We start from the raw sequence: 288,358 nt of genomic DNA, 5'->3' as shown, positions 1-288,358 counted from the left end.
CTCAGGACCGTGTAACGGCTGTTATCACGGCCACAGTGAAGCTATCTGTGTGTCACTGTGGAAGGATAAGTGGCGGACTTGTTCCGTTCTTACAGACCTACACTCTAGGGAGATTCCTATTCTGCCCAATTCTACATACACCTTGTAGTTTGTGATACACTAGCCAATTTCTGCCTGTGACATAGCGCTCTGATATTCAGTGGGCCTCACACAATCCAAAAGTGTCCAGTGTCCACTAGTGTGTGCAGAAATTCAAAATCTCCCTTATCCTGTAGTCACTTTTTTCACACCTGTGCCATCGAGCCTGTGACATAGCGCTGTGATATTCGGTGGGCCTCACACAATCCATAAGTGTCCAGTGTCCACAAGTGTGTGCAGAAATTCAAAATCTCTGTGATCCTGTAGTCACTTTTTTCACACCTGTGCCATCGAGCCTGTGACATAGTGCTCTGATATTCAGTGGGCCTCACACAATCCAAAAGTGTCCAGTGTCCACTAGTGTGTGCAGAAATTCAAAATCTCCCTTATCCTGTAGTCACTTTTTTCACACCGGTGCCATCGAGCCTGTGACATAGCGCTCTGATATTCAGTGGGCCTCACACAATCCAAAAGTGTCCAGTGTCCACTAGTGTGTGCAGAAATTCAAAATCTCTGTGATCCTGTAGTCACTTTTTTCACACCTGTGCCATCAAGCCTGTGACATAGCGCTCTGATATTCAGTGGGCCTCACACAATCCAAAAGTGTCCAGTGTCCACAAGTGTCTGCAGAAATTCAAAATCTCCCTTATCCTGTAGTCACTTTTTTCACACCTGTGCCATCGAGCCTGTGACATAGCGCTCTGATATTCAGTGGGCCTCACACAATCCAAAAGTGTCCAGTGTCCACAAGTGTGTGCAGAAATTCAAAATCTCTGTGATCCTGTAGTCACTTTTTTCACACCTGTGCCATCGAGCCTGTGACATAGCGCTCTGATATTCAGTGGGCCTCACACAATCCAAAAGTGTCCAGTGTCCACTAGTGTGTGCAGAAATTCAAAATCTCCCTTATCCTGTAGTCACTTTTTACACACCTGTGCCATCGAGCCTGTGACATAGCGCTCTGATATTCAGTGGGCCTCACACAATCCAAAAGTGTCCAGTGTCCACTAGTGTGTGCAGAAATTCAAAATCTCCCTTATCCTGTAGTCACTTTTTTCACACCTGTGCCATCGAGCCTGTGACATAGCGCTGTGATATTCAGTGGACCTCACACAATCCATAAGTGTCCAGTGTCCAAAAGTGTGTGCAGAAATTCAAAATCTCCCCTGTCCTATAGACACCTTGTACCTTGTTTTACATTACTATATAGTTTGTTGGATTTTGTCTACATTTCTACCAAAAATGAGGAAGGCTGGTGGAAGAGGCCGTGGAATTGGGCGGGGGTTGGCAGCTGGTAATGATGGTGTTGGTGGTGGATCTGATGGTAGTGGCAAGAGCAAAATAGGACGGAATGCAGGAGGTGTTGAGCCTGCGTCATCATCTGGCTCCATAAGGCTTCGAAGGCTTAGTTTTCTAGGAGTTGGCAAACCGCTTTTAAAGCCAGAGCATCAGGAAAAAGTTTTGTCTTACATTGCTGACTCAGCCTCCAGCTCTATCGCCTCCTCTTCTGAAGTTGTAAAAAGTAAAAGCACTGAGTCATCATTGGAGGCTCATGTTCAAGAACCACACCTTTCGTTGTGTCCTTCACCCCAACCAAGATTGAAGGATGACGCAGGCCATACTACTGATTACTCCATGGAGCTGTTTTCACATACCATGCCTGGATTATCAAGTGAAATGGTGAATTACCCAGGCCTAGATGAATCTGACATGGAGTGCACTGATGCAAAGCCACTGATAGATGATTCTGCTGGTACATTCACTCAGAGCACTACATTGTCCTCGCAGTGTACAGAGCCAGATTCTGACCCTGATGAGACACAGGTGCCCCTTCCCGCACACTATACCACCATACACGGTGACACAGAGGAAGGTGCACATGACATTGAAGAGGAGGTGATGGATGACCCAGTTGTTGACCCAGATTGGCATCCATTGGGGGAAGAGGGTGCTGCTTCCAATAACTCAGATGAGGAGCATCCACAGCAGACATCGACATCGCAACAGCTGTTATCTGGCAGGCCCGGAGCACTCCAAAGACAGGTTCCAAAAATCAAAAGAGTTGCTGAACAGCTTGTCCAGAGGGTCAAAAGATCACAGCGTGCTAGGCCGCAAAATGTCTGCCAAAGTAGGAAGAGTGCAGTGTGGCACTTTTTTGAACAAAATCCTCATGATCAGGCCAAGGTTATCTGTAAGAAGTGCGCAAAGACCTTTAACCGAGGGAAAAATCTGAAAAATTTGAATACCAGTTGCATGCTTAGACATTTAACCAGCATGCACTTGCAAGCGTGGACACAACACCAAACCTCAAGTGCCACATGTGCAACTGATCAAAAAGAAGGTAGTCAGCAACGCTACATTGTTTCCCCCACTGTAAGCCCACCGGTTAGCACAGCAGCAAATGTTGAGGTGTCGTTGCAAGACCACAGCAGTCTGGGAATTCCACTGTTATATCAACGAAAGACTGATTCTAGGCCATCAGAAAGAACACCAACTCCATCACCATCATCAACCCTCTCTCAGTCCGCCCTGTCCACCGCTACTTCCACCATATGCAGCTCTCAAGTCCAGCTCACCCTCCCAGACACTATGAGTAGGTCAAGAAAGTACTCAGTCTCTCATCCGCGTACACTGGGTTTGAACGCCCATATTGCCAAACTAATCTCGTTTGAGATGATGCCCTATCGGTTGGTGGAAAGCGCAGCTTTCCGCGAACTCATGGCCTATGCAGTACCACGCTATGACCTACCCAGTCGCCACTTCTTCTCTCGCAAAGCCATCCCAGCCCTCCACCATCATGTAAAAGACCGCATTGTCCATGCACTCAAGCAGTCAGTGAGTGGAAAGGTGCACCTCACAACTGATGCATGGTCCAGTCGGCATGGCCAGGGCCGTTACGTGTTCATCACTGCGCACTGGGTTAATGTGGTGGATGCAGGGTCCACAGGGGACAGCGGTGGTGGGACAGTGCTGCCTAGCTCACGGTATAGGAAACAGTTGGATGTAGGCGTTCGACCCTCCTCCTCCTCCTCCAGAAGCGAAAGCTCGTCCACAGAGCGCAGTCGTATGAGCACTCCATCTGCAGCTGCCACTGTTGCACACGAGGTGTCCCCCTATCGAGCAGCTAGTGGAAAGCGTCAGCAGGCTGTGTTGCAGATGATGTGTTTGGGCGACAGACACACCGCCAAGGTGCTGGCCGAATACTTGAAGCGACAAACTGAGTCATGGCTGGGCAGTGTACATCTTGATGCAGGCAAGGTAGTTAGTGATAACGGCCGTAATTTTGTGGCAGCCATAGCCCTTTCAAAACTCAGCCACATACCTTGCTTGGCTTACACCTTGAACCTGGTGGTGCAGTGCTTCCTCAAAAATTATCCGGAGTTAACAGCCCTGCTCCAGAAGGTGCGAAGACTGTGCGCGCACATCCGCCGGTCGCCTGTACACTCCGTTCGTATGCAGAAGCTGCAGCGATTGCTCCACCTTCCCAACCACCGCCTCATTATCGACATTGCAACAAGGTGGAACTCCACCCTGCACATGGTGGAGCGGCTGTGCGAGCAGAGGCAGGCCATAATGCATTTGTGGGAGGATACACGGCCAGGCACTTTGAGAGCAGACATGGAGTTGACAGGTGTGCAGTGGTCGAAGCTGAAAGACCTCTGTAAAGTCCTTCAGTGTTTTGAGGAATGCACACGGCTGGTAAGCGCAGACGACGCCATCCTAAGCATGAGCATCCCACTTATGCGTCTGCTCATGCAAACTTTGATGCACCTTAAGGAGCAGGCGTCTGCAGCCAATGTTGATGAGGAGGAAGAGGAGGAGGGAATCCTTGATGACATTCAGCCATTGTCTGCTCAGGGACCTCTCCTGGACGAGGTGGAGGAAGAAGAGGAGGAGGAGGATGATGATGGGGATGATTACTTAGGGGAGGAGGATGCATCTCGTGGGGCAAGTGAAAATGTTGGCGTAGCAAGGTCTGGTACAGGGTTTGTGCGTGACTGGAGGGATGTCGATTTGCCAGAAAGTGCTCCTCCAACCAGCACTCGCAGTGCATCATTGACACCGGGAACATTGGCCCACATGTCAGATTATGCCTTACAGATCCTAAAAAGGGACCCCCGCATTGCCAAAATGATGAACGATGACGACTACTGGTTGGCCAGCATCCTGGATCCACGCTATAAAGTCAAATTACAAAACATCATGCCACAGGAGAACCTTGACCTAATATTGGCTAATAAACAAGCAACTCTGGTAAATCGGTTGCTTGAGGCATTCCCAGCACACAGCAGCGGTGATGGTTCTCACACGAGCCGTACGGGCCGGGGGCAGCTTGGCAGAGGTGTTCATGGTGCACACAGCAGAAGTGGCGTTGGAGACAGGGGTTTCATGACAATGTTGTGGACTGATTTTTCAAGTACCGCTCACACAACTGGTAATACTGCATCGATGGAAAGTGACAGGAGACAGCAGTTGTCAACTATGGTTACAAACTACTTTTCCTCCCATATCGATGTTCTCCCACACAGGTCATTCCCCTTTGACTATTGGGCCGCTAAACTGGACACCTGGCCTGAATTGGCCCAATATGCCTTACAGGAGCTCGCTTGCCCAGCTGCAAGTGTGCTATCGGAAAGAGTCTTCAGTGCAGCTGGATCAATCCTGACAGAAAAAAGGACCCGTCTGTCAACCCAAAATGTGGATGATCTAACCTTCATTAAAATGAACCATGCATGGGTTTCCAAGGATTTTTTCCCACCTTCCCCTGATGACACATAGGGTGACAGAAAAATGGCTTGCTTTGGCCCACCTCTTCCTGGGACTTGACCTATTTCGCCTTTTGCATCAGCTGACTGTCCAACATCAACATATGCCACTTTCTAAAACTCCCTAACTGTGCTGCCTCCCCCCCATGGCTGGGGTCACCACCTAGCGCACGACACCGTGCGAGTGCCGTTGCCCTGGACAGGTGTGTAGGCCGACTCTTGGGCGCGGGCACTGGCACAGGGTCCCTCATAGTGCAATCAAGTGTCTCTGACGGTGGTGGTGCACACCCGCCATCAGACACACCGCCGTACTATGAGGGGCCCAGTGCCAGTACCGACGCCCACGAGTGGGCCCCCCTTGCTTGGGCAGGGCCCCAGCATTTGCAATCTTTACCTCTCCCTGCTCCTCCGCTGTGTAGTCTGGGCCGTCAAATCCATACTGTGCCTGACACCGTCTGAGCCTGTCTCCTGATGTATAGACATATATTTTGAATGTGTACGCTATCCATACATGTTATCCGGGGATACGGTACCCTTTCTAACCTTTGTGCAATCACGTGCAATCCATACTGGGCCTAACACCGTCTGAGCCTGCCTCCTGATGTATAGACATATATTTTGAATGTGTACGCTATCCATACATGTTATCCGGGGATATGGTACCCTTTCCTCACCTTTGTGCAATCACGTGCAATCCATACTGGGCCTAACACCGTCAGAGCCTGCCTCCTGATGTATAGACATATATTTTGAATGTGTACGCTATCCATACATGTTATCCAGGGATACGGTACCCTTTCTCACCTTTGTGCAATCACGTGCAAGCCATACTGGGCCTAACACCGTCTGAGCCTGCCTCCTGATGTATAGACATATATTTTGAATGTGTACGCTATCCATACATGTTATCCGGGGATACGGTACCCTTTCTCACCTTTGTGCAATCACGTGCAAGCCATACTGGGCCTAACACCGTCTGAGCCTGAATCCTGATGTATTGACATATATTTTGAATGTGTACGCTATCCATACATGTTATCCGGGGATACGGTACCCTTTCTCACCTTTGTGCAATCACGTGTAATCCATACTGGGCGTGAGAACGGCTGGCGAGCTGTTAAGCAAGCTACAGCACCTGTGGTTTGCACACGTAAGTTTTTCATTTTTTCAGGAATGACGGTTAGGCCTAATTCCCAAACTACGGTTGACCTGCACTTACTGGGAAATCATCGTTCGCGGGTAATAATTGTAATCAGTGATCCCCATCACTATCGTTGTTCAGCGGGTTATCTGCACCTGTAAGCGACAAACGCTGGCCTTTTCAGTGTAGCGCACATGCAGCCACGGACATGTAAGGGCATGACACACCAGTTATTGGCCATTCTCATGTGCCAGAGCCTCACGTGTCCCTCTAGTAAGCCGGACTCGGACCGCGGGGCATGACGGAGTCTCGTTCGTTAACGGAATTAAGCTTGCAATGTGTGCATCTTTTCTGTAGCTGGCATGGTTGAGGTTTCCCAGGTGGAGTCGAATTTAACCATAGGCTCCACTCCTGGTGGTGCCCTTCTGGACATTCCTTTAAGGTTCAGCTTTGTAACCATACTGCCCACGTAAAACAAACACTTTGCCTTCATGAACGCTGTTTGGAGGGTCATGACTCGTGGGAATAACGCCGCCCAATCAGTTAACCTGCTAGAGAGATCCTTCGTTGCTCCCAAGCATGACATCACACTCCCTAGGAGGAAGGTAATGCCACTGTGGCGACCGTACTCCTGGGGGCGACACAAGTGCACTGATGCCCAGCCACTGCTCGATGAATCTGCTGGTACATTGACCCAGACCACTACATTCCCCTCGCACGCTACACGGCCTGAATCTGACCCTGATGAAACTCAGGTTACCCTTCCCATACACAGTTCCATCTTACACGGTGACAAAGAGGAAGCTGCAGATGAAAGTGCAGGTTCGGCCCACCCGCCATCAGACACACCACCGTACTATCAGGGGCCCTGTGCAAGGTTGAAATACTGTGCAGTGAGATGGAAGATGGGGACGACGAGGAGTCCAGACTAGTACAGGGATTCCCTAGCGAGGAGACTTATTTGATTGTTTTCAATGTTGGGACAGCAATTTTTGGGGAGCACTATACTCTGGAGAATGATAGATGGGGCCCACCATACACTGGAACATTCCAAAGGTGGACATCAGACACTGGAGCAGCATTTACAGGGCCCATTATACACTAGAGCATTAGAAATGGGGCCCATTATGTTTGGAGCATTATTTGGGCCCATAAGACAGTGGAGCTTCATCCATGGGGACCAACATATACTGTAGCATTATGTGGAGCTCATCATATACTGTTTCAAACATTATATGGGACCAATGATTCTGTATGGAGAAATAGATGGGCCTCGTCATGAGATGTAAAAAGTGAAGTATTTTTCATTGTACTATACTGCTATTTCTCTGCTGTATCAGAGCATGATGAGTTGTGGTATGTGTTAAAGGGGCACTCTTTCGCCCAGGGCACATGAAAACCTGGAGCCAGCCCTACCCCCCCACAACTTTAGCCAAATAACCCCCATTTTTCAGTGCGTAACTTGTATTATGAAGTTAATTAAGGTTGACAAGCTTAAGTAAGAAGAATTGATGCTTTTGGCATTCAAATGGGCACTGTAGGTGTGTTTCCTGTCCTCCTCTCACTGCCCACTTTTATTCCCCATTGACTTACATTGGGTTTCGTGTTTCGGGATGACCCCGACTTTTCCCTATAATCGGCCGATCTTGCTCGACCCGACTTTTGGAAAAGTCGGGTTTCACGAAACGAAACTCGACCCTAAAAAAGCAAAAGTCGCTCAACTCTAGTCACCACATGTGACACTGAAGAGACACTGACGTCTGTAAGGCTAGTTTCACACTTGCTTTTTTTTGCAGCGCGTTTTTCCCGCAAAAAAACGCATTAAAAAAACGCATACAAATGCATACAAACGCTGCGTTTTTTTCCAGCATTTTAATGCGCATGCAGGAAAAAAACGCAGCGTTTTTGCGCGTTTGTATGCGTTTTTTGTGCGTTTGCGTTTTTTTACAGATTTTGGAAAAACCCCACAAAAAAGAAAAAACAACCATTCAACAACACACAAGACCAATGGGACTTCATTGTGGGTGTGGTATGTTAATATATATAGACCCTGTCTACAGTATTCTTCACATTTGCTTGATTCTTCTCGTGACCATGGATCTGCGCTGGAAGAGTTTTCACTTCAACTTGGATTTGGACATCGCGATGGCTCAGGCGTATGCAGTTGCTTGCCATGAACAAAGGAAGAGAGAGAGGCAGCGAAGACGGCGGCGTATGTGGATACATCCGATTGTTGAACTCCGGGAGAGCCGTGGGGCATACCACACCCTCTACAGCGAGCTACAGGCAAACCCGGAGAAATTTACAGATTATATCCGGATGTCCCACGAAAGTTTCTTAGATTTGCTTGCTCGTGTCCAACAATCCATCCGGAGACAGGACACACAGCTCCGTCGTGCGATTCCTCCTGAGGAACGGCTACTGGTGACATTACGGTATGTTTTAAAAACCAAGGGGTGCGGTCTGATGGTTTTTTTTTAAATTTAGTATTCAAAACCTTGGGTAATTAGTTTTCGTGAATGTACTAATATTTTATTTTATAGTTTTTTAAAATAATATACATAAATATTAATTTTACTTCTTTGTCTGTTCACAGATTCCTGGCGACTGGAGAAACCCTATCTTCACTACACTTCCAGTACCGTATTGGAATCTCTACCTTGTCTGGAATTGTTGCTGACACCTGCCGGGCTCTCTGGAATGTTCTTTGCCCAGAATTTATGCCCCTGCCCACCGCTGAAAAGTGGATGGAAATTGCTGACAAATTCTGGACAGTATGCAATTTTCCCAACTGTTTGGGAGCTGTTGATGGTAAACACATACGGATCATCAAACCCCAAAGAACGGGATCTGAGTACTATAATTACAAAAAGTACTTTTCAATAGTACTCATTGCGATTGCGGATGCCGGATGTATGTTTGTAGCAGTGGACATTGGAGCATTTGGCCGTGGTAATGACTCACAGGCTTTTAAAAACTCAGACATGGGCCGGAGGTTGTATGGCAACCAATTTAATTTCCCTATGCCACGGCCTCTTCCTCACACCGAAGCTCCGCCACTGCCCTTTGTAATGGTTGGCGATGAGGCTTTTCAAATGTGCGGAAACTTACTGAAACCCTACTCCAGCCGGGACTTGGACCACACCAAAAAAATATTTAATTACAGGCTGACCAGGGCCAGAAGAACTGTCGAGTGTGCTTTTGGGATTCTTGTTTCCAGATGGCGAATTCTGGGCACGGCCATTAATCTTAAACTTGAAACAGTCGATGAGGTGGTGAAGGCCTGTGTGGTTCTACATAACTTTGTGATGGCTAAAGAGCACCCGACCTTTGAACTGGACGATGATGCTCCTAACCCATTGCCTGAATTCACTCAGCACACTCTCAGGTCATCCGTTGAAGTTGGCCAAATGAGGGACCAATTTGCGGCCTACTTTATTTCTGATGTAGGACGGGTGCACTGGCAAGATGAAATGGTGTAATGTTTTTGTTTGTTTATGGTAATAAAAAACCTTATTTGATACCATTACTGAGTGCACTATATTTTTTAAACTCCAATTTAATAAAAAACTTCCCATGTATAACTGAATTTTTTGATGTTCACACACCTGGGCAGGTAAATACACATATGAGTTAAAATGCAGCATTGCTAGTCTGCGTGAAATATATTGGAACGAGCAAAGCTGCAGGCCATGAATCAGGAAACCATTTTTTTTCAAGAGAAAGTTGTGCAACTAGTTGAAAACAAAGTATGTGATTTTCTCAAAACACAACCCTCAAAACCCAACCCCAATGAAAGTCCATGGGGAATACAAGTCAGCATTGAGTGGATGAATGTAATCTGCTCCATTCCAACTTACAAGTTATTACACTAGGCCTTGGAATGACTATACTAGTCCGTGGTATTTCAAATATGAGTATAGTAGGCCTTGGGCCTACTAGTATAGTCATATGTGAAATACCACGGCCTAGTATAGTCATAACAAGGCCTACTCGATTTTTACCAACTAGGATCTTGTTTCACAAAAAACAAACGGGTGAAACTTGACAAGTTTCAACAGTTTGTTTTTCATGAAACCAGATTCTAGTTGGTAAAACTAGAGTTATTACACTAGGCCTTGGAATGACTATACTAGGCCGTGGTATTTCAAATATGAGTATAGTAGGCCTTGGGGCTAGTAGTATAGTAATATGTGAAATGCCACGGCCTAGTATAGTCATACCAAGGCCTACTGTAATAACTCGATTTTTAACAATCTTGTTTCACAAAAAACAAACTGGTGAAACTAGAAAGATAATTATTTTTAAGACAAGTTTCAACAGTTTGTTTTTCATGAAACCAGATTCTAGTTGGTAAAACTAGAGTTATTACACTAGGCCTTGGAATGACTATACTAGGCCGTGGTATTTCAAATATGAGTATAGTAGGCCTTGGGGCTAGTAGTATAGTAATATGTGAAATACCACGGCCTAGTATAGTCATACCAAGGCCTACTGTAATAACTCGATTTTTAACAACTAGCATCTTGTTTCACAAAAAACAAACTGGTGAAACTAGAAAGAAACTTATTTTTTAGACAAGTTTCAACAGTTTGTTTTTCATGAAACCAGATTCTAGTTGGTAAAACTAGAGTTATTACACTAGGCCTTGGAATGACTATACTAGTCCATGTTATTTCACATATGACTATACTAGGCCTTGGGTTGGTTTTTAACATGTATTTACCCATCAGTGTGTGTGAGCGGCGCAAACAACATTAATGAAACTTAGTAATGGTGAACCACAAATGTAAATTTATTTTTTATCACAAAAATAAACCTAAAAATTATTTTTTACGGCGTTTGGGGGCAGATGGTTTCAATTTGGGGGTGTGCAGGGAATATGCAACACTTGCAGTTGAAGACAGTGTTTGAGGGGAAGGGGCAACAAAACTTGTGGGGGAAGGTAGTCCAGTTAAGGGAATTAAACTAGGAACACTTGTAGGAGAGGAAATCTGTTCAGGTACATTAGTTGTAATGGCATGTCGCCGTAGGCTTGTGTGCCTGGACCGACTTTGGCCCAATGCCCGCCTTGATTGATTTCGCCTTGGGGCAAATATGGAATGTAGGTCCCCCGTCTGCTGGTATGGCTGCTGCTGCTGAGGTGGCGGCTGCTGCTGCTGAGGTGGCGGCTGCTGCTGAGGTGGCGGCTGCTGCTGAGGTGGCTGCTGCTGCTGAGGTGGCGGCTGCTGCTGAGGTGGCTGCTGCTGAGGTGGTTGCTGCTGCTGCTGAGGTGGCGGCTGCTGCTGAGGTGGCTGCTGCTGAGGTGGCTGCTGCTGCTGAGGTGGCTGCTGCTGCTCTTCGTTGTCAGTGCTCGTCCTTGCAGGAGGACTGGTGGCGGCAGTGATGGTCCAGGTTTGCAGAGTGGTGGTGGCAGGGATACTACATGTTGTTGTAGCGGCAGGGCTGTTCCATGTTTGCCTAGTGGTGGCTGAGCTCCACGCATGCATGGGATTGGCGGTGGTGCTCCAGACAGGAGCAGCGCTTGCCATGGTGGTGTCGGTGAAGTGACCAGCTGCACTCAGACTTGTGGTGGTGTAACGGTGGGTGTCCTGGCTTTGAATAGAGGTGTCCGTGCAGTGGTATGCAGCACAAGTAGGTAGTGAGGTGAAGCGAGTCAATGGTGGCACAGGTGGAAAGGACACCACTGACTGCTGACCTACCGATTATGCTGCATAGCCTGCAAGAAAGCATTGTTGCAGGCCTGCAGCACATTCAGCTGTTGATCAGGACTAAGGTGTTCCGCCATGCCCTTTTCAATCTTACTAAAAAAATGGTGTGCTGGTCTGTTGAGGTCGGCCTCCAGACGGTCAAGGCGCTGTTCTACAGAATTGAAGCGGTGTTCAAAGTGGTTAAAACCACGTTCCATGAGTGCAAAACCGCTTTCAACTCTGTCGGACAGTGACTTGAGGCTGGAATTAAATGTCTCGCTCAAATGCATAAACTCGGGCAAGACATTCCTGTCCAAGGCCCTCTGCCGCTGGCGGGTAGTGCCCGCATAACCAGTGGCAGAGACCTGGGACAGGGGAACACCTGATGGCCCAGCTTCCTGGTCACCAGCTGTGTGTGTGGTTGACCTGCAAGGTGCTTCCTGGCTGTCGGATGGCTGGGACGGGTCAGAGGACGTCCGAGGAAGGACCGCTCCAGGGCCAGGTTGCAGGGTGCTGCTCCAGGTGCTGTGGAAGAAAGGAAAATCATTACTACCATGCCTTTACAAGAAGCATCAGCTGTGGATTAGAAAAACACAGATTAATAAAAATAAAAACCCAAAATGTATAATACTTACGATCTTGTGGCAAGGACCGGTCTTAGGAACTGCAATGCGTGATAGTGACGGTATCTAGTTCTGGTCCTTGACGCAGATCCACTGCGAACCTGGCCCTCAGCACGAACATCACTGTTGAAGCGGTCCTTGATCGAACGCCAACGTGTTCGGACTTTGTCCACTGTTGATAAAAAAAAACAGTGCCGTCAAGGACAACAGTCACTGCGGCACAATGTAGCAATACAATACTCAAAGCAGTCACTGTAGACCCCGATGACACTGTTGGGTTTCCTGCTAGAATACACCTAGCACGAAACCCAACAGTGCCGTCAAGGACAACAGTCACTGCGGCACAATGTAGCAATACAATACTCAAAGCAGTCACTGTAGACCCCGATGACACTGTTGGGTTTCCTGCTAGAATACGCCTAGCACGAAACCCAACAGTGCCGTCAAGGACAACAGTCACTGCGGCACAATGTAGCAATACAATACTCAAAGCAGTCACTGTAGACCCCGATGACACTGTTGGGTTTCCTGCTAGAATACGCCTAGCACGAAACCCAACAGTGCCGTCAAGGACAACAGTCACTGCGGCACAATGTAGCAATACAATACTCAAAGCAGTCACTGTAGACCCCGATGACACTGTTGGGTTTCCTGCTAGAATACACCTAGCACGAAACCCAACAGTGCCGTCAAGGACAACAGTCACTGCGGCACAATGTAGCAATACAATACTCAAAGCAGTCACTGTAGACCCCGATGACACTGTTGGGTTTCCTGCTAGAATACACCTAGCACGAAACCCAACAGTGCCGTCAAGGACAACAGTCACTGCGGCACAATGTAGCAATACAATACTCAAAGCAGTCACTGTAGACCCCGATGACACTGTTGGGTTTCCTGCTAGAATACGCCTAGCACGAAACCCAACAGTGCCGTCAAGGACAACAGTCACTGAGGCACAATGTAGCAATACAATACTCAAAGCAGTCACTGTAGACCCCGATGACACTGTTGGGTTTCCTGCTAGAATACGCCTAGCACGAAACCCAACAGTGCCGTCAAGGACAACAGTCACTGCGGCACAATACAGAGCAGGGAAATACTCACTAAACGCCTTTTTGGAGGATGCTGTGGCGCTGTCCCAGCCATCCATCAACGCTGCGGCCACCTCATTCCATAGCCGCCGGGTCACCACATTGTCCTTGTACAGCCGGTCACGGCTGTCCCACAACGGCGAACGCTCCTGGACCAGGCTGATGAGCTGCTCATTATCCAGGTAGACGTCTTCATCCCGTTGTGGAACCTAGACAAAACACATTCATTAGAATAATCAAATTTAAATTGAATAAAAAGTTACAAAAAAAGAAACAAAAAAAAGAGTAAAAATAGAAGATAAAAAATAAAGAACATTACAAATCATTTGATACTTACATTCCGTATCACCACCGGGACTTGGCTTCGCTGCTCCTGCTCTTCGCCCTCACTAGTCCCGTCCGCAGATGATGATGACGATGTCTTAAGAAAGTTGAAAAAAACGTAAGAGATTTGGAGAAGCAGCAGATATACTTACCAGATGCACGAAAATAATCACCTCACGGTCTGCTTGCGCCAATTCCTGCCGCGATGGGGAATACTCGGATTCTGAAGACATACTGCATGTAAAAATAATAAAAATCATTAGTACATACATAATTTAAAAGGACAGGCATATAATGTAATATACTCACATTCTTCGCTGATATAATGGGTTCTTGGTTGACTGTCTGCTCTTCAATCTGTCAGTGTAGTAGTGGCAGAGTTTTGGCAGGCACCTCCTTTATATAGACTTTTTTTTTTTGACTTTAGAAGATTCTAACTAGGATAAAAAGTGGACACCACCCAAAAAACGCAGCGCTAAAAAAACACATACCTGCGCATGCCAGTGCGCACGTATGCGCATCCATAGGCTATAATGGCCATTTTTAGCGCAAAACGTGCGCATACGTGCGCATGCGATTTTTTCCAGGGCCAAAAAATGCAACATGCTGCGTCTGGAAAATACCAACGCACACCCCAAAAAAACGCAGCGCATGAAAATCGCATACATGCGCTTACAAGCGCGCAGGTATGCGCACCCATGTTAAATATAGGGGAAAAATCGCATGCGCACGTATGCGTTTTTTTCCAGCGCTAAAAAACGCAAATGTGAAACCAGCCTAAGAGGCCTAAAGCCGTGTTGACATGTTGAGGCCATGTTGCAGCAAAAACACATAGTTTGATTGCAATTTTCCAAAATCAATGCAAAATGTTGTTTTCTCCTATGATAGCAGCAAATAATGCAAAGCAGCAAATAATGCAAAGCAGCAATAGAGTATGAACACAGCAAATTTTCCACAAGTAAATCCGCAGCAAAGAAACACAGCTGCAGTTACACTACTTGGGAACATATCCTATGACCTTACATTTGGAAATAATTGTAAAACTTGTATAGCTGTCACTGTTTTCTATATAAAACATAAAGCAATTAAAACGAACAAGAGATTCAGTTTCCAAATTAATGAATCGTCTTTTGCACCTTCATGCTGTGTATAAATCTACTATAAAACTTTAATTAATTTGTCTTTTGTGGATCCGCTCTTACCTTGGCCCGTTCTCACAGACCGACACATTAGCTGCTCTCCCATTATTCTAATTGAAGGCATTAAAATTTTAGCAGGCCGCACCTAGGATTAATTTCCATTGCCTTTTACAATACTTACTATGTACACAAGATGCTTACTTACAGGACAGCTTTTGGTGTTTGTCTAGAAAATATGAAAGAATTTGCGCATTTTAACTGAAAACTGTTAGACGGAGACAGCAAAGTCAGTAACAAAAATGATGATATGTTAGGTAAATCATAAGGAACACAACAGTATTTCTTCTGTATGGTGGGAAAATAGAGATGAAATATCCTTGTTTTAAAGATATTTTTCATGTGTAAAACACTTTAGATTACCAGGAACATACATGAGCATCAGACTGGTACATGAGCATCAGACTGGTACTATAAGGCTGCGTTCACAAATTGTGGATGGCTGCACTGTAGTCAAATGGGAGACAGCATTACTTCAAACTAAGTTTGGATCCAATTACTTGCGACTACTGTGTATTTTTGAAGGCTTGATTCACAAATAGCTTATAAGAACTTATTGGTGTGCAGTGCTGGCAACAGAATTTTCAATTAAATGAAATACAACCCAATTTTTTTTTTGACAAATTTTGGATTTCCTTTTACCTCCTAAATAAAAAAGAACCTATACATGTTTGGTATCTACAAACTCGTAAAGACCCGGACAATCATAATGACAGGTTAGTTTTAGCATTTAGTGAACATGGTATCAAAAAAAACAATTGTGGTATTGCATGTTTATTGCAATTTGACCACACTTAGAAGCAACAAAAGTGCCCTAGACCATCACACTACCACCATATTTTACTGTTGGTATGATGCTCCTTTTCTGAAATGCTTGGTTACTTCTACACCAGATCTAATGGGACATATACCTTTCAAAAAGTCCACCTTTTGCTCGTAAATCCACAGAATATTCTTCAAAAAGTCAAGATCATCAAGATATTTTCTAGCAAAACTGAGACAAGCCATTATGTTCTTATTGCTCAGCAGTGGTTTTCGTATAGGAGCGCTTCCATGCAGGCCATTTTTGCGCAGTCTCTTTGTTATGGCGGCCTTAACAGTGACAAGTGAGGCCTGCAGTTCTTTGGATGCTGTTGTGTGGTCTTTTGTGACCTCTTGAATGAGTCGTAGATGCGCTCTCGGGGTAATTTTGGTTGGCCGACCACTCTTGGGAAAATTCATCGCTGTTCCTGGGAAGGTTCACCAATGTTCCATGTGGATAATCGCTCTCATAGAGGTTCAAAGTAGCTCCAACATTTTAGAAATGGCTTTATAACCTTTGCTAGACCGATAGAATTACTCATTTGTTCCAGAATTGCATCATGATGTCTAGATTTTGATGAACTTTTGGTCTACTTCACTTTGTCAAGCATGTCCTATTTAAATGATTTCTTGATTGCGAGCAGGTGGGCAGTAATCAGTCTTTGGTGTGGCTAGGGAAATTGAACTCAGCTTCTTAAAGATGTGATAAACCACAGTTAAGAAAGTATACAGACAGGACAGCATGACATCGCAACTGCTGCTCTCTGTTAGGTAAACATTTGCCTATTTCTTAACAATGTTTTACCTTGCAAAAATAATTATTTGCGATGCCATGTGGTCCTGTCTGTATACTTTATTTTGCTTCCTCCCCTGGCCAGGAGATGTGGTATGATCAGACTATGTTCCTGTACTGTCAGAAACGGCCATTACACAGTACACAGCAGGGGCACATTTCTAAGATTATCTCAACACAGGAACATTATTTTTAAACACATCAAATTGTGAAACTTATTTTTATTCCAAGTTCTGTTGTTTAAAATGTACTTAGTTTGTATTAAAATCCCTTTAAGTGTATGATCTTGTCCACTGCTCTGTGCAGGCTCATGAAAGGGATGAACGCTTTTGCCTTCTGGCAATTTATAGAGACATTGTGGGGGCTCAGGACCCAGACACCGACCGATTTGCAATTAATTTTAGCGCTTACCACATGCTGTATATATATATATACATGTATATATATATATATATGTATAAAGTCAATGCAAGAAAGCGGACGGCACTGCTGTTACCGTGCTAAGGTCCGTGGCTGGCAGCAGGCGGAGAGCTCATGTCCAGGACTCCCGGGTGCTTGACCTCGTAGCAAGACGATTGTAGTTTCCAAGAAAAAAAGGTCGCACTCTGCGGGATAATGATGAATGTTTATTGACACTGAATTACATGTCACGTCGGAGATGTGAGGGAGAGTGTGTCAAATGGCTGACTACGGCCGTTTCACGCTACTCGAGCGCTTCCACGGGACCCGTGTCAATAAACATTCATCATTATCCCGCAGAGTGCGACCTTTTTCTCTTGGAAACTACATATATATATGTATATATATAAAAATGGTAAACTGTTGGTATACTTTAAAGAATCCGTGTAAGCAGACAATAAAAATTAGGTGTTAATGTTATGACTGGTCAATGTAACTAAATCCCTAAAAAATATAGTTAGAGATATGACAGATGACATTTAAGAAACCTTTGACGGATTTTATACAGGGTCATGACTTGGATTTTGCAAATTATTTTCCATTCCTATTTAATTTACTGTATCAATATGCAAATTAAAAAAAAGAATATATGCGTGTAAACATGCATGTAAATGTAGGCATGCAAGCACCTAGTCTTGTTTCTTCCTGCAGGGAAAAGGTTAAATATCCGGTGGAGCATAAATCCTCTTGTCGACTGCATTAGGAGCTTTACACTTTACACCTTCTCTAAAGAACCCAGAAAGGGATTAACTATTTCTGGAAGTTGGCGTTTGTCTAAGTCGCCTGCTTGCAAGACAATGTTCGGCTGCTGATGTCTTTGTGATCTGGAAGCGATTCTGAGGTTCTGAGCACTTTCTGAAAGATAAGAAACAATTCCTTTTCATACGTGCGGTGACCACGATGCCACCCGTGCCATTCGAGACGATGAAACAAGGATGAAAATTACTAGGGCAGCGTCGATAAGGAAAGACTGTCAGAGCTAAAATGACACCGCTTTGACAGTTTACATTGGTCATCGCTATGATTACCTGTAAAAATTTAATGCACTGCACATCGGAGAATAGGCAAGTAAAAGGGAACGACGCTCGCGGTGCAGATGAGCCTCACAACCTATGCCTGCTGCTCTTGGCCTCTTCTATCTTCTTGTAGGTGAGTCATTCTTTGTACAATGCCTTCCTAGCTGTGGTGGAATTATCTGTTATTCTACCAGTCATCAAGTCTAATTCATGTCATCGGGGTGTTACATATAAAGAGTTTTCCTAATCCCATGCCAGTTGCGTATCTAGAGAGAGAGGCAACCATGGGAATGACAATACTAAATGCAGGAGTTGCAGGGTCCTGTAGATTAGGGAAAACCAAAAGGTCCAAAAATTATTGAAGATCGATCATAGTTGGAAGCCCTGTTGGTTGGTATTGAGTTCCCATGAGCTCCAAGTTACGCAACTGGCTTTATAGCTGTAAACAAAATGGGTGCCGTTGCAACTCATCCACCTCCTTTAGTTTCGCCAATGTCTGTTTTTGTATATAGTATAATGTACGAATCTAATCTAGCGGAAATACGAAGGTGCATAACTTGCCTTAACCAACAGCCAGTGACGTACAATGGCAGCAGGCCACACGGCTCCTGTGGGTCCCATGAGCTGGGTCGGCCTGGTGCCAGTGCTGGCACTGGGCTTCAGTCCCCGTCTGTCATCACATAGTCTACTGTATCCCGGATGCCGATATAGATGAATGTGATGATGGAAGAGGGAGCGTCACCATTCTTTCTCGGTGTCTGACATCTCAGCGCAGCGGGCACGATGATGCCATTACGGGAAGTGCATTATACTACACAGAGGACTATGAGGAGTGCATTAAATTTTATGGAGGACTATGGGGGGTGCATTAAATATATGGAGGACTATGGAGAGTGCATCATACTATATGGAGGATTATGTGGAGTTCATTATACTATAAGGAGGACTATGAGGAGTGCATTATAATATATGGCGGACTATGGCGGGTGCATTATACTATACGAAGGACCATGCGAAGGGCTTTATACTATATGGAGGCCTATGGGGAATGCATTATACTGTACGAACGACTATGGCTAGTGCATTATACCATTTGGAGGCCTATGAGGAGTGTATTATAGTATACAGATGACTATGACTAGTGCATTATACTATATGGAGGACTATGGAGAGTGCATAATACTATATGCAGGACTGTGGGGAGTGCAATATATTATATGGAGCACTATGGGGAGTGCATTATGCTATATTGAGTTCTATGGGGAATGTATTATACTATATTGAGGACAATGGGGAATACTATATGGAGGATTTTGCAATGCAATATACTAAATGGAGGACTATAGGGCCCATTATACTATATGGAGGGTTATTATAATATAATAGCTGAAGAGCCCGGTGTTGCCTGGGCATAGCAACCAACTGTTGTTAGTTATAACAAATTATAATGATTATATTGCACATAAAAACCGTGCATCTAATCCTATCCAGTGTGATACTGACTGCTGAGCCGTGTATCTAATCCTATTCTGTGTGATACTGTCTGCTGAGCCGTGTATCTAATACTATTCTGTGTGATACAGTGTGCTGAGCTGCGCATCTAATCCTATCCTGTGTGATACTGTCCGCTGAGCCGTGTATCTATTCCTATCCTGTGTGATACTGACTGCTGAGCTGTGTATCTAATCCTATCCTGTGTGATACTGACTGCTGAGCTGTGTATCTAATCCTGTCCTGTGTGATACTGCCTGCTGAGCCATGTGTCTAATCCTCTCCTGTATGATACTGACTGCTGAGCTGTGTATCTAATCCTATCCTGTGTGATACTGACTGCTGAGCCGTGTAACTAATCCTATCCTGTGTGATACTGGGCTCCCCCTGCAGTCTGTGTCAGAGGGTGGTCTGTGTTGGCGCGGTAATAAATTGTCTTATTTCCAGCTTACAGAAGGACGATAACACCATAGAAATGATAAGAATAATAGGCCTCAGTTACCACAACTGTCTACAAAGAAAACTGTTGCTGATAGCAACCAATCACAGCTCATTTTTCATCTTTTAAACGGCTCTGGGACAGCGTGGCGAGTTTTGAGTGGTGACTTTTGTGCTTTGACTTTTATGTGGCGAGGTTGGTGTATGTGTGGTGAAATGTGTGCTGAGGGTGGTATATGTGTTGAAGCACGTGGTAGTGTGTGGCGCATTTTGTGTGTGTGTTCATATTCCCATGTGCGGTGAGTATCCCATGTCAGGGCCCCACCTTAGCAACTGTACGGTATATACTCTTTGGCGCCATCGCTCTCATTTTTTAAGTCCCCCTTGTTCACATCTGGCAGCTGTCAATTTGCCTCCAACACTTTTCCTTTCACTTTTTCCCCATTATGTAGATAGGGGCAAAATTATTTGGTGAATTGGAACGCGCGGGGTTAAAATTTCACCTCACAACATAGCCTATGATGCTCTGGGGGTCCAGACATGTGACTGTGCCAAATTTTGTAAAAACATACGCAAGCCGCGGAGACACCATCACATGTTTCTCAACGCAAGCAATGGCTAGCCAAGTCTTTCCCCGGGAAGGAACAACCACGGGAAGGGCAGTCTCCATCTGCAGAGACTTTGAAGACTTAGGCAAGAAAGTGAAAGAACTGGGAGCGCAGGTGGTCTTCTCTTCCATCCTCCCAGTGGATGGCCATGGAACAAGGAGGTGGAATAAGATTCTGCAGGTGAACAACTGGCTACGTCGATGGTGCCGTCAGCAACGATTTGGATTCCTGGATCACGGAGTGAACTACTTATACGATGGACTACTTGCTAGAGATGGGGTGCACCTTACGAAGACTGGTAAGCATGTATTTGGAAGTCGCCTTGCTACACTTGTAAGGAGAGCTTTAAACTAGAACAACATGGGAAGGGAAGCAAAAGACCAGAAAAAGCCATACACCTGACAAATGCTATTGAGAACTCTGCTATTAGAAGTGGAAAGGAAGAACAAACACGAAAGAATCTAATTAATAAAAATATTGGAGAAAGAGAAACCAATCACAAACTAAAATGTTTCTATACTAATGCACAAAGCATGGGCAACAAACAAGGAGAATTGGAACTACTAACACAGGAAAAGAAATATGATGTCATTGGAATCACTGAAACTTGGTGGGATGATACACATGATTGGAATACAAGACTAGAAGGATACAACTTATTTGCAAGAAACAGACTTGATAAACGAGGAGGGGGTGTCGCATTGTATGTTAGAAACGCGTATATCTGCACAGAGATTGAAGCTTCAGAGACTGGGAGTTCTGTGGAAACTGTTTGGGTAAGAATACAAGGACAGAACAATGGAAAGGACACCATTGTAGGCATTTACTACAGGCCGCCTGTGCAAGCTGAAGCTATGGATGAACTCTTTATGCATCAAATGGCCAAGTTCTCCAAAAAATATGACATAGTTGTCATGGGAGATTTCAACTATCCAGACATTTGTTGGGAATCTCTCTCAGGCAAAACTAACAGGTCAAGGAAATTCTTATCCTCTCTTGCTGACAACTTTATCTTCCAAAAGGTAAGGGAGAAAACAAGGGGAACTGCTACCTTGGATCTAATCCTTATAAACAGGGAGGAAATGGTTGAGGAGGTAAAAGTGGCTGGGACCCTAGGAGGTAGCGACCATGCTATTTTAGAATTTTGGATAACTAGAGGCGGAAGACCTGTGAAGACTCAGACGTCAAGGTTAGATTTCAGAAAGGCAGATTTTATGGGATTCAGAAAGAGAATTGGAGGGATCCAATGGCTGGATATCCTTAAAGACAAAAATGTCCAGGAAGGATGGGAAATCTTGAAAAATGAAATTCTCAAAGCACAGTTGTTAACAATTCCGAAAAGAGGGAAGAATAGGAAGCAGTTAAGGAAACCAGGATGGATGAACACAGAACTTAAGCACATGCTAAAAAGGAAGAAAAAAATGTTTATAAAATGGAAAGAGGGAGGCATATCTAAAGAAGAATATAATGCTGTCTGCAGAACCTGCAGGGCACAAATCAGATTAGCTAAAGCTGAAAATGAATTGAGGCTTGCAAGAGATGTCAAAAGCAATAATAAAGGATTTTGGGGATATGTCAAAAGTAAAAGAAAAGTCAAAGATGCTATAGGATTTTTACAGGATGAAAATGATGAAATGGTAAGACAGGATGTTGAGAAGGCTGAACTTTTAAATTCCTATTTTGCATCTGTTTTCTCTCAGAAAGGAAATGTAACATCAACTGTTATTCACTGTCCTATTAAGGGAATAGAAGAATCCAGGATATCTATAAACAGAAAGATAGTGAGGAAACACTTAGCTAGCCTAAATGAATTCAAGTCTCCAGGTCCAGATGAATTACACCCCAGAGTACTGAAGGAGATAGCAGAAGAAATTTTTGAACCCCTCTCTATAATCTTTGAAAATTCTTGGAGAACAGGAGAAGTGCCAGAAGACTGGAGAAGAGCAAATGTTGTTCCTATCTTCAAAAAGGGGAAGAAAGTGGACCCAGGTAACTATAGGCCGGTGAGTCTGACTTCTATACCAGGAAAGATCTTTGAACAAATTATTAAACAACATGTATGTCAATACCTGGATAAGAATGAAGTGATTAAACAGAGTCAGCATGGGTTTGTAACTAATAAGTCATGTCAGACTAACTTAATTTCCTTCTATGACGGTATCACTGATTGGGTGGATCAAGGAAATGCTGTAGATATAGTATATCTTGACTTCAGCAAAGCATTTGACAAAGTCTCTCATACAATCCTTATTGAAAAAATGATTAAGTATGGAATGGACAAGGCAACTGTTAGGTGGATTCATAACTGGCTTAGTGATCGGACCCAAAGAGTGGTCGTAAATGGCTGCACATCCAGTTGGAAGAATGTCTCAAGTGGGGTACCACAGGGCTCTGTCCTGGGCCCTGTATTGTTCAACATCTTTATCAACGATTTAGATGAAGGAATTGAGGGTAAACTGATTAAATTTGCTGATGACACAAAGCTAGGAGGGATAGCTAATACTAGAGAAGAGAGAGAGAGGATTCAAAAAGATTTAAATAAACTGGAGAAGTGGGCAGCAACTAACAGAATGGTTTTTAACAGGGAGAAATGCAAAGTACTACATCTGGGCAATAAAAATGGAAAAAGCATATATAGAATGGGAGGAATAGGGCTAAGTGACAGCACATGTGAAAAAGACTTGGGTATACTAATAGATCACAGACTGAATATGAGTCAACAGTGTGATGCAGCAGCAAAAAAGGCAAATGCAATTCTAGGATGTATTAACAGAAGCATACAGTCTAGATCACGTGAAGTCATTATTTCCCTCTACTCCTCTTTGGTCAGACCTCATCTGGAATATTGTGTCCAGTTTTGGGCACCACATTTTAAAAAAGACATCAACAAACTGGAGCAAGTTCAGAAAAGAGCGACCAGAATGGTGACCGGTCTGCAAACCCTGTCTTATGAGGAAAGGTTGCAGGATTTGGGAATGTTTAGTTTGCAAAAGAGAAGACTGAGAGGAGACTTAATAGCTGTCTACAAATATCTAAAGGGCTGTCACATTGTAGAAGGATCAACTTTATTCTCATTTGCACAAGGAATGACTAGAAGCAATGGGATGAAACTGAATGGGAGGAGACACAGATTAGATATTAGAAAAAACTTTTTGACAGTTAGAGTGATCAATGAGTGGAACAGGCTGCCACGAGAAGTGGTGAGTTCTCCTTCAATGGAAGTCTTCAAACAGAGGCTGGACAGACATCTGACTGGGATGATTTAGCGAATCCTGCTTTGAGCAGGGGGTTGGACCAGATGGCCCAGGAGGTCCCTTCCAACTCTACGATTCTATGATTCTATGAAGGAAACCACCTATGCCAAAACATGGTATCCATCCACAGACAGCTGTTTCGCAGTGTTGGATATTGATCTCCATGAGTTGATTCATCCTCTTTTTTCACAGTCTTCTACTAGGCATTGCTCCTACTGGCCAGTTTCCTACTCCACACTGATGAGGGGCAATACCCCGAAACAGCTGTCTGTGGATAGATACCATGTTTTGGCATAGGTGGTTTCCTTCATTGGAGACTGCCCTTCCCGTGGTTGTTCCCGGGGAAAGACCTGGCTAGTCATTGCTTGTGTTGAGAAACATGTGATGGTGTCTCCGCGGCTTGTGTATGTTTTTACATATTTCCCAAAAGGGATGGGGGCATTGCTCTAGAATCACTGCGTTGAGAAACATGTGATGGTGTCTCCGCAGTGTTGGATGTTGATCTCCATGAGTTCATTCATCCAATTTTTTCACTGTGCCATGTTTTGTAGCTGTAGCTGCGACGGTGCGGATGCCAATCCTGGACATACACACACACATACATACATACATACACACCCACATTGAGCTTTATATATTAAATGAAGGTCTATGTGGGGATCATTATAATATTTAGAGGGCTATGTTGAGGCCATTATATTATTTGAGAGGTTATGTGGGAGCCTTTATTTTTATGGAAGGCTATGTAGGGCTATACTGTATGCAAGCAATTATCCAGTGTGAAGGTTTGTGTGGAGGGCTGTGTGGGAGACATTATACTGTTTGGTGGACTACTGTGGTGAGATGTGAGGAATTATACTGTGTGTAGGCCCATTATACTGCATGGATAGCTGTGTAGGGGGTCACAGTTGGGGGGATCATACTATATTTGGGTCACCTCACCATACTTTGCTGGGGAAGTTGAAGTGGGGTGCAGTAGAGTCATCATACTGTGCATGTGGTGAGTACTATGGAGGAATTCGCTGTGGGGACATCATGCAATGTTTGTTGGCATCATACTTTATGAGTGCAATGAAAGGGGAATCTACTGCTTTAGTGTGAGGGAAAATTACTTTGTAAAGCTTGCAAAATTTTGAGATATACTATTCTGTGACCCTGCCAAATATTAAAAGGGTATTCCCATCTCCAAGATCCTATCCCAATGAGTAGTAGATGTAATAATAATATTAGCAAATACCTCCAATTCGAAATGCGGTATAGTTTTTCTAATTCACTATGTCTCTTTCCTCATGTGCAGGCATTGCAGGACCTTAAGTATCCATGGTTATGACCACTGATATAGCGATAGCTTGTTGCTAGTGGTAGTAACCTTGAATAACTAAGGTCCTGCAATGCCTGCACATGAGGAAAGACAAATAGTGAATCATAAAAGCTATACTACATTTCTAATTGGAGGTATTTACTAATATTATTATCATTATTACAACTACTACATATTGGAATAGGATCTTGGAGATGGGAATACACCTTTAATTATTTTTTTGTTGTTGGGAGCCCCAATTAGAACTTCTGCTATGGGGCCTCATAATTTCTATGTATGCCCCTTCCCATAGCCATTAATGAAATAATAAATCCCAACCGTTAGTACAAGTAGATGAGCCGGAACATCTGCTTGGCGGAAAATGCTTATAGCACCTTTTTCCCATAAGTAGCTAGTAAGACTGTAAGTAGTTAAGGCTATAGAGCATAGTATGCTGCGAAAATTTAGAGCAAGAGGTTTCAGTAAGCACATTGACAATATATTCTGAAAACATTATTTATTGATTAACTCTTTAAAATTAATAAAGGGGAGTAAAATAGAAATACTCAACCTATGCATTTTGAGCACTAAGGCTCTTAAAGGGAACTGGTCACTAGGCATTTCCAAAATAAAGTACAGATGTCTCCTTTAAGGCTTCTTTTACAGCATTCTAGTATGCTGCATGTATGTCCCCAATCCCCTTTTCAGATCCCAAATGCGGCACGGCCCAGTCAGTAGGGCATTTCCGGTCTTGATCCCGCCGCTCCTGTCTTCCTACAATCACCGTCCTCCTTCCCTGCTTCATGTGCATGATGCGTCCTATGCCATCCACACAGTGTTCACCAAGCGTACTCCTGCACAAGCGCATTTCTCTGGCAGAGAAAAGTACTATATTGCGCATGCACGTAGGAGCGTCATCCACATGAATCAAGCAGGAGGATGGTGATTGTAGGAAGAGACCAGACATGAGATAAAGACCAGAGACATCCATTGGACCTGACCGCACTGTCTGTCGATATAATAAAAGGTCTGTTTTGGGATCTGGAGGGGGGATTGGGAACTTGCATACAGCTTACTAGAAGGCTGTAAAGGTTGTGGCCATACTTGAAACTCGTAGGCCAAGTGTTTCTATTTTATTTCTCTTTATAATTTTAAAGCATTAAACAATAAATGATGTTTTTATAATACTTCTTTAATGCAGCTACTGGAACCTCTTGTTCTACATATTCATTCTTACCTGGGAACTGGTCCATGATTTTTGTCCATGAACTGCACCTACCAAAATTGTCAAATTACTGGGATCTGATGATGTGATTTTTGTTTTTTCCTACTATGAGGATATAGGGTGGTGCAATGATGGGTGTAAAAGTAATTTTGGACATTTTCCAGAGCAGCCTATAGTTGTTGCATTGTGAATCATACATAAAGTGACGTAGGTTCCTCAGAGGCCACCTGTCATGAACTCATTTTCTGCTCCACCAGTTGAGAGTTCCCCTTCCATTCTTCCTCTGGTGGTGACAGGAGGTAGTGCTGTTGGCTTAAGTGGTAGTGATCTGCCACCTGATGAGGAAGATAATGATTGGATCTCTGGAGTATCAGACTGGATATAAGACAGCTGATGCCCTATCCGGGTGCTGGTGATTCAGTCTGCTTCTCAGGTCCTGGACTTCAGCTCTCTTCGAGTCTTCTCAAGTTAAGTTTGTTTTTTGCTAATGTTCACACTTGCGCTTGTTGGTCAATTCAGTTTTTTGTGTAATCAGCTTGCCCCTGCTGGGGCTATGCTGAATTTCCACTCCTATTAATCAGTATTTGCCAATCTGCTTTTTGTCCCTTATTAGATTGGCCTCTTTTTTGCTCTGTCTCAGAATATTTCAGAGTGCTGATATAGGTTTAGAAGTCTAGTGACTTCAGGGTTAATTTTGCTATCAGAAGTGTTGGACAATATTTTTGTAGGTTTTTTTTGGCAGATTGCAGACAGTGTCTTTTCTTTCCTGTGCTTTTTAGTTAGCCGGGCCCCATCGTTTGCTCAGCCTATTTTCCTGCCTTTGTTTGTAATTTCATCTTGTTTCACCGTCAATACATGTGGGGGGCTGTCTTTCCTTTGGGGTCTGCTCTGGGGCAGTTAGTTTTCCTCTTTTCCTGCTTTAGGCTTATGTAGCTCTCCAGTTGTGATGAGGCGTCTAGGACCATCGTAGGAACGCTCCACGACTGCTGCTAGTTGTGCGGTTAAGTTCAGGGATCTGCAATCTGCATAGTTACCAACTTCTCTGGTTTCTTGAGACTTACCGTATCTTGTTGTTTATTTTTTCCTCCTCAGTGACCCATTCATAACAGCCACCAATGTGGCTGCTATTGGGCGATGGAGAAAGGGGTTGGTCTGGGCAATGATATGAGTGGACACAACCTGCATTCGGATGGAGGCACTGGTACCTCTTAGTGCAGGTGATTACTGATTAGAAGTGTAATGGTGTTGAGCAGCACCTGTAAGAGCCCTAATTATAATTTAAAGGGGTTGTCCATCTCTAGGATCAGTTGTTTTTATACTTACATGCATGTAATCAGGGCAAAAAATGATTTTGGAAATTTGGTTTCAATAAAAGTTTTGCAAAAAAAACAAAAATACATACATTTAAGAAGTAAAAAAATGTTTAAGCTATTGGACTCCTGGTGGTCTATGTACTCCGGGTCTGCTAATGTAATTAATGATAGCCCAATAGTGCAGTATTACTGGAGTGTTAGATGGGATGTCACCCAGTTTAGTACTTTTTCACCTTTTCTGCATTGCTGATATTAACTCTTAATTTTTGATTAGTCTTTGGTCTTTATTATAGTTATTATCTCACACATTTAGCACAGTATGGAATGAACGTGTGCCAATTTTTACCAAGTCTTTATCTCTCTTTGTGTAAGAGGCTTTGAATTCTTTTGCAGCAATGACATCCTTTGTTCTCAGGGAAGTATTGACTGACAGTGTTTGCATGTATCACTATTCTTATGATTCCCAAGACATGCAGGTTTTTCCTGTCTTTTGTGTTAGTCTCACAGCTTTTGTTACAGGACTCTCATTGTCAGCCATGTCTGAAGGTCAGGTCAGATTTGGAGGATCTAAGTGCTACAGTCAATACTTAGCAAGTTTCTTACAGGAGATGCATCTATTTGTTTTCTGTTCCTTTTTATTTTAAAAAAGTATATATAATATATATATACACATATAGATCTATCTATATATATATACAGTGCCTTGCAAAAGTATTCGGCCCCCTGGAACTTTTCAACCTTTCCCCACATATCATGCTTCTAACATAAAGATGCCAAATGTAAATTTTTGGTGAAAAATCAACAACAAGCGGGACACAATTGTGAAGTTGAACAAAATTTATTGGTTATTTTAAATTTTTATGGAAATTCAAACACTGAAAAGTGGGGCGTGCAATATTATTCAGCCCCTTTAACTTAATACTTTGTTGCTCCACCTTTTGCTGCGATTACAGCTGCAAGTCGCTTGGGGTATGTCTCTATCAGTTTTATACATCGAGAGACTGAAATTCTTGCCCATTCTTCCTTGGCAAACAGCTCGAGCTCAGTGAGGTTTGATGGAGATCGTTTGTGAACAGCAGTTTTCAGCTCTTTCCACAGATTCTCGATTGGATTCAGGTCTGGACTGTGACTTGGCCATTCTAACACCTGGATACGTTTATTTGTGAACCATTCCATTGTAAATTTTGCTTTATGTTTGGGATCATTGTCTTGTTGGAACACAAATCTCCGTCACAGTCTCAGGTCTATTGCAGACTCCAACAGGTTTTCTTCAAGAATGGTCCTGTGTTTGGCTCCATCCATCTTCCCATCAATTTTAACCCATCTTCCCTGTCCCTGCCGAAGAAAATGAGGCCCAAACCATGATGCTGCCACCACCATGTTTGATAGTGGGCATGGTGTGTTCAGGGTGATAATACAGTGGCATGTAAAAGTTTGGGCACCCCTGGTCAAAATTACTGTTATTGTGACCAGTTAAACAAGTTGAAGATGGAATGATTTCTGAAAGGGCTAAAGTTAAAGATGACACATTTTCTCTGTATTTTAGGCCCAAAAAATTATATATTGTCATTTTTTACATTTTAAAAATTACAATAAGGAAAATAGGCCAATTCAAAAGTTCGGGCACCCAGCATAGTTGGTACCTAGTAGCACTCCCTTTTAAAATATAACAGCTTGTAAACGCTTTTAGTAGCCAGCCAAGAGTCTTTCAATTCTTGTCTGATGGATTTTCATCCATTCTTCCTTGGAAAATTCTTCCATTTCTGTGAGGTTCCTGGGTTGTCTTGCATGCACTGCTATTTTGAGGACTAGCCACAGATTTTCAATGATGATCGAATTGGGGGATTGTGAGGGCCATTGAAAAACCTCTAGCTATCGCCTTTTGAGGTAGTCTATTGTGGATTTTGATGTGTGTGATCATTATCCATTTGTAGAAGCCATCCTGTTTTCAAATTCAGCTTTTTTACACATGGTGTTATGTTTGCATCAAGAATTTGTTGAAATTTCATTGAATCCATTCTTCCCTCTACCTGTGAAATGTTCCCTGTGCCATTGTCTGCAACACAACTCCAAAGCATGATTGATCCATCCCCATGCTTAATAGTTGGAGAGATGTTCTTTTCCTGAAATTCTATGCAATTTTTTCTCTGCACATACCTTTGATCATTGCGACCAAAGAGTTTTATTTTAACTTCAACGATTCACAGGACTTGTTTCTAAAATGCATTGGGCTTGTTTAGATGTTCTTTTGCATACCTCTGATGCAAAATTTTATGGTGAGGGTGCAGGAGAGGTTTTCTTCTGATGACTCTTCCATGAAGGCCATATTTGATAAGGTGTCTCTGAACAGTAGAACAATTACCACAACTCCAGAATCTGCTAAATCTTTCTGAAGGTCTTTCGCAGTCAAGTGGGGGTTCTGATATGCCTTTCTAGCAATCCTACAAGCAGCTCTCTCTGAAATTTTGCTTGGCCTTCTAGACCTTATCTTGACCTCCACTGTTCCTGTAAACTGCTATTTCTGAATTACATATTGAACTGAGGAAAGGACAACTTGAAAACGCTTTGCTATCTTCTTATAGCCTTCTCCTGCTTTGTGGGCCTCCACCATTTTCATTTTCAGAGTGCTAGGCAGCTGCTTAAAAGAACCCATGGTGGCTCTTTTTTCGCACAAGGTTAGAGGAGGCTATGTGTTTCTAAACCTGTGGAATCTGCATCAGCTGGCCTTTCCTAACATTGAGGGTGAACAAGCCATATCCCTTACAGGCTAATTAAGGTCTGAAACCTTGGTCAAAGTTATCTGAGCACACAAATCTCCAAAGGTGCCCAAACTTTAGCATCGGACCATTTTTTCCTTTTGTAATTTTTAAAATGTGAAAAAATGACAATGTGTATTACTTTTTAGCCTAAAATACAAAACAAATGTGTCATCTTTAACTTTAGGCCTTTTAGAGATCATTTTATCTTCAACTTGCTTAACTGTTCACAATAACAGTAATTTTGACCATTGGTGCCTAAACTTTTGCATGCCACTGTAATAGTAATAATAATCTTTATTTATATAGTGCCAACATATTCCGCAGCGCTACAGTTTAACAGTTTCAAAACACAAGTCATAAGTAACAACATTAACAATACAATAATTAAAGCAAAATAAGACGACCCTGCTTGTGAGAGCTTACAATCTACAATGAGGTGGGGGAGATACAAAGTACAGGAGTGTATTTACAATGATGGTCCAGCCGTCTTGAGGGATGGATGGAGATAGGGAATGGGCTACACATGCACACTTACACATAGAATGACTTTGATTAGTGAACGTGATAGGCCGCTCTGAACAAATGTGTTTTGAGGGAGCGCCTGAAACTATGCAAATTGTAGATAGTCCTAATTTCTTGGGGTAGAGCATTCCAAAGGATTGGCGCAGCTGTGTTGCCTTTACACCAAACATACCGCTTGGCATTGTTGCCAAAAAGTTTGATTTTGGTTTCATCTGACCAGGGCACCTTCTTCCACGTGTTTGGTGTGTCTCCCAGGTGGCTTGTTGCAAACTTTAAACAACACTTTTTATGGATATCTTTGAGAAATAGCTTTCTTCTTGCCACTCTTCCATAAAGGCCAGATTAGTGCAGTGTATGACTGATTGTTGTCCTATGGACAGACTGTCCCACCTCAGCTGTAGATCTCTGCAGTTATTCCAGAGTGATCATGGGCCTCTTTGCTGCATCTCTTATCAGTCTCCTTGTTTGAGATGAAAGTTTGGAGGGATGGCCGGGTCTTGGTAGATTTGCAGTGGTATGATACTCCTTCCATTTCAATATGATCGCTTGCACAGTGCTCCTTGGGATGTTTAAAGCTTTGGAAATCATTTTGTATCCAAATCCAGCTTTAACCTTCTCCACAACAGTATCACGGACCTGCCTGTTGTGTTCCTTGGTCTTCATGATGCTCTCTGTGCATCAAACAGAACACGGAGACTATCACAGAGCAGGTGCATTTATACGGAGACTTGATTACACACAGGTGGATTATATTTATCATCATTAGTCATTTAGGACAACATTGGATCATTCAGAGATCCACAATGAACTTCTGGAGTGAGTTTGCTGCACTGAAAGTAAAGGGGCAGAATAATATTGCACGCCCCACTTTTCAGTTTTTGAATTTCCAAAAAAAATTAAAATAACCCATAAATTTTGATCAACTTCACAATTGTGTCCCACTTGTAGATCCTTCACCAAAAATTTACATTTGGTATCTTTATGTTTGAAGTATGATATGTGGGAAAAGGTTGAAAAGTTCCAGGTGGCCGAATACTTTCACAAGGCACTGTACATATATATAATATATATACTGTATATATATACATATTTAGTTTTTTACATGAATATGGGAGCAGTCGCCTGGCCTGAATTGCCTCCTCAACCCCAGTACCAGAAATGTGTCCTGTTAGAAATCATGGCATTAGAAAGTATTCGAATATTATCTATCATAACATAGTTAGCAAGGCTGAAAAAGACATTTGTCCATTCAGTTCAGCCTATACTCCATCACAATAAATCTACAGATCTACGTCCTTCTAAAGAACCTAATAACTATAAGACACAATATTGTTACGCTCCAGGAAGACATCCAGGCCTCTCTTGAACCCCTCGACTGAGTTTGCCATCACCACCTCCTCAGGCAAGGAATTCCAGATTCTTACTGCCCAAACAGTAAAGAACCCTCTTCTATGTTGGTGGAAAAACCTTTTCTCCTCTAGACGCAGAGATATTTGTATTGTCCCCTTATATACTTATACATGGTGATTAGATCGCCCCTCAGTCGTCTTTTTTTCTAGACTAAATAATCCTTATTTTGCTAATCTCTCTGGGTATTGTAGTTCCCCCATCCCCTTTATTAATTTTGTTGCCCTCCTTTGTACTCGCTCTAGTTCCATTACATCCTTCCTGAGCACCGGTGCCCAAAACTGTACACAGTACTCCATGTGTGGTCAAACCAGGGATTTGTACAGAGGCAGTATAATGCTCTCATCATGTGTATTCAGACCTCTTTTTATGCATCACATGATCCTGTTTGCCTTGGCAGCCGCTGCCTGGCACTGGTTGCACCAGGTAAGTTTATCATTAGCTAGGATCACAAGATTTACACAGTGGTTTCCCGTTCAGTGTGTAATGGTGATATTGATTCCTTCCCATGTCTGTAACCTTACATTAATCATTGTTAAACCTGCATCTGCCACCTTTCAGCCCAGGTTTCCAACCTATCCAGATCCATCCGTAGCAGAATACTATCATCTATCATAAATGTGAGCATTCTCTGTGACATTTAACTATGCATGTTGTGTGCATGCTCTGTGACAGAACTCCTGGAAATTCTGAAGTCAAAGGGGATTTCACACAGCTTTTTGACCTATAAAACACTGGAATGATACATTTTACATTGGAGCCCAGGAGCTCTGTCATTGAGCATGCTCACAACATACATAGTTAAATAGTTACATGTTAGAGAGCATGCTCACAACATACATAGATTCCAACAAGTCATTTCCAACTTCAGTTTGACCAACATACCTGAAGATTTTTGGAATGGTCTGCACAACAAATTTACATCACTGTACGTGGATGAAAGAAAACCTGATGAATTATAGACACATATAAAGATTATTATTACTGAAGAAGCCAATAAGACAATAAACAAGAGGCAGAAAAGTCCCCCTCTCCCCGCAGCAATAGTGAACAGAGGAGACCCTAAAAATCATCAAAGAAAGGAGAATGTCAAAAGGTAACAAGAAGGACAAACATAACATCAGTAAAAGAGAGCCATTCAAGCAGACTAAAAACTTAATTACCAAAATATATCTACAGAGAAAGCAAAAGGGCAACACCAAGAAGGCTTGCCTAAAGATCAAAGAGATACGACACGAATTTCAACCAAGAGTGGGCATGTTCAAAGAAGCCAACGAGAATAAATTAACTGAGCAGGAACAGATCAAGGAAAGATAGAAAGAGTCCATGGAGCACCTCTATAAGAACAACTCAGTAATAAGGGACGACACCGAGACTAGAAATGATAAAGAGCCGAACATCCTGGAAGACGAAGTTGTTGCTGCAATAATGCTTCTGTCAAACGTCAAGGCAAGTGTTCTGAAGCAGCAGTTTGTCACCAACCACTGGACAAAATCTATGTTTAGTCCTATTCTGAAGAAGGTAGATGCTACTAACTGGAAACTTCAGGAAGATTGAACTTGCCGAAAAAGGAAAAGGAATCAAAATTGATGGACGAATCATCAACAATCTTAAAAACGCACGCAATACAACATCGATAGCAGTAATTGTAGATGAAATGAAGGACTTACTATGGAGTGTCAAGATGGAAAGCTCGAACATGGGACTGATATTTAGCACACTGGAGACAAAGATATTGACTACTGTCAGGCACGGCTGGGACACATTTGAGATGGTCGACGACTAACTGGACATTGTAAATTACTTCAACCTACTTGGGTCGATGATAACTCAAGAAGCGACGACACTGAAGTCAACAGAAGAATAGATGTGGGCAAATCAATAATGAAGTCACTGGAAAAGGTTTAAAAATTGAGGAACATTTCACTTGCCACAGTGGGACCAGAGTAATTTGGGGACAGGACTGGTAGCAGCAGGATCAGGGGACAATGTTCACGAGATGGCCGCACCTAGACCAGGGGGGATCTGGAACAGCACTGGCCGCACCAGGACCAGGGATTCAGGTTCAGGGCACTGGCCTCATCAGGACAGGGATTCAGGTTCAGGACCTGGCCACATTGGAACCAGGGATTCAGGTTCAGGGGACTGGCCACACCAGGACCCGAGGACCTAACAACTCACTAATAGGGGAGACTACATACTAATGAATGTTGTTGCTTTGGTGACTTCCTAAGGGAGAGGGAGTCTTTTATATAGGATGACTCTCAGCAATTCGATGTGAGCCATCTTGCAGGTGAACTATTTATACTAAATGCCTCTCAGCAACAGGCTGAGGGCATTTCACTCTATGTGCGCTGCCCCTTTGAGAAGGTGGAAGCACAGTCATGCAAACATTACGCGCACTGCCAGGAAGTGCAGCGTGCACATGACATGCCAGCAGAAGGGGACTGGTTTCTGTCTCTGTCTATGCCCCTTGGTTATATTGTCCAGTAGTTACCTTTCTAGGAGTTTCCTTGCAGCTCCTGGCTCTGTGGCGCTGAGGCCACGCCCCCAGCAGTCACATGCTTCAGGTCCTGTGAGCTTGGAGCATGCATTGTCACCACTGAGACCCCGCTCCGCAGGTATATTTGTGCACAGTCTTTGTACTCAGGACATGCGCACTGGCTCAGTGAGCAAGTGCAGTGCGATGTTCCTGACATTATAGCTGACCATTTCAGTTTTTTTTCCTCTGAAGGGAAAAAAAAAGTGTGTTATCCTCATGGATCCCATACAAGCTTTGGCTGATCAGGTCAAGCACCTGACCCAAATGTTCCATAAACTAAATGTGGAACAGCGCATGATGGCCCATACCCAGCAACAGTTGGTGGTTACTGTGCAGGGGGCTGTCGATGCAGGGGCTTCTAGTTCTGGGGATAGAGATGTGTCATTAGCGTCCCCCGAATCTCGGGTCAAATTGCCAGACCCTTTCTCAGGGGATAAAAGGGAGTTCAGGTTGTTGAGAGAAGGATGCAAGCTTTTTTTTTTCTCTGAGTCCCCGCTCCTCCGGGGATGAGTTCCAGAGGGTGAGGGTCGTCATTTCCCTACTTCGGGGGGCTCCACAGGCATGGGCTTTCTCTCTCTTTTCCTCTGCTCCTGAATGTATGTCTGTGAATTTGTTCTTTGAGGCCCTGGGGCACATTTATGATGACCCTGATAGAGTGCATCTGGCAGAGGATATGTTGATGAGTGTGACACAGGGGAGGCACTCTGCTGAATGGTTCTGCTCTGAGTTCAGACACTGGGCAGCGGCGGTCTCCTGGGATGATGCTGCCCTCCGGGGTTTGTTCTGTAGAGGCCTGTCCGAACGTTTTGAAAGATGCCCTAGCCCTTCATCCTTCACCGGATTCTTTGGAGGACGCTATGATCCAGGCTGTCCGCATGGACCGTAGGCTGCAGGCAAGAGGGGTCATGCTGCAGGAGACCCCTTTATTCTCCAATCTGAGAGACTCTGCATCTAGTCCTGAGCCCATGGAGGTTGGTGCCACTTCATTGGAGGAAAAAGAGAGGAGACGCCGTAGAAACAACCAATTGTGCTTTTACTGTGGATCCGCTGGACATTGGAGAAGGAACTGTCCTTCTTGCCCTTCTTCAGTGAAGCCGTCAGGAAAATGACTGAGTCTGGGTAACAATCGAGGAGGTTGCCCAGACTCCCAGGTACCCTTTTCCTCACTTACTAAAATTCTGCTTCCGGTGGAACTAGAACTTACAGGCGGTCCGGTTGGGACTACCGCCTTTGTTGACTGTGGTTGTTCTATTAATCTGATCGATGCCAAAGTTGTAACTTTTCATAAGATAAGGACAGTCAGGTTAAAAGATCCTGTTAAAATTGTGGCAATTGATTCTTCTCCTATCACCCAGGAGGGAATTTGTTTCATGACTGATACCTTTTCGCTGAAAGTGGGTTCCACTCATGTGAAAAAATTAAGGTGTTTTGTTCTAAATAATCTGCCGGCTGGACTGGTACTGGGTATGCCTTGGCTTCAACGTCACAATCCTACTATTGACTGGGTCATGGGGGAGATCATTCAGTGGGGTTGTATGGCTAACGGTCTATGCTGTAACTTGACAACTCTTGTCACCCCAGTAAAATCTGTGTCAGTGTCGTCTGTCGATCTGGAAGGTATTCTGGAGTACCTGAAAGATTTTGAAGACGTATTTTCTGAAAGTGAGGCTGAGGTGCTACCACCACATAGACCCTTTGATTGTGCCATTAATCTAGTCCCTGGAGCCAAGTTACCCAAGGCTCGCCTGTTCATTTTGTCCGGGCCCGAACGTCTAGCCATGAAGGAGTACATTACTGAGAGTCTCCGCAAAGGGCATATTAGGCCTTCTGTTTCACCTGTGGCAGCGGGCTTCTTTTTTGTTAAGAAAAAAGATGGTGGTTTGCGGCCGTGCCTTGACTTTCGGGAATTAAAGAAAATTACTGTGAAAAATGCATACCCTCTCCACCTAATTCCTGATCTATGTAACCAACTCACCGGAGCCAAGTGGTTCTCTAAACTCGATTTACGTGGGGCATACAACCTTATAAGAGTCCGGGAAGGGGACGAATGGAAAACAGCATTCCTGACGACTGAAGGGCTGTTCGAAAACTTGGTTATGCCCTTTGGTCTCACCAACGCTCCTGCTGTTTTTCAGAATTTTATTAATGTAATTTTCTCTGATTTAATTGGTCATTTTGTGGTCATCTATTTGGATGACATTCTGGTGTACTCGGTGGACAGTCAATCTCACTTGCACCATTTGCGGATGGTTCTCCTGAGACTGAGAGAGAATCATTTGTATGCCAAATTTGTATGCCAATCATTTTCTTTGACTGAGAATCATTTGTATGCCATGTTGGAAAAATACTCATTTTTCACACAAGAAGTATCCTTTCTGCAGTTGATTGTGTCGGGAGTGGTTCCGCATGGATCCTAAGAAGGTCCAGGCTGTTACAGATTGGGTGCAGCCTCATGACTTGAAAGGGTTGCAGCGATTTTTAGGCTTTGCTAACTTTTATAGGAAATTTATTAAGGGCTTCTTGCAGGTGGTAAAGCCTCTAACGGACCTCACTCTCAAGGGAGCTGATGTAAAAAATTGGTCTGTAGCTACAAAAAATTAATTCATGACATTAAAAAAGTGCTTTTCTTCAGCCCCTGTATTGGTATAACCCGACCCGTCAAAACCTTTTATCGTGGAGGTTGACGCCTTGGAAGTAGGGGTGGGGGCAGTTTTGTCTCAGGGCCCTCCTACCCTTACTAATCTAAGGCCTTGCGCCTTCTTCTCTAAAAAATTTTCTTCTGCCGAGATAAATTACGATGTCGGCAATAGAGAGTTGTTGGCGGTAAAGTTGGCTTTTGAAGAATGGAGGCATTTCCTGGAGGGGGCTATTCATCCCATTACAGTCATCACTGATCACAAAAATTTGGCCTATATCGAGTCTGCCAAGAGATTGACCCCCAGACAGGCTCGGTGGGCGCTTTTTTTTTCTCGATTTCAGTTTACCATCACATTCCACCCGGGATGTAAAAACATCAAGGCTGATGCCTTATCCCGAAGCTTTGATTCAGTGTCCCCTCCAGAACCTCCCTCCTCCATTCTTCAGCCAGGAGTAGTGGTGGCCGAAATCTCATCTGAGTTACAGAGAGAGATTTTTGAGGCCCAGGATCGGGCTCCGGGTGGTAAACCCCCGGGTAAATTGTTTGTACCGGAACGTTTCCGTCTCGGACTTATGCTGGAATTTCAAGATTCTATGTTGAGTGCTTACCATGGGACTGCAGCTACCTGGGGGGCAATTGCGAGGGGTTTCTGGTGGCCCTGTATGGTAACAGATATTAAAAAGTTTGTGACTACATATGGGGTGTCCGCGCGTTCTAAAAGTTCTCAGGTCCGGCCGGCCGGGGAGTTGGTGCCTTTGCCAATTCCGGATAGACCATGGACACATTTGTCCATGGATTTTATCACAAATCTTCCTCCTTCCAGGGGCAACTCGGTGATATGGGTGGTGGTGGATAGGTTTTAAAAACAAGCCCACTTTGTACCTCTCCCCGCGTTACCATCTGCTGAAATCCTGGCCCGTTTATTTATGCAGCATATTATTCGGTTTCATGGAGTGCCTATGAATGTGGTGTCAGACAGAGGGGTACAGTTTGTAGCCAGGTTCTGGAGGGCTTTTTGCAAAAAGCTGGGGATTTCGTTGTCCTTCTCCTCTGCCTACCACCCAGAGTCTAATGGACAGACGGAGCGCACCAACCAATCGTTGGAGCAGATTCTGAGATGCTTGGCCTCTTCCAGGCAGGAGGACTGGTGTGAGGTATTGCCCATGGCAGAGTTTACATTCAACGGTCGTGTGAGTCAATCGACTGGGAAGTCTCCCTTTCAGATCAACTATGGGTTTAACCCAAATTTTGGAGAGTTTTCCCGCATGGATTCAGGTTGTCCTGGAGCTGAGGGTGCGACACAACGTCTTAGAATTCTTTGGAGGGAGGTTCAGATGAATATTTCCAAGGCCCAGGAAAACTATAAGCGGTTTGCTGACAGGAGGAGGGGGTCAGGTCCAGCATTTGCAGTAGGGGAGAAGGTGTGGCTATCCACCCGCAATATCAAGCTTAAGATACCATCTATAAAGCTGGGCCCCAAGTTTATTGGCCCATACAAAGTTGTGGAGGTTGTTAACCCAGTATCTTACCGACTGCAGCTGCCACCTCCTTTAAAATTTCTGATGTCTTCCACAGGTCCCTGTTAAAGCCTGTGGGGACGGTGAGAGAGGATCCCTCATCAAATGCTCCACCAGTGCTGGTAGAGGGGCAGCTGGAGTATGAAGTAGGGTGCATTGTCGACTCCCAGTGGGTGCGCCGGAGACTCCATTATCTGATACACTGGAAGGGGTACTCTCTGGAGGATCGGTCATGGGTTTCCGGCCAGTTCGGTGCATGCCGATCGTCTGGTGCGGGCTTTCCATGCCAGATACCCAGACAAGCCGGGGGGTCCAGTGGCCCCCGCTAATAGGGGGGTACTGTCATGGTTTGAACAGGGTTTTTGCCCTGCACTCACAGGGTTAAATGTTTGTGGCCTCTTTCTGGATCTGGGAGGGGTATTTATACTCACTCTTTGCCAGGGTTCTCTGTCAGCTATACTGTTGTTCTGGTGTGTCTGACCCCTGGTGTGCGTGTATTCTGCGTTGCTTGTTTGCTTCCCGTGTATGACCCGGTCCGTTCCCTCACTCTGTACTCCGTTTCTCATTTTCGCACTATTGTCTTTTCCGGTTCTGACCTCCTGGCTTGGCTATCGTTACTCCGTTACAGTTTGTCCCTATTGTACCGTCTATTGCCCGTTCTGGTTTCCTGATCTATTGCTACGTCCTGACTATCCATTCTGTCTAACCCTTTGGTACTGTATTGCTATCTCATGCTTTGACCCGGCTTGATCTGGTTTCTGTCTCTGTCTATGCCCCTTGGTTACATTGTCCAGTAGTTACCTTTCTAGGAGTTTCCCTGCAGCTCCTGGCTCTGTGGCGCTGAGGCCACACCCCCAGCAGTCACATGCTTCAGGTCCTGTAAGCTTGGAGCATGCATTGTCACCACTGAGACCCCACTCCGCAGGTATCTTTGTGCACAGTCTTTGTACTCAGTACACGCACACTGGATCAGTGAGCAAGTGCAGTGCGATGTTCCTGACACAACCCCATGGCTTTATAATGTCAAGTTAATGGTGGAGAAGACCCTGGTGGACCTATCTTGGCTTGCACAAGATTGAACTTCCTTCAGAGCGTTCATCCATATCAGGTCACCATGACTGTAGAGCCGAAGGCCGCTAAATAAAATAAATATAATGTAAAAGCTGAAAAGTAAAAAGAAGTGTCAGTCTATTGTGAATGATCAGTGACCTGTGTGAAAAACTGCAATATTTCCAACTTTTTTTTCATATAAATAAGTAAGAAAAAAAGCCCAAAAATGTAATATAATAATTTGATTCAATCGGTTATTTTATTTCTTTGCTGAATTTAGGATGGGCTGGCTTCCCTTGTATAATGATCCTGTGTATAAAGGCAGTAGACATTTAGAGTCTTTCATTCTGTAATACACTACACATACTCACACAAGAGTTATCCCACTACCACCACATAAACCTTGGGAGTCTGGAGCCCCAACGAATCATCAAATTGAGGGTCCTATGTTCATCGTGTGAATAGATAAATAGAGAACTTTTGACCACAGGACATTAAGAACAGTAGTGGTCATGCCTCCTTCCACATTGCTTTACTTTACTCCTCTCACCATTTTCTAAACCCATTAGATCAAACACGTATCATCTATTTTGATGGATAATCCCTTTAAAAACATTTTTTCTAATGACTGCCCATTAGAGCCTACCGAAATACTAATTTTAGATATATTTGAGAAAATTTAAACGATACGGACATTTACAGTGGTTGTCCCATCTGGACAATCCCTTTTTTTACTATTCACCTAAAGTTATCACACCTCAGTCTTTTTGTGCAGGTGATAAACAGGATTCCATTTAAGTGTGTAGCTGTGTATGTATACAGCGTCTTTCATAGTTTTGAAAGCAGAAGACACTTCAGGGAAAAGCCAGCCGTGTTTTACCTGAAGAGTTTTTTCTGAGGTCTTTTTGGATGTGGTTTACGGTGGCTTTGTTGCCAGCAGTTGTTTTTTTTTTTTGTTTATATTTAATAGCCGCCAGAATAATGGACAGGTCACTTTTTTTAGCCCCTTCACAGCTTTTGAAGTCTGAAGTGGTTAGAAGAAATGACAGCTATGGAACATGTGCACAGCCAGTCAATTTTACATTGCTGTCCACTATGTTCGTTCTTTTTGGTGATTTTTTTTGCACATTTTCAGGTGGGTTCCTGGCAAAATCATTTTTTCATCTTATTCATTCTAGCTTTCCAGACTCTGCAGTCAACCTTTAGGTGGCCTTATTTCTTGCAGACAAAACACTCACGTATTTCCTTAAAATTACTTTTACTTTTGGTTATTTTTGGGTAGATTTTCGTTTTTTAAAGCAGATTCTGCTTTGGATACCCCACTGCAGCTTACACTTTCTGACTTTTGCTTTTACTCATTTACAATGATAGTCTATAGGCTGAAGTAGTGATGTCACGACTACAGCGCACATCACCTTAGTAGTGACAGATAGGCTCAGCTCAGTGATTGACTGCAGCGGTGATTTGTGCTGCAGTCGTGATGTCACTGCTGCAGCCTGTAATGGCAGAGAGACAGCACTTCACCCTTGAGGGTGAGGAACAGCTCTTTTTATTATTTTCACCAAGGGCCGAATAATGGGAAAAATGTTTCTCTCGGAAAACCATTTCAATCTGAAAGAAGAGGACATAGCGGCTTCTAAAGGTTGATCTGAATCTCTCACTATATACACTTCCAACTAACAGCAGTCACAATGAAGTGAAGGCTACGGCAGGGTTTACGTCTGTTGCTGCATTGTCTCCGATTGCTCCATAATACACCGGAGTCTATCTTACATTCATTATTTATTATGCTTTGCTTATATAGCGCCATCATCTTCCACAACACTTTACATACGCTTTCATTTCTGTCCCCATTGGGGCTCACAATCTAAATTCCTTATCAGTATGTCTTTGCATGTGGGGGGAAACCTGAGAACCCAGAGGAACCCACGTAAACACGGGGAGAACATACAACCTCCTTGCAGATATTGTCCTTAGTAGGACTTGAACCCAGCCAACGTGTTCCAACATAATTATTGCTTCATACATAATATGTATCATGAATAACAGTAAAGATCTCCTCCATGTTTACCTGCTGCACTTTCATCACTAAATTAGACAAGAATTTTTGTGACTTTCCTAATAATTCTATTTCAGTTTCCTTTTACCTCATAATGATTTCCAGTAGGTGATAGATCCTTTTCAACTATTTTAAATGGGGGTGGTGATGAAGGCCAGAGGGCAACTGCCTCAATTGCCTTCATTAGAGCTCGTGCAGACTACTGTATTTTCGGTCCAAGTGTGATCAGACAAAACATTTCATCACACTTGGACCAATGTTATTTTATAGGACTGTGCATATGTAAGGGAGGGACAGGACTGTAGTCGTGACCTGTATTACTGTAGCAGCTGCGTTCAGCCCTTTCCCTACATGAAACAATACTCTCGTCCCCGGCATACCTGCATCTCCAGATTCAGCTTCACCCGGGCACTTCCCAGGCCGTAACGGTCCCTCTTCTAGGCGATCCCCATCAATGGAGACACAGTCCGAGACAACTTTAACACTTTCTTTACTTAGGATTCGCACGTTACATCCACAGTTGGTACATCATAACATTTGCGTGCTTCCTCATCTTTCCCTTGATTGTCACGTGTGTGCAGTACACAGCTGGACCGAACCACCTTAGACTGCATCACAGTTCCTTCCTGGCCTGACATCGCTATAATGACATTTCCTTCAGCCTGTTTCACCCCAGACACGAATTCGTCAGTCACTACGTTTGGTGGCCCCTGGTGAAGCATCTGGCCCGTCTGTACCGATCTTGTCGAAGCTCCAACTCCCTTCATCTCCTCAGTCCAGCCAACTTCTGCCCTAAAAGCATTGACACAGGCGATGAGACGCCACATCTTTCCTTTCCTCTTCTGGCCCACTGCTAAGACACGCAGCTGCCGAGCTGTCCGGGCCTATAGCCCATGTGGACACTTGGGCGCCCTGGCCCTGTCTGACTAAACTACTCTTCAGCACTAACCTTAACTCTCAGCAGCCCCTCCTACAATTAACCCTCTATGAACATCCTATCAGGCCCCACTAGTATGCCCCCATCTAGTGGCCCACAGCATAATTGCATCTACCCGGTCTATGGAGGAACTATGTATTAAGAGTGCCCTCCTCTAATGTCCCAAGAAGGATGCACTAGGTTACCCTAAGTATACAGAGACAACAGACACATGATATTATACAATACACACTGGTAACACGTATATGTGGCAATACTATTAAAGACTTGCGATAATACATATTTCTAGGTAGCAGTACCGCAGACGTCAATCAGAAACATTATAATACAGCAATATATACATAGTAACATAGGAGGGACAACTCTGAGGAAGAAAACAAGAAAACTTCACATTTCACTTCATTTTTCCTCATACCAAGCCTGTGTGAGGAAAAAAAATTGCAGCATAAATGATTTGCAACTGTACATCAGATCACATTATGGATCCATGGAAAACATCCAAGAAAACATCTCATGACATCCGAGTGTAGTCCAATTTTCACAAACTAACAGAATAGAGAAGATGAAGACTTCTTTTTCCATCTTCTCCTCATCCAAGAAAATTGGATCCCACTGAAATCACACTGTGAAGAAACTCTGGCGAGTGTGAATAGTATAGTCATTCTGATTCTCTCGGATGAGAGAAAACACAGTCATGTGACCCTAGCCTTATATTCTCAAATAATGTCGAATGATATCAGCTGTATGCACAGTATTTTGTTACAATGACGGAGATGAGTTTTTATGTCTAGAAGAAAAGCTTTGAGCCAGAATTCTGGTAGAAATATTTGATATGACAGAAACATACTTCAGCGCGTAATTGGAGTACTTTTTGTTACGATGGTTCATAGTATCTGAAAGATGCACCATATTCATTAAGAGACGATTATTTCAATAAATTTGGTGCCCTCTTACGCTACTTTCACACATCAGTTTTTTTCCAACAGGCAGGATCCGATTATTTTTAGAAAAAACGGATCCGGCGTAAATTTTGGAGAACTGAAGAAATGGATCCGTTTTTCCGCCGGAATCATCTAGCAGGTTTATATCTTTTTTCCTGGAGGCTGGCCAATTGGATCTGAGCATGCACAGACTTAAAAAAGTAGATCCGTCTTTTTCCGGATCCGGCGCATTCCGGCGCCCATAGACTTCCATTGTGGCAAAAAGTCGGAAGCGCCAGATCCAGCGCTGTCCGGTTTTTCGCCGCAGACAAAAAACGTTACTAGAGACGTTTCTCCCAGACACCGGAATCAAAATTTTTGCCGAATCCAGCGAAAACCGGAAGAAATGGAAGGCCATGCGGCGTGATCCGGCGCTAATACAATTCAATGCGAGAAAAACGGTTCCGGCACCTGATTTTGCCGGATCCGGTTTTTCTAAAAATAACCGAATCCTGCCTGTCGGAAAAAACCTGATGTGTGAAAGTAGCCTTACTCCAGTGCACTGTTCATCAACACTGTCCTACAAAGGGCCAGTCTTGATTTATTGAGCCATAGTTTTTGGTACAAAATGTTAGTCTTGATTAATTATGTCATAACTTTTTGTGCATAATGTTAGTCTTGATGAATCGGGCCAAAGATTTTTGTGACCCATGGATAACTAAGAAATAAACAGCTTTATGTAGCTGAAATATAATAAAAATTATATATGGTCTGGATAGGAAAATGTTTGCAGTGGCTGATTTTCACTTTTTCTTGTAATGAATGGTAACACTAACCCAATCAGTAGATTTGGTTTCCAGTACCATCTCTATGCTGATGACACCCAATTATACGCTTCTTCTCCTGACATCACGCCAGCCTTTCTAGAAAACACCGGCGATTGTCTAAACGCTGTGTCTAATATCATGTCCTCACTATATCTGAAACTGAACTTGTCAAAGACTGAACTCCTGGTGCTTCCTCCCTCTACTATTGTACCTATACCAGACATTGCCATTTCTGTGGGTGGTTCCACTATTACTCCCCAGCAACAGGCCCGCTGTCTTGGGGTCATATTTGATTCCGAGCTTTCCTTTGCCCCCCACATTCGATCACTGGCTCGCTCTTGTCATCTGCACCTCAAAAACATTTCTAGAATTCGACCTTTTCTTACTTTTGACTCTGCAAAAACTCTTACTGTTTCTCTTATTCATTCTCGTCTCAACTATTGTAACTCTCTTCTAATCGGTCTCCCTCTTACCAAACTCTCCCCTCTCCAATCTGTCTTGAATGCTGCAGCCAGGATCATATTCCTCACCAATCGTTACACCGATGCCTCTACCTTGTGCCAGTCATTACACTGGCTACCCATCCACTCCAGAATTCAGTATAAACTTATTACCCTCACCCACAAAGCCCTCCATGGCTCAGCACCACCCTACATCTCCTCCCTTGTTTCAGTATACCACCCTACCCGCGCCCTCCGTTCTGCTGATGACCTGAGTTTAGCATCCTCAATAGTCAGAACCTCCCACTCCCGTCTCCAAGACTTTACACATGCCGCGCCAATTCTTTGGAAAGCACTTCCCAGGTCAATACGATTAGTCCCCAATCCCCACAATTTTAAGCGTGCCTTGAAAACGCATTTATTCAGACTGGCCTATCGCCTCAACACATTAACCTAATCTATCCCGGTGTGGCACAGCCAAAAGTTTTACCATAACCAGATTTCCCGCATCATGTTCCCACATGATTTATGCATCCATTAGCCCTCTGTGTCTGTACTGTTACACACTTAACATTATGGCTGGTCCATACAATCAGGGCAACTGTTACCACCCACCTTTCGTGTCTACCTCTTTCCTCATAGACTGTAAGCTTGCGAGCAGGGCCCTCTTTCCTCTTGGTATTTGTTATAATCTACTGTATGTGATTATTGTTATGCTGTAATGTCTATTGTCTGTACAAATCCACCTCCGAAATGTAAAGTGCTGTGGAATATGTCGGCGCTATAAAAACAAAATTTATTATTATTATTAACCCTAAGCCAAAAGTTTTGCGCTAACCAGAGAATGGCTGAGGTGTCACATGCCATAGATGGAGGAGGTTCTTCTAGGATGGTGAAACAGCGGTCAGTAACAATGATACTCAAAAGACACCTGATGATCTTCTAGATATGGAAATATCGCCAAGTGCAGGTGTAAGTGAGACATAGCTCTTCACTAGCTGGAGTTTTATTGTTACCCCTTACTGCAGCTGTGTTATAATATACCTGTGTCTGACCGCGCTGCATCTACCAGTCCACGTCAGCATTATACTTCATATATCGTATACCTTATACTTATATAATGGTATATATTATAATCCATAATAAAATGTTTTCAGAATCTGAGAGCAATAGTAACAACCTTTACTATCGCATTATTGGACCTGTGCACCACTAACGAATCGCGTTGACGTTAAAGAGGTTGCCAGGTCTAAAATCATAAGCCTGCAGTCACTCTGTGCGACTTCAGACTTTTGAACCCCTCAGCACATGCACTGTGCACTACAAGAGTTTGCTGGTTTCTGAGTCAGGAACGGCGGTGATTAGTGATGAGCGAACTTGCTCGGATAATGTCTTATCCGAGCATGCTCAGATCTTATCTGAGTATTCTGGGCGTGCTCGTATATTATGTTCGAGTTCCCGCGGCTGCTTGATTGACAGCTGTTAGACAGCCTCAACACATGCAGGGACTGCCTGTTTGTTAGGGAATCTGTTGTGAGTTCATTTTCCCCTTCACTACTGAGGCCTGAGGAACTCCCTCTTCTGGTAAAGAGAGGTAGTGAGCCTGATTATCAAACACCTTAGCCTAATGATGATGACTGGCTGAGTGGAGTTACTGACTGGATATAAGGCTGCCGACGCCCTTCTGCCCTGCGGGTGATTTCTCTGTGGGATCCTTGGAGACCAGTCTGAATTCCTGCTCTTCTAAAGCTAAGTTTTCTGCTCGGCTTTTTGCATTTGTGCTTTAACTTTGTTTTGCTTTGTTTTTCTGGATTTCTGCCATTCCCTGCTGGGGTGAGCTGAATTCCTTTAGCTCTGTCTTCTGAAAATACCTGAGTGCTGATTGAGTTTTTGAAGCCTAGCTGCTTCAGGGTCTTTTTCCATATCAGCTTGTTGGCTTATGTCTTTGATAGGGTTTTGGCAGATTGCAGACAGCAACCTTCCTTTCCTGTCCTGTGTAGTTAGCTTGTGCCCCATCATTTGCTCAGCCTATCTTTCTGTCTGTGTGAGTGTTTTTTCATCTTGCTTCACAGTCATTATATGTTGGGGGCTGCCTTTTACTTTGGGGTCTGCTTTGGGGCAGTTTAGATTTCCTTTTCTGTCTTTAGGCTATTTAGCTCTCCGGCTGTGATCGAGGGGTCTAGGGCACCGTAGGAACCCCCCACGGCTACTGCTAGTTGTGTTGATAGGTTCAGGGGTCTGCAATCTGATAGTTGCCAACTTCTCTGGTTTTCTGGATGTAGCTTCGATTTTTGTGTCTGCCTCCTACGGTGACTCAATCATAACAGAATCACCCGCCATACCGCAGATCCTAGGGTACTCAATAGCAGGAAAGAATTGTAAAAAAAAAAAAAAGTGTGTATATTTTTTCCTCTATATCTCTGAGGCCGTAGGGGGAATTTTTTTTTCTCTCAATGGAGATAAAGCAATTGTCTGATTGTGTGGAGCAGCTCGCTGCGGAAGTGCGGGGAATTTCCGCCTACCTTGCTCATTCACATGCTGCTGAACCAAAGATTCCTACACCTGATGTATTTTTTGGGGATCGGTCTAAATTTTTGAATTTCAAAAATAATTGTAAATTATTTTTTGCCTTGAAGCCTAACTCGTCAGGGAGCTCCGCGCAGCAGGTTAAAATTGTCATCTCTTTGCTGCGTGGCGATCCCCAGGATTGGGCGTTTTCTTTGAAACCAGATGATTCTATTCTGACTAATGTGAACGCATTTTTTCAGGCCTTGGGGTTGTTGTATGACGAACCTAATGCCATTGAGCAGGCTGAAAAGATCCTGCTGGCATTGAACCAGGGTCGAGATTCTGCAGAATTGTACTGTCAAAAATTCCGAAAGTGGGCGGTACTTACTACCTGGAATGATAATGCCTTGGCTGCTCTCTTTCGGAAGGGTTTGTCAGAAACCGTAAAAGATACTATGGTGGGATTTCCTGTTCCCTCTGGTCTTGACGATTCTATGTCATTAGCCATTCAGGTTGATTGGCGTTTGCGCGAACGCAAAACTGCACGAGAGGTGTTGCCACCTGTTGAACAAATGTCTGAACCTATGCAATGTGATAGAGTTTTGTCCAGAGAGCAGCGTCAGGAGTTCAGAAGGCGTAATAAGTTGTGTTTTTTCTGTGGAGATGCCTCGCATATTATTTCTGTCTGTCCTAAACGAGAGAAACGCTTTGCACACACGTTTTCTGTTGGTGGTGTTCAACCTAAGTTTCTTCTGGCTATTACTCTGATCTGCTCCCTGTCCACATTTTCTGCCAAGGCTTTTGTGGATTCGGGAGCAGCCCTAAACCTAATGGACTTGGATTTCGCTAAACATTGTGGATTTCCGATGACACCTCTGCAGATGCCTATCCCTTTGAGGGGGATTGATGCTACTCCTTTGGCTAAAAATAAACCTCAGTTTTGGACCGAGGTGGTAATGCGGGTCGCCCCAGACCATCAAGAAAATTGCAGATTTTTGGTGTTGCATAATCTGCATGATACTATTGTTCTGGGGTTTCCCTGGTTACAAATTCATAATCCAGTTTTGGATTGGAAATCTGTGCCTGTGGTGAGTTGGGGTTGTCGGTGTGCCTTTAGTGAGGCTCCAGTGTTTTCCACCTCTCCTCAGTCGCATGATGTTCCTGATTATTTGGCGGACTTTTATGATGTATTTAGTGAGAATGAGTCTGCGTCTCTGCCTCCTCATAGGAGTTATGACTGTGCAATTGAACTGAGCCCGGGGTGTAAATTTCCCAAGGGTCGGCTCTTCAATTTATCTGTACCCGAGCACGAGGCTATGCGATCCTATATTAAGAAGGCGTTGGAGAAGGGTCATATTAGACCATCCTCGTCACCCTTAGGTGCCGTTTTTTTTTTTGTAGCCAAAAAGGATGGATCATTAAGACCTTGTATTGATTATCGTGCCCTCAACAAAATTACTGTTAAATATCAGTATCCGTTACCCCTGATTTCGGATCTATTCTCTAGAGTTAAAGGTGCTTGCTGGTTTACCAAGCTTGACCTCAGGGGGGCGTATAATCTTATTCGCATTAAGCATGGGGATGAATGGAAGACAGCGTTTAATACTCCAGAGGGACATTTTGAGTACCTGGTGATGCCTTTTGGGCTCACTAATGCCTCTTCTGTCTTCCAGTGCTTCATGAACGATATTTTCCGAGATTTTGTCGATAAATTTTTGATTATCTATCTGGATGATATTTTGATCTTCTCCAAGGATTGGGATTCTCATGTGGAACATATTCGGACTGTGTTCCGGATCTTGAGGGAGAATTCCCTGTATGTCAAAGGATCTAAATGCCTTTTTGGAGTACAGAGGATTTCTTTTTTGGGATTTATTTTGTCTCCGTCAACTATTGAAATGGACCCAGCCAAGGTACAGGCCATTTATGATTGGGTTCAGCCCACTTCTTTGAAGGCCCTCCAGAAGTTTTTGGGTTTTGCTAATTTTTATCGGAAATTTATAGCAAAATTTTCTAGTATTGCCAAGCCATTGACTGATTTGACTAAGAAGGGTGCTGATGTGTTAAATTGGTCTCCGGAGGCTGTTTCTTCCTTTCAGGAGCTGAAGCGAAGATTCACCTCCGCCCCGGTTTTGCGGCAACCTGATGTCTCACTTCCGTTCCAGGTAGAGGTGGATGCTTCTGAGATTGGTGCAGGAGCGGTTTTGTCCCAAAAGGATCCTGTAACATCTAAAATGAATCCCTGTGCTTTCTTTTCCCGAAAGTTCTCTCCATCTGAACGTAACTATGATGTGGGGAATCGGGAACTGTTGGCCATGAAATGGGCATTTGAGGAGTGGAGACATTGGTTGGAGGGAGCTAAGCATCAAGTCGTGGTCCTCACTGACCACAAGAATTTGATTTACCTAGAGTCGGCTAAGCGTTTGAACCCTAGAAAGGCTAGGTGGGCCTTGTTTTTTACACGTTTTGATTTTGTGGTTTCTTTTCTTCCTGGAACTAAGAATGTCAAGGCAGACGCCCTCTCTAGGAGCTTCTTTGCTGATTCTCCTGCGGTGACCAAGCCTGCTACCATCTTAGGCGAAGGGGTAGTTCTTTCTGCCATCTCGCCCGATTTGAGACGTGCTCTGGAAGAGTTCCAGGAGGACAAACCTGAGCGTTGTCCCAGTGGAAAGTTGTATGTTCCTGACCAGTGGAAGAAGAGAGTGATGTCTGAAGTTCATTGCTCTGCTTTGGCTGGTCATCCAGGTATTTTTGGTACTAGAGATCTGGTGAGTCGGTCTTTTTGGTGGCCCTCCTTGTCTCGTGATGTCAGGAATTTTGTGCAGTCCTGTGGGACGTGCTCCCGGTCTAAATCGTGTTCTCGCTCTAGTGGGTTGTTGATGCCTTTGCCTGTCCCCAAGAGGCCATGGACCCATATTTCAATGGATTTCATCTCTGATATGCCTGTCTCTCAAAGGATGACTGTTATTTGGGTGATTTGTGATAGGTTCTCTAAGATGGTTCATCTTGTACCACTCCCTAAGTTGCCGTCTTCCTCTGAGTTGGTGCCCCTGTTTTTGCAACAGGTGGTTCGCTTGCACAGGATTCCTGAGAACATTGTATCTGACAGAGGAGTCCAGTTTGTGTCTAGATTTTGGAGAACTTTCTGTTCCAAGCTGGGAATTCAGTTGTCCTTCTCCTCTGCTTTTCACCCTCAGACCAATGGGCAGACAGAGAGAACAAACCAGACCTTGGAGTCATATTTGAGATGTTTTATTTCTGCTGATCAGGATGATTGGGTTTCATTTTTGCCCTTGGCTGAATTTGCTTTAAATAATAGAGCTAGTTCTGCCCCTTTGATGTCACCTTTTTTTTGTAACTTTGGGTTTCATCCTCGATTTTCTTCAGGGCAGGTGGAGCCCTCTGCCTGCCCAGGTGTTGACACTGTGGTGGAGAGAATGCACCAGATCTGGGACCAAGTGGTGGATAAGTTATCTCTCTCCCAGGAAAAGGCCCAGCGGTTTTCCAACCGACATAGGACCATTGGTCCCCAGTTTAAGGTTGGTGATATGGTGTGGTTATCATCAAAAAATATTGCTATGAAGGTGGCTTCTCCTAAGTTTAAGCCTAGATTTATTGGACCTTACAAGATTTTGGAGATTATTAATCCGGTCTCTTTTCGTTTGGCTCTTCCTGTCACATTTAAAATCCATAATGTGTTCCATAAATCTTTGTTGAAGAGGTTTGTTGAACCTGTTGTTCCGGGGGTGGCACCTCCAGACCCTGTATTGGTTGAAGGTAACATGGAATATGAGGTAGAGAAAGTACTGGATTCCCGTCTGGCTAGACGGAGACTCCAGTATTTGGTTAAGTGGTAGGGTTATGGTCATGAGGATAATTCCTGGGTCTCTGCCTCTGATATTCATGCCAAAAGATTGGTGCGTGCCTTTCATCGGGCTCACCCTGATCGCCCTGGTGGCGTGGTTGAGGGTTCGGTGACCCCTCCTCAAGGGGGAGGTACTGTTGTGAGTTCATTTTCCCCTTCACTACTGAGGCTCGAGGAACTCTCTCTTCTGGTAAAGAGAGGTAGTGAGCCTGATTATCAAACACCTGAGCCTAATGATGATGACTGGCTGAGTGGAGTTACTGACTGGATATAAGGCTGCCGACGCCCTTCTGCCCTGCGGGTGATTTCTCTGTGGGATCCTTGGAGACCAGTCTGAATTCCTGCTCTTCTAGAGCTAAGTTTTCTGCTCGGCTTTTTGCATTTGTGCTTTAACTTTGTTTTGCTTTGTTTTTCTGGATTTCTGCCATTCCCTACTGGGGTGAGCTGAATTCCTTTAGCTCTGTCTTCTGAAAATACCTGAGTGCTGATTGAGTTTTTGAAGCCTAGCTGCTTCAGGGTCTTTTTCCATATCAGCTTGTTGGCTTATGTCTTTGATAGGGTTTTGTCAGATTGCAGACAGCAACCTTCCTTTCCTGTCCTGTGTAGTTAGCTTGGGCCCCATCGTTTGCTCAGCCTATCTTTCTGTCTGTGTGAGTGTTTTTTCATTTTGCTTCACCGTCATTATATGTTGGAGGCTGCCTTTTACTTTGGGGTCTGCTCTGGGGCAGTTTAGATTTCCTTTTCTGTCTTTAGGCTATTTAGCTCTCCGGCTGTGATCGAGGGGTCTAGGGCACTGTAGGAACCCCCCACGGCTACTGCTAGTTGTGTTGATAGGTTCAGGGGTCTGCAATCTGATAGTTGCCAACTTCTCTGGTTTTCTAGACGTAGCTTCTATTTTTGTGTCTGCCTCCTACGGTGACTCAATCATAACAGGAATCTTCACATATGTGGAGGCTAACAGCCATGAGACATGCAGCCGCAGGGACATGAACATAATACACAAGCTCTCCCAAGATACTTAGATAAGATCCAAGTATCTTGGGAGTGTATGGAGAGCGAGACAGTACTCACTCGCTGGAGGTATGTATAACTCATACATTCCAGGTCTGAAACCGGGCGATAATAATGGGGGAATTCATGTCTTCAGTTACACTGCAGACTTATCAGTTGTGACTGTACAATCCCTTTAATTCGCAAGCGGAAGAGAGAGGATGGGTAGGTTGATAAACAAAGATGAGACAGGAGATTTTGGGTGGTGCAGAAGTGTGGAGAGTTTTGTGAGTGAGAGTGATAAGTTTATATTGGACTCTGTAGTGGGTGGGTAACCAGTGCAATGACTGGCATCGGTAGAGGCATTGGTGTACCACTTGGACATGAATATGATCCTGGCAACTGAATTCAGGATATATTGGAGAGGGGAGAGTTTAGCAAGAGGAAGACAGGTTAATAGAGAGTTGCAGTAATCCAGACGAGAGTAAATCAGAGAGAAAGTAAGAGTTTTTGAAAAGCTAAAGGTAAGAAAAGGTCGCATTTTAGAGATGTTTTTGGTCATGCAGGTGACCAATGAGATCATGAGAAGTCTGGGAGTTATGGTAGAATCAAACAGAGATGGCAATTTTAGATTTAGACATGTTAGCAGAGGGAAGAAATTTGGACTATACTAAATGGGGCATATTTACCAGTGAAAGTACTTCGTAGCACAAAGTGCATTTTCAGTTAAACATATATGATTTGTTTTTGCTGGAAAGACTGTTTTATTAGATTGACTTGACACTTTTGTTTCTTAAGGGTACTTCACACATAGCGAGATTGTTAGAGAGATCGCTGAAACGTCACAGGTTTTGTGATGCAACAGCTACCTCGCCAGCGATCTCACTACGTGTGACACATAGCGGCGACCGGCCCCCCCGCTGCGATCTCGCTGATCGTGCTCGAATGTCCTAGGCCATTTTTTGGTCGTTGGTGTCTTGCTGGCCAGCATGCATTCTTGTTTGACGCCATAACAATGACGAGCGACTTCGTTGTCGACTCAGAACTCAGGACGCAGGTGTGAGTCGTCAGAATAGCTGCTGTGTGACAAGGTCCCAACGACCGACGAGGTCGTTATATAGATTGTCGGATCGTTGCTGCGTCTTTGAGTAGATCTGCCTGTTTGACAGCTTACTAGCGACCATGTAGCGACGTACCAGCGATCCTTACCAGGTCGTATCGTTGACGGGATCGCTGGAGCGTCGCTATGTGTAATGGGACCTTAAAGCTCAAAAGTGAGTATGCGTCCGTGTGTCTAAATTTTAGTCATATTTAGAACTGTTTATGCAGAAAAGCTAATGCACTTTATAATACGTATGAAGTGGAAGTATTTCTGAAGGCTAACCTTTCTTTTCTTGGACCAACTAGCACAGCCTTCAAAAGAAATATTGACTCCAACAAGCAAGTCTGACACGTGTCCCTATTGGTAAAACCCAAATTCGAAGAATGCAATGATTTGGAAACCTCTTATACCCATATTTTATTCACAACAGAACATAGAACACAGATCAGAAGTTGAAAATTAGACATTTTTCAATTTCCAAAGGGTTAACAAAAGGCTGGAAAAGTAAGTCTTCTATTGAATAAGAAAGGAATGTTCTCCAGCATAGAAAGGTAAAAGTTCAAATGTATTCAGTACTTGTTAAACAAAAAGGACATGTTACCAACACAAGGGGGATCCCAGGGGGTGCAATACCGACGCGGTTTGACTAGATAGTCTTAGTCATGGTCTAAGAATATCTAGTTGAAACGCATCGGTCTTGCACCCTCTGGAATACGCCTTGTGTTGGCAACATGTCCTTTTTTTAAGTACTGAACAAACTTGACTTGAAGTTTTACCTTTCTACGCTGGAGAACATTCCTTTCTATATCTGTCTCAAGAAACATCCAGGACCAGAGCAGCTCTGTGCGTGGATTCCTTTCACTACCAAGTGACAGATATAAAGTGAGCTGACTATTTCCCCCTCTCTACATATACTAATGAATACCACCTGGAGGGTAAAGTCTCATGACTAAAAAGAGCATGTTAGAGAGGCAGAGTCTCCCAGAAGAAAAGATGGTCAGAGGTTTGCCAATCTATGTTTAAAAATTGTGGAACAGTTTCAGGAACTGTTCCTCAACATAAAATTGGAAAGACTTTCAATATTCCACAATCTACAGTATATATTATCATGAAACTATTAATTGATTGTGGATAAATCCATGTGCGCAAGGGACAAGACCGACAGCCACTATTGGATACTCATGATCTACTAGTCGTCAGGTGATACTGCAGTAAAAACGGACATGATTCAGTGAGGCAAATCATTGCATGGGTTCAGAAATACTTCCAGAAATCATTTTGTCTGAACATAGTTCACTGTGCAATCCACAAATGCAAAATAAAGCTTTATCATTCAAAGAAGAAGCAATGCATCAGCACAATCCAGAATCGCTGTAGTCCTTTCTGAGCCAAATGTCATTTAAATGGACTAAGACAAAGTGGAAAACTGTTCTCTAGTCACATCAATCAAAATGTTAAATTCTCTATGGAAACCACAGACATTATGTCCTGCTGGCTCAAGAGGAGAGGGACCATCCAGCTTGTTATCAGTGCACATTTCTTGTATCTCAGATGGTATGGGGCTGCATTAGTGCATATGACATGGTCATCTTACACATTTTGTAAGGCATCATCAATGCTGAGCATTATATAAAATGTTTTAAAACTATATATCTTCCATCCAGACAATGTCTATTTCAGGAAAGGCCTTGCGGTTTAATTCGGTGAAATTTTGTTCTGTGGTTTCATTCACTTCATCTTCAGCTACAGCTTGGTCAGTTCCTGCCCAAGTGCTGAACTTATATATACCTTCACATTTGCTTCTTTTCTTATGGGTGCGGTTATCACTTGTGCTCCATTGCTCATTATCTCTGTCCAGTCACATTCTTGGTGTTGCTATATATACTTTCCTTTTCCAGCTATTGATTTCGGATTATATTCATTCCTGGTGTATTCTTCTAAGGAGTATCAGCCCCACTGCTGAAGATTGCCTGTTGGATAGAGAATAGCTCTGTGTATAGAGAGCAGCGGCTTTAACTGCACCCTGGCATTGACTGATAGCCGGCAATAATGCTGAGCTGCTGTCAGTCATTGCGGGGAGCGTGGAAACAGCTACTGCTCTCTATACACATTGCAGTGGTTGAACCCGCGCCGGCGCCACCCTTGTGACTGAAACCTAAATGCTACCAAGTTAATTTTTTTCCAACAGGTGGGTTGCAAGTGCTATCACCTGGCAGGTTTAAACCGCTATTAACGTGCAGATTAAACCCATATCTGAAGGTTAATAACATTTTTTCACATGAAAAGTTCCTTTTAAATGGGATTATCTATTACTAGAGTTGAGCGAAACGGGTCGAAAAATTTCAAAAGTCGCCGACTTTTGGCAAAGTCGGGTTTCATGAAACGAAACCCGACCCTAGGATGAGGTCGGCCACGAGGTCGGCGACTTACGCGCCAAAGTCGCGTTTCAAAAGTTTGTTTTGCGCTCTTTTTCAGCCAATCAGGATCCACGGACACTGTGGGCAACGTGATGACATAGGCAGGGGTCACCACCATCTTTCAGAAGGGCATGCAAGTGATTGGCTTGCTTTGGTGGGCGTCACAGGGGGTATAAAAGGGCGTGCACGCCGACCGCCATCTTACTTCTGCCGATCTCAGTATAGGGAGAGGTTGCTGCTGATTCTGTAGGGAGAGCGTTAGGCAGGGAAGAAGACAAAAAAACTGCTTCTGCTGCTAGCGATTTGGCCTGCACAACACACCAGTCACTGTGTGTGCAGTGCAAGGGGAGGCTATATAGTGGTGTATCAGTGGTGTTGGTTGTTGGGCTGCCTTCTAAGGCTTCCTGACATTCCTGCATTGCTGTTTACCCACTGCTCCGCAAACTGCTTTTTTAAAAGCAATCCCAATTTTTTTTTTTTGTCCTGAGAAGAAAAAAAAACTGCTTCTGCTGCTAGCAATTTGGCCTGCACAACACACCAGTCACTGTGTGTGCAGTGCAAGGGGAGGCTATATTGTGGTGTATCAGTGATGTTGGTTGTTGGGCTGCCTTTTAAGGCTTCCTGACAGGCTGGCATTGCTGTTTACCCACTGCTCCGCAAACTGCTTTTTTAAAAGCAATCCAATCTCCCTTATCCTCTAGTCCCTTTTGTCACAGCTGTGCCATCGAGCCTGTCACATAGCGCTCAGATATCAGTGGGCCTCACACAATCCAAAACTGTCCACAAGTGTCTGCAGAAATTCAAAATCTCCCTTATCCTCTCGTCACTTTTGTCACAGCTGTGCCATCGAGCCTGTGACATAGCGCTCAGATATCAGTGGGCCTCACACAATCCAAAACTGTCCACAAGTGTCTGCAGAAATTCAAAATCTCCCTTATCCTCTCATCACTTTTGTCACAGCTGTGCCATCGAGCCTGTCACATAGAGCTCAGATATCAGTGGGCCTCACACAATCCAAAACTGTCCACAAGTGTCTGCAGAAATTCAAAATCTCGCTTATCCTCTCGTCACTTTTGTCACAGCTGTGCCATCGAGCCTGTGACATAGCGCTCAGATATCAGTGGGCCTCACACAATCCAAAACTGTCCACAAGTGTCTGCAGAAATTCAAAATCTCCCTTATCCTCTCGTCACTTTTGTCACAGCTGTGCCATCGAGCCTGTCACATAGCGCTCAGATATCAGTGGGCCTCACACAATCCAAAACTGTCCACAAGTGTCTGCAGAAATTCAAAATCTCCCTTATCCTCTCGTCACTTTTGTCACAGCTGTGCCATCGAGCCTGTCACATAGCGCTCAGATATCAGTGGGCCTCACACAATACAAAACTGTCCACAAGTGTCTGCAGAAATTTAAAATCTCCCTTATCCTCTCGTCACTTTTGTCACAGCTGTGCCATCGAGCCTGTGACATAACGCTCAGATATCAGTGGGCCTCACACAATCCAAAACTGTCCACAAGTGTCTGCAGAAATTCAAAATCTCCCTTATCCTCTCGTCACTTTTGTCACAGCTGTGCCATCGAGCCTGTCACATAGCGCTCAGATATCAGTGGGCCTCACACAATCCAAAACTGTCCACAAGTGTCTGCAGAAATTCAAAATCTCCCTTATCCTCTCGTCACTTTTGTCACAGCTGTGCCATCAAGCCTGTGAAATAGCGCTCAGATATCAGTGGGCCTCACACAATCCAAAACTGTCCACAAGTGTCTGCAGAAATTCAAAATCTCCCTTATCCTCTCGTCACTTTTGTCACAGCTGTGCCATCGAGCCTGTCACATAGAGCTCAGATATCAGTGGGCCTCACACAATACAAAACTGTCCACAAGTGTCTGCAGAAATTCAAAATCTCCCTTATCCTCTCGTCACTTTTGTCACAGCTGTGCCATCGAGCCTGTCACATAGCGCTCAGATATCAGTGGGCCTCACACAATCCAAAACTGTCCACAAGTGTCTGCAGAAATTCAAAATCTCCCTTATCCTCTCGTCACTTTTGTCACAGCTGTGCCATCGAGCCTGTCACATAGAGCTCAGATATCAGTGGGCCTCACACAATCAAAAACTGTCCACAAGTGTCTGCAGAAATTCAAAATCTCCCTTATCCTCTCGTCACTTTTGTCACAGCTGTGCCATCGAGCCTGTGACATAGCGCTCAGATATCAGTGGGCCTCACACAATCCATAACTGTCCACAAGTGTCTGCAGAAATTCAAAATCTCCCTTATCCTCTCGTCACTTTTGTCACAGCTGTGCCATCGAGCCTGTGACATAGCGCTCAGATATCAGTGGGCCTCACACAATACAAAACTGTCCACAAGTGTCTGCAGAAATTCAAAATCTCCCTTATCCTCTCGTCACTTTTGTCACAGCTGTGCCATCGAGCCTGTCACATAGCGCTCAGATATCAGTGGGCCTCACACAATCCAAAACTGTCCACAAGTGTCTGCAGAAATTCAAAATCTCCCTTATCCTCTCGTCACTTTTGTCACAGCTGTGCCATCGAGCCTGTCACATAGCGCTCAGATATCAGTGGGCCTCACACAATCCAAAACTGTCCACAAGTGTCTGCAGAAATTCAAAATCTCCCCTGTCCTATAGACACCTTGTACCTTGTTTTACATTACTATATAGTTTGTTGGATTTTGTCTACATTTCTACCAAAAATGAGGAAGGCTGGTGGAAGAGGCCGTGGAATTGGGCGGGGGTTGGCAGCTGGTAATAATGGTGTTGGTGGTGGATCTGATGGTAGTGGCAAGAGCAAAATAGGACCAAATGCAGGAGGTGTTGAGCCTGCGTCATCGTCTGGCTACATAAGGCCTCGAACGCTTAGTTTTCTAGGAGTTGGCAAACCGCTTTTAAAGCCAGAGCATCAGGAAAAAGTTTTGTCTTACATTGCTGACTCAGCCTCCAGCTCTATCGCCTCCTCTTCTTCAGTTGTAAAAAGTAAAAGCACTGAGTCGTCATTGGAGGCTCATGTTCATGAACCACACCTTTCCTTGTGTCCTTCACCCCAACCAAGATTGAAGGATGACGCAGGCCATACTACTGATTACTCCATGGAGCTGTTTTCACATACCATGCCTGGATTATCAAGTGAAATGGTGAATTACCCAGGCCAAGATGAATCTGACATGGAGTGCACTGATGCACAGCCGCTGATGGATGATTCTGCTGGTACATTCACTCAGAGCACTACATTGTCCTCGCAGTGTACAGAGCCAGATTCTGACCCTGATGAGACTCAGGTGCCCCTTCCCGCACACTATACCACCATACACGGTGACACAGAGGAAGGTGCACATGACATAGAAGAGGAGGTGATGGATGACCCAGTTGTTGACCCAGATTGGCATCCATTGGGGGAAGAGGGTGCTGCTTCCAATAGCTCAGATGAGGAGCATCCACAGCAGACATCGACATCGCAACAGCTGTTATCTGGCAGGCCCGGAGCACTCCAAAGACAGGTTCCAAACATCAAAAGAGTTGCTGGACAGCTTGTCCAGAGAGTCAAAAGATCACAGCGTGCTAGGCCGCAAAATGTCTGCCAAAGTAGGAAGAGTGCAGTGTGGCACTTTTTTGACCAAAATCCTCATGATCAGGCCAAGGTTATCTGTAAGAAGTGCGCAAAGACCTTTAGCCGAGGGAAAAATCTGAAAAATTTGAATACCAGTTGCATGCTTAGACATTTAACCAGCATGCACTTGCAAGCGTGGACACAACACCAAACCTCAAGTGCCACATGTGCAACTGATCACAACGAAGGTAGTCAGCAACGCTACATTGTTTCCCCCACTGTAAGCCCACCGGTTAGCACAGCAGCAAATGTTGAGGTGTCGTTGCAAGACCACAGCAGTCAGGGAATCCCACTGTTATATCAACGAAAGACTGATTCTAGGCCATCAGAAAGAACACCAACTCCATCACCATCATCAACCCTCTCTCAGTCCGCCCTGTCCACCGCTACTTCCACCATATGCAGCTCTCAAGTCCAGCTCACCCTCCCAGACACTATGAGTAGGTCAAGAAAGTACTCAGTCTCTCATCCGCGTACACTGGGTTTGAACGCCCACATTGCCAAACTAATCTCGTTTGAGATGATGCCCTTTCGGTTGGTGGAAAGCACAGCTTTCCGCGAACTCATGGCCTATGCAGTACCACGCTATGACCTACCCAGTTGCCACTTCTCTCGCAAAGCCATCCCAGCCCTCCACCATCATGTGAAAGACCGCATTGTCCATGCACTCAAGCAGTCAGTGAGCGGAAAGGTGCACCTCACAACTGATGCATGGTCCAGTCGGCATGGCCAGGGCCGTTACGTGTCCATCACTGCGCACTGGGTTAATGTGGTGGATGCAGGGTCCACAGGGGACAGCGGTGGTGGGACAGTGCTGCCTAGCCCACGGTATAGGAAACAGTTGGCTGTAGGCGTTCGACCCTCCTCCTCCTCCTCCTCCTCCAGAAGCGAAAGCTCGTCCACAGAGCGCAGTCGTACGAGCACTCCATCTGCAGCTGCCACTGTTGCACACGATGTGTCCCCCTATCGAGCAGCTAGTGGAAAGCGTCAGCAGGCTGTGTTGCAGATGATGTGTTTGGGCGACAGACACACCGCCGAGGTGCTGGCCGAGTACTTGAAGCGACAAACTGAGTCATGGCTGGGCAGTGTACATCTTGAGGCAGGCAAGGTAGTTAGTGATAACGGCCGTAATTTTGTGGCAGCCATAGCCCTTTCAAAACTTAGCCACATACCTTGCTTGGCTCACACCTTGAACCTGGTGGTGCAGTGCTTCCTCAAAAATTATCCGGAGTTAACAGCCCTGCTCCAGAAGGTGCGAAGACTGTACGCGCACATCCGCCGGTCGCCTGTACACTCCGTTCGTATGCAGAAGCTGCAGCGATTGCTCCACCTTCCCAACCACCGCCTCATTATCGACATTGCAACAAGGTAAAACTCCACCCTGCACATGGTGGTGCGGCTGTGCGAGCAGAGGCAGGCCATAATGCATTTGTGGGAGGATACACGGCCAGGCACTTTGAGAGCAGACATGGAGTTGACAGGTGTGCAGTGGTCGAAGCTGAAAGACCTCTGTAAAGTCCTTCAGTGTTTTGAGGAATGCACACGGCTGGTAAGCGCAGACGACGCCATCCTAAGCATGAGCATCCCACTTATGCGTCTGCTCATGCAAACTTTGACGCACCTTAAGGAGCAGGCGTCTGCAGCCAATGTTGATGAGGAGGAAGAGGAGGAGGGAATCCTTGATGACATTCAGCCATTGTCTGCTCAGGGACCTCTCCTGGACGAGGTGGAGGAAGAAGAGGAGGAGGAGGATGATGATGGGGATGATTACTTAGGGGAGGAGGATGCATCTCGTGGGGCAAGTGAAAATGTTGGCGTGGCAAGGTCTGGTACAGGGTTTGTGCGTGACTGGAGGGATGTGGATTTGCCAGAAAGTGCTCCTCCACCCAGCACTCGCAGTGCATCATTGACACCGGGAACATTGGCCCACATGTCAGATTATGCCTTGCGGATCCTAAAAAGGGACCCCCGCATTGCCAAAATGATGAATGATGACGACTACTGGTTGGCCAGCATCCTGGATCCACGCTATAAAGGCAAATTACAAAACATCATGCCACAGGAGAACCTTGACCTAATATTGGCTAATAAACAAGCAACTCTGGTAAATCGGTTGCTTGAGGCATTCCCAGCACACAGCAGCGGTGATGGTTCTCACACGAGCCGTACGGGCCGGGGGCAGCTTGGCAGAGGTGTTCGTGGTGCACACAGCAGAAGTGGCGTTGGAGACAGGGGTTTCATGACAATGTTGTGGACTGATTTTTCAAATACCGCTCACACAACTGGTAATACTGCATCGATGGAAAGTGACAGGAGACAGCAGTTGTCAACTATGGTTACAAACTACTTTTCCTCCCATATCGATGTTCTCCCACACAGGTCATTCCCCTTTGACTATTGGGCCGCTAAACTGGACACCTGGCCTGAATTGGCACAATATGCCTTACAGGAGCTCGCTTGCCCAGCTGCAAGTGTGCTATCGGAAAGAGTCTTCAGTGCAGCTGGATCAATCCTGACAGAAAAAAGGACCTGTCTGTCAACCCAAAATGTGGATGATCTAACCTTCATTAAAATGAACCACGCATGGGTTTCCAAGGATTTTGTCCCACCTTCCCCTGATGACACATAGGGTGACAGAAAAATGGCTTGCTTTGGTCCACCTCTTCCTGGGACTTCACCTATTTCGCCTTTTGCATCAGCTGAATGTCCAACATCAACATATGCCACTTTCTAAAACTCCCTAACTGTGCTGCCTCCCCCCCATGGCCGGGGTAACCACCTAGCGCACGACACCGTGCGAGTGCCGTTGCCCTGGACAGGTGGGTAGGCCGACTCTTGGGCGCGGGCACTGGCACAGGGTCCCTCATAGTGCAATCAAGTGTCTCTGACGGTGGTGGTGCACACCCGCCATCAGACACACCGCTGTACTATGAGGGGCCCAGTGCCAGTACCGACGCCCACGAGTGGGCCCCCCTTGCTTGGGCAGGGCCCCAGCATTTGCAATCTTTACCTCTCCCTGCTCCTCCGCTGTGTAATCTGGGCCGTCAAATCCATACTGCGCCTGACACCGTCTGAGCCTGCCTCCTGAGACATTTATTTTGAATGTGTACACTATCCATACATGTTATCTGGGGAAACGGTACCCTTTCTAACCTTTGTGCAATCACGTGCAATCCATACTGGGCCTAACACCGTCTGAGCCTGCCTCCTGAGACATATATTTTGAATGTGTACGCTATCCATACATGTTATCTGGGGAAACGGTACCCTTTCTAACCTTTGTGCAATCACATGCAATCCATACTGGGCCTAACACCGTCTATGCCTGCCTCCTGAGACATATATTTTGAATGTGTACGCTATCCATACATGTTATCCGGGGATACGGTACCCTTTCTAACCTTTGTGCAATCACGTGCAATCCATACTGGGCCTAACACCGTCTGAGCCTGCCTCCTGAGACATATATTTTGAATGTGTACGCTATCCATACATGTTATCTGGGGATACGGTACCCTTTCTAACCTTTGTGCAATCACGTGCAATCCATACTGGGCCTGACACCGTCTGAGCCTGCCTCCTGAGACATATATTTTGAATGTGTACGCTATCCATACATGTTATCCGGGGAAACGGTACCCTTTCTAACCTTTGTGCAATCACGTGCAATCCATACTGGGCCTAACACCATCTGAGCCTGCCTCCTGAGACATATATTTTGAATGTGTACGCTATCCATACATGTTATCTGGGGATACGGTACCCTTTCTAACCTTTGTGCAATCACGTGCAATCCATACTGGGCCTAACACCGTCTGAGCCTGCCTCCTGAGACATATATTTTGAATGTGTACGCTATCCATACATGTTATCCGGGGATACGGTACCCTTTCTAACCTTTGTGCAATCACGTGCAATCCATACTGGGCCTAACACCGTCTGAGCCTGCCTCCTGAGACATATATTTTGAATGTGTACGCTATCCATACATGTTATCCGGGGATACGGTACCCTTTCTAACCTTTGTGCAATCACGTGCAATCCATACTGGGCCTAACACCGTCTGAGCCTGCCTCCTGAGACATATATTTTGAATGTGTACGCTATCCATACATGTTATCTGGGGATACGGTACCCTTTCTAACCTTTGTGCAATCACGTGCAATCCATACTGGGCCTAACACCGTCTGAGAATGATAGATGGGTCCCACCATACACTGGAACATTCCAAAGGTGGACATCAGACACTGGAGCAGCATTTACAGGGCCCATTATACACTAGAGCATTAGAAATGGGGCCCATTATGTTTGGAGCATTATTTGGGCCCATAAGACAGTAGAGCTTCATCCATGGGGACCAACATATACTGTAGCATTATGTGGAGCTCATCATATACTGTTTCAAACATTATATGGGACCAATGATTCTGTATGGAGAAATAGATGGGCCTCGTCATGAGATGTAAAAAGTGAGGTATTTTTCATTGTACTATACAGCTATTTCTCTGCCGTATCGGAGCATAATGAGTTGTGGTATGTGTTAAAGGGGCGCTCTTTCGCCCAGGGCACATGAAAACCTGGAGCCAGCCCCCCCCAGTCTGTAGCCAAATAACCCCCATTTTTCAGTGTGTAACTTGTATTATGAAGTTAATTAAGGTTGACAAGCTTAAGTAAGAAGAATTGATGCTTTTGGCATTCAAATGGGCACTGTTGGTGTGTTTCCTGTCCTCCTCTCACTGCCGACTTTTATTCCCCATTGACTTACATTGGGTTTCGTGTTTCGGGACGACCCCGACTTTTCCCTATAATCGGACGATCTTGCTTGACCCGACTTTTGGAAAAGTCGGGTTTCACGAAACGAAACGCGACCCTAAAAAACCAAAAGTCGCTCAACTCTATCTATTACTAATTTTACCCTGCCTGGAGGTAAGATTTGTTTATTTATTACAAGACCAATATTTCTAATAATGCCACTGTATTAGGCTAGTTTCACACTAGCGTATTTGATCGCAGCGCACGGCGCCGCTAAGCCCCGCCCCATGCCACGCCCCTTCGGTCATCTCCTCCCTACTATCGCACATCGCTGCATGTGATCTGCGCTCCCTATCTTTAGCATAGGGTGCGCAGACCGTGCGCTGGCCGTGCGCTAGTATGATTTTGCATGCGCTGCGCCCTTTTGACGGTGCACCGAGCGCACCAAAATGCAACATGGTGCGTTCGGCGCACATTGGCGCACCACCAAAAGGGCACAGCGCATGCAAAATTCTACTAGCGCATGGTCTGCGCACCCTATGCTAAAGATAGGGTGAGCAGATTGCATGCAGCGATGTGCGATAGTAGGGAGGAGATGACTGGAGGGGGCGTGGCAGGGGGCGGGGCTTAGTGGTGCAGTGCACTGCGATCAAATATGCTAGTGTGAATCTAGCCTAAGATTGAATAATAATACCACAATAATAATAAAGCAATATATGAGACAAATACTAGCCAAATATTACCAGCATATATAGTATTAATAATACCACCATTTCACCTGATAGCACATTATATGGTATGATGGTCCCCCTAACATCCCCCTATATAGTTTGATGGTCAACCACACAGCCCTTTATATAGTATGATGGTTCCCCAACAACACCTTATATATGATATGATGATCCACCCCACTGCCCCCTATGTAGTATGATGGTCCACTTCACAGCTATCACGAGTTTGTCACATCCTCCTGGGAGACTTGGGGTTAGAAAATCACTATGTATTGTGAATCAAAGATCTTCCATTTATCCTGGGTGTTTGTGTTTCATTTTAAATTGATTTTGTTTCCTTTGGTGTTCAAGATGTTAACGACCCTTTCAATGCTGGATAAAAACTTGCAGCTTCATTTCACAGCTGTTCCTGACAGGGTCATTTCCTCTCCCTACAAAATCTGACCAGACCTTCTCTTCCTCATGCCAGATGCCCAGTCTGACCCCGTATACTAGTAATAACCCTTGATCTCCCATATATACTAATAATTCCCTATGATCCCCAATATATACTAATGTTCCTCGCAGATCCTCCCATACATACTAATAATGCCTGCTGATCTCCCACATATGCTAATTTTTCCTGCTGATCCTCCCATATTTACTAATTATCACTTTTGAGTTACTCTACAAAGAGTTATAGTGTGGCAGAATTAAAAATAAATACATGTAAACACACAACTAACCCCCAGATCATGACGGGGCTGCATAGTCTGCTGTGCGGCACAGACAGAGAAACAAGGTGACATTATCGTGGCACCAGAGGCAGGGTGCCTTTCCATTTAGTAGGCTGCAAGTCAAAAGTCTACAGAATGGATAGTGATAGGACAGGGACAGCACGGCTCCCTGCTCTACCATAGGGATTAACTGTATCAGTTTTCTATGCACAATGAAAAAGTTAAGTGTGACCGTTGCTCTGGATGGGCCCACCATAAAAATGGGCCTGGGAACGACCTTCCTTTGATGCCTTTTGGTTATGCTCTTGCTGCTATGTTAATTTTGCATTTGGAGCTCTGCATCAAGTATAACTTGCCTTGACTTATATAAAGGTATATCATGAAACTAATTGGGAAAGACAAAAGAAAATACAGCATTATAAGGCGGACATTACAACATAGAAAAGTTAATAAAGAGGCAAATCGATAAAGGCGAAACACAACAGTGATTTTATATTCAGCATGCTTTAAAGCACTACAATTGATTTTTCCTGAAAATATTTAAAAAAATAGCCTAAGGGGATCGCAACCCTCAAAAAATCTAAATGAATAAACCATTAATTCTCCTAATCTGCGATCATTATGGCTGCATCACGTGTTATTAAATAATTATCTAGCAATTATGTATTTAAATTGTATTCACTAAACTATGATATGAAGAAACAGCTATCAGAGTACTAATTATCTTTATCTTGAATACTTTACTGCGCAGCACTATTTGTATTGTAGACCTTCCGGCTTTCTAAGGCCGGGTTTATACTACCTGATCGTCGGCAATAAACAACATATTGGTGACATGTTTCCCAATTTGTAGTCATTTATTAACCTGTTCACACAAGCAGACCACAGTAATAAATAACTGAACAGTAATACATCAAGACGTATTCATGGTCTGTCATTGATCTCGGCAGCACATGTGCTGCTAAGACAGAATGATGTGCTGCCGAGAACCGTGAGGAAGTCAAAAGATCATTACACAGACGCACAAGTGTTTTCATAATTTGTTGAGTGATCAGGAGCCTGTTTACACTGCATGATTATCACCAAGGATAATCGTGCAATGTAATTGCACCTTTAGAGTTATTTGTCTAAGTATCATTGGTGGATTAATAGTAATCTGTACTTTATTATTATTCTGTCCTTGCTCTCCATGCACTTAATTGCTGGAGAGTTTATGATAGACTTGTGTTGGCACATAGCAGCCAATCAGAGGAGGCAGAGCTGCAGCAGTAGGGAGTGAACAGAAGTTTGGACCAATGATGAGGCAGGGGGTGTATCTCAGACTTCCTTAGACTCCTTGTAGACCCTAAATGTAAGCTGTACTCACAGATCACAGCTCTGACATAATGGAATAGCAAGGTCTGAGGAAAGTTAATGGTAATCATCCCTTGTAGGTATTGCCTAACCTATTTTTGATGAGTCCCTGACTGGACAGTCGCTGTAAAGGTAACCTGTCACCAGAAAAAAATGCTAGTAACCTGCAGATATGGGGTTAAACTGCTAGTTAATAGCGTTATTAACCTGCCTGGCACCTGCACTAAGCCGAACGCTAGGGGCGAGAAAATTAACTTCATACCCTCAGAGCAGTGTTTCTGTTTCAGTCACGGGGGCAGCGCCAGCGCAGGTTCAGTCACCACTCTGTGTATAGAGAGTGGCGGCTGTATCCGCCCTCGTACTGACTGACAATCAACCCTAATGCAGAGCCAGTGTCAGTCAGGGCCGGGGGTTTGGTTACACCCGCCGCTCTCTATACACAAAGTGGTGACTGAACCAGTGCTAGCACCGCCTTGTGACTGAAACAGGAACGCTGCGGGGGGAAAAAGTTAATTTTCTCCCTGCAGCATTCAGCAATGTGTGGGCACTGGGCAGGTTAGTCTACTATATAATCGGCTAATTCCGTCTGTCTGTCTGTTTGTAATGGAATTTATGCTTCGCTGATTTGTTGCAGCTGGCCGAGTACGACCAATCAGCGACAGGCGCAGTCCGGCCACGAATTGGCACGGAATTCGAACGACGCACACCACTGCTACCGTCGGGAGATCTGCGGAGCTAGCCACTGATCTCCCGACGGTTGCCGCGGGTCATCTCCTGCCGCACGGAGGTCAGCGGCGATGCAGCCTGGAGATGACTGGCGCTAGCCGGTCATCTCCCGGCTGCGGAAGTAGCCCGACCGGCGCTAGCGATCTCGCTCAGTGTGACACGCAGCAGCGACCAGGCCCCCGCTGTGAGATCACCGATCGTGGTGGATCGTCCTGGACCATCTTTTAAATGTCGGTCTCCCGCTGGCCAGCATGCATCGGTGTGTTTGACAGGGACAACGATGAACGACCTCAATACTACAGGTCTGAGAGACAGGGTCCCAACGACCGTCGTATCATTCCGTATCATTGCTGCATCGCTGATGAGATCTGACTGTTTGACTTCTCACCAGCAACCACGTAGCGACGCACCAGCAATCCCTACTAGGTCGTATCATTGTCGGGATTGCTGGAGCGTCACCAAGTGTGATTGTACCCTCACATGTGCAGATATATTGAACGAAGCTGCGCCACTGATTGGTCGCGGCCGGCCGGGCGCGACCAATCAGCGTACCTGGAAAATCCTGTGTATTCATTGCATTATTCTTAAATCTTCATAAATAAACTACATACATATTCTAGAATACCTGATGTGTTAGAATTGGGCCACCATCTAGTAATGCTATAAACCTGCAGATAAACCCCATATCTGGTGATAGGTCCCCATTAAATTCATACTTGCGCTAAATATTAAATAATCATCTTCTTTGAATTTAAGGACTATTACTATATCAGCAAATAAAGATTAAACATTTCTGTAGTGAAAAATTGAAGAGCTAAGGAGGAAGAACTAAGGCATGAAGGCTCCTGTGAAATTGGACCAATGCTTCGTTTGAGAATCCAAGTGCCTGATGGAATACTCAAACGAAGCATCATCAGTGGGCAGAATGACACTCATTTCAGGGGCTGGGCTAGTCGTTGCTCGATATGCACGGTGCAATATGCACAATGACAGCACACTCTCTGCTTCTGGCTCAGATCAGCAGTAATGAGCCGGCACCAGAGCACAATATTAGTGTGTGTTGTTAGACTACATGGAGTGCAAAGAGACTAGCGTTGCCCCCTTCAAGTGACTTCACTTGAAAGGATGGTGCTGCTCTTTACTTGCCAGATAGCCAGATATTTTGACAATTCACTCTGTTTTCAGCTCATTGTTGCTGAACTAATCTGGCAATAGAGAGGGCGCTGTCATTGTGCACATCGAACAGTTCACAGCACACAGGGACTAGCCCAGCTCCTGAAAAGAACGTCACTGATGACGCTCCGTTATAGGGAGGGGGCAGTGACTATGACACTGGGATTCTCAAACAAAGATTCATCATAAAAGGAAGTGAAAAAATGCAGCTGGAAAGTGTAGACAGGGAATTTTTAAATCAAGTATATTAGAAAGTAGTTTAGAGTATGGCATTAAATACATAAAGATTTAGGCAGAAAATTACTTTCTATGTCTTACTATCCCTTTAAAGGTGTGATAGGGGAATGGGTGTCAGCTGTTGGACGCTAATAAGCGGTACAATAACCAACTGCATTGAAGGAATTGAATTACAATCCCATTCTGTACATAAACACCTCACGTCAGCTACTTATTTTTTTATTTCAGGCATCATAATTGAAAATGTTTTCATTCCGTGGCAAGTCATTTGTATTTGATGGATTTCCAGACCCTTCTGACACTTGGGAGATAATTGAGACCATTGGAAAAGGAACATACGGTAAAGTGTTTAAAGTCGTAAATAAGAAAAATGGAAGCAAAGCAGCTGTAAAAATTATGGATCCATTTCATGTAAGTCACTTTTCCCATTCTTTTCCGCATAAAACATCTAATGATAATGACCATAACTTTACATATTAAATTATACCATTGCTCTTCTTCTATTTCACCCCATGCCTCTTCTAAAATAATCAGGCCTTTGTCCATCATTTTGACAGTAGAAATCAATGTCTAGAGTCATTAGTTGTAATAAATATTATTACTTTGATAACTTTTCCAAGTGTGAAATAGTTGTGGCTAGATTGCATGTATGAGAAGTAGAGATTAGAGAACAGTGGATTGATCCATGGAGGATCGAGTTTGAGTTGAAATAACTGAAATTTGATTTTTCACGGAAATTCAAACATTTTGACATTAGATTTACAGTTCACAAAAACAAATAGCTTGCTGAGCACCATTTCCCACACTGCTGATGCATCAGAGAGCAGGCTAATTTCTTGTTGGGTTGCCGAGTGGGCCTCCCCATAATATCCTGCAGCTATAACATCTAGTGGATTATTATACCTTGTACCTTGTCAGTATTGGGACCATCACAGATCAGCGATTCCCAGTGGAGTACAGTTTGTATGGCAAATTTGTTTACCATCTTCAGATTCACTGGGTAAGTCTCTCATTTCTGTAGAGTGTAAGCTCTTATAATCAGCGGGTGCTTTCTCTTTCCTGTAGAGTGTAAGCTCTTATGGTCAGCGGGGTCCTCTCTCTCCTGTAGAGTGTAAGCTCTTATGGTCAGCGGAGTCCTCTCTCTCCTGTAGAGTGTAAGCTCTTATGGTCAGCGGAGTCCTCTCTCTCTCCTGTACAGTGTAAGCTCTTATGGTCAATGTGGTCCTCTCTCTCTCCTGTACAGTGTAAGCTCTTATGGTCAGCGGAGTACTCTGGCTCTCATGTAGAGTGTAAGCTCTTATGGTCAGTGGGGTCCTCTCTCTCTCTCTCCTGTAGAGTGTAAGCTCTTATGGTCAGCAGGTTCCTCTCTCTCTTGTAGAGTGTAAGCTCTTATGGTCAGCAGAGTACTCTGGCTCTCATGTAGAGTGTAAGCTCTTATGGTCAGTGGGGTCCTCTCTCTCTCCTGTAGAGTGTAAGCTCTTATGGTCAGCGGAGTACTCTGGCTCTCATGTAGAGTGTAAGCTCTTATGGTCAGTGGGGTCCCCTCTCTCTCTCTCCTGTAGAGTGTAAGCTCTTATGGTCAGCAGGTTCCTCTCTCTCCTGTAGAGTGTAAGCTCTTATGGTCAGCGGAGTACTCTGGCTCTCATGTAGAGTGTAAGCTCTTATGGTCAGTGGGGTCCTCTCTCTCTCCTGTACAGTGTAAACTCTTATGGTCAGTGAGGTCCTCTCTCTCCTGTAGAGCGTAAACTCTTATGATCAGCAGTGTTCTCTCTCTCTCTCTTCTTCCCTACATGCATTACTGAGATCTGTGCTAATGTATTCATCACAAATATTTTTTTGGGGGGAAAAATTAAGCAAAATTGAAGAATTTGAATTTCCAATTATCCACCCATCTTTACTAAGATGAAAGGTGCAACCAGGCAGGCTTCTCCATAATGCGCTGCAGCGAGCACATCACATGATCTAGGGCATACAATTTCGGGGGACTATCACAGTCGGTAGAAATAGCTTACAATCTTAAATGTCAGCTTGCAAAGTGAAAGTGTGCTTCAGCTGGAGACAGAAACTCATGCACTATTAAACAGCAGTGAATAGTAGTTAATGCAATAAATACAATAATATACATTATTCTAACACCCCCACTCAACAACTACTTATCCTGTCAGTCCTATAGTGGATCTGGATTATTCAAACTTGGCTCTTGAAAATGGATTTGTTATAACATCAGCTATCATCTGGTCAGTGTCGCAATAACCCAACTCAATTATGCCACACTCTATCAATCACGCAGGTGATGATGTTTAACATCAATGCATTTGGTTCTCACATTGGTCGTCTCACTGCATGAAAATTAAATGCATCCTTGGTTGTCTTCATAAATCACTGTCAGTTGAGTTGATAGATCACCAAGATCGCCTAATAATTGGTTTAACTAAATTACCTCTTGACTTGCGTGGGCTGCAGTCACTTACTCTTCTTCTGTAGATGACGAGGCTACAGACACCTGATTTCTGCTAGGCCAAGAAATTGATCTTTATCCAAGCTTGAATAAATAGCCACTTGTCAATTTACAATCACTTAAGTCATCGACATAAGTCCCAGAACAAACTAAAGTCCTGCCCTATTATTACTGAGAGTAGCAGGTCTTTAATTACTCCGACCTCATGGGACTCAGTGCCACAGTTTATTTTTATAGCCTCTCTAGCAATTGGGTAGTTCTTGGCATTCCCATGAATACAGCTGACATCCACGATTTTTATAGGGATTAACTGATGAGGGAGTGTAGCCCTTATCAGGGTCACTAAACTCCCTGAGTCTAAAGGTACTGTCACACTTAGCGATGTACCAGCGATCCCGACCAGCGATATGACGCGGTCAGGATCGCTGGTACATCGCTAAGTGGTCGCTAGTGAGCTGCCACATAGGCAGATCTCACTAGCGACATCGCTGGGGACGGGGATCGCTACTTACCTGTCACACCAGGCGATCCTGCGTCCTCCCGCCCGGCTCCACGCGTCGCTCGTCCTCACAGCAGGAAGCGCCACAGGAAGCTGACGACGAGAAACAGTCTTGAACGTTCTCGCGCGATCAGCGATAACCAGCGGGGGAGCCGGTCGTAGGTAAGTATCAGACACAGAGATATCGCTAGCAATATCGCTATAACGTCACTAGTTATAGCGATATTGCTAGCGATATCTCTTAGTGTGACAGGGTCTTAAGAGTTCTGACACCATTCCCCAATTTATTGTCATGGGACATGCTTATCCCGCTTTGGGCTGATAATCTATGATGCAGACTGGATATACATAATACGAACAGCACCTCCACATTCTGCAGTCCATCGGTTTGGTGGACACAGGACAACAGACGGCTGTGTGCCCTGGACCATGACATCTCCAACAAAATAAGTCCTTAGCATCAGCCTTTGGAAACCCCTCAGTGAGTCCTTGGGACCTTGCCAGTTGTGGTTCTATTACCCTTCCTTTGAGGGTCAAGCTCTTTCTGGGTAGCCCAGTATGGGGATGCAACACCTCCTGGTTTCAGTAAAGAGTTCTCGACCACCTGGTACCTTTCCACTAGGCCAAAAAGGTTGTCCGCTTTCCGGGAGTCTCACTGGAAAACCAGATCTGCACCGGCCGAGAAAGGGAGTGAATTAATCTGTCCCTAACAACTCACTCGAGCATCTGTGCTGGGGTAGAGTACTCCGGCTGCAACCACTTCTGTACCAGAGGTAGAAGGTTGAACATTTGGGATCGAGGGGGTTTGTCACTGCAATACACCCAGTGGTGGATCTGGGTTGCCCTCCCAGGGCTATGGGGTACTCGGTACCGGGCCGGTGTCAGCGGGATGTGTCACAGCAGCGGTGGTCCGGTCCGTGGCCCTGGGCACCCAAGTAAAAGTGGGATTGAATGGTGGAATGTAGTTAATTGAATGATAGTTCGTGACGCCACCTGTGGTGTTCGGCAAGTGAGATGTTGAGCCGACGCTGCATGCAGATCCTCTGGGGCTGGTGGTGTGTTGCAGCGAGGATGGTGAAGCTCCCCACAGGTGGAGCTGTAGCCCCAAGGCAGTGTAGATGTAGGGGGAGAGGAGAGGCACAAGCGGTGTGGAAGCTGGTACCCAGATGTAGCGGCGCTTGGTGCGTTGGCGCAAGAATGAATGGAGGACACCAGGGCTTGTAGTTCCAAAGCTTTACTCACAGTCTGTAGTACACACAGGTGCCTGCCTCCGTGCCGTGTCCTCTGGGTCAGGGACTCAATCAACCTCCAGGCCAGATGGAATGCTCCCTTCCAAAATTCCGCCAACATGTGCCTTTCTGACCGTCTCCTCTTACAGCGCCTTTAAGTATGAAGCACTCCTAGTACTGAGTTACACTGGAGTGCTTCCTGACAGATGTTCCCAAGAACTCAACTTGTACGGCAGACAGCTGTAGCCTGCTTTGGGGACTCCTTATTCCTAAGTCCCGGCTCACTATCAACGTTGCTGTTGTGCCCCCAAGTCTTAGATGGGAGTAGTGCATTTACAGCCGACTACTTCACCAGTGTCTGCTGTAGAACCATTAGTGTCCATACAACGTCGGGGACCGGGCCCCGGCCTTGCGCTTAGAACTTCTAGGCAGGGCTCTTCCTCTAACCCACGTCATCTGTTCCCTTTTACTCCTATGTTCCGTACTAGTCTTTCCTTCTTATGGAAGCTCAGGTTTCGGTTCAATGTCGTTCTCCTTCTTTCCTTTCCCGTGCCAGCAGACCCAGGTCACTGAGATCTGCTGCAGCACCTCCTTCCTCCATCCTTCTCCCAGGGATCTTCTCTCTTCACTCCTCTCTGAGTGACTCTCTGACTGACTGACATCGAACTCCCTGAAATTCTAAACCTTCCCACTCTTTTATGTATTCTAACTCCACCCGCCTCCCAGCACGTATCGTGTTCCAAGCAGGGAGCCACCAAAGGTGCTCTGCTACACTCCAAGCAGGGAGCAGCAATGTGGCTTTGCTGAACTACTGTGTTGTGTGGGATGCAGGTGTTGGGAGCGTGGTCAGGAGCCTCCAACTTACCTGGATGGTGGGGTACCACACTTCAGGAGGAGGTGCAGTACCTCTGTGGTGACTGAGCCTCAGGGGCGCCACAGATCCTTTGTGCTCTGACAGACATAGTCACTCCTGAGGGTGCCAATTTCTCAGTGTTTAGTTTGGCATACTCCTGTGCATTCTGTAAGGCCAGGTCATAATATGCCTTTTGGGGCTCGCCAGTTAGATAGGAGGCCAGGACCTCCACCCACTGTTACAGCGGTAGCTTCTACCCCTCTGCTTCCCTTTCAAACATAGAAAAAAATGCCTCAACATCATGATCTGGGGGCATCTTTTGTATGGTCCGTCTTCCCACCTTCCACACTTATGAGTCATCACCTGGACTTGGGGGAGGGGTGGTTTCTTTGCTGCAGACCTCCCCTGCCAGGAGTTCTATTTTCTGTTGCTGCTGTTGGATCTGCTGCATCAGGAGGTTAGTAGTCTCCTTCTGGGCTTGCTGCTGATAGAGCTGCTGCTTCAGCTGCTGGTGGCGCTGCTGCTAGCTTTGGACCAAGTGTTCGATCAGCTCCTCCATTTTGTCTGACCTCTGTTCTATTTCTATAGCTGCCATCACCCAGGACATGTAGTTTGTCCACACTCATCACATTTGCATTTTTGGGATCTTGCCCCACAATTTTAACTCCAACTGTTGTAGATCTGCAAACTTGGCTGCACATAGGAGTAGACACAGGAATGCTGTCTCTTTAAATCTTGCACTGGTTTATTAAGGTACTGCATAAACCAGTGCAGCATTAGCAAAACAAACAGGGCCTTTCTGGCCTAACGGGAAAACAAAAACATAACGTATGGCACAGTCCGTGTTGCTGCGGGGATCCGCCCGCTCAGGAACAAACAAAAAAAAGTCCAGCTTGCCTTATTATGAAAACATAGCTCTAGGCACACCTAACACTCACTGATCCAGAAGGCTGGATATTTACCCTTTGGACTGTTCACTCAACCTAGCCCTAAACATGGCTGATTAACTCCTCTAAGCACTTGGTGTGCTAGATTGTTTTCCTAGGTACATATAACTGTCACACTACCAATTTTCTCTCTCTCTCTATATATCTATCTATCATCTATCTGTCTGTCTGTCTATCTATCTATCTATCTATCTATCTATCTATCTATCTATCTATCAATCTATTACCTATTATCTATCTGTCTATTATCTATCTATCTATCTATCTATTATCTATCTATTATCTTTCTGTCTTTTATCTATCTATCTATCTATCTATTTCTCTATCTCTCTATCTATTATCTATCTTTTATCTATCTATCTATCTATCTATCTGTCTATCTCATATCTATCTACTTGGCTATCTATATCTGACCTAACAATAGCTGTACTGACTGAACAGACGTCCACATCACAGTTTGATGCGCTTTATATGTATTTGGAAATTTCAAGGTGAATAAAATTACATTGTATTGATCTGAAGAGTAAAAGTCATTTACTTACAAAGATTACATTTTGTGAAATGTCATAGAAAATAGTCTAATTTTTTTCTCCAGCTCATTCTGATCCTGTGCCCCAACAGAGCGAAATCTAACATAAGGGAGAATTGATGGACATTTGCCCTTTAGACTTCATTTAGTGTTTTGCTGGTTCAGGAAACACAAAAATATTAACTGATTTGTTGCTCTAGGGGGAACTCTGATTGGTAATAAAATATTATGTCATTCATTTAGATTGGAATGATGGGATATTTTGAAAAAAGAATTGAAAATGTTCATTTTACTATTGAACAGAAAACTCCCAGTTCTGACTATTGTCGATTTGATGAATTAAAATTGTAAAGTGTAACAATCTATATTGTGCTACATTGGACACGGTCATGTTACAGGTCCATTTTTTTATGAAGGACTGATAAAGCTGCCATAGCAGTGTGTATACATGTACCTCCATATGTGCTGTATCTGATCTCCATATGTATACATATATCTGATTTAAGATGGAGGCCTACAGAGCAGGGGTGTATATAAAAATCATAGGGTCCCATAGCAGGAGTTCTAATCAGGCCCCCCTCATAAAAAAAAAAAAAAATAATATTCTGTTGGGCACAGAAGAGCATATCTCACCATTTTGTGGCCCTTACAGAGTAATTTTTCTCCCATTGAAGACCTAGATTTCCCGTTCCTTGCTCCCACAAAGCTTGATGCCTACAAAAGTGCCCCTCAAACACAGTATGGTACCCACACAGTGAATTCCTACATAGCACGCTCCCCATGCACAATATGATCACCCTACTGTACTCACCCGGCTAAGTATGGGGACCACAACACCGTATGATGCCCCAACTGTGACCCCCAACACAGCCCTCCACTCAGTATGACGGCCCCTAAAGCAAAGACGAAACGGCTGCGACATTGGTCATATTGCCGCACATTGTAATTGTATAAATCCATGCCACTGTTTGACATGTCATTACTGCATTGGTGTGAACAAACACCTTATAGGGACAGAAAACTGTCAATGTTGAAGCAAGGTAATTTACATTGAAAATAATGTATATGTTTTTTTCTTATTTTAATCTATATTATTTTTATTGGGTCTGGAAATCACCACCTTCACATAACTCTTCATGTAGTTGCTAATTTAAACTCCTTTTATTGAATTTCAGGAGGATATCGATGAGGAGATTGAAGCAGAATACAGCATCCTGAAGGCTCTATCCGATCATGCAAATGTTGTCAAGTTCTATGGAATGTATTTCAAGAAAGATGCAAAGACTGGGGATCAGTTGTGGCTCGTCTTGGAGGTTTGCAATTATTTTCTAAATATTATATATATTTTAAAGGGAATTTGTCACCAGGTTTTTGTTACCCGATATGAGAGCAGCATGATACAGGGAAAAAGACCCTGATTCCATCAATCTATCACTTTTTGGGCTGCGTGCTGCAGTTGTAAAGGTCGGCCAGGGCAGTATTCGTGGCTGAGCTGTTTGGGTATCTAATACCCTGGCCTTGTGTTCAGTACTCACTGTGCTGTCAGCGTCTCCTTTGCTATGCTGACTTGTTGCTGATCCTGGATCCCAATGAATGAAGACACAGTCCAGGGCAACGCTTAACTGAACAAATTTATTTACTCAGGTCACAGCACATCCACGTAGTTTCCAGCATTTTCATCACAGTAAAAATGGCACATCACTTCATCTTTCCCTTCACTGTTCCTTGCATCACTAAGTGTCTCCGCGGGGCGGAGCATCTCAGACGGCCCCTCAGTGTCCTCCCTGTAAAGCGTCACCACGGTGAAGCCCTCTCCTGCCAATTTCACCCCAGACATCAGAGGTTCAGCCCACGTAGCTATCCACCACATTCTGGAGTGACCTGCCCGTACATTTTTACGGTGACCTTCAATCTTCCTCTGCTTCCTTCCTTTCTTTTCCTCTCTACTGCTGTTTCTTTTGTACCTTGCTCTTCTCTGTGTTCCCCCTGGATGGCTGGGCATAAGCTTTAACGTTACGGGGTAGTTAGGCAGCTCAGGCATATAGCCCACCCGAGCACACAGGGGTCAAGCCCCGGGCTGACCACTATAGGAAGATCATCCTGACTTATTCCCCAGCTAACCCCTCCTACAATTAACTCCTATATGTCTTATTACTATTTCTACTATGCAGTGAGCTCAGGGCCCCATTTAGTGGCCATAGCATAGACTGCACTTTCCCTACCAAGCACATGGTGCAGAAACATAACAACACATAATATATAAATAATGCAGCAACCTGAATTACACATTAGAACGCTATAACGGTATAAAATATCTAAATATACATATATATACATAATAACAACATGGAGATTTAAAGGGATAAAACTCACAACCCCTTACACAATTTTGATATAATCCCTGTTTTACCAGCTGAAGATCTACGAGTTCTCTGAATGCTGAGCTCTGTACAACCCTATACAAAAAAATGTTCCTGTGCTGAGATAATCTTATAGATTTGCACTTGCTGTGTACTGTGTAATGGCTGTGTGTGACCATGCAGAGCTGCTCCAGTTCATCAGCAGGACATACCACAGACAGCGGGTGTTACCTCCAAAAGCAGAGGATTTGATGCCCTCCTGTTTTATTAAAGGATTAATGCTTCAAACCACAGCCAGGAGCTGTGATATGTATCCACCATGGTCAGACACAGCCATTACACAGTACACAGCAGGGGCACATTTATAAGATTATCTCAGCAAGGAACATTTTATTTCCAATTGTTGAAATTATTGTTATTATTCCAAGATTTTTTTTAATCTAAACTGCACTTCGTGGGACGACCCCTTTAATGACCCCAATCTCATCAGAGATTAATGCTCTTATCCTGTCCTCTATGCTTTACACTGCAGCTCTATTTGCTTGCAATGCCTAGTTTTACATTTTCTAAGGGTACCGTTACACAAAACAATGTCCCAGCGATCCCACCAATGATCCAACGTGGATGGGATCGCTGGGACATTGTTAGCTGATCGCTGGTGAGCTGTCACATAGACAGCCCCTCCAGCGATCAGGACCAGCGAGCACGCTGGTTACCAACTTAAACATCGGGTTTCTAAGGGCCACGGGGCCCTTAGAAACCTGATGTTTACCCTAGATACCAGCGTACACTGCAGGCAGAGCGGGAGGTGGAGGCAGAGCGGTGCAGACAGACCGGCGTAGCTCTGCTATCTGCTACTCCGGTCTGACAGACTGGAGTAGCAGATAGCAGAGCTACTCCGGTCTGTGCGCCGCTCTGCCTCCACCTCCCGCCCTGCCTGCAGTGCATGCTGGTATCTAGGGTAAACATCAGGTTTCTAAGGGCCCTGTGGCCCTTAGAAACCCGATGTTTACGTTGGGTACCAGCGTGCAGCGTCGCTCATCGCTGGCTCCCGCTGCCACACGCAGTGATGCGCGCTGGCCAGCAGGAGACCAGCGATGAAAAAACGGGCCAGGACGATCCAGCATGATCAGCGATACCCCGCGGGGGGGGCAATCGCTGCTGGATGTCACACACAGCGATCTCGCTGGAGAGATCGCTGATGTGTCACAAAATCAGCGAGATCGCTGTGTGTAACGGGCCCTTAAGACTGTCATCATATTGCTGCTTGACTTAAAGAGAATGCCACCCCAGGCCACCATTTAATAAGGCTTGTTTGCACCAGTATATGTTCAGCAGTTAGCGGATGTTTCTCTTCTTTCTTACGGATGGTTTCATAATCATTCTGCCTTTGCTGCAATGGACTCCGCACTCTACCACAACTTTGCAACCAAAGGCAGCAGGTAAGGGAGAGAGCAGCAGTCTGGACAAATGACCAGACGCAGGCCACCACAGACTCCCTGTAGGCTCAGTAGCCAAAGATCACACTGATCTATGCAAACGGTGATGAGCAAAAAAAAGAGACAAGAAACAACATCTGAGAAAAGCAAATAGTAGATAATATTCTCCTGTGGTTAGTGACTTGCATACCATTTTTCAGTTTTTGGCTAGACAGGTTAGGGCTCCACAGCGACAAAAGTAATGGGAAAGCAATTCTTAGAGAAGTCGCACAAAAAAAACCCTCAATGTATGGATCTTGTCTGCAACTTAAGCTTTGATTTTGCTGTAGTGATACCAAACCGCAGACAAGTGGCATGCATCTGACCAGGAACAGAAAATCCAACACGTTTTGTAGCATTTGTGTAGCACTCGAGGTAGGTCGCAATTTGCAATGTGACCCCATAGGAGATCATTAGATGCGATGGGGCAAGGAGACTCTCTGCTCTTGATGTTGATCGACAGATGTCGCTGGCCTAAATCGTGATTCCGTCTTCTGCAGTTGTGCAATGGAGGATCCGTAACTGATTTAGCAAAAGGTCTTCTGAAGAGAGGAGAAAGAATGGATGAAGCCATCATTGCTTACATTTTGCATGAAGCTCTTATGGTAAGAGGCGCAGTCCCGACCCATACAATGTGTTACCATGCAATGTCATATCGAGTATTTAGAGGCAGGTCTCATATGTATTCTGATTTTATAAGTCATTTATTATTGGGGCCAAGCTAATAGTAAGTAAGACAGATTACTCTGCATAGAGCCAGATCACACAATTGATGTTGGTCTAATGAGTTTGGACTAGGACCTAAATCTATGTCCTTTAAGGGTACATTCTCATGAAGAGGTTTTGGTGAGTTTTTGATGTTGCAGATTTTCTGCACCATCTCAGCACCCATTAAAGAGAAGCTGAATCGTTAAAAAAACGCTATTAACCTGCAGATATGGGGTTAATCTACAGGTTTATAGCATTGTGAACCTGCGTGGCACCTGCACTTAGACCCCCACTGTCGGGAGTAAGTGAACATTTTTCCCCCCAGAAGTGTTCGGTTTCAGTCACAGGGGCGGCTCTGGCGCGGGTTCAGTCACCATTCAGTGTATAGAGAGCGGTGACTGTAAACGCGCTTCTAGCACTCACTGACAGCCAGTCCTAATGCTGAGCTGCTGTCAGTCAGTGTGGGGGAGATGCGGTTACAGCCGCTGCTGTCTATACATAGAGTGGTGATTGAACCAGCGTCGGCACCACTCCCAAGACTGAAACTGGAATGCTATCAGGGGTAATAAAGTTAATTTCCTCCCGGCAGCATGGGTCAAAGTGCTGGCGCCGGGCGGCCTTACAACCCTATTAACCTGCAGATTTACCCCTGCAGGTTAATAGCATTTTTTCAGGTGGTGGGTTCCCTTTAAGTAAAATAGGTTTCTTGCAAAAAAATATGTAAAAAAAAAATCTTCAAAAAGCCATTTTGGGAGCATAGCCTAAAATGATTGCTCCCTAAAGGAGTTGTTCGGGTTAAAAAAAAAAAAAAAAAACATAGCTTTTTTTCTCCAAAAAAAACAAAGCCACACCTGTCTACAGGTTGCGTTTAATATTGCTGCTCAGTTCCATTGAAGAGAATAGAGCAGAATAGCCATGCTAAACACAACCTGCAGATGAAGGTGGCGCTGTTTTTTTTTTAAGAAGGCAGACTTTTTTTTATAGTTCTGGACAGCCACTTTAAATCTTGTATGGCTTTAAAATTTTCATCTGCTTTTTTGATAATTGCAATGTGCTTCTCATATCATCAGCTAAGTATAGAGTCTTACAGGTAATGCTCCATGGGAGAAAACAGTGCAAATTAGCTCTTACAGAATGAAAGATACTTTCTCACAATTATCACCTAAGAGAGGTCACTACTCCATAAGTTAATGCATTGAAACTTACAAGACCAGAGATAAACACCAAGCCAGGAACTCAGCTACAAGCGCACTGTTTCGGGGTGTTTGCCTCTCATCAGTGTAGAGCCAAGTCTGTCTGGCTGAGTGCAACAACCTTAAAGCAACATTTGGGAAGTTCCAGTTCTTTTTAAGAGCAGAAAATGTATAAAAAGGACATATAGAAAAGTGATATACTGTAACCAGATGAACACTGTGTACATAGGCGACATAGACAAATGTGTCTGTTATTCGTCTGATTCTTCTGCTGTTCAAAATTATTATTTTCTAAAAGGGCCTTCATCATTTACATAGCCATAAGACAATTCACCGTGATGTGAAAGGGAACAATATTCTACTAACCACGGAAGGAGGTGTCAAACTTGTGGATTTCGGTAAGTCTCTACAAGTTATTGTTAAAGCTTTGTGCCAAAATAGCGCAAGTATGAATGAGAAGAAAGCTCCAAAGCAAAGAGAAACGTGAGCCCCTAGTTTCAGTGCAGGTTCAAACCACCTAGATCAGAGGCAAAGAGGTATTTTTACCTCCACTCTCTTTCCATTAACGTTAACGGAGTTTTACAGACTTACTATATTTATGACCTATACTTTGGATAAACCATTAAAGGGGTTGTCCACTATACAGACAACCCCTTCTCAATCCCTTGGTATCCTCCAGTAGTATAGTAACACCTATACTCCCCTTCAGTGCTATACTATTAGTGTTGGAACTGGCTCTCCCAGGGATCTCATGACAATATAATGTAACACAATCCTTGTGGCCAATCAGCACTGGCTTCACTCTCCTTTTTTATGGATGCAATTGAGGAAGGAAGTTGGAGCTGCGGTTGATCTCTCACTTTTTTGGAAGTCTTAATTTGTGTCTGAGAAAGGAGAGATTGAAAGAAATGCTGATTGGCTGCAGGTATTGCGTGACATAATAATGCCATGCGAGCCCCGGGAGAACCAGTGTGAACACCATTGGAACGGCTCCGGGATTAGTATAGGTGTTACTATTTTGCTGTGTGTAAACATAAGGATTCAGAAGGAGTTATCTGATTGGTGGATAGCCACTTTAATATCAGATCAATGGGGGTCAGATACTTGGTGCCCCCTCCAAAAAAATCAGCTGTTTTCACAGTTGGAACAGCACAGCTCCATACACTGTATAGTGGCCGTTCCCGGTACTGCAGCCCAACTCCTGTTCGAAGAGTAATGGTAATGTGTCAGTCTCAGACAGTTTTCATGGCTTTTCAAAGGTCCTTATAAAAAATATTAACAGTATGTAATTCCTGCAGGTGTATCAGCGCAGCTAACTAACACTCGTCTCCATAGGAATACATCAGTGGGGACCCCTTTCTGGATGGCACCAGAGGTTAGTTACACTTTTTTTTTTATAAATTGATGTAGCAATAACAGTTATAATAAAATAATGCTGTATTAATAGCTGTACTATAAACAGGAAAATCATAACTATAGCACATTTAGATTAATATAAATAGTAAAGTTGTCTTCTACGAAGAGTAAAAAAATCAATCGAGAACCAGAAAATTTTTTTTTTTTTACTTGTTGATGTAAGTGGAAGCTCCTTTTAAGAACTAAAATGATTCATCCAACCTCAGACTGATCAAAGTGCCTCCAGAAGACCAATGTTGTTCCTGCCGCTCTTCCCTACTTGTCATGCTCTTCTGTTTTCCATTTTACCAATTTTCTTTCAAGTAATCAAAGACCTCAATACTAAAAATATCTATGTCTGGATTTTACGATTTACAGTATGTTAATATATTAAGTCATTAAGTAGTGAGGGGGATTCAGGGAAGCTGTTTTTTTTTCCCTTTCATTTGATTTATTTTATTTTCCCTAAAGCCCAGGCAAAATCATTGAAGACTTTACTATTTTGATGTCACTGCTGTCATTGTTACTGCTAAGGCTTGTTGTCTTACTTTAGAGGTGGTTCTGGAAGGAATGGTCCAAAATACAAATTAAATTTCATCTTAAATCTCTATTTTATACCATAATCAAATCATTTTCTAAAATACTTTTTTAAAATTTCCTATCCTTCTCTATCTGTGCTAACTACTTGTTTTTATAACTTCCTTCGTGATGATGCTTCGTTTGAGAATCCCAGTGCATGCCAGTATAATCAAACAAAGTGTCATCAGTGACATTCATTTCAGGGGTTGGATAAGTCCCTGTTTCTTCACTGTGTGATGTGCACAATGACAGTGCACTCTCTCCCTGCTTAGATCAGTAGTAACAAGCCGACAACAGAGTGCACTGTCAGTGGGTGCTGTTAGATGAACACCCGGTTTGCAGAGACCATTGCTGCCCTCACAAGTGACATCATGTCAGAGCCTGCTCTCCCAGTGCTTGCATTACATTGTTATATCACGAGAGCCCTGCAGTCAGCCATTGGCCTCTTCCATCTGACTTTCTTTGGACAAAACTGACACCCAGAAAATGAGAGAGCTACTGCTGCTTTTGGCTTCTCCAGGAAGTCAGTTACATCCGAAGGTAGTGACAGTGAAGCAGCTGCAGGGATTGCATGACATAACAATGTCATGAGAGCCCTGGGAGAGCAGGCGCCGAGAACACAGGGAAGGCACCCACACTGAAGGTGAGAAGAGCTGTTAATATTTTACATGGGTGCAATAGTAATTGAAAAATGCATTGAAAAATCACGTGTCTGTTGAGGAAGAAGGAAAGCTTGAAAAAAAAGAACATCGTCGCCCTTGAATAAATATGAATAAATAGCTTGACCTAAATAAAAATGATTCAAAAGTCAGACACGTTCATTAATAATGAAAATTCTGTAGATATTTTCAGAATTTCATGTCCCAGGATTCATTGTAAGAAAATGCAAGACAATAGTATTTCTTCATTGTTTTGATAGGTCATAGCGTGTGAGCAACAAGTGGATACAACGTACGATGCAAGATGTGACGTCTGGTCTGTAGGTATTACAGCCATAGAACTAGGAGATGGCGATCCTCCCCTGGCAGACTTGCATCCAATGAGAGCCCTCTTTAAGATACCAAGGTACTATGCCAATTTAAAGGTGGTGGACAATTTTTCTTTACTCAAATGCATGTATTTGGGGCTAAAAATAATTTTTGTAATTCAGTTTCATTAAAAATTTTGCACTATTTTGCTTTTACAGACTCTTTTATTTTTCTACATATTCAACTTTGATGTGGTCTGTTGTCATACATCAGCTGAGAGGAGCTCTGGAAAAAGCAGATAATAGAGTTCCAAACCATACAACTGGACCATCAGAATGATTGACTGATGGTTTCTCAGTTTTACCCATTCTGCAGCTAGAAGTAGTAAGTGGCTAAGGAAGGCGAAGGCTGGAAATTTTTTAATGAGACCAATTACAAAAATGATTTTTAGCTAAGAAAAATAGGTGCATTTAAGTAAAAAGCAAATTGTCCCCAAAAGTGAACAACCCCTTTAAAGATATGTGATAAGCTGATCTTGAGTCCTACCTTTGGGGCGCCAACAAAATCCTGAGTATTGAGCTTTGAAGTGTTCCTTTTGAAAAAGCAATATCTGGGCATGCATGACGCTAGTCCATTTATTGTCTATGGTAGGGATGGGGAACTTCAGGCCCCAGGGCCATTTACGGTCCTCGATGACCTTTTATCAGGCCCCCGGGCAGATTCTCAGGGACCGCAATCTTGGGCAGGGAGCTGTATCTTGATTGCCACAAACTCATTAATTTCTTCTTGCTCTGTGAGCATACACACATATTGTTCACTAATGAACACTGAAGGGCATGCAATGAAAGATTACATCCTGACACCAGTGCCAGAGTCAGGATGTCATTTGTGGGCGGAGTTTGTACGGCCCCCGAAGGATGGTATAAATATCCAAATGGCCCTTGGCAGAAAAAAGATTCGCCACCCCTGGTCTATGGGACTGCGCTGAACTCGCATATCTCCGGCAATAATATACACAGGGAATGGAGCGGTGGTTCGCATGCTTGACTGCCGCTTTACTCACATTGGGATAAGTGGAGGTCTCAGCTGTGGAGGGACTCTGAGCAAGTTATTATCACCCATCCCATGGATAGGTAATAATGGTCAAGCTTCCTACAAACAAGAAAACTTTAGGAAAATCCAATGCACTGTGTTATGTTCAATGCTGCCCTCAAAGGGGTTGTCCAGGGCTATTATATTTTTACTTACTGTGGGTCTAAGTCAATTAGGCAGGTAGTTGTTAACAAAGGCATCTACCTGCCTGCTCTACTCGGCGCCGGCTCAGAATGGTCACCGACCGCTCCTGCTAAAGATTCAGCAGCTCCATGTCAACAGTATGATTATTCCTCTTCTGGGCTGCTCTGTTGACGGGATGTGATTGCGTACATCATGCTGATTGTGAGCACTTAGGCAGGGAGGAGCCAGCTGTCAATCAGCACGAGGTCAGCAGTCACGCCTTGTCAACAGAGCAGAGCTCTGTCGACATGATATTAGTGGAAGCTGCTGAATCGCTGGCAGGAGCGGTCACAGACCACTCTGTGCAGGCAGACTTTGGTGTCGGGCAGTAAAAAAATATTAAAATAGTCCTGGATAACCCCGCTAGGTGGGTGGCGCATGACACCGGGACTCAGATAACACCAAAGAGAAAGTCCCTGAAGGATGCACCGCTCCATTTGCTCTACACAATGTATGGGTTCTGCCCAGGGTGTTTCTTTTATGTTGCAACTTTTAACTTTATTTTTCACGTGACATTCAGTAGCTATGTGAAGTCTTGTTTTTTGACGGACGAGTTGTAGTTTTCAGTGACCCTATTCACGTTATCTTGAATAATTTAAGAAAAATGCAATTCTGTTATTTGATTTTTGCATTTCACTTTTACATCATTCATTGTACAGTAAAAATGACATGGGAATATGATTCTTCAGGTCAGTAGGATTGCGATGATACCAGACTAATAAGGTTTTGTTATGTTTTAGTTTTATTTGCTAAGCAAACTTCAAAATTTTGCAAAAAAAATAAATAAAATTTGTTTGTCCTGCTATTTCCTGAGACACGTAACTTTTTAATTTTTTCAGGTTGATGGAGCTTGTGTTGGGGTTTTAGTTGAGTGGTGAACAGACATTTTTACTGCTACCATTTTTGGGAACGTGATATTTTGATTGTTTTTTATGGCATATTTTTAGGGAATTGCCGCATCTGAAAAACATCAGTTCTATCGTTTCATTTTTTTATTTCCTTTTTGGAGTTTTGTGTATGGTTTAAATATTTTTAGATTTAGTTAAATCTGACTTTTATGGAGATGACAATTATCATATATGGGTTTTTTATGTTTATTTTTTTATTGGAAAAAAGGTAATAATTTAGACTTTCATATTTTCTTTTTTACACCTCCTAGGAGAATTGAACCTATGCTTACATGTTCTATAAGTACTACAATTTCACTGTACCGCAATATATTGGAACATTACAGACCTCCTATGAAGCTGAACTTGGCTTCATAGGAGCACCAACCAGGCTGCCACGTGGCCAACATTGCAACCTGTTGGCTCCCCCGATCTTGTCATGGAGGGGGGGAATGATTGGTGTCAGAGTGATCCCGAAAGGCAATCGGACCGTTTAAAAGACAGCAGAATTTAAATGGTTAAACAGCAGCAATCAGCGCTAGCTCTGGTCACAGCTGTTAAATGGCAGATGTTGGCTGACTCATAGAGCTGTCACCTATCTGGTATGGAGTGTGTTCAGTTATGATGAGTCTAGCAAAGAGCAAACAGATGAATGGCATGCTAGGGCACACAAATCACCACATTAACAGACGGAGCTATTTATCTGAAGTATTGCGGCATATAATTCAGTCAAAAAATGGAAGTGCTTGCATGAAAAAACATGAATATTTCAATGTAAAGCGAAAAAAGAAGAAATATGCAGCACTCACCGATATAGCTGAAAAACTGTGCGTCTTTATTTCACATAAATTCCATCGATGTGTGGACATGCAGGACGTTAGAGGAATGCTAGGGGAGGGAGGTGCCGGGACAACGGCCGTTTCGCGATTACTCGCTTCTACGGGTCCAGGAGACCCGTTGTCCGTCACCTCCCTCCCCTAGCATTCCTTTAAAGTCCTGCATGTCCACACATCGATGGAATTTATGTGAAATAAAGACGCACAGTTTTTCAGCTATATCGGTGAGTGCTGCATATTTCTTCTTTTTTCGCTTCAGTTATGAGTCTGCTCCATACACCCACATACGACATAGGATATTCTGGTATGTCCACTGATACATTCTATGTCGAGAAGGTTTGCAGGGGTTATCCACGTTTAGAAAAAACATGGCTGGAATTCTTCAAAAAAAAAAACCCAATGCCACACCAATCACATCAATGGTGTTTGTTTGAAGAAGGCAACAATGTTTTTCTAATCCTGATCAATGGCTGATTCATCTTTTTTTCTATCAGTATCCATCCATCACTGTGTCCGCAGGTATCCTAGCATTGATATTTAATTAGAAACCTTTATAGAAAAAATAGATAATATACGTCTGGAAATCCACTCCTAACCACCAAGTGCTGTGACTCCCATCCCTCCCTGCATTTCCCCTGGCTCACTTTTCACATTTGATCCCATCACAGAAGAAGAAGGCTCCAAACTCCTCTCTTCTTATTGTCCGACTACATGCACTACTGACCCCATTCCCTCCCATCTCCTCCAGTCTCTCTCTCCAGTCGTCACAACTCACCTAACTACAATCTTTAATCTCTCCCTCTCCTCAGGCATTTTTCCATCCTCCTTCAAACATTCTATCATTACTCCATTACTAAAGAAACCCGCTCTCGACCCATCCTGCACAAACAACTACAGACCAGTCTCCAATCTCCCCTTCATCTCTAAACTTTTGGAGCGCCTAGTCTGCTCCTGCCTTACCCGTTACCTCTCCACTCACTCCCTTCTAGACCCTTCACACTCCGGCTTCTGCCCCCTACATTTGACTGAAACTGCACTCATCAAAGTTACCAATGACCTTCTGACAGAAAAATGTAACGGTGAACACTCTCTGTTCATTCGTCTCAACCTTTCTGCAGCTTTCGACACTGTTGTCCACCGTCTCCTACTCTCTAGGCTCCAGTTACTAGGCATTAAGGACACTGCTCTCCCGTGGTTCTCTTCCTATCTTTCTGAACGCTCCTTCAGTGTTTTGTTCGCTGGCTCTGCTTCATCCCCTCTTCCTCTCGCTGTCGGGGTACCTCAGGGCTCAGTCCTTGGCCCCCTTCTCTTCTCTCTCTACACGGCCCCATTGGACAAACCATCAGCAGATTTGTCTTTCAGTACCATCTTTATGCTGATGACACACAACTATACATGTCATCCCCCGACCTTACCCCGGCTGTACTACAGAACACCAGTGACTGTCTGTCCACAGTCTCCAACATCATGTCCACCCTCTATCTGAAACTTAACCTCTCAAAAACTGAACTTTTTTTGCTTCCGCTGTCTACTAACCTCCCTAAATTTGACATTTCCTGTCATGTCCGCCATGTCTGTCATCTCTGCCTTGTCTGTTTTGCCTCAAGAACCCCTGGAGCGGTGTGCACGCGCATCTCGTGTCTGCTATCTTGCATGTTCCCTAGAACAGTGTGCACACTCACCTCATGTCTGTTGAGCTGCAGGATGCCTGCGTTTCTGCTCTCCCTTCTGTGATCATCTCGTCATGTCTAGAACCCCTGATCATGTGTCCTTCCTATGCTCCAGCATAGGCTGGTTCTGCAATCATCCCTGCATGTCTGGAATCCTGATCATGTGACTGCTTCCTGTGATCCTGGAGGTTCTGAACTGGAAGTTCTCCGCTGGTCCTGACCCGGAAGTGGAGGTGCTATGCCCTATATCAGACCGCCCCTTCCTTTGCTCAGGGCCTGAGTATTGTGTTGCTTCCCTGCATGGCTGCTTGGTCTGCTGGGTCGCTCCCTTTATTCTGTGCCCTTGCACTTTGCTCTGTCGTGCGTCTCTGCACACGCTCCGTGCTCGTATTCCGTCTCTTGTCTCGTGCTTTGTCTCGTGTTGTCCTTCGTGCTTTGTTTGTCCTCGCTATGCTTCCATGTTATGCTATGTTCTGTACCCTGTCCCTGACGTGTCTTTTTACACGTGCAGGCCACCGCTCTGTCCCTGTCCCTGACGTGTCTTTCTACACATACAGGCCTCCGCTCTGTACCCTGTCCCTGACGTGTCTCTCTACACGTGCAGGCCTCCGCTCTGTACCCTGTCCCTGACGTGTCTCTCTACACGTGCAGGCCTCCGCTCTGTACCCTGTCCCTGACGTGTCTCTCTACACATGCAGGCCTCCGCTCTGTACCCTGTCCCTGACGTGTCTCTCTACATGTGCAGGTCACCGTTCTGTACCCTGTCCCTGACGTGTCTCTCTACACGTGCAGGCATCTGCTCTGTACCCTGTTCCTGACGTGTCTCTCTACACGTGCAGGCCTCCGTTCTGTACCCTGTCCCTGGCGTGCCTCTCTACACGTGCAGGCCTCTGCTCTGTACTCTGTCTAGTCCCAAGGCTCTCCCTTGGCCCGGCACTGGGCTTCGGCCTGTGCTCCGCTGCTAGACTCTCTCCCTGTCCCTGGCGTGTCTCTCCACACACGCAGGCCTCGTTTTGTACTTTGCCCCTGGCATGCCCTCTGCATGCGCAGGACTCTGCCTCTTACCCTATGCCTTGTCTCTGATGTTTCATGCGCCCTTGCACTTTTCGTACTAGGCTTTGCCGTGCTGTTTCACACGCGTCTCTGTCCTGTACCTTTGCCTAGCCCTGCCTTGTGGCTCCGTGCCCTCGTACACGCGCCTGGTCGCCCTGTGCCTGCCTGTTGTGCCTCAGCCGTGCCCGCCGTCCAGTGCTATAGTGGTTACCAACTGTGTGAGCCGCAGCTGTGCCGCCTCTAAGTCGTGCCCGCCTGCTTATGCCACCGTCGGTACTGCCTGCAGGTGCCCCAGCCGTGGTTTCCATGCTCCCTTGCATGCACACTGGTTTTCGCACTGTGCCTTTTCGTGCTGCTCTTGCACAAAGTCTTTTGCTTACTTTGCTCTGCTCTGAACCCTGTCTTGCCTGCCGAATTCCGTAACCTGCCGACCGCTGCCAGAGGTCCGGACCTAGATGACTGCGGCCTGATGTCCGGAGCTGATTTCCGCAGTCTGATTCCTGGACCCTGTCGGTCGATGCCAGCACCCTGGATTCCGATGCCACCGTACCCTATCTTTGTCCCTGGCGTGTTCTCCGCACGCGCAGGCCTCCGTCCTGTATCTCTCCCTGGCGTGTCTCTTCGCACGCGCAGGCCACCGTCCCTGTACCTGTCCCTGGCATGCCCCTTGGCATGTGCAGGCCTCCGTCCTGTGAACCCGACCCGGGCGTGTTCATTGACACGCATCTTGTTTCTAACTTTGTCTTGTCTCCTTGCATGGAACCCTGGTTTGCTTACCGGATGTCGGAACCTGACGATCACCTTCAGAGCTACAGAACCTGATGTCTCGGTTGATCGTTGCCTGCTGTCCGGAGTCCGATGTCCTCGTGCCTCTGTCTACCATCTGCACATACCATGCTTTGGACCTCAGCGTGCCCTTGCACGCACCTTGCTCTATGTACTCTGTGTGTTCACGTTTTGCACCTGTTATACCTTGAAGTGTTCCTCATGCCTTGGACCTCGACGTGCCCTTGCACGCATCTTGCTTTATGTACTTTGTGTGTTCACGTTTTGCACCTGTTGTACCCAGAAGTGTTCCTTAATGAAGTTTCCTTGAACTAACATCTTGTCTTGCCTTGTCTTGTTTCCCTGAGCCGGCCGTCTGGTCCAGCTGCCGTGGTGGCTCACCCCCTTGGTCTTTCCCCTCTGACACTCCCTGTATAGGGGGTGGTTCCTCACTAGGTCAGCTTGCCCTAGGTGGGTGGGTGCCATGGCCCAGAGGGTCCACTCATTCAAGAAAAACGACTCAACTTAAGCTGACGCTCGTCACATTTCCTTCTCCATGGATGGCACCATAATAACACCCCAGCAGCAGGTTTGACACCAATCTCTCCACATCCCATATACAATCTCTTGCCCGCTCTTGCTGCTTACACCTAAAGAACATCTCTAGAACCCACCCTTTTCTCACCATGGAAACAACAAAATCCCTCACTGTTGTATTGATCCACTCCTGCCTAGACTACTGCAATGGTCTATTAATTGGCCTCCCTGTTACTCGACTTTCCCCACTCCAGTCCATACTTAATGCAGCAGCCAGGGTCATCCATCTGGCTAGTCGGTACTCGGACGCGTCCGCTCTTCGCCAAGTGTTACATTGGCTGCCCATTTATTATAGGATCCAATTCAAAGTACTTGTTCTCACCCACAAAGCTCTCCGCAGTGCGGCACCCCCCTACTTCCCCTCCCTGATTTCTGTCCATCTGCCTAACCGACCGCTGCGCTCTGCAAATGACTTTCGACTAACCTCTGCACTAATCCGTACCTCCCACTCCTGACTCCAAGACTTCTCCCACGCAGCGCCAATCCTCTGGAATGCTCTACCCCAAGAAATTAGGACTATCCACAATTTGCATAGTCTTAGGTGCGCCCTCAAAACGCATTTGTTCAGAGCAGCCTATCACGTTCACTAATCAAAGTAATTTTATGTGTAAGTGTGCGTGTGTAGCCCATTCACTATCTCTGTCTATCCCTCACTCCCTCAAGACGGCTGGACAATCATTGTAAATACACCATTGTAAATACACACCTGTACTTTGTATCTCCCCCACCTCATTGTAGATTGTAAGCTCTCACGAGCAGGGGCGGCTTATTTTGCTTTAATTATTGTATTGTTAGCGTTGTTACTTATGACTGTTGTGTTTTGGAACTGTTAAACTGTAAAGTGCTGAGGAATATGTTGGCGCTATATAAAGATTATTATTATTATTATTACTAATTAGGTTAAAAAGTTAAAAAAGCAAAAAAATAAAATAAAGCATTGCATTTTTTTAATTAGAATTGTAGTGATAACATTTTGGTTTTACAGGAACCCACCTCCAACTCTGTGTCAGCCAGAATTGTGGTCACCGGAGTTTAACGACTTTATTAGCAAGTGAGTGAAACATATTATATATATTTATTAGGCAAGAAGGGTCCAAGTCACCTCCAAATAAAGGTACATTTTTCAAAAATATATTTGGTGTTAGAAGAAGAACTGGAGTTCCGTGGTGGAACACGATGTAGTGGTTTTCTCGACAGCAGCATGACTCGATTTGATCTGGTGCACACAATATTTTATTTTATTACCATGTTACAGTAGACTGCACCAATGTGAACAGGTACATAGATTGGGGCTCTTTCAATAGTTTACGGTACCACTCTCATTGATCGGTAGGTAAATCTGCAGATATAATTTGGTGCATTTTCATAAAAACAGGAGACAAGCCCAGGGGAATTCATATTAACAGCAGATTACCCATTACCTGTGCAACAGCGACAGTTTGTTTAATTTGGTTGTCCAGAACTTATATATTGATAAACTTCATCAGTATAAGTTCAATGGGTGTTCAGGACTCAGAAACAGGTATGGACTGGGACTGAAATTCAGCCCTGGCATTTGAAATCACACAGGCCCATGTTATTCCCATCCCCACGCACCAGATGAAATATATTACTAATATTACCTTGGATGAAGGAAAGCAAGATTTACTACATTACCAATATTATTGATTCCCGTGACCTGCTGGGATAAGTGATGGATTTTTGGTGATTTTGTGCTCCAAAAGAACTCTTAAAAGTACGGGTGTCTTGAGAACACCAATTCTGTTAACAAGGTAGCAGCCAAAGCAGCCCATGACCAGACAGGCCCTTCTGGCATTTGCCAGAATTGCCAAAAGACCAGTCCGGCCCTGCTTAGAAACCCCACTGATCAGCTGTTTGTGGTTCCCAATGCTTCTCATTATTACATATACAGTAACATAATGTCCATAATGTTTATGAACATCTATTATTTGATTTCTTTGCCTGTGTGGATGCGATGGGATGTTACCGACATCTGGTGAGAATTTCATGTCAATCACGCCTTTAGAAATATGTTTACTTAGAAAATTGGTGACTTGTTCAACACTTATTTCACCTGCTGTAGCTGTATTGAGCAGTATAGCTGTGAATCTAGCTTTAAGGTAAAATAAAACACTTACTAGAAAGCTGCAGCACCAAATGTTGGTGCCTTCCATTGCTTCTCACTCACTTTGCTTCCTTCACCCACCTCCTTCCCCCTGTCCTCTCCGTAGACTTCAATTGGCAGTTGTAATGTGATGCCTAACTGGGTTGCCAGTTCATCTAGCTTTGATCGGGATGGATATTAGGATTAGTGATGAGCGAAAGTGCTGGGGTAAGGTGTTATCTGAGTATGCTCGGGCGCTAACAGAGTGCCTTCAGCGTGCTCGAATAATATGTTCGAGACCCCAAGGGGGATTGCCGGTTTATTAAACAATCCCTGCATGTGTTGCAGCTGTCGAACAGTCGCGAGACATGCAGCCACGAGTACTCGCACATATTATTCGAGCATGCCGAAGACACTCAGATAGCACCCGAGCATGTTGGCATAACACCTTATCTGAGCACATTCGCTCATCACTAATTAGGATGTTTTTGAGAGTGGATGATGAGTTCATTCATGACACATGGGAAGAAGTAAGAAGAAACTCATAAGTGGAGAAAGGAGCAGACTTTTCTAATGCTATATTACAAAGTTTCATATATTAGCTTGTACTATTGATTTGTGCAGAGTCTGCTGAAATAACAGTGACTATATAATATGTATTGTATAGGAGTAATAACTGTATCATTGTGTTATTATGTGGCATATACGGCCGTTATTGGCCACTGAATGTCGTGTTACTTGTGCATCACTGTGAATAAGTCTTTCTGTAGGCAATGCTGCAACTCGTGTTCACTCAGAACATCCTATGCAATGACTAAATCTCTTTGCATATCTGCATATTTATCACTCGAATGCAAATTTCCAGATGCAAACTACCAAGAATTTGGTATTTTTATTTTTTTTCTGCAAGCAAATCAGTATTAGGTATAGATCTCCGCAGAGCTATTCAAAGCTGCAGGATTTTCTAGGGTCGCTGCTCTTTTGAGAAATTTGATTCTTACCTCTTTATGTAAATTTGGGATTTAGCCTTTGATTTTTAAATATTGGTTACGTTTATGTACACATAATATTCTAATCCTGTTATGACTGTGTTGTAGACTCTTACCTGACCCAAACCTTGTGAAAATACCTAAAATATTCCCTTATAAACTCACAAAAAAGAGGTGGTATCCCAACTACCGGAATACTCAAGCGGCGTCCTGCTGCCATAGCCGGGGGTAAATTACCCAGGTGTATGTTGTCATCAGAGCTCAGGAGACGAGGCTGGCACTTGGCACAATTGTGACATCAGCAATGTCATTGCCCTCTTAAAGAAAACCAACCTGTCACGTGAAAAAACACTACTAACCTGCAAATATGCGGTTCATTTGCAGGTTAATATTGTTCTTAACTTGTCCAGCGCCTGCACTTAGACTCCCGGTGCTGGGAGAAAATTTTACTTAATTTCTCCCAGTAGCATTTGGGTTTCATGGGGGTTTTGGGTTTTCATGGGGGTGGCGCCGGCGCGGGATCAGTCACCGCTCCGCGTTTGGAGAGCGGCAGTTGTGACCGCACCCCCAACACGGACTGACAGCCGGCCATAATGCCAAGCTTCTGTCAGTCAGTGCGGGGGCGGCGCAGTTACAGCCTCCGTTGTCTATATAGAGAGCGATGACTGGACCAACGCCGATGCCACCTCCAAGACTGAAACCCAAATGCTATCAGTAGGAAATAAAGTTCACTTGTTCCAGACAGCGGTAGTATAAGTTCCCGCACTAGGAAAGTTCAGATTCCTATTAACCTGCAGATTAACCCCATATCTGCAGGTTAATACAATTTTTTCACGTGACGGGTTCCCTTGAATTATATTGAAAACAGTTTTGACCGGGAATCAAATCAAGACTTTAGATTTCATGTCGTCTGGACAGCAGAAAGCAACATGCTGTACAAGGTCAAAGGACAGACAGTGACACAAGAATGGATGGTCGCCATCGAGTCCTGTGCGTTGCATTCATGTTTTATAAACATCATGGTCCATCCAGGTTTGACGTGTGCCACAAATCTAGTGAAGAGGATTTTTAGCTTGCCTCTGCCCAGAAAATGTCAGTCTTTCATCTGAACTTGCTAGCAACAAAAAAATGCTGATCACAAAAAGGGATAATTTTTGGATCATTTTATTTTATTTTTAAAAGCATAAAATGTCTATTAGTGCAGTGTGTTATTACATGGACCTTAGGTTATCACCAATTACCGTACCCATAGCCATAAAGGGTGAAGTCACTTGGACATTGCTAAAACTATATTTGTGTTAAAGAACTTCGAAAGGGTAAGATTTCTCCTTGTGGAGTGTAACATGCCTGACATGCCAGAGTAAGGAGACATATAGGCAGTGCAATGCTATCCTAGGAAATTAAATATGCAGATTGTCTCTTCAGAGAGGAGAGGCTCGTTAAAGGGTCGATATTGATTTTTAAGATTGCCATTTCCAATAGGTGGCACTAGAGTTAAGTCCTCTTCCTCATAGAATCATAGAATGGTAGAGTTGGAAGGGACCTCCTGGGCCATCTGGTCCAACCCCCTGCTCAAAGCAGGATCCACTATATCATCCCAGTCAGATGTCTGTCCAGCCTCTGTTTGAAGACTTCCATTGAAGGAGAACTCACCACCTCTCCTGGCAGCCTGTTCCACTCATTGATCACTCTAACTGTCAAAAAGTTTTTTCTAATGTCTAATCTGTGTCTCCTCCCATTCAGTTTCATCCCATTGCTTCTAGTCTTTCCTTGTGCAAATGAGAATAAAGATGATCCTTCTACAATGTGACAGCCCTTTAGATATTTGTAGACAGCTATTAAGTCTCCTCTCAGTCTTCTCTTTTGCAAGCTAAACATTCCCAAATCCTGCAACCTTTCCTCATAAGACAGGGTTTGCAGACCGGTCACCATTCTGGTCGCTCTTTTCTGAACTTGCTCCAGTTTGTTGATGTCTTTTTTAAAATGTGGCGCCCAAAACTGGACACAATATTCCAGATGAGGTCTGACCAAAGAGGAGTAGAGGGAAATAATGACTTCACATGATCTAGACTGTATTCTTCTGTTAATACATCCTAGAATTGCATTTGCCTTTTTTGCTGCTGCATCACATTGTTGACTCATATTCAGTATGTGATCTATTAGTATACCCAAGTCTTTTTCACATGTGCTGTCACTTAGCCCTATTCCTCCCATTCTGTATATGCTATTTTCATTTTTATTGCCCAGATGTAGTACTTTGCATTTTTCCCTGTTAAAAACCATTCTGTTAGTTGCTGCCCACTTCTCCAGTTTATTTATATCTTTTTGAATCCTCTCTCTCTTCTCTAGTATTAGCTATCCCTCCTAGCTTTGTGTCAGCAGCAAATTTTATCAGTTTACCCTCAATTCCTTCATCTAAATCATTGATAAAGATGTTGAACAATACAGGGCCCAGGACAGAGCCCTGTGGTACCCCACTTGAGACATTCTTCCAACTGGATGTGCAGCCATTTACGACCACTCTTTTGGTCCGATCACTAAGCCAGTTATGAATCCATCTTAGGCTATGTGCCCATGTTGCGTGTTAAAACGCACAATGAAAACCGGACTCCTTCCCAGAAATCGCGCGTTTTTTTCTGCGCGATTTCACCGCGATTTTACCGCGATTCTGTTCACGATTTTGCCGCGATTTTCTCAAGCACTTTCCAAGCGATTTGAAGCATCGCTTGGAAAGTGATTGACAGGTTAGTCACACTCGTCAAACATAGTGATTGACAAGTGTAACCAGCTTTTTACTATTGAGGCCGCCTATGCAGCATCAATAGTAAAAGATAAAATGTTAAAAATGATAAAAAAATAAAAAATCGCTGGGCCTCAGCGTTCCCAGCGATGCCTTGCAAGACCTGTGATGATGTTGGTTTCGCGTTACTATAGCGATCTCACGAGACCACTAGAGTCACGCGAGACTACGTCATCACAGAACCTTGCCGCAAGGCATTACTGGGAACGCTGAGGCCCGGGATGGCAGCGCGGGACGTCGGAAGGTAAATATACCCCGATTTTTTATTTTTTATTCTTTTTTTTACACGGGTATGGTACCCGGGCCTGGAGGACAGTCTCCTCTCCTCCACACCGTGGGTACCAACCGCACATGAGACGCTTAACTTCCCGCATGGTGGGCATAGCCACATGCGGGAAGTAAGCGATTCTCATGCATTCCTATGGGTGCGGAATCACGGCAATTCTTTGCGAATCCGCACAAAAGAATGATCATGCTGCGATTTTTTCCGCGATGCGATTCCGCCCCGGAAAAAAGCGCAGCATTAGCACAGCATGTGCGGAATGCCATAGGAATGCATGGGGTGCGTCATGTACAAGATTTTTAAACGTTTTCGCAGCATTTTCACGCCGAAAATCGCAGCAAAAACGCTTAAAAATCGCATCGTGGGCACACAGCCTTACAGTTGCCTTGTCCATTCCATACTTAGCTATTTTTCAATAAGGATTGTGTGAGATACTTTGTCAAATGCTTTGCTGAAGTCAAGATATACTATATCTACAGCATTTCCCTGATCCACCCAATCAGTGATTCTGTCATAGAAGGAAACTAAGGTAGTCTGACATGACTTATTAGTTACAAACCCATGCTGACTCTGTTTAATCACTTCATTCTTATCAAGGTACTGACATACATGTTGTTTATATAATTTGTTCAAAGATCTTTCCTGGTATAGAAGTCAGACTCACCGGCCTATAGTTGCCTGGGTCCACCTTCTTCCCCTTTTTGAAGATAGGAACAACATTTGCTCTTCTCCAGTCTTCTGGGACTTCTTCTGTTCTCAACGAATTTTCAAAGATTATGAAGAGGAAGAGACAATTTGCATATTTTTATTTTTCCAGAGGAGCATTGCATGGCCTTTAAGTCTCCTTACAGTGGCATGTCAGGCATGTCACTATCCACGAGGAGAAATGTTACTCTTTTGAAGCTCTTTAACACAAATATAGTTTTAGCAATGCCCGAGTGACTTCACCCTATATGGCTATGGGTAACATTACCTCTTAGACCACAGTCAGAGGCCTCTCATACAGCCAAATCAGATTTCATACTTTGTACTGTAGAGGGGCAACATCCTAAAAAAAAGTCTCTTTTATACTGTTATGTGGCAAGGCTTGTTAAAGAGTTAATATTGACTTATAGAATTGCTACTTCCAATAGGTGGCGCTGGTGTTCAAGCCCTCTTCCTCTCTGAAGAGGCAATTTGCATGCTAAGAATCTTGAAACAGAATAGATACAGTCCTAGGAGACCTCAGAGTGTTGCGCACGTCTTTTCAGAGCAATCGGAAGCTTTGCAATACTTGTGAATCCATAATCTGCTATTTATCTTTTTGGGAAAAATTTGGCAAAGCTGGTGAATTTGGATTTCAAAAGTTTTGCATATCTCTACTGCTTCTGAAGCCTGGTGGTTCTTTCCGCTAGAATGAGAAGGGAATATCTTACTGGGTCTGGGGTATGATGTAGTATAATATTAGGGACTGCCTTTTCAGAAAGTATCAATATTCTCTGATAGTTCATATTTTGATGTTCAGCTTTTATATAAAAAGCCATATTTAATGTTTCATATTTTGCATTTCAGGTGCCTTACCAAAGATTTTGAAAAGCGTCCTATGGTTTGTGATCTTTTGGAACATGCTTTCATTAGGCAAATTAGACATAATGAAATAGCACTTCAAAAGCAGCTAATGGAATTCATAGATATCCACCAGCAAATGGGGATAATGGAGAAGAAGAGGTAAACAACGGATTCCTGCTTATCGGGGTAACATCAGGGACTGCTCTGTATATTCCGTGCCCGGGAAAGCGCTGACATCGCTCTGCTTCACATGCTGCCCTAAATGGAGTTTCATTAAGATTCATTTTTCTCTAAATTACAGAGGAAACAAGCAAACTGCATTAACCAGACGTGGAAATACATTGGCATTTTATGGCATAGCAAAAAGGAAAGTCTATAAATAGTGTATAAAAGAAAAATCTGTATACTTGGAAATTGGCAACTTGCTTGTTATATAATAGATGAGATGAGATGAGAGACTCCAAAGTCCCTTGAATTCTATGGGGTTCAGTTTAGGTACAGCCGAATCGAACCTTGGACTAAAGTTTGGACGAACCCAAGCTTCTACGGGGTAGCCTCATCCCTAACTATTAGCACTTATTTTATGCACAAATGCATTATTTAAAGGGATAATTTTATTAATCATAATAGTGGTATGACTGTGTAGAGCCAAGTACAACAATAAAAATAATACCTGACTTATAGTAATACCATGTGCCAGTCCTGGGAAATTAATCTTTAAAGCCATAAGTAAATTAGCTTGAAAGGACTTTGGGGGCGTGCTGATCTACTTTGCATGGACACACCCCTAGTTCACTTTCAGGCTAGTTTGCAAGTGGCTTTAAATGTTGATATGGCAGTGCTAGCTCATCGGATTACTACAGGAATGGTATTGTCACGTGTACCTGTCCTGTGTGACACGACCCGCAGGTCGGTAACTGAAACAACAAGACAAACTGTCACGTGTAGCTGTCCTGTGTGACACGACCCGCAGGTCGGTAACTGAAGAAACAAGACAAAAGGGGAACACTGGGGAACAGTTAAAACGGTGGGCCCTGCAATAGGGAACGGGGACGTGGAGACCTCCTGCACTCCCCTGAGGCAGTGTCCCTGAACACTCGTAACATTCCCTATACAGGCTCTTCACCTGTCACCGACCAGGATACCTGAATCCCTCACTAACCCTGCACCTATCCCTTACTAGGGAACTGGTTAGTGCGGACACTGGTCCCACCGCTGCACTAATACACACAAAGGAAAATACACCAAACAGGGGAAAACAACAAAGCACTAATCTTTCTCTGCTACAGACACCAGCAGCAGAGTTCATCACCGGATTAGCTTTCAGCAGTGGCTCGACACCTGAGAGCCAGCTGCTACCTTCACCTCTTTCTCTGCTGCAGTCACCGGGCAGCAGAGTTCATCACCGGATTAGCTTTCAGCAGTGACTCGACACCTCAGAGCCAGCTGCTACCTTCACCTCTTTCTCTACTGCAGACACCGGGCAGCAGAGTTCAGCACCAGATCAGTTTTCAGCAGTGGCTAGACACCTCAGAGCCAGCTGCTACCTTCACCGTGGAATCCACAAAGGACCTACTATAACCAACACCAGCTGATACACCAGGTAACCATATATAGCAAAGGAGGAGTGGTCACCGTCAGCATAGAAAACTATCAGACATGTAATAACACCTGTGGCCACCGGGGGCAAAAATCCATATTAAGTCCCCAAAGGCCTGAAAAGGAAAAAAAAGGGTTTAAATGAGGGAATCCCGAATCTGACACAGATCCAAGAATTGGACTCTGACAGGTATCATTTCTACTCATATACTTGGATCTATACGGGCATAGCACTAGTGTGATTAGGAAAATTGTTCTGACAGGTTGCCTTTAGGGTATGTGCACACGTAAGTGTTTTTTTGCGTTTTTTAAGCTTAAAAGAAGCATCCCATTCATTTTTATGAATTCTCCACTTTTTGTGCATATTGATGCGTTTTTTCCGCGAAAAAAACGCATCGCGGTAAAAATCGCAGCATGCTCATTAATTTCGTGGAAAAATCCACATTTCTAACTATTTTCTATGAGATTGGGGACGCTCCGGAAAAATTGCAGCAAAAACGTGCAAAAATCGCGGCAAAATGCCCGTTTTCTGGGAAGGAGTCTGGTTCTTTGTCAGGAATTTTCTGCATACGTGGGTACATAGCCTTAAAGAGATCATGTCAGTTCCCATGTCTGTTTTAGTATATAAATTAAATTAAATAACTAAATAAAATATCTTTGCCCAGAACACATTGCTTTTCCTCCTGCAAATATATGAACAACTTGGTGTCACCTTTTCCTTCATTAATAGAGCATGTAACTAGAATCTCTTGTCAAATGGAATCTGTCACTAGCTTTATACCACCTAATCTGAAAGCAGCATATTGTAGAAACAGGGAATCTGATTCCAGTGATGTGTTACTTACTGGGCGGCTTGCTCTAGTTTTGATAAAATCACTGTTTTATTATCAGGAGATTATCACTAGAGGACTAGTAATCCTGCTGCCATGCAGTCTTCCATATTCATGACCTCTGTATATCCCAGTCTCCACATCTGATAAGAAGCTTTCTGCCTATGCACAGTGTACGCACAAAGCGGCCAATCATTGAGAGAACTGCTAGATCCGCTGCAGATAAAATAACAATTTTATCAAAACTACAGCAAGCAGCTCAGTAAGGCTAGTTTCACATTAGCGCTTTTGAGCGCAGCGACGGACTGCGCACGGCCGCCGCTAAGCTCCGCCCCCTGCCGCGCCTCCGCCTGTAGCTCCGCCTACCGGCGCATGATGCTGCATGCGTCCTGCGTCCCCTATCTTTATCAGGCCGTGCGCAGTATGCGTTTGGTGGCGCATGCGCCTTTTTGACGGTGCGCCGAGCGCAACCAAACTGCAGCAGGTTGCGTCTGGCGCAGGTCGGTGCACCGTCAAATGGACGCATGCGCCGCCAAACGCATACTGCGCACGGCCTGCGCCCCCAGTGATAAAGATAGGGGACGCAGGACGCATGCAGCGTCATGCGCCGGTAGGCGGAGCTGCCGGCGAAGGCGCGGCAGGGGGCGGGGCTTAGCGGCGGCCGTGCGTAGGCCGTCGCTGCGCTCAGAAGCACTAATGTGAAACTAGCCTAAGTGATACATCACTGGAATCAGAGTCTCCGTCCCTACATTATGCTTCTTTCTTTCAGATAACATAGCAAAAAGCCCGGCGACAGATTTCCTTTACCAATGATTAGAAAATATCAGGCTGAGTTCACATGCTGTGTTGATAATAGAGAAAAACATGAACAGCCTGATACATTTTCGAAAGCCACAATCACAAAAATCATAAATATAAAGTTAAAAAAAAGGTCACACAAAAATGCAGTCTGTGTCTTGCAATTATTATTTCCAAAGACTCTGTGTGTGAAATCACTCCAGAAGTGAAAGTCTCGCCATATAATAGTTCTGGTCAAAATTGGACATTTCTTTTTTTTTTCTAGGAGAGTTTTTATTTATTCAAAGTACATATTCGGTCACCATGACTCGCCTCACAAACAGTTGTGTACATTCTGCGAGGTATATCATTTGCCTGCAGATGAGGCTCTTTTACATTGAACCAGGTATTCACCTCTCTCATACGAACCTGAAAACAACTCAACAGAAGCTGCGATCCTTCATGTTTTCACAGTAGTCTTCATAGTAAAGCAAACAATCTCAACCTTCTAAGCTCGTGGTCGAAAGTTCTGGTGTATCTATTCGAATTTTTAATATTTTTTTTATTATTATTTGGAGATCATTGGGATAATAATACTTAGGTTTTGGTGATTAGGCATGAGAGGATTCATACGAAGAAAGGCATCTTCAGAGAGTCTATGACATCCAACCTGAATGATGTGGATGACTTGGCAACCTTAGAGGTCCTGGATGAGGTATGCTTTGGAGTATTTTGAAGTATAAAATGTAAATTTTTACTATTATTATTAGCATTGCTTTATATGTTATTATTAGAAGTAGTTAGACCAAGAGAGATTCTAATGCCCCACTGGTGGCTCTGTGCTGACTTGGCTAGACCCACCACAGGGTCCAAAGCCTTAGAAAATCCAAGATTCCGAGACACCAGAGAAAATAGCGATAAAATTACAGCCATTTTTTTAATCGTACTTCTGGCTTGAAAAAGACCCTTCACTCGTCAACCTCAATTGTATTTCACCAATTAGGATAGTGGTTATGTTTTATCTCTATTTTCTCTGGAGCCTCGGAATCTTGGATTTTCTATTATTAGAAGTAGTAATAGTCTTTCGTAGTTGACTCATCACAGGCCGTAATGGTATATTGTTAGGATATGCCTCCAATATCTCATTGACTCCAACCACTACAAGTGGCAGATACTTTTGGATGTCCGCATTGTTTTCCATCTTAGTCAATATCCAACGGTGTGCTATCAATATCTGACATGAGATAAATCCTTTAAGAGTTACCAGATGTAATTCAGCTACTGAAAGCCACTTGAATGATTGTTCTCCAAAATGTCCAGCCTTTGGTTTGAGGCATTGAAATGGCCAATTCATCATTTCTACTCTTTGACCACATCTACCATGGATGAAAGTCTTCAACTTTGAGCAGAAACCAAATGGTTTTCCCATTGAAAACATTACTGTTGAATTAGGTTCACATATACTGAATGTTTTGGACATGTTTCACATTGATTGTAGACACCTCATCGGATATCCTGAAGCAACAAAATCTCTGTTCAACCTGCCTGATGCCAGGTTTTCCATTGATACCCAAGACTTTACAACTTTGCTCATTGGCTCTGACATATTTTTTTAGATGGAGTGAATGGAGACATAACCATTTTTGCCGAAAAACTGACCCCCCCATTAGCGTGAACAGAATCCTACTTGAACAAAGGTGTAGTTTAAACTAACGGATCAGGTTGTGCTCAAGCTTGCATTAAAGTCTCTGTTCAGGATCTCCATTGGCAATTTCATCAGGTTTAAAACAACATGAGGCACTCGCTAACAAACTAAAGCTTCTTACGTGGAATATATGAAATTGGAATTGCATTACTGCTCTAGAAAATAGGTAAAATGTGTTGGGCACACATGAATTGGTTAATTTATGCACCAAGTATCTTCATTTTAACCTTTTTTCTAGAGCAGTAAAATGTTCCTCTATCTTCTTCCATCTGTCAGTCAATGAAATACGGGCGCCACACCGATTGAGTGCTGTTCGATATTTTTCACGTACCCATAGACTTTCATTGCCGAGTTCGATTCAACACTTGGATCAACATTGGACATCTCTCCATGATTTTACATGGGACACTGTCCGCAAAAAATCCCAGATATGTGAACAGCCCCATAGACTATCGTAGATACAAGGGCTATCCGGAACAAACACAAATAGTATTCGTAAGCAAAAAACTGACATGTGAATGAGCGCTGAGTCTAATATTTTACTATAAAAAACCAAGAATGACAAGTTATTATGATATCACAGGAGACGAAGCCAAACAACAAACTACTACATCTGTAAGGGCGCCTGAAAAGCGAATGTATGAATAATTGTCCTAGTTTTATTCAGAAAACTCGGACAATTTTATTCTAATTTTTCATCAGATTTTTATTCAAGTGCCATCCGTGTGTCCGTTGTTTTACATCCATGGGACATCCGTGTGTGATCCGTTTCCATACAACTACATTAAAATATGTACTTGATCACATACAATTTATCAGGTTTGATAAGAGGATGTATCCTGGAAAAGAAGGGGAATAACGGGAATATTGGGAGCGCCATCTAAGCGTAGTATATAAGGCAATAAGAACAAAGATGGGGATAAGAGTCATTTTTCTCACCTTTGGGAGTTGGGAATGAAGGCGCAACTCTGGAAAGGATATGACTTTAAGGCCGGGGTCACACTAACCGACGCAAAATACGGTCTGTAGTTTACAGGCAAAATACTGATGAATGACCCCTAAATAGTGCTCCGTAGGTCATGTGTAAGCAAGGTGCGGTCGCGTATTTTGCGCATGTGAGCATCCGTATGTAATCCGTATCGCATCCGTATGGCGAGATTTTCTCGCAGGCTTGCAAAATGGACATATAATGGAGCCCTATGACAGGTTTTCTAACAGAAACCAAAGAATAGATATAGACACATAGAATGCATATATATATATATGTATATATATATGTATTCTATGTGTCTACAGTGGGGCAAAAAAGTATTTAGTCAGTCAGCAATAGTGCAAGTTCCACCACTTAAAAAGATGAGAGGCGTCTGTAATTTACATCATAGGTAGACCTCAACTATGGGAGACAAACTGAGAAAAAAAAATCCAGAAAATCACATTGTCTGTTTTTTTTTCATTTTATTTGCATATTATGGTGGAAAATAAGTATTTGGTCAGAAACAAAATTTCATCTCAATACTTTGTGATATATCCTTTGTTGGCAATGACAGAGGTCAAACGTTTTCTGTAAGTCTTCACAAGGTTGCCACACACTGTTGTTGGTATGTTGGCCCATTCCTCCATGCAGATCTCCTCTAGAGCAGTGATGTTTTTGGCTTTTCGCTTGGCAACACGGACTTTCAACTCCCTCCAAAGGTTTTCTATAGGGTTGAGATCTGGAGACTGGCTAGGCCACTCCAGGACCTTGAAATGCTTCTTATGAAGCCACTCCTTCGTTGCCCTGGCGGTGTGCTTTGGATCATTGTCATGTTGAAAGACCCAGCCACGTTTCATCATCAATGCCCTTGCTGATGGAAGGAGGTTTGCACTCAAAATCTCACGATACATGGCCCCATTCATTCTTTCATGTACCCGGATCAGTCGTCCTGGCCCCTTTGCAGAGAAACAGCCCCAAAGCATGATGTTTCCACCACCATGCTTTACAGTAGGTATGGTGTTTGATGGATGCAACTCAGTATTCTTTTTCCTCCAAACACGACAAGTTGTGTTTCTACCAAACAGTTCCAGTTTGGTTTCATCAGACCATAGGACATTCTCCCAAAACTCCTCTGGATCATCCAAATGCTCTCTAGCAAACTTCAGATGGGCCCGGACATGTACAGGCTTAAGCAGTGGGACACGTCTGGCACTGCAGGATCTGAGTCCATGGTGGCGTAGTGTGTTACTTATGGTAGGCCTTGTTACATTGGTCCCAGCTCTCTGCAGTTCATTCACTAGGTCCCCCCGCATGGTTCTGGGATTTTTGCTCACTGTTCTTGTGATCATTCTGACCCCACGGGGTGGGATTTTGCGTGGAGCACCAGATCGAGGGAGATTATCAGTGGTCTTGTATGTCTTCCATTTTCTAATTATTGCTCCCACAGTTGATTTCTTCACTCCAAGCTGGTTGGCTATTGCAGATTCAGTCTTCCCAGCCTGGTGCAGGGCTACAATTTTGTTTCTGGTGTCCTTTGACAGCTCTTTGGTCTTCACCATAGTGGAGTTTGGAGTCAGACTGTTTGAGGGTGTGCACAGGTGTCTTTTTATACTGATAACAAGTTTAAACAGGTGCCATTACTACAGGTAATGAGTGGAGGAAAGAGGAGACTCTTAAAGAAGAAGTTACAGGTCTGTGAGAGCCAGAAATCTTGATTGCTTGTTTCTGACCAAATACTTATTTTCCACCATAATATGCAAATAAAATGAAAAAAAAACAGACAATGTGATTTTCTGGATTTTTTTTTCTCAGTTTGTCTCCCATAGTTGAGGTCTACCTATGATGTAAATTACAGACGCCTCTCATCTTTTTAAGTGGTGGAACTTGCACTATTGCTGACTGACTAAATACTTTTTTGCCCCACTGTATATCTATTCTTTCGTTTCTTTATTAAAACTGTCAGTGTGAGTTTACTGTATAGCGCACTGAATTGCCGGCTTTGCTAAAAGACACCGGGTGCGTATTTCTCGCAAGTCACACGTGTGGTCCGTGTGTAATCCGTATTTTTTGCGCACCCATAGACTTGCATTGGCGTACTATGGGCGTAGTACGCTGACAATCGCAGCATGCTGCTATTGGCACGGAGCGTAGGATACTGAGGAGAAATATACGGCTGGTGCGAGGGACCCCATAGAGAATCATTTGTCTGTGTCTAATGCGTGCTTTTAGCGCCTCTCACTCGGCCGTATTCCTCGCCAGTGTGACCCCGGCCTAATAAGGATCCTCGATGGTGGTCCGCTGCCACCGAAGTTGCTGTGGACAATTTCTAGGTAAGGTACCCATGTATAAAAGGAGTAAAAAAATACCCAAGCTATAAAGCGCTACCACTTGGACAAAACAAGGATCCAAAAATGTGGATAAACTGGATCATAAATTTATTAAAACTATTTCTAAAAATTCTAACAACTGTTGCTAAAAATAAAATAAAAAAAAAAAAATAAAACCCAAAACGCGTTGTGGTTTTGTCCTGTAATTTTTATTTTATTTCCAGCACCAATTGTTAGCATTTTTACAAAACACTTTTAATAAATTTATGATCCAGTTTTTCCACATTTTTGGATCCACATTTTTTCCAAGTGGAAGCGCCTTATAGCTTGGGTATTCTTTCACGTCAATTCTAGTTTATTCGGTTTACAATAGAAAACTGTCCGTAAAAATCGGATGCCGCGCTCGTGTTCTTTGTGGAATTCAAATTTTTTTCTTGCATCCATTGACTTAACTGTGAGTTTCATCGGAGACTCGGATGTAAGTAATGCACATTGCGATTTTTTTTTTTTTTTCTCACGGATACTCGGACAGAGAGAAAAAAAAATCATTCATCTGAACAGCTGAAAATCGGATAACACACGTCAGATTTATACACTCATCTACATGAGCAATAAAATGTAATTGTCCAGTATTAATGATGAGTTATCTCCATCATTACAGAGAAATACCCAGTCCTGCTAAAAGGGGAAAAACAACAAAAAACACTCACTTGCACTTAAGATGAGTAAATCCCAGTATTATGCTTCAATAGTCGTGTAATATTAGGACTTGCCTGTTACATGCTTTTCTCCATTGCTTGTTACAGAATACTGTGACTGACCAGCTTCAGAAACGATACAACCGGGATCAGATTTACACCTATGTAGGGGATATTCTCGTTGCAGTCAACCCATTCCGAAGTTTGGACCTCTACTCTTCACAGGTCTGATTAATTTAAAGATTTCTTTGTAAATGTAGCGCTGGGTTGTTGTATTCAAAATATTGCTAGGGAATTGGATGACTATTTATGAAGTTGTTCCACTTTTCCTTTCAGATAGGTTGTAAATCGTGATGAGCGAACGTGCTGGGATAAGGTGTTACCTGAGCATGCTCGGGTGCTAACCTAGTGACTTCGGAGTGCTCGAAAAATATGTTCAAGTCCCCGTGGCTGCATATCTCATAGAATCATAGAATCATAGAATCATAGAATTGTAGAGTTGGAAGGGACCTCCTGGGCCATCTGGTCCAACCCCCTGCTCAAAGCAGGATTCGCTAAATCATCCCAGTCAGATGTCTGTCCAGCCTCTGTTTGAAGACTTCCATTGAAGGAGAACTCACCACTTCTCGTGGCAGCCTGTTCCACTCATTGATCACTCTAACTGTCAAAAAGTTTTTTCTAATATCTAATCTGTGTCTCCTCCCATTCAGTTTCATCCCATTGCTTCTAGTCTTTCCTTGTGCAAATGAGAATAAAGTTGATCCTTCTACAATGTGACAGCCCTTTAGATATTTGTAGACAGCTATTAAGTCTCCTCTCAGTCTTCTCTTTTGCAAACTAAACATTCCCAAATCCTGCAACCTTTCCTCATAAGACAGGGTTTGCAGACCGGTCACCATTCTGGTCGCTCTTTTCTGAACTTGCTCCAGTTTGTTGATGTCTTTTTTAAAATGTGGTGCCCAAAATTGGACACAATATTCCAGATGAGGTCTGACCAAAGAGGAGTAGAGGGAAATAATGACTTCACGTGATCTAGACTGTATGCTTCTGTTAATACATCCTAGAATTGCATTTGCCTTTTTTGCTGCTGCATCACACTGTTGACTCATATTCAGTCTGTGATCTATTAGTATACCCAAGTCTTTTTCACATGTGCTGTCACTTAGCCCTATTCCTCCCATTCTATATATGCTTTTTCCATTTTTATTGCCCAGATGTAGTACTTTGCATTTCTCCCTGTTAAAAACCATTCTGTTAGTTGCTGCCCACTTCTCCAGTTTATTTAAATCTTTTTGAATCCTCTCTCTCTCTTCTCTAGTATTAGCTATCCCTCCTAGCTTTGTGTCATCAGCAAATTTAATCAGTTTACCCTCAATTCCTTCATCTAAATCGTTGATAAAGATGTTGAACAATACAGGGCCCAGGACAGAGCCCTGTGGTACCCCACTTGAGACATTCTTCCAACTGGATGTGCAGCCATTTACGACCACTCTTTGGGTCCGATCACTAAGCCAGTTATGAATCCACCTAACAGTTGCCTTGTCCATTCCATACTTAATCATTTTTTCAATAAGGATTGTATGAGAGACTTTGTCAAATGCTTTGCTGAAGTCAAGATATACTATATCTACAGCATTTCCTTGATCCACCCAATCAGTGATACCGTCATAGAAGGAAATTAAGTTAGTCTGACATGACTTATTAGTTACAAACCCATGCTGACTCTGTTTAATCACTTCATTCTTATCCAGGTATTGACATACATGTTGTTTAATAATTTGTTCAAAGATCTTTCCTGGTATAGAAGTCAGACTCACCGGCCTATAGTTACCTGGGTCCACCTTCTTCCCCTTTTTGAAGATAGGAACAACATTTGCTCTTCTCCAGTCTTCTGGCACTTCTCCTGTTCTCCAAGAATTTTCAAAGATTATAGAGAGGGGTTCAAAAATTTCTTCTGCTATCTCCTTCAGTACTCTGGGGTGTAATTCATCTGGACCTGGAGACTTGAATTCATTTAGGCTAGCTAAGTGTTTCCTCACTATCTTTCTGTTTATAGATATCCTGGATTCTTCTATTCCCTTAATAGGACAGTGAATAACAGTTGATGTTACATTTCCTTTCTGAGAGAAAACAGATGCAAAATAGGAATTTAAAAGTTCAGCCTTCTCAACATCCTGTCTTACCATTTCATCATTTTCATCCTGTAAAAATCCTATAGCATCTTTGACTTTTCTTTTACTTTTGACATATCCCCAAAATCCTTTATTATTGCTTTTGACATCTCTTGCAAGCCTCAATTCATTTTCAGCTTTAGCTAATCTGATTTGTGCCCTGCAGGTTCTGCAGACAGCATTATATTCTTCTTTAGATATGCCTCCCTCTTTCCATTTTATAAACATTTTTTTCTTCCTTTTTAGCATGTGCTTAAGTTCTGTGTTCATCCATCCTGGTTTCCTTAACTGCTTCCTATTCTTCCCTCTTTTCGGAATTGTTAACAACTGTGCTTTGAGAATTTCATTTTTCAAGATTTCCCATCCTTCCTGGACATTTTTGTCTTTAAGGATATCCAGCCATTGGATCCCTCCAATTCTCTTTCTGAATCCCTTAAAATCTGCCTTTCTGAAATCTAACCTTGGCGTCTGAGTCTTCACAGGTCTTCCGCCTCTAGTTATCCAAAATTCTAAAATAGCATGGTCGCTACCTCCTAGGGTCCCAGCCACTTTTACCTCCTCAACCATTTCCTCCCTGTTTATAAGGATTAGATCCAAGGTAGCAGTTCCCCTTGTTTTCTCCCTTACCTTTTGGAAGATAAAGTTGTCAGCAAGAGAGGATAAGAATTTCCTTGACCTGTTAGTTTTGCCTGAGAGAGATTCCCAACAAATGTCTGGATAGTTGAAATCTCCCATGACAACTATGTCATATTTTTTGGAGAACTTGGCCATTTGATGCATAAAGAGTTCATCCATATCTTCAGCTTGCACAGGCGGCCTGTAGTAAATGCCTACAATGGTGTCCTTTCCATTGTTCTGTCCTTGTATTCTTACCCAAACAGTTTCCACAGAACTCTCAGTCTCTGAAGCTTCAATCTCTGTGCAGATATACGCGTTTCTAACATACAATGCGACACCCCCTCCTCGTTTATCAAGTCTGTTTCTTGCAAATAAGTTGTATCCTTCTAGTCTTGTATTCCAATCATGTGTATCGTCCCACCAAGTTTCAGTGATTCCAATGACATCATATTTCTTTTCCTGTGTTAGTAGTTCCAATTCTCCTTGTTTGTTGCCCATGCTTTGTGCATTAGTATAGAAACATTTTAGTTTGTGATTGGTTTCTCTTTCTCCAATATTTTTATTAATTAGATTCTTTCGTCTTTGTTCTTCCTTTCCACTTCTAATAGCAGAGTTCTCAATAGCATTTGTCAGGTGTATGGCTTTTTCTGGTCTTTTGCTTCCCTTCCCATGTTGTTCTAGTTTAAAGCTCTCCTTACAAGTGTAGCAAGGCGACTTCCAAATACATGCTTTCCAGTCTTTCCAGTCTTTCCAGTCTCGCAGCTGTCGGATAGAGGCAACACATGCAGGGATTGTCTGTTTGTTAGGCAATACCTACATGTGTTGTGGCTGTGGAACTGCCGCGAGGACTCGAATATATTTTTCAAGCACGCCGAAGTCACTCGGTTAGCACCTGAGCATGCTCAGATAACACCTTATCACAGTACGTTCACTCATCACTAGTTGTAACAATGGCCAAAATCAGTTGCAAAAGTGTGTTTAGCCTTATTCATCTCACTATTAAGCTTTTCAGAGAGTCTGTCAGCACAAAATGACTGTTCAAGCCAAGCACAGGCGATCATTGCTCCATTGGCGTGGTGAGCAGTTGAGTGCACATTCCTACCTACTTGGTGTTCATCTATCTCCACCTTTTAATCAAGAAAGAAGTGGGCGGAAATAGAGGGAAAGGTGCACTGAAATATTTGACCACGCCAAGGGTGCACTGGGCGCCTATGCTTGGTTTGAACAGTCATTTTGTGCTGACAGTCTCCCTTAAAAACTCAATAGCGAGATAACTTGGCCGTATAAGGTTTCTTCACCTGCATCATTTCTTGCATCACCTCTTTATCCAGTACTAACTCTTATTGGATCTTTGTCAATATGTTTAGTAATATTTTTTTATATATATAATATGTGAGAAAGCTAATTTTATACAAGCAAAAATGGCAGATCTACTGCAGATTATTCTTAAAGGTTACTAAACCTAAAGAGATTTTTTTCAAAAGTTAAAAAAAATTAATCTACCCCATTGGTCCCCAATACCTGGTCTATTCTTGGTTCACAGGAAATGACAATAAATGGTCATCTATCCACGTATAGGCTGAGGCTGATCACCAGCCTTGAATAACTAATAGAGAACATTCTCCTGTAACTAATCTAGCACTGACTAGAGTTGAGCGAAACAGGTCGGTCAGATTCAAAAGTCGCTGACTTTCGCCAAAGTCGGGTTTCATGAAACGAAACCCGACCACAGTGTGAAGTCGGCCATGCGGTCGGCGACCCAAGCGCCAAAGTCGGGTTTCGCCGAATGCTTGCACGTGACTTTTTTCAGCCAATGAGAGAAGTGTAGCCGGAGTGGGAGTGGGAGAGGGAGAGAGAGAAAAGAGAGATTTTGCCGCCTCTAGGGTTAAAATTCATGCCAGGTGTGTTTACAGTCCTCCACTCACTGCCGACTTTTCTCCCCATTGACTTGCATTGGGTTTCATGTTTCACGACTTTTCCCTATAGTCGGCCGATTTCGTTCGACTCGACTTTTGAGAAAGTCGGGTTTCATGAAACCCGACTCGACCCTAAAAAAGGTAAAGTCGCTCATCTCTAGCACTGACCCATTCCACTGTAGATTTTCTATCGTTTTGTATTACACCAATGTCAACTCTGTATTTACAGCATTCAGAAACATACACAGGCACAAAAAGGACATCGAACCCTCCACATATCTTTGCTGTGGCTGATATAGCTTACCAGTCTATGGTTACATATAGTTCTGATCAGGTAATTCCTTTTTTGTATAAAAGTGTACAAAAATTCTCTTTTGTGTCCATACAGTTTTATCATAAGTTATTGCGTGTCGGTCCTAAGTGTAATCACCGAGACTCGTGTGCACTGAGAATGTACAAATTGCAATTTCCAACATCAGCAGCACAGACACTCCATGTGTCTCCCCATGATACCACCCATTTTTAGCCTTAGTTTATGGAAGAGGTAGCTTTGCAGCAAAGATCCATATGGGCAACCATTTTGTTGGTCGGTTTTGCCTTCCTGGACACGTGGTGTCCTGGTGTTTGTTTCCCTCTCTAGGACTCGGTCATGGCCTTTCTCCAAATTCTGCATCCTCTTCCTTTCTAATATTGTAGTTACATTTAAGAAAGGAGTCCTATGTTAGTTCTTAGATAAACGTTTTATTCTTGGGACAACAGTTGAAAATTTCTTTTTTATTGGAAAAGTCCAGTTGGCACGCTAATGAGTTGTACAAATATATTAAGGTAGTGATTAACCTAAATACTCTGAGACATGTATAAATAGCGTGAATGTCTTTTATTTGACTCACTAACACACGTGGTCAAAATTGTTGGTACTCCTCGTTTAATGACAGAAAAACCCACAATGGTCACAGAAATAACTTGAATCTGACAAAAGTAATAATAAATCAAAAATCTATGAAAATGAACAAATGAAAATCAGACATTGCTTTTCAGCCATGTTTCCACATGTTTAAAAAAAATAAATAAAACTCATGAAATAGGCCTGGACAAAAATGATGGTACCCCTAAAAAATAATGTGAAAAAAGGGACATGTTAAATCGCGGTGTATCCACTAATTAGCATCACAGGTGTCTACAATCTTGGAATCAGTGAGTGGGCCTGTATAGAGGCTACAGATACTCACTGTGCTGCTTGGTGACATGGTGTGTATCACACTCAACATGGACCAGAGGAAGCGAAGGAAAGAGTTGTCTCAGGAGATTAGAAAGAAAATTATAAACAAACATGTTAAAAGTAAAAGTTATAAGACCATTTCCAAGCAGCTTGATGTGCCTGTGACTACAGTTGCACATATTATTCAGAAATTTAAGCTCCATGGGACTGTAGCCAACCTCCCTGGCTGTGGCTGCAGGAGGAAAATTGATGACAAATCAAAGAGACGGATAATACGAATGGTAACAAAAGAGCCCAGAAAAACTTCTAAACAGTTTAAAGTTGAACTTCAAGCTCAAGGAATATCAGTGTCAGATCACCCCAACCGTCATTGTATGAGCCAAAATGGACTTCATGGGAGACGACCAAGGAGGACACCATTGTTGAAAAAAAATCATAAAAAAGCCTGACTGGAATTTGACAAACTACAAGTTGATAAGCCACAAATCTGGGAGAATGTCCTATGGACAGATGAGACAAAAATGGAACTTTTTGGCAAGGCACATCAGCTCTATGTTCACAGATGAAAAAATGAAGCATATCAAGAAAAGAACACTGTCCCTACTGTGAAACATTGAGGAGGCTCTGTTATGTTTTGGGGCAGCTTTGCTGCATCTGGCACAGGGTGTCTAGAATCTGTGCAGGGTACAATGAAATCTCGAGACTATCAAGAATATTTAGAATTGAGAGTCCTCAGTGGTTGATATTGGTTGAGGACTCTCAATTCTAAATATTCTTCTATTTACTAGCTAACACAGTGCAAACATATATATCTTTCCAGTATCGAGACTATCAAGGGATTCTAGAGAGAAATGTTCTGCCAAGTGTCAGAAATCTTGGTTTCAGTCGCAGGTCATGGGTCTGGCAACAGGATAATGACCCAAAACACACAGCTAAAAACACCCAAGAATGGCTAAGAGGAAAACATTGGACTATTCTGAAGTGGCCTTCTATGAGCCCTGGCCTAAATCCTACTGAGCATCTTTGGAAAGAGCTGAAACATGCCGTCTGGAAAAGGCAACCTTCAAACTCGAGACAACTGGAGCAGTTTGTTCTTGAGGAGAGGGCCAAAATACCTGTCGAGAGGTGCAGAAGTCTCATTGACAGTTACAGGAATAGATTGATTGCAGTGATTGCCTCAAAAGGTTGTGCAACAAAATATTATGTTAAGGGTACAATCATTTCTGTTCAGGCCTAATTCATGAGTTTTATTTTTTTTTTAATTCTGTGGGAGCATGGATGAAAAGCAATGTCTGACTTTCATTTGTTCATTTTCATAGATTTTTGATTTATTATTACTTTTGTCAGATTAAAGTTATTTCTGTCACCATTGTGGGTTTTTCTGTCATTAAACGAGGGGTAACAACAATTTTGAACACGTGTGTATATAGCACCATTAATTTCTAATTAACAAACATCATCACTGTCCTCGTTGGGGGTGACTGTCTAAATTCCTTATCAGTATGTCTTTGAAGTGTGGAAGGAAACTGGAGAATCCAGAAGAAACCCACAAAAACACTGGGAGAACATTCAAACTAATTGCAGATGTTGTCTTTGGTTAGAGATAAACCACAGACCTCAGCACTGCAAAGCAACAGTGCTAACCACTGAGCCATCATGAACTCCAATAAAGCACCTACTCAGGGGCCTTCACCATCTGGAGGTCTCACCCTACTCTCAGTACCAAGACAAAACTCCACAAAGCTCCATTGCTACCTGTGCCACCTGTCCAGTGGCTGTGGCTGAAAGTTTCCTCTTTTTGTTATAGCAAAACTTACAGCCAGATAACTCAGAGAAAAATATTGGGCTTGTAAATAGAGTTCGATGGGCCCCGATGCAAAATTTGGACCTGGCACCCTCACCTTGGCCCTTGTAGTGTTTTAGATCCTACAAATACATACATGTTCATCACCATCTTGGCCCCTTCCTATACTAATGTCCCTCATCATGGGCTAATTCCTGTAATAATGTTCCCCATCCTGGCTCCTTCATGTAATAATGTTCCCCATCCTGGCCCCTTCCTAAAATAATGTCCTCCATTTGGGCCCCATCCAGTAAAATGTCCCCCATCCTGGGCCCCTTCCTGTAAAAACGTAATCTATCCTCTGCCTTTTCCTGGTATAATGTCCTCCATCTTGGCCACTTCCTGTTTTACTGTCCCCTAATCTGCCATTCTTTGCCAACGCATTAAAAAAAATTAAACGATTCTTCTAACCTTCCTCCACTCCCATGACACATGACAGTCTCTTCTATAACCAGAGCAGAGGCCAGCAGTCGGCTTCATGGTGCCAGCCACAGTCGTCACATAACGTCAACTGCCGACCTTTGATTGGTGGCTGTATATATTACATACAGTATATTACAGTGCAGGGAGCCGGTGGGTCTCTGCGCCTCAATACATTTCAGCTGATCTTGGGCAGGAAGCAGCATCAAATCTTTTGCCTATGAGCATCCACCAACTTGGCCCAGGCTAATGTCAAAAGTTGTCCATGTTTCAGCTATTTTTTGTTTTATTGGAGAAAAAACATTGATTATTTGTGATGGGCTTTATTTTTCTTTTTACTAAAAGTTTTAGAAGCTAGTGTATCAATTGGTGTGTACTTTAAAAAAAACCTAATACAATCCTATATTTTAACTTTTTAATTTTAGTGCATTGTGATTTCTGGTGAGAGCGGTGCCGGAAAGACAGAAGGGGCTCATCTTCTAGTCCAGCAACTCACTGTCCTTGGAAAGGTGAAATCATATTTTATATCTTCACCTATAGTAATTAATAACTTCAAAAAAGCAACAATTTATGTTTTATCCACACATAGATTTATTTTTAATTCCAGAGTGGTGGTTACATTTTGGGTTCAATAAAAACTTCACACATTGTTCTACATGCACTTGATGATAAGTTTAGACCCTCTGCTCCTATGGTTTAATTGATTGTTGGGGTCTCAAGATACAGACACTCCCACTAGTTAAAAGTACCAAACAGTGGCTACAAAGGCAAGTTTAGTTACCTTTAATGCTTCATTTGCCCTCTGGGGGCGCCACAGAATAATTGAACACTTACTACCGGATACTGGTGAAAGTTACAGTCAACTGCTAGATATTAGCTTATCATTAGTGAACCCTTCTCATGAAAAGACATTGCAAATAGATGGACAAGCCTTATAAGTAAGAAAGGAAGACATGATAGGAATGTGAATATAATTTTCAAGGTTTCTTAAAGTGAGTCTGTCTGCACAAATGACTGTTCAAACCAAGAACAGCCACTTGGTACGCCCTGGGAGTGGCCAAACTGCTCAGTACACCTTCTCATTTAACTGTTTATCATCTATCTCTGTACTTCTCTAACTTGATTTTTAGCTATGGCTTTACAAGAGCCAGAAAAGGGCAGCAATAAATGTAAAAATTAGCAGGTGGGAAGGTGCACATGTTTGGCCATGCCAAGGGTGCATCGAGGAGCATTGCTTGGTTTGAACAGTTATTTTGTTCTGAAAGACTACCCATAAACATATTCAATATATCTTTTGTATTTATTAGAGATGAGCAGATCGATCTGTTGCATATTGACTTTCTGAAATTGGCAAGTCCTGGTGAATTCGTACAGTTTGATTAATGAAAAAATAAAATATGGATCAACTGGAGAGCAGGCTTCTGATATCAGGTGTGGCTGTGCTGGCGTAATGTCTTGCAGCTATAATATCACATTGTCTAGTGCAGCTTATCAGAATGAACAATCACAGGGACTATGCGAGATGACGGTAGGAAAATCAATGGCAATTTGTGGATTTTACAGCCTATGGTTAGGATGTCAGACCTTACCATCACAGATATGGTAAATACAGTTATGGCCAAAAGTATTGACACCCCTGCAATTCTGTCAGATAATACTCAGTTTCTTCCTGAAAATGATTGTAAACACAAATTCTTTGGTATTATTATCTTCATTTAATTTGTCTTAAATGAAAAAACACAAAAAGAATTGTCCTAAAGCCAAATTGGATATAATTCCACACCAAACATAAAAAAGAGGGTGGACAAAAGTATTGGCACTGTTCGAAAAATCATGTGATGCTTCTCTAATTTGTGTAATTAACAGCACCTGTAACTTACCTGTGGCACCCAACAGGTGTTGGCAATAACTAAATCACACTTGCAGCCAGTTGACATGGATTAAAGTTGACTCAACCTCTGTCCTGTGTCCTTGTGTGTACCACATTGAGCATGGAGAAAAGAAAGAAGACCAAAGAACTGTCTGAGGACTTGAGAAACCAAATTGTGAGGAAGCATGAGCAATCTCAAGGCTACAAGTCCAACTCCAAAGACCTGAATGTTCCTGTGTCTACCGTGCACAGTGTCATCGAGAAGTTTAAAGCCCATGGCACTGTGGCTAACCTCCCTAGATGTGGATGGAAAAGAAAAATTGACAAGAGATTTCAACGCAAGATTGTGCGGATGTTGGGTAAAGAACCTCGACTAACATCCAAACAAGTTCAAGCTGCCCTGCAGTCCGAGGGTAGAACAGTGTCAACCCGTACTATCCATCGGCATCTGAATGAAAAGGGACTGTATGGTAGGAGACCCAGGAAGACCCCACTTCTTACCCCGAGACATAAAAAAGCCAGGCTGGAGTTTGCCAAAACTTACCTGAAAAAGCCTAAAACGTTTTGGAAGAATGTTCTCTGGTCAGATGAGACAAAAGTAGAGCTTTTTGGGCAAAGGCATCAACATAGAGTTTACAGGAGAAAAAAAGAGGCATTCAAAGAAAAGAACACGGTCCCTACAATCAAACATGGCGGAGATTCTCTGATGTTTTGTAGTTGCTTTGCTGCCTCTGGCACTGGATTGCTTTGCCGTGTGCATGGCATTATGAAGTCAGAAGACTATCAACAAATTTTGCAGCATAATGTAGGGCCCAGTGTGAGAAAGCTGGGTCTCCCTCAGAGGTCATGGGTCTTCCAGCAGGACAATGACCCAAAACACACTTCAAAAGCACTAGAAAATGGTTTGAGAGAAAGCACTGGAGACTTCTAAGGTGGCCAGCAATGAGTCCAGACCTGAATCCCATAGAACACCTGTGGAGAGATCTAAAAATGGCAGTTTGGAGAAGGCACCCTTCAAATATCAGGGACCTGGAGCAGTTTGCCAAACAAGAATGGTCTAAAATTCCAGCAGAGCATTGTAAAAAACTCATTGATGGTTACCGGAAGCGGTTGGTCACAGTTATTTTGGCTAAAGGTTGTGCAACCAAGTATTAGGCTGAGGGTGCCAATACTTTTGCCTGGCCCATTTTTGGAGTTTTGTGTGAAATGAGCAATGTTTTGCTTTTTGCTTAATTCTCTTTTGTGTTTTTTCATTTAAGACAAAATAAATGAAGATAATAATACCAAAGAATTTGTGTTTGCAATCATTTTTAGGAAGAAACTGAGTATTATCTGACAGAATTGCAGGGGTGTCAATACTTTTGGCCACAACTGTAGATGCCTAAATCTCATTGTGGTGTTCTACTGCAGTGCTGAAAAACATAAAAAATGAGAGTGGAAGGCTCAGTCTGTGACTAATAAACAGATTCCAATAATAGGGAGGTGCTGGACCTGCAGAGTCTGTGTGAATGTGAATTGATTGATCTGTCATAGACTGCAATAACAGCACCTTAATAACACTTTTTTTTTTTTTATTCTTGGTGCACTGCAAAAAAGGAGGGCAGATAAAAACCCCTCTTTCCTAATTTTGTGTTTGCATTAAAGAGCTCAAAAGGGGTGCAATACAGTACTGGGAGATCTCAGCGTATTATATATGTTCTTTAGAGACTTGGGCCATAATGAGATTCACAGTGAATCAAATTTTTGTAGAAAATTTGGCAACATTGGTGAATTCGAAGTTCAAAAGAGTCATTCATCTTTAGTATACACTCACTGGCCACTTTATTAGGTACACCTGTCCAACTGTGTGTTAAGACTTAATTTCTAATCAGCCAATCACATGGCGGCAACTCAGTGCATTTAGGCATGTAGACATGGTCAAGACAATCTCCTGCAGTTCAAACCGAGCATCAGTATGGGGAAGAAAGGTGATTTGAGTGCCTTTGAACGTGGCATGATTGTTGGTGCCAGAAGGGCTGGTCTGAGTATTTCAGAAACTGCTGATCTACTGGGATTTTCATGCACAACCATCTCTAGGGTTTACAGAGAATGGTCCGAAAAAGAAAAAAAATCCAGTGAGCGGCAGTTCTGTGGCCGGAAATGCCTTGTTGATGCCAGAGGTCAGAGGAGAATGGGCATACTGGTTCGAGCTGATAGAAAGGCAACAGTGACTCAAATTGCCACCCGTTACAACCAAGGTAGGCAGAAGAGCATCTCTGAATGCACAGTGCGTCGAACTTTGAGGCAGATGGGCTACAGCAGCAGAAGACCACACTGGGTACCACTCCTCTCAGCTAAGAACAGGCATCTGATGGCTACTTTCAGCAGGATAATGCGCCATGTCATAAAGCTCGAATCATCTCAGATTGGTTTCTTGAACATGACAATGAGTTCACTGTACTCAAATGGCCTCCTCAGTCACCAGATCTCAATCCAATAGAGCATCTTTGGGATGTGGTGGAACGGGAGATTCGCATCAGGGATGTGCAGCCGACAAATCTGCGCCAACTGTGTGATGCCATCATGTCAATATGGTCCAAAATCTCTGAGGAATGCTTCCAGCACCTTGTTGAATCTCTGCCACGAAGAATTGAGGCAGTTCTGAAGGCAAAAGGGGGTCCAACCCGTTACTAGCATGGTGTACCTAATAAAGTGGCCAGTGAGTGTATATCGCTGGTCATTTTAGATTTTTTTCAATTTGGAGGGGTTTTTTTCTCAACCTCGTGTCTAGAAGAAATAGTATAATTTACAGAATGTATTGTAAAATGTAAATAATCTTGGTATTGTAAATCATTCTTTAAACACTTGATCCCTTGGGAACTTGGTAAAATCATTTGCGGAAAATCAACATAAATAAAGCTCTTCTTCACGCCTGAAATTTACCTAGTGACTTTATGGGAATTTCCATTGCAAAACAGCCTTATTTAACTTTTACAAAATAAATTCTATTTGTCTAGCTAAGCTCTGCAAGGGAGAGCAATGGCATTTGTTTGGATTCATGGAAAGCGTAGCTCTTTGTGAAAAGTGGGAATTCTGCAAAAAATGCTTTTTCATCACAGAACAGAATATAATTGGTCTTGTGCTTAAAATGATATCATTAGTGGAAACCCTAAATAGTATAATTGCTGTAAGACAATTATCATAAATTGAAATCAGTGAACTCATTATGAAATGAAGAAGTTCTTTGTAGAATGATACAAATTTTATCAAATTCAGTATGTGCTAGTACATTAATCCCGTCAATCATCCTTATGTACATGTACATCATAAATAGGATGCAGGGGTATGGAACGGGATGAGGAACTGCTACTAGGGATAAGTGAGCACGGAAATAATTGGATGCTTGTTACTCGAATCAAGGAATTCCTAATGCTCGGATGATCTTTTCGAGTAACAAGTATAATGGAAGTCAATGGGAAATCCGAGCATTTTCTGGCAGATCTTACAAGGAGATCTGGGGAGCAGTGAAAATGTTGAAATGGATAGAAAAAGTGCCAAGTAGAAGGAGAATAGCATGGGGAAGATCCCTTGGAGTATATCTGACTTCCAGATTGCTGCTAAAAACAATGGTATCACACATTTTCTCCACTTTAAGGACTGACAATAAAACATTCAAAATCCTGTATAATGACTTGTGTATAATGACTTGTGTATAAGGCAAAATTTAAAATGGATTTAAGATGAATAATAATTTAAGTAAACCAATATTTATTAAAAAAATTAGAAAATTCGGTGTAATTTATGAAGGAAGCTAGAAATGCCAACAATTTTATGGAAGTGAGACTCAGATACACCCTGTATTAGATATAAAGCAGGGCCTCATACACATTCTGTTCTAATTGCCATGTAGTGGTACTCCTTGACTCATAAATGTTATGCACTAAGTGCAAAGGCTGCCAAAAATTAGAAGCACGCTCATTCATACACCCTTCAAGGCAACAACTGTAGTATCTCATTAAAATATTGTGAACAAAGTGTAGTTGTAGTATTACCACACTCATAAAAGGTCTGCACTAATTGCAAAGCCTGTCAAAAATTGCAAGCAGGGTCATCCATACACCTTTGACGGTACCAACTGTAGTATCTGATTCAAATAGTGTGAACAAAGTGAAGTTGTAGTAATCCCACACTCATAAAAGATGTGTAAACGGTGCAAAGCCTGCCAAAAATTAAAAGCAGAGTCATCCATACATATCTGAAGGCACCAACAGTAGTATCTCATTCACATATTGTGACTATAGTGTAGTTGTAGTACTCCCACACTCATAAAAGATCTGCACTAAGTGCAAAGCCTGCCAAAAATTATAAGCAGGGTTGTCCACAGACCCTGGAAGGCATCAATTGTAGTGCTTCATTCAAATATTAAGAAAGTGTTTTTGTGGAACTCATACACTCTTAAAGGATCTGCACAAGGTGCAAAGCCAGAAAAAATGATAAGGAGGGTCATAAATGCACCCTTGAAGGCACCAACTGGAGTGCCTCATCAAAAATAAGAAAGTATAGTTGTGTAACTTCTACACTCTTAATAGCTTTGCACATAGTGGAAAGCCAGGAAAAAAATGATAAGGAGGGTAATACAGTCATCCATAGACCCTTGAAGGCAACAACTGATGTGCCTCATTAAGACATTTTGAAAGTGTAGGTGATGCACTCCTATACTCATAAAAGCTTTGCATAAAGTTCAAAGGCAGGAAAAAATTATAAGCAGGGTCATCCAGTCATCCATAGACCTTTGAAAGCAACAACTGGCGGACCACATTGAAGTATTGAAGATTCAAAACACTATGTGCTGTTGTTATGTAGTGGTGTGGAAAAGTTCAGGCTTTGTTCATTTTTATCAGAATAAGCCTGTCAGCATTTTCTGTTGACAGGGAAAAGCCTCTGTTATGACCCCCCGACAGTACTAAAAAAAGGTCAGATACGAAGCTAGCAGTAGGGCAGCACAATACCTCCAAAGCATAGAGGGACAGTTCATGTCAGGTGTCCAGCTTTGAGACCCAATAGTTGAAGGTCGCAGAGGAATTAGGGAATACATTGGTTTTCTTTCTCAGGCATTTCTTGACCATCTTTAAAAATGTTTCCCTCCTTGTCAAAAATTCCCGGTCATCAGGGAATGGACACTGGGAGAGTCTCATGAAATTGGCCTAGGCTTTTGACAGCATACCCCTGCTTCTGCTGTACCTGTTGTGTGTCTCCCTGGCCTCTCTTCCTTGGTTGAGAGAGGAAGCTTGCACCCTGCCTCCAGCGTTGCCTTGGGAATTTTTTCAACATATTTTCCTCAATGGCCATCTGGTATACCACCATGTTAGTAGAAATCTCTGGCTGAAGGAGAGATACAAGGTTCTCCTTGTAGTGTGGGTCTAGCAGGATGAACAGCCAGTACTCTTTTTTTGGTCAAGATGAATATACCTCGAGGATGATGGGAAAGACAAAGGTACATACAGTGGGTATGGAAGGTACTCAGACCCATTTAAATTTTTCATTCTTTGTTTCATTGCAGCCATTTGGTAAATTAAAAAAAGTTAATTTTTTTCTCATTAATGCACACTCTGCACCCCATCTTGACTAAAAAAATAGAAATGTAGAAATTTTTGCAAATTTATTAAAAAAGAAAAACTAAAATATCACATGGTCATAAGTATTCAAACTCTTTGCTCAGGCAATCATATTTACATCACATGCTATCTATCTCTTTGTGATTCTTCTTGAGATGGTTCTACTCCTTCATTGGAGTCCAGCTGTGTTTAATTAAACTGACAGGACTTTATTTGGAAAGGCGCACACCTATCTGTATAAGACCTCACAGCTCACAGTGCTTGTCAGACCAAATGAGAATCATGAGGTCAAAAGGAACTGGCCAAGGAGCTCAGAGACAGAATTGTGGCAAGGCACAGATCTGGCCAAGGTTACAAAAGAATTTCTGCAGTACTCAAGCTTCCTAAGAGCACAGTGGTCTCCATAATCATTAAATGGAAATAGTTTGGGACCACCAGAAGTCTTCCTCGACCTGACCTTCCAGCCAAACCGAGGAATCGTGGGAGTAGAGCCTTGGTGAGAGAGGTAAAGAAGAACCCCAAGATCATTGTGACTGAGCTCCACAGATGCAGTAGGGAGATGGGACAAAGTTTCAGAAGGTCAATTATCACTGCAGCCCTCCACCATCCAAGCCTTTATGGCAAAGTGGCCCGATGGAAGCCTCTCCTCAGTGCGAGACATATGGAAGCCTGCATAGAGTTTGCTAAAAAACACACGAAGAAATCCAAAACTATGAGAAATAAGATTCTCTGGTCTGAAGAGACGAAGATAGAACTTTTTGGTGATAATGCTAAGATGTATGCCTGGAGAAAACCAGGCACTGCTCATCATCTGCCCAATACAATCCCAACAGTGAAGCATGATGGTGGCAGCATCCTACTATGGGGGTGTTTTTCAGTTGCAGGGACAGGACTGGTTGCAATTGAAGGAAACATGAATGCTGCCAAGTACAGAGATATCCTGAATGAAAACCTCTTCCAGAGTGCTCTGGACCTCAGACTTGGCCAAAGATTATTGGCAGCGGATTATTCAGGATAGTTGCCAAGCATGTGACAACAGAGCTTCTTTATTCAGGAACAAACAGGAACAATATATGATTGATAAGCTTAATAGATCAGGAATAAATCATTTGTGTGTCTCTATCTGTGCAGCATCTACTGCAGGCTGCTTCTCTCATACACAGACACAGGAAAACACAAAATACAGTCACATGCTCTCCCTGTGTGAGCCTCTGGGAGGTTTTTGTTGTTCTAACTTTATAAACAGCATATAAGCCTAGCAACTAAACACTCATAGACAGGAATGGAGTTGTTGCACCAAACATATTCCAGCACCCCTACTCAACAGCTACTTATCCTGTTAGTCCCATTGCGGTTCTGAAGTCCACAAACTTGGCTTTTGATAATGGCTTTGTCATACCATCGGCTATCATCTTGTCAGACTGGAAATAAACAAATTCGAGTACACTACGTTCCACTAAGGCGCGTAAGTAGTGATGTTTTACATCAATGTGCTTAGTTCTTGCACTAATCTTCTCAATGCTGGCAAGTTTAATGCATCCTTGGTTGTCGTCATAGATAACTGTTGGTTGAACTAATGGCTTGCCGAAATCTTCCAAAAGTTGTTTCAACCAAATTACTTCTTGACTTGCATAAGAAGCATACAAAAAACTAACTAGTAATGGTAAAAAAAAGAACCTGAAATTGAACATGTGTGTAAAGAAAATATATGCTAAAAAGGCAGAATATATATATAAATAGGCCTTTATTAATAAAACTTGTCCAAACAACATACAATAATAATATAAAAATTGGTGCTAGTGGCAAAACCGTACAAAATGATAACACAATAATATAAATAATCATATAATAATCTCCCCACCGCTCAGACGAAAAATAAGTAGAATGAGCCCATATAAAGTTCCCTGTATATGGCAGCAAAAAAGTGCAAAATAAGTGCAAAACAATTAGTGCTAAGTGAAAATAAATCACTGCAATGTAAATAAACAATTATAAAAATGTGCCGAAAAAATAATGAAGCACAAAAAAATAATAATGATGCAATAAAAAACAATCACTGCAAATGAAGGTGCACTATATAGTGGACGTGAACTAAAAGTGCAAGCAGGTAAAATAATGAGGTGCACTATATACAGAAAATGGGCCTAAATTAGGTCCCTGAATGAAATTTGAATGGTTGCTGCTAAAAAGCAATGGGCCAAAAATTAGGGCTCACCACATATATTAATACATCACTTACAGACATAGTAATAGAGCCCACACATAAATAAAAATGTGCTATGTAGTAAACATGGGCCGAAAATAGCAGCGTGGTATAATACCTAAGGGTCAGAGCCACAAAAACTAATGCATAGCTTGCGCGCATAATAGTAAAGTCCTCATACTGAGATGAAAGTGCGCTAGGTAATAAACATGGGCCAAAAGTTGCAGCGCAATATAATACCTAGGAGTCAGAGCCAAATATGAGAGGTGGTGGGAGAAGCGGTATGCCAGTAGAACGCGCCCTGATGCACGTTTCGGAAAACTCCTTCGTCAGGGGGATGGTACACACTCAGGAGCTTTATTTATAATGCAATAGATCTGGTGTATAAAGCAAAGCGGCGCATGCGCGGTCACCGTCAACCTGAGACCAACAAGGTGATCGACGTCATGCGAGCAGACACCGCCCAAGATGGCGTGCTTACAAACACATAAAGATGCCATGTAGCCTACCAGAACGTCAGGCCGCTCATGCGCTCCGTTGTATACGAAACCAGGATGTTTATATGGACCTATATAGCAAAATACAATGCAAAGAGCATTCTCTGCAATCTAATAAATACGTAAGGCTGTATAATGCAGTGTGGAGTAATTAAAAGACAAATACCGCTCATAGCATTACATTAACAGAATATGTTATATACATTCAACAATATAAAGATGGTAGATGAATAAATACATGAATGCATTATAAATATTCATATATAAAAAACAGCAATATATGAATAGTACATAAATAACTAAATATGTGAAACATGATTTATGAACTAAGACACAATATCAGAATTTCAACAAATGATCTTTTATCAAAGTATAAAAATCCTTCACTTGTGGCTTAAATACGTCCATACATATTCATAAAGGTCCATAAAGCTGATCGGAAACCAAATAAGCTGAGAAAAAGAATAAAAGAAAAATTAAAATGCTATAAAAATGGTATAAAAGACAGACTCTCACTGAGACCCAGTGGGGACACAGTACGAAGCGTCCAAATCCACTGGGTCTCAAGTTGGGCAAGTTTTTTGCTAATATTGCCACCTCTGATACCGCCATGTACCATATCAATCCCATTCACTCCAAGTAAAGAAGAATCACTATTGTGGTACATTTTAAAATGTTTCGGCAGTGTCATGAGTGAGAAAATATCTTCTATATCCTTGGCTGCCTTTATGCCCAAAACGTGCTCATGAACCCTCACCTTGTGTTGTCGGGTAGTGAGCCCAACATAGATGAGGGAACATGGGCACATGGCATAATAGACCACCGCCGTAGAGGAACAGGTGATGGTTTTGGTGATATTAAAAGTACGAGATTTATCAGAACTAGTGAAATTGAAAGCTCTGATAATATATGTACAGGCCACACAGGACCCACAAGGTCTGCATCCCTTGGTAGAAGTTTGTTTAAAAACAGAACCACTACCAATGGTATTTTGAACATAGTGGCTTCTGACTATCTTATCACCTAAGTTAGGTGATCTCCTAAACGTAATGTTAGGGCTGTCACCTATGTATTTAGAGATTATGGGATCAGATTTTAAAATGGGCCAAAATTTATTTAAATAAAATCTAAGACATTCATGTTGTCCATTGAATTATGTGATAAAACGGACAACATTATAGGGTCTAGGGGTCTTTGTATTGTACAAAACATCATGGCGTGACAAAGATCTAGCTCTATTACAAGCTTTTTTTATTGAACGTTTACTATACCCCCTTTCCATAAATCTGTCCCTCAAAATGGCAGCCTGTGTATTGAAATCATCTTCAGTGGAACCGATACATCTAAGACGTTAAAATTGCCCTATCGATATTGAGAGAATCAAAGCTTGGGGATGAGAGGATGAAGCATGAAGTAATGAATTGACAGCCGTTTGTTTTCTATACAGATCCGTTTGAAGACAATCTTCCGAATCCCTTATGATTCGCACATCAAGGAACTCAATAACCTCAGCATGACAGTGATAGGTAAAATGCATATTGATGGCATTAGAATTTAACTTCAAAATAAATTCCGATAAAGCATCGTGGGTGTCTTGCCAAATAAAAAACACATTATCTATGTAACGTGTCCAGAATGGAACACGTTCCACTTAGTCAAAGTCACCAGATAAAAAGAGGTCCCTTTCCCACAGACCCAGGAACAGATTGGCATACGCAGGTGCAAACGAAGCACCCATAGCTGTTCCCTGGGTCTGTAGTAAAAAGGACCCCTTAAAAACAAAAAAATTTTGATAGAGCAAATTCTAATAAATTAATGAAAAAAAACAATAAAAGCTCTAGAAAATGAGGAGTGCTGTAAAAAATAATTAACCGCCATGATGCCATCAGAGTGCCTAATATTATTATTATTATTTATTGTTATAGCGCCATTTATTCCATGGCGCTTTACATGTGAGGGGGGTATACATAAAAACAAGTACAATAATCTTAAACAATACAAGTCATAACTGGTACAGGAGGAGAGAGGACCCTGCCCGCGAGGGCTCACAATCTTCAAGGGATGGGTGATAATACAGTAGGCGAGGGTAGAGCTGGTCGTGCAGCGGTTTGGTCGATCGGTGGTTACTGCAGGTTATAGGCTTGTCGGAAGAGGTGGGTCTTCAGGCTCTTTTTGAAGGTTTCGATGGTAGGTGAGAGTCTGATATGTTGTGGTAGAGAGTTCCAGAGTAGGGGTGATGCGCGAGAGAAATCTTGTATGCGATTGTGGGAAGAGGAGATAAGAGGGGAGTAGAGAAGGAGATCTTGTGAGGATCGGAGGTTGCGTGCAGGAAAGTACCGGGAGACGAGGTCACAGATGTATGGAGGAGACAAGTTGTGGATGGCTTTGTATGTCATGGTTAGGGTTTTGTAATGGAGTCTCTGGGCAATTGGGAGCCAGTGAAGGGATTGACAGAGGGGAGAAGCTGGGGAATAGCGGGGGGACAGGTGGATTAGTCGGGCAGCAGAGTTTAGAATAGATTGGAGGGGTGCGAGAGTGTTTGAGGGGAGGCCGCAGAGCATGAGGTTGCAGTAGTCAAGGCGAGAGATGATGAGGGCATGGACTAGGGTTTTTGCAGATTCTTGGGTGAGGAATGAACGGATGCGTGAAATATTTTTGAGTTGAAGTCGGCAGGAAGTGGAAAGGGTTTGGATATGTGGTTTGAAGGAGAGATCAGCATCAAGGATTACTCCGAGGCAGCGAGCTTGTGGGACTGGGGAGAGTGGGCAGTCATTTACTGTAATTGATAGGTTCGTAGGGGGGGTCACGTGAGATGGGGGAAAGATGATGAATTCTGTTTTGTCCATGTTGAGTTTCAGATATCTAGTGGAGAAGAAGGATGAAATAGTGGACAGACATTGAGGGATTCTGGTTAGTAGGGAGGTGATATCTGGTCCAGAGATGTAGATCTGTGTGTCATCAGCATAAAGATGATACTGAAAGCCATGAGATTCTATGAGCTGTCCCAGGCCAAAGGTGTAAATAGAGAACAGCAGGGGCCCTAGGACTGAACCTTGTGGGACTCCGACAGATAGGGGGCGAGGTGAGGAGGTGGTGTGTGAGTGGGAGACGCTGAATGTCCGGTCTGTTAGGTATGATGAGATCCAGGAGAGGGCCAAGTCTGTGATGCCGAGGGATGAGAGGGTCTGTAATAATAGGGAATGGTCCACTGTGTCAAAGGCAGCCGACAGGTCCAGGAGGAGGAGGACAGAGTAGTGTCGCTTGCTCTTGGCAGTTAAGAGGTCATTGGTGACCTTAGTAAGGGCAGTTTCAGTGGAGTGGTGTGACCGGAAGCCAGATTGTAAGCGGTCGAAGAGGGAGCAAGAAGAGAGATGGGAGGACAGTTCAAGGTAGACGTGTTGTTCCAGTAGCTTGGAGGCGTATGGGAGAAGTGATATAGGGCGATAGCTAGATACAGAGGATGGGTCAAGAGAGGGCTTTTTGAGGATAGGTGTGATGGAGGCATGTTTAAAGCTTGAGGGGAAAACACCAGTTGTTAGTGATAGGTTGAAGAGATGGGTTAGGGTTGGGATGAAGACTGTGGTGAGGTTTGGGATGAAGTGGGATGGGATCGGGTCGAGTGCACAGGTGGTGAGATGTGATCTTGAGAGTAGAGTGGAGAGTCGATCTTCTGTAATGGTGGAGAAGTTGGTTTTGAAGGTGGAGGGCTGGGAAGTCGGGAGGAAGGGCTCTGGGGGTTGTTGACCAAAACTGTCCCTGATGTTATCAATTTTCTGCTTGAAAAATGAGGCAAAGTCTTCAGCTGAGATGAGTGGGGAGGGAGGAGGTGCTGGGGGGCGGAGGAGAGAATTGAAGGTGTTGAATAACTGTTTAGGGTTGTGAGACAGGGAGGATATGAGAGATGAGAAGTAGGTTTGTTTAGCTGTGGCGAGTGTGGTCTTGAAAGTAGTGAGGGACTGTTTGAATGCGATGAAATGCTCGTTGGAGTGGGATCTTTTCCATCTGCGCTCAGCAGCCCTGGAAGCTCGCCTCAGCTCTTTGGTCAGGCTGGTGTGCCAGGGCTGTCTGTTGATTTTGCGAGTTTTGGTATGTGTAAGTGGGGCAGCGGATTCCAAAGCTACAGCTATTGTGGTGTTATATAGAGCGGCAGCGTCATCCGCATTGTGTAAGGAACTTATATCTGTAAGAGGGAGGAGGGATTCGGAGAATGAGTGTAGGTCAAGGTGTTTAAGATTCCTGCGAGGGTGTGAAAGTTTGTGGGGTGGGGATTGTAGACATGGAGTGAAGAGGGAGGAGAATGTGAGCAGGTTGTGGTCAGAGAGAGGAAGAGGTGAGTTAGAGAGGTTAGATAGGGAGCAGAGGCGGGTGAAGATGAGGTCCAGTGTGTGGCCATCTTTGTGGGTGGCTGTAGAAGACCATTGAGTGAGGCCGAAGGAGGAAGTGAGAGATAGAAGTTTAGTGGCAGCTGAGAGGGAAGTGTCAATGGGGATGTTGAAGTCGCCCATGATGATAGTAGGGATGTCCGCGGAAAGGAAATGAAGTAACCAGGTGGTGAAGTGGTCAAAGAAGGTGGTGGCTGGCCCTGGGGGGCGGTAGATGACAGCCAGTTGGAGGTTGGAGGGGGAGTAGATGCGCACAGAGTGCACCTCAAAGGAAGGGAGGGTAACAGAGGGTGGCAGTGGGATTGGGGTGAAGGAGCAGGTATCTGACAGGAGAAAACCAACTCCTCCACCATGTTTGCTGCTGGGGCGGGGGGTGTGAGAAAGGTGGAAGCCGCCATACGAAAGTGCAGCAGGAGAGGCTGTGTCAGAAGGGGTGAGCCAGGTTTCGGTGATGGCGAGGAAGGAGAGTTTGGTAGTAACAAAAAGATCATGGATGTAGGAAAGCTTGTTGCAGACAGAGCGAGCGTTCCACAGAGCTCCTGTTAGTGGGACTGGGGAAGCGGGGGCTGGGTGAATGGGTATAAGGTTGGAGAGGTTACGGAAGGTTGTGATAGAGCGTGGATGGGAGGTAGAAATGACTGTGGGAATGTGGTGAGGAGGACCAGGATTTGGAGAGATATCACCAGCAGTGAGAAGGAGCAGAGAAAGTGTTAGCAGGTGGGAGCAGGAGAGGGCATGAGGGGGCTGTCTGTGTTTGGAGACAGAGGATTGTATGTTAAGGAACAGTTTTGAGGCGGAGGTGAGGTGGATGGGGAGGATTGAAGAAGAGATGAACAGTTCCTTACTAGGAGTAGGGATTAGGGGAATTAGCAGAAAGTGAAGGATTATTGGGGTGAAAGTGAAAACAAACAGAAACATTGTTTACAGTGACTGTGTCCAGTTACCTTCAGTTCCATTCTGGTTTTAATTCTTAAATTAATCTTCACACTTCTAGCACACACTTATAGCAATCACAATGCAGACTGAAGTCTATGCAGACTTGTACTCTGCAATATATGTACAACTAAGTGCAGTCAGGTGTGAAGCAGAGAGGAGTGGTCTCTGCTCATCTTGGCCAGACAATTAAGAGTGGACCAGATGTATATGATCAAGCCAGAGTAAACAAGGTCATAAATAACACTGGGGTAAGCTGGGGTTAGCTGAAAGGCATACCATGTGAATGCTAGGTGCAGAGGCAAGTCTATGTGCAAAGCTGGGTGACGCACTGTGTGTCCTTCATAGACAGACAGCAGGAGAGCAGGAGAGCTGGGTGGATGGACATACCATGTGAATGCTAGGTGCAGAGGCAAGTCTATGTGCAAAGCTGGGTGACGCACTGTGTGTCCTTCATAGACAGACAGCAGGAGAGCAGGAGAGCTGGGTGGATGGACATACCATGTGAATGCTAGGTGCAGAGGCAAGTCTATGTGCAAAGCTGGGTGACGCACTGTGTGTCCTTCATAGACAGACAGCAGGAGAGCAGGAGAGCTGGGTGGATGGACATACCATGTGAATGCTAGGTGCAGAGGCAAGTCTATGTGCAAAGCTGGGTGACGCACTGTGTGTCCTTCATAGACAGACAGCAGGAGAGCAGGAGAGCTGGGTGGATGGACATACCATGTGAATGCTAGGTGCAGAGGCAAGTCTATGTGCAAAGCTGGGTGACGCACTGTGTGTCCTTCATAGACAGACAGCAGGAGAGCAGGAGAGCTGGGTGGATGGACATACCATGTGAATGCTAGGTGCAGAGGCAAGTCTATGTGCAAAGCTGGGTGACGCACTGTGTGTCCTTCATAGACAGACAGCAGGAGAGCAGGAGAGCTGGGTGGATGGACATACCTGTCGGAAGAATAGAGATGCTTGTTAGAGTGCGATGGTGGCAGGTAGCAGGGCACAGTCTGTATACATCCTTCTGGTTTTAATTCTTAAATTAATCTTCACACTTCTAGCACACACTTATAGCAATCACAATGCAGACTGAAGTCTATGCAGACTTGTACTCTGCAATATATGTACAACTAAGTGCAGTCAGGTGTGAAGCAGAGAGGAGTGGTCTCTGCTCATCTTGGCCAGACAATTAAGAGTGGACCAGATGTATATGATCAAGCCAGAGTAAACAAGGTCATAAATAACACTGGGGTAAGCTGGGGTTAGCTGAAAGGCATACCATGTGAATGCTAGGTGCAGAGGCAAGTCTATGTGCAAAGCTGGGTGACGCACTGTGTGTCCTTCATAGACAGACAGCAGGAGAGCAGGAGAGCTGGGTGGATGGACATACCATGTGAATGCTAGGTGCAGAGGCAAGTCTATGTGCAAAGCTGGGTGACGCACTGTGTGTCCTTCATAGACAGACAGCAGGAGAGCAGGAGAGCTGGGTGGATGGACATACCATGTGAATGCTAGGTGCAGAGGCAAGTCTATGTGCAAAGCTGGGTGACGCACTGTGTGTCCTTCATAGACAGACAGCAGGAGAGCAGGAGAGCTGGGTGGATGGACATACCATGTGAATGCTAGGTGCAGAGGCAAGTCTATGTGCAAAGCTGGGTGACGCACTGTGTGTCCTTCATAGACAGACAGCAGGAGAGCAGGAGAGCTGGGTGGATGGACATACCATGTGAATGCTAGGTGCAGAGGCAAGTCTATGTGCAAAGCTGGGTGACGCACTGTGTGTCCTTCATAGACAGACAGCAGGAGAGCAGGAGAGCTGGGTGGATGGACATACCATGTGAATGCTAGGTGCAGAGGCAAGTCTATGTGCAAAGCTGGGTGACACACTGTGTGTCCTTCATAGACAGACAGCAGGAGAGCAGGAGAGCTGGGTGGATGGACATACCTGTCGGAAGAATAGAGATGCTTGTTAGAGTGCGATGGTGGCAGGTAGCAGGGCACAGTCTGTATACATCCTTCTGGTTTTAATTCTTAAATTAATCTTCACACTTCTAGCACACACTTATAGCAATCACAATGCAGACTGAAGTCTATGCAGACTTGTACTCTGCAATATATGTACAACTAAGTGCAGTCAGGTGTGAAGCAGAGAGGAGTGGTCTCTGCTCATCTTGGCCAGACAATTAAGAGTGGACCAGATGTATATGATCAAGCCAGAGTAAACAAGGTCATAAATAACACTGGGGTAAGCTGGGGTTAGCTGAAAGGCATACCATGTGAATGCTAGGTGCAGAGGCAAGTCTATGTGCAAAGCTGGGTGACGCACTGTGTGTCCTTCATAGACAGACAGCAGGAGAGCAGGAGAGCTGGGTGGATGGACATACCTGTCGGAAGAATAGAGATGCTTGTTAGAGTGCGATGGTGGCAGGTAGCAGGGCACAGTCTGTATACATCCTTCTGGTTTTAATTCTTAAATTAATCTTCACACTTCTAGCACACACTTATAGCAATCACAATGCAGACATTAGTATTAGTATACAAAGACTCCACGTCACAGGTGACTAACATGGAGTCTCTGTCAATATGCATACCATCTATCTTCCTGAGGAAATCCCCGGTATCCTTAGTGTACGAAGGGAGAGACGTGACAAATGGTTGCAAGATGTAATCAATATATTTGTTCACATTTTCAAGAAAGTTACCTTTTCCGGAAATAATTGGTCTTCCAGGCGGAACCTCAATGTTTTTATGTACTTTAGGTAAAAGGTAAAGGGTAGGAATGGTGGGTTCTTCAATCTGAAGACTCAAAAATAAATCATTAGAGGTGATGCCCTCATCCTTAGCCTCACATAGTAAATTTTTGAGCTCTAGATTAAATTTGGACAAAGGGTTGAATGTCAATTTTTTATAACACTCTGGATTATTCAACTGCCTGAAAGCTTCAGATTCATACATGGTTTTAGGCCACACCACAACATTCCCACCCTTGTCCGCCGGTTTAAAAACAATGTCCTGTAGGTCAGATAACCTTCTAAGACCCATTTTTTCCTCATTAGTTAGATTGTCAACATAAGAATAAGTATCAATTTTTTCAAAATCTTTACAGACAGTTCTTACATAGGTGTCAATGCTTGCACATGAGGATAAAGGAGGAAATTTGATTGATGATTTTTTAATCGTCTCAGGGACCTCACCTTCACTAATACCAGTATGTTCTTTTGCCAGTTGTTCTAAGACGGCTAACGCCTCTTGTTCCGCCTCTGTCGAAAAAAATGTAGATGTTTTTATCATCATGAAATATGAGCTTAAATAAAAGTTTACGAGCAAAAAGATGTAAATCTTTGACCACTGTAAATAGGTCAAAGTTAGCAGTAGGGCAGAATGTAAGACCCCTACTTAATAGATTAATCTCCAGAGGTGAAAAGGTATGGTTACTTAAATTAATTACCTTTAGTTGGTTAGAATTTGGTTCTGGAGAGTAATTCGTTTTATTTGGAAGAAAACGTAGATTCCTTTTCCTTTTAGGAGTAAATATAGAAGATACAGAGATGGAAGAAGAGGCAATAGAAGCGTCACTAGCAGAAATATTGGAAGCAACCGATGTGGAACGTTCTTTATCCTGATCGTTGTTAGTCTGTCTTTTCCACTGGTAAATCTTTCCAGAAGATAGATCATTCTGGTCTCTTAACAATTTATTTGTGTGTTTCATTTGGATATCCTTAACCAATCTTTCCAAATCTTTATCCAAAGAATCATTAAGATTATTCAATTGGTCTGATGGCAAAATACCCTTGTCTTTACCAAATAATTCATCAAGTTCTTTGTCAACTTTAATAATAGATTTGGTATTCAGACCAATGAGGAGCTCCATGAGTCTCCATGATGTTTCATTGCAGACTTGTTCCCATGTGGTCACAAACTCATCATCCTCAATAACAAAGGATGGTGTCACTCTCACCCTCAAACCTCTGGGTATCAGATGTTTCTGAATATAGTTTTCTAAAAAAGCTTTGGTCCACCAAATTCTGGTGCGTTTAAATAGTAATTTTTTAATGGAGATAAAAAGAGAGTCAAAATTTAGATCATCAGTAATTGCATTTGTTGTGCCTAAATTACCAAACACATTGTTCACCTGGCCCTGCCAGGATAATTCTCTGGTCTTAAAATCCATCACAGTGAGTCGAGAAACCTGTGCAAAACACAGAAAATTATAAAGGGAAAAAAAGGAGACACTAAAAAATTATATTCAATAAATCAGTAATCCTAATCTAATAATAATAATTAATTGAAAAGGGATGTGTCCCTTTCAAAATTGAAAACTTTGATTCGTTCAATGCCGATAGGGCAATTTTTACGTCTTAGATGTATCTGTTCCACTGAAGATGATTTCAATACACAGGCTGCCATTTTGAGGGACAGATTTATGGAAAGGGGGTATAGTAAACGTTCAATAAAAAGAGCTTATAATAGAGCTAGATCTTTGTCACGCCATGATGTTTTGTACAATACAAAGACCCCTAGACCCTATAATGTTGTCCGTTTTATCACACAATTCAATGGACAACATGAATGTCTTAGATTTTATTTAAATAAATTTTGGCCCATTTTAAAATCTGATCCCATAATCTTTAAATACATAGGTGACCGCCCTAACATTACATTTAGGAGATCACCTAACTTAGGTGATAAGTTAGTCAGAAGCCACTATGTTCAAGATACCATTGGTAGCGGTTCTGTTTTTAAACAAACTTCTACCAAGGGATGCAGACCTTGTGGGTCCTGTGTGGCCTGTCCAAATATTATCAGAGCTTTCAATTTCACTAGTTCTGATAAATCTCGTACTTTTAATATCACCAAAACCATCACCTGTTCCTCTACGGCGGTGGTCTATTATACCACGTGCCCCTGTTCCCTCATCTATGTTGGGCTCACTACCCGACAACTCAAGGTGAGGGTTCGTGAGCACGTTTTGGGCATAAAGGCAGCCAAGGATATAGAAGATATTTCCTCACTCAAGACACTGCCGAAACATTTTAAAATGTACCACAATAGTGATTCTTCTTTACTTAGAGTGGATGGGATTGATATGGTACATGGCAGTATCAGAGGAGGTGGCAATATTAGCAAAAAACTTGCCCATCTTGAGACCCAGTGGATTTGGGCGCTTCGTATTGTGTCCCCACTGGGTCTCAATGAGAGTCTGTCTTTTATACCATTTTTATAGCATTTTAATTTTTCTTTTATTCTTTTTCTCAGCTTATTTGGTTTGCGATCAGCTTTATGGACCTTTATGAATATGTATGGACGTATGGAAGCCACAAGTGAAGGATTTTTATACCTTGATAAAAGATCATTTGTTGAAATTCTGATATTGTGTCTTAGTTCATAAATCATGTTTCACATATTTAGTTATTTATGTACTATTCATATATTGCTGTTTTGTATATATGAATATTTATAATGCATTCATGTATTTATTCATCTACCATCTTTATATTGTTGAAGGTGTATAACATATTCTGTTAATGTAATGCTATGAGCGGTATTTGTCTTCTATTTACTCCACACTGCATTATACAGCCTTACGTATTTATTAGATTGCAGAGAATGCTCTTTGCATTGTATTTTGCTATATAGGTCCATATAAACATCCTGGTTTTGTATACAGCGGAGCGCATGAGCGGCCTGACGTTCTGGTAGGCTACATGGTGATGGTGTCTTTATGTGTTTGTAAGCACGCCCTCTTGGGCCGTGACTGCTCGCATGACGTCAATCACCTTGTTGGTCTCAGGTTAACGGTGACCGTGCATGCGCCACTTTGCTTTATACACCGGATCTATCACATTATAAATAAACCTCCTAACTGAGTGTGTACCATCCCCCTGATGAAGGAGCTTTCCGAAACGTGCGTCGGGGCGCATTCTACTGGCATGCCGCTTCTCCCACCACCTCTCCTATTTGGCTCGGACTCCTAGGTATTATATTGCGCTGCAACTTTTGGCCCATGTTTACTACATAGCGCACTTTCATCTTAGGTTTTGGCCCATGTTTATTACATAGCGCACTTTCATCTTAGTATGTGGACTTTATTATTGTGCGTGCTAGCTATGCATTAGTTTTTGTGGCTCTGACCCTTAGGTATTATACCACGCTGCTATTTTCTGCCAATGTTTACTACATAGCGCATTTTTATTTATGTGTGGGCTCTATTACTATGTCTGTAAGTGATGTATTAATATATGTGGTGAGCCCTAATTTTTGGCCCATGCTTTTTAGCAGCAACCATTCACATTTCATTCAGTGACCTAATTTAGGCCCATTTTCTCTACATAGTGCACCTCATTATTTTACCTGCTTGCACTTTTAGTTCACGTCCACTATATAGTGCACCTTCATTTGCAGTGATTGTTTTTTATTGCATCATTATTATTTTTTTGTGCTTCATTATTTTTTCGGCACATTTTTAGAATTGTTTATTTACATTGCAGTGATTTATTTTCACTTAGCACTAATTGTTTTGCACTTATTTTGCACTTTTTGCTGCCATATACAGGGACCTTTATATGGGCTCATTCTACTTATTTTTCGTCTGAGCGGTGGGGAGATTATTATATGATTATTTATATTATTGTGTTATCATTTTGTGCGGTTTTGCCACTAGCACCAATTTTTATATTATTATTGTATGTTGTTTGGCCAAATCTATAATAATAAACGCCCTAAGCAACTTCCGGTTGTAACAACTTCCGTCCAGTTGTAACCGGTGACGTCACCGCACACCTCTTTCCATGTTAACCCTCAACACACACACTCCACTCACCTTTCACCATCTCCACTCACGTCCACTCACTCTTTCACTCCACATACGACCCTTTCTCTCACTCCGTCTCTCATACTCACGCCGTCATCGCCGCTGATCCACGATCCCCGACATCATCTTCCGCCGGCGCCATCCTGGATCCAGACGTCCTCCACGCCGGCGACATGTTCTTGCGGCGACGCCATTTTGGATCGGCGAAATCCCGCGATAGTCAAGATGGCGTCGCCGCAAGAACATGTCGCCAGCGAGGACGACGTCGGGATCCAAAATGGCGTCGGCGAAAACTCGCGAGATTTCGCCGACGCCATTTTGGATCCCGACATCGTCCACGCCGGCGACATGTTCTTGCGGCGACGCCATTTTGGATCGGCGAAATCACGCGATAGTCAAGATGGCGTCGCCGCAAGAACATGTCGCCGGCGAGGACGACGTCGGGATCCAAAATGGCGTCGGTGAAAACTCGCGAGATTTCGTCGACGCCATTTTGGATCTCGACGTCGTCCACGCCGGCGACATGTTCTTCCGGCGACGCCATCTTGACTATCGCGGGATTTCACGATACTCAAGATGGCGTCGCCGCAAGAACATGTCGCCGGCGTGGACAATGTCTGGATCCAGGATGGCGCCGGCGGAAGAAGATGTCGGGGATCGTGGAGCAGCGGTGATGACGGCGTGAGTATGAGAGACGGAGTGAGAGAAGGGGTCGTATGTGGAGTGAAAGAGTGAGTGGAGATGGTGAAAGGTGAGAGGAGTGTGTGTTGAGGAGTGTGTGTGTTGAGGGTTAACATGGCAAGAGGTGTGATGCTATCGCATCCTCCCGATGCGATAGCATCGGGCCATAATCTAGTTTAATTAATAAAGGCCTATTTATATATATTTTGCCTTTTATCATTTATTTTCTTTACACACATGTTCAATTTCAGGTTCTTTTTTACCATTACCAGTTAGTTTTTTGTATCTTATACCGGATGGTCTGCCATCCAATTTTGAAAGGGACACATCACTTTTCAATTAATATTATTGGATTAGGATTACTGATTTATTGAATATAATTTTTTAGTGTCTCCTTTTTTTTCCCTTTTGTTTTTCCCTTTTTTTTCCCTTGCAATAAGAAGCAGACATATATTCTACAGCAGGCTGCTTCTCTCATACACAGGCACAGGAAAACAGGAAATACAGTCAGATGTTCTCCCTATGTGAGCCTCGGGGAGGTTTTTTTTTGTTCCAACTTTATAAACAGCATACAAATCTAGCAACTAAACACTCATAGACAGGAATGGAGTTTTTGCACCAAACATATTCCAACAAAGGTTCACCTTCCAACAAGACAATGACCCTAAGCACACAGCTAAAATAACAAAGGAGTGGCTTCAGAACAACTCTGTGACCATTCCTGACTGGCCCAGCCAGAGCCCTGACCTAAACTGAATTGAGCATCTCTGGAGAGACCTGAAAATGGCTGTCCACCAATGTTCACCATCCAGCCTGATGGAACTGGAGAGGATCTGCAAGAATGCAAGAATGGCAGAGGATCCCCAAATCCAGGTGAAAAAAATTTGTTGCATCATTCTCCAGAAGACTCATGGCTGTATTAGCTCAAAAGGGTGCTTCTATTCGATACTGAGCAAAGGGTCTGAATACTTCTGACCGTGTGATTTTTCAGTTTTTATTTTTTAGTAAATTTGCAAAAACTTCTACATTTTTGTTTTTTTCAGTCAAGATTGGGTGCAGAGTGTACATTAATTAGAAAAAAATGAACTTTTTTGAACTTACCAAATGACTGCAATGAAACAAAGAGTGAAAAATTTAAAGGGACCTGAATATTTTCCGTACCCACTATAAATTCAGTTATATGTGCCAAGCTCCCTACAGCCAACACTTCCCTTTCTCCATCATGATGACTAAGTTCCATCTCCTTCTCCTTCTCCTCCTCCTCCATCTCTTCCTAGTTATTACCCTTTTCAGCCCATCCATGTAGTTTAGACAGGACAGAGCTTGTGTGGATACTAGCCTCTGTTGCTCTAGCAACCAGCTCATGTTCCTCCTTCTCCTCAGCCTCCTCATTGTTACCCAATCCACACTGAGCAGATGAGGTGAGGCTGGGCTGGGTAGTATCTCCCTGTCTCATGTTTTCCTCCATCTCCAGCAGGTATGCATGCAAAGTTTCAGCTTTAATTGTGAGTAGGGACTGTTTAAGTAGGCACAGAAGCAGGATTGTTGCACTGATTATGATGTCATCGCCGCTCACCATCATTGTACAGTTCTCAAAGTCTTGGAGAACTGCACAAATGTCAGACATCCATGCTCACTCTTCAGTTGCTATGTGCAGAGGCTGCCTAGAATATCGACAGGCATGATGGAGCTGGTATTCAACAACTCTATTGCTCACAAAGTCTTACCAGCATGTGCAGTGTGGAGTTACAGCATGTGGTGATGTCACAAACCAGTCGGTGAGCTGGCACTTGCATGTGCTGCTGCAGGACTTCCAGAGCAGCAGCAGCCATAGCCAACTTGTGGAAATGGAATGGGCACTGACGCGGCATACCTTGACCAGAAGCTCTTGCAAATCTGGGTGAGTTTTTAGAAAGTGTTGAATAACCAAATTTAACATGTGGGACAAGCATTGTATGTGTGCGAGCTTGCCAAGCTTCACAGCTTCCACCAGGTTACGGCCATTATCACACACGACCATGCCTGGTTGGAAGTTCAGTGGCGAGAGCCGAAGATTTGTTTGGTCTGTTACTTATTTCAATAACTCTGCAGCCATGTGCAGTCTGTATCCTAGACAAATTAGCTTCAGCAGAGCCTGTTGCCAGTTCGCTAAAGCTGTGCTGCATAGTTTCTAGCTTGCGGCTGATGTGCGCAACATGCTCTGAGACGCCAAATCGGAGATGGAGGATGAGGAGGAGCAGGAGGGGGAGGAGGAACTGGTGTAGGAGGTGGTGGAAACCCTGTTAGAAGCAGGGCCAGCAATCCTCAGCATCTGTAGCACATGTGCCATTCTAGGGTGGGACTCGGCCTCAGGCTCCACCATGTTCATCCAGTGTTCCATCAGGTAAATGTAGCATCCCCAGCCACAAATTATAAACAATTTCAAAAACATAATGTAATATCGCCAACAAATGATCTAATTTATATCTTGCATATGTTGTCATAAAGTAACCAGCAAAAAGACAGTAAGACATAATTTGACGACATCTTAGATAACTTTATATATACAGGGTGGGCCATTTATATGGATACACTTGGGTGGGCCATTTATAAAGTTGGATCCAAAATGGTTAACTTCAAAATGGCCGCCATGGTCACCACCCATCTTGAAAAGTTTTGCCCCTCCCATATACTAATGTGCCATAAACAGGAAGTTGATATCATCGACCATTCCCATTTTATTTAGGTGTATCCATATAAATGGCCCACCCTGTATATATATTTATATATATATAATTTATATATTCTGGACCGTGAAGAAGGCGGGTTTTACCGCTGAAACGCGTAGTCCTATCTGCACTACTTTCCTGCGTTATTGCTGTTTTGAACTGCTTGGACCATTGTATTTTAATGGATTTATGAATAAAAAGAAAGAAAAATTTTTTTTAACAGCATCCTGGATTGCTCACATTATTGCTGGACTTTGCTCTGTCGTTGTTCACATATATACAGTATATATACTGTATATATTATAAGTCATTGAGTACATTTTTGTCTCCAATAATGCTGCCAATATTCGTAATAATAACCTGGGAGTCAAATAACATTATTTTGTGTTATTAAGCTCCTGATCAATGGTAAAATTATTTTTTTCGAAGTTAAACTCTAAGGATCAGATTCATCACTGCATTTCTGCCAGGTATAGAGGTCCGTCCTTACATGAGATTTAGGGCTTCTGTTGTAAGATCCATTGAGTTACCAAATGTTCAAGAAGAAGAATTTCAGAAACTAAGATAGAGTTGTAAATAGTTTTCCCTTTTTGTAGGCAAACAACAGAACATTGCAGGAGAAGATTTTGCAGGTGAATAATCTGGTGGAAGCCTTTGGAAATGCTTGCACTATCATTAATGAAAATTCAAGTCGCTTTGGGAAATACTTAGAAATGAAATTCATCAACAATGGAACAGTTGTAGCAGCCCAGATCTCCGAATACCTCCTGGAAAAATCCAGAGTTGTCCACCAGGCGATGTACGTTGTTACAATGTTGATTCATTGTTATTAATCAGTTAAGTTTCAAATTTAATGCTATGTTTTTTTTGGTGGGGCATAATGATTGTAAAAATGTAATAAAGGCATGAATTGTGTTAAAATTCCAAGATAGCCATTTTTCATCTATTCAAACCTTCCCTGATCAGTTGTTCTCTACCAGTCACACCCATCACTCATATGACAGTTGCAGCCAATCACTGGCTTCAGAGGTCACATGCTGTACATGCAGGTGTCATCTCTGAGTCAAGTAATTGGCTACAGTGATCATGTGAACGATGGACATAATGACATCACTGCTGAACCAGCAGGGACCATCAAAGAGGTGGGGGTTGGAATAAGTGATTGGTGGTTATATTATTATTTTAACATATTTACTATTAGTCTGTTAACTTAAATATCCTGGAGAAATATTTTTATTTTTAAAAGTCAACCACTAATTCTTAACACATTTATCAAAGCATAGTATTAAATGTTTATCTATATTTTCTCTAATATATAAGTTACTACATATGTGCATCTCAATTTGATGTAGCATGAGTGTCATTACACATCATTACAATTGTAGAGAATAAGGTCATACATATCTACAAGCTTACCACCATCCTTCTACAGTCATGGCCAAAAGTTTTGAGAATGACACAAATATTATATTTTCACATGATCTGCTGCCCTCTGGTTTTTATGTGTGTTTGTCAGATGTTTTTATCACATACAGAAATATAATTGCAATCATATTATGAGTAACAAAAGGTTATATTGACAGTTAGAAGGAGTTAATGCAGCAAGTCAATATTTGCAGTGTTGACTAGAGTTGAGCGATACCGTCCGATACTTCAAAGTATCGTATCGGATGGTATCGGCCGATCTTTAAAAAAAAGTATCGGTATCGCCGATTCCGATACCGGAAGTCCCATTCAAGTCTATGGGACTTCCGGTATCGGAATAAGAAAAACCCTTTCCTGCCCTTGTACAGCCTCTCTGGGGTCTGTACGGGCCTTTCGGGGGGCTGTGCCGGCCTGCCAGGGGGTCTGTGCAGGCTCCGGTGGTCTGTGCCGGCCTGCCGGTGGTCTGTGCAGGCTCCGGGGGGCTGTGCCGGCCTGCCGGGGGGCTGTGCCGGCCTGCCGGGGGGCTGTGCAGGCTCCGGGGGGCTGTGCCGGCCTGCCGGGGGGCTGTGCCGGCCTGCCGGTGGTCTGTGCCGGCCTGCCGGTGGTCTGTGCAGGCTCCGGGGGTCTGTGCAGGCATCGTCCGATGGGACTACAAGTCCCATCGGGTGATGCCTGCTACCATGACAGTGATTGACACATTAGCCAATGATGGGACAGTAGTAGTCCCATCATCCGGCTAATGTGTTGAATGTAAAAAAAAAAAAAAAAAAAAATTACATGCTACATACATACAACATGCATACTACATACATGCTACATTCATACTACATACTACAAACATGCTACATTCATACTACATAAATACTACATGCAACATACATACTACATATATACTACATGCATGCTACATACATACTGCATGCTACATACATACCACATGCTACATACATACCACATATATACTACATACATACTACATGCATGCTACATGCATGCTACATGCTACATACATAACATATATACTACATGCATGCTACATACATACTACATGCTACATACTACATATATACTACATGCATGCTACATACATACTACATGCTACATACTACATATATACTACATGCATGCTACATACATACTACATGCTACATACATACTACATATATACTACATGCATGCTACATACATACTACATGCTACATACATACTACATATATACTACATACATACTACATACATACTACATGCATGCTACATGCATGCTACATACATACCACATACATAACACATATATACTACATGCATGCTACATACATACTACATGCTACATACATACCATATACATACTACATGCATGCTACATACATACTACATGCATGCTACATACATACTACATGCTACATACATACTACATATATACTACATGCATGCTACATACATACTACATGCTACATACATACTACATATATACTACATGCATGCTACATACTACATGCTACATACATACTACATATATACTACATGCATGCTACATACATACTACATACATACCACATGCTACATACATACCACATATATACTACATACATACAATACATTCATACAATACATACATAGACATACAGTACATATAACATAGAGTAACATACTTACCAATACTTGTCACATTGTTCCCCGAAGCCATTGTCTTTTCCGGAATAAATATTAACATAACAAACCACAAAAATACTCACCCACGATCCGAAGCAGTCCACGAGTGTGTCCCACGACGATCTTGGGTAGAGAACTGCAGCATCAGCTGTTGCTGCCGTTCTCTACGGGCTGCAGGAATCCAATGACGGAAGGTAGGTATCCTTCCGCACTGTATTCCTCCGCCACTTAAAAAAAAAAAAGTCCCTAGTCTCACTTTATGCCATTGCTGTGTGGGAATTTCCCACGCAGCAATGGCATAAAGTGAGACTAGGGACTTTTTTTTTTTTTAAGTGGCGGAGGAATACAGTGCGGAAGGATACCTACCTTCCGTCATTGGATTCCTGCAGCCCGTAGAGAACGGCAGCAACAGCTGATGCTGCAGTTCTCTACCCAAGATCGTCGTGGGACACACTCGTGGACTGCTTCGGATCGTGGGTGAGTATTTTTGTGGTTTGTTATGTTAATATTTATTCCGGAAAAGACAATGGCTTCGGGGAACAATGTGACAAGTATTGGTAAGTATGTTACTCTATGTTATATGTACTGTATGTCTATGTATGTATTGTATGAATGTATTGTATGTATGTAGTATATATGTGGTATGTATGTAGCATGTAGTATGTATGTAGTATGTATGTAGCATGCATGTAGCATGTAGTATGTATGTAGCATGCATGTAGTATATATGTAGTATGTATGTAGCATGCATGTAGTATGTATGTAGCATGTATGTAGTATGTATGTGGTATGTATGTAGCATGTAGTATGTATGTAGCATGCATGTAGTATATATGTAGTATGTATGTAGCATGTAGTATGTATGTAGTATGTATGTAGTATGTATGTGGTATGTATGTGGCATGTAGTATGCATGTAGTATGTATGTAGCATGCATGTAGTATGTATGTAGTATGTATGTAGTATGTAGCATGTATGTAGTATGTATGTGGTATGTATGTAGCATGTAGTATGTATGTAGCATGCATGTAGTATATATGTAGTATGTAGTATGTATGTAGTATGTATGTGGTATGTATGTAGCATGTAGTATGTATGTAGCATGCATGTAGCATGCATGTAGTATGTATGTAGCATGCATGTAGCATGCATGTAGTATGTATGTAGTATGTATGTAGTATGTATGTAGCATGCAGTATGTATGTAGCATGTATGTAGTATGTATGTAGTATATATGTAGTATGTATGTAGCATGTAGTATGTATGTAGCATGCATGTAGTATGTATGTAGCATGTAGTATGTATGTAGCATGCATGTAGTATGTATGTAGCATGTATGTAGTATGTATGTAGTATATATGTAGTATGTATGTAGCATGTAGTATGTATGTAGCATGCATGTAGTATGTATGTAGTATTTTTTTTTTTTTTTTTTTTAACATTTAACACATTAGCCGGATGATGGGACTACTACTGTCCCATCATTGGCTAATGTGTCAATCACTGTCATGGTAGCAGGCATCGCCCGATGGGACTTGTAGTCCCATCGGACGATGCTTGCACAGACCCCCGGACATCAGCACAGCCCCCCGGCAGGCCGGCACAGCCCCCCGGCAGGCCGGTACAGACCCCCACAGGGTGCACAGACCACCGGCAGGCCGGCACAGCCCCCCGGCAGGCCGGTACAGACCCCCACAGGGTGCACAGACCACCGGCAGGCCGGCACAGCCCCCCGGCAGGCCGGTACAGACCCCGGGCAGTCCACACAGCCCCCCGGCAGGCCGGCACAGCCCCCCGGCAGGCCGGCAGAGACCCCCGGAAGGCCCGAAATGACGGCGCATCATGATGCGCACACACCGCGCATCATGATGGCGTCAGTCTGTCAATCAACTTTGAACTTCCGATTCCGATGCCGAATTCCGATATTGAAAAAATATCGGAAGTCGGTATCGGAATTCCGATACAGCAAGTATCGGCCGATACCCGATACTTGCGGTATCGGAATGCTCAACACTAGTGTTGACCCTTCTTCTTCAGGACCTCAGCAATTCTCCCTGGCATGCTCTCAATCAACTTCTGGATCAAATCCTGACTGATAGCAGTCCATTCTTGCAAAATCAATGCTTTTATTTTGTCTGAATTTGAAGGTTTTTGTTTATCCACCCGTCTCTTGATGATTGACCACAAGTTCTCAATGGGATTAAGATCTGGGGAGTTTCCAGGCCATGGTCCCAAAATCTCTATGTTTTGTTCCCTGAGCCATTTAGTTATCACCTTTGCTTTATGGCAAGGTGCTCCATCATGTTGAAAAAGGCTTTGTTGATCGCCAAACTGCTCTTGGACGGTTGGGAGAAGTTGCTCTTGGAGGACATTCTGGTACCATTCTTTATTCATGGCTGTGTTTTTAGGCAAGACTGAGAGAGAGCCCATTCCCTTGGCTGAGAAGCAACCCCACACATGAATGGTTTCAGGATGCTTGACAGTTGGCATGAGACAAGACTGGTGGTAGCGCTCACCTGGTCTTCTCCGAATAAGCCGTTTTCCAGATGTCCCAAACAATCGAAAAGGGGATTCATCAGAGAAAATGACTTTACCCCAGTCCTCAGCAGTCCACTCCCTGTACCTCTTGCAGAATATCAGTCTGTCCATGATGTTTTTTCTGGAGAGAAGTGGCTTCTTTGCTGCCCTCCTTGAGACCAGGCCTTGCTCCAAGAGTCTCCGCCTCACAGTGCGTGCAGATGCACTCACACCTGCCTGCTGCCATTCCTGAGCAAGCTCTGCACTGCTGGTAGCCCGATCCGCAGCTGAAACACTTTTAAGAGACGGTCCTGGCGCTTTCTGGTCTTTCTTGGGCGCCCTGGAGCCTTTTTGGCAACAAGTGAACCTCTCTCCTTGAAGTTCTTGATGATGCGATAGATTGTTGACTGAGGTGCAATCTTTCTAGCTGCGATACTCTTCAGTGTTAGACCATTTTTGTGCAGTGCAATGATGACTGCATGTGTTTCTTTAGAGATAACCATGGTTAACAGAAGAGAAACAATGATGTCAAGCACCAGCCTCCTTTTAAAGTGTCCAGTGGTGTCATTCTTACTTAATCATGACAGATTGATCTCCAGCCCTGTCCTCATCAACACCCACACCTGTGTTAATGGATCAATCACTGAAACGATGTTAGCTGGTCCTTTTAAGGCAGGGCTGCAATGATCTCCTCAAGACTCTTCCCCTGCAAAACCAGGGGAAGAGTCTTGAGGAGATCATTTGCATATTCCCAGTGCCTTCTGGGATAAGTGAAGAGTCTCCGCGAGCTCAACGATCACTGGGTTTTGGCGGTTGCAGCTGAAAAGAGGAAATCGGAAAAACTTGGCTCATCTTTCATCGTTTTTAAGAAATCTCAAGATGGAAGAGGCCAGGAGCCATTTGGTGAGCTGCATTTCTTGCTACATGTTCACAGATTTACCAGTGGAAAAGCCAAACTTCACATGCCACAAATGCAAGCTTGTGTCCCTGTTGGAGGAAAAGTTGCAAAATCTCGAATAGAGGTTAGCTACGTTGAAGATCATTAAGGAAGGTGAAGAGTTCTTGGACAGAGCAGAATTATCTCTTCATGTTACAGAAAGAGAAGAAATTCGAAGTACACCTGAAGAAACAGAGGAATGGAGACATGTGACCCAGAGAAGCAGGAGGATCAGGAGGCAGTCAGCACCCATACTGCTCAGAAACCAGTACCAGGCTCTCACGCAGGAAAACGATGAAGAAATACATCAGGATAAGACTTTGCCAACAAACAGCAACCTTGTACGCCTTCAGAGTCCTCCTGGATGGAGAAAGAAAAATGTTGTGAAGAAGAAACGGAGAGTGGTGGTCATGGGGGATTCCCTGCTGAGAGGAACAGAGGCCGCTATCTGCAGACCGGATATAACTACAAGAGAAATGTGCTGTCTTCCAGGTGCAAAAATTAAAGATGTGTCTGACAGGATATCAGGACTCTTCAGACCTACAGATGAATACCCATTCCTGCTACTACATGTGGGGACAAATGACACCGCAAGAAACGACCTGGAAATCATCTGCAGAGACTTTGAAGACTTAGGCAAGAAAGTGAAAGAACTGGGAGCACAGGTGGTCTTCTCTTCCATCCTCCCAGTGGATGGCCATGGAACAAGGAGGTGGAATAAGATTCTGCAGGTGAACAACTGGCTACGTCGATGGTGCCGTCAGCAAGGATTTGGATTTCTGGATCACGGAGTGAACTACTTATACGATGGACTACTTGCTAGAGATGGGGTGCACCTTACGAAGACTGGAAAGCATGCATTTGGAAGTCACCTTGCTACACTTGTAAGGAGAGCTTTAAACTAGAACAACATGGGAAGGGAAGCAAAAGACCAGAAAAAGCCATACACCTGACAAATGCTATTGAGAACTCTGCTATTAGAAGTGGAAAGGAAGAACAAAGACGAAAGAATCTAATTAATAAAAATATTGGAGAAAGAGAAACCAATCACAAACTAAAATGTTTCTATACTAATGCACAAAGCATGGGCAACAAACAAGGAGAATTGGAACTACTAACACAGGAACAGAAATATGATGTAATTGGAATCACTGAAACTTGGTGGGACAATACACATGATTGGAATACAAGACTAGAAGGATACAACTTATTTGCAAGAAACAGACTTGATAAACGAGGAGGGGGTGTCGCATTGTATGTTCGAAATGCGTATATCTGCACAGAGATTGAAGCTTCAGAGACTGGGAGTTCTGTGGAAACTGTTTGGGTAAGAATACAAGGACAGAACAATGGAAAGGACACCATTGTAGGCATTTACTACAGGCCGCCTGTGCAAGCCGAATATATAGATGAACTCTTTATGCATCAGATGGCCAAGTTCTCCAAAAAATATGACATAGTTGTCATGGGAGATTTCAACTATCCAGACATTTGTTGGGAATCTCTCTCAGGCAAAACTAACAGGTCAAGGAAATTCTTATCCTCTCTTGCTGACAACTTTATCTTCCAAAAGGTAAGGGAGAAAACAAGGGGAACTGCTACCTTGGATCTAATCCTTATAAACAGGGAGGAAATGGTTGAGGAGGTAAAAGTGGCTGGGACCCTAGGAGGTAGCGACCATGCTATTTTAGAATTTTGGATTACTAGAGGTGGAAGACCTGTGAAGACTCAGACGTCAAGGTTAGATTTCAGAAAGGCAGATTTTAAGGGATTCAGAAAGAGAATTGGAGGGATCCAATGGCTGGATATCCTTAAAGACAAAAATGTCCAGGAAGGATGGGAAATCTTGAAAAATGAAATTCTCAAAGCACAGTTGTTAACAATTCCGAAAAGAGGGAAGAATAGGAAGCATTTAAGGAAACCAGGATGGATGAACACAGAACTTAAGCACATGCTAAAAAGGAAGAAAAAAATGTTTATAAAATGGAAAGAGGGAGGCATATCTAAAGAAGAATATAATGCTGTCTGCAGAACCTGCAGGGCACAAATCAGATTAGCTAAAGCTGAAAATGAACTGAGGCTTGCAAGAGATGTCAAAAGCAATAATAAAGGATTTTGGGGATATGTCAAAAGTAAAAGAAAAGTCAAAGATGCTATAGGATTTTTACAGGATGAAAATGATGAAATGGTAAGACAGGATGTTGAGAAGGCTGAACTTTTAAATTCCTATTTTGCATCTGTTTTCTCTCAGAAAGGAAATGCAACATCAACTGTTATTCACTGTCCTATTAAGGGAATAGAAGAATCCAGGATATCTATAAACAGAAAGATAGTGAGGAAACACTTAGCTAACCTAAATGAATTCAAGTCTCCAGGTCCAGATGAATTACACCCCAGAGTACTGAAGGAGATAGCAGAAGAAATTTTTGAACCCCTCTCCATAATCTTTGAAAATTCTTGGAGAACAGGAGAAGTGCCAGAAGACTGGAGAAGAGCAAATGTTGTTCCTATCTTCAAAAAGGGGAAGAAGGTGGACCCAGGCAACTATAGGCCGGTGAGTCTGACTTCTATACCAGGAAAGATCTTTGAACAAATTATTAAACAACATGTATGTCAATACCTGGATAAGAATGAAGTGATTAAACAGAGTCAGCATGGGTTTCTAACTAATAAGTCATGTCAGACTAACTTAATTTCCTTCTATGACGGTATCACTGATTGGGTGGATCAAGGAAATGCTGTAGATATAGTATATCTTGACTTCAGCAAAGCATTTGACAAAGTCTCTCATGCAATCCTTATTGAAAAAATGACTAAGTATGGAATGGACAAGGCAACTGTTAGGTGGATTCATAACTGGCTTAGTGATCGGACCCAAAGAGTGGTCGTAAATGGCTGTACATCCAGTTGGAAGAATGTCTCAAGTGGGGTACCACAGGGCTCTGTCCTGGGCCCTGTATTGTTCAACATCTTTATCAACGATTTAGATGAAGGAATTGAGGGTAAACTGATTAAATTTGCTGATGACACAAAGCTAGGATGGATAGCTAATACTAGAGAAGAGAGAGAGAGGATTCAAAAAGATTTAAATAAACTGGAGAAGTGGGCAGCAACTAACAGAATGGTTTTTAACAGGGAGAAATGCAAAGTACTACATCTGGGCAATAAAAATGAAAAAAGCATATATAGAATGGGAGGAATAGGGCTAAGTGACAGCACATGTGAAAAAGACTTGGGTATACTAATAGATCACAGACTGAATATGAGTCAACAGTGTGATGCAGCAGCAAAAAAGGCAAATGCAATTCTAGGATGTATTAACAGAAGCATACAGTCTAGATCATGTGAAGTCATTATTTCCCTCTACTCCTCTTTGGTCAGACCTCATCTGGAATATTGTGTCCAGTTTTGGGCACCACATTTTAAAAAAGACATCAACAAACTGGAGCAAGTTCAGAAAAGAGCGACCAGAATGGTGACCGGTCTGCAAACCCTGTCTTATGAGGAAAGGTTGCAGGATTTGGGAATGTTTAGTTTGCAAAAGAGAAGACTGAGAGGAGACTTAATAGCTGTCTACAAATATCTAAAGGGCTGTCACATTGTAGAAGGATCAACTTTATTCTCATTTGCACAAGGAAAGACTAGAAGCAATGGGATGAAACTGAATGGGAAGAGACACAGATTAGATATTAGAAAAAACTTTTTGACAGTTAGAGTGATCAATGAGTGGAACAGGCTGCCACGAGAAGTGGTGAGTTCTCCTTCAATGGAAGTCTTCAAACAGAGGCTGGACAGACATCTGACTGGGATGATTTAGCGAATCCTGCTTTGAGTAGGGGGTTGGACCAGATGGCCCAGGAGGTCCCTTCCAACTCTACGATTCTATGATTCTATGTGTTTTGGGGGATAAAGTTAATTTTCTAGGCAAATATTGACTTTGCAAGTAATTGCTGTTAAGCTGATCACTCTTTATAACATTCTGGAGTATATGCAAATTGCCATTAGAAAAAATGAAGCAGTAGACTTTGTAAAAATTAATATTTGTGTCATTCGCAAAACTTTTGGCCATGACTGTACACATCTAACTGGCTCATAACAGCCAGATCCTGTAACTATCAAACACCCAATGTAGACGTAACCATGGATGGAGCCAAGCTGACAATATTCTGTCCATTGATCCCCCGGGCTGCTTTTTCTGATCACTACATTCTCCATTGCATCCTGTTTCTGTAGACAAGAGCTGAATATACAAATGGTTTCACATCAGATTTTCGAAGTTTTTTAATGACCATATTGACCAAAAAATTACTATTTTACGAATCAAAACTAGTGGTATGGATATGTATAGGTGTAGAATGGGTCGTAGTACGACAAAAATATGATACCGGTCTTGTAGTAATTCGATACACAATGGCTGAGAAGTCAGCCTTTGAAATCACAATAAATTAGTCTGGAAGGACATTGTGGGCTTGTCAATGCACTTGGAATTTATTGACATGCCCCCAGCATGCTTCCTGACTAATTTGCATGAGCCTTCAAAGGTTAAAAAAGGTGTAACATTGATTGCGGGTGTGCAATACCAGATACACCCAACAATTAGCTGTTCTCTGTGCCAGTGGCTGCCGGAAATGCTCAGTTACGGAGCTGCTCCATCTATTGATAGTGACCACAGCTGGGTACTGCACCTCCACCGCGTATTTATTTGAATAGGGGGGCGGATGTGTAGTACCCGGCCACGCTATCAGTAGATGGATCAGCGTTGTAACTGAGCACTTATGGCAGCCATCAGCACCTAGAACAGCTGGTTAGCAAAGGTGCCTGATGTCGGACCCCCGACGATAACACATTGATGACTTATCCTAATGACAAGTCATCAGTGTTAAAGTATTGGACAACCCTCCTTTTTTTCTTGCTACAAAACTGTTATAATTTTTAATCTATCCACTTCACCCATAGTCAGCCATACCATTAGTTTGTTTTGGTGATACTGTCCTGGTATGCTTCCTTTTAAGGATTCTGAAAACCTCTAAAGGGATATTTAGATAAAAGCAAACGAATGTTATTTTTTGTATAATGAAAAAACATGCAATTTTTATATACTGTACATATCAGTGTTTGGCAGTTATCAATATAGAAATACTTGTGGTTTACTTCTTTTACTGTATAAGAAATATCTGGTGCTAGAAAAACACAGAAGCTTGGCTCCTCAGAGGTGGTCCCTGAGGTACTGTCGTGGCTTCTTTCAAAATTCCCATCAACCTTGGCTTAAATATTAGTGCATCGGTGATTGCTATTTTTGTTGCCCAAATGGTGAGAACTGTCCTCTAGTGATGAACGAGTATACTCATTGCTCGGTTTTTCCTGAGTATGCTCGGGTGATCTCTGAGTATTTTGGTGTGCTCGGAGGTTTGGTGCTTGTTGACGCAGCTGCATAATTTGCGGCTGCCAGACAGCCTGAATACATGTGTGGAATTCCTAACAAACAGGCATTCCTCTGTTCAGCAGCCGTATATCATGCAGCTGCGTCGACAAACACTAAATATCTGAGCACGCCAAAATACTCGGAGATCACCCGAGCATGCTCTGGAAAACCCAAGCGACGAGTATACTCGCTTATCACTACTGTCCACAAATTCCCGAGGTGACCACTGTAAAAATCAATAGGATACACTGTACAGATATGATGGTTCTGTGACAGGATCATGGCTGCCACTATACACAGAAGCCACAATGCTAGTGTGAGGAGACACTTTGGGCCAGATCCATCTAAGCTTTTCCAATATTCTGGAGTAAAAAGCTTTCAAAATTTGCATCTTGAGGCTGCACTGAAATTGTGCGCCTTTTGACGGTTTTATGCCATTTTTGTGTCCAGCTCTGACAAAGTTGGAGGGGCTGAGATAAGATGGGAGTGTAGTGACCACCGCTCATTAAATTCATGGCGAGTGGAGGTATTCAAGCGGACTGGAGTAGAATTTGTGATGTACACTGCTTGTCTGACGCTCCTGATTCAAGCGTCTCTTAATGAGTCAAGAGCATTTCACTCCAGCACACCTCCTCAACAAGACTGGCGTGAACAATGATGGTCTTGTTGAATCAAAGCCTTAAACTACAGTTATCAGACCTCTGTTGTAAAATGTGCCCTCCTTCTGTGGTTCCATCACATGATCAACGCTGACTTATCCGCTGTAAGAAAACAATCCATATTTCTGGTAAGTTACCTCAAGCAGAGATATTTTTTTCTCAAATATGTTTATATTTAATCAGAAACCAGATATCACAATACAAACTGCATATATTAATTAATGGATCTCTTAGACCTGTTGAGGCTGCTGTGTTTACTCAAAAGTCCATGTAAGTCTCAAAAGAATCAAAATGAACATTTATGAGTCCAGTTACAGCTAAATAAAGCTAAAATGCAAATTTTAATATTGAGCATGAAAATTTTCATAAAGGATCATACTGCTATTCATCTGGCTGTAAAAGGTTATAAACTGTACATCCACAAATTAATAAAGGGGAAGTTCCACCTAGACATCCCCTATCCCTATGCCCTATTAGCTGGCAAATAGTAAGGTGTGCACAGATCTTCCAGGTAGCACATGTCATACTCAAGTGGACTTATCTTAACCTAATATAAAGCCTCTGTCACTCCAGCTCTATTCCCCGGCCAGATCTACCTCATCCTGCTTGACTGATGGTTACTTTCCCTGAAGTCACACAGAAAAGAGGCTGTCAGTCAAGCAGGAGGAAGCGGCGCTGGGTGGCGAACAGAGCTGGAGTGACAAAGGCTTCAGATCTATAAGGAGCTCTTCGGCCTCATTTGCATATCACTTCAAACGCTGATTTCTCAGGAGCTGAGGAATAGACTGGCCATATAAAGGTATAGCTGGACTTGCCTTTGAAAGAGCTACATGCACATATAAATAGTTTAGGGCAGTGGTCCCCAATCTTTTTGATCTTGAGAGCCAGATTCAGCTCTGTGAGAGGGTCGTAAGCCACATTCAGCTCTGAGAGAGGGTCAAGAGCCACATTCAGTGCTGAGAGAGTGTCATGAGCCACATTCAGCCCTGAGAGAGGGTCGTAAGACACATTCAGCTTTGAGAGTGGGTCATGAGCCACATTCAGCCCTGAGAGAGGGTCGTAAGCCACATCCAGCTCTGACAGAAGGTCGTAAACCACATTCAGCTCTGAGAGAAGGTCATAAACCACATTCAGCTCTGAGAGTGGGTCATGAGCCATATTCAGGCCTGAGAGAGGGTCGTAAGACACATTCAGCTCTGAGAGTGGGTCATGAGCCACATTCAGCCCTGAGAGAGGGTCGTAAGCCACATCCAGCTCTGAAAGAAGGTCGTAAGCCACATTAAGCTCTGAGAGAGGGTCGTAAACCACATCCAGCTCTGAGAGAGGGTCATGAGCCACATTCAGCCCTGAGAGAGGTTCGTAAGCCACATTCAGCTCTGAGAGAAGGTCATGAGCCACATCCAGATCCCACCCCCTCACAATAGTGACAACCAAAGCCCACATTACAGGTATAATGATAACCAAAGCTTTTCCACAGAAATCACCCTGAAGCAGTGTACCAAGATCCGGCAGTCCCCACAATACCCTCAATCAGTATTCTCCCATCATGGACTCCCAACACACTGTTGCATCTAGCTTTAAAGAACCTCCTCTGTCAGGTAGTATCATCCTGTCTCCAGCACACCATACTTAAATTATTTCTAAACCACTAAGACCAGTATATGTGCATCCAGATCTGCTCTTCTGTGCAGGGCTACTTTCAAAATTTATCTTTTTGAGGTGTGCTCCTCATACCTGTTTACTAGACCTGAAGCTAATGCACTAAGCTGGAAGACAGCTGCGAGCCACAATTCATGTGACCGCGAGTTACATGTACCTCCCGAGCTACAGGCAAAAAAAAATCTAGAGTAAGTACATTTATGGGCTCCCCTCCAACTCCCTCATCTTCATCACTTCCAGGAGACTGCAGTAATCTATGACATTTATTTGTCTCTCATTTATTTTAGTTGCCAAAAAGCTTCTCTTTCTATAAAGGAAATGTGTGACTCCCATATGTCTGCACCTAAAAAAATTTCTAAAAACAAAAATTAAATATCTACAATGTATTATTACTCTTTGACAGATTGACATCTCTAAAAAAAAAAACAGCTAAAATCAACTATATCAGCCGTTCCTTTTAATAACTCAATTTTCACCTCTTTTTTGACAATTTGTTCTTTTCAGAGGAGAAAAAAATTTCCACATTTTCTATTACATCTACGCCGGATTGTCAGAAAAGAAGAAACTTGTACATTACAAATTGCCAGAAAACAAGCCTCCCAGGTAATGCCATAGATTAGAAAGAAGCATGTTACTCAAAGATGGCAACTTGTTACTGTTCCACTCTCATTTAAGTGCTTATCATTTCTCCCTCAACTTTCAGATACCTGCAGAACGAACATATTAAAATGGTACAAGATTTTATGAATAACGCCTTCTATAAAACTCAGTTTGACTTAATTGAACAATGTTTCAAAGTAATAGGTTTTACAATGGAGGTGAGTGATTACATCTCTTTATCACTTTTTATTTGACTAAAGTATTGCACATATTCGGACTGTATTCCCATTGAAAGTTGTACTGATTATTTAATGTACAGTGCATTTTATTACCTAGAAATGTATATGTCTCCTTCATTTCTGATGTCCTTTGTTGCTATGTTGTAGTCACGATGGACTATTTTTTATTTTTATTTGAGTTTTTTAGACGGTAGTGTCACACAATATGTACCCCATGTTCAAGATCAAATAGGACCTATCACTTGCCATAAATAGGTATTTTTAGTCTTGTGTAAATACTGCTGTTCATCTGAATCAGGCATTGCTGTTTTTTTATTCTTGGCACTCTCCATTTGTGAAATAAGGCCTCCTTTTCCTCATATATAACTATATACCCCTTGATGAAGTCATTTCAGAAACGTGCGTCGTGGTATCGGGCACGTCGTGTGTGTCACATGGTTCACTGACTATGGACTATGGGGTGTGGTGGGTGATTGTCCTCTTTGGAGGGAATGTTTTGAAACTGGTTATGCTAACTTTTTTTATACCTTGGGATAGTTCTATACAAATGGATTTGTATGTTTTTATTGACTGGTGTCTCGATTGGAGTTATTTATTCATGTAAGGCCACGTTACCAACTTACCATGTTCAGTATTTGGTCAATTTTTTACATCAGTATTTGTAAGCCAAAACCAGGAACAGAAGAGTCAGAGGAAAAGTATAATAGAAACACGTCACCACTTCTGCATTTTTCACTTACTCTTGGTTTTGGCTTACAAACACTGATGTCAAATACTGAACGTGGCCTTATAATCATGGATTATTAAAATTCAGTTTCACGGTTGTTTCCCTTTATTGTAATCATGGATTTCTAAATGTCTATATTATGTTTGTTTACATTGAACTTAAATTTATACTCTTACTGCTTTATTTTGGTAGTTTATTCTTTATACATATTGATACTATATATGATGTCATTAGGGGGACTTACCATTGATCACATTGCCTTTTTTGGGTTTTCATGGATTGTTTTTGATATTTTTTCTTTAGCAATTGTGTGTTATTAATTTTTTCTATATTTAATAAAATGTATACATTGGTATTTAATACAGCATGGGCATTTGTCTATTATATATTTTTCTTTAAGAGTAATTTAAAGATGCTTTGGTACTCTTTAATACTTTGTAAATTTTGATAATTTATTATAGGTCTTCTGATCCACATAATTGTATATAAATCTAGCTTAGATAACCAAGAGAGCGTGATCCTTAACATTTTTTCGTAGGAGTCTTCTTCACGACCATACCTCCATGGATAAAAAAAGGCCTAATTTACAAACAGAGAGGAGGGGGCCATACCTCAGGAACATAGTGAAGCAGGAAGATGATGCAACAACTCGGGATTCAGGAGAACAGCGACATTTCCACCGAGTAAAAAAATATACATATTTATGGACGGTGACAGGTCCTCTTAAAGTGATTAATGTAGAATTGATGTTACACTTTGAGGAAATTTTTCTACTTGCTTTTGCAACTGCTACTTGGCATTGAGTGATAAATTGTTCTGAGTTTTACTAGTTGCATAATGTGAACCAAATCCAATTAGCAATTGAATTCAATCATTTGGTTGTTTCCTTTCTTAATGATTCTGAAATAATATGTTTGCACTTTCTTAGGCATCTGGAATGAGGCAAATCAAGTTTTACAGCATTATTTTTTTTGTAAACATAGAATATATTATGGGCAGCACGGTGGCTCAGTGGTTAGCACAGTCTTGCTGTGCTGGGGTCATTGGTTCAAGTCCCACCAAGGACAACACCTGCAAGGAGAAAACGGAGTACTTTATAATTAAACTCTATTAATTTTTTATGTGCACAGAACATGATAAAGCATTAGTTTATAAATATACAGGGAAAGTATGCATTAGTGGAAGTGGGGTTACCACATGACATTTGATACACTAGTTGACTCGTTTGTCAGGGTGAAGGTGTTTCTCTACCTATATACTTACCGTATGCACTATAAACAATTATAACTAAAATGGTAGATCACTTTCAGCTCGAGTTTGCGAAAAGATATGAAAAGTGGATTGGAATTGGGTAATTTGGAGCGATGAGATGAAACTTGATAGACTCGGCTCTGATAGGTGCAAATGGGTCTTGAAGAAACAAGGGAAAAAGGGTCTAACGGATTAAGAAATTAAAGGAACTGTCAAGTTCGGTGGAGGAAGCCTAATGATATGGGGGTGTTTAACAGCAAAAGCTGTTGGACACTTGACCAGGATCGATGATGGTCTCAATGCTGAGCTATAATGTGAGCATCCTAAAAGATTAGTTACTTCGTACTCTCAAGTACAATGGGTATGAAAATGACCAGAAGCACATGTCGAGAATGGCAAATGACCCAAAGCACACGTCGAGATTGGCAAAGAAATGGGTTAATGACAATGAAATAGAGGTGCTGAAATGACCCCCACAGCCCCAGACCTCAACTCAATGAATCACTTGTTGGGATTGAACAAAAAGCTTTATACATACCCAAGTGAGACGACCAGTATGCAGCAACTTTGGAAATGTGCACGAGAGATCGGGGATCAGATTTGATCAAGACGTGCTTGAATCTGATTGAGAGCATGTCTAGAAAGATTCAGACACTGGTGAAAGCTAAAGTTGGATTTACAAAATAATAAAAAAAAAAAATTTAGATTTTTAGGAGCATGACAATAACAATGCAGTGACATAACATGAATCTGTATAACTAATCATATGCTAAATAGTTGCAAATCAAATTTATGTATCAGATACCCAACATGATTGTCTATGAAACGATGGTAGTGTCACATTCCAAGCTTTAGTAGATGGTGAGATATGGTGCCTGAAAGCCAAAAGTTCAAAACATTGTTACCCTTTTGCTCATCAGTGTACTTACATTGGAGCCATCTTACATTGCTCCTTATATATTAGCAATCAGTAAATAGTAATCAGCAGAGCAAATCTACTGCTCACTTCTCACTTACAGTCTCCCCTCAAAACAGTGGTATTCAGGAGCAGTAAGTCTAACAAAGCTGTCAAAATAGTAAGACAATGATGAACCTGTCCCATTCTTAAAGAGTCAGAGCATTTATCAGTATATTAGAGATAGAAATGTTTACTTTTCCTCCTTTAACCCCTTTCTGACACCTGATGTACTTTGCCATCCATGGGACCCAGGCCCATATGACCGTGGACGGGATAGTACATCATCGCGATCAGCTGCGCTCACGGGGGGAGCGCAGCTGATCGCGGCCAGGTGTCAGCTGATTATCACAGCTGACACCCGGCACTATGTGGACTGCCCTCGGCACATTAACCCCTGGCACACTGCGATCAAACAATAAAAGTACACATATTTAGTATCATCGCATCTGTAACAACCCGCCCTATAAAACTGTCCCACTAGTTAACCCCTTTAGTGAACCCCTTAAAAAAAAAGAAAAAGCAAAACAAAAAAACAATGCCTTATCAAAAAGTGCAATAACACGCAATCAAAAAGATGGATATAAATAATCATGATACCGCTGAAAACATCTTGTCCCGCAAAATTCGAGCCGCCATACAGCGTCATCAGCAAAAAGCTTGCAGAATAAAGCGATGCAAAAATAATTATTTTTTATATAAAATAGTTTTTATTGTATAAAAGCGCCAAAACATAAAAAAAAGATATAAATGAGGTATCGCTGTAATCATACTGACCCGAAGAATAAAACTGCTTTATCAATTTTACCACACGTGGAATGGTGTAAACGCCCCCCCAAAAGAAATTCATGGAACGCTGGTTTTTGTTCATTCTGTGTCCCAAAAATCAGAATAAAAAGCGATCAAAAAATGTCACATGCCCAAAAATGGAACAAATAAAAACGTCAACTCGTCCTGCAAAAAATAAGACCTCACATGACTCTGTCGGTCAAAATATGGAAAAATTATAGCTCTCAAAATGTGGTGATGCAAAAACTATTTTTACAATAAAAAGCATCTTTCAGCGTATGACAGCTGCCAAACATAAAAACCCGCTATATATAGAAAATCAAACCCCCCTTTATCACCCCCTTAGTTAGGGAAAAATAATTAAATTAAAAAAAATGTATTTATTTCCATTTTCCCATTAGGGTTAGGGCTAGGGTTAGTGCTAATGTTAGGGTTAGGGCTGAGATTAGGGATGTGTTGGGGTTAGGGTTGGAGTTAGAATTGGGGGGTTTCCACTGTTTGGGCACATCAGGGGCTCTCCAAACGCAACATGGAATCTGATCTCAATTCCAGCCAATTCTGCTTTGAAAAATTCAAACGGTGCTCCTTCCCTTCCAAGCTCTGCCATGCGCCCATACAGTAGTTTTCTCCCACATATGGGGTATCAGCATACTCAGGACAAGTTAGACAACAACTTTTGAGGTCCAATTTCTTCTGTTACCCTTGGAAAAATAAAAAAAATTGGGGACTAAAAGATCATGTTTGTGGAAAAAATATGATTTTTTTATTTTCATGCCCGGGCGTTATAAACTTCTGTGAAGCACTTTGGGGTTGAAAGTGCTCACCACACATCTAGATAAGTTCCTTTAGGGGTCTAGTTTCTAAAATGGGGTCACTTGTGGGGGGTTTCCACAGTTTAGGCACATCGGGGGCTCTCCAAGCACAACATGACACCCGCAGACCATTCCATCAATGTCTGCACTCCAAAATGTCACTACTTCCCTTCTGAGCCCTGACATGTGCCCATACAGTAGTTTTCTCCCGTATATGGGGTACCAGCGTACTCAGGACAAAGTGGACAACTTTGGGGGTCCAATTTCTCCTATTACCCTTGGGAAAATAAAAAATTGGGGACTTAAAGATCATGTTTGTGGAGAAACCATGATTTTTTTATTTTCACTTCCGGGCATTATAAACTTCTGCGAAGCACTTGGGGGTTCATAGTGCTCACTACACATCTAGATAAGTTCCTTGGGGGGTCTAGTTTCTAAAATGGGGTCACTTGTGTTGCGTTTCCACTGTTCAGGTACATCAGAGGCTCTCCAAACGCGACATGGCAGCCGATCTCAATTCCAGGCAATTCTGAGTCCTTCCCTTCCGAGCTCTGCCATGCGCCCATACAGTGGGTTACCCCCACATATGGAGTATTATCGTACTCAGGACAAATTGCACAATAACTTTTGTGGTCCTGTTTCCCTTGGGTAAATAAAAATTGGGGGTGAAAAGATCACCGTTTAGGCACATCAGGGGCTCTCCAAATGCGATATGGCGTCAAGCCAATTCTGTGTTGAAAAAGTCAAATGGCGCTCATTCCCTTCCGAGCTCTGCCATGCAACCAAACAGTGGTTTACCCCCACATATCAGGTATCAGCGTACTCAGGACAAATTGCATAATAACTTTTGGAGTCCTGATTTCCTTGGGAAAATAAAAATTGGGGGTGAAAAGTTCATTTTTGTGGAAAAAATATGATTTTTTAATTGTACGGCTGTACATTATAAAGTTTTGTGAAGCCCTTGGGGGTTCAAAGTTCTCACCACATATCTAGATAAGTTCCTTGGGGGGTCTAGTTTCCAAAATGGGGTCACTTGTGGGGGGTTTCACCTGTTTAAGCACATCAGGGGCTCTCCAAATGGGACATGGCGTCCGATCTCAATTTCAGCCAATATTGTGGTGAAAAAGTCAAACGGCGCTCCTTCCCTTCCGAGCTCTGCCATGCGCCATAACAGTGGTTCCCCCCCACATATCAGGTATCGGCGTCCTCAGGACAAATTGCGCAATAACTTTTGCAGTCCAATTTCTCCTGTTACCCTTGGTAAAATAAAAAAAATTGGACCTGAAGTAATTTTTTGGGGAAAAAAAGTTAAATGTTCATTTTTAAAGAACATTCAAAAAATTCCTGTGAAGCATCTGAAGGGTTAATGAACTTCTTGAATGTGATTTTGAGTACTGTCAGGGGTGCAGTTTTTAGAATGGTGTCACTTTTGGGTATTTTCTATCATATAGACCCCTCAACCCTCAAAGTGATTTCAAATGTGATGTGGTCCCTAAAAAAAAAAAAATAGTGTTGTGAAAATGAGAAATCACTGGTCAACTTTTAACCCTTATAACTTCCAAAAAAATTTGGGTTCCAAAATTGTGCTGATGTAAAGTAAACATGTGGAAAATGTTACTTATTAATTTTTTGTGTGCCATATCTCTGTGATTTAAGGGCATACAAATTCAAAGTTGGAAAATTGCGAAATTTTCAAATTTTTCGCCAAATTTCCATCTTTTTCACAAATAAACACAATGAATGAAATTTTATCACTAACATGAACTACAATATGTCACGAAAAAAACAGTGTCAAAATCACCGGGACCCATGGACGTGTTCCAGAGTCATTACCTCATAAAGGGACAGTGGTCAGAATTGTAAAAATTGGCCCGAGCATTAAAGTGCAAACCACCCTTGGGGGTAAATGGGTTAATATATTTGAGAAAAAAATAGATTTTAGTTGGCATTTACATAATGAAGTTTCTTTAACGGTGCCAATTCCTTTTTTATAAAAAAAATTTCCATGTACCAATTGCAAACATTACTTTCTCTGTAGTTTTAAAGAAATTGCTTTACAAGTTATATAACATTTACTTGAAGGAACTTGGAAGTGTGTACAGTATCCTGGCTGCTATCTTGAATGTGGGAGATATAGACTTCACGTCGGTGGCATCAGAACATCAGATTGATAAAAGCAACATCTCCAATCCATCAGTGCTGGAAAACTGTAAGATTCAGTCATGTTAAGTCTTTTAGTGTAAAGTATCACTGCACATCTTGTACTAATACCATGTCGGCAGATTATACAGCTCACAATGTATACGAATTGGACAGAGGCCAACATTATGTTTATGTCTGTGGCTTCTATAAGTGTAGTTGGGTCGTCAAGCTTGTCATTGTAATGTCTGTTCTGTTTGTTTCTGGCTATACTGTTTTCTCATCAACTCCAAGCAACATAAATGTCTTTTTCAGTAGGGATCTTTTCATAAAACAGATATGGGATACGATATGAAATAACCAACTTTAAAAAAAAAAAAACGAAACATGATTTTGCGATACTCTGCTGGGAGATGTTTATACAGTCTGTTTTGAGATGTGATGTCGCCAATCAGTGGTTGTGATCTATATTGCAATATGTTTTTTCGAGAATCTCCTGGTACTTTCTGAATTTGTTGGAATAGCAAAATTGAGGAAAGGTAACAGTGAAGAAATCTATAAGTATTGTTCGAGACAGAGGATAGTACATTTTATAGGACCAGTTTAAGGTTAGTCAAGGCTCCTCTGTAAAGAATTTGGCAGCCAATAGCTTCAGTGCTCTGCATCTTTTGGCTGAAGATGCAACTTAAAGAGGTTCTCGGGGACCTTAACGTTGAGGATAGGTCATCAATGTCTGATCGGTGGGGGTGTAACCCAGCTCCTTCAATTGTGTTGTGGCCGCAGCCGAATACTGCACATCTGCCACCTATCCAAAACAAAAGTGAATGGATGTGTAGTACCCAGGCCGCAGCCACTATTTGAAGAAGCTGTGATGTGCAGCTCCATTACGAGCAGTTCTGGCTACCGGAAAAAGCTGATTGGAGGGGTTGTCGGGTGTCGCATCCCCAACTATCAGACATTGATTCCGTATCCTGAGGATCGGCCATCAATGTTAAAGTCTCGGACAACCTCTTTAAAGACTTCCTGCTCCACTTGCTACCTGCATACATGACATTTGTAGGTTAGGGGTGGACACATCTGTATGCATGAGATAATTCCAATATAGTTACAGTGGGTACAGAAAGTATCCAGACCCCTTTAAATTTTTCACTCTTTGTTTCATTGTAGCCATTTGGTAAATTCAAAAAAGTTCATTTTTTTCTCTTTAATGTACACTCTGCACCCCATTTTGACTGAAAAAACAGAAATGTAGACATTTTTGCTAATTTATTAAAAAAGAAAAACTGAAATATCACATGGTCATAAGTATTCAGACCCTTTCCTTAGACACTCATATGTAAGTCACATGCTGTCCATTTCCTTGTGATCCTCCTTGAGATGGTTCTACGCCTTCATTGGAGTCCAGCTGTGTTTAATTAAACCGAGAGGACTTGATTTGTAAAGGCGCACACCTGTCTATATAAGACCTCACAGCTCACAGTGCATGTCAGACCAAATGAGAATCATGAGGTCAAAGGAACTGGCCAAAGAGCTCAGAGACAGAATTGTGGCAAGGCACAGATCTGGCCAAGGTTACAAAAGAATTTCTGCAGTCCTCAAGGTTTTCCTAAGAGCACAGTGGCCTGCATAATCCTTAAATGGAAGAAGTTTGGGACCACCAGAAGTCTTCCTAGACCTGGCCGTCCTGCCAAACTGAGCAATTGTGGGAGTAGAGCCTTGATGAGAGAGGTAAAGAAGAACCCCAATATCACTGTGGCTGAGTTCCACAGATGCAGTAGGGAGATGGGAGAAAGTTCCACAAAGTCAACTATTTTTATTATTATTATTATTATTATTATTTATTTGTATAGCACCATTGATTCCATGGTGCTGTACATGAGAAGGGATTACATACAAATTACAGATATCACTTACAGTAAACAAACTAACAATGACAGACTGATACAGAGTGGAGAGAGGACCCTGCCCTTTCGGGCTTACATGCTACAGAATGGTGGGGAAGAAGACAGTAGGTTGGTGGGTTGCAGCAGTTCCGGTGTTGGTTGAGGTGAAATCACCGGTAATGGTGAAAGAGAAGGAGGTAGTGGGGTCATTGCAGGCTGTAGGCTTTCTTGAAGAGGTGGGTTTTCAGGTTCCGTCTGAAGGATCCAAATGTGATTGATAGTCGGACTTGTTGGGGCAAAGAACTCCAGAGAATAGGGGCTGTTGTGAGTTCATTTTCCCCTTCACCATTGAGGTCTGATGAACTCCCTCTTCTGGTGAAGGAAGGTAGTGAGGCTGATTACCAAGCACCTGGGCAGGATAATGATGACTGGGTGACAGGAATTACTGACTGGATATAAGGCAGCCGACACCCTTCTGCCTTGCTGGTGATCTCTCTGAGGGATTCTAGGACACCAGTCTGATTCCTGCTCCTCAAAAGTAAAGTTTCCTGCTCTACGTTTTGCATTTATGTTTTGGTTTGGTTTTGCATTGTTTTCCTTGATTTCTGCCATTCCCTTCTGGGGTGAGCTGAATTCCTTTTTGCTCTGTCTTCAGAAAATACCTGAGTACTGATATAGTCTTTTTGAAGCCTAGCGTCTTCAGGGTTTTTTCCCTATCAGCTGTTGGCTCTTGTTTTGATAGGGTTTTGGCGGATTACAGACAGCAGCTTTTCTATCCTGTCCTATCTAGTTAGCTTGGACCCCATCATTTGCTCAGCCTATCTTTCTATCTGTGTGAGTGTTTTTTCATCTTGCTTCACCGTCATTATATGTTGGGGGGCTGCCTATTGCTTTGGGGTCTGCTCTGGGGCAGTTTAGATTTCCCTTTCTGTCTTTAGGCTATATAGATCTCCGGCTGTGATCGAGGGGTCTAGGGCACCGTAGGAACCCCCCACGGCTACTGCTAGTTGTTGTTGATAGGTTCAGGGGTCTGCAATCCGATAGCTGCCAACTGCTCTGGTTTTCTGGACTTAGCTAGTATTTCTGTTTTTGCCTCCTACGGTGACTCATTCATTGCAAGGGGCTATTCGGGAGAAGTCTTGGAGGCGGTTGGGTGAGGAGCGAATAAGTGTGGAGGAGAGAAGGAGGTCTTGGGAGGACCGGAGATTACGTGAGGGAAGGTATCGGGAGATTAGTTCAGAGACATATGGGGGAGACAGGTTATAGATGGCCTTGTAGGTCAGTATTAGTAATTTGAACTGGATACGCTGAGGGAATGGGAGCCAGTGAAGAGATTTGCAGAGGGGAGAAGCGGAGGAGTAGCGAGGAGAGAGATGAATTAGTCGGGCGGCAGAGTTAAGGATGGACTGGAGAGGTGCGAGGGTGTTAGCAGGGAGACCACAGAAAAGGATGTTGCAGTAGTCGAGGCGGGAGATGATGAGGGCATGCACAAGCATTTTAGTAGATTGAGGGTTGAGGAAAGGACGGATTCTGGAAATATTTTTGAGCTGGAGGCGACAGGAGGTTGAAAGAGCTTGGATGTGCGGTTTGAAGGACAGGTCAGAGTCAAAGGTTACTCCGAGGCAGCGGACTTCTGGTACTGGGGAAAGTGTGATGTCATTAATTGTTATAGCTAGGATGGATAAAGAAGATCTGTGAGATGGAGGAAAGATGATGAGTTCAGATTTGTCTACATTGAGTTTGAGGAAGCGAGAGGAGAAGAAGGAGGATATGGCTGATAGACACTCTGGGATTCTGGACAGCAGAGAGGTGACATCTGGGCCAGAGAGGTAGATCTGAGCGTCATCAGCATAAAGTAGGTAGTGGAATCCGTGGGACTTTATGAGTTGTTCCAGACCAAGTGTATAGATTGAGAAGAGTAGGGGTCCTAAAACAGAGCCTTGGGGGACTCCAACAGAGAGAGGGTGGGATGAGGAGGTGGTGTGGGAGTGGGAGACGCTCAGTGTACGGTTGGAAAGGTATGGGGAGATGTAGGATAGGGCAAGGCCTTTGATGCCAAAGGAGGAGAGGATCTGTAGTAGGAGGCAGTGGTCAACTGTGTCAAATGCAGAGGACTGGTCTAGAAGCAGGAGTATAGAGTATTGTCCATTTGATTTGACCGTAAGTAGGTCGTTAGTAATCTATCACTATCACTGCAGCCCTCCACCACTCAGGCCTTTATGGCAGAGTGGCCCGACGGAAGCCTCTCCTCAGGGCAAGACCTATGAAAGCCGGCATAGATTTTGCTAAAAAACACATGAAGGACTCCCAGACTATGAGAAATAAGATTCTCTAGTCTGATGAGATGAAGATAGAACTTTTTGGAGATACTTCTAATTGGTATGTGTGGAGAAAACCAGGTGTCATGGTTAGGACATGGTTAATGTCCTGTTCTCACAGGGTTAACTTTTGCCGGCCTCTCTTTGCATCTGGGAGGGGTATTTATACTCACTCCAAACTAGCATTCTCTGTCAGTTATACTGCTGTTCTGGTGTGTCTGACCCCTGGTGTGCGTGTATTCTGCGTTTGTTTGCTTCCCGTGTATGACCTGGCTTGTTCCTTCACTCTGTACTCCGTCTCTCGTTTTTGTACAATTGTCCTTTCTGGTTCTGACCTCCTGGCTTGGCTATCGTTACTCCATTACAGGTTACCCCTATTGTACCGTCTAATGCCCGTTCTGGTTTTCTGATCTATTGCTACGTCCTGACTGTCCTTTCTGTCTAATCCTTTGGTACTGTATTGCTATCTCGTGCTTTGACCTCAGCTTGATCTGGTTTCTGTTTCTGTCTATGCCCCTTGGTAACATTGTCCTGTAGTTACCTTGCTAGGAGTTTCCCTGCAGCTCCTAGCTCTGTGGAGCTTAGGCCACGCCCCCAGCAGTCACGTGCTTCAGGTCCTGGAGCATGCATTGTCACCACTGCTGCCCGCTCCGCAGGTATCTTTGTGCACAGTCTTTGTACTCAGAACATGCGCACTGGCTCAGTGAGCAAGTGCAGTGCGGTGTTCCTGACATTATAACTGACCGTTTCAGTTTTTTTTTCCTCTGAAGAGAGAAAAAAAAAAAAAAAGTGTGTGTTATCCTCATGAATCCCATACAAGCTTTGGCTGATCAGGCCCAGCACCTGACCCAAATGTTCCATAAACTCAATGTGGAACATCGCACGATGACCCATACCCAGCAACAGTTGGTGGTTACTGTGCAGGGGGCTGTCGATGCAGGGGCTTCTAGTTCTTGGGGTAGAGATGAGTCATTAGTAGAGTTGAGCGAAACGGGTCGAAAAAATTCAAAAGTCGCCGACATTTGGCAAAGTCGGGTTTCATGAAACGAAACCCGACCCTAGGATGAGGTCGGCCACGAGGTCGGCGACTTACGCGCCAAAGTCGCGTTTCAAAAGTTTGTTTTGCGCTCTTTTTCAGCCAATCAGGATCCACGGACACTGTGGGCAACGTGATGACCTAGGCACGGGTCACCACCATCTTTCAGAAGGGCATGCAAGTGATTGGCTTGCTTTGGTGGGCGTCACAGGGGGTATAAAAGGGCGTGCACGCCGACCGCCATCTTACTTCTGCCGATCTTAGTATAGGGAGAGGTTGCTGCTGATTCTGTAGGGAGAGCGTTAGGCAGGGAAGAAGACAAAAAAACTGCTTCTGCTGCTAGCGATTTGGCCTGCACAACACACAAGTCACTGTGTGTGCAGTGCAAGGGGAGGCTATATTGTGGTGTATCAGTGGTGTTGGTTGTTGGGCTGCCTTTTAAGGCTTCCTGACACGCTGGCATTGCTGTTTACCCACTGCTCCGCAAACTGCTTTTTTAAAAGCAATCCAATCTCCCTTATCCTCTAGTCACTTTTGTCACAGCTGTGCCATCGAGCCTGTCACATAGCGCTCAGATATCAGTGGGCCTCACACAATCCACAAGTGTCCAGTGTCCAAAAGTGTGCGCAGAGATTCAAAATCTCCATTATCCTCTCGTCACTTTGGTCACAGGCAGCTGTGCCATCGAGCGTGTCACATAGCGCTCAGATATCAGTGGGCCTCACACAATCCACAAGTGTCCAGTGTCCAAAAGTGTGCGCAGAGATTCAAAATCTCCATTATCCTCTCGTCACTTTGGTCACAGGCAGCTGTGCCATCGAGCGTGTCACACAGCGCTCAGATATCAGTGGGCCTCACACAATCCACAAGTGTCCAGTGTCCAAAAGTGTGCGCAGAGATTCAAAATCTCCATTATCCTCTCGTCACTTTGGTCACAGGCAGCTGTGCCATCGAGCGTGTCACATAGCGCTCAGATATCAGTGGGCCTCACACAATCCACAAGTGTCCAGTGTCCAAAAGTGTGCGCAGAGATTCAAAATCTCCATTATCCTCTCGTCACTTTGGTCACAGGCAGCTGTGCCATCGAGCCTGTCACATAGTGCTCAGATATCAGTGGGCCTCACACAATCCACAAGTGTCCAGTGTCCAAAAGTGTGCGCAGAGATTCAAAATCTCCATTATCCTCTCATCACTTTGGTCACAGGCAGCTGTGCCATCGAGCGTGTCACATAGCGCTCAGATATCAGTGGGCCTCACACAATCCACAAGTGTCCAGTGTCCAAAAGTGTGCGCAGAGATTCAAAATCTCCATTATCCTCTCGTCACTTTGGTCACAGCTGTGCCATCGAGCCTGTCACATAGCGCTCAGATATCAGTGGGCCTCACACAATCCACAAGTGTCCAGTGTCCAAAAGTGTGCGCAGAGATTCAAAATCTCCATTATCCTCTCATCACTTTTGTCACAGGCAGCTGTGCCATCGAGCCTGTCACATAGCGCTCAGATATCAGTGGGCCTCACACAATCCACAAGTGTCCAGTGTCCAAAAGTGTGCGCAGAGATTCAAAATCTCCATTATCCTCTTGTCACTTTGGTCACAGCTGTGCCATCGAGCCTGTCACATAGCGCTCAGATATCAGTGGGCCTCACACAATCCACAAGTGTCCAGTGTCCAAAAGTGTGCGCAGAGATTCAAAATCTCCATTATCCTCTCGTCACTTTGGTCACAGGCAGCTGCGCCATCGAGCGTGTCACATAGCGCTCAGATATCATTGGGCCTCACACAATCCACAAGTGTCCAGTGTCCAAAAGTGTGCGCAGAGATTCAAAATCTCCATTATCCTCTCGTCACTTTGGTCACAGCTGTGCCATCGAGCCTGTCACATAGCGCTCAGATATCAGTGGGCCTCACACAATCCACAAGTGTCCAGTGTCCAAAAGTGTGTGCAGAGATTCAAAATCTCCATTATCCTCTCGTCACTTTGGTCACAGGCAGCTGTGCCATCGAGCGTGTCACATAGCGCTCAGATATCAGTGGGCCTCACACAATCCACAAGTGTCCAGTGTCCAAAAGTGTGCACAGAGATTCAAAATCTCCATTATCCTCTCGTCACTTTGGTCACAGGCAGCTGTGCCATCGAGCGTGTCACATAGCGCTCAGATATCAGTGGGCCTCACACAATCCACAAGTGTCCAGTGTCCAAAAGTGTGCGCAGAGATTCAAAATCTCCATTATCCTCTCGTCACTTTGGTCACAGGCAGCTGTGCCATCGAGCGTGTCACATAGCGCTCAGATATCAGTGGGCCTCACACAATCCACAAGTGTCCAGTGTCCAAAAGTGTGCGCAGAGATTCAAAATCTCCATTATCCTCTCGTCACTTTGGTCACAGGCAGCTGCGCCATCGAGCGTGTCACATAGCGCTCAGATATCAGTGGGCCTCACACAATCCACAAGTGTCCAGTGTCCAAAAGTGTGCGCAGAGATTCAAAATCTCCATTATCCTCTCGTCACTTTGGTCACAGGCAGCTGTGCCATCGAGCCTGTCACATAGCGCTCAGATATCAGTGGGCCTCACACAATCCACAAGTGTCCAGTGTCCAAAAGTGTGCGCAGAGATTCAAAATCTCCATTATCCTCTCGTCACTTTGGTCACAGGCAGCTGTGCCATCGAGCGTGTCACATAGCGCTCAGATATCAGTGGGCCTCACACAATCCACAAGTGTCCAGTGTCCAAAAGTGTGCGCAGAGATTCAAAATCTCCATTATCCTCTCGTCACTTTGGTCACAGCTGTGCCATCGAGTCTGTCACATAGCGCTCAGATATCAGTGGGCCTCACACAATCCACAAGTGTCCAGTGTCCAAAAGTGTGCGCAGAGATTCAAAATCTCCATTATCCTCTCGTCACTTTTGTCACAGGCAGCTGTGCCATCGAGCCTGTCACATAGCGCTCAGATATCAGTGGGCCTCACACAATCCACAAGTGTCCAGTTTCCAAAAGTGTGCACAGAGATTCAAAATCTCCATTATCCTCTCGTCACTTTGGTCACAGGCAGCTGTGCCATCGAGCCTGTCACATAGCGCTCAGATATCAGTGGGCCTCACACAATCCACAAGTGTCCAGTGTCCAAAAGTGTGCGCAGAGATTCAAAATCTCCATTATCCTCTCGTCACTTTTGTCACAGGCAGCTGTGCCATCGAGCGTGTCACATAGCGCTCAGATATCAGTGGGCCTCACACAATCCACAAGTGTCCAGTGTCCAAAAGTGTGCACAGAGATTCAAAATCTCCATTATCCTCTCGTCACTTTGGTCACAGGCAGCTGTGCCATCGAGCGTGTCACATAGCGCTCAGATATCAGTGGGCCTCACACAATCCACAAGTGTCCAGTGTCCAAAAGTGTGCGCAGAGATTCAAAATCTCCATTATTCTCTCGTCACTTTGGTCACAGGCAGCTGTGCCATCGAGCGTGTCACATAGCGCTCAGATATCAGTGGGCCTCACACAATCCACAAGTGTCCAGTGTCCAAAAGTGTGTGCAGAGATTCAAAATCTCCATTATCCTCTCGTCACTTTGGTCACAGGCAGCTGCGCCATCGAGCGTGTCACATAGCGCTCAGATATCAGTGGGCCTCACACAATACACAAGTGTCCAGTGTCCAAAAATGTGCGCAGAGATTCAAAATCTCCATTATCCTCTCGTCACTTTGGTCACAGGCAGCTGTGCCATCGAGCCTGTCACATAGCGCTCAGATATCAGTGGGCCTCACACAATCCACAAGTGTCCAGTGTCTAAAAGTGTGCGCAGAGATTCAAAATCTCCATTATCCTCTCGTCACTTTGGTCACAGGCAGCTGTGCCATCGAGCGTGTCACATAGCGCTCAGATATCAGTGGGCCTCACACAATCCACAAGTGTCCAGTGTCCAAAAGTGTGCGCAGAGATTCAAAATCTCCATTATCCTCTCGTCACTTTTGTCACAGGCAGCTGTGCCATCGAGCCTGTCACATAGCGCTCAGATATCAGTTGGCCTCACACAATCCACAAGTGTCCAGTGTCCAAAAGTGTGCGCAGAGATTCAAAATCTCCATTATCCTCTCGTCACTTTGGTCACAGGCAGCTGTGCCATCGAGCCTGTCACATAGCGCTCAGATATCAGTGGGCCTCACACAATCCACAAGTGTCCAGTGTCCAAAAGTGTGCGCAGAGATTCAAAATCTCCATTATCCTCTCGTCACTTTGGTCACAGGCAGCTGTGCCATCGAGCCTGTCACATAGCGCTCAGATATCAGTGGGCCTCACACAATCCACAAGTGTCCAGTGTCCAAAAGTGTGCGCAGAGATTCAAAATCTCCATTATCCTCTCGTCACTTTGGTCACAGGCAGCTGTGCCATCGAGCCTGTCACATAGCGCTCAGATATCAGTGGGCCTCACACAATCCACAAGTGTCCAGTGTCCAAAAGTGTGCGCAGAGATTCAAAATCTCCATTATCCTCTCGTCACTTTGGTCACAGGCAGCTGTGCCATCGAGCCTGTCACATAGCGCTCAGATATCAGTGGGCCTCACACAATCCAAAAGTGTCCACTGTCCACAAGTGTGTGCAGAAATTCTAAATCTCCCCTGTCCTATAGACACCTTGTACCTTGTTTTACATTACTATATAGTTTGTTGGATTTTGTCTACATTTCTACCAAAAATGAGGAAGGCTGGTGGAAGAGGCCGTGGAATTGGGCGGGGGTTGGCAGCTGGTAATGATGGTGTTGGTGGTGGATCTGATGGTAGTGGCAAGAGCAAAATAGGACCGAATGCAGGAGGTGCTGACCCTGCGTCATCGTCTGGCTACATAAGGCCTCGAACGCTTAGTTTTCTAGGAGTTGGCAAACCGCTTTTAAAGGCAGAGCATCAGGAAAAAGTTTTGTCTTACATTGCTGACTCAGCCTCCAGCTCTATCGCCTCCTCTTCTTCAGTTGTAAAAAGTAAAAGCACTGAGTCGTCATTGGAGGCTCATGTTCATGAACCACACCTTTCCTTGTGTCCTTCACCCCAACCAAGATTGAAGGATGACGCAGGCCATACTACTGATTACTCCATGGAGCTGTTTTCACATACCATGCCTGGATTATCAAGTGAAATGGTGAATTACCCAGGCCAAGATGAATCTGACATGGAGTGCACTGATGCACAGCCGCTGATGGATGATTCTGCTGGTACATTCACTCAGAGCACTACATTGTCCTTGCAGTGTACAGAGCCAGATTTTGACCCTGATGAGACTCAGGTGCCCCTTCTCGCACACTTTACCACCATACACGGTGACACAGAGAAAGGTGCACATGACATAGAAAAGGAGGTGATGGATGACCCAGTTGTTGACCCAGATTGGCATCCATTGGGGGAAGAGGGTGCTGCTTCCAATAGCTCAGATGAGGAGCATCCACAGCAGACATCGACATCGCAACAGCTGTTATCTGGCAGGCCCGGAGCACTCCAAAGACAGGTTCCAAACATCAAAAGAGTTGCTGGACAGCTTGTCCAGAGGGTCAAAAGATCACAGCGTGCTAGGCCGCAAAATGTCTGCCAAAGTAGGAAGAGTGCAGTGTGGCACTTTTTTGAACAAAATCCTCATGATCAGGCCAAGGTTATCTGTAAGAAGTGCGCAAAGACCTTTAGCCGAGGGAAAAATCTGAAAAATTTGAATACCAGTTGCATGCTTAGACATTTAACCAGCATGCACTTGCAAACGTGGACACAACACCAAACCTCAAGTGCCACATGTGCAACTGATCACAACGAAGGTAGTCAGCAACGCTACATTGTTTCCCCCACTGTAAGCCCACCGGTTAGCACAGCAGCAAATGTTGAGGTGTCGTTGCAAGACCACAGCAGTCAGGGAATCCCACTGTTATATCAACGAAAGACTGATTCTAGGCCATCAGAAAGAACACCAACTCCATCACCATCATCAACCCTCGCTCAGTCCGCCCTGTCCACCGCTACTTCCACCATATGCAGCTCTCAAGTCCAGCTCACCCTCCCAGACACTATGAGTAGGTCAAGAAAGTACTCAGTCTCTCATCCGCGTACACTGGGTTTGAACGCCCACATTGCCAAACTAATCTCGTTTGAGATGATGCCCTTTCGGTTGGTGGAAAGCACAGCTTTCCGCGAACTCATGGCCTATGCAGTACCACGCTATGACCTACCCAGTCGCCACTTCTTCTCTCGCAAAGCCATCCCAGCACTCCACCATCATGTGAAAGACCGCATTGTCCATGCACTCAAGCAGTCAGTGAGCGGAAAGGTGCACCTCACAACTGATGCATGGTCCAGCCGGCATGGCCAGGGCCGTTACGTGTCCATCACTGCGCACTGGGTTAATGTGGTGGATGCAGGGTCCACAGGGGACAGCGGTGGTGGGACAGTGCTGCCTAGCCCACGGTATAGGAAACAGTTGGCTGTAGGCGTTCGACCCTCCTCCTCCTCCTCCTCCAGAAGCGAAAGCTCGTCCACAGAGCGCAGTCGTACGAGCACTCCATCTGCAGCTGCCACTGTTGCACACGATGTGTCCCCCTGTCGAGCAGCTAGTGGAAAGCGTCAGCAGGCTGTGTTGCAGATGATGTGTTTGGGCGACAGACACACCGCCGAGGTGCTGGCCGAGTACTTGAAGCGACAAACTGAGTCATGGATGGGCAGTGTACATCTTGAGGCAGGCAAGGTAGTTAGTGATAACGGCCGTAATTTTGTGGCAGCCATAGCCCTTTCAAAACTCAGCCACATACCTTGCTTGGCTCACACCTTGAACCTGGTGGTGCAGTGCTTCCTCAAAAATTATCCGGAGTTAACAGCCCTGCTCCAGAAAGTGCGAAGACTGTGCGCGCACATCCGCCGGTCGCCTGTACACTCCGTTCGTATGCAGAAGCTGCAGCGATTGCTCCACCTTCCCAACCACCGCCTCATTATCGACATTGCAACAAGGTGGAACTCCACCCTGCACATGGTGGAGCGGCTGTGCGAGCAGAGGCAGGCCATAATGCATTTGTGGGAGGATACACGGCCAGGCACTTTGAGAGCAGACATGGAGTTGACAGGCGTGCAGTGGTCGAAGCTGAAAGACCTTTGTAAAGTCCTTCAGTGTTTTGAGGAATGCACACGGCTGGTAAGCGCAGACGACGCCATCCTAAGCATGAGCATCCCACTTATGCGTCTGCTCATGCAAACTTTGACGCACCTTAAGGAGCAGGCGTCTGCAGCCAATGTTGATGAGGAGGAAGAGGAGGAGGGAATCCTTGATGACATTCAGCCATTGTCTGCTCAGGGACCTCTCCTGGACGAGGTGGAGGAAGAAGAGGAGGAGGAGGAGGATGATGGGGATGATTACTTAGGGGAGGAGGATGCATCTCGTGGGGCAAGTGAAAATGTTGGCGTGGCAAGGTCTGGTACAGGGTTTGTGCGTGACTGGAGGGATGTGGATTTGCCAGAAAGTGCTCCTCCACCCAGCACTCGCAGTGCATCATTGACACAGGGAACATTGGCCCACATGTCAGATTATGCCTTGCGGATCCTAAAAAGGGACCCCCGCATTGCCAAAATGATGAACGATGACGACTACTGGTTGGCCAGCATCCTGGATCCACGCTATAAAGGCAAATTACAAAACATCATGCCACAGGAGAACCTTGACCTAATATTGGCTAATAAACAAGCAACTCTGGTAAATCAGTTGCTTGAGGCATTCCCAGCACACAGCAGCGGTGATGGTTCTCACACGAGCCGTACGGGCTCACACAACTGGTAATACTGCATCGATGGAAAGTGACAGGAGACAGCAGTTGTCAACTATGGTTACAAACTACTTTTCCTCCCATATCGATGTTCTCCCACACAGGTCATTCCCCTTTGACTATTGGGCCGCTAAACTGGACACCTGGCCTGAATTGGCCCAATATGCCTTACAGGAGCTCGCTTGCCCAGCTGCAAGTGTGCTATCGGAAAGAGTCTTCAGTGCAGCTGGATCAATCCTGACAGAAAAAAGGACCCGTCTGTCAACCCAAAATGTGGATGATCTAACCTTCATTAAAATGAACCACGCATGGGTTTCCAAGGATTTTGTCCCACCTTCCCCTGATGACACATAGGGTGACAGAAAAATGGCTTGCTTTGGTCCACCTCTTCCTGGTACTTCACCTATTTCGCCTTTTGCATCAGCTGAATGTCCAACATCAACATATGCCACTTTCTAAAACTCCCTAACTGTGCTGCCTCCCCCCCCATGGCCGGGGTCACCACCTACCACACGACACCGTGCGAGTGCCGTTGCCCTGGACAGGTGGGTAGGCCGACTCTTGGGCGCGGGCACTGGCACAGGGTCCCTCATAGTGCAATCAAGTGTCTCTGACGGTGGTGGTGCACACCCGCCGTCAGACACACCGCTGTACTATGAGGGGCCCAGTGCCAGTACCGACGCCCACGAGTGGGCCCCCCTTGCTTGGGCAGGGCCCCAGCATTTGCAATCTTTACCTCTCCCTGCTCCTCCGCTGTGTAATCTGGGCCGTCAAATCCATACTGTGCCTGACACCGTCTGAGCCTGCCTCCTGAGACATATATTTTGAATGTGTACGCTATCCATACATGTTATCCGGGGATACGGTACCCTTTCTAACCTTTGTGCAATCACGTGCAATCCATACTGTGCCTGACACTGTCTGAGCCTGCCTCCTGAGACATATATTTTGAATGTGTACGCTATCCATACATGTTATCCAGGGATACGGTACCCTTTCTAACCTTTGTGCAATCACGTGCAATCCATACTGGGCCTAACACCGTCTGAGCCTGCCTCCTGAGACATATATTTTGAATGTGTACGCTATCCATACATGTTATCCGGGGATACGGTACCCTTTCTAACCTTTGTGCAATCACGTGCAATCCATACTGGGCCTAACACCGTCTGAGCCTGCCTCCTGAGACATATATTTTGAAAGTGTACGCTATCCATACATGTTATCCGGGGATACGGTACCCTTTCTAACCTTTGTGCAATCACGTGCAATCCATACTGTGCCTGACACCGTCTGAGCCTGCCTCCTGAGACATATATTTTGAATGTGTACGCTATCCATACATGTTATCCAGGGATACGGTACCCTTTCTAACCTTTGTGCAATCACGTGCAATCCATACTGGGCCTGACACCGTCTGAGCCTGCCTCCTGAGACATATATTTTGAATGTGTACGCTATCCATACATGTTATCCAGGGATACGGTACCCTTTCTAACCTTTGTGCAATCACGTGCAATCCATACTGGGCCTAACACCGTCTGAGCCTGCCTCCTGAGACATATATTTTGAATGTGTACGCTATCCATACATGTTATCCGGGGATACGGTACTCTTTCTAACCTTTGTGCAATCACGTGCAATCCATACTGTGCCTGACATCGTCTGAGCCTGCCTCCTGAGACATATATTTTGAATGTGTACGCTATCCATACATGTTATCCAGGGATACGGTACCCTTTCTAACCTTTGTGCAATCACGTGCAATCCATACTGGGCCTGACACCGTCTGAGCCTGCCTCCTGAGACATATATTTTGAATGTGTATGCTATCCATACATGTTATCCAGGGATACGGTACCCTTTCTAACCTTTGTGCAATCACGTGCAATCCATACTGGGCCTAACACCGTCTGAGCCTGCCTCCTGAGACATATATTTTGAATGTGTACGCTATCCATACATGTTATCCGGGGATACGGTACCCTTTCTAACCTTTGTGCAATCACGTGCAATCCATACTGGGCCTAACACCGTCTGAGCCTGCCTCCTGAGACATATATTTTGAATGTGTACGCTATCCATACATGTTATCCGGGGATACGGTACCCTTTCTAACCTTTGTGCAATCACGTGCAATCCATACTGTGCCTGACACCGTCTGAGCCTGCCTCCTGAGACATATATTTTGAATGTGTACGCTATCCATACATGTTATCCAGGGATACGGTACCCTTTCTAACCTTTGTGCAATCACGTGCAATCCATACTGGGCCTGACACCGTCTGAGCTTGCCTCCTGAGACATATATTTTGAATGTGTACGCTATCCATACATGTTATCCAGGGATACGGTACCCTTTTTAACCTTTGTGCAATCAGGTGCAATCCATACTGGGCGTGAGAACGGCTGGCGAGCTGTTAAGCAAGCTACAGCACCTGTCCAGACAAGTACAGGGATTCCCTAGCGAGGAGACTTATTTGATTGTTTTCAATGTTGGGACAGCAATTTTTGGGGAGCACTATACTCTGGAGAATGATAGATGGGGCCCACCATACACTGGAACATTCCAAAGGTGGACATCAGACACTGGAGCAGCATTTACAGGGCCCATTATACACTAGAGCATCAGAAATGGGGCCCATTATGTTTGGAGCATTATTTGGGCCCATAAGACAGTGGAGCTTCATCCATGGGGACCAACATATACTGTAGCATTATGTGGAGCTCATCATATACTGTTTCAAACATTATATGGGACCAATGATTCTGTATGGAGAAATAGATGGGCCTCGTCATGAGATGTAAAAAGTGAGGTATTTTTCATTGTACAATACCGCTATTTATCTGCCGTATCGGAGCATGATGAGTTGTGGTATGTGTTAAAGGGGCGCTCTTTCGCCCAGGGCACATGAAAACCTGCAGCCAGCCCTCCCCCCCCACAACTTTAGCCAAATAACCCCCATTTTTCAGTGCGTAACTTGTATTATGAAGTTAATTAAGGTTGACAAGCTTAAGTAAGAAGAATTGATGCTTTTGGCATTCAAATGGGCACTGTAGGTGTGTTTCCTGTCCTCCTCTCACTGCCGACTTTTATTCCCCATTGACTTACATTGGGTTTCGTGTTTCGGGACGACCCCGACTTTTCCCTATAATCGGACGATCTTGCTCGACCCGACTTTTGGAAAAGTCGGGTTTCACGAAACGAAACGCGACCCTAAAAAACCAAAAGTCGCTCAACTCTAGTCATTAGCGTCCCCCGAATCTCCGGTCAAATTGCCCGACCCTTTCTCAGGGGATAAAAAGGAGTTCAGATCTTTCAGAGAAGGATGCAAGCTTTTTTTTTCTCTAAGGCCCCGCTCCTCCAGGGATGAGTTCCAGGGGGTGGGGGTCATTATTTCCCTACTTCGGGGGGCTCCGCAAGCATGGACTTTCTCACTGTCTTCCTCTGCTCCTGAACGTATGTCAGTGAACTTGTTCTTTGAGGCTCTGGGGCACATCTATGACGAGCCTGATAGAGTGCATCTGGCTGAGGATATGGTGATGAGTGTGACACAGGGGAGGCACTCTGCTGAATGGTTCTGCTCAGAGTTTAGACGTTGGACCGCCGAAGTATCCTGGAACGACGACGCCCTGAGGGGGTTGTTTCGCAGGGGCCTTTCTGACCGTCTGCTGGACGCTCTGGCATTACATCTGCCTCCTGATACCCTGGAGGACGCCATGATGCAGGCAGTCCGTATGGACTGGAGACTCCATGCTAGAGGAATGATGCAACAAGAGTCTCCCTTGTACCCCAAATTGTGTTACTCTGCACCTGTATCTGAGCCCATGAAGGTTGGGTCAGTCTCGGTTAAGGAGAAAGAGAGAAGGCACCGTAGAGACAACCTACTATGCTTTTACTGTGGAGCCTCTGGACATTGGAAAAGGAATTGCCCCTCCTGCCCTTCTTCAGAGAAACCATCAGAGAAACGACTGAGTCTGGGCAACAATCGAGGAGGTTGTCCAGACTCCCAGGTACATTTTTTCTCACGTACAAAAATGGTGCTCCAGGTTGAATTGGAAATTGTTGGCGGCCCTGTTATGACCACCGCCTTTGTTGACTGTGGTTCCTCCATTAATCTGATTGATGCCCAAGTTGTGTCTCTTAATAAGATAGGGACAGTCAGGTTAAAAGACCCTGTTAAAATTGTGGCTGTGGATTCATCCCCTCTTACCCGGGATGGAATTTGTTTTATGTCTGAAGTTTTTTCTATGAAAGTGGGTTTCACTCATGTGGAAAATTTAAGTTGTTTCATTATGAATAATCTGCCTCTAGGACTGGTATTGGGAATGCCCTGGTTGTAAAGTCACAATCCTCTTATTGATTGGGTGAAGGGGGAGATCACCCGATGGGGATGTAATGATAATGGTCTGTGTTGTAACCCGGTTCCTTTTGTCAATCCGATAAAATCCGTATCTGTGTCATCTGTCAGTCTGGAGGGTATTCCGGAGTACCTGAGAGACTTTAAAGATGTGTTTTCCGAAAGCGAGGCTGAGGCGCTCCCACCACATAGACCATATGATTGTGTTATCGATTTAGTACCTGGAGCCAAATTACCCAAGGCTCGTTTGTTTAATTTGTCTGGGCCTGAGCGCCAAGCTATGAAAGAGTACATTAAAGAAAGCCTTCGCAAGGGGCATATTCAGCCCTCGGTCTCACCCATGGCAGCGGGGTTTTTCTTTGGAAAGAAAAAAGATGGTGGGTTGCGAGCATGCCTCGACTTTCGAGAACTGAACAAAATTACTGTTAAGAACACGTACCCTCTCCCGCTGATTCCTGATCTATGCAATCAACTCACGGGGGGCCAAATGGTTTTCTAAGCTCGATCTACGAGGGGCTTATAACCTTATAAGGATCTGGGAGGGGGACGAATGGAAAACAGTGTTCCTGACAACTGAGGGGCTGTTTGAAAACCTGGTTACGCCCTTTGGCCTCACTAACGCTCCTGCGGTTTTTCAGAATTTTATTAATGTTGTTTTTTCTGATTTGATTGGATGTTACGTAGTCATTTACCTGGATGACATCTTGATTTACGCTGAGGACAGTCACTCACACTTGCATCATCTGCGTACGGTGCTTATGAGACTCCGGGAGAACCATTTGTATGCTAAGCTGGAGAAGTGCTCATTTTTTATGCAAGAACTGTCTTTTCTGGGTGTAATTGTATCCGGGGAGGGATTCCGCATGGATCCAGGGAAGGTTCAGGCCATTACAGATTGGGTGCAGCCTCATGACCTGAAGGGGTTGCAGCGATTTCTGGGCTTCGCTAATTATTATAGGAAGTTCATTAAAGGGTTCTCGCAGGTGGTAAAACCCTTGACGGACCTCACTCTTAAAGGGGCAGATGTAAAAAATTGGTCCGTGGCCGCAAAAAATTCCTTCCTGGCATTGAAGAAGTGTTTTACTACAGCCCCTGTGTTGGTACAACCCGATTCGTCAAGACCTTTTATCGTCGAGGTCGACGCTTTGGAGGTGGGGGTGGGGGCAGTATTGTCACAGGTCCCCTCTACCCTGACTAACCTCAAACCCTGTGCCTTTTTCTGTAAGAAGTTCTCTTCGGCCGAAAGAAACTATGATGTCAGTAACAGGGAATTGTTAGCAGTTAAATCGGCCTTCGAAGAATGGAGGCATTTTTTGGAGGGGGCCGCTCATCCGATTACGGTCATCACTGATCATAAAAACCTGGCCTATATCAAGTCTGCTAAGAGATTGACCCCCAGACAAGCTCGGTGGGCACTTTTTTTTTCTTGATTTCATTTTACCATAACGTTCCGACCAGGGTCTAAAAATGTAAGGACGGATGCCTTATCCCAAAGTTTTGATTCTGTGTCCCCTCCAGAACCATCATCCTCCATTCTTCAACTGGGAGTGGTTGTAGCCGAAATCTCCTCTGAGTTACAGAGAGAGATTCTGGAAGCACAAGCAAAAGCTCCCAGGAATAAACCCCCAAGTAAATTGTTTGTACCTGAACAATTCCGTCCCACACTCCTTCAAGAATTTCATGACTCTGTGTTAAGTGCACACCCTGGTATTGCAGCTACCCGGGGGGCAGTAGCTAGGGGTTTTTGGTGGCCCTCTATGGGTACTGATATAAAAAGGTTTGTGAATACTTGTGGGGTGTGCGCGCGCTCTAAAAGCTCTCTGGTCCGGCTGGCCGGGGAATTGGTGCCTTTGCCAATTCCGGATAAACCATGGACACACCTCTCCATGAACTTTATCACTAATCTTCCACCTTCCAAGGGCAACTCAGTGGTATGGGTAGTGGTTGATAGGTTTTCTAAGCAAGCCCACTTTGTGCCATTACCTGCATTACCATCCGCTGAAACCTTAGCCCGCTTGTTTATACAGCACATTGTTCGACTGCATGGAGTGCCTGTGAACGTGGTGTCGGACAGGGGTGTGCAATTTGTGGCCAGGTTTTGGAGAGCGTTTTGTATGAAGTTGGGGGTCACGTTGTCATTCTCCTCTGCCTATCACCCGGAATCCAACGGACAAACGGAACGCACCAACCAGTCATTGGAGCAGATTCTGAGATGCCTGGCCTCCTCCAGACAGGAAGACTGGTGTGAGGTATTACCCATGGCAGAATATGCATTCAACTGTTGGATCAATCAGTCTGCCGGAAAGTATCCCTTTCTGGTCAATTATGGGTTTGTTCCGCAGTTTGGGGAATTTTCTCGTATGGATTCGGATTGCCCTGGTGCCAAGGGGATTGTACAACAATTAAAAACCCTCTGGAAGGAGGTACAGGGGAACATCTCCAAAGCCCAGAAAAAGTTCAAACATTTTGCAGACAGGAGGAGGGGGGTGGTTCCTGCGTTGACAGTGGGGGAAAAAGTCTGGTTGTCCATCCGTAACATCAAACTTAAAATACCCTCTATGAAGTTGGGCCCCAAATTTATTGGCCCATACAAGATTGTAGAGGTCATCAACCCGGTGGCATACAGATTACAGTTGCCCACCTCCTTCAAAATATCTAACGTCTGCCACAGGTCCCTATTAAAACCTGTGGGGACAGTTAGAGAAGATCCCTCATCTGTGGCTCCACCAGTGTTGGTAGAGGGTCAACTGGAGTACGAGGTAGGGTGCATCATTGATTCGCGGTGGGTGCGCCGGAGACTTCAGTACCTTATCCATTGGAAGGGATATTCCGTTGAGGATCGGTCATGGGTTTTGGCCAGTTCGGTGCACGCTGATCGACTGGTGCGGGCTTTTCATGCCAGGTACCCTGAGAAACCTGGCGGTCCAGTGGCCCCCCATTAAGAGGGGGGTACTGTCATGGTTAGGACATGGTTAATGTCCTGTTCTCACAGGGTTAACTTTTGCCGGCCTCTCTTTGTATCTGGGAGGGGTATTTATACTCACTCCAAATAGCATTCTCTGTCAGTTATACTGCTGTTCTGGTGTGTCTGACCCCTGGTGTGCGTGTATTCTGCGTTTGTTTGCTTCCCGTGTATGACCTGGCTTGTTCCTTCACTCTGTACTCCGTCTCTCGTTTTTGTACAATTGTCCTTTCTGGTTCTGACCTCCTGGCTTGGCTATCGTTACTCCATTACAGGTTACCCCTATTGTACCGTCTAATGCCCGTTCTGGTTTTCTGATCTATTGCTACGTCCTGACTGTCCTTTCTGTCTAATCCTTTGGTACTGTATTGCTATCTCGTGCTTTGACCTCAGCTTGATCTGTTTTCTGTCTCTGTCTATGCCCCTTGGTAACATTGTCTTGTAGTTACCTTTCTAGGAGTTTCCCTGCAGCTCCTAGCTCTGTGGAGCTTAGGCCACGCCCCCAGCAGTCACATGCTTCAGGTCCTGGAGCATGCATTGTCACCACTGCTGCCCACTCCGCAGGTATCTTTGTGACAGTCTTTGTACTCAGGACACGCGCACTGGCTCAGTGAGCAAGTGCAGTGCGGTGTTCCTGACACCAGGTACTGCTCATCACCTGCCCAATACAATCCCAACAGTGAAACATGGTGGTGAAAGCATCATGCTATGGGGGGTGGTTTTCAGCTGCAGGGACAGGACGACAGGTTGCAATTGAAGGAAAAATGAATGTGGCCAAGTACAGAGATATCCTGGATGAAAACCTCTTCCAGAGTGCTCAGGACCTCAGACTTGGCCGAAGGTTCACCTTCCAACAAGACCATGACCCTAAGCACACAGCTAAACTAACAAAGGAGTGGCTTCAGAACAAGTCTGTGACCATTCCTGGCTGGCCCAGCCAGAGCCCTGACCTAAACTCAATTGAGCATCTCTGGAGAGACCTGAAAATGGCTGTCCACCAACGTTCACCATCCAACCTGATGGAACTGGAGAGGATCTGCAAGGAAGAATTGCAGAGGATCCCCAAATCCAGGTGTGAAAAACTTGTTGCATCATTCCCAAGAAGACTCATGGCTGTACTAGCTCAAAAGGGTGCTTCTACTCAATACTGAGCAAAGAGTCTGAATACATATGACCATGTGATATTTCAGTTTTTCTTTTTTAATAAATTTGCAAAAATTTCTACATTTCTGTTTTTTTCAGTCAAGATGGGGTGCAGATGCAGAGTTTACATTAATGAGAAAAAAATGAACTTCTTTGAATTTACCATATGCAATGAAACAAAGAGAGAAAAATTTAAAGGGGTCTGAATACTTTCCATACCCACTGTATTTAATGATAAAGGAGCCACTACTTAGTTTTGTTGCCCTTGCTTTATGTTAAAGGTCTTCACCAACACAGAGGTTCACAGATATCAATATGTTTCCAGTCTATATTGTTTTATTGGCAGGTTTTGATGCAATTAAAACCACACAGAAGATACTGGACGTCTCTGATCTTTTTTTTTTACAAGAAACAATTGCTACTTTGAAAAATTGTTTTTCAGGGTGTTCATCCATGAAACCATACATCTTCTTAACTATCCGCGCTTTACCATGCAAAGTTTCAGCTCATAAACCTTGATAATGACTCTTTTTGCCAAATTGTCAAATATGGCAATCTGTGGGTGAATAAATAAGAAAATCTATATTTTTTTAAGACACTGCATTTTCCCCCTTTATTATGCATGTATTTGTTTATTGCAAAGCTAATAAAATCACTGAGGCAATAGTGGTCCCCTGCTAGAACATCATTACCCTATGTACTAAGCATAACACATTGGATCGTTTCTCAAACCTAGCAGAAAACCTGCACCTTCCAACAACTGCGCTGCTTTCATGTATTTCAATGATCTGGAATTATGATGGCTGTACTGCGATTTGTACTTATTAAAGGCAAAACAGCCATTTTAGATTATTAGGGTTCAGTTTGTACAGAATATACTTAAATGGTCACTGTTTTCTCAGTAAACTCCACTTGATGGCCAATGCAATGAGTAACAAAGTAGCAATTCTTTTATTTACCCCAAACAAGGTTCCTCAGCCCTTCTGTCTAATTTTCTGCCCACTGCCTGTTGCAAAGTCTAATCCATCTCTAGCAGCAGATATGCTGAGACATATTACAGGAAATGAGGACGGGTCTCTTTCTTACTGTTCCTGTCTTCTCAGGTGTCAAACTGCATACTCGCATAAAGGTGGGCTTTCACTTTAGGGCAGGTAAGCCATTAAATAATGGGTGAAGCAATGCATGCTGGAATATGTAAGATAAGAAGTCCTGGTACCTATAGTGCTGACAGTATACTGATGAAGAGGGGTAGCCCACCAAAAAAGAGTGGATGGCAAGTTGTAGAGTATGAGAACCTTATAGACATATTAAACAGATATAGGCACTAGAAGCAGTTTTAACTTTTTGTGGGGCACAAGGTCAACAAGACAATACTTAAAATGTCAGATTAGGTGAAATAACTGGTGCGCTTTTATCAGGTAGAAGTGACTATCAGGGACTGCCTAGTTGAGAAAATACATTGCAAAAATTCTGTTACTGAGACCGGAAAATTATATTTCCAGTTTCTAACATTCTCAGACCACTTTGAAATTAACATAAAACAGAAAGAAAAAATCTTTTTTTTTTTTCATTTCTATTTGAAAACTTTTCTCAGACTTTTTAGCAAACCCAGTAAAAATAAAAATATGCCATAAACAACAGCTGCGCTTCATCTCCTGAAGTGTAACACATATTAGCATAATGGATTCCTGATAGTACAAGAATTGATTTCACTGAGAGCTAAAAATTTCCTGACGCATCATCAGATCGCAGCTTAGAACCTACAGCAAAAGGATAAAGCCGGATTATTGTGTACAAGCGGTTTATAGGGAGAACTGAGTTTATGTAAATTATAGACTTCCACCTTCTAGGTTTTTAAATTACTCTATTCTCTTTTTAGGGTTCTTGAATGGTCCAGTAGTTACAAAGTAAATGATTAGACACAAGTTTAAGAGAATTCGTCAGAAGGTTTTTGCTATGTAATCTGAGAGTACCATGATATAGGGACAGAGACCCTGATTCCAGCAATGTGTCACTTACTGGACGGTATTTTTGTTTCAATAAAATCAATGTTTTTATCAGCAGGAAGTTATCACTAAAGGACTCGGCATCTCGCGCCTCCTGGTCAACCTGATCAGTGTAACCTCACCCCCTCCTCTGATTAGCAACTTTCTGTCAATATACAATGTACCCAGGAAGCAGCCAATCAGTGGTGAGGCGGGGTTAGAGTTCAGCATTCCGAGCTCTGCTAGATCTGCAGGAGATAAAACTGTGATTCTATCACAACTGCAGCACCCAGTAAACTAAGTAATACATTGCTGCCCCTACACCATGTTGCTGTCAGAATACATTGCAAAATCCTGTTAAGAAATTCCCCTTAAAGGAAATGTGGGTAAAACTTATACACATTGATATGCCTAGTGCAAATTCTGGGTAAAACACTATAATAAATAAGTGCCTTATTATACAGAATTTGACGGAAGATTTTTGCTATGTAATAAGAGAACTATGTGGCGCCCCTGAGGGTTCAGTCGCCACAGAGGTACTGCACCTCCTCCTGAGGTGTGGTACCCCACCATCCAGGTAAGGTGGAGACTCCTGACCACGCTCCAACACCTGCATCCCACACAACACAGTAGTGTGGCAAAGCACCCTTTGGTGGCTCCCTTCTTGGAACACAAAGCGTGCTGGGAGGCGGGTGGAGTTTAGTTGACACCAAAAGACCGGGAAGAGTTTAGGATTTAGTCAGTCTGACAGAGTCAGAGGAAGAGTGAAGATCCCCTGAGTGGGATGGATGAAGGAAGTGCTGCAGCCGACCTCAGTGACCTGGGTCCGCTGACACAGGAAAGGGACATTGATGGAAAGCCTGACTCTCTCCATAAGAAGGAAGGATTAGTACGGAATGAAAGGAGAGGAGGACTAAGGATTAGGGTTAGAGCAGAACCCTTCCCAAGTTCACAGCGCAAGGCCGGAGTCCGGTCCCCGAGGTTGTATGGATACTAATGGTCCTGCAGCAGACACCGGAGGAATAGAAGTTGTCACCACTTTATTCCCACACAAGACTTGGGGGCACAACAGCAACGAGAGTGAGCCGGGACTAGGTAGCAAGGAGTCCCCGAAGCAGGCTACAGCTGTCTGCCATACAAGTAGAGTTCATAGGAACATCTGACAGGAGGAACTCCAGTCTAACTCAGTACTGATAGTACTTCACTATAGGCGCAAACGGGAGACATTCAGAAAAGGCATATGTTGGCGGAGTGTTGGAATGGAGTACTTCATCTTGCCTGGAAGTTGACTGAGCTCCTCACCCGGAGGACACGGCACGGATGTGGGCACCTGTACATGCAACAGACTGTGAGTAAAGCTTTGGAACTACATGCCCTGGTGTCCTCCGCTTATTCCCGCACCAACACACTCAGCACTGCTACATCTTTGTGCCTAACACAGCACCATCCACGTCTCCCCTCACCGTCACTTCTCCTACTCTGCCCTGGGACTACTGCCCTACCTGTGGAGGGCCACACCATCATTGCTGCACTATACCATCTGTCCCAGAGGATCTGCTTGCAGCGTCGGCTTAACATCTCCCTTGCCGAACACCACAGGTGGCGTCACGACTCTCTTATTCACAAACTCTAATCATCATTCACATGTTCAACATCTTCCCTTTTGCAATGGATGCCCAGGGCCACGGACCGGGTCATTGCCACTGTGACAACTCCCATTGAATCCAACGGGCCCGGCTCAGAGTACCCCGCTTCCCTGGGTGAGGGCGATCCAACAGCAAGATGTAAAGACTAAGACACTGAATTCAGGGATGTGTCACTTATTAGACTGTGTGCTGTTGTTTCCATACAATGAATGGTTTATCACCAGGAGATTATCACTACTTGGACTACAGAACACATGAGCCCTGTGTCCACGACCATGCCCCCTCCTCTGATAAGCAGCTCACTGTCAATAAGCTATTTATGTACAGAGCCTGGTGGTGGCGGTGTTAGCTCTCTTAGCTCTGCTGCATCTAAAAACTCTGATTGTGTCAAAACCGCTGCACCCAGTAAACTAAGTATCACATCGCTGGAATCTGGGTCTCTTTTCCTACATTATGCTGCTCTCAGATGAAGTAGCAAAATCCTAGTGAACAGATTCACTTTAAAGGGTTAGTCCCATGTTTATATATAGTGGAAATGGCTAAGTCCTTCTAAAAGAAATCAAACATTTGATTTAATTGTGTAGTGTTTGCACACTTCAGTACAGCTTGTAGGTGCTCATCTGTGGAGAAGCAGGCCAGGATGGAGGGAGAGCATGATTAGTTCCCAATTCTGCCAGCTTTGGTGACAGTGCACTACTATCAAAGTTGTTGCCACTTTTAAAGGGGTTGTCTCAGATATTTCTAAAGGGTAGAGTATGTCACAAATGGACAATAGATGCTCCAATAGAAAAAAAGAGAGCGCTCAGTGCGTGTGCAGATACCTCTCCATTCTCAATAAAGCACAATGGTGTCTGGCTCTCAATCCATGGCGCTCATATACTGAATATGAGTGACATTTCCTGCCATAAATGTCCCATATGCGTTAACCATTTTATATACATCCATATAGGAATAACAAGAAACACTCTTTTGAGCAGTCCAAGTTTTGATTTAAGTGCTAGTAAGTTGTCTTTTTTGTCATTTTTCATCTGGAAAGCAGGCCTACCGGCCAATTCAGCTTTCATTCATTTATTTTTTTTAATCAAGTTTCTTGTGTTCTTTGTTCTCCGTCGGTCCGTAACATCACAGACAGGAACAACTCATTCAGCATGTTACTAGTATGTTTAGGAGAATTTGCCAAAACTGCACCCACATCTCTGACATCTGTTATTGTTCTAAGGGAACCTTTTACTAAATATTAATTTTTTTTTTTTATAATTTTGTCCAACATTGAAAATTATGAAACTTTGCATATCACTTTATTAATGAATTTGTCTTCATTCTTGTAAAAAAATGTAATGTAAGCAGCTTCCAATCCCCTGCCTTTCCCCAATCTATTCATCTGCTTTCAACTGCATTGATATCAGAAACTACATATTCTCGGAGTACAGATGATGGCAGTGAAGGGTCAGAATTGCTCCTCTCTCCTCCCGCTGCAGTTAAAAGAAAGGCAGCAGCACTGGTAATTTGAAAGATGGGGTGCACTTCATCCAACAGTCAGCAACAGTCAACAGATATGGGGAATGAGGCAGCGCATCCAGTGAAATCAATCTTTTATTAACCCATGTGACATTTCACCTCCAGTGAGCCTTTCTCAAGCTTTTCACTGGATGTGCCTCCTCACTGTCCAGATCTCTCTCTCCTTCTCTGTGTGTTGTGTTTTCCAGAACAATCTCTGGCAGAAGCTTATCCCAAGAGCTAGTGAGATGCAGGTGCTGAGCTGTCCCTTTCACTGCCATCATCTGTACTCCAAATTAATATGTACTGATATCAATGCAGCTAAACGAAGGCAAATTGATTGGGGGAAATTTAACTTACCTGTTATGGGTATCTCATGCTCCTCTTCTTTCCCCTGGGTCCTCTGCCCTCTGCTGTGCTCCACTTCGGGTCTTGCGGGTTGCCCGGATTGGATTAATGACAATTTCCATAGACCTTAGGCCCATTTAGACACATACCTCTGTCTTGGTATTAATACTCCTAGTAATATGTTTGGTGTGCTCCACATTTCAGTGCTTTTTGTGTTTGTGCTTGCATTCATCCCTGCTGTGCTCCTTTTCTTTCCCCTGGGTCCTCTGCCCTCTGCTGTGCTCCACTTCAGGTTTTGCAGGTTGTGCGGAGTAAATTAATGACATCATTTCTGTAGATCTTAGGCCCATTTACACACATACCTCCTAGCAATATGTTTGGTGTGCTCCACATTTCATTGCTTTTTTGTGTTTGTGCTTGCCGCCATCGCTGCTGTGTTCCACTTCATCGATCCTGCTGCTCCTGAGATTCTCGTGTGGCAAGTTTTTGCTGCTCGTGTGCCTTCCACCATGCTGCATCAACTCCCAGGGTCCGTGTGCCTAAGGTTTAGAGGCTCCATCTTTTCTGCTCAGCCTAATCAGGAAACCACTTACATGCAATTTTTTACAGAAATAAAGACAAATCCCCTAAAATATGAATTTAAGAAGTTTCATAACCTTCCAAATTGGGCAAAATTATGCAAAAAAAATTGTTATTCTTGAATTTACCTACTCAAAATCACTACCATAGTATATTGCTTTGCACCAGCTTTCTTGGCATGTCCTCATACAAAGTGCATTTTAGCATTGTGTAGAAATAGAAATTATTCATCTCCATACCCCTTGCCACTTGATTGATGCATCACAGGAATGGATATGTCACTCAAAGCAGGGAAAGTTGAGCAGATAGATCTCAGTATGCCAGTGCTATATGCAAGGACTCCTAGGGGGACGGCAGAGCAAGAGCAACTTCAGCCAATAGGTGCAGAGTACTGAAGCGATTGGTTGCCCTTTTTGTTTTGCGGAGGAGCCTTCATCTTTCAAAAATTGAGAACTTATTAAACACTACGTCCAAAGTAACTAAATACTCCAGTATATAAATGTGGGTATGGACATAGTTATGTAAAACATTATTAATTGTACGACTTTTTGTTTTCCTCTCAGCTGCCTCCTTACTCTGCATACTGTCCGATGAACTGAAGGATGCGCTGACTTCTCATTGTGTGGTCACTCGCGGAGAAACCATAATTCGCCAGAATACGGTGGAGAAAGCAGCGGATGTGAGAGATGCGATGTCCAAAGCGTTGTACGGCCGGCTCTTTAGCTGGATTGTAAACCGAATCAATGTCTTACTGAAACCAAGTGAAGAAATAAGGTGAGGATTTATAGGCACTATTACATATTGACATTATATAGAATTTTATATAAAGTCTGTGAATACGCTTCTTTTTTTTATTTCCAACAACATTTTTTTGTGTTTTTTTTATGCAACCTTATAAGATAAAAGACAATTGTACCTTGTGGCCCAAGCATGACTCCCCCTTAATGTCCCACATGGAATACCAACTGCCTGAATAGAGAAAATCAATGTCAATGGGAACAAAATCACTACAGCAAAGTAAACAGCGGCTGATTTATTTAGGGTAAAACAGGATTTACAATTTTGACAGCATATTCTGGAGCTATTGTATAGAACCTCCTCCAACCATAACTTATATTATGATTTCAGGAAGAATACAAGTACGTATTAAGACACACAAGTCAGACTTGTTACATCTTAGTGGATTTTTCTAGCTTAGTAAAACAGCTGTTTTTGTCCCAAAACAGCACCAGTTTTAATCCAACTCCATTTATGTGAGAAGATCAGAGTTGCAATCTATACTACACACTGAACATAAGAGTGCGATAGTGTAAACTCCTCTGGAGAGTGTTCCCCTGTCCTGCGGACAGCAAGAGGTCAAGCGGGCCATTAAAAATAAATATGTTTATGTAAATGTAGGTTCTATGACTCAATGGCAAGGTATGTTCAGCAGTCAATCTCCGATCACTACATGTTTCTTAGCCAGTTGATACGTTGAATTGTATTTCTTCTCTGGTTCGCTTATATTGGACTGATCCATTGTTTTCTGTCCTAACCCTTTCACTGCTTTTTGGACTTAACCCCTGGACTGTCTGATTATCCATGTTCCTCATGACTGTGTCGGACCACCTGGAAGTAAACCCGGCTATACCCTGAGTATATTTTAAAGCAACACTCCAGCGTTATGCTTTATTTTACCCCAGGAGTGGTGCTTCTAACATAAAGTCCCTGACTCGAGTATTATACTTACCTGACGCTGCCTTCACCTTCTAGCACTGCCATTCCGGTCGGTCTTTCAGTTTGTGACCTGCCAAACATTGGAGTGGGCCTTAGATCACTTTTCAAGACCAAGTTTCATTCTGGCCTCGTACTGTCTCTCAAAGACTTGCACTTTAAACTTATGACCATGACGTCTCCCTTCCGGCCAGTGATAAGTTGCTGTCACAAGATGGCACCTTGGGATCGGCATGGCACAGATAAAAGGTTAAGAGTGATGGCAGCTGATAATTATAAGACTAGATTCAGAGACCTTAGATTAGAAGCACTACTCCAGCGCTGAGAAAAAAAACCCGAAGTGGTGTTTTAAGTCCCCGATACTGTTCCTGGACCAGATAAATGACACCTCTATCTATCAAGTTGTTCTACTGACCGGCAACTACTCAGTGGACACAACCCAGGAGGCCCCTGCAGCAAAATCCAGATCCTGATCAGGGATAAAAAGGTGAAAAACACAGTGCCCCTTAGGACCTGCTATGTTTAGTAATTTTAAGGTTGAAAGAAGTAACAGGTCCATCCAGTTTAACTTAGGTGTTGATCCAGAGAGTGTACAAAAAATTCCGGTAGACAGATGCTTATTTCTCCAAAATAAGGGTAAAATGATGCTTTCAGATTCCATATGCAGTAGCTGTCAGACTAGTTCTCTGGATCAACGTCCCATTGCAGAATCAAGCACTGATAACCTGCAATATTATATTTTTCAAGAAAGGCATCACAGCCCTCAAGAGAGTTCCGTAGTCTCACTGCTCTTGCAGTAAAGAATCCATAGTCTCACTGCTCTTACAGTAAAGAATCCATAGTCTCACTGCTCTTATAGTAAAGAATCAATAGATCCAGAAAAAAACAGAATGGGTAGCACTCACCAATCTTGAAATTCCACACTTTATTGGTAACGATTAAAACATCTTCACCGGGAGAATGGGAAAAGGAGTGTGCAGGTGACGACGGCCATGCTGTGGCGCTTCTACGGGTCAATAGGTCAGAGGATGTGACGGAAAAAGAAATACCTGTGCACAGGTATGGTCCTCCCTAACAACCCCTAAACGTAAATGCAATGAAATACATATAAAAAAACATTAAAAACAGAATGCAATTCATATACATGAAAACAACAAGTGAGCACAACTATAAATTTACAGGAAAATAGACATATCTACTCTGTCATTGAAGCCGGTGGATTCCATTGCCCGAGTGTGCATAATCCATCTGGGCTTCTCCTCTTCATAGGAGTTTCTGGATCTGTGATATTGTTGTTTCTGGGTGAGCACCCAAAGTCTCGGGGTATATGGCAGCAGTATTCTTTAACACCGTATTGATTTGCATAGTTGGAGTGGTATCAGCGGTGCTGTCCTCTTTTTTTCTATTGGATATATAAAGAATCAATAGTCTCACTGCTCTTATAGTAAAGAATAATCATCTGTGATTATGGTTAATCCTTCTGTTCTGTCCTCACTAAATGAAGCAGACTTCATGTAGCTTATACAGGCAGCTAAACCACTATACTGGGTCCAATAAGGAGACTGTAGTTGAATCTGTGCTTTATTGAACGTGATGGTATATTGGCATGGTGAAACTACAAACAAAAACATACACTCACTGGCCACTTTATTAGGTACACCTGTCCAACTGTGTGTTAAGACTTAATTTCTAATCAGCCAATCACATGGCGGCAACTCAGTGCATTTAGGCATGTAGACATGGTCAAGACAATCTCCTGCAGTTCAAACCGAGCATCAGTATGGGGAAGAAAGGTGATTTGAGTGCCTTTGAACGTGGCATGATTGTTGGTGCCAGAAGGGCTGGTCTGAGTATTTCAGAAACTGCTGATCTACTGGGATTTTCACGCACAACCATCTCTAGGGTTTACAGAGAATGGTCCGAAAAAGAAAAAAAATCCAGTGAGCGGCAGTTCTGTGGCCGGAAATGCCATGTTGATGCCAGAGGTCAGAGGAGAATGGGCAGACTGGTTCGAGCTGATAGAAAGGCAACAGTGACTCAAATTGCCACCCGTTACAACCAAGGTAGGCAGAAGAGCATCTCTGAACGCACAGTGCGTCGAACTTTGAGGCAGATGGGCAACAGCAGCAGAAGACCACACCGGGTACCACTCCTCTCAGCTAAGAACAGGAAACTGAGGCTACAATTTGCACAAGCTCATCGAAATTGGACAGTAGAAGATTGGAAAAACGTTGCCTGGTCTGAAGAGTCTCGATTTCTGCTGCGACATTCGGATGGTAGGGTCAGAATTTGGCGTAAACAACATGAAAGCATGGATCCATCCTGCCTTGTATCAACGGTTCAGGCTGGTGGTGGTGGTGTCATGGTGTGGGGAATTTTTTCTTGGCACTCTTTGGGCCCCTTGGTACCAATTGAGCATCGTTGCAACGCCACAGCCTACCTGAGTATTGTTGCTGACCATGTCCATCCCTTTATGACCACAATGTACCCAACATCTGATGGCTACTTTCAGCAGGATAATGCGCCATGTCATAAAGCTCGAATCATCTCAGATTGGTTTCTTGAACATGACAATGAGTTTACTGTACTCAAATGGCCTCCTCAGTCACCAGATCTCAATCCAATAGAGCATCTTTGGGATGTGGTGGAACGGGAGATTCGCATCAGGGATGTGCAGCCGACAAATCTGCGCCAACTGTGTGATGCCATCATGTCAATATGGTCCAAAATCTCTGAGGAATGCTTCCAGCACCTTGTTGAATCTCTGCCACGAAGAATTGAGGCAGTTCTGAAGGCAAAAGGGGGTCCAACCCGTTACTAGCATGGTGTACCTAATAAAGTGGCCAGTGAGTGTATATACATACAATCAATACTGGGTTCATCAGGGATTCATATATACATAATACAATGTATATCAACATCTGCACTAGTAGCTAACCAGGAAAGAACTAACTAAGCACGCTAGTATGAGACAGGAATTGGATACAGGAAACATAAATACATACCAGCGATGCTGTCACAAGGAAAGAAGAGAAATGAGATGCTTCCTGAATGCAGGCAGAAAGAAAATGGAGGACTGGAGGGAAAATGGAGGCTGAACTAACCATAATCCTTTGCAAAAGGCTACCAGGATGCATTGCAACCTTACCAGAATGCACTGCAAATGAGGGAAATACCAAAGTGAAAGTAAAACACACAATAACACTGCGGTTATGACTCTGGTCACTAGATGGAGCCAGAAAACATTGTAACATTAACAAGCAGAATAATCAGGGATTATTAATTACAGGTAAATGTCGGAGACAGAACACCTTCCGTTAGGTGTGGAGGATGCTCCCTTGTAATCATAACAGGACTGGATCTTAAAAGATACTTATACAGGTTTCTGTATTGTTCCCGCACATATTTGTACATTGTAATAAGATCGTACCCAAGCTGTCGTTTTTCCAAACTAAATAACTCCAAGTTTGTCAACCATTTAGACAAGGTCATCCCCTCTTGTTGGGCAAGGCACATTAAGGGTTTACACAAATAATAAATATGGTGCAAATCAAAGACAATTTTTCATTGCAAATGACTCCAGAATTCCAGCACCTGTAGCTTCATGAATATTCCCGAATATTCCATGTGTGACCTGAGTAATGTCTTGTATAAAGGTGGTGAAACTATGTTTTGCTCCAATTCTGTAGCCAATTTAAATGGACACATTTTCTGCAATAAGCAGCTATGTTTTTCCAAACTCATAAAATCCTTTAAGCAACCAACTAAAAAAAAAAAAACTTTCAATGTGGCACCTAAGCGCAGGTTCGCTCCTCTGACGCCCTCCATCAGATAGCTGCTCCGGCACAGATTGCGCGCTGTGTGTTATCGTTTTATGACTGATTTAAACATAATACATGAAATGCATTAAATTTGAAAAAGATTAGTACTGCAAATAAGCCGGCCATAAATAGAACACAATTACAGAGACGTGTTTGATCTTGCAGCGAGGAGGAAGCTGGATACAGTATTGGGATTCTTGATATCTTTGGCTTTGAGAATTTTAAAAAGAATTCCTTTGAACAACTGTGCATTAACATTGCCAATGAACAAATACAATTCTACTTCAACCAACACATATTCGCTTGGGAACAGGTAAAGAAATATTATTTTTACTTCAAGGCATACGTTATTCATTGTTTAACCCTTTCATGAATCCTTTCGGAAGTTTAAATTTTTAATTTTCTTTTTTTTATTTCATATTTGAACTGTGTTCATATCTTAATTTTTTTTTACTTAGAAGGATTGTCTGGGATGTTAACATTGATGGCCTACTTTTAGGGCTCATACTTACGAGAGACTCGCATGATTCTCGTGCGAGTCTCTAGCATGAAAACCCGGCACTGCCGCCGGCACACGGAACAGAGCGTGCGGCTACATGTATTTCTATGCAGCCGCATGCTTCGGTACGAGTGCCGGTGGCACTGCCAGGTTTTCATGCGAGAGACTCACAAGAGAAGCATGAGTCTCTCGCAAGTGAGTATGAGCCCTTAGTAGAGTTGAGCAACTTTGGTCGGATCGGGTTTCATGAAACAAAATTTGTTTCAGATGAAACTGGTCTGACTAGGGCAAAAAAAAGGTCGGAGTTTCGTCCGAAACCCGACCCCAATGCAAGTCAATGGGAGATAAAAGTCGGCATTGAGTGGATGACATTCATCCGCTCAATGCCGACTTTTATTTCCCATTGACTTGCATTGGGGTCAGGTTTTGGACGAAACTCCGACTTTTTTTTGCCCTAGTCGGACCAGTTTCATCTGAAACAAATTTTGTTTCATGAAACCCGATCCGACCAAAGTCGCTCAACTCTAGCCCTTACGATAAGTCATTAATGTCTGATCGGTGGGGGTGCAGCACCCGGCAACTCCGCTGATCAGATGTTCCCGGTGTCAGCCAAAAACAGCTCCGTTACAGAGCTGCACAGCTCCATTGATGAAATAGTGGCCACAGCCTTGTACTGCAAATCTGTCCCCTATTAATTTGAATAGGGAGCGGATGTGCAGTACCCTGATGCAGTCACTACACAGACAGGGCTGTGCAGCTCCGTAACTGAGCAGTGCAGGCCGCCGTCAACACCGTAAACAGCTGATCAATGTTAAAGTACCACATTATCCCTTTAATGAGAGTCTGTCAGCAATTTTGACATTCCACAAATGCTGACAGCTCCAAATAGGAGACCTGCAGAAGTGCTCGAAAAATAATTTTTGGGTGAATGAGAAAGTAAAGTTTTAATCTGGCGCTCACACTATACAAAATCAAGCTATTTAAAGGTAAAGTAAAGCACCTTTAAAAAGTTGTCTTAAAGGAGTGTAATTAGTTTCATGGCAGTTCTTTTGCACCCATTCATTTTGAAAGTTTTTGACTCTTCCCTCCCCCCCCCTCCAAGTTCCACCCTCCTTGTTTCACTGCATTTCCCCTCCATGCTACTAAAGATCTAGTTTCCTCGCTATCTAAGGCATACGTGGCAATTCTACTGAAATGTATAGGATTGCCTCAGAAAAAAGTAGCGCATCTTGGATTCCCAGAAGAGTTAGCAAATTTCCCTGGTGCTGCAAAAATCTCCCAAAACTTCCCTAAAAACAGCCGGTCCCAAGGTTTTCTTTGCCATGATACACAGTCCAAGCATACAACAGCACATTCAGGGTCTATGAAAGGGGCATGAATGGTGTGTGGCCTGACAAAAAAGAGAGAAGTAGGAAATTTGTACTCTGCAATTCTCATGGATTTTGAAAATTTGGCAAGTATGATCTAAGGCTATGTTCACATCTGTGTTGGAAATTCTATTTTGTTTTTGTCCCACACCATATAAACAGAAAAATAGAATTTAAATAATCACATGACAGTTATCAGTTGTACCGTAACCCAGAGACTAATGTTTGGTATGATTTTTGTCATGGTGTCCATTATTTTACCCCAAAAATACTGCTTTATGCTTCATAAATTTTTTGAAATGTCTGACAAATTTTTGCAGTGGAGACTTCTAATATAAGTATGAATTAAATGTAAAAGACCATGAAATAATAGTTGTGTACTAATAATGACTAGCTACAACATTTAGTCATACTGCCTGTCTAAGTAATCTGGATGTGTCATGTGCATAAACTATGATATATTGCATAAGTTGTAGTTACAGCCTCTTCCCTGCCTCCTTCTTGTAAGAGTCACAGGGAGAAATCTATCAATCTATCACAAGCTGGAGGCAGGAGCTGAGGTTGAAATGGCATCACAAATACACTCACCATGCAGTATGATTCAGAGGTTGGTCAGGGGACCACAGTACTATGTCATGGATTTATTGCATGCTGATTTTCGATAGGACACAGAGCATAGTAAATGCAGTGTGCTGAGATGCCACCCCTTCTACAAACCCAAATGCTTCATGGGAAATATAGGTTGCATTAAAGGGAATATGTAACCCCCTGGAATGCTTTTAAGCTATTACTATGAGCAAACAGATGATATAATTGTTAAAATAGTCCTACCTGTGTGCCTCATAACTGCGGTCTTGTTACTGAGAAATAGACTTTTAATCTTTTAGTTAGTTCTTCCACGCTCCAGGGCATGTGGTGCTTGTAAGAAAACTCTTCCTCTGGGGTTAATTTGCGTACCACCCCCATCCTATGCACATCACAGTGTCATTTGATGTGCAGTTGTGGTGCCGGAGTCTTGCACTTGTTCCTTGAACTCGTGGGATTATAATTACATTTTACTCCCTGCTATGGGCATTGGCTTCATTGTTCTTCTGCGTGGGCACCAGCGAGTCACTGCTACTCAGAAGAATGGTGAAGACACTGCCCATAGAAGGGAGGAAAAGGTACGCCTAATCGCACGAGTGCAAGGCACAGGCGCAAGAATCCAGTGCCACAACTGCACACCAGATGTCACTGTGATGTGCATGGGATGGGGGTGGTACGCAAATTAACACCTTTTCCTCCCTTCTATGGGCAGTGTCTTCACCATTCTTCTGAGAAGCAGTGACTCACCCGTGTTCGCACATAAGAAGAATGAAGCCAATGCCCATAGCAGGGAGGAAAAGGTAATTATAATCACACGAGTGCAAAGCGCAGGTGCGGGATTCTGGCACCACAAGCTCACATCACAATGTTACAGGCTGGCGGAACGCACCAAATAATAAGGAAGGTAATTTGGTGCGTTCGCAGCCTGGGGTCCACCGTGCAGAGATGGTAACGACTGCTCGGTAATGACGGACTTTATATGGCAGTACAATAGAGGAACACATGGGGTTAACTCCACCTAGTGTGTACAGAGGCAGACTGTTTCCTCACAGAGCCGCCCGACCGCCAAACACAAATGCCGCAGCCTGTTTATGCTCACAGAGCTTGGCAATGTGAGCACTGGTGTATAGACACAGGACTCTACCCCTGAGACACTGGGTTAGAGTCCCTCTAGTCACACTAGTGCTGGCACCACAATAGTGGTGCCAGGAAGAAACAAAAATAACTAAAGCACAATATGTGCGAACTGCACCGCTTTGGCGGATGCCACTAACCAGCCAGAACAATGGAGGAATGCGCTAGACTTGCTCACGGCATCACACTGGCGGATACAGCCGCTTAGTGCGGTACTGAAGGTGCCCAGCTCTTGACGGCGCCATATGGCGCTGAGTGAGGTGTTGAGATGTGGAAGCACCGTGGCGCAGACCAAGCCACTAGTAGGCGCTGACTCTAACTCTATAGCCTTATACCATACGTATCCAAGGGAGGGGAGTCATAATGAGTCAGTCACCAGATACACGCATCCATTAGCACTCACACAATATTCAATAAGAGTCTATACTAGCGCATGGCAGAGTGGCCATGCAGCTCTTTTATAGCAGCGTCCTTCCGGGACCTTCCCAGTAATGGACCAATAAGAGGAGGAACGGGACCTGCGCATGTGACCTCCGACCTCCAATGAGAGGTCGTCCCATGGGCATGCTCAGTAGGCAGAATACAGGACTTAGTCTCTGGAGCGTCTGCTTGCTGCTGATTCAAACATGATGTTACAGCAGAGCCTGAAGGAGCAACCAGACGCCTAGCATTAGCCTGGGCAAGACGCCTGGACCGACGTCTCTGCTGAGCAGGAATCTCTGCAGCCGCAGAGGACATGGCTTGAAATTCCCTCTGTGCAGTGGGGGAAACTCGACGCCTAACACACAAGTTACTGTGACATGCATGGGAGGGGGGTGGTATGCAAATTAACACCAGAGGCAAATAATTGGATAAATTAACTTTACCATAAATAAAATATTTATTTTAATACTTTATGGCAATTCCTTTGCATGTAATTTCTGCCTGAATTATTGGATTAAATTGGATCAAATATTAAAAAAGGAGGTTATCCAGCTCTTTTTCCTTTAAAATCCAGCATAAGTGTCACCAGCTTCCCCAGGCATTTAAGCTTACCGGGGGTGGTGGCTATGGTGAAGTGGGATCGCAGCGACACACCAATAAGGTATATGCACATTATAAGATGCACCCCCATTGTCCCCCCATATTTTGGGGAAAAAAAGTGCGTCTTATAATCTGAAAAATACGGCACCTCCTTTTTTGATTACTAATCCTGCTGCACTACAGACTCTCCGTGCTCTGGTTCCTGGACATCTAAGGGTATGTGCACACGCTGCGGTTTTTGCTGCGGTTCCGCTGCGGTTTTGGCCCTGCGGAACCACAGCAGTTCCGCAGACATGGTACGTTACCATGTTAGCCTATGGGTTTTCAAAACCGCAGTGCTCACGCTGCGTTTTTTCCGCGCGGTTTTGCTGCGGTTTTTTTTCCGCAGCATGTCAATTATTTCTGCGGATTCTGCTGCGGTTTCACACCTTTAACATAGTAGAGGTGTGAAACCGCAGGGCAAAACCGCAGGCCAAACCGCAGCAAAACCGCAGGTCACTTTACCTGCGGTTCCGCGGGAAAAAACCCTCAGTGGAATCCGCAGCGTGTGCACATAGCCTAAGGGGTGAGCTGACCTTTTTTCTCTTATTTCTTTAAATTGGTTCAACAACCCATACTGGAATAAACAAACAATAATAACCTTTTGATAAAGTTGAAAAGAACAGATGTAAACCTATAAATAACTCAGCAAGATTTCTGATAAAGAAAAAAATAGCCAAAAAAAAGATATTTCACAAAAAATATAATTTTATTAATTGCAAAACACAAAAACAGAAGAAGAATATAAAAACATCCCATAAAACCCAAAAAAGAAGACAATGTGGTCAGAGGTAAAATACATCAGGGCAAATGAATATATATATATTATCAAACAATTCTAACTTCATCAAAAAAGAGAGGAGGGGAGGGAATGGAATTATAAACAACTAAGCAAGGTAATAAATATATATGCAGGGAAACAAGCACATAATTGTCTGGAATGAATTATGAACAATTTGTTTCATTAGGTTATCCCACAAGAAGTAACCAAATAACAGCAAAAATAAGAATAAATAACCAAGGAACCGTCAATAGTATTAAAGTGCAGTAGTGCAGAAACCCCATACTCATCAGCAAATGTCATAGTCAATGTACCAATCTAACAGACCGCGCTGACAAAATACCCCAGCGCACGTTTCGCAGCAGCTTTGTCAATGTCTGCCTAAAGTCTGGAAGTCATAGACGTCACCAAAAGCTGGGTTTCTTCCTTAGTGATGCATTGTCAGGCCTTTACTGCACCTGACTTCAGTAATTGCTTGTTTGAGTGAGTGTCTTTCTGCCTTAAGTTTTGTCTTAAGCATGTGAAATGCATGATCGATGAAGTTGAGATCTGGTGATTGACTCAGCCATGGCAGAATATTCCACTTATTTTCCTTAAAAGATTCCTGGTTTGCTTTTGCAGTATGTTGTGGGTTATTGTCTATCTGTACTGTGAAGCATCGCCCAATCAACCTTGCTGCATTTGGTTTATTTTGACCAGAAATTCTCAACCTGTACACTTCAAAATTAATTTGGTTGCTTCTGCCTTCAGTCGCATCACCAATAGACACTAGTGACACAATGCCATTGGAAAGCGCATGCTTGTGCCATCTCACTGCCTCCTCCATGTTTTACAGAGGATGCGCTGTGCTTTGGAATATGAGCCGTTCCAAGACTTCTCCATCGTTTCTTCTTCCCATCATTTTGGTACAGGCTGATCTTAGTTTCATCTGTCCAAAGAATGCTTCTTTAGATTTTTTTGGCAAAGTCTAATCTGGCTTTTCTATTTTTAATGCTGATTAATGTTTTGCACCTGGTGGTGAACCCTCTGTATTAGCTCTCATGAAGTCTTCTCTTTATGGTAAACTTAGATGCTGAAACACCTACTTCCTGGTGAGTGTTCTTCACTTGGGTGGATGCTGTGAAGGCGTTTCTCTTCACCATGGAAAGGATTCTGTGATCATCCACCACTGTTGTGTTCCATGGACATCTAGGCCTTTTTGAGTTCCCAAGTTCATCAGTACTCGCTCTTTTATATATATACCAAGATGTTTATTTAGCCACCCCTTACATTTTTGCTCTGGATTTCTTTTTTTTCAGCCTAAGGCTATGTGCCCACGTAGTTTTTAGGTGCTGCGGGTTTCTCCCTGCGGATTTTGTAAAATCCGCAGGTAAATCCGCAGGTCAAAAGACCTGCGGATTAGCCTGCGGTTTTGCCCTGCGGTTTCTCACCTCACAATGGTGAAGGTAGGAAACCGCAGCGGAATCCGCACAAAGAATTGACATGCTGCGGATTGTAACCCGCAGCAAATCCGCGCGGAAAAATCCGCAGCATGTGCACTGCATTTTTTTATTTCCATAGGAAATAAAGGTAATGTACAACGCAGCAGAATCTGCTGCGGACCCGCAGGGCCAAATCTGCTGCGGATCCTCAGCAGAATCCGCAGCATGTGCACATACCCTAAGGGTGTGTGCACACGCTGCGGATTCTCCTGCGGATTGATCCGCGCGGATTTTGCAAAAAAGACCTGCGGTTTATCTGCGGATTAGCCTGCGGTTTTGCCCTGTGGTTTATCACCTCTACAATGGAGGAGATGGTAAACCACAGCAGAATCCGCAGAAAGAATTGACATGTCAATTCTTTCTGCGGATTAGAAACCGCAGCAAATCCGGCCAGAAAAATCCACACCGTCTGCACTGCGGTTTCCATTTCCCATTGGATATTATGGTACTGTACACCGCAGCAGAAATTACTGCGGATCCGCAGGGCCAAAACCACTGTGGATCCGCAGCAGAATCCGCAGCGTGTGCACACACCCTAATGATGGTATGTTTCTCTTCCATCGAGAGCTCTTTTGACCGCATGTTGTGGGTTCATAGCAACAGTTTGCAAATGTCACATCTGAAATCAGTTCCAGAGTCCAAACCTTTTATCTGCTTAATTGATAATGGATTAATGAGATAATAGACCATGCAAGCCCATTAAAGAGCAATTGAGATAATTGTCCAATTTCTTTTGGATGCTTTAAAAAAAAGGCAGCTGTTTTAGCTGTTTACCAAACCATATTAAACTTACAGTCATATAAGCAATATGGGCTTAAAGGGAATCTGTCACCCTTTTTTTGTGGCTTGCAGCTGCCGGCATAGACATCGGGGGTTTATCTACAGCATTCTGTAATGCTGTAGATAAGCCTCCGATGTAACCTGAAAGAGAAGAAAAACACGTTATATTATACTCACCGGGGTGGGCGGTCCGGTCCGGTGGGCGTTGCGGTCCGGTCCGACGCCTCCTTTCTTCATGCGATGACGTCCTCTTCTCCAGTCCTGTAATGGCTGCGGCACAAGCGCACTGCTCTGCCCTGTTGAGGGCAGAGCAGAGTCCTGCAGTGCGCAGGCGTCGGGAGAGGTCCGGCGCCTGTGCACTGCAGAATTCCCTTTAAGCCCATATTGCTTATATGACTGTAAGTTTAATATGGTTTGGTAAACAGCTAAAATGCCAAAACTTGCATCACTGTCCAAATATTTCTGGACCTAATGGTATTTTCCATCACTTTTCTGGTTTGAACAGAAGTGGAAATGATAAACACGTGATTCTGAAGCCCAATCTATCTCTAAAAATAAATTACGTACAAATGTTGAAAAATCTTCTCCAGTGCCTATGCTGCAACTTCATAGAGATCAGTAGAAATTTTTCATGAATCCTTCAGAAATGGTGCCTTGACGTAGGTGCGAATAGTTCATTACTCATGCCCAATCATATGCACTGAAAAAGTCTCCCACTAGTAATAATCAAGTTATTTATACGACAATTATACTCTTCAAGCCTAAAACGGATCCTATTGTTCTAAGCACCGACAGCTTGCAAATGAGCTCCACAAAGCTGGGATATGAGCAATTTCATACCTAATGTGCTGTGAAATCTCCTCTCTCACATATATAGTATCTGGACAAAATCAGTGCTGGGTGCAGCTTTCCTATATGTGCACAGTAAGAGAATTTGCAATGCAAATCCTTATTTATTAAATTGCATTTCTAATGCACATAGCTGTATGTAATTGGTGTGACCTTTGGAGTTGTTCCAGATAAGTCAAATAGAGTAATACTTTTGCAATGCCTGCATGTATATGGATGCATAAATCACTGAAGTCATCACTCATTTTACATTTTCTGCTTGGCAAATAATCAGTTTTTGGTACAGTCTTAGCCTTTGTTGAAGGGTAGATTATATTCTAATTTCATGCCCCAATATATATCACTGCCATATACAGTAAATAATTTTTTGTGCTACAGCCCTATCATATCCAGTATGGTATGCAAACTGTCAATCACATATAGGGAGACATGATTTGAAGATTCAAAGCATGACTAGTCCAGAGGGAGAGATGCCCTACTGGACTAGTCCTGCCTCGTTAGCATATTCTACTCTGCGTGATAAAACTACATTTCCCAAATATTGACTACCGACATAAAGAGCATAAATCATCAAACTCATGATCTCAGGACACACATCTGAACTATAAATTCTGACAAAAGAACAACTGGGTGCCTATAGTCTCTAAAAATGTAAACGTTATTGAAAATGCCATAATTTGTCCCTTCTATTCTTCAACAGTTGAGCTGTATGCCTCAACTACTGCAATTGTGAAGCAACACATCTCTGTCAGGAGACTTATCTACCAGGAAAACCAAGAATTGGGCATGTAGAAATCAAACATGCCTGATCCTTCTTCCCAAATATCTCCCCTTGGAGAAGAATTGGCTCACCATCTTGCAATAATGATGTTCATTTCTACCCTGTGTCACCATAATGAGAGTAGATAAATGCTGCCTTGATTATAAAATATGTTATGTAATCCAAACCCCATCACAATATTGTCTCTAAAGCAGGGGTGTGGAATCTTTTTTCTGCCAAGGGCCATTTGGATATTTATACCATCCTTCGGGGGCCGTACAAACTCCGCCCACAAAGTACATCCTGACTCTGGCACTGGTGTCAGGACGTAATCTTCCATTGCATGCCCTTCAGTGTTCAGTAGTGAACACTGCGTGTGTATGCTCATAGAGCAAGAAGAAATTAATGAGCTAGTGGCAGTCAAAATACAACTCCCTGCCAAAGCACTGCAGTCCCTGAGAATCTGCCCGGGGGCCGGTTAAAAGGTCATTAAAGGCGATAAATGGCCCTGGGGCCTGAGGTTCCCCACCCCTGCTCTAAAGTGACAAGCAAAGATGTCTACGTTCCTTTTGTAGACTATCATGTCCTACGACTTGTGAATCATACATTATTGTATTGTCATTGTCATGTTGCTATTCCACTAATATGGAAACCATTCAGGTTTACTTTTTAGAAGTTTGTCCTCCCTCTCTTCCTGTAGCTTGATCTGATGTAAGTAGCTCCCCCCCTCTTCCTTGGTTAGTGTACATCAACCATGTTATGAGGCTGATATGTGCACAGCCCTGGTTCAGAATCATCTTTTTACTTTCTCTCACCTGTGCATAAAACAAGAATTCAGCTTGAGAATAAACCTTCTTCTTCATACGTGCCTCCTGCAGTTGAGTTAAGCTATCTGATGAAATCTATCAGTGTGAGTATTGGTCAATAAAGACATTCATAGAAACTGTGTCTAGCAGCCTAGTTATGGAGTCAGAATAGACTACTGTATGATTTGCAGAGTAACAGCCTTAAAGCATTATTGCATTTTTTAATTTTATTTTTCAGAATGAATATTTAAATGAAGATGTGGACGCAAGAGCTATTGAGTATGAAGATAACCGTCCACTACTGGATATGTTCCTGCAAAAACCAATGGGTTTACTTTCTCTTCTTGATGAGGAAATTAGATTTCCCAGGGCAACTGATCAAACCCTTGTAGGTATGTAGGGTTACAATAGTGTAAGCAAAGGCCATGAGGTGCATTAATCCCAATCATTAGCCCCACATATTATATGAATGGGTTAATCGCAAAACACTCATGCCATCCAGGATGTATCCCTCCCGGCTCCTGAAATCCATATTGTAACAATGGAACACAATCTATAAATTACAGCTATACAAAGAATATCAGTTAGTAGTAGAGTCAATTATGGCCCCACACATAGTGTTGTTAACTACCTGTATATTGAGTAAATTCTGGGGCCACTCATGGACACGTCTGTGTTCCTTTTTTAGTGTTTTTTATTGCCATGTACTAGTAATTTGTTTATTATAGGCATGTTTAGTTACTAGGTTGTTACCTATAGTACAGACATTTATATGAATATCCCCTGGTTACAGGACTTATTACTATGTTTGTAAGTCTAGGTTCCTATATTATATATTTTCTACCAACTGCATCAAGTACCTACTGTAACTTGCTTTTTCTCTTCTTCATGTGTGTTTTTAGTTATTTTTATTAGTGATGAGCGAGTATGCTCGTTACTTGAGATTTCCGAGCATGCTCGGGTGTTCTCCGAGTATTTTGGGCGTGCTCGGAGATTTAGATTGTGTCGCAAAATATATTCAGGCTGTCTAGCAGCTGCAAATCATGCAGCTGCGGCGACACAATCTAAATCTCCGAGCGCGCCCAAAATACTCTGAGAACACCCGAGCATGCTCGGAAATCTCAAGTAACGAGCATACTCACTCATCACTAATTTTTATATGTTTTTATGGATGTGATGTACTGTATTAAAGGATGATTTGCACCTTTGTAGGCTGTTCAATGAATAAGGGGTAATTTCCATTGGTTGGGGAATTGACCCCTGGAATTCCCACTGATCTTTAGAGCTGTTACTCTGAAGAGCCCATGAATGGAATGATGCAATGGTAGTCGATCGTGCCCTCCGTGGATCCATTCATTCTTATCATAATGCCAAAGACGAGCTGAGCGCAACAGTCGACTGTCTCCTGCGTTCCCATAAAGAGTGTGCATGATTAACCACCGATCCATTCACAAGGGGCTCTTCAGAATGTTCTTGAGAACATATTGGGATCGACAAGGGTCACAGTGGACAGAACCCAAGTGATCGGTATAGCTTCCAAACTTAAGACCACCTCCTTCATAAAGATGAATTATGTTCTGTGACTGCGATTTGTTAAAGGAATTTTAAAGCAACAATCTGTTCACAAAATTCAATTAAATAATGATATATGCAAAATATGCAATTGTTATAATTATATGCTCTAATTTGGGGAATAAACGCTGTTGCTCTTCATATATTAAGTGCACTAAATTCCCATCAATAGTGGGATAGCTAAAATGTTATCTTTTGAAAAATTCATCTTTGGGGACTTAGAGAGCTTAGATGCTGTTTGTTTATATATTCTGCTTAACAAATTCCCATCACTAGTGGGATAGTCATAATGTCATTATTTCCAGAGTTTACCTTTATGAAATTAGAGAGCTTAAATGTTCACTAAATATACAATTATTATAATTGTAAACTATAATTTTGGGAACAAATGCAGTTGCTATGTATGTATTATGTGTTCCAAATTCCTATTTACAGTCGCATAGTCATAACCTCATAAATTTCAAAGCTCACCTTTGGGGAGTTAGGGAGCTTAGAGGTTTTAACATTAAAACAACTATTTATCTGATTTACTTATTCTGTTCAGAAAGATAATCTATGTTCTAAGTATGTATAAATGAAGATCATCCATTGGTGTCCTAAAGGGACCTTTTCATTTTGAACATGGTGTCTGATCTGAATCTTTTAGCACGAGATCATACGGTATATTAATTTTCTTAGCTCAACCGGCTGTGTACCTTGCTGCCGACAGATAGGACTGCATGTACAACATGAGAGCCGGAACTATGCTGTGGCTTTCATCTCTGATATGAAACGTTCCTAAATTCTATATGATTAACATTTAATCTCATTCGCAGAAAAATTTGAGGATAACTTGAAATCCAAATATTTTTGGAGGCCAAAGAGAGTGGATTTAACCTTTGGAATTCATCATTACGCAGGAAAGGTAAAATGATGCCTAACAGATATCTTGCAATTTGTAGTAGTTTTTAATTCTTTCTTTCTTTTTTTTTAAATATTTATAAAATAATATGTTATGTGCATATTCTTACATACAAAGGTCCACTAATTTACACGTTAATGGAGCAATGCATCATCCAAGACAACTTACATTATCATCTAATGCAATATGAATTGATTAGCAGTGGACTAGAACATGCTATTTGCAGACTTCAGGCAGTAAAAGGACTTCTTTCCTAGATGCTATGTTGTATTACTGTAGTCCCATGGAAGGGGTTACCATGAAAACATGAGATAATTCTTATTTGCAGTGTATTTGTTATTATCTCTTGTTTATATCAAAAGTACATGTGAAATTATTAAATTATATGTAATACATTCTCTGATAGTCAAGAGTCATCTTCCTTAGCTTCCAGCATCTTGAATTTTCACTTTGTACGGTTGTAGGTTTTCTGTTTAGGAACCTCTTCCGTTTTCAAGAAAAAAAAATCTGGCTAGTTTGAAATGGTAAATTCAAGACATGGAAAAGGGGAGAAGAGCTGTAGTCTATTTAAATGTGTATGATTATTATTGTCCCATTGTAGGAAAAGGTTTACAGTAAAGTCCAGCTATTCAACTTACGTAATTTACATTTTCTCCCTTTTTTTTTAATAAAAATTTTTACGTAACTCCTCATTGTACAAAAATTTTGAGAGTTTTCTAAGATTTGACGCCACTTTTCAGGCATAAACGCTTGGAGGAATTGGCTCCATAATCTTTATATCCTAATGATGGCTAATACTCAGGAACTACCTGATGGGATTTCATCGTAGAACTCAGCCGAGGAGTCTTGTGGTCATTTTAGACTTTATTCCAGGCCAAGCTCTTTTGCTTTAACTCCACTTTCAGACATAAATCAGAGGAGAAAAGGTTGCGAATAAAGCTGTGCTTCTCTGACTAACCTTCCATTGCTGAAACCCATTGCAAGGAAACACTTTAATCAGTTGTTTTCTCCCGGCCTTTACCAATATCCTTTATCTCAAGGTTCTCTACAATGCAGCTGGTTTTCTTGAAAAGAACAGAGACACGTTACCAGCTGACATTGTGCTACTCCTACGGTCGTCCGAAAATAATCTCATCCGAATACTGGTAACTAATCCCCTAACTAAAACAGGTAATTATTACATCTCCATCTCAGGGTTGCCAACAGTACAGAAATTCCTGGACAGTCTGTAAAAATAGAACAATTTTTACACCTGTCCGTGAAAAATATTTTCTGCATTAATTTTTTTTTTTTTTCGAAGCAGCAGAAACTTGTACAAATTATTACAGTAATTAACATCATTTCACAGATAACAGAGAATGAAGCTAAGAATTAGAGGCTGTAGACATGGATCATTTAAAATCTTAATGAATTATTGTGGTTTTCCAATGTGTTCGTAAAATAAGTCGGTTGTCCATGAATTTTTTGATAAGATGTCCAGAAAAAATAAAAAGTTAAGTTTGACAACACTGCTGCATCTGATAATTTTATACCTGAAAATGAATGATAAAAGTAAAACTATCAACGTTTTCCTTATATAAGACTTTTATTTCCAGCTCATTGACTACAAAGGGGCCATTCATGCCCATAAATGATTATCGACCTGTCTAAACAGGCCGCCGATCACCGGATGAATATCCAAACCACTTGTTCATTGGATGAAAGGATGAGAACCCGATGTGAACAGAACGATCATATTAACGATCGTCCCGTGCATGTAGAATTGCTTTCAGCCTCTCTAACAAGGTTATTGAACCACTGCCGATCAATGGTCATTTTACGGCCACAGACTGCCTAAGTTCAGTCTAGGAATGCGTGACCAAGGGTTTTCCTACCTCAGAAACAGTCATGACTGCGAAGGGGCCCAAAGAAATCGGAGGGCTGGCAAAAGCTGGATGACCAGCAGATAAGTGAAAGAGTAGGAAGGTCTAACTCTCCCCTGATAGATCACATTCTGAAAAAGAAGGATCGGGCATGTTAAATTTCAACATCAGATCCTCTTGTTGCCGCAAGAGATAGAGTAAAATATATTTTTTGTACTCCTGAATATGTAAAGGGGAGAGAAAGCTGTTCTAAATTTTTGTTCCATTGTAGTCCTTGGTAATATTTTACAAGGGTAGAAACTCCTACACCAACTAGTGATGAAGAATATGCAGGATACAAATCAGTTTTTAGTAGAAATTTGGAAATTTTACCAAAAGGATCAAGTCAAGCAAAATTTCCTGGGGTTGTCCACTACTCCACTCCATAGGATTCCTCCCAGTAATATACGGTAATAACATCTCCGGTGTCGTCGCCGAAACAATAGTGCCAGCACTGGATCTCCCGGAGACTTTTTACATTCTTATGCCACGCGGTCTCTGCGGCCAATCAGTGCTAGCTTCAACAGAAGTGAGTTTAGGTGTTATTAATTTATTGAGGAGAGACATAAGGATTCAAAAAGAGTTTGTCCGATTCTGCTATATCTACTGCGGAGCCTGAGTGGTCATTGCCTGAGCTAACATGCCTGTAACTTGCATTGCATAGTTAGATCCTTCAATTTGTATAACAAACTGGTGAAGATTTACTGAGTTGGTCATTTGAACAGCGCAGACGTAGGCTCAACAGTCTGAAAATGCTTAGCATTTTATGACATGTCCATTTTTGGCCAAGCCATGTCCTGTTTGTGAAGTCAGGCTTCTTTTGATTGAGCCACAAACAAGGCTTTAAACTCAGAAACATAGGTCCAAAACTGTATGCAACAATATGCACCAAATGAGTCGTCCACAGGCTAGGTGCAGACGACCGTGTGTTCTCTCATCTGAGAGAATCGGGTCAATTATGCACTTATAAGAGTTTGATCAGAGTGTGATCTATCTCGGATGAGAAGATGGAGAAAAAAATGTCTTCATCTTCTCCATTGTGTCAGTGCACAGAAATCAGACTGCACTCAGCTTGGGCCATGCTGCGATTTTTTTTCCTCGGACCAGCTTGTGCACGGCCCCATAGAATAAGATTTGTCCGAGTGTGATCCGATGTTTATCGGATCGCATTTAGACCAAAAATATGGTCATGTGCACGAAGCCCTTGCACTAATAATTATCTTTGTCAGTGTTCCAGTTTGCCTGGAGCGTTCCAAATAAAGAAATCCTGTGAATAAAGTGAATTTTCTGTTTATACAGGCAATCTTGCACATACTAAAACAAAAGCAAGAATAGATTCACAATCATGGGCCACACAGAAAAAGTGCAGCCACAACAAGGTAAATAAAAGTCCTTTTTTTTTTGTAAAAACATCTTACATTCTAAAAGCCAATGATATCAGTACATAACATCATCTCGGTTCATTCGTTTTGCATCAATCAAGCTGGATATCTTTATGTCGTACAGGACTTGTTACGTCTACGCATCCACTGTATGTGCGCTCTCTGTCTGTCGGCTCGGCATTGTAGAATTACACACGTGTTATAAATATTTACACACGGTAGATGAGTCTCCCGTGTATCACGTTGCGGAAACGTATATGTGACGGTGCGAAATAATTCACAAGCGTGGCTTATACTATTCACTTACAGAAAAGACTAAACAGAGAAGATTGACATACTGTAGGTGAGCGGAAAAAGCGATTTGCAGGATTTTCTGCTGCTCCTCAAATATGTAAAACACAAGTATTAAGCGGGTTGTCCATTCATCCCAAAAACATAAGTGAGAGTTAAAAAAAACTAGTTAGAACTTAAAACAGGTGCCCAATCCTTAGATACAGTATCGGATCATGTTTGTGTATCAACTTACCCACTTTCCTGTGTTGGCATATCATCTAGGCGAAGAGGGCTGACTGCTCATTTGAATACCTAAGGAACATTCCTTTCCTATTTATGCATCGGCTTTGACAGAGAAGGGGGCTGGCTCAGCTATTGAAACAAGCAGTCAGACAGCCCCCTTTTCACACAACAGAGGCCTCATACCAACAAAGTAGCTGCCGAATCAGGAACAATATTGGATACATAACAATCTGGACATATTATAATTGTACCACATAACTTATACGGTATAACATATTATTTAAAGGGAACCTGTCATGTAAAGTAACACTATAAACCTGCAGATATGGGGTTATTCTGCAGGTTAATAGCAATTACAGACGCTGCTCTCCAAACATTGACCTTTACTCCTGATGAAGTCACAGTTGTGTTGGCGATACGCGTGGGATCCTTTTCTCCACTGTCTGCTTGGTTACCTTCATTCAGGTTACTACAAACTTACTTATATGTTTGACTAATTATGTCTTTGTGCCAACAATTTGTCCATTATTATTTATAATGTTGTACATGCAGGTATTGTTATTGTATGATTATTTTAAGTTTCATGTCAGGCAATTCTAAACAGTCTGCTTGCATTTGTACCCATATTATCGGTCTATCCAATTTATATTGGCTTTACTGGTTCTTAGAAGGAACTCATAAAAAAAGCTTTAAATACGGCCAGGTATAAATTTAAAATGGTTAATCTTTATTATTAACAACATATAAAAACACTAAGGCTGGTTTCACATTAGCGTTGAAACAACGCTGCTCACTGCGTCGGTAAGCCCCGCCCCGATCCGGCTCCCTGCCCGCCCCATCCGGGATCACCGCCTACTTTCGCATTTGCACGCATGCGATCGGCGCACCCTATCTTTAGCATAGGGTGCGCAGATCATGCGCTGCCAGTGTGAAAGTAGCGTGCTGCGCACTTTTGACGGTGTGCCATGCGCGCCAAAATGCGACATGTTGCATTTCGGCGTGCACGGTGCACCGTCAAAAGTGCGCAGCACGCTACTTTCACACTGGCAGCGCATGATCTGCGCACCCTATGCTAAAGATAGGGTGCGCCGATCGCATGCGTGCAAATGCGAAAGTAGGCGGTGATCCCGGATGGGGCGGGCAGGGAGCCAGATCGGGGCGGGGCTTACCGACGCAGTGTTGTTTCAACGCTAATGTGAAACCAGCCTAAGAGTGTAAGACAAAATACCACAGGTACAGACAAATAGGTGGGTAGCCCGGAGAAAGTAATAGTCCTCACAGACTAATAAGTCTCATAGATTTAGTACAGAAACAGGGGACCCACCACTCCCTATGCACGTTTCACTTTGAAATGCTTCATCCAGGGGTGACCCCTGGATGAAGCATTTCAAAGTGAAACGCTATTTGGGCATGGTGGGTCCTCGGTTTCTGTCCTCAGGTAATTATACCTCCCTTTGCAACTAGGCATTTTATTGTGCCACACTATTGGACATCTGTGCATACCTTACCCTATTATTGCAACCTTGCTGGCATACGATAGGGACTATTGCTATGTGGTGTTCTCTGTACTGTGGTCTTTTGTACTAAATATTGACACACTAAGGATACACACTGACACACTGTGAGAACTATTACTTTCTCCGGGCTACCCACCTATTTGTCTGTATCTGTGATATTTTGTTTTACATTCTTACTGTTTTTATATGTTGTTACTAATAAAGATTAATTATTTTAAATTTATACCTGGCCGTATGTAAAGCTTTTTTCAGAGTTCCATTATCTTGTTGCTTTATGGTCAAATATATGGGATAATATTTGGTATCTTTATGGTTCTTAGGAAAGAATACAGAAATACTAAGCCGGTCTCCATTAGGCTTTTGTGATGTTTGGTAGAATCCCTAATTATGATGTTTGGGGGTTTTCCTAATTATTATGTTATATATGCAAAGAGTTTAGATCATGCTTTATTGTAACCTGATCTTGCCATTTTCTGTAGCCAGATTTGCTTGTTAAATGTTTTTATATTTTTCTGATTTTTGGTGTATCTCTAGTTTTGCATATTTCCTTTTTCTTTCAAGTTGTCACTTTTTGGTATGTGTTAGATTGATCCCAATAAATATATACAGTATATATGAGTGGTGACCTCTTCCATTATTTGTTGCTAAACACAGAGCAGTGACCAAAACCGTGCCGGCCCACCCATAAGACAGGAAGCCGAACGCTACCAGGGGAAATAAGGTACACTTCCTCTCGGCAGCGGGGCTCTCAGTGTTGCCGGCACCGCATAGTGTCAGAACGCTATTAACTTTCAGATTAACCCATATGTGCAGGATAATAGTGTTATTTTACATGACTTGTTCTCTTTAAGGCTAGACAATCCTGCTGCTTCCTGCATTTTCAGCAGGTATATGGTACTGCGCCAGTACTTACCAAATGGGGTTTGTTTTAGCAGTTCTGATCTTATGTTGCATACTGAACAATTGGGAAGATCCTTATTGCTTTACAGTCAGTCATTGTTTTGTGAGAAAGGTGAATTGCAAAAAGTCTGTACTCTAAAGTGATTCATGCAGTTTTATTGTATTTAGTAATGCTATGATCTAAAGGATAAGGTTTCTCCTTGTGGAGAGCGACAAGCCAAGCCTGTCATGTCAGAGTGAGGAGACTTATACGCCTTGCATGCTTCTCTGGGAAATTAAATATGCAAATTGTCTCAGAGATGAAGGAGACTTGGACTCTAGTGCCACCAACTGGAAATAGCAATCCTAAAAGTCGATATCGACTCTTTAACGAGCCTTGCCACATGACTTCGGATAAACGCCAAACCAGAATCTCAATTTGCAGACACAGTGTTTTGGGATATTGCCCCTCATCAGTGCAAAGTATGAGACCTGATTTATCCTAAGTCATAATGGCAAGGCTCACTAAATGGTATTAACTTTTAGGATTGCTTCTTACAATAGGTGGCACTAGAGTTCTAGTCTTCCTCATCTCTGAAATGGCAATTTGCATAGTAATTAGGAATGATGTCATCATTGCGGAGTTTCGCATATAAAACATCACGCCGCGCATACTAAATGGAAGAGGGGCAGAAGATGCTGACTAGTAAGAGGAGCCTCACATGGCTTTGGTCTGGCAGCTATATACTCCATACTGACATAGTGCTGGACCAGGGTATTGGACCACTTTCTCCTTGGAGAACAAAAGAATAAGGCATTAAAATTTATAATGCCCATACCCTTTCTCCCCCCAACAGCATACATCCTGAGGATAGAAATGAAGGATTAGTTGGGTCTTATGTAGCATTGATACACCTAAAAAATACAGATGAACAGTGTTTAATTTATGTGTTGAGAATTTTCTTCAGTACCATAATAAATTTGTTTGCATTATTTCCATAGGGTGATTTTGGAGACGCCCGTCATCCCCGAGAGACGACTAACATGAAAACACAAACTGTGGCATCATATTTTAGGGTAATGTTTTCCAGTTTGATTTTAGTTAATGATTATGCCTACCGTTTAAAAATGTTGGTTTTCTTTTTTCATACAGCTCATATAATGATTAGTGATGAGCAGGTATGCTCGTTACTTGAGATTTCCGAGCATGCTCGGGTGTTCTCTGAGTATTTTGGACATGTTCGGAGATTTAGTTTGTGTCGCCGCAGCTGCATGATTTGTGGCTGCTAGACAGGCTGAATAGATGCAGGGAATGCCTGTTTGTTAGGCAATCCACACATGTATTCAGGCTGTCTAGCAGCCGCAAATCATGCAGCTGCGGCGACACAAACTAAATCTCTGAGCACATCCAAATACTCGGAGAACACCTGAGCATGTTCGGAAATCTCGAGTAACGAGCATACTCACTCATCACTAATAATGACCTATGTGTTTCCATGTTAGAATCAACTGTTTGTCTTGTCTATTACCATGGAAACAAACAGAAATTACTACAATTTTAATTCTTGCAATAGAGAAATAAAAAAAATAGCTGAAAAGATAGACAAAACCATGAAACTAAAGCACTATTTTCTGTTGTTACCTAGGAAGGTTGTGGCTGATTAAGAGACTTTGTAATATGTTGCTTTTGTTAGTGTCTCCTTGCTCTCCTCCACTTTATGATATCATGTGCCTTAAATAATCTTATCATCAGGTCATGCAAATCAAAAACATTTTTCAATCTGAGCATGTGACCACCGACACTGGACACATGAGGTAGTCGTTCTGAGAAAGAATCCAAAAACACCAGGACGTGTCATAATAATATTTTTAGATGGTTTTATTAAAAAATCTCAGGTTGGCTTGAAGGACCCTCTAATACACATTAGGCTAATATCATCTGAACCTGTCGAACCAACACCAACAGTTGGTGTCCGGGAATATAAGTATTCAGCATATCTGATTTTGAACTGCCAATCTGTCATGGGGTTACCATGACAGTGTTGAGCCAGAAGACCTCAGTGTCTGATTGCTCCTTCTCTGGCACTGAGAAGAACCACTTCTCCTTCATTTTAAATGTGTTTATTCCTTCTGGCAGAACAGGGTTTAATCGGCTATGTGGGAAATCCCTCTGCTCACAGCTGAGCTCGGTTAGTCATTCCTTTCCCCTTTATAATCTGAGCTCTGTTACAAATCCTTGTCAGAGCTAGTAATTGCAGCATGGCTAAAGGAGGGAGAGGAGTACATATGAGAAGGAGAGTTGAAGGAGCTATCAGTGACTGTTGCTTGGTTTGTACTGTATGTGTGGTAATTCCCTATGCTTCTCTATTTTGGTTTATTCCCCTAATTCCACTCGTCAGTGCATTCCTCTGTTATATGTGAGTGAATATTTTTTATGCCTGTAGTTTTCTGTTAATCCTTGTTTGTGTTGCCTTGTTAGTTGGGTTGGTGTACTACGGTGCACAGTAGCGCCGCTCTTCCCTAGGTGGGGGAAGAGAACAGACGGAGGGATAACTCATGAGATAAGGCAAGGGTGGAGGCCACGGCATCTTCACCTTCAGAAGTGTCCCAGGAAGTAGGGAGAGCTAGGGCACCCCCTAGTGTTAGAGACAGGGAAGGAGCCCCTGGTCCCGGGTCACCCGATAGCTGTGTCGTGACACGATCCTTTTGTTCTTTTGGAAACAAGCTGCCACCAAAGTTAACTTTCTCATAGAGAACAAATGATCGCTTAGCCGAACAAGCGCTACCGTGTATGGGAGAGACAGCCAAGATAGCTGCAAATGATCAACAGAACCATTGTTTATATCACATGCATTGAAGGCGTATGGGGGCTCTCAGTGTTCTGATGATTGATGGTAATATCAGCAATTGAATCTTAAGATTATATATTTCTGGCATATGGTATAGACAAAAACTAGTGGGAAACCAGCATAAAGGGTTCTATATCTTTGTGTCAATAAAATGCAATATAAACCTTTATTTCTGTTGTAGCCCTCTGAATGGAGCCAGCAGTGTAATCAATGGGTGTTTGCCTAGGCTGATGTTTTGTTCACATACCTCTATAGATTTGTAGTATACTTCCATTTTTATAATACATTTTCACAGTTTTTAGTCTTTTAAAGAGAATCTGTCAGCAGTTTTGATCTGACAACACTAGATAAGCGAGGCTGAGAAATAGAAGTTTTAATTCAGCATGACACCATTATGTCAAGTGTCTGCTATGCCAGTGAAGGGTCTGGGACTCTCAGCAGTTAATTCTCCCCAACCACTTCCCTAATGGAGCACCAAATAATATTCACTTATTTGGTTTTGACTTGTAATTAAAATCTAAGAAATTAATTTCAGTGACTGGTGAATGGCATGGAAAATGATTTAAAAAAGAGCGGAAAAGTCACTTATTTTCTGCATTTCCCTCTACCTACCAAAATTACCAATCCAGAGGCAGATATACTATTGGTGAAACCTGTACAACTGCACAAGGGCACATCTTCTAGGAGGCGGTGTCATTTTTGACACAGAATTTTGTCATGATATCAGTGCTCATGGACCGGCACTTCTGGGGTTAATGGTTTGATCTCAGTGCAGACTCTTACCTGCACACCTGGGACTTATTATGGTGGCCTCTCATTGGTTCTGGGAAAGCTTCTTATTGCCCCAGGAAGCTCCCATCCCCCGTCAGTTATACTTTCGCCCTTGGCATTGTGTGGTGACCCCTGAGTGTGTTTGTGCTGTGTTCTGGTTGCTTGATACTCTGTGTACGACTCGGTCTGTTGTCTGGATATTGCTTGTTGGATTCTGCTTGGTACCTTCTATGTCTGTTTGGTTTTGACTTCTGCTTGGCCCCGACTATCCGTACTGTCTCATCCCTGGTACTTTACTGCTATCTCTGTGTATGACCTCCGTTTTGCCTGACTCTGAGTATTTCTGTATAGTGTCCTGCCATCTCTGAAAGCAGGATGCTAAGCCCTGCCCCCTTGTAGTGACATGATCGAAGGTCCTTCACTGCTTGCTAAACTTCAGCGTCCACAGGTCCTGTGTATCTGTACTTTCTGGCTGTACCTGACCCCGGGACCCCCTACAGTGTGGGCGAGTCCCTGCTCAGCGGAGGCTGCACGCCGGCGCTGGCAGGATCCTGACATTATAACTGACCGTTAAGTTTTGGGGGTTTTTTGTGCAGAGAGTTATGGATCCCATACAGTCTCTGGCTGACCAGATGAAAAATCTGAGTCAGATGTTTCAGGGTTTATCTCTGGAGCAGCAAGCTCTGGCTCGTTTTCAGCAGCAGATTTCTGAGACAGTGCGAGGGGCTTTATCTGCTGGGTCTCTGGGGTGAGGGATGTTGTTCTGATGTCCCCAGAACCACCTGTTAAACTGCCTGACTTTTTTCTGGGAGCAAAAAGGAGTTCAGGGTCTTCATGGAGGGGTGCAAACTTTTTTTTAGTTTGAGACCATGTTCCTCTGGGGATGAAAACCAGAAGGTAGGGGTCATTATGTCTTTATTAAGAGGGTCCCCACAAGCTTGGGCTTTCTCCCTTCCTCCCACTGCCCCTGAGAGAGTGTCTGTGAATGCATTCTTTGAGGCCCTCGGGCACATTTATGATGAGCCTGACCGAGTGCAATTGGCAGAGGACATGGTGATGAGTGTCTGTCAGGGGAAACACTCGGCTGAGTGGTTTTGTACTGAATTCCGCCGCTGGGCCACAGAGATTTCTTGGGATGACGCTGCACTCCGAGGACTCTTTCGCAGAGGCTTGTCCGAGCAGCTGCAGGATGCCTTGGCGTTACATCCCCCACCTAACTCTCTCGAGGACACCATGACCCAGGCCGTACAGATGGACCGCAGGCTGCGGGCCAGAGGGGTGATGCAGGTGGAGACTCCATTGTTCCCCAGTGGAAAAGAGACTGCCCCTGAGCTCATGGACGTAGGCGTCCTCTCCCTGAAGGATACTGAGAGGAAATGCCGGAAGGACAAGCAGTTATGCTTTTACTGCGGTAAAATGGGACATTGGAAAAGGGAGTGTCCTGATTGCCCGTCTTCGCCCGGTCGGCGGGAAACCACTAGGTCTGGGTAGTCAGTGGGGAGACTACGCAGACCCTCAGGTACCCTTCTCCTCATTTTCTAAAGTGTTACTGCATGCAGATCGCCTGGTTCGGGCTTTCTATGCTAGGTACCCGGGCAAGCCTGGGGGTCAAGAGGCCCCCTGTTGAGAGGGGGTACTGTCATGATAACAGTGCTCGTGGACCGGCACTTCTGGGGTTAATGGTTTGATCTCAGTGCAGACTCTTACCTGCACACCTGGGACTTATTATGGTGACCTCTCATTGGTTCTGGGAAAGCTTCTTATTGCCCCAGGAAGCTCCCATCCCCCGTCAGTTATACTTTCGCCCTTGGCATTGTGTGGTGACCACTGAGTGTGTTTGTGCTGTGTTCTGGTTGCTTGATACTCTGTGTATGACTCGGTCTGTTCTCTAGATATTGCTTGTTGGATTCTGCTTGGTACCTTCTATGTCTGTTTGGTGTTGACTTCTGCTTGGCCCTGACTATCCGTACTGTCTCATCCCTGGTACTTTACTGCTATCTCTGTGTCTGACCTCCATTTTGCCTGACTCTGAGTATTTCTGTATAGTGTCCTGCCATCTCTGAAAGCAGGATGCTAAGCCCCGCCCCCTTGCAGTCACATGACCGTAGGTCCTTCACTGCTTGCTAAACATCAGCGTCCACAGGTCCTGTGTATCTGTACTTTCCGGCTGTACCTGACCCCGGGCCCCCCTACAGTGCGGGTGAGTCCCTGCTCAGCAGAGGCTGCACGCCGGTGCTGGCAGGATCCTGACAAAGTTTTCTTATATCCAATCACTTACTCGCTCATGTTATCTGCCTCTTAAAATCACGTCAAGAATCCAGCCTTTTCTCACATTTGAAACTGCAATAACTCTTATGGGCACTCCTACCAAATTTATACGGTCATTTATTCTCGTCTGGACTACTGCAACTCTCTACTGACTAGTCTCGCTCTTGCTAAACTTTCTCTTCTCCAATCAGTCCTGAATGTGGCAGCCAGGTTCTTATTTCTGTCCAGCCTCTACACAGATGCCTCTACCCTGTGCCAGTCATTGCACTGGTTGCACATTTGCTAGATAATACAATACAAACTTATCACTCTCAACCACAAAGCCCTCCACAGTTCTGCCGCTTCCTATATCTCCTCCTTCATCTGTCTATCACTCTATCTGTGCTCTTCATTCTGTAACTGATCTAAGACCAACATCCTCCATAATCCAAACCTCTAGCTTCCATCTCAAAGACTTCTCTTGTGCTACGCCAGTTTTCTAGAATCCACTACCTCATCAAATAAAGGCAAATACCACAATTTGTCTATTAAGTGATATTAAGAAACTGTATAATTCTTGGTTTACCAAAGCCAATAGGGAGGCAGATAGTTAGACAATGTAGACAATGTGTAATATAACATAAAACAGGACCCAAGATACACAAAACCGTATAACAGATTCACTATGAAATGTTATGACGGACAATTTTTACAAGAGGTGCAAGATAATATTAAGAAAACCCCGCATGTGGACTGACTCCAAAATCCTCAAAGAAAAATAACACAAATACGGATATTATTTATGTTATTGATGTGCCTATTATTACTCAATTTCATACAAACACTAATATTTTGAGAAAACTCATGAGTAAACATTGGGACATCTTAAAGGGTGACAAAATTATTGGTGATAAATTACCAAATAATCCTCACTTTATACTTAGGATAGCTCAAAATCTTGAGAATTTTATTGCCCCTTCAGTCCGAGATCCTTGAACTGAGAAGCAAATAACCTTTTTTCCCCAGTTCCTGAGGACTTCTCCCCATGTGAAAAAGGCCGAGTGCTGCACACAAAAAGACGACTGGGGTTCAATAAGGGGGATATTGATAACGACAATTCTGATCACATAACTTGCACTACCAAAGGTGTAATTTATTGCATGAAATGCCCTTGCAATAAACTATATATAAGACGCACCAAGCACTCTATAAACAAACGGATCAGCAAACACTTGAGGAATATAAGAAATATGCTTTGTGGCCATCCCCTATCTAGGCACTATCTAGAGGGGAACATGGGGTATTTGTAGAGAGCACAGAATTATGGGGTATTAAGAAAGTTTTCACATACGGACAAAGTGAAAATTATATTAAGCAAATGTCCCTGGGCAGAAAATCGGTAGATATTTGAACTAGACATGTTGAAACCAAAAATGTTGAACAGTGAAGTGGAATTTTTTGCTTTTCAATGACTGATTCACACCTGATTGATACACAGGACAGACATCACTATGGTTGTATACATAAAGAACTACTTACCATTCATGGACGATCCCTGAGAAAGGAAACCGTAGTTTTCCGAAACTCGTAGGATGACGTTTCGTCCATTAAGAGATTCATCCTGGCACTGACAGCATGCCTTCAGCATCTATTAGCTGTTCTCCCCGAAGACTCACACATAGTGTGTGCCAACGGCCGGTGCACCGCTCACTAACCTCATTTTTAGCACATAGGCTTATCGTTGCCTGAGGATCTGGACTGACACCACGAATGTACAGCTGAAACAACCTTTTTTCTACACATACAAATGCAATTGCTTCAAGATCTGGACTGACACTACAAGGTACATTACCAAGGAAAAATATCATGTGTCGTATCACGTGGGACTCGACTGAACTTTGACATGTGGTCATGTGTTTTGGTTTTTTTGGTGCTCGCATTCAAAATTTTAACCTCTATAAATGATACTCCTGCTGTCTCGTTATAAATGTGGTTTTTCCTGAAGAAGAAGTAGTTTTGTGCTTCGAAATGCATCAAAATAAACCATCAATTTACTTTACTACACTGGGATATAGGTTTTAATCCTGTCGGCAACGGGGAGATCATCCACTAACTCCTTCTTACCTACTGACTACAAGGTATATTGCCACTTGTATATCAATGAACATCGCCTACTTAATAACCAGTCCGCTAAGTGGCTACCCCTAGTAGGTATATGCGGGCAGATATTTTGTGACAAATCTGTGGTTATACTGTTCTGTGTATTTTGGGTCCAGTTTTATATTAAATTGCACATTCTCTACATTACTGCTACGTTCCCTAACTGTCCCATTATTGTCTCTATTAAAGTGTGAATTATACAATTTATCCCTAAAATTACAGAAATACAAAGAAGTATTCCTGTAGGGAAACAAGGCTACATACAACTAGACAAAGGATGATCACTGGAATGCCGAAAGAGAAATACCCAAATATTATTTTGGTTCTAATTAGGTTCAAAATGGGCTGTTCGTCAAGTAATTGCACCTTAACACTGTAGTATAATATATATTAATGGATTTAGTTTAGAACATAATATATATATATATATATATATATATATATATATATAATTATAATAAATGCATACCGAGGATCATTGATTATATAGTGTATATAGTCCGACTTCTAATTTGTGTTACAGTACTCTTTAATGGACTTACTGTCAAAAATGGTGGCTGGTCAGCCACACTTTGTGCGCTGCATCAAACCAAATAATGATCGTCTGCCAAATAAATTTGATCGAGAAAAAGTATTGGTGCAGCTGAGGTACACAGGGATTCTGGAGACCGCGAGGATTCGTCAGCTGGGATACTCACACCGCATCCTGTTTGCCAATTTTATAAAGAGGTAAGACTGGATATTACCCAACTCCCATAGACTTATGGATATCTCAGGGTCGATTCATCATTAAATTTACGCCTTTCTTTTGGAGTGATTTTTCTCTTTTTTTGTGTGTGTTAATTTATTATTTATGCTATGCTTTTTTCAAGCTTTTTGGTTAATTCATCATTTGCAAGGCAAGCCGAAGAGCAAAAAAAAAAAAAAACAACTTTGAATTTGAACGAAATGTATTAAACACAGTGTGTCATTTTGATTAATTTGGTTCATAATCCACCTGTGAAAAAAGAAAAATAAGACAAAAAAAGCTGAAAAAACCCTAAAAATCATGAATGAAAGTAAACATACAGTCATATGTAAAAGTTTGGGCACCCCTATTAATGTTAACCTTTTTTCTTTATAACAATTTTGGTTTTTGCAACAGCTATTTCAGTTTCATATATCTAATAACTGATGGACTCAGTTATATTTCTGGATTCAAATGAGGTTTATTGTACTAACAGAAAATGTGCAATCTGCATTTAAACAAAATTTGACCAGTGCAAAAGTATGGGCACCCTTATCATTTTCTTGATTTGAACACTCCTAACTACTTTTTACTGACTTCCTGAAGCACTAAATTGGTTTTGTAACCTCATTGAGCTTTGAACTTCATAGCCAGGTGTATCAAATCATGAGAAAAGGTATTTAAGGTGGCCACTTGCAAGTAGTTCTCCTATTTGATTCTCCTATGAAGAGTGGCATCATGGGCTCCTCAAAACAACTCTCAAATGATCTGAAAACAAAGATTATTCAACATAGCTTTTCAGGGGAAGGATACAAAAAGTTGTCCCAGAGATTTAACCTGTCAGTTTCCACTGTGAGGAACATAGTAAGGAAATGGAAGAACACAGGTACAGTTCTTGTTAAGCCCAGAAGTGGCAGGCCAAGAAAAATATCAGAAAGGCAGAGAAGAAGAATGGTGAGAACAGTCAAGGACAATCCACAGACCACCTCCAAAGACCTGCAGCATCATCTTGCTGCAGATGGTGTCACTGTGCATCGGTCAACAAACTTTTACATATGACTGTATCTATATCATTACACATACAAGCTGTCTTATTACTACATCCTGCTCATAATAGAAATAGCATAACTATAATAATCTCTGTGTTTTTAAGATACTACCTGATTTGCTTTAAGTCCAATGAAGATCCTCCGGTCAGTCCTGAATGTTGCTCATCTATACTGGAGAAAGCAAACTTACATCACTGGGTTCTAGGGAAAACAAAGGTACTAAACTAATGATAGAGGCTAGAAATCATGTAAGATAAATGTATACATACATACGTTTCACTGCTCTTTGGCTAATGTGTCTTAACTATTGCTATTTTTTAGGTCTTTTTAAAATACTACCACGTTGAACAGCTGGATAGAGCAATAAAGAGCATAGTCAACAGAATTGTTCTTTTTCAAGCCTGTGTCAAAGGATGGCTGGGAGCGAAAAGATATCAGAAACTAAAGAATAAGCGAGAGCAAAGTGCCGTGAAAATACAGTCAGGTAAAAACTTCCAGAATCTCCTTACGGTATGTTCATTATGGTCAGTAAGGGCTTGTTCAAACATTGAATTTTTGAGTTTTTGCATTGGAAATAAAGGAGCATTTTATAATATCAGAAAAGTGAAAGCGATTTCTGAAACCTCATGCACATGTTGCTTATTTTTCCTTGCAGATTTTAACCATAAAAGCATTTTATCAAATCTGCAGCGTATAAATTCTTTCAGCGTTTTTCATGCACTCAAGAGAATGGGAACAAAACCACCAGTAAAAATACATACGGTAAAAACATAAGCAAAAATGTGTGTGTTTAAGCAGTGTTTTTAATGCCAACACTGATTTTTGCAGCAGATTTTTCTAAGCACGTGCACATACCCTGAGGCTGTATTTATACAGGTTTATTTTTGATCCATTAATGAGCACAGATCGACCATATGCAAGTGGGTCACCCTACCAGGGCCGTGGGGTACTCGGTACCGGGCCCGATGAGCCTCAATGGGAGATGTCACGGCAGCTGGGACCCGGCCCGTGGCCCTGGGCACCCATTGTACAAAGCGGGGAATGTTCGGTGTGCTTATGTTGATTAGAATGAATGAGTCGTGACGCCACCTGTGGTGTTAAGCCAATGTTGCAGACAGATCCCCTGGGACAGATGTTGTGTTGCAGCAATGATGTTATAGCCCTCCACAGGCAGGGCTGTAGTCCCAGGGCAGGGTAGGTGAAGTGACACTTAGATGGTGTAGTGTCGGGCGCAGGGGATGTAGCAGTGCTGGGCAGGTTGACACAGGAATAAGTGGAGGACACCAGGGCATGTGGTTCCAAAGTTTTACTCACAGTCTGTTGTGGCACAAGAGCCCGCATCCGTGCCGTGTCCTCCGGGTCAGGAGCTCAGTCAACTTCCAGGCAAGATGAAGTAGTCTTTTCCAACACTCCGCCAACATATGTGCCTTTTCTGAATGTCTCCCTCTTAGCGCCTTTAGTGAAGTACTCAGTCACAGTACTGAGTTACACTGGAGTTCCTCCTGTCAGATGTTCCTATGAACTCTACTTGTACGGCAGACTGCTGTAGCCTGCTTCAGGGACTCCATGCTACCAAGTCCCGGCTCACTATCGTTGCTGTTGCGCCCCCAAGTCTTGTGTGGGAATAAAGTGATGACAACTTCTATTCCTCCGGTGTCTGTCGCAGGACCATTAGTATCCATACAACCTCGGGGACTGGACCCCGGCCTTGCGCTTAGAACTTGGGAATGGGTCTCCTCTAACCCTAATCCTTAGTTCTCTTCATCTCCTCACGTTCCGTACTAATCCTTTCCTTCTTATGGAGAGTCAGGCTTTCTATCAATGTTCCTTTCCTGTGCCAGCGGACCCAGGTCACTGAGGTCGGCTGCAGCACTTCCTTCATCCATTCCACTCAGGGGATCTTCTTTCACAGACTGACCTCGTCAGACTCCTGTGACAAACTGACTAAATCCTACACTCTTCCCGTTCTTTTAGTGCAGACTAAACTCCACCCGCCTCCCAGCACGCTTCGTGTTCCAAGCAGGGAGCCACCAAAGGGTGCTTTGCTACACTACTATGTTGTGTGGGATGCAGGTGTTGGAGCGTGGTCAGGTGTCTCCACTTTACCTGGATGGTGGGGTACCACACCTCAGGAGGAGGTGCAGTACCTCTGTGGCGACTGAACCCTCAGGGGCACCACACAAGTTAATTGCCGTGTTTATACAGGCTAACGAAGGCCGGTATCGCACTAGCGTAGAATACGGACGAGTGCTATGCGAGAAAACATCACATAGCACTAAGACCAGTGTTAATCTATGGGGCAGCTCACATCACCGTATTTTTTCTCAGGCATATTCAGCATGCGTGTAAATATAGATATATATATATATATATATATATAGATAGATAGATAGATAGATATAGGAAGACACTGAAAATATTATTATGTTTACTCAATTAGATGTATTTACAAGAAAGTTTACCCTGCAAGGCAAAAAAAAGACCATTTATTATACTTACTTATGAGGCGATCTTGGTCCGATGCCCCCTTCTCTTCTTGCGATGCTGTCGTCCTTCTACATTTTTGGTCAAGCCTATTATTAAACCTGAAAGTCTACACTTTAATTGCATCTCTGTTGTTTCAATTTAAATTAAAAAAATTGTGGCCAGAAGAACTGAAATCATAAGGTTCGGTCACAGTCTAAATATTTCTGGACCTAGTGTATAAGGTTGTCTTGCACAGGTCAGGAAACCTATAGTTGCTCCATACATCGCTGTTCGCAATCGGACCATGAAATATGGATATGTGAAATCAACCTTAGAAAGGTTGGAGAAGTGCACAACCAAAGACAGAAGCAGAAACAACCTACAAAAAAACAAGTGTTTCCTCCTCTCTTATTTGTTATTGTTGCCATGATTTGGGCTGAGAAAGTCATGTACTGATTCACATTGATATTTTGCTAGCCTGAGCTATATGTCCTGTTCTCATGGGTCCCATAGCATCAGCTTAGGTTACTTCTTTGGTATACAGTATATTCCATTGTCTATAAGGATATAAATATATACCTGAAAACAGAAATTGAACAAAAAAAACTCACATTTTGTGAATGACTATCTTTCAAGCACTAAAAATAATCATCATGAGAGGTTCTGCTCCCAGCCATGTAAGAAATAGGAGTTGGAAAATATTTTTACGTTAGGCATAAAATAATCTCACATTGCTGCCAGATTCGGCTATTGATCCGTGTGTCCATTTTGAAATTCTTTAAGGCCAAAATCAATGGCATAATCTGATGTTTCCCAGAAAATGCCGCAATCTATACCTCTATCCAACGACACATGACTGTAAACACTTAGCAGCGGTGGCTAAGATAGAATACCAAGGACTATGACCATGACTGATTCAGTATAGTCTGAAAACATAGCCTATTAATAAGATCGAGCCTAAAAAATGGTGCACTCAACAACCAGTGAAAGGATAGATTCTTGTAATCAATTAGTAGATCTCACATGCCGGTTTTGAGGCAATTTCCTGTGGTAATGCCCATGTTCTGCCGATGTTACTCTTTCCTTTCTGGAAATTTTGTGGAGGACTCCAAATTCTCTTAATATATACTGAAGTATATTCTCATTGTTACTCATATAACAGAAGCAAATCTCAACAGCATCGTTAAATCATAATTTATTTTTTTCTCTGCAAACTGGTAATCTTGCATCAGTGATCTCAGAATATAACCAGCAAAAAATAAAGGTGAGGGCTCATTTCCACTTGTGATGAAATCGGACAAATGCAATCGGATTAAAAATTAGATTGCAATCGGACCAGTGTTATTCTATCATTGTGTGTTCATCTGCAATTTTTTTCCAGCTCGGATCAGCTCTCGATCGGACTGGAAAACAATCGTAGCATGTTGCGATTGTAATCGGATCGCATTGGGCAATAGAACGCAATGGATGCGAGAAAAAAATTTGCACAGCACTCGGACAGTGCAAGTGCTGTACAATTTTTACACATCGATCTCCTTTGAAAAGCTGGCAATTCAGCAACGGCGTACATTAAAATCACAGCAGGACCCAACAGGATAGAATAGATGGATTACATACAGTATATACACATAGAATAGATATATAGTTCTCAGTGAAATATATGATTAGTACAGTGCGTGTGCAACTTACTGCACATGTATTTAATTATTAAAAGATTATTTTTCTGAAAAAAACGTCATGGACTCCCACTTAATTTTCTTAACCAGCAGAGGGGAAGCTGATGGCTGTGGGCAGATATTTTTAGTCTGGGAAGGGGATTGATAAACAAGGAGCTTCCCAGGCTATTCATTTCAGCTCACAGCTGTATACATAGTCTTTGATGGCTATTAAAATGGGGGACCCCCCAAAAAAATGATGAATGGTCCCTCTATATTTAATAACCAGCAAAGGCTAGGCAGACAGCTGCGGGCTGAATTTAATAGCCTAGGAAGGGGCCATGGATATAGCGCCCCGTCTAAAAATATCAGCTCTCAGTCATCCTAGAAAAGACGCATCTATAAGATGCGCCAATTCTGGCACCTAGCCTTGCTCTTCCCACTTGCCCTGATGCAGTGGCAAATGCTGTAATAGTTAAGGTGTTTATGTCACCTTTGTATTGTTAGTTGACATCAAGCCCAGAGGTTAGTAATGGAGAGGCGTCTATAAGACATCTCCATTGCTAACCCCATAGTCATATTGTATAAAAACACATACACCCAGAATAAAGGCCTTTAATTGAAAGAATGACAGACTCCTTCAATCAATCTTAATTAAACCATACTTACTGTATAGCCCATTCCAGTGATGCTATTGTCCCCTGCAAGAGAATTAAAATAATAAACAACAAAATTCCTCATCTGTATGCTGAGGAGATGATAATCCATTTTTCCTAAGATGGGTCTAGCTTTGTTACATCTAGATGGCAGGCTGTATTGTTGCATGGCGCAACCATACAGCCTGACATCTGGCACAGAAACTGAACAGCATCTGCTACCACTGCTCAGTGTCTCCCTCCCGGTGAACTCCTATTACCTGACTGACATCACCGCAACTGTTAGAAAGTTCTCATGCCCGTGGTGCCATCAGAAAAGTCCTGGGAGTTCACAGCCAGAGAACTCACTTCATCTAGTTGACGTCAGTGCGAGCGCTGTGGCAAAAACTTTAACCGATTTGTGAAAATGTAAAGTTTACAGTACCAATTAAATGCATAAAAAGCCACAATCTGAGCAAAAAAAAATATATTCAGTTAGGCCTGTTTCACACTTCAGTTTTTCCTGTCAGTCCAGATCCACCAAAATAGCGGAAAATGGATCCGCAGGCGGACTGACAGGAACGTGTGTGAGCGGATCGGTGGATGTACGGATCCGCCGATGGTGACATTTTAAAGAGACATACCGCGTCAATCCTGGAGCAGCATAAAGAAATCGGTGCGGGAGCAGATCAGGCGAATTGCGGCAGCAGTAGCAGATGTTGCGGGAGCAGATCGGGCTAATCGCGAGAGCAGCAGCAGATGTCGCGGGAGCAGATCGGCGAATCGCGGGAGCATCAGCATATCTCGCGGGAGCAGATCAGGCGATGATGCAGGCGGGAGCAGCAGATCGGGCGATGATGCAGGCAGGAGCAGCTACCGACTCAGGTGATATGGCGACGAGAAGAGAGAGAGAGAGCGAGAGAGAGAGTGAGAGAGAGAGATTTTTCATCTGGCACCCAGAGAGAATTGCGGGTTAAATCAGTTTCTGCCGGATCCGTTGGCCCAAAAAAAACGTTGCATGGTCCGTTCTGAAATCTTTGCGGACGGCCAAATTTTGGCGGATCCGCAAAAATACGGACGCAACGGACCAACATCAGTCACAATCCGCCGATAAGAAAGTCAATGGGGAAAAAAACGGATCCGCAAAGAAAAATGGCGGATCCGTTTTTTGTCCAGTTCGGCGAATCTTGACTGATTGTCAAAAACGGAAGTGTGAAACAGGCCTTAGCACTTGTGCTGTTGTCCATGATGCAAGATCTAGATAGAGGTAATTACAAACCGATCTCACTGCAAGACCCATATATGGATTGATAGGACCATTTTTTAACAAATAAGATGAGCATCAATGACCGATTCCAATGATTTCTTTCATGATGCTTCAAACCAAATTGCTATCTAGGATGATATATGGATTCCATTTCAACACTCTTTTAAGTCACTAAGGCTGGTTTCACACTTGCGTTTTTTTGCGCATACATGCGCATGCGTATTTTTCCTATACTTAACATGGGTGTGCATAGTCAGGTATGCGTTTGTATGCGCATGCGTTTTTTTGTAGTGTGCACCCGGGCGCACAAAATGCATCCTGTTGCATTTTTTGTGCGTCCGACCTGTCTCAAAAAACGCATGTGCACGCCTGCGCACAAAATTCACCCAAAACACATTATAGTCTATGGGAGCGCTGACGTGCGCATGGTCATGTGCACGTCAGCGCAAAAAAACACGTTTTTTTTTTTTTAAAAACCATGCGCAAAACAAAAGAAAACGCATAAAAACGCATGATGCATTTTTTATACGCGTTTGCACTGCGCACGCAGCGCAAAAAAACACAAGTGTGAAAGTAGCCTAAAACAAACAATCTAACAAAAAACTTTCAACACAACAGACAGATAAACAATAGAAAAGTCTGCTGTTCTGTAACATGAGGTCTGTGCAGTCTGCGGCAGAGAGTCTGACAGCTCACAGAAATGAGAAGCGGTCACTAATCTTTCCATGAAAAATAGAATAGAGTTTGAGGCACGTTACTTACCCCGTGGCTTATATTGGAGGACATTATACAAACAGCAAAGGAAAAAAGGGGATATATCCAGCTCCAGTTAAAATAGTTCTTTTATTGAAAAACTAGCTTAAAATGCCATTTCCATAATGGGAAATGTTAATTACATGACGTACATGGCGTGACGCGTTTCAGACCCACTCCGGCATCCTTTGTCAGACAAAAGGAAGCCGGCGAGCGTATGAAACGCGTCACTCCATGTACATCACATATTTAACTTTTCCCATAATGGAAATGGTATTTTAAGCAAAATTTTCAATATAAGAACCATTTTAACTGGAGGTGGATACATCCCCCTTTTTCCATTGCTTTTCAACATCTGGTCAGGACGAATTTTCTGTGGTCCTGCACACCGAGCCCAAACAGGTGAGCTGGCTTTTTCCCCACATATTCTCTGCATTATTCAAACAGGTTTCAAGGAATGTTTGGATTTATCAGATATATACATTTTGACTTTGACATGAATATTCTAATAAAGACTAATACAAAATGACAGTATTATATCAATATCAGCTAAAAAGAGTAAAAGTGATAGTTTTACAGATAAAAGGGTGAAAATAGACACAAGTTCATCAAGCTCAACCTATAATCCTAATGTGTTTATTAAGAGAAAGGCAAAATTCCCATGAGGCAGACGCTAATTTTAATAGGCGCCATGTAATTCTGCTTCTCTCCATTGGTGGCACTGCAGGGGGATCCAACAGTTGCTTCAAGTAATCAGTGAAAGCTCCCGGCAGCAAAAAGTATACTTAAGCTTTTTTTAAAATTGTTTTTATGATTTTTATTTTGTTCATCCAGTACATAATCACATCCAACATTTTACAATCATATTGGAAAGATGACAGGATTATGCGTAGTAGTATATAATGTATATATATATTTTGTGAAAATCATGTCTATGTGTATAACTGTACATTATTATGTGTTGATAAGCTTACAGAGGCCATGTTGTGCGAAAAGAAATTCATGCAAAATCTGAGATGGAAAATTTCGTTGTCAAGTTCCAAGCATGTATGTATGGATTTTAGCTCCCATTATACAAACCATTGGGGTTTTTCATGAAAAAAAAAGAGCATTTTCAGTTCATCATCATTATGTGTAATACATTCCAGGGGCCAGAGGATACTTGGTTAGGAAAGAAATAAGAGACAAGGTAAAAAAAGAGAACGATGCAGCCACTGCGATCCAGTCTCACTATCGGGGCTTCAAGGAAAGAAAGAGCTTTCAGAGAAAAAAGTAAGAAATTAGGCTATTTCAAAACTTTTTTTTAATTGTTTATTATAACATCTGAAGCAATAATATCCATTTTTTCTATTGTCTCGCCTTCTGAGATACAAATTATGTAATTCCAAATAAAAGTTAAAAAAATGATAATTCTTCTCGTAAACCCTGCATCAACATTATAAAAACAGCATAAAGGGTAACGTAGAGATGAGCGGATCGATTTGTGGGAGTTCCTTCCAGTGTCCAGGTCAGTGGTGCCTTGCGGTTAGACAGGAGGCCCGTGACTCTTACCATTCGGCCTTCTTAACTCAGCATTTGATTTGCCAGAGCTGTCGTGACATCTGTGTGATGTGACATGCAGATGATGTCCCGCCAGCCCTGGCTGATCAAAAGACACATGATTCGAGGGCTTCTGGTTTAGCTGCCGGGTACCACTGACCGGGACACTGGACTGGAGTCTATCGAATAGATTCGACAAGGATCTTACTGTTGGGATCCTCACCGATTCAGAGAACGGGGCTCTAAAAAGCCCCGCTTGAATGGAACAATGGCAGAACACGCTCTCCACTGGCTCAATTGATTGTCTCTAGAACTTCTAGAGATACAGCACCCGGCTAGCTATCTCTGGCAGTCCCAGAAACATCACAATGAATGGAGGGTAGGGACATGACTATCGCTCCAGTTCTTAGCAATGGTAGGGGCTCAGCGATTAGCAAATTAACATTATCCCGTAGATAAGTGATCATTTGCTATGTTGGGAAAGCCTCTAAGCAGTTATCTGATATACAAAACCCGTTTTCCAGACCCTAATTTGAGTTCCCCAATGAGGACAAAGTGAAGAGGGGCTTTACTTTGCTCTGGAGGACTGTGTACATCTTCTGTGTAAAGGAACTGTGCATTTTTTGTATTTTTCACATGCTGTGGGGTCTCTATGCCAATAAAGTAATCTGCATTCTGCGGGGAACCACCGATATGACACCCAATAACCTAATTTTCATGAAGAGCTTCTTCTAATTTGAAAGGACTTGTTTTGCTAGATACAGTATCTAAAGGGGTTGTCCGGCTTTGGAGTACAAGTCTGCAGTCAAAATATATTTCATAGTTTCATAGTTTAAGGTTGAAGGTAAACTTAAGTCCATTGTATTCAACCTATAGCCTCATATGTTGATCCAGAGGAAGGCAGAAACCCCAAGTAGCAAACACTAATAGCTCCAAATTAGGGGAAAAATACCTTCCTGACTCCATATGGCAATAAGACTGGTTCCCTGGATCAACGTCCCATCGCAGAATCTTGGGTCCATAACTTGTAATATTATATTTATTAAGAAAGGCAGACTTATTATTGCTTTCCTGTTTTACTAGGGAATCAATGAGTCGAAAACAACGTCTAAATACTAGTGAAGTGACAGAGAGGGATGAACCAGAGGAAACAGCAGAAGTTACCAAACCCAATGATGATAAACATGAAGAAGACGCAGCCATTGTAATACAAAGTCATTACCGAGGACATCAGCAAAGAAAGAAATTGAAAGAAGAACGCCACAAACTAAAAAATGAAGATAATTCTATGCAGCCCGACAATCATAATGAAGATGGTATGGAAATAGAAGAAAAAGAACAAAGTGAAATTGACAAAGATGATGACGAGAAGAGTAAAGCTGCCACAGTCATCCAAAGCAACTACCGTGGTCACAGGGAAAGGAAGAGACTCAAAGACGAGAGACAGAAAGATGCGAAAACCGAATCTGTGTTCAACACTACTCAAGACTCAAACTGTTCCTTAGAAGAGAAAATCGAAAAACATGACCATTCACTTGCTGGTGGAAAAATTTCTCAGACAGATATAAATTCCAATATAGAAAGCAACGGACATGCCGAAAATAATGGCGAAGAAGAGAAAGCAGCCGTTGTCATACAAAGTAATTACCGTGGATTAAGAGAGAGAGAAAGATTGAAGAAAGAAGGGAAAATTTTAAATAAAAATAAATTGGAACCAAACAGCACAAATAATGGAACAACCGACGTATTAAAAGAAATGGAAGATCTGGAATTCTTCACAGAACAGGTGAGAAGTAAACTGGTCTGATTCTAGTCATAGCTATCCAGTTTCACGGGACGTGTAGTGCTAGAATTTAACCCTAGCCTATCATGCTTTCCTAAAACATCTACAAAGAATAAAAAAAAAGGCACTTCTTTGCCTGGGACTTCTGTAAGGAGCAAACAGAGTCACGTGGGACCCGGGCATTAAAACCTTTGGCATCCATCAACTATAGCCATGATACATTTGGCTGACTCTAGGGTACTTGTAATACAAATTGAAAAGTTAGGATCTTAAGGACCGACATACCAGCTCTAAGCTTTTGGCTTCAGCACAGGCCTCTCTAGGGATGAGCGAGTAGTGAAATACTCGGACTCGCTGTACTCATTACAAGTACCTCCTAATACTCGGGTACTCGTAACAAGTAGTGAGTGAAATGTAAGTCTATGGGAAATGCGAATAATGGGCTGTGTGGGACTGTGCTGGACTGTGCGGAACTGTGCTGGGCTGTGCGGGACTGTGCTTGGCTGTGCTGGTTGTGCGGGACTGTGCTTGACTGTGCCGGGCTGTGCGGGACTGTGCTGGGCTGTGCGGGGACTGTGCGGGCTGTGCAGGATTGTGCCGGGACTAAGCCGGGCTGTGCGGGGACTGTGCCGAATATTGCGAGGTGAGTAGTGAAAAACTCGCTAGGATTCGAGTACCGCGAGTACCACATTACTCGCCGAGTACCGAATCCTAATGAGTATACTCGCTCATCCCTATTCTCTAGTGGTCTCTACCAGGACCATCCTCTTCTTCAGTCACTTGACCATTGAACCATCAGATTGGCTAGACTATATATGCATCAGATGATGTTCTGTTCCAGCTAATTATAGCTCTCAGTGGTCAGGCAAATGGAAAGACATTATGTTATCTCTTCCTGTCCTAAAGAAGACCGTCAAAGAGTCCGGCCAAACGGTTTTGGGTGAGGGATTATACTTTCCTTTTTTTATTTTTGAACATTAAATGCCTCTTGAAAAGTGTTTTTTGTAAGTCCGACAAGCCTTTTAACACTATAGTAGACTCATCAACAAGGCATTGTCTCTCGGGAGAGAGAAACCAGAGCGTTCCTCACATGGTGCACTGGTATAAATTAATCTGTCTTATTAATAAATGAGCTTAGTTGTTTTCACTATTTTGGTATGTCAACCATACTATATCTTTCCAGATCACCAGATTGTCTGAAAACTATCTAATTTTGCAACAAAGGCTGAATGATATGATTATGTCTAATCAGCTGAATCCTGAGACTACAGCATTGGTAATGAGAGAGAAGATAATGAATGATGCCCATACAAATAACACAGGTAAGGAATTTACCATTCATTCTTACTGATAAGTAAAGAACAAGGAGCCATAAAACTGAACTCACATTACTTAAGGGCCTGTCACACTAAGCAATATCTCTAGCAATATCGCTATAACTTGTGACGTTATATCGATATTTCTAGCGATATCGCTATGTCTGATACTTACCTACGACCCGCTCCCCCGCTGGTTATCGCTGATCGCGCAAGAACGTCCAGGACTGTTTCTCGTCGTCAGCTTCCTGCGGCGCTTCCTGCTGTGATGACGAGCGTGGAGCCGGGCGGGAGGACGCAGGATCGCCTAGTGTGACCGGTAAGTAGCGACCCCCGACCCCAGTGATGTCGCTGGTGAGATCTGCCTGTTTGGCAGCTCACTATCGACCACTTAGCGATGCGCCAGCGATCCTGACCGCGTCATATCGCTGGTCGGGATCGCTGGTGCATCGCTAAGTGTGACAGTACCTTTAGAATGAGAACTCTAAAGGCCCCGTCACACTAAGTGACTTACCAGCGATCCCGACACCAATATCAAGGTGTCAGGATCGCTAGTAAGTCGCTATGTGATCGCTGGTGAGCTGTCACACAGACAGCTTCACCAGCGATCAGCACATCGATGCCGAGCGCTCGGCATCGCTGGCCATCCCTGTAAAAAATAGAATCAAAATAAAAAATATAGTTATTCTCACCTTCCGACGTCCCGTTCAGCCATCCTGCCTCTCTCCACACTCCGGTCCCAGTGATCCTTTGCGAAAATGACCGCTAGATGTCACGGTCTCGAGGGATAACAAAGTCTCGCGGTCATTCGTGCAAAGGATCACTGGGACCGGAGCGTGGAGAGAGACAGGATGGCTGCGCGGGACATCGGAAGGTGAGAATAACAATATTTTTTTTATTATTTTTTACACCTGATCGCTGGTCTCCCGCCTGTCACACACAGCGATGCGTGCTCGCCAGCGGGAGACCAGCGACCAAAGAAATGTCCAGAGGTTTCTTCCAGCGATCAGCGATACCGGCAGGGGGGCGCTCGCTGATTGCTGTCACACACAGCGATCTCGCTGGTGAGATCACTGTTACATCACAAAAGTTGTGACTCAGCAGCGATCTCGCTACCGAGATCGCTTAGTGTGACGGGGCCTTTAGTGATTATTCACACAATGCGTTTTTCCAGCAGAAAAAAATGCACTTTTTACAATATCAGCAAATTGCAAAGATTCCTGAAATCTCATGCACATGCTTCTTATTTTTTCCTTGCAAATTTGAACCATCAAAGCATTTTTTTTTCAAATCTGCTGCACGTCTCTCCTTTAAGAGTGTGTGCACACATTGCAGATTCTGCTGCGGAATTGGCCCTGCGGATCCACAGCAGTTTCTGCTGTGTTGTACAGTACCCTTTTATTCTATGGGAAATTAAATCCGCAGTGCAGACAGTGCGGAATTTTCCACGCGGATTTTCTGCAGTTTCAAATCCGCAGCATGTCAATTCTTTGTGCGGATTCCGCTGCGGTTTGGCACGGCAGGTGTCAAATCGCAGAAAATCTGCAGATAAACCGCAGGTATTTTGACCTGCGGATTTAGACAAATCCGCAGGACAATTCGCAATGTGTGCATACACTCTAAGTGTCTTGCAGCGTTTTTGACTTATGCAAATGCATTGGGAAAGAGCACGTATAAAAACTCATCAAAAATGCATCAAGAATACACATATTTTATGCAGCATTTTTTCTTTCCAACACTCTGGATTTTGCCACAGAAAAATCTGCTGCAAATACTCAACGTGTGCACATACCCCTGCTTGGCCTCCATTGTCTATACATGTCCATACACAGCTTAGAGAAATCCGAGAATTTTCCACAGGATCTTATAATGAGAAATATTATATTCCATAAATGTTTTAAGCACAGTAACTGTCTGCTAGCTAAATAATCAGTCTATAAAAATTAGACATATGGGTATACATTAGTATCAGTGAGAAAGTACAGAAGATAGAAATCTGCTGGTGCTCTATTACGTGTACAGCTTTGAAATTGCATTCAGTCATATTTTATATATTTATGGACGTTACTATCAAGGCCTGGAGGTTAAGGGCGTTCACTCAGAGAAAATTGTTAAAATTTATGGGGAAAACATGTTATAAACTGGTTATACTCTTGCTTAAAGTTCTGTCTGACCTTAGAATACAAGTCCGTAGTCACTGTGAGTGCGTGTTGTTTGGATTTTCCCAGTGCCGGTGTTGGGAGCAGATGGTAATGTGACCACAAGAGATTTATTGATTGGACATGATGCGAGTCTACACTGCAGTCCTTAAATCAAGGCCAAAATCTGAACTCTATGGCCGGGGTCACACTTGCAACTGCAATGCGAGAAACTCGCACGAGTCTCTCGCATCAATACCCGGGCACTGCTGCCGGCACTCGGGACCGGAGTGTGCGGCTGCATGTATTTCTATTCAGTTGAGCGCTCTGGTCCTGAGTGCCAGCGGCAGTGCCGGGTATTGATGCGAGAGACTCGTGCGAGTTTCTTGCATTGCAGTTGCAAGTGTGACCCCGGCCTACCTGGAGTTCTCCCCAAGGTGACTGCAGGCTATGTAGCCCATTCTTACTGTGAATCTATGGGTCTCAGAGGGGCTAATCCTCAGTTGCATCCTACTCCTCTAATATACTAACCATGGGGGTGCACTAGTTGTATCCAAACTTATCAAAGTGAATTACCTTGCAGTTCCTTTTGTCATGAGGGCCACAATGTACTCTTTTTTGGAGATTTTGCCATTCCTCGGCCACAAATGTGCAAGGGACACATCATAAAAAGTCTCACATCACTGTATGAAAGCTCAATTAAAGCTCAAATCCTAACAAAGTGTACTGTCTCGTTAATGGCTACATAAACATTCCAATTAAATTGCAAAATTGCAATTGTGTCTCACAGAACACTTAAAGGGTTTACAAATAATAACCTTCCAAATAAGTTAGGTGCAAAAACTAAGGAGGAGGAGGATTGTTTCAAGATATTGTTCCCATGCCCAAACAGCTACAAGCCATGCATGGGAAACTCTACTGGAGAATAGGTCTCTTTTATCCTCTGTCTCATGTTCTCAGACCAGTGGTCATCTTGCGTGGGCTTAACCCAGCCTACAGCTGCATTCTCAGACCAGGGATCTGACTTAACTTGCGTGGGCTTAACCGAGCTCACAGCTGCCACCAACAGTTACAGCAGGGGTCCCTGACTGTGCATGAGGCTGCAGCCGCACTCTCCTCTTTTCCTGCTATCTCCTCTTTTCCTGTTGTCTTCTTTTCTCATCTTCTCTATGGAAGACCCATAGTGGTGTACTAAGTGCCAAGACACTGCCTCCGGGCAAATATCGGGTTCCACCTACTCGCAGCTTGAAGCAAAACAACCTTGATTGCTGGAAACCAGTGAGTCCATATGTGTATTGGAGCACTTCGAATCACATCGGTCCACTGAACAGAAAACAAAAAGGGGAGAAATGAGCAGCCACAAGTTGGAAAGACAAAAATAAAAATAAAAACTTTGTGGTCAGAGCCTACTCTCAAAGCCGTATTTCACAAAATGTTTTGCCCGTGTTTTTCACAGATAGAGTAAATACACCTATTAAGATCTATGTTCATATGCTCTTTTTTATTTTGCAAAAAAACAAAAAAAAAAACAAAGACATGCTAATTCTTGACCCAATTTGAGGATCAAAATTGCCCTTTCAAGTTCATGGGTCAGTGAAAACAACTGACTGCACATGGATGCCATCTGTCAGGCATCTTAGTACTGCTCTTTACTGCTTAATCAATAGGAGATGTTTGAAAACTTATGTTTTGCATATCATAAAAATGATATCATAGACCAAAAATTGAATCCAGAACACTGATCAGCAATGTGTGAATGACGCTTAAGGAGGAGTGTAATAGTGGTCGCAGAGGGTGCGACCATGACTGGGCCCATGTGGGAAGGGGTTTTTGCCAACACCATAGACTATCTACTGGATATGTGTCTTTGGATGTGCATTCAGCTGAAGTACATTGCAGCCCAGAAACCCACTGGCACCCTGCAGTGTAATACACATGGCCAGCAACAGACATCAGCTTGTCTGTCAAGGGCAGTGCATAATCATGTACCGCCCATGGCTGAAGTCAGCTACAGGCTATAGAGAAGAATGCCGCATGTCGTGGGAGTGGAGGAAGATAAGAAAAATTGTTTATTTTTTTAATGTGTTGGAAAAGAGAGGCAGAATGGACATTATATCAGGAAGGGCCTAAGTATTGTGAACATTATATCAGGAAGGGGATATTATACCAGGAAGGGAAATTACACCATAAAGTGGATGGAGAGCATTATACCATGAAGTGGGCCAGGATGAAGGACATTGTTATAGGATGGGGGACATTATACCAAGAAGGATCGAAGGATCCCATGATGGGGGACATTACACCAGAATGGGTGGCATTGTTACAGAAAGGGGCCAGCATGCGGGGGACATTATTTCAGTAAGGGACCCAGAACTGGGAACACTATACCAGGAAGAGGCCCAGGATGGAGGACATCATTAATAAAGGGCCTCAGAATGGGGACATTACAACAGGAAGAGACACAGGATGGGGATCTTATACCAGGAGGGGGCCCAGGATGTGGGACATTATTACAGGATGGGGGTTAGGACAGGGAACTTTATTACAAAAAGGTGCCTGGACGAGAGACATTATTACGGAAAGGGGCTAGGATGGAGACAATATTACATGGAGGTTGAACACATATGTCTTTATAGGATCAGGAACACTACAAGGATCGATACGTCTAAGCAACATGCAGGTGGAACCCCAGGTCCAAATTTTGCATCAGGGTCCATCAAATTCTAGTTACGCCACTGGCCTTAAGGCTAACCCTCTGACATGCTTCTTTATGCTTGCTCTCTATAATATACACTTCCACAGAGACATTGCTGTTACGTCAATCATGTAATTTTTGTTTTTCCTTGTTCATTTTCATTCTTGATGGGGTAAAACTTTCAGTTTCATCTGATATCACTAAAAGAGAAAACCTTGAGCTTGTATTAGTATTATGGTATAGATTATATAGGGTATTATAGAGGTTGTAGTCCATAAATGTATTTTCCGTGTATGATAGTACGAGCTCATTGCTTTTGTACAGTCATCATGCTGCGTGTTCTTGCGCATAATTTAATGCAAAATACCCTGTACTACTTCCAATATATCACCTGTTCGGCTTCCAAAAAACAAATTAACATTTTGAGAAAGCTTTCGCACAGTGTTTCTTACGACGCTCTACTTGTGCGCTGCTACCGTGTCAAGGCGATATCTAACGGTATTTACAGGATCATTTTGTTTTTTGTTATCTCCTGTCAGATTCCATTATTGGAAATGTTTTGAGGCAGAAATTGCTGTTACCTGACAACGTTTCAGCTGATGCAATGAATTATTTCTTTCCCTTTACCATTTATACATCAAAATGGAGAAAAAGCAAATTATGTTATTTTATAAGAAATGGGATATGTCTTCCCATCCGTTTTATAATACCGTTGTTTCTGCTTTTTTTTTTCTGGGAATAATAAAAACAAATATAATATCAGCAAAGGCAAAGTAATAAAACATTTTTGGGTGGAAACCGATATGGTGGAATCTAGCCTAAACATACTGCAATAAACAATATAAGTACGGTACAATATATAAGTACTATATTATATATAGTACTACAATACTATAGTAAAAATTATATTTTTAAATTTTTTTTTGTACATTTTATAGGTTTTTCTATGATCCTCAAATAATCCAAATTATTTATTAGCCAGTTTCCATTAATAGCAGATTAAAAGCAAAAACACATTTTTGGCCTTTTGGGGAAATCTATTTAGTGGTTGTAATTCAACCCCCTACCTTAAAGGGGTTGTCCAGAACTTTAATATTGATAGACTGGGTACTGTACATCTTGCTCCAATTCAAATCAATAGGTGGTGGATGTGTAATACCCAGCCACTATTACGTCAACGGCGCTGAACTGTGCAGCTCCGTAACTGAGCAGTTCCAGTCACCGTTGACACCAGGAACAGCTGATCAGTGGAGGTACCGGATGTTTTACCCACACCGACCAGACATTGATGACCTATCCTAAATATAGGTCACAAATGTTAAAGTCCTAGACAACCCCTTTAAATCTATTAGGTTATCATAACGCTATATTTGTAGTTGTATCATAGCATTCCTGTGCCAGTGAGCTTCCAGTGCTCCTCGTGCTGCACTAGGCGGGAAGGAGTTAAAAATAATTTCTCAGAATTGCTGCAAAGCAAGGGATCTATGATGCTGTCAGTTCGGCTCATTAGACTCATGGTCGGCCACGGAAAACTGATTGTGTGAAATTGGCCTTAGGGAGGAAAACACAAAGCAATGACCATAATAATCATAACCTTTCTTGCGCACCTTCTCTGCAGATAATGGACCTTGATAAGATGGACATTCTTACAACTTTTACGCAATAGATATCTCTGGCAGCCCTTCTTCAATTACAATAAGCAGCAGTTTACTGGCCTTTTAAAAATCAAAAGATGATTGCATCATATCTTAGCTCCGGAGTCAGACCAATGGAGACCACAGATCTTACTCTGTTCATTGAGACCAGTTCACCATTGAGGTAAATAACCACTGGACCACCCAAAAGCCTCTGCAGAATTTAAAGAAGTTGTCCACTACTTAGACAGGTTCTTGTTATACCTCTCGCTTGGCCCCCATAAAATAATAAAGCCTATACTCGCCTCCGGTGGCGGAGCCATTCCCACAGTGTCGGCACTCGCTCTCCTCTGGTCTCCCATGCGGTGCTGTGACACCAGCGCCCACTCAGTGCTGGCACCACTGTCCCTGAATTCGGACAAGTCGAACATGAAAAGGATGTCCGGGATCAACTGCAGCTTGGACTTCCTCTTCGTGATAGATTTATCTGAAGACGGAGACAGTGACACCAGCACTAATTTGGCAGCTGGCTCTTGTGTCACAACACTCCACATGAGCCCTGAGGAGAACGACTGCTGACACCGTGGGAACAGCGCCGGCATGGGAGTTGAGTATAGGCTGTATTATTTTATGGGGGCCAAACATTTTGATCGAGAAGGGGTTGTCCTAGTAGTGGCCAACCCCTTTAATGACTCTACTGGATACAATGTGGACTCCCATGCTCTAGTATTTGTAGGCATCCCAATTAATTGTGTGTATTTTTACACTTTACTCATATGAACTCCCAACAATTCGGTGCAAACATACTGTAAGAACGCTCTTGTCAAAGCTTTCAGACTAATGTGAAAAATAATACCCCATGGAGCAGGCCTATTTCTCAGAGGGTTCTCTGACTTGTTCTCAGTTGCACATACATATGCTGCTCTGTTTTATGTCTGTATGTGTAGGGCAGGAAAGGATAGCCATTAAATACCAGTATGGCATGATTGGGCAGTGAGCCATGTGGAAGGCTCTGGATACATTCTAGTTCTCTCATAACATTACAAGTGGTCGGCTTTGCTACATGTAATAAAATATCACTGAAAAGAAAAAAATCTTGTAAATATTGCATCTGGTGAAAGAAAGTCTCTGCTACGTGGTTGCATTGTATATAATCCTCTTAATATCTTTCAGATGTGGTTGTGGTTGTACTATTGGTTGGGTTGGTTGTCCTATTTTTCAAAAAAAAATGGGAATACTTTTAAATCCAAAGTACAAGCAAATATTAGAAATTCTGTAATATATCTTATCAGATACAAAGCACTGCTTCCCCATCCAACCTACCACTTAAACTCATTATTCACTCAGGATTACAGCTACCAAACTGAGGGATCAGATAGCAATTGCACTTGAGAGAGAAATGCAAAAAAGACACAAATGGATGCAGATAGCTCTAGTAAATGCTTTATCTCACCCCAGTGCTGGATTCACAGCTTCAATGCTCAGTAATGCTGAATGATGATATCTTCTATTCTGCTACTGCTTTATCACCACATGCTACTAAAAGACAAGGGAGTAGGAATCCCTTATGACTTTGTGTAGTGTTTGGAAGACATTATAGCACCTCTTCTCGACCCACTAGCTCAGAGACAACTAAAAATTTGAGATAGCCCTGCAGATAGGAGAGGAAAACCTGGTATTAAAAATGCAGGATATAAGTCATATAATATCCAGAACTGTGTTATTACTCAAGTACACACATATAACATTTTTCGTTAAAAAGCAGTTTTGGATGTGGCAAAGTGGGTAAATGCAAGGGTCTTTGCAAGGTTTGATTTTTTTCCTAAAACAGTGCCACTCTTGTAGTATGCAACTGCTTCTTTGAAAATTTCATTATATTTATAAGTGTGACATGAATTTAACAGGATGCAATAGTTAATTAGGCATTATAATACCATAATGCATTATTTATTTTTATAAAGAACAGCAAATAAACTCATTAAACCTTCAGTGAAATAGTTAACGGATGCTCTGAGCTCCCTGCTCTGTGTCTATTTTGCCCTTCTCTATCTCCGTCCATCGCTCTTGGGATATTTCCGCTGCTGATTTCAGTGAATTGGCCATGCAGCTGCCAGCAAATAATATGTAAGAGGATTTAAAGAAACTGGCGTAATGTCATCTCAGCCAACAGACACAGCAGCAAGCTCTGCTAATTGTAGATTGTGGGGGTTGGAAGGTTCTGCTTAGTAATCATAGATGGTGTTAGTCATCGGACTTGTGCCTTGTGATGTATGAATCATCTCCCGTAAATGTAACTGTCAAACTTTTACTTTTTTTATTACAAGAACTACTACAAATGCATTTACAGTACGTGCTACATAATTACACACTGTCATCGTGCGGTGATGAGGATAATAAGAGGCTTCTATGTGATTCCTGTACTGTTTGGATTAATGCCACCTCGTACTCACTGAAAAAATATAGTCACCGAAATATAAAATCGTGATCACAAAAAAATTTAAGTCCGCTTTTAAAGGGAACCTAACAGCTGATACATGCTGCCCGATTCATGGACAGCATGTATCAGACACTGGTTGTATGATTTCATTCAGAGAAAAACATAGTTTAATAGCCGCCAGGGACCGAGCCGCGCTGGAGACTAATAGGACAGGAGGGTCCCCAGTGACTTTGTAAGGTGTCAGAGCGAGGTAGTCGTAGATGAGCTGCTGCTTCTGCATGCTCTGGCACCCTACAGGAAAATCATGTCCCAGTCCCAGTGTGTTGCTTCATGTGGTATGCATCACACTTACTTGTGGGCCATAGGTGTCCACATGCTCCAGGCTTCCATCTTCCAACTCTGCAGCACACAATCCAGGGGTCACCGAATTCTTTAGAACAGTCGAACATTTACTGAGCAGTTTACAGTCATTGCAATAAAGAATGTGGGATAGGGCACAAGAGGTTACAGTCTTTCCCTCAGGTACTGGACATAACTTCAGCCCCAACACTCGGTCTAGGTAGAACATCCCTTTTCTTACTGACTCTACTGACACTGGGAATTCCACTCCACCGAAGATAGTCCACCTGGATTTCATTCCAGTTCCACAGGCTTGGCTTGCCCAAAGACTCTGATGTTCATCTTGAAGATCCAGGACCGAAAGATGTGTTAGCACAAAATGGTTATATGGCAATCCACTGTCGCAAGTAATAGGCTCGTGTTGTCCCTAGCAGCCCACTGCACTTGACCACTGTTATCACTTCACTACACTTCCGCCAACTGAACTCAACTTCCTGCATCTAGTCTCCTGTTTGTGCCCAGTTGTCATGCTCACACCTTGGCTGAATGGCGCAAGCCGGGGGGTTGTGGCCCCACTGTGCCACAAACCAGACTACCCTGGAAGGGGCGTGTCTTCAACAGCTGCCTTGGTCTTCACTGGAGCCTCTGATGGTGAGGTCAGGCTTGTGCGACAGGTAGCTGTCGGGTGCCACTCCAGGGTGGTGTCTGGCTGTGGCTGCTGATCCCACTCGGGGACAAGTCACTTGGACAGGTGTGACTAACAGGCAGGCTGAGACACTGGGCAAGCAGACACGGCTGAGACACAGGGCAAGCAGGCACGGCTTGGAGACACAGGGCAAGCAGGCATGGCTTGGAGTCACAGGGCAAGCAGGCATGGCTTGGAGACACAGGGCAAGCAGGCACTGCTTGGAGACAAGACAGGCGGGCACGGCTTGGAAACACAGGACAGACGGGCACAGCTCGGAGACACAGGACAGACGGGCACGGCTCGGAAAGGAACAGGTAGGGGCCTGTTCACACAGCAGGGGCAGGTATAGGTTTAGGCAGGAAGAAGTGGAGTATGTTGGAACAGGTTAGGAACTGAGCCGCAGGAGTGCGGCGTAGGCGGAGCCGCAGGAGTGTGGAGTAGGCAGGGCTGCAAGGGAGCCGAGCAGGCAGAGCGGCAAGGGAGCCGAGCAGGCAGAGCGGCAAGGGAGCCGAGCAGGCAGAGCGGCAAGGGAGCCGAGCAGGCAGAGCAGCAAGAGAGCAGAGCAGGCAGAGCTGCAAGGGAGCAGAGCCTCAGATATGGAGGACACAAGGAAAGACACAGCAGAGAAGGAACCACAGACAAGGAGACTAACAGACAGAGGTAAGACTGAGTTCAGACAGAGACACAGGGACAAAGACACAAGGACCAGGATATTCTGCCTCCTGGCAGGCGGACAGAGAAGTACTAGGCAATGTACCAAGACACAGGAATACGCAATAAGAGCCTTCAGAGAAGGCAAGACATAGGACAGGGCCTGGCTAGCTCAGCAGCAAGGAGCTAACTGAGTTTAGACATTGCACAGGCCATGTTCAGTGGGTGTGACGGATCTAAATAGTCGAGGGCTCTAGGTAATTGGTCAGGGACAGATTGAACAGGTGCACCCTGACTGCAACCAGAGAGTTCTGTCACCGCCCCCTATACACACATAGCCAGAAAGTATACAGGAGAACAGAGACACAGAGCACAGAGCATAGGACTTGCAGCAAACAAAATTCACAGCATGACCCGGAGCAGTGAGTCAGTTGGTGTGCGGGGGAAGGGAGGCCATGCAGTGATGCCAGCAGGGTTGTTACAGTACCCCCCCTTTACGGCCCCTCTTCCTCAAGCCTGCCAGAATGACCTGAAGAAAGAGTATGGAACCCCACACAGTCCAGGCTGACATGATTCTCTTCAGGTAGGGAGGAGTATGTGGGCCATCAGGAATCCTAGCGTGCCAAGTCTCTTGGTGTCCAACGGAGTCAGCTTCCAACACAGAAGGTACAAAGACTTCTTCCTCCTGATTGGGAGAAAACAGGGACCTGGAAGCTTCCGACTTCACCCGTACATCAGCCGGACAGCTAGAAACTGAAGACACCTTCACCGAGTCCATTTTTAGCCTGTTAGCCCAAGAAAATTTGACCGCCTCCTCCAGGTGGGTGGGAAACAGAGATACATAGGCCATTGTTTCCACCTCTACATCCACCTGCCACATGGAAGCTGGAGGCATACATACAGGGAGCCATTTCAACCTGTTACCCTGAAAAAACTGGACTACCTCCTCCTGGTTAGAGGTTGAGTGAAGCTCTGTCTTGGGACCTTCACCATTAGGCCACAGGGAAGCTGAAGGCATACACTCCGGATCCATCTTCAGCCCTTTATCCTGGGGAAGACAATCAAGAGGCAGGGATGCTCTAGGGAGCAGATCACTGGCATTATTGCTGGAGATGTGTGATGAGGAGGCCTCCGCTTCACCCTCTTCGGAGGCGTCATCACCCCTAGACTCAACGACCAGCAGACTGGATAAAGACGACGACTTGGCTGACTGAATCTGATGCAAGGGAACCAGACACTTCTTGTCACTTGGTTGTCTCAGGTGCGGTACCTTGCTGGGTCTCCAAACATAAATGGGCACCAGGATCTCTGGTTCAGAATGACCCATGGGCATACCAGACAGCCAATGCGAACTTCTTCTTATACAAAGCTCCGACCAGGAGCTGTAGTTGTCCTTGCAGGACTAGACTGTTCTCAAAGAGGGCTTGGCCACCTTTAGACGATGCCCACGCCGGGTTCTGAAGCTGAAGAAAGGAGATCACACACCGACTTTGTATAGCTGGTGGCTCGAACACCCCAAAGCTCCCAGAAGGCAATGAAACAGTCATAGGCTTTAATGGAGAGGGAGTACTCTCGCCAGGGGCAGCCTCTCCTACTGGCCCAGGGTTCTGGAGTACAGGCTTCACAGGGCAGAGGCCTGATTCCGGCTGCAACTTTGCCAACTTCTTTTTAGATCTCTTGGATCTTGCACGGGAGGCCGCATCGGCAGACTGTGGAATAGGTGATGGCTGGATGGTCATAGGTGGTTGAGACGTTTCACCCACAGGTTCCTCTTGTCTGGTCTGTCTCTGGAAGCTTGGAGGGGAAGACTTTTCAGGAGCAGCTGGACGAGGCATGTCGAACACTTTATGGAAGGCCACCAGGCTCATGACGACAGGGTCCCCTGCTTCCCAAAGGGGACAGATCCACATCAAGGCATCACCAGCTAGGTAGGACATGATGTATCCCACCTTGACCCGGTCAGAGGGGAAACAAGCTGCATTCTGCAGGATGTAGCGCAGGCACTTTTTTAGGAACCCTTGGCACTCAGTAGGGTTCCCATTGAACCTAGGCGGGTCATCTGGGTTGTGCTCCTCAAGGGCCAGAAGTTGCTCATATATAGCCCTGGAGACAATGAGCGGTTCAGACGTCTCAACAATTGGAACCACACAAGGCGGAACAAATTCTTCCGGTGGCTCATACTGACAGGGAGAGAGTTCATCATGCTCTGCGAGTGGAAGGACATGGGACTCAGCGGGGACCATGGCCTGTGCAAACTGTCACGCTCGCGCCTTGGCTGAATGGCACGAGCCGGGGGGTTGTGGCCCCACTGTGCCACAAGCCAGACTACCCTGGAAGGGGCGTGACTACGACAGTTACCTCAGTCTTCACTGGAGCTTCTGATGGTGAGGTCAGGCTTGTGTGGCAGGTAGCTGTCGGGTGCCACTCCAGGGTGGTGTCTGGCTGTGGCTGCTGATCCCACTCGGGGACAAGTCACTTGGACAGGTGTGACTAACAGGCAGGCTGAAACACTGGGCAAGCAGGCACGGCTTGGTACACTGGCAGGCAGGCACGGCTGAGACACAGGGCAAGCAGGCACAGCTTGGTACACTGGCAGGCAGGCACAGCTTGGAGGCACAGGGCAAGCAGGAACGGCTTGGATGCACAGGGCAAGCAGGAACGGCTTGGAGGCACAGGGCAAGCAGGCACAGCTTGGAGGCACAGGGCAAGCAGGCACAGCTTGGAGGCACAGGGCAAGCAGGCACAGCTTGGAGGCACAGGGCAAGCAGGCACAGCTTGGAGGCACAGGGCAAGCAGGCACAGCTTGGAGGCACAGGGCAAGCAGGCACAGCTTGGAGGCACAGGGCAAGCAGGCACAGCTTGGAGGCACAGGGCAAGCAGGCACAGCTTGCAGTCACAGCTTGGAGGCACAGGGTAAGCAGGCACGGCTTGGAGACAAGACAGGAGGGCACGGCTTGGAAACACAGGACAGGTGGGCACAGCTCGGGGACACAGGACAGACGGGCACGGCTTGGAAAGGAACAGGTAGGGGCCTGTTCACACAGCAGGGGCAGGTATAGGTTTTGGCAGGAAGAAGTGGAGTATGTTGGAACAGGTTAGGAACTGAGCCGCAGGAGTGCGGCGTAGGCGGAGCCGCAGGAGTGTGGAGTAGGCGGGGCTGCAAGGGAGCCAAGCAGGCAGAGCAGCAAGGGAGCCGAGCAGGCAGAGCAGCTAGGGAGCCAAGCAGGCAGAGCGGCTAGGGAGCTGAGCAGGCAGAGCGGCAAGGGAGCCGAGCAGGCAGAGCGGCAAGGGAGCAGAGCAGGCAGAGCGGCAAGGGAGCCGAGCAGGCAGAGCGGCAAGGGATATGGAGGACACAAGGAAAGACACAGCAGAGAAGGAACCACAGACAAGGAGACTGACAGACAGAGGTAAGACTGAGTTCAGACAGAGACACAGGGACAAAGACACAAGGACCAGGATATTCTGCCTCCTGGCAGGCGGACAGAGAAGTACTAGGCAAGGTACCAAGACACAGGAATACGCAATAAGAGCCTTCAGAGAAGGCAAGACATAGGACAGGGCCTGGCTAGCTCAGCAGCAAGGAGCTAACTGAGTTTAGACATTGAACAGGCCATGTTCAGTGGGTGTGGCGGATCTAAATAGTCGAGGGCTCTAGGTAATTGGTCAGGGACAGATTGAACAGGTGCACCCTGACTGCATAAGAACCAGAGAGTTCTGGCGCCGCCCCCCCTATACACACATAGCCAGAAAGTATACAGGAGAACAGAGACACAGAGCACAGAGCATAGGACTTGCAGCAAACAGAATTCACAGCATGACCCGGAGCAGTGAGTAAGTTGGTATGCGGGGAAAGGGAGGCAATGCAGTGATGCCAGCAGGGTTGTTACACCAGTCATTCCTCCCTCTTCCTGGCTGGCTAGGTGTTAATCCAAGGTAGCAGGGTTGGAGAAAACACCATGGACTAAGCCACATAGGAGACTAGTTGGATAGGCGGGTCTTCGGCAGCTTTTCTCATCCCGCTCCCTTGGAGCATTAGGTCTTTCCGGCGGGGTGCTACCTGCCAAACTAGTCTCCCATGAGGTTAGGTCACCAGTGACTTTTAGGCCACATTCACATGGTCAGTACTTGGTCAGTATTTTTCATCAGTATTTGTAAGCTAAATCCAGGAGTGGATGAAAAATGCAGAAAGGGTTCACGTTTTTCTATTATACTTTTCCTCTGATTGTTCCAGTCCTTGTTCTGGCTCACAAATACTGATGTCAAATACGGACCAAATAATGAACATGTGAACATGGTGTTAAAGTGTGATACATGCTTCCTGTGGATCGGTCAGCATACATCACCTGTCACGTTCCCTTTAACAAAGTTTTTATGTTTTGATCTATTTTAGGGTTTTTTCTCTGTTATTTGTATTTATCCTACTATGGATTTTTGCGTACCCTACGGTAAATCTAAGATTAATCTCTGATGGTTCTACGTTTATCTTACGTTTGCATATCTTATGCTGCCATATATATTTGTTCTATGATGGATCTTTTTTCATCAGTGTCCTGGATCTGTTTTTCAATCACTTTTGGGCAGTCCATCAGGTTTCATTATCCATGTTAAAAAAAAAAAGAAAAAGCTGAAGGAGGTTTTCCAAGTTTATCTTATCAACGAGTCAGTGAAAAAAATGTATGCAACTCAGATGGTATTCATGTGCTGACCATTTTTTTGGAGGACTCATTCACTTGAATGAGAGAGTTCAGACATTTTAATAGCCCCATAGAATATGTCTGTGTTCTGTTAGTGAAAAATTGACAGTACACCTGCAACAAACTCTGACATGTGTATGAGACCTTAGTGTAGAACAAAGTGCTGTACCCAAGAGACTCCTAAAAAATGGGCACCTAAGGAAATTTCCATTTTCATCCTCTTTGTATTTAGGATCAATGAAATTATATTAGTTCACTCTTAAATGGGTTGTATCATCTTCTCTAGGATGACACTGCTCCTCCGCCTCTCGGCTTTCTGCTTGCCGGGGGGTGTTGTGCTCCAGAAGATTGACAGTTCATACCAGCAGTATGGGCATGCCCACTGGTGCCAACTTGTATGCTCTACCTTGCTGCTAGCCAATACACCTTTGCCTCTAACATTGGTGAAGAGCAGGGGACTGAGTCTCGTGATGTGGCCAGCTTAAGAGCAGCACTTGCCGGTAACCTAGGTACACAAAAAAATTTTTTAAAAATCCCTCTGTGGCGCCCCTGAGGCTTCAGTCGCCACAGAGGTACTTCACCTTCTCCTAAGGTGTAGTGCCCCACCATCCAGGTAGGCTGGGAACTCCCTTCCGCATTCCAACACCAGCACCCCACACACAGGATAGTTCAGCAGGGACCCATCCATGCTTTATGCTGGAAAGGTCATAGGGTGCCTTTTGTGGTCCCTGGCTTCGTAACACGAGAGGTGCTGGGGAGGCGAGTGGAGTTAGATATAAAAGAGAGGGAGGGTGTAGGATTTCAGGTCAGTCTGGGGTGAGTCCCAGAGAAGAAGGTCAGTCAGACGAGGGTCTGAGAGAGAGAGAGAGCAGGCTGACAGCAGGTCAGCCTGAGAGGAGCTCAAGGCGGAGGAAGGCAGTCAGTCAGGAGAGGCTGAGGACTGGTCTTAGTGGAACGAGCTCCCTAGGAGAGGAAGAGAAGGAGAAAGAGACGTAGACTGAAGACTACAGATTCCATAAGAGAGATAGAACAGATCGGAACGAAGGAGAATAGAAGGACGGTGGGAAGCAGGTTGAGAAAGAGAGAGAACCCTTCCAGTCCAGAGAGCGCAAAGGCCGGGGCCGGTCCCCGAGGTTGATTGGATCTTTATGTCTGGCAACAGACACCGGAGGAGTAGTGAGCCGCTAACGCCTTGCTCCCATCATAGACTTGGGACACAACAGCAACTGAATAGAGATCCGGGATGCAGTGAGGAGTCCCCGACGCAGGCTACAGCTGTCTGTCATACAAGTAAAGACTAGGAACACCTAGAGAGAGGCATTCCAGGGTAACTAAGTACTGGAGTGCTTTGCGCCTAAAGGCGCATTGGAGGAGTCGTTAAGTAAGGTACATGTTGGCGGTGTGTGGAAGGGAGAATCCTATCCTGCCTGGAGGTTGGCTGGAGCCCTGACCTGGAGAACACAGTACGGAGGCAGGCAGTTGTCTGAACTGCAAACAGTGAGTAAAGCTTTGGAACCGCATACTCTGGTGTCCTCCAGTTATTCCCGCACAACTACACCTGGGTACCAGCATCCATACCATTCTGCGCCTCTCCTCATCCATTGCACCTACACTGCCCTGGGACTACAGCTCCACCTGTGGGGAGCTATACCATCTCTGCTGCACCACACTATCAGTCCCAGCGGATCTGCATGCAGCGTTGCCTCAACATCTTACTTGCCAAACACCACAGGTGGCGTCACGAACTACTCTAATAAACTTTAACACCATTAACATCACCGCCATTGATATTTTGGCGCCCAGGGCCACGGACCGGGTCACCGCTGCTGTGACACATTCCCGCCTTGACACCGGCCCGGTACCGAGTACCCCCGCTGCCCTGGGTGTGTGAGGGCGACCCACCTCCGTTATTGAGAGCAAACAGGATATTTAATAAAAGGTGAATAGCAAAGTTACGTGTGTTGACGAGCTCTTTGCAATTTTACCCAATCACTTTAAGTCTCACGCCAATGGCCATATTGCAAGATGTGTAACATGGCACAAATAACCTGCCAGATCCATTAGGAGGCACATTGAGGTTTTTTCACAATGATGGCATGAGAAGAGAAATTGTCTCTTACTGAAACACACAACGTTTTACAGAATGATTTCCCCCTGAAGCATTGCTTCTTGGTTTGCTGTGTGCATGAACCCTTATTCTATTAGTTCACGCAGTGCCTACAGGACATTTTCTTATATTTGGCCTCTGGTATAGCAGTTAGTAGAGTATGTGCATTAGTAAGGATAACAACCACTTTTCATATATGAAATGATGCGCTATAATTGCCGTCGTACCTTCACAACAACCTAAGCTGACACATACTATCACAGGCTTTACGAACATATTAAAGCACGTTCTCAAGAGCCAGCAAAACACATAAGGTTCATTATTACATTTGCACCCTTTTTTCTGTCTAGTTTTTGGTATTTTTTGCCTATCATTTGCATCATATTCTTTTTTAATTTACATCTTTTTTTTAAAGTCTGTTTTATGTGTTCGACTGATTTATTTTTTTTATGTTAGTGATCATTGGTGGAATTTGAAGTTTGAAGATGTCTTCAACTGATTCATCAAGTGTGACTTAAAAAAAGTCATAAAAATCTTGCAAAAATATACTCCTTCCTCTCTGTGATTTTATGTATTTCTGAAATTTTTACAACATTTTAACAGAGCATGTTACTTTTTGAGCTAAAAGTCATAAAAAAATGTTTAAAGTTAAAAACAAAGAATATTTTTGATTCGGCGCAAAATTCAGGAAATGCCATTTTGAAAAATATGGTCAATATATACCACAGGTCAAAAAAGAAAAGTGACTTTTAAAAAATGCAAATGATGAATCGGGCACATAGGGTATTGCACTGATATCTAGTGAACATAAGCTCTAAGGGTTGTGGTGTAGTGACCACTGTGTCCGCTAGGTGGCACTGCGTGGATGTCCCAGGACAGAGGATGAGTGGCAGAATACTGAATGACCATTATGTATCTCCAGGTGGGTGGCCTTGGGATGGAGACTTATGTGTGTGTTGATCAGCAGTGATACTGCTGAGGTGCTGTTTCAATGTGTTTTGGGAAGTCTCCAGGTAACTGGTGAGACGCAGGACTAATTACCTACAAACCCCGGGGTGTGGTTAAGAACGCTATTGTAAAGTGTGTATGAGTGGTTGAAGGACCTGTGATGAGGTCATAGCCATGTGATCCGGAGGGCGTGGCTACAGACCATATAAGGGGGCCAGGGTAGGTCACATGGAGTGAATGCTGGGACCTGGTTGGTCCATTTTGGAAGGTCTCGTCTGAGAGAAATGGGGCTGTCTTCCTGACAGCAAGTGAACACTGTGTTTAATGGCTGCACGTGCCTGATAGTTCCCTGGAGGGAATGGACATCTGCAGTGAGCTGAAGCAGCTATGAGGGAACCCTGACAGGGTGGGATAACTGAGGCTGAAGAGCCTGTGTATGGAACATTGCATAACCTGTGTGACCACAGGGCTAACAGAGTGAAGCTCTGTCATGGACGCTATGCTGTTTTCTATTACTTTGATGGTTTATGATGCATGAATAAACCGCATGGACTGTTATTATTTTATAGAAAACCCGTGCCGGATCTGGCTATTTGGCTGCCTAGCGAGAATCCCCTACTTGAATGACATCGCTACCTTACAGGGTATATGCCCACGATCAGGAAGTGGCAGCGCTTTGGATGCAGCAAAAAACAAACATGACTGTCGGTAGAATTATGCAAAAATCGCATAGACCCGAATAATAAATTTGCTTTATCACTTATACTGCATGGGACATGCCGTAAAAAATAAAACCTGCTGTTGATTTGTTCATTCTGCCACTACACTGAGCGCTTACACCTGGTTTTCTGCGTAAATCGCCAAATATGTGATTCAGATGCAACTCCCGGTGGAAGATTCCCTATTAAGAAGCAGATGGAGACACTGTGGATGCACCCTTAGATTAATTCAGTGAGTGGGATGGTTTGTAAAATGAAGTCACTTATGTAGGGATTCTGCTGTTCTGGCACCTCACGGGCTATGACAATGTGAAGCACTCTCAAACCATTGCAGCAAAATGTGCACCACAATATGGCGCTCCTTCCCTTCTGAGCTTTGCATTGTGCCTCAAAAGTAGTTTTCCACCACATGCGAGTTTTTTGTAGCACTGAAGAAATTGCATAGCATATTTTGTGATCCATTTTCTCTTTTGAAAATCGAAAACTTGGGGCCAAAGTAACATTTTAGTGAAAAAAATGGTAATTTTCCGTTGGCACGGCCCAATGTTTTACTGTTCTATGAATCATCTAAAGTTTAAAAATGCTCCATACAAAGCTAGATGAGTTCCTCAAGAGGTGTAGTTTCCAAAATGCGGGCTATTGTGGGGGTTTCTGTTGTTTTGACATGTCAGGGACTCTTCAAATGTGACTGGGCAACTGCAATCTATACCAGCCAAAATTGTGCTCCAGAATTTAATTGGGGCCCCTTCCCTTCCAAGTCTGCTGTAAGCCCAAACAGTAGTTTTCCCTCACATATGAGGTATAGGTGTACTCAGGACAAATTGCGCAACAAATTGTATGGTCCATTTTTTCCAGTTACCCTTGTGAAAATGAAAAATTAGGGGCTGCAGCAAATTTTTGTTGAAAATGTATTTTCCCATTTTCACGGATATTTTCTGTCATATAGGCCCCTCAAAGTCACTTTATCCGTGATGTGGTCTTGAAAAAAAAACAGTTTTGTAATTTTGGTTGGAAAAATTGCTGATAAACTTTTAATCCTCCTAACAAAAAAAAATAATGGGAAGTAGTCATATGGGAGATGTAATTTATAACTCATTATGTACAGCATAGCTAACTGGATTAAGGATATAAACATTTAAAATTGCAAAATTTTCAAAATTTTCACAAAAATTCCAATATTTTCACAAATAAGCTAAAAATGTAAACCTAAATTTACCACTAACATAAAGCTCAAAGTGTCGAATAAACACTGGGATTCATTGAAACCTTCCAGTTATTGCCACCTAAAGTGACACTGGTCAGAATTGTAAAATTTGGCCTGGTCAAGAAGGTGAAAACAGGCTTAGGAGCAAAAGGGTTAACATTTGCAATCTGATGTCTTATTCCCAAAAAATCAATGTTTTTTTTTATAGGTAAATGATCTATTGTTAACTATGGGCAAGACATAGATCTCCATGAGAATCTGCTTACAGAGTTTATTTTACATGAAAAGGCAGCATTACCAGTGTGAGAAATGTAGATCAGGAGAGCAGACTGTCAGTCATTACATGTCTCACACTGGTAACACACCATTTCATGTAAAATTAGCTCTGGAGGCAGATCCTCAGGTAGATCTATGTCCAGCCCATAGATCTTAACAGCTCATTTACATATTTAGAAAACTATGGATTTTTTGGGGAATGAGACATCGGTTTGCAGCTATCCAGGTATGATTTTATTCAGCTTCCTATTACCTGCATGCTCATATAGACAGCTTAGGAGGGTTCAGCATACTGACAGATGCTCTTTAATGTGTAAGTCATATTTAAAAGGAGCATTCTTAAGTTTGGATGTTATACCCTAATCCAAAAGTTTGACCCTTGGGACCCACACTGATCCCAAGAACAGGGGCTCCAAAGAACATTTACATTAATACTGTAATAAATGTTATAAAGGCAACTGGAGTTGCAGTGCTGACTATAAATGGAGGGATTACAATACTGATTGCCTATCCCTATTACAGACCATCAATATCATATCAGTAGGGTCGACCTCTGGGTTCCCTGCCCATCAGCTGACGGACGGTACCTTGTAATGCAGATTATTGAGGCTTAGTTATATTCCAGTGAACGAGACTAAGCTGCAATACCAGAGCCTAGACTAAAAAAAAACAAACCTGTGCCTGGTAAATATTGGAGGCGGAGTAGGGGGCAGTTTCTAGATTTAGGCTATGTGCCCACATAGCGTTTTAAACCGGACACTCAAAACCGGACTCCTTCCCAGAAAACATGCGTTTTTTTCAGCGATTATGTTCGCGTTTTTGCTGCGATTTTCCCGTGCAAAATTCAAGCACTTTCCAAGCGATTTGAAGCATCGCTTGGAAAGTGATTGACAGGTTGGTCACACTCGTCAAACATAGTGTTTGACAAGTGTGACCAACTTTTTACTATTGAGGCTGCCTATGCGGCATCAATAGTGAAAGATAGAATGTTAAAAATGATTTAAAAAAAAAAAAAAAAAAAAAAATCGGGGTATATTTACCTTCCGACATCAGGCGCAGCCTCAGCGACGCTCCCGTTCCCAGCGATGCCTTGCGAGACCTGTGATGACGTTGGTCTCGCGTTGCTATAGTGATCTCACGAGACCGCTAGAGTAACGCGAGACTACGTCATCACAGGTCCTTGTCGCAATGCATTACTGGGAACGCTGAGGCCCGGGAAGGCTGCGCGTGACGCCGGAAGGTAAATATACCCCAATTTTTTATTTATTTATTTATTTTTTTTACAGGTGTATGGTACCCAGGGCCTGGAGGACAGTCTCCTCTCCTCCACACCATCCGCACATGAGACGCTTAACTTTGCGCATGGTGGGCATAGCCACATGCGGGAAGTAAGCGGTTCTCATGCATTCCTATGGGTGTGGAATAGCGGCAATTCTTTGCAATTCCGCAAAAAGAATGAGCATGCTGCATTTTTTTCCGCGATGCGATTCCGCCGCTGAGAAAAGCGCAGCATTAGCACAGCATGTGCGGAATGCCATAGGAATGCATGGGGTGCGTTCTATACGAGTTTTTTCGCGCCAAAAATCGCAGCAAAAACGCTTAAAAATCACATCGTGGGCACACAGCCTTAATATTGATGGCGGCTTACCCTAAGGACAGGCTATCAATATTGTAATGCCAGAAAAACCACTTAATGTCCACATGTCTTTACATGGATTGCTCCAAAGAAGCAGCAATGTGCATGCATGACCACTATTCTATTCAGTCCTATTGGATGGACAGAGGGGGATAGCCATTCCTTCAGTTGCAGTGGCCAGACTCCCATCAATCATGCATTTAATAGCTATGGATATTTTGGGATGTTTACACCTAAAATTTGCAGACAATTTTATGCAACTTACAGTATCTATTCAGTATAGCAAGAAAATATTACCTTCCTCTTTTGCTCTACAAGAACCACAGCTTGAAAAACAATCTGTAATTGAAGTTCCAGTGTTGTAGGCTAATGGAAGGGGCAGAAATGGATCGGCGAAATCCCGCGATACTCAAGATGGCGTCGCCGCAAGAACATGTCGCCGGCGAGGACGACATCGGGATCCAAAATGGCGTCGGCGAAAACTCGCGAGATTTCGCCGACGCCATTTTGGATCCCGACGTCGTCCACGCCGGCGACATGTTCTTCCGGCGACGCCATCTTGACTATCGCGGGATTTCACGATACTCAAGATGGCGTCGCCGCTAGAACATGTCGCCGGCGTGAACAACGTCTGGATCCAGGATGGCGCCGGCGGAAGAAGATGTCGGGGATCGTGGAGCAGCGGCGATGACGGCGTGAGTATGAGAGACGGAGTGAGAGAAGGGGTCGTATGTGGAGTGAAAGAGTGAGTGGAGATGGTGAAAGGTGAGAGGAGTGTGTGTTGAGGAGTGTGTGTGTTGAGGGTTAACATGGCAAGAGGTGTGATGCTATCGCATCCTCGCGATGCGATAGCATCGGGCCATAATCTAGTATATTGATAAATGTCTGATATTTTTAACGTTTAGTCAATAAAGATTTGATTTTATTTCTTTCACATTGGTTGTTGTGGTTTATGGTTACTCTGCTTTTTTTCTTTTTCATAAATGACACAAGGTAGATCAATTTTGTATTGGGACCCATGAACTTCAATTTACACATCTGATTATAGACAAATGTCAGCAGCCATGTCAAGCATAATTGCTGGCTGCTAAAGGTCACTAGGTATTAAAGGCCCCTAGGCAACTGCCTCTTATGCCTTCCCTAAAATTAAGCTTTATTCAGCTTTAGAAAAATTAAAAGATTAATCTCAGTATTTCTATTTTCGGGGATTGTAGGCTTCAGTATTTTACTTTTTCAGTTAAGGGAATAATATGAGATAAATCACCAGCAAGGTACAACACACTTCCAAATCTCTGATGCTCCCATGATAAATATTTACTCGTGGCCAGGGGTTTACAAAACTTTTCATAAAGAAAACTTTAATTAGGAAGCTTCCACGATCAGCAAAACGATCTTCAGCAGCAAAGAATAAATTGAAGACTGAACTGGTACTAAAGGAACTGGTACTAAACTGAACTGGTACTAAAGGAAAACATGATGTGGCCAATAACATAACCAACAGATGTTTGACCAAGCTACAAAAATATATAGAATATGAGTGACAGCTGTCTGCAGTGTTTACCAGACCGGATCTAACCCCCAAAGTTTAAGCCTTAGTCTCACTGGAGCCGGGGACCCAAATGAGGGAGAAGAGCGCCACGATTGCCATGAGATAGTTATGGGACCATTACATATTTTAGTAGGACCTAGAAGCTTCAAGTCTGTGCTAGACTTTTTAGTTATTTAATGTCAATTTCCTTTGTAATTATTATTAGATGACGTTAAACCCCAGAGGGCTCCAAGAAGACAAAAACCAAAGACCTTAACCAGCCCAGATGAGTCTACATACTACAGTCTCCTACATGTAAGTTCACATGGCTATGTCATGACAATATTTTAATTCGATGAAGATGGGTTTTTCGATCAATCAACTAAGTGTTTTTTTTAGACCGGTCAACTAAATGTTTCACTCCTACTGTCATTAACCCTTTACAATATAATTTTTATATTACTTCTATTTTTTTTTTAAATAATTTGCATTTTTTTCTATTCCGCAACATTTAAAAATTGAATGCATCCATGAATCTGGTCTTGTTTCTCTTACTCCACGAGCATTGAGTCAGAAGTGAAACCCTTTGGGCAACACGAGTCCTATTGTGTCTGGATCTAAATCTAAAAGCACCAATAGAACCGGTTAACTAAAAGTTGGACAAAGCCACTGAATTTGATGAGACCAGCTGGCCATCTGATTTGTATGGGGTCACCTTGAATCTGACAGATGATGTTGGGGGAGAGAAAGATCACATACTGACTCTTTTGCCCTCTCTGGAGATAGTCCAGTGTTAGAAGTGTTTGGCAGCAGCATATTTCACCCTCCGTACTGAAAACACATGAACTCTCATCCATATTAATCATTCATGTGTGTGGAACGGTTGGGAGAGATAAATGTTGGCCAAAAGGGCAATTGGCTGACATCAATATTAGATGTAGGTGCATATTAAAGGTGATACCCACTACTGTACAACCTTTTCCTAATAGTTGCAATGCCCATAATTTTAAAGTAACAACACTGTACAGTTACGACCCAGACTGGTGCCATTTCTCCATTATGCAATCTGATTTTCAGTGGAGATATTAAAAAGGGGTTGTCCAATGGTGAACAGCACCTTTAATACTGTATGCTGCAGTTATAAAAGTTGTTGTTCATTTTGGAAATGTGATGATGAAGGGACGGTGCCTTGAATCAGGATCACAACAGGCTATGCTGGAAATTGTAGTTAATTGTAGGCTAATTAGTGTAATATGTGATCTGTCTTAGACATTTGTAACTTTTATGACAATGTGTCAATTACTGTGACATATATGACTTTTTCAGTTGCCATACAAAGATGAAAAACGGAAACCAAGAAAAGAAGGGTGAGTTTAGTAATGGCTACAATATATTTCAAGTTTCTCAATAATTGGTAAATAGTGACAATCTTGATATAATACCATTTTTATAGAAATGTTTTGGTTTACCCATTTAACTTCATGTCAATGTAGTGGATTTCAGTCTCTGTGCTAGTTAAAGCTCTAACCCAGCGGTCCCCAACCTTTTTGACCTTGAGAGCCACATTCGGCACTGAGAGGGGGTCACGAGCAACATCCAGCTCCTGTCCCCCTCAAAGCAGTGTCAACCAAAGCTCCTCATTATGGGTATAATGATATCCGAAACTTTTCCACAGAAATCACGCCAAAGCAGTACACTGAGATCCAGGGGTTCCCACAATACCCCCATTCAGTATTGTTCCATCAAGGACTCCCAACACACTGCCACATCCAGCTTTGAGCACCTCCTCTAACAGGTAGTACCATCCTCCAGCGTACCATACCTAAAACATCTCTAAACCCCTAAGACCAGTATATGTGCATCCAGATCTGCTCTTCTGTGTAGGGCTACCGACAAAATTCACCATTTTGAGATGTACTCTTCATACCTGTTTGCTAGACCGGGAGCTAAGGCCCCAAGCTGGCAGACAGCCGGGAGCCACAATTCATGGGACCGCGAGTCACACGTGGCTCCCGAGCTACAGGTTGGGGACCCCTGCTCTAACCCAAATAAAGGCAAATTTAGAATTTTGAACTTATTTAGATTAAAAAAACAAATTAGAACTAGTGCCTAAGATTGATATGTAGGTTATAGTTTCCTATTATTTGAATAAGTATTTTCACACTATAAACTGTTTAAATGCTGCGAAGACTTAGAGAAAGCCTGAGAGTCCTGCTGCCCCACCCTTTTATACACAAAGCCTGAGAGTCCTGTTTCCCTGCCCACTTATACAGAAAGCCTGAGAGTTCTGCTGCCAGCTCATTTATAGATAAAGCCTGAGAGTCTTGCTGCCTACGCCCACTTATAGACAAAGCCTGAGAGTCCTGCTACCTCACCTACTTATACACAAAGCCTGAGAATCCTGCTTCTCTGCCCACTTATAGACTTATAGACAAAGCTTCAGAGTCCTGCTGCCAACGCCCACTTATAGACAAAACCTGAGACTCCTGATGCTCTGCCCACTTATAGACAAAGCCTGTGAGTCCTGTTACCCTGCCTACTTATGCACAATGCCTGAGAGTTCTGCTTCTCCACTCACTTATAGACAAAGCCTGAGAGTCCTGCTGCCCCATTCACGTATAGAAAAAGCCTGAGAGTCCTGCTGATTACGTCCACTTATAGACAAAGCCTAAGACTCCTGATGCCCTGCCCATACATGGACAAACCCTGTGAGTCCTGCTACCCCACCAACTTATAAACAAATCCCACAGCCAGTTTGAGAGATTTTCTTGCATACTTTAGAAAACAGAGAGAACCATCAATCACTATGTCTTGATGAGGAGTGGCATGTCTCACAGGCTTCCATTATGAAATTTGGCACGATATATCCCCAAACTAAGGAGTCCTGTGAAGTGTTTACCTGCAAACTCTAAATACCCAGAGCGCTCAATAAAATGGACAAAGGAAATTTTCTTGTTTCCACAGTCAAGGCAAAGTGTTGGAATCAGAAGATTATTATAGAGAGATTTATTCCAAACACTCAGTGTCAATAACTAAGCCAAAAACTCATGATGGTTTTTCAGCCATGGAATTTTCTCTTCTAAATCCAAATGAGAGGTAATGAATGATTTTTCTAGCTGCTCAAACATCCTAACCATGAAAAAGTCGCTGGAAATCTTCAGAACTGGTTAGAATGGATGAGTCTAAGTGTTAGCTTCAGAAACTGCCGTGTTATTGCAAGGGCTATTTCTAGGTATAATATCCAATAAAATCCAATACAATGGGGCCAGCCGGTGTAATGTGTATTACACGCACTGAATGTTAATATTCAGTTACCCAAAACGCCGTATTCTGAACTAATCTAAAGTTCAGTTCATATTCTATAAAACTTAACATAGAAATTATTGAACCAGTGTCATATCTCTCACTATGTTCTCATAAGTCAATCCATAGTTTGGAGCCTCTTACTGATAATAACTTTGATTGCCTAGAAACTGCCCATTTTGCTAGTTTTGAAAAGCCACACAAAATAAGCAGAGCGGGATTTACAACTCAGATTCCCCTTGACAAATGTCAAAGAGAAAAGTAAGCTATCCCCAGGACGGGTGATAACTTGATGATAGGTGATGGTCCCACTGCTTCCCTTCTGAATGGAGCGATAGCGGCGCTTGTGCAACATGGCTCTCTTCATTGACAGCATGAGATAGGTACATGTTGCCAATTGTGTGACATCCTCATCCTCCATCTTCACTCTGCATCAAGTGCCGGTAGCCCTCTGACGTCAAAACACACAGAAGTTCCGATGCAATGTGATCATGGAGGACACCATACTTAAAGAAGAGTCTGGAGGGAGCCACGTGGAGGATTGGATAGGGGCTGTGGTGGCAGGACAATAATATTTTTTATTATTTGTTTTTCACCTTTATTATGCTGTGGGGTCTGTAAATCGAATTTTCTGGCTAAATTCGATCGAAATTTCAAATTTCATCACTATAATCCTGCATTTACAATACTATTATCAAAGAGCACAGCAGATTGCTGAGCTCATATTTCCTAATAACCCTAGCTTGTTCAGTGTCTGCACAGAACATTCTGTAAAGTCTAGAATCTTGGTAATCTATAGAGCAAAATCCATACTGTCATCCAGCTCCGAGCAGGGTATCATACAAAGATGGGAAGTTTTCTGGGGAAATCTGTATCAGGTAAATTGTAGCAAAGAGCAGAATGCTGCTCTGAGCAGGGGCATAACGGGAGTGTCTGCAGAGGTTACAGATGCATATATATTCAGGGGATTGAGGGGGCACAGAACATGTTAATGTAGATTATATCTAAGAATGCACTATGGCATGCTTTTCAAATATAAATGTTAGTTTGGAGTAAAAGATAATTATAGGGGTTCTCTGAGAATAGAAAAACTAAACGACTAAGGGAAATGTCATTCTAAATAAATTCCTAAATAAATGTAATTAGCAAATCTCAAGAATTTGTCTACGGAGCTGATCACTGTAGGATTAAAATGGTTGCCACCTTGCTTCACTGAGCGAAACCTGTCCTAGAATGTTAGGACAGGAACCTGCGAGCATGTGCAGTAGGACAGGAACCTGTGAGCATGTGCAGTAGGAGAGGAACCTGTGAGCATGTGCAGTAGGACAGGAACCTGTGAGCATGTGCAGTAGGACAGGAACCTGTGAGCATGTGCAGTAGGAGAGGAGCCTGTGAGCATGTGCAGTAGGACGGGAACCTGTGAGCATGTGCAGTAGGACAGGAACCTGTGAGCACGTGCAGTAGGACAGGAACCTGTGCAGTAGGACGGGAACCTGTGAGCATGTGCAGTAGGAGACGAACCTGTGAGCATGTGCAGTAGGACAGGAACCTGTGAGCATGTGCAGTAGGACAGGAACCTGTGAGCATGTGCAGTAGGACAGGAACCTGTGAGCATGTGCAGTAGGAGAGGAGCCTGTGAGCATGTCCAGTAGGACGGGAACCTGTGAGCATGTGCAATAGGACGGGAACCTGTGAGCACGTGCAGTAGGACAGGAGCCTGTGCAGTAGGACGGGAACCTGTGAGCATGTGCAGTAGGAGACGAACCTGTGAGCATGTGCAGTAGGACAGGAGCCTGTGCAGTAGGACGGGAACCTGTGAGCATGTGCAGTAAGAGACGAACCTGTGAGCATGTGCAGTAGGACAGGAACCTGTGAGCATGTGCAGTAGGACAGGAACCTGTGAGCATGTGCAGTAGGACAGGAACCTGTGAGCATGTGCAGTAGGACAGGAACCTTTCAGCATGTGCAGTAGGACAGGAACCTTTCAGCATGTGCAGTAGGACAGGAACCTTTCAGCATGTGCAGTAGGACAGGAACCTTTCAGCATGTGCAGTAGGAAGCTCTACCCTTCTTCACATGCAGGAAAATGTGCTCCACTAATACTGGAGATACCTGAGGTGCTGTGGTATGATGAGGCCTCTTAAACTTCTGTGTATCCTGTCTTTCTGAATAACAATATAAGTATCTCCAGGTCACAGTAGAGAGGTGTCCTACTGCACATGTTCACAAGCTCCAGTCCTAACAATCTAAGAAAGGTTTCTTTCAGTGTAACAAGGTGATGACCATTTTTATTCTACAGTCATTATCTCCCTAAACAAAATTATTCTGATTTGGTTGCTAATGACATTTCTCTTAGTTATATATTTTTTTCTATTTCCGGAGAACCCCTTGAAATGGCAGTAGTCAAATCCTAATGTTAAAATCCAGCTCTGCTTAACAAATAGTCATGGCATTTTAGTGAATTCGTAAAACGATAAAAGTTTGAACTCACTGTATGTGAAAAAACTGATTAATCTCTAAGGCCACATTCACACTTTCAGTATTTGGTCAGTATGTGACATCAGTATTTGTAAGCCAAAATCAAGAGTGGGTGATAAATACAGAAGTGGTGAGTCGTGACGTGTTTCTATTATACTTTTCTGATTGATTCGCTCCTGGTTTTGGCTTACACATACTGATGTAAAACACTGACTAAATATAGAATGTGTCAACGTGGCATTAAGAGGACCTGTCACTAGTTCAAAAGTGACCAGATTTTGCTCTGATTGTATTCCTGCTGCTTCCCTGAGTATTCTAATTTGCCATCCTGTTCCAGAGATATGGTTTCTTATTTGGGGACTCTCTGAAGGCTTGTCTATATAATTGTTAAAGAACACAGAAATTAGCACTAATAAAAAAAGGATATAAAAAAAAACATACTACATAGGAGAGGAGCATGATTAAAATAAAAGCAAAAGCTGTCTACTTTTTACTTGGAGACAGGTCCTCTTTAAACATTATATATTTGAATGTCTCGAAAATCATATCACACAAGGTTCTGTATGTTTGTGGTCTGGTATCACATATAGATCTGCATATCTGTGTGAACACAGATGGCAGGAGACCTCTAAGGCCGGGATCACACACAGCGAGACACGGCCGAGTCTCGCAGGTTAAAACCAAGCTCTGGCGCCGGCACTCCGGAGTGGAGCGTGCAGCCGCAAAGCAATACATGGAGCTGCACACTCCGCTACGGAGTGCCGGTGCCAGAGCTTGATTTTAACCTGCGAGACTGGGCCGTATCTCGTAGTAGTGTGACTCAGGCCTAACAACGATTATTTCCTCCATTTTTAATATTAAAAGGAATGTATTGACTATATGTTATTTTTACTAATTAAAACTAGAAAGTAAAAAAAAAGTTGTTGTTTTTTTCAAATGTGTTCCAAATTTTGATTGTAGATTTTTTTTCTATTCCATTTTCTGTACAAAATTAAGGCAGCCGTCATAATGGCAGAGCTTCCTGTAACATTATTTACTAATATGCTTTACAACAGCCACATAAACCATAGACAATAATAGTCTGGGGCGGGTTGTTTATAGATTTCTATGAGAAGTTATTATGGGCATGCTCCGTGCCCTGTGCAGAGAGCCTTATGCAGAGAAGTGGAATAGGTGAGCTGTGTCCGTTTCCCTAGAATGAATGGAGGATCCCATGTATATATTGGTGTTATCTGTCATGGTAATCCTGCCTGGGATAATAATTAGATGACTGCTGAAAAGGGATCTCTGCAGTACAAGAAAAATCAGCCTATTATTAATGAGGCTCAGTGGCCAAAGTGAAAACTAAGATTTCAGTATTTTTTTTTAAAGATATTGATATGGAAAAAAAAACAATATGTGTAAATAGTAGATCATTTTTGACTACACATTTCCTACAAACGTATCAAATAAAAAAATGTAATTTAAATATGCGCCTTGCATTTAGATATTAAAACACAGTATCCGGTATACTTATCCTTTTAAATTGTATGCAATGGTGTTTAAAGCATTTTTTTCATTATGCTTAACCACAATGTAGTTTTTTTACCCATTCAAAGTAATTATGGATTTTCTTACAGGTAAGTCTGAAAATGGCTTCCAGATTGTCAGTCTAGCTCTCCTTCCCGGTCACTTCACCTTAACGTCTGTATTTGCAGTAGAATGTCATCCATTGGAGTGTATTAGTTATTAGCTAGATATTTAAATATAATTTATCATAAGTTACAGTAGTATTTAAAGGTTATTCCTATCTAGGCAACTTATCACTTTTCCTCAGTATGTGTGATAACTCGCTGGTTACTTGTGGTCTGATTGCTCGGACCCCACCGATCCCGTGAATGCCACCACTCCATTCCAACAACGCATTTCAGAGTCCAATTCCCTGGATCAGAGAGCATTTCATATTGAGAAGAGGTAATAACGTGCTGAGTTAAGAATAACCCTTTAAATAATATATATATATATATATATATATATATATGCATAGTGATGTCGCAGTGCAGGAATAATACACACAGTCATATTACAGTACTGGTGTTATAGTGATGTCAAAGTATAATGATTTTTTTTTTGTTATCCCATGAACTGTTTTGCATTTTACTCACCTTTATTCATCCTTAGTTTTCATTGACTGTACCTCTCCTATGATTGGCAGAGGGCTTCCTTTCTTTGCGCTATCGTTGCTGCTAAGGCAGCCACCCTCGGGTTTTTTCTCTGTACGACCAATCTGTTGTGAAGTTACTATTATCCTTTTTTCATCCCCATGCTGAGGGGAAGCTTTTCTTAAGCAGAGGCAGGGAAACTGTTCTGAGTTGATGGTAAGATGGATGGAGATAAATGCGGAAAAATGTATAAGAGGCTGCAAAAGACTTGAGACTGCGGCGTAAGTTCACCTTCCAGGAGAACAAGGACCCTACACATACTGCCAGAGCTACAATGGAGGGTTTAGATCTTAGCATATTCATGTGTGTGAATTGCCCAGTCACAGTCCAGACCTAAATCCCATTGAGAATCTGAAGCAAGACCAGACAATCGCTGTTCACAGACGCCGCCATCCAATCTCACTGATTGAGAGCAAGTGTGCAATGATGAATGGGCAAAAAAAAATTCAGCCTCTAGATGTACAAAGCTGGTAGCGACGTACTCCGAAAGAGTAATTACAATGAAAGGTGGTCCTATAAAATATTGCCTCAGGGGGGCTGAATACAAATGCACATCACAATTTTCCTATTTATATTTTTAAATTAATTAGAAAACCATGCATCATTTCCTCTACCCTTCACAAATACTTGTTACTTATCGTTGGAATATCACAAAAAATCCCAATAAAATATTTATGTTTGTAGGTGTAAGGTGAAAAAAAAAATGTGAAAAAGTTCATGGGTATGTTTACTTTTTCAAGGCACTGTGGGGGTTTGTCTGCTTTTATATAAGCCTCTTTTTTGATAGAAGAGTGGCCTGAAAATAAGCTGATGAGTAGAGATAGGCAAACCTTAACAGAACTGTTCGGCGCTTGTACTGGACAGTGACTGTTCGGGCCTGAACAACGAACACAGACTCTCTGCTGAAGTCTGGGGAAGTGTTCGAGGTTAGTCTGTGGAAGAGAGAGAGGGAGAGTTTTTCTTCTTTTCTTAACAGTCCGCGTATCCAATGTTTTCAATGGGGCTCAGGTGCTAGCAGGGCCGGCGTTATGGGCAGGCAGACCAGGCAGCTGCCTAGGGCCCCCGCTCCTCCAGGGGACCCCAGCCAGCGGCACATCACACAGCCACTATGGGGCCCCTGTGAGGCAGGAGGGCCCGCCTGCCCCCAGCGCCGACTCCCGCCGCCGCACTGAAGGAGGCAGTGATGGAGGAGAGAGCGTCAGCTGACGCTCCCTCTCCCATCATTCCCCGCTCTGCCTCTGACACAGATCGGGGGCGCAATGACGTCATCGCGCTCTCACTGTGTGCAGGAGGAGATAGGAGCAGCCAGCAGCGCGGGCATGAGGAGAAGGTGAGGAGTGTTGTTTTTTTTTTTAAATCAGTGCGAGTACTAGACTGTGGGGCCACTTTGGGGGGACTATATACCATGCTGGGAGGGCCATATACCATGCTGGGCTGTATTATACCATGCTGGGGGACTATATGTATACCATGCTGGGGGGACTATATGTATACCATGCTGGGGGGGCTATATACCATGCTCGACTGTATCATACCATGCTGGGGGGCTATATACCATGCTCGGCTGTATTATACCATGCTGGGGGGGGCTATATACCATGCTGGGTGTGACGGACTCAGCTCCTGCTGAGCCCATTTTTTGAGTGGACCCTCTGGGTCGTGGCACCCACCCACCGAGGGCGAGCTGACCTTGTGAGAATCCACCCCCTATACAGGGAGTGTCAGGGGCAAGACCAAGGGGGTGAGCCACCACGACTGCTGGGACCAGACGGCCGGCTCAGGGGACACTAGACGAGTGTCTGACGACAAGGACGAGCAGGAAGCAAGACGAGACTAGACGTAGGTGCAAGGTATCTTCATTAGAATAACACAAGATCACATACAGAGAAAACAAGCAAAACGTGCAAGGTGCGCTCGTGGGCACGCCAAGGTCCATAACATGGTACGTGCCAGATGGCACGCCTAGGCACAGGTAATGGCATCGGACTCCGGACTGCTGGCAAACCGACAGGGTCCAGGGATCAGGCTGCGGACGTCAGCTCCGGACATCAGGCCGCAGTCATCTGGTTCCGGACCTCTGGCAACGGTCAGCAGGTTCCGGGCATCCGGCAGGCAAACCAGGGTTCAGGCAAGGAGGCACGACAGATATCCAAGCAGGGTGCGTGTTTAGGGAACACGCCAAGGTCCAAGGCTAGGTGCGTGTGTAGGGGACACGCCAGGGTCCAAGGCTAGGTGCGTGTGTAGGGGACACGCCAGGGTTCAAGGCTAGGTGCGTGTGTAGGGGACACGCCAGGGTTCAAGGCTAGGTGCGTGTGTAGGGGACACGCCAGGGTTCAAGGCTAGGTGCATGTGTAGGGGACACGCCAGGGTTCAAAGCGAGGTGCGTGTGTAGGGGACACGCCAAGGTTCACAAACGAGTGCGTGTAGAGACACGCCAAGGCACAAGACAGAGTGCGTGTAGAGACACGCCAAGGCACAAGACAGAGTGCGTGTAGAGACACGCCAAGGTACAAGACAGAGTGCGTGTAGAGACACGCCAAGGCACAAGACAGAGTGCGTGTAGAGACACGCCAAGGCACAAGACAGAGTGCGTGTAGAGACACGCCAAGGCACAAGACAGAGTGCGTGTAGAGACACGCCAAGGCACAAGACAGAGTGCGTGTAGAGACACGCCAGGGTTCAGAGCAGGGCTGCGTGCTAGGAGCTACGCAGGGACGCACACCTCACTGGCCAATGCACACGGCTGTAACGCCAGCACGAGGCAGAGCAAGCAAAGACTGAGACCATAGGGAGGAACACAAAGCAAGGAATAGCAAGGCAGAGAACACAGGGAGGACTACAAGTCAAAGCATAGCAAAAGCAAGACATGGCAAAACAGGCGAGGCAGAGAACACAGGAAGGACTACAAGTCAAAGCATAGCTAAGGCGAGACATAGCAAAACAGACTAAGACAAAGAACAGCAGAAGGACTACAAGGCAAAGACAAACATGGCACGAGAGACAACACAAGACATGGCACAAGACAAGAGGCGGAATACGAGCACGGAGCGTGTGCAGAGACGCACTACAGAGCAAAGTGCAAGGGCACAGAATAGAGGGAGCAACCCCACAGACCCAGAGCCTTGCAGGGAAGCAACACAATAATCAGGCCCTGAGCATAGGAAGAGGCGGCCTGATATAGGGCATAGCACCTCCTCCTCCAGGTCAGGACCAGGGGAGAACTTCCGGGATTCTAGACATGACGAGATGATAGCAGAACCAGACAGTGCAGGATCTTAGGAAACGTCACATGATCAGGGTTTCAGACATGACGAGATGATCACCGAACCAACCAGTGCAGGATCCTAGGAAGAACACATGATCCGGGATTCTAGACATGACGAGATGATTGCAGAACCAGACAGTGCAGGATCTTAAGAAACATCACATGATCAAGGACTCCAGACATGACGAGAAGATCACAGAAGGCAGAGCAGAAACGCAGGGATCCTGCAGCTCAGACATGAGGTGAGTCTGCACACAGCTCTAGCGAACATGCAGGACAGCAGACAAAACATGCGCATGCACATCGCTCCAGGAGTTCTTGAGACAAACAGACATGGCAGACATGGCGGACGTGACACTGGGCTGTATTATACCATTTTGGGGGGGGCTATATACCATGCTGGGCTGTATTACACCATTCTGGGGGGACTATATACCATGCTCGGCTGTATCATACCATGCTGGGGGGGGCTATATACCATGCTGGGCTGTATTACACCATTCTGGGGGGACTATATACCATGCTCGGCTGTATCATACCATGCTTGGCTGCATTATACCATGCTGGGGGGGGGCTATATACCATACTGGGCTGTATTATACCAGGCTGGGGTGGCTATATACAATGCTGGGCTATATTATACCATGCTGGGCTGTATTATACCATTCTGGGGGGCTATATACCATGCAGGGCTGTATTATACCATTCTGGGGGGGCTATATACCATGCAGGGCTGTATTATACTATGCTGGGGGGGCTATATACCATGCAGGGCTGTATTATACCATTCTGGGGGGGCTATATACCATGCAGGGCTGTATTATACTATGCTGGGGGGGGCTATATACCATGCTGGGCGGTATTATACCGTCCTGGGCTGTATTATACCATTTTGGGGGGCTATATACCATGCTGGGCTGTATTATACCATGCTGGCCTGTATTACACCATTCTGGGGGGTGCTATATACCGTGCTGGGCTGTATCATACCATGCTGGGGGGCTATATGCCATGCTGGGCTGTATTATACCGTGCTGGGCTGTATCATACCGTGCTGGGGGGCTATATGCCATGCCGGGCTGTATTATACCGTGCTGGGCTGTATCATACCGTGCTGAGGGGCTATATACCATGCTGGGCTGTATTATACCATTTTGGGGGGGCTATATACCTTGCTGGGCTGTATTATACCATGCTGGGCTGTATAATACCATTCTGGGGGGGCTATATACCATGCTGGGCTGTATTATAGCATTTTGGGGGGGCTATATACCATGCAGGGCTGTATTATACCATACTGGGCTGTATTATTCCATTCTGGGGTGCTATATACCATGCTGGGCTGTATTATACCATGCTGGGGGGATATATACCATGCTGGGCTGTATTATACCATACTGGGCTGTATTATTCCATTCTGGGGTGCTATATACCATGCTGGGCTGTATTATACCATGCTGGCCTGTATTACACCATTCTGGGGGGGGCTATATACAGTACCATGCTGGGCTGTATTACACCATACTGGGCTGTATTATTCCATTCTGGGGTGCTATATACCATGCTGGGCTGTATTATACCATGCTGGGCTGTATTATACCATGCTGGGCTGTATTATACCATGCTGGGCGGGCTATATTATACAATGCTGGGCTGTATTATACAGCCCAGCATGGTATACAGCCTGTATACCATGGTGGGCTGTATACCATGGTGGGCTGGGCTGTATACTATGCGGTGGGTTATATACCATGTAGGGTACATTTTACACTATATTCTATAGGGGGAGGCTGTGTTAAATAATATGAAGGGCTACATTATATTCTATGGGGAGGTGGGCTGTATTATATTCTATGGGGGACGCTGTATTATAGTTATATGAGGAGGGCTACATTGTATTCTATGGAGGGGCTACATTATACTATATAAGGGGCTTCATTATATCCCATGAGGGGGTTGCCATATATTCTATGGAGGGGCTGCATTATACTATATGGGGGGTGGGACTGCATTATATACTATGGGGAGTTACATTATATTCTGTGGAGTGGCTGCATTATATTCTATGGGGGTTACATTATATTGTATGGCGGGGCTGCATTATACTCTGTGGGGTGGCTGCATTATACTATATGTGGGCTGCATTATGCTGTATCGAGGACTATGGGGAATACATTATATGAAGAACTATGGGGTGCATTATGCTATGGGAAGTGATTTGTACTACATGGGTGTCTATGGCGGTGCATTATACTATATGGAGTGTATTATACGGAGGACTGAGCAGTGTATTTTAATATATGGAGGGCTATGAGGAGTGTAGTATACTATATGGAGGACTGAGCAGTGTATTTTAATATATGGAGAGCTATAAGGAGTGTATTATACTATATGGAGGACTTTGGGGCAGATTATATTATATGGAGGACTATGGGGTGTAAACTGTAGATGTCCTGCTGATAACATGATACTGTATGGTGATCTGTTAGGGTGGTTTCACATTAACGTTGCAGGCCGCTAAGCCCCCCGCTCTCTGCCGCACCTCCTTCGGTAGCTCCGCCTACGGGCGCATGACGCTTTAGCACTGGGGACGCACACGGCCGCCGCTAAGCCCCGCCACCTGCCGCGCCTCCTCTGGTAGCTCCGCCTATGTGCGCATGACGCTGCATGCGTCCTGCATCCCCTATCTTTAGCACTGGGGACGCAGGCTGTGCGCAGGTATGTGTTTGGCGGTGCATGCGTCCTTTTGACGGTGCGCCGAGCGCACCAAATTGCAACAGGTTGCGTTTGGCGTTGGTCGGCGCACCGTCAAAAGGACGCATGCGCCGCCAAACGCATATCTGCGCACAGCCTGCGTCCCCAGTGCTAAAGATAGGGGACGCAGGACGCATGCAGCGTCATGCGCCCGTAGGCGGAGCTACCGGAGGAGGCGCGGCAGGTGGCGGGGCTTAGCGGCGGCCGTGTGCAGGCCGATGCTGCGGCCTGAAACGCTAATGTGAAACCACCCTTAGGGTGTGTGCACACGTTGCGGATTAGTCTGCGGCTTTTTCTGCAGAGAATCCATATCTCTTGGCAGAAACTGCAGGGTAAAACACATGCATTTTTTCTGCGGATTCCTAGCATGTGTACAGCGGATTTGATGCAGGTTCTAGTGCGGTTTGGCAGTGTGAATGAGAGAGAGAGAGATTGATTTGTATGTCCCGGAACATACACTGCAGCTGCGGTCCCGCAAAAAAGACGTAACATGCTGCGGAAAATAAACCGCAGCAAATCGGCGCGGAATTTTCCGCAGCATGTGCAGGGCGGATTTGGTTTTCCATAGGTTTACATTGTACTGTAAACTGCATGGAAACTGCGGCGTAACCGCAGCAAAAACCGCAACGTGTGCACACACCCTTAGTGATCGTTCTGTTCCCATCATTCTTTCTCAGATGGTGGAAAGAGGCCGGGAAACAAGCATTGAACAACTTCAATTTTGACGATCATTTAGCGGCCCGAACTCAGTGCATGTAAATACAATCGAAATGCTTCTGTGTGATGTGCAGTATGTTAGCATTTGGGGCCCCATTTTAAACTTTGCCTAGGGCCCCACTTTGCCTAAAACCGGCCCTGGGTGCTAGGTGGAAGTGCAGGTGTTGTTCTGGCACCCGAACCAAAGTTTCGAAATAGTTGGTATCAGGTACCAGAGCCCGAACCTCAACCGGTCCACCCATCTCTATTGAAGAGAAGTGATACTGCTGTGAGCATTTCCAGCATACATCTGTAAAGGCCCCGTCTCACATAGCGAGATTGTTGGCAAGATCGCTGAAACATCACAGGTTTTGTGATGCAACAGCGACCTCGCCAGCGATCTCGCTACGTGTGACACATAGCGGCGACCGCCCTCCCCCGCTGGATATCACTGATCGTGCTCGAATGTCCTAGGCCATTTTTTGATCGCTGGTGACCCGCTGGCCAGCATGCATCGCTGTGTTTGACGCCGACAAGCGACCTCGTTGGCGATGCAGAACTCAGTGACGCAGGCGTGAGTCATCAGAATAGCTTCTGTGTGACAAGGTCCCAACGACCGCCGAGGTCTTTATATGGATCGTTGCTGCATCGTTGAGTAGATCTGTCTGTTTGACAGCTTACTAGCGACCATGTAGCGACGCACCAGCGATCCTTACCAGGTCGTATCATTGTCAGGATCGCTGGAGCGTCGCTATGTGTAAAGGTACCCTAAGGCTGCAGAGGAGCTTAAGTTCAAGGATTAAATTCCCCTGTAGCACGGCCATAGGGAAACAGCATCATGAGGTCCTTAGAATCAATAGGATTTGCATGTAACAGTTAATTTCTCGAATTCCTAAAATGGGTATTCACTATCGATATACATTTTTCCAGCACAACAACCTCTTTAATACCCCCTAGAATAATAGCATGCTGCATAGAGGATATACACACGATTGCCTTCTTTACTGTATTCTATTTAATATATCATTTTTATACATTTTATTTGTGTTAGTAATGCACAGAACCCGCAGAGCCACTCGCTGTGATATTTTTATCTGACCAATCCTAAATGGAAAAATGGTAACAAAACTGTGCCCATCTGACCTTTCTCTCCAGATCTTCAGCAGCTGATGGGCCAGAGCAAGAAAATGCGATGGAAAATAATCCATATGACTACAGGAAACTTCTTCGGAAAACATCTCAGCGAGATCGACTCTTACATCATTTTTAATGCATTTTTTATTATATTTGTGTAGATAGCAGAATCTTTCTTTCATTGTTTTTAGCTTTTACAAAAACTATGCAAGTCTTTGTTTATACAGCGCTTTACTGCTGTCCAAGATTTTTTTTTTTAATGTTTTTTTCTAATTGTATTTTATTTAAGTTGGTGCTCTTTTCCTTCATGCCATAGGTTTTGCATTCCCAAATCTCTGCTCAGTGACTAGCTACATATTATTAAAGAAGCAATATCATGTACATGTACACGATTGCCGGATTGTGGAGAGGTCTCAGGAGCTGAGTTCTCTGTACTTACGGCAGATCCTGGGTCCAATAAAGAGGCATCTTCTTTCTTTAAAGAAGCACTCCTCCTCCCATCAAAATTTTTAGCCTCTTAATATATTTGCAGTCATCATATTATATAGCACTTTACTTACAATTGCCTTTCTTCCCAGAAAATTATGCTCTTTTCCATTAGGTCTATGACATCACGTGATTAAAATCTAACTTTATGAATCCTTTTTATCTCTGTAGAAACAGGAGTTCTCTTTTCCCTGCATGCGTCATCATTAGAACTACAATTCTACATTAGTGTAGAGTCCCTGGCAGGAGAAAAGAGCTGAGCAGCTGGGTCATGATGACTCATGCAGGAAAAAGAGACTTCATGTTTCTACATAGAACAGAAAAACGAGAACGAGAAGAATTTACTGGGTACAAAGGCACAATGAGCAATTGTAAGTGCACAGTGCACATAATATGATGACTGCAATATATTAAGAGGATAAGGACTTTGTTGAGAGAGATTCTTTAAATAATCTTCAATGAATGAACCAGAGGAAGTTGCCCCAATGAATCATCAATTATAACACTGAATATGATTGGTGGAAAGAAAAAATGAGTATCTCTCTTAGGTTTATAGAAGGTGGTAATTTAAAGGGGCTATCCAGGTTTTTCAAGAAATTCTGCAGTCAGTTATGTTACTGAAAACTTGTGAATCTTCACAACGCATGCAGAGCGCACTGTGAGGATTTTCCGGTGCTGTCGGCCAGACTGGACAGTCATGTGACTGCAAGTATGCAATATGCATGCTTCAGGCAACATTCCGACTAAACTTGTATGGCCTCACTCAATGCAGGTGAATTGAGCACGGCTGCGCACATCTAGTCCAAATGTGACCGGGAGTATGCATATCACATATTTGCAGTCACATGACTGCTCAGTCTCGCTGCCACCACCAGAGAATCCTCACGGAGTGACTGCAAACTTTTGTGATAAACCTAGAAAGCAGATTTAATTTAGTCACCTTTGAGGAGCTGCCGGACACTACCATACTAGATCATGAAAATGGGATAAGTAGATGTGGAGAGTTAATAAAGAGTTGTCAGAATTTTTATAAACTATCTTAACAGCGCGTACTGTGATAAAATAGAAAAATCATCATTGAGCATATGTTTCCAATGCTCCAGCTGTACCCAACAACCTTTCCTTTGTTTGCTGTAGTGAAGATGTGCTGTTTAATCCTGTGACAGCACAGGACTGTTAAGGCCAGTGATTGAACACTCAAACACCATACTGTAAGTACTATTTTAACAGCCTAACTCATGTTCTTTTAATAGCTGCTTTGATCTGCTGCTCTTACAGGAAATCGTATACAAATTCTACTTATATACATTCTCACTGAACATGTGGAATGGAAGGTGAAATACTCACACAAGCAGAATGTTTGAGTATTCTTGCTACTAGAGCAGCAGTTCAAAGCAGCTTCTGAAAGAGCGTGAACTAGGCAGTTAAACAGCACTTTCAGCATGATGTTTGTGAGAGAAAGAAACTGCATCCAACCACTGCACCCGCATCTCCTCTTCATGACTCGGTTATAGCTTCCAACACAAGACATGTAGATACACATCTTAAACATACTCTGAAATACTCACACAGGCAGAATGCTTGACTTCTTTTGCTGCAACAGCAGTTCAAAATTTTGATTAAAAACACATGTGACATGCACACATATGAACAAGTCGGTAGGACACTGTTGATACCACCCACTGACTCAAACACAAACAGAGAGCACAGAATGACAATTGTGCAGAAATATCCTGCAGTAAAACATATACCAATAGTCAGCAAGTGCTGATAAAAAGATGATAACAAATACAGGGTATTTAGTCGATACTTTTTTTGCAAAAAAATGTATACCAAGCTGCTCCACCGCGTCAAGGTAACCCCTATTGAAGCAGTCCCTATCTAATGTATTTAAAACCTGAACATGTGAACAGTTTCTAAATGAACAGGATGAAGACAGGCGCTTCCTGGTATGGGCACGTGGTGTAAGCCAGCTCTTTATGTGCATGTCACACAAGAGAGGGGTGGGGTCTCGCAAATCATGCATAGGCACGGAAAAAACTGGATTAAAAACACATGTGACATGCACACATATGAACAAGTCGGTAGGACACTGTTCATAGCACCCACTGACTCAAACGGAGAACACAGAATGACAATTGTGCAGAAATATCCTGCAGTAAAAAAAAAACTTCCAGCAGTTCAAAGCAGCTTCTGAAAGAGCATGAACTAGGTAATTAATCAGTACTTTCATCATGATATACTGCACCCTCATCTCATTTTCATTACTTGGTTCTAGCTTCCAACACTAAACATGTATAGGCTACACGTCTTAGCTACTGGCCAACCAGTCATAATTAATTGTAGCATATATGTCCTCTGAAGGTATCACAATTTTTATTTATTTTTTTAAAGCTAATAATCTTGTGCCACTTTTTTGGGGATATGTTAAGCCAAAGTAAAAAGGTAAAGAAGGACACAGTTGTACACACTGATTTGTTACCAGGTTCACTTTGGTCATGAAATTGCTGTTCAGACTGATACTTTTTTTTGCTATGGCAGTTTATGTAGGTAACATGGTGGTCACCCAGGCTTTCCTGTTAGTCACACTAACAGTATCGAAGCATTCGGACTTGTAATACAAAAAAAAAGCAGTCCACAGTATAATATTAGCTTAAATATTTTCAGATGGACCTAAAAAATGATGTTCTACGGTAATGTATTTTTCAGCTGTTTACCCACATACTATCTCCCCCTATATAGCATTTTTTTTTCCCCCATTTGTGCCTTTTTCAGCCATATGTCTAAATAATAAAAACTCTTAGGGTCCGATTTATTGCATTTGTGTCTTTTTTTGTCTAGCTCTTGGTAGTTTTCACCTGTTTTTAATTCACGCCTTATTCTTTTAATTAGAATTGTTTTTTTTTTTTAAGTCTATTTTATATGTATTCACCTGTGGGGGGGGGGGGGTTATGGACGGGCAACTTTTTGAATTGTGATTTTTAAAAAGCAAATACAATTTTTGGGTTGAAATCTAATCCTCCCTAGCATAATTTTATGTATGCATAAGTTCACCCCCACCTCGTAAATTTTGCGTAACATGCGGCTTTTTGTGCTTGAAGGTCACCAAAATGTTAAAGAGAAAAAAATTAAGAGCATTTTTGGTCTTGCACAAAATTCATAAACCACATGCACCATTTTGAAGAATAAATCACAAAAAAGTCAATGAATATCACAAGATAAAAACGTGACTTAAAAAATGCAAATGACCAACTGGGGTCTTGTATTTTCTGTGTATTTTTCTGAAAGTAGATTTTTACGCTGTTTTCGTTAAAACTTATAGAAATGCCAAAAATGAGATGGATACTTACATAGTATGTGATACCAAATAAAAAAGAATCCAACATTATTTTTCTGGTTATGTCTCCTTTTGCAGTAAATTCTTAATATCCTCACAGTGGCAATATGCGGTTATTCTGTGATTCACATCTAAAACATGGGATTGGGAAAAGAGAGTCAGTTCACAGGCAAGCAACTAGATTATTACATGGGATTGAAGGGCTCTCCATTATAATGATTGGAAAAATTGGCCTTGTTTAGCTGAGAAAAAATATGCCTCAGTGGAGATCTCATCTATATGTACACCATGTGCACATTCATTAGGCAAGTGAGTATATTGACCATATCATAATTTTTAGGGCTCATACTCATCTGCGTTCATAAAAATCAGTCTGATGTTGGTCCTGAAAAGTCAAACAAGTGTCATGCAAGTACAATGCAAATTTTCTCACCTAGCATCTATATGACAGGCGTATACAATCCGTATGCAATGCGATTTTAACATCAGCTTTTAAATACAAGAATTCTCAGTATTTTCACTGCTCGCTTTAGTTGACATCAACCACAGCGAGCGGTGACGTCAGTGAGGTGACCCGGGTTCATCAGCTATGAACTCCATTGACCTTTCTCACGTCAGCGCTACACATTGCAGTAGCATTCTTACTCTTCTGTTTCAGTGTGTTTCGGCTGGCTCAACAAACCAGCTGGATGTAACAGAGCTAGAATTATGGACTGACCTGAGTTGGAGTAGTGATATTGCAACCACTAGGGCAGCACCAGCAGGTAGCTTACTCAGGAGATAGCCAGAGGTCGCTACATGGAGCAGCAGCATAGTTGGGAGGATAAGCAGGTATCATAGTCTGGAAATAGCCACAGGTTGGTACATGGAGCAGCAGTAAAGTCTTGAGGATAAGCATCAGGTGGAAAGAAGCTAGACTAAAGGCTGGAAGCTCAATAATCTCACAAAGAAGGAAGTGCAGTGCCAGGTTTTAGAAGTGTGTTCAATCAGGAGATCACAGGGTTGGGCCAATCAGTAACTCGGGGTGGAGCCAACCAGGAACTCATGGTGGAGACCATCAGGAACAACACAGGTACTAATATCTGATTTAGCAAGGAATTGTCCAGCGAGCTGAATAGATTGGAGGGAAGAGCTGCCGTCTGGTGCACAAGCGCTGCTGGGTTTGAATCCTGAGAGCTAGAGTTCCTTGTGGTACAGTTAGATTGTTATCGAACAAATGAGGGACGTGGTGTTTTTTTAACCTTTGATTTTACTGTTATAAATGGGAAAAAAGAGGGACAGGAAGTATTTATTTAAAATAAAGGAGCCTGTGTCTTTCAATTTAAGGACTTTATTCTGGCTGAGCATTTTTTACAGTATAACTATGGAGTTAGCAATGGGGCATCTATTATATGTATCTCCATCCCTAACTCCTGGGCTTGATGTTAGCTGACAATACAAAGGTGATATCAACCCCAACCCTATTATCCCACTTGCCACCACACCAGGGCAAGTGGGAAAAGCGAGTCTAAGCATCAGATTCGAGTCATATCATGGATGTGCCATTTTGGGGGGCTGTTGAGAGCTGATGTTCTTAGTGTAGGAATGGAACCGATATCATTGCCTCTTTCCTAGCCAATTAATATCAGCCCGCAGCTGTATGCCTAGCCTTTGCTGGTTATTAATTATAGGGGGATCCCCATGTCATTTATTTGGGAGGGTATAACAATTTAATAATCAGTAAAGGCTAAGTATACAGCTGTAATGTGATATTAATAGCCTGGTAAGCTTCCTGTTTATTACCCCCTTACCAGGCTATCAGCACTATACACTCCCCTTGAAAAGGCAACAAGCGAAACACATGTCGGGGCACCGCCACTGCTTAAGGTAATGTGAAGATATACCTCCTTTGTACATATCTTATTGATTGGGTCACCTTGATTTGCTATATTATATAAGGCTTTTTGCTCGGTACACTTTTCCTTGCTCACTATTGTTTTGAGCCATACCTTCCTCTGAAAACCAGGGCAGTTTTTAAGCCATTTTTACCATGCCTTCATTGATATGCATTTCATTGTGGGACCTTTAAAAATGTGACATTTTTTAGGAGGGTTCTTTGTACTTGGAATTCTAAATTGTATCCATTTTAGACAACTTTTAGCCCATGATACTTATTTAGTGAGGTTTTTTTGCACAAATCCTTCTTACACTTTTTTTGACATCACCGGTCGTCACTGAGGCTGTGCAGACTCCCCGCCTGACCTGCGGTGAACTGACAGTGTGGGAAAAAGTTCAAAAACTTTCCCACGCTAATCAGTTCATCTCCGGCCAGGCAGGGAGGCTGCGCAGACATGATTTCATTCATTCTGCAGTGGTGTACAGCCGGGCCGGTAGCATTAGCACCTGTCCCGGTTGTAAACTAGTTAACCCCTTGTGATGGATTGCAACGGGGGGACCTGACTGAACTGCAGAAAGGTATGGATATTGTTGGTTTCTTGGTTTTTTTCGTTACAGGCGAACAAGGGATTCTGTTGGATTAGCAGTATAATAAATTTGGTCAAAAACTTTGTGTAATTATTTCATTAGAATAATTTTTGATTGTCTGTGTGTCTTTTTTAACTCTTTACTACTATAGGATTAGTAATGGATAGGTGTCTTATTGACACGGCTCCATTATTAACCAGGCTTAATGTAGCTTTCAATAGCAAGGTGACATTAACCCCTTATTACCCCACTTGCCATGGCTACAGTGCAAGTGAGAAGAGCCGGGCAAAGTGCCAGAATTGGCGTATCTAATAGATGCGCCTTTTCTGGGAAGCTGAGAGCTGCTATTTTTAGGCTGTGGGTGGACAAGATCAATGGCCCCTTACTAGCCTGAGAATATCAGCCCCCAACTGTCTGCTTTAGCAAGACTGGTTGTCAAAAATGGGGGGACCCCATGCCGGTTTTTTTAAAATGATTTATTTAAATAATTTTTTTAAAAAGCGTGGGAACCCCTCTATATTTGGTAACTAGCCTTGCTGAAGCTGATAGTTGAGGGTTGCAGCCCCCAGCTGTGAGTTTTGACTGGCTGGTTAACAAAAATAGGGGGAGACCCATGCAGTTTTTTTTAAATTATATATTTATATTCAGAAAAAGCACAAAAATTGAGCTTGGTTTGAGTTGGTACACATGCAGCATATAAATGCATGTTCACATGGCCAAAAAGCATACAAAACCTACAAAAGACAAAATGAAAAAAACCCTGCTATAATTAAATAAGTAAAAAGCAAAAGTGAATTTAAATCATACAGAGTTCTTTGTAATACTGTATTTGATCAAACATAGCATAAAAGCCGTCCCACCATCGATAAGGTGACTCTGTGGTCGGGGCGGTCCTACACTGTCTAGTATTAATAACCTTATCATGTGTCAAAGTTGACGTCTGTGTGAATAAGGGCAGGCAAGGATCGGGTCCTTATATTCAGTGCAGGAGCGGCAGATGAATACTCCCATCTGCCGCTCCTGCTTTCACTGCAATTCGTGGCAGTAGGTGTCGGATGATGGGATCAGTTGTCCCATCAGCTGACACCAGTGACCAGAGGTAAACTGTGCATGCTCAGTTAAAAAAACGGAATCCGTCGCCGGATTCCGTCATGTGATGGACTACAACGGATCCGTCGCCCATAGGCGTCCGTTCTAGCAGACAACAGACGGCGATGGATTCGTCGCTGTCCAACTTTTCAACAGAGACAAAAAGCGTTCCTTTGTGCATCATCTCCTGCCGCCGGACAGAGAATTTCCTACGGATCCGGTGAACGACGGATGAAACGTGAGGCCATCCATCGCTAATACAAGTCTATGAGAAAAAAAACTAATCCGGCGGCATCAGTTGCCGAATCCGTTTTTTTTTTAATTTGACGGATTGCGACTGATGGCAAAAAACTGATATGTGAAAGGGGCCTTAGTCTCAAGCGCTGTTTTCCTACAAAGTAGCCATGTTTTTCTTATCCTTTACAAGCAGGTGCTAAATAAAGACAGTAAGATTATATACATATTTTGTGTACAAGATCAATACCCTATTTCAACATGTGGACCATTAAAACCGGTGTATGAGAAACAATCTAGGTTTTCTTTTTATTGATCCCTCAAGAAAAATCAATTATTGCATGGCGCTAAAAAACCTTCTAGTATTAGAGATAAATTGCTTTTCTCTTGTAGTTGGTTGAATGAAGTATTACAATGTGTATTTAAATCTAAAAACGGCATGTGATTGACAACGGATTGAAATATCATTGCAGAAAGTCTCTGAAATAAATTGTTAGTTGTCAAATATAATGAAGCTGCCAATCATAGTCAGATAGGGAAAAAAGGAAGAAAAAGAAGTTAAAACTCATCAGCATACAATGCAGCAGATAAATTGTATCAATTATGCATCTTAAAGATTTTTTTTGCACGGATCATGCATGTTTGGACCATGGATTCACACGTGTTCCACACCAAAATTCTTGAAACGTTCACTGACAAAATGAGCCCCATCACTTTCAATAAGAAAACTAGATTGTTGCTTATTCAGCGATTGACAGGTTGTCAGCCGCGGGTGGATTGCTATTCCACCCGCGGCTGTTAGGGGTACATGTCAGCTGTTGAAATCAGCCGACATGTGCTGGAAAAGATGTGGGCTTAGTGCCAGAGCCTACATCAAAGGGGGAGACCCAACATGACATGAAAGGAGGAGACCCAAATTGACATCAAATGGGGAGACCCGACATGCGCCGTACATGTACGACGCATGTCTTGAAGGGGTTAATAAAGATTGAATTTTATAGGGTTTGTTTATATTTAAAGTTTTGTATCTACCCTGATTATACATGTGTTGTAATCACACCCTGGCACCCTATAAATACATACAGTATGTGTCCCGATTCCCATGTGCCGTGTGTGTTGCAGTACACTCATGGTTTGGCCGCAGGTCTCCGCTGCCTCCTTGCTTCTGGCTCGGGGAACATCCACACACAAGTCAGACAACACCCAGTTCTGCTTAACCAGTCCAACTTTACTTAACAGTCTCAGTACAGTAGATGGCATCATGAAGTATTTTGCTCAACCTTCATTTCCATTATTAAGGTCCTGGCACAGTACACGTTCACATGCTCCATTCTTTCAGCCTGTTATATCCCTACACTTATTAGAACCTTCAGTTCCAGGGATTTTCTGAAAGGTTCCGGAGTACTTACAGAATCGGTCATGTCCTTCTCGCACGTTTCCCCATCTATCTTCCACATAATGGAAGTAATGTCAACGCTCTCCATAGCCACTGACTAGAGCCCAGGGTTCCAGATGTTCCAAGAATGTCCGTAGGAAGTTCCCCAGGATCCCATACTGCCAGAACGATAGGTACTTCTCGTGCCTCCAGCCCACTGCCTTTGAACTTCGTTTTTCTTCTTACTAACATTGAACTCTTATATTATCTAATCTTGATCAGGAAATGCTCCCCCTTTTAATTAACCCTGCCCCCTCCCTTGGATGGTCCCAACACTTAACTGTTCCGAAACCTGTGCATATCTACTTCCTAAATCTATTGTGCACACTGCACTGTTCCAGTCCTATCTAATATCTAAAGCTAAACCCTTATTCTATGTCTTTTCAACAAATTCAATGGCCTTCTGAGAATATGAATGATAACACCAAAACTTTTTCTCCACTCATGGTTAGTGGTTGGGAGAAGCCACTTATTGTCAAACTACTGTGTTTTCTCTATTTAAATCATAATAACAACCCAAAACATCCAAATGACCCTGATGAAAAGTTTACATACCCTGGTGATTTTGGCCTGATAACATGCACAGAATTTGACAAAAATAGGTTTGACTGGCTACTAAAGGTAACATCCTCACCTGTGACCTATTTGCTTGTGTTTCAATCATTTTAATTTTTATTACATTTTTAAATATTAGCAGAAATATAATAAGGGGAAAGGGAGGGAGGAAAGATATATGTAAATTGGGATAATTAAGGGAATGGAGAACTTAAATACATAGCTCTTTTCTAGATGTTGCAATAAAATGCATAATACATTTACACAAATATAGATTTGTGCATATAAAAACAAATAAAAATTGTTTACTTTCAGACTTAACGGTTATCAGTGTGTATGCATAAAAGCTGAGTAAGTTTCTAGGATCCAGACAGACTCTTGCATCTTTCATCCAGCCACTGATGTTTCTGGATTGTGAGTCATGGGGAAAGCAAAAGAATTGTCAATATAACTGTCATGCCCGTCATGCCTGTCATGATGCTTGCGCTGCATGATCCTCACTGTCATGCCTGTCATGCCGCACTGTTCCCAGTGCCGGGTCCCTGCGGGCACCCTGGGGGTCCCTCTCGTGTGTGCACGCGCACCTAACAGTTATGTCTGTCATGTCTGTTATGCTGCATGACCCCTGGAGCAGTGTGCATGCGCACCCAACAGTTATGCCTGTCGTGTCTGTTATGCTGCATGACCCCTGGAGCAGTGTGCACACGCACCTAACAGTTCTGCCTGTCATACCTGTTATGCTGCATGATCCCTGGACAGTGTGCACGTGCACCTCCCAGTCATGCATCTCGTTTCTGTTATGCTGCATGACTCCTGGAGCAGTGTGCATGCGCATCTCATCCCATGGCTGCCTGCCATTGCTGGTGCACACTCGTGCTTTACCTCATGGCTATACGCCATGGCTTGTGTGCACATGTGCTTCATCTCATGGCTGTGCGTCATTGCTAGTGTGCACACGTACCTCACCCTGACTGCATGCTGTTGCCGTGCGCATGTGTGCCTTACTTTGCGGTTGCTCGCCGTTGTTGGTGCGCACGCGCATCTCCTGGCTGGATCCTCCGACCGGACGCCGGTGCTCGGCTCCTGAATGCGCGCTCATCTCCATGCTGCCTGCAACGGTTCCTCTCTATGGTCCTGGAGGACCAAATCCAGCAATCCTCTCTATGGTCCTGGAGGACCGAATCCAGAAATCCTCTCTATGGTCCTGGAGGACCCGACCATGTGATCCCCTCTATGGCCCAGCAGAACCTGATCCAGCGATCCTCTCCATGCTCCTGGAGGACCAGACTCAGTGGTCCTCTCGATGATCCTGGAGAACCTGAACCAGAAGTCCTTCCCATGGTCTGACCTGGAAGTCCAGGTGCTCCTGTCCTATATCAGGCCGCCTCTTCCTATGGTCGGGGCCTGATTTTCATGTTTGCTTCCCTGCTAGTGCTGCATGGTCCCTGCTCAGTCGCTCCCTGTATTCAGTGCACCTGCACCCTGCCCTGTTGTGCTTCTCTGCACACGTTCTGTGCTTGTACTCTGTCTATTGTCCTGTGCCTTGTCTTGTGTTGTCTTTTGTGCCATGTTTCGTCTTTGCTATTCTTAGCCTAGTAGTTCTTTCTATGTGTATTGTCTGAACCCGGCTCTGGGCTCTAGCATACGTTCCGCTTCTTTCTCTTGTACCCGGCTCTGTGCTTCAGCCTACGTTCCGCTCTCTAGCTTTTTCCGCTCTGTCCTGAACCTTTTCTCTCTGTCTTGTCCTGAGTACTTTGTCCTTAGTTTGTACCCGGCTATGTGCTACTGCCTACGATCCGCTCTCTGTCTTGAACCCTGCCCCTGGTGTTCCCCTCTGCATGTGCAGGACCTTGCTTTGAACCCTGACCCTGGCGTGTCCCTTTGCATGCGCAGGACGATGTCTAGTACCCTGCCCCTGGTGTTCCCCTCTGCACACACAGGACCATGCCTAGTACCCTGTCCCTGGTGTGCCCCTTAGCACGTTCAGGACCATGCCTTGAACCTTGACACTGGCGTGCCCCTTTGCACACTCAGGACCTTGCCTGGAAACTTGATCCTGGCATGCCCTCTAGCATGCGCAGGACCTTGAACCTCAAAGCCCGGTGTGTTCTCTAGGACGTGCGGGACCTGCC

At 43.5% G+C, this 288,358-nt stretch overlaps 1 protein-coding gene across 1 annotated transcript; it reads left to right on the top strand.

Moving 5' to 3' along the window:
- The first annotated feature begins 69,730 nt into the window (after positions 1-69,730).
- Positions 69,731-280,490, top strand: MYO3A (myosin IIIA). Its single transcript, XM_073581770.1, has 34 exons — positions 69,731-69,898; positions 77,181-77,315; positions 80,341-80,445; positions 82,040-82,139; positions 83,040-83,116; positions 84,635-84,780; positions 92,752-92,817; positions 99,494-99,649; positions 103,312-103,411; positions 108,508-108,624; positions 113,334-113,438; positions 117,012-117,095; positions 142,856-143,058; positions 157,033-157,131; positions 157,232-157,346; positions 163,984-164,110; positions 192,143-192,353; positions 197,279-197,426; positions 207,456-207,609; positions 209,605-209,693; positions 210,731-210,860; positions 212,891-212,970; positions 216,888-216,962; positions 224,436-224,641; positions 225,793-225,904; positions 226,010-226,172; positions 233,434-233,511; positions 233,613-233,736; positions 235,087-235,789; positions 236,970-237,108; positions 261,023-261,111; positions 262,123-262,163; positions 263,761-263,892; positions 276,649-280,490. Exons 1-34 carry the CDS (start codon positions 69,731-69,733, stop codon positions 276,761-276,763), a joined length of 4,692 nt encoding a protein of 1,563 aa, XP_073437871.1. The 3' UTR covers positions 276,764-280,490.
- The last annotated feature ends 7,868 nt before the right edge of the window (positions 280,491-288,358 follow it).

This window comes from Dendrobates tinctorius, unplaced genomic scaffold (assembly GCF_039654945.1).
Source record: "Dendrobates tinctorius isolate UK_male_01 unplaced genomic scaffold, ASM3965494v1 ptg000070l, whole genome shotgun sequence".
Lineage (NCBI taxonomy): Eukaryota > Metazoa > Chordata > Amphibia > Anura > Dendrobatidae > Dendrobates > Dendrobates tinctorius.
The sequence above is the reverse complement of the archived record's forward strand: the minus strand, read 5'-3'. Positions and strand labels throughout refer to the sequence as shown.

Excerpts from the sequence above, each read along its gene's own strand:
- MYO3A (XM_073581770.1), top strand. The coding sequence starts at position 69,731 with ATGTTTTCATTCCGTGGCAAGTCATTTGTATTTGATGGATTTCCAGAC. Across the intron at positions 83,117-84,634 it reads CTTTCTGGATGGCACCAGAG|GTCATAGCGTGTGAGCAACA; the intron begins GTTAGTTACACT and ends TTGTTTTGATAG. Across the intron at positions 108,625-113,333 it reads TGGACCTCTACTCTTCACAG|CATTCAGAAACATACACAGG; the intron begins GTCTGATTAATT and ends CTGTATTTACAG.